The 235,263-nt window shown below is 36.7% G+C and overlaps 2 protein-coding genes and 1 long non-coding RNA gene across 3 annotated transcripts; 1 reads left to right on the top strand and 2 right to left on the bottom strand.

Annotated features, from left to right (window-relative positions):
* Positions 1-13,768: 13,768 nt before the first annotated feature.
* Positions 13,769-23,501, bottom strand: MINAR2 (membrane integral NOTCH2 associated receptor 2). The gene is made up of 3 exons (XM_066182411.1): positions 23,322-23,501; positions 14,754-14,999; positions 13,769-13,948 (listed from the first exon to the last, which is right to left on the bottom strand). Exons 1-3 carry the CDS (start codon positions 23,484-23,486, stop codon positions 13,769-13,771), a joined length of 591 nt encoding a protein of 196 aa, XP_066038508.1. The 5' UTR covers positions 23,487-23,501.
* A 6,497-nt stretch (positions 23,502-29,998) lies between these two features.
* ADAMTS19 (ADAM metallopeptidase with thrombospondin type 1 motif 19) lies at positions 29,999-160,907 on the bottom strand. The gene is made up of 23 exons (XM_066182515.1): positions 160,694-160,907; positions 159,972-160,582; positions 136,559-136,724; positions 129,122-129,294; positions 128,107-128,190; positions 127,124-127,281; positions 119,234-119,277; positions 96,542-96,647; positions 83,431-83,571; positions 82,695-82,845; positions 75,086-75,187; positions 72,224-72,354; positions 70,500-70,669; positions 67,350-67,477; positions 66,531-66,651; positions 64,468-64,548; positions 57,565-57,722; positions 56,711-56,864; positions 53,818-53,953; positions 51,359-51,563; positions 49,321-49,473; positions 33,085-33,262; positions 29,999-31,169 (listed from the first exon to the last, which is right to left on the bottom strand). The coding sequence occupies exons 1-23, from the start codon at positions 160,905-160,907 to the stop codon at positions 31,018-31,020; spliced, it is 3,717 nt and encodes a 1,238-aa protein (XP_066038612.1). The 3' UTR covers positions 29,999-31,017.
* Positions 160,908-162,257: 1,350 nt separating this feature from the next.
* LOC136288927 (uncharacterized) lies at positions 162,258-220,283 on the top strand. Its single transcript, XR_010720649.1, has 3 exons — positions 162,258-162,598; positions 196,863-196,969; positions 219,367-220,283. It is a non-coding gene; the product is annotated as an uncharacterized lncRNA (long non-coding RNA).
* The last annotated feature ends 14,980 nt before the right edge of the window (positions 220,284-235,263 follow it).

The following is a 235,263-nucleotide window of genomic DNA, read 5'->3' as shown; positions in this document are numbered from 1 at the left end:
CTGAACCAACCTGACTTAATTTTACATTTTTTAGTGCCTTAAATGAAAGAAGGAAGAATGCAGAATGTGAAAAATAAGTACTGGAATCAAGGCTGAAAACTTAATAAAGTATCCAGAGACTAAAATTATGTAGGATAACAGTAGGAATCAGAGGTGAGAAGAACTTCTTGAGTAGATACAGAAAAAGCAGTGATGCTGAGCAGGTCAGAGGGCAGATATGTGAGCACTCATTATATCTTTCCTTTAAAATGCCATCATATTTTTCATTAATTTTAACTGAGGAGATTATTTTTGAACTGGTTGATAACACAGTTAGCGCCAAAGACATAACAATTCTGTATAGAATATGGCAGGAACACATCAGTGAGAACCCTTAGGGAATTTAGATATTGCAAAGGTGAAGTCTAGGATGCTTGGAGAACTGGGTTGCTGCTGTAAAACCAGAAGTCACCTCTCATAATAGCAAGTTTGGTGAAGTTCTACAAAAAAAAAAAAATAGGAACTGGTTTAAAGTTTAAATTTTTGTTTTTAAAATCCCATTATTTGCTTAACTATGTGCAGCAGTTTGAAAGCAAAACAAATGAGAGGCTCCAAGTCAGAGATACAATTTAATAGGAAGAAAAGGAAAGAAAGTAAAATAAAATAGATGCAATAATACAAAAGACCACTGACAGAGTCAGCATACAACCTGAGCACAGTGATGGAAGCAGTCCAGATGAGGTGGTCTTCCTGAGGCAGTGATCCTGTAGAAAGGTCAGGTAGCTCGGGTCCTCTGGGAATCCAGTGGGTAAGCGTCCCTCTGGTGTTCAGAGTCTGAGCTTATATCCAGGCTGGAATGCTTGGTTCCTCCCTCTGGGCGGAGCATCTCACAATGGGATGGTGAGTCATGTGATAAGGCCTGATGGGCCCATTAACAGGAGATAGTCCAGGAGGGGGTTATCTGTGAGTCGTGTGGCAAAGGTCTTGATGGGCCCATTAACAGAAGATAAGCCAGAGTGGAGGAGGCAGGGAGCACTGCCTCACCTGGTTTCAACATTTCATGAAGATGGTGATAAAATATACTTCAACCCAGGACACTATGGCTTCCAGAGAGAATAACCTGAAGCAAATCCAGCAATTTCCTGTTATGTAAAAGTCTAACAAGAGCTGAGAGTAGAAAGTTCTCCTGAACTTGGGGCTTTTCTGAGCATAGGAGGCTGTGCTTGGCCCATCTCCATTTTTGACAAAAAAACATGTTCTGAGGCTTCAACATGCTTTACAGAATTAAATCAGCATTTCTTGAAGATGATGCAGGTTCAGTCACTTAAAAATTCTGGATTTTTGAGCACTGCGCTCAAAATTAGAGCAGGAAAATTTGATGCCTTTTCTTTAAAGGCCTTCTACCATAGGCCTGATCAGGAACTTCCATCTGCTCTCTGTTTAAGTGACTTCAGTTTCTCCTTCTAGTTGCACTGCACACCTCCACAGCTGTTCTAAACTCTCCTGAACTTGGATGAATTTTTCCAAATATTTCTGCTGAGGTTTGTATATGGGGCCTCTATTGCCTTGACAGACAGTGGGATTTTCTGCCATGTCAATGCTGTGCACACCACTGTCTAAGCCTGTGCAATTAAATGTCCTTGTTGTGATTTCTTAGCAAGCATTTGCTGGTACACTTGTAGCATTGAATTATTTCTAAAAAGTTATCTTCCTTGAATGCCATTTTTCTATCTGGGTCACAAGTGTGATGATGGCAATAATGCATTTTAACAGCGACTTCACAGAGTAAAGCCACCAAAAAAACTTGGTTTTTTTTTGTTTTTTGTTTTTTTAATTTTATTTCCAGGGTGCAATGTTATTTTGTCTTAGGAGAAAAGCATTCGGTTTTTATTTGTAGCTTGTATTAGCAGTAAGTTTTTCCAGGGTGCATTTCATACCAAAACAGAGTTCAATTAACAATAGCATAGTTAAATTATTTTGCTGATGGGGTTTTTTGGCGCTTTTTAAATAAAAATAATGGAAAGATATTATCAAAGTTCAAGCCTCCAAAATTAATGATAAGCATTTTTCTTCCTGGTTCATTAGTTATTTCTACTTCCAAAAAAGTGTCAAATTAAACTTTGAAGAAAAATGTAAGTTTTTAAACGTAATTTAATAAATTTTAAGGCATTAGACAATACAGCAGTAATCACACTTATCTTCGCTGTTTTGCCAGTATTTTTTTTCATCAACGGAATAGATCTCACTTTTTTTTTTTTTTAATCTAAATCATTGTATGAGCATTCTAGCTGTAGATGGAGAGGTTCCACTAAGTGGAAAGCAAATTTATGTTACATCATTTAAAAAATGTACTTTCATAATAGATCTTTTAGACTGCTTTGATGTGTTAATACTGTCTGAAGAAAAGAAGTGTTTGTAAACTAGACCCCAACCCTGCAATTATATTGCATAATAGTTATGGTCATTAACCTTATAAAACCAGCTTGGTTTTTTTTTCTTTCTTTTCATTTCATTTGAAACTCCAAAACAGGAGAACTTAGAAGACAGAACTAGGTTAAAAGTCAAAGCCATCTACTTGCTAGAAATATCTAGGGTTTGGGCATATTCTGCCAGCATGATTAAAATAGAACAAAATTCTTGTTTATGAGCAACGCTTACTGAGAACTTTCTTCACTTTCTTTTTCTGAAAGAGATAGTAAGTAATTTTGTGTCTTAACACTACCACATTGAAGAAATTGTATGCAAGATGTATCAAAATTATTCACCTCTGTACAGAAAGTAAGGATATATATATTTATTTTTTTTTTTTTTTTAGTATAAACCAGCTACTGCTTTTTTTCAGAAGCAGCGTGGTGATAATTTAGGCAGTGTCTCTGTGCCAGGCAGCTCACAGCTCCTGAAACTCCTCAGAAGTAGGATCTGCTCACCCAGGAACTGGGTTGTGGTTTAGTGACAGCCACCAACTCCCCAGGAATTCTCAGCTTCCCACTTCTTAAAGCAGTCCAGGACTGTTAACAGCGCCTGGTCTTCTGCATCCTGCCTCTGAGAGCATCATAGTTAAGAGTCTACATGTTTTCATCAGTCTTTACTCATTCATTTTGAAGTCTGTTTATTTAAATGTATAATGGCCACTTTTTGAGGTCCCTGGCCCCAGTGCAAAGCATGACTCTGATGCAGGTGCTCATGCAGCTTTCCTGCACATGGTATGAACTGGCTGAGATAGCTCAGTGTGGCAAGCCAGACTCCAGAGAATATTGCATCACCTGTGGGGCACTTAAAATTATGTCAGAGGGAGCTGCAAAAATACACTGATTTATTCTGAAGCTCAGTGAAAAATGGCAAGAAGGAAGCCATGGATGTAGCTGGCTCCATAAACCTGAACTATGTCAGATAATCAAATATGATGTTGGTATATACAGATATAACAAGGATGGATCAGCAGGAGCTAAATTTGTGTCAGAAAAGAAACTTGAATAGAATCTCATAACTATACTGTAAAAGGAGGATTTGTCTAACAGCACTGCTGATGTTACAAAAAACAACTTCCAAGGCATCCTGACATCCTCTCTGAATGCTGTGTATGAAAGGAAAAAATTAAAAAATCCTAAGCCATGGAACCTTTTTTTGAAGAGGATATTATTCAGATTCATTAGAATGAATCCTTAAGACATGCCCCTTACCGTTACCAAGTTTTAAAGGTATAGATGTGCTGGAAGCACATCTTCCAATAGAGAGAAGGCAGGGAAGGCCCCTGGACTTTAGTACTTGTCAATCAAGTGTAGTAAACCACTGTACTACTAGTGACAGAATTTAAGTCTCTTTAGTTTGCAGAACTTTATAATGGATGTCTTTCTCATCATCTCACTGATCAACAGGTTTCTCCAATTGATTCTGCTGAAATCATCAGTAACAGCTTGTTCTTTAACACTTCATAAGCATACATCAGCCGTTTACTTAATTACTAGGTTTGAAACTGATTTTGGACACTAAGCAACTCCTGACAATTCACAGAAATACCTATAATTTTTGTTTTAGTGTGCTGTCACTCTATCTCAAATTTATGGCCCATGTCACCATGCTGAATAATGAAGTTAAAATGGATTAAGAAAACAACAGAAAAAAGAACTTTTATTTTCAGCAAGCATTCAGCCTCCAGTCATAACATGTTATGACATTTGCAGAGGAGAAAGTGGGGAGGATCTTTTTCTTTAAAAGACGGGGTCATCTCTCCAGAGTAAAGTGATCCCACAAGAAGTTTCAGTGGGAGCCAGCAGAGATGACCAGTGCTGCCTGCCTAGTTTACCCCAACTGCAGGGCTGCTCCACTCCCCAGGCAGCCAGTAGAGCCTGCTGAGCTGCTTCAGTGTCCAGCCCTTGTCTGAGCTGCCTGTCTGACAGGAAGGGTGCCCACACCCCTACATGCCCTCGACAGAGCCAGCTCAAAGCTGCATGAGAAATGCAGCTTTACAGACCTCTCATAATTCAGGATTGAAAATACACTGAAGAGCATGCCTGGAGCAAGAGGTCTACAACTGAGGATCCAAGAAATGTTACAGATGTCAAACAAATGGAAAGGTCAGTGATAGCTGCTTGCTGCCAGGATGCAGAGAGAGGAAGGTCAGGCACCTTGGCAGCATCTGACTGAGCCATCATCACAATTGTTGTGTCCAAACTCAGGGGTTCAGGGAATGATCCATCATAAAGGAAGGAGATCTCGCTTGAAATGGAAGCAGACTTTCTGATGGTAGAATTGCCTTCTGAAAACAAGGTCACGGACTCCTCTCTCGTCATTGGGGTATGGACACAGCACTGGGAGAAGTATCAGACCAAGGCACATACTCTTAAATGTAGTCACTAAGGTAAAATTCAATAGACTTCACTACACACATCCTACCATCAAATGTCTTTATTTTTGTCAAAAAACACTCAAAGAAGCTGATTTCTCACTTCAAGGTCAGATATGCATTTAGGCCGTTGGTGAATTCTTCTCTCCCTTGGCAGTTTGCAGTGTATTGCAACATTCATTTCCATACAACATTACTGCTGTAAACCCTTTTACTCACTTGTTTTCTACTGCCTCAGGATGCAACAACTTGCTAGTTTAACACACTGCCTTCCAGGCTGCAAACAGTATCTCTGCTCCATTTGTCTGAAGAACCCATTTTTCTCTAGCTTTGAGCTTTGCATAAACTTATACTTCCAACTTCATTATTTCTAATATTTAATATTGTAATCCATATGTAAAAAGACAGATTTGTTGAATCGACTCATTCAATTCTAAATGCCTTGCCCAGGATTTATTCTTGTCCTAAGTATACTTTCTATGTCACGTTTCAATCTGGGACAAAGCCTGATTTAATGTCATAGCTTTCTCTTTATCCTCAGCTTAATCTTAACAAATTAGGAGGCTTTCCATTCCATTTCTCATTATTCTATTTTTAAACAGTGTCTATAAACTGTGCTATATGGTAACTTAATATTGCAGGCATTTCAGAAGTGTTTATGGGGTGCAAAAACTTGTCAGACCTTTAGAGCAATACAGACCATTTCAGACAAAATAGAGCTTCCAGATTCCTTACTTGAATTTTTTTTCCCGGCAAATGATCCTGAAACTTGATGCAGTTAATATTAAGAAACAGACATTAAAAAATGAAAGTAAAAATAAAAATTTAGGCCCTCAACTATGCAAATTATCCACGTGCCAGTTTACTAACACTTGGTTCAGCTGACATCTCAATGAGCTGAGACAATATTTATGGCATTGCTCATTAAAAAGCCAGAGAACTAATGCAGATATGAAGATTGAATGCCCTGTGCTCATTTTAGCCTAAGAGCTACTTTTATGAGGCACACAGTCTCTCCTTTAGCAATTCACCAGCAGAGCTAATCACACATAGAACATTATTCACTAATGGCTTCTGTATCCAGATTACTTTATATCCCAAGCAGCTTTGAAACATTATCATTCTTACAGTTCAGAAAATAAACGAGCATCTGTGGGTATAGAAAAGAAGAATCAGACTTTGAACAAAAGCAAACACCTCCCACAACAAAACCATCCCCTGTTATTTCCACTATCTTTATCACTTCCCTTTCTGAGAAAGTACCAAGATATTTAGAAGAGAGACCCAGACAGCTGAACAAAAAACTACTTCAGCATGCATGCTTATATGTGTGTTTTCAGTATTCAGTTGTGCCTAGAGAAAAGCCTAGAGCTTTAAAGGCTGGACAGGCACACACACACACAGGTATTAAAAACAGCAGTCTGCCAAATTTGAACCAAATAAGCCCAATACTCAGTAGATTTGTGCTGTGTGTTGAACAATAACTGTGCTGCCATTAAACTTTCTGCCTTCCACCTTAACTACACAACACTTCGTCCAAGAGGACTAACCTTACCACAGACAACAAGAATTCTCAGAGATGAACTCACTTACAGCTACAAGAGCTTCATTTACTACAGCAGCTGCAGCAAATTGATTTCTGAGCTGAGAGTGGCCTACTGGAGAATTTCCCAAAAGGACACCATCAACACAGCGGAAACTCCAGAGAGAAGCAAGCCCACTTCAGGAAGGCTGCTTCATATATTGGGTTGTCTGTGAAGCTAAATACATGGATGGAAAAAATAATGCACACCAACTCAGTATCTGTTTGTTCTCATGAAAATGACACGGCAAGACATGCTGCCATAAATTAACCATTCTTCTCTCTCAGACTAAAAATTGCCTGCCAACTGGTTACAATAATGTATTGAAAATATAATTGTGAGCAGGATTTTTGTTGCTGGGTTGCCTTAATAAAATGTAGTATATCAGAGGAGAGAGTGTCCAGCATTTTTTCCATGACCAGATGACTTACAATACGTCTGGTGAGGAAAAAGAACCCTTAACAATATGTAATTTGTAACTGGATATTCTGACTCTTGGATTCAGTGTCTCTAATGATCAGCATTTAGCCGTATCAGGATCATTGTAACAAGTTTCCAGTTGCAAAGATTCACAAAGTGAGCTTCCACGATTAGAAAATCCTGGCAAGTACCTCTGTCAGGAAGAGGTTTCCCTGTCAGGATGCACTGCCACCACTGACCAGACTGGCTGCTCCTAGGGAGAAGCTCACCAAGAATCAGCTGCAAAAGGAAGAAAAGAAGAGGGACAGAGGGATCTGGTCAAAAACTGCTTACCTAAAGCACATGTTCATTCAAACTCCACCTCCATTCAAACTTGAACTACATCTGTCCTTCAGCAGAAATTTGCCTGGAATGTGGGGTTTTTTTTGCAGAGGAGGGGAGGAGACAATTCTCCCACAAATCCCAAATCTTGCAAGTTTAATCTTTTACAGATTTAGATTAATGGAGTTACATATTTCTTCTTACATGAAGAAACGTATTTTTCTCTACCATTGTTCTGTGGTCCTCCTTTCAGACAGTGGGCTATAAGTGGGCACAGGCCTATCAAATTTTACATACAACTCTGAGCTTGCAGTGCCACCAGGCTGCTGAAAAATTAATTGAACCATGGCACATGTCATGTTACTACCTATGAATCCAGGTACCTGAATAAGGGTGTAGCAGCGTCTTGAGTATATCATGGGAAATAAGAGTTGGAACAGAGAAATCCTTTCCATATAGGCAGGATCTCACAGACACAGGAGCCTTTCCAGCATAAGTAATACTTTTCTCCAGAATGCAAATAATCAGGTTCAGCTTTGCAAATAAACAGGTTATGGCCATGCAGGTAAGGCCCCAGCAGAACTGCCCACAAAGTAAGATAGATAGATAGATAGATAGATAGATAGATAGATAGATAGATAAATAGATAGATAGATAGATAGATAGATAGATAGATAGATAGATAGATAGATTAGATAGATAGATAGATAGATATTAAATAATAATAATAATAATAATAATAATAATAATAATAATAATAATAATAATGATAATAAAGTAGATAATTCTAAAGGCATTATTCACAAAGGAAACTATATATGAGGAAGTGCTGTTGTTAAATCAAATAGTGCAATCCACTTAAAATGCTAGGTGCTAAAATCTTTTAAAATTTACCTTGTGCAACAAAGAGATGATACACTTTTTCTTATGCCTGTCACTATTTACAGCAAGTAACTGCTACTCTAACTTTTCAAACCTGGATGCATCTTCTAACCAGTAAAACCACCTAAGAAAATAGTTGACAGAAGCATTGCATTTGTTTAGCTGGATGGCTGTCCTTTGGCTGATTAGATCCCCCATAAATATGTATTACAGTGAATTACTCAAGGAGCATAACCATGTAGAATAGATCCTTAGAGTGTATTTGGCAGTCTGATCTGCTTCAAAATATCTTTGAACTAATCAGTGGGACTTGGGTAGGGAAGTTTGTGGCAGACCTTCCTGATCTTTCAGTGATAGATATTAGAGATGCACAGCATCCACACAGATTTGGCTATTATGGTTATTCATTCACCATTCACTCACCAAAATATCATAAAGGAATAACTTCTGCCCTACCCAGAGATATTTATAGTATATTACAACTCACAACTCACATTGTTTCTTTCTTTTTCAAATCCTGATGTGACCAGCTGATTTTACTCATGGCAAATTCAGAACTGTCTCTTTCCCTCCCCTTTTTTTGTTATAGACCTTGCCTTCTGTAATAGATGCATTGAAAGGAAAAAAACTTAGGCTGGAAGATGAAAGCATGTACCCTGCTCAGTCAAAAAGCCCTGTGATATTCTTTTCACGGACCAGGTCTGTGCTTTACTGAAGGGGAGTGGTAGATGTAATTTTCCCAAACTGTGCCTGTTGAACTGCCAGAACCAAGCAGGACTTTGTTTTCAGCAACTTTACAGGCCAAAACCAAATAACATGAGAACGTAGTTGCATATTTCTGGACATTTTTGGGATGAGAAGAATGAAACAAAGGAAGGGAAAGGCTGAGAATTTCCTCAACAGAATCTTCCAATATGTTCTAGTGAATTGGGGGTGTAGCTGTAGTGAAAGCTGGTAAAAAAGTTCAATCGATTAAGTAGTTTTAAAAGCTAACACTTGTTTACCGGAGAAAAGGCTATTTCTCTAAAATCACTTGTGAAATATGGAAATTGCCAGTGCAATTATAAGTGGGCACAATCTGCAGAACTCTTGCTTGCTTCCAGGTTGCTGCTGTGCAGTCCATAGGAGCAAATTCCTGCAGTTACTGCATGGTATTGTAAATGCCAGTTTTCCCAGTGAAAGGTATTTTTTCTACCAGAGCTATACCATTGTCTTACATCTTTTTAGAGGTGCTGGTAAGATATTGATGTATCAGCTTAGTGTGGTATGTTATCTTTCACTGACTACATAGGAATCTTTGCTGCTATTTGAGCTGATTACTACTGGAATAAAAATTTTAAAATCATGCCAAAGATTGTTTATGTTCTGATGCAAACTTGACTTCTTTCTTATCTTTAAGCATCTGTTTAAAGTCTTATTGAAGGTAAGTTTTCTACAGGGTGGCAGGAAAGGGACCTGGGGTCCTTGTTGAGGGCAAATTGATCATGAGCCAGCCTAGAGGGCCAGCCAAGAGGGCCAACCCTGTCCTGGGAGGCATCAGGAACAGTCGGGCAAGGGAGGGGGTTGTTCTGCTCTGCTCTGCACTGGGGCAGCCTCACCTCGAGTGCTGGGGGCAGTTTGGTGCCGCAATACAAAAAAGACATTAAGCTATTGGAAAGCATCCAAAGGAGGGCTGTAAGGATGGTCAAGGGTCTGAAGGGGAAGACTTATGAGGGGGGCTGAGGTCACTTGGTCTGTTCAGCCTGGAGGCACCTGAGGGGAGACCTACCTCAGGTCTTCAATATCCGCACAGGGAGAAACAGAGGAGCAGGCACCAACCCCTTCACTCTTGGGACCAGTGACAGGACTTGAAGAAATGGAATGAAGCTGAGTGAGGGAAGGTTTGGGCTGTGCAAGGGGGAAATGGGCTACTGAATAATTGAATCAATATGATTCCAACAGAAGCTGTTTATGATTTACATTACATGGCATATATAGATTCTAGGTCTACTGTCTAAATTGGCATGCATTTCTGGGTTGGCTAAGCTGATTCTTCATGAGGCAGGCACACAACCTTCAGCACATCTTAACTGGTCAAGCATCCATCCTCACGTTGTGCTTCCCCTATGTAGGTTTTACATTTTTTGCAGACAATTTCTCAGGCTCTCTTCTTTTTTTTGATCCTGTTGTTTTCTCAGTAACTTCGATCAATTCCTGAGAGCTCTAACAGCAAAACTGCAGGTGGTTTGATAATATTACTCACAACCAGTTTGGCGGGTGCATCAGAATGGCCTGTTATGCAAATACATTGCTACAAGGCTGGATGCAAGGTAAAGGTTTTCACCCAGGGCGTGATCGGGTGCTGGAATTGGCTCCCCAGGAAGCTGGTCACAGCATCCATGAAGCATCTGGACAGTAGTCTCAGGAACATGGTGAGATTCTTGGGATGTCCTGTGCAGGGCCAGGAGCGGGAGTTGATGATCCTGATGATCCTGATGGCCTCCTTCCAACTCAGCACATTCTGTAATTCTGTGAAAGTATTATGTTATGTTATGTTATGTTATGTTATGTTATGTTATGTTATGTTATGTTATGTTATGTTATGTTATGTTATGTTATGTTATGTTATGTTCTATGTGTGCTCTTAGGGTAGGAAGAGACTAGTGAATGAAGATCACAGAGATTACTTACTGGAAACTTACCTAGTAGAGTTGTTTCATTCATGGAATCATATAATGATTAAAGTTGGAAAACAGCTCTAAGATAATCTATGCCAACTCTTAAACGAGCACCACTGTAATGGCCACTAAACCATGTCCACACAAACCATGTCCATAAGTTTCTCGATCACTTCCATAGGTGGTGACTCCATCACTTTTCTGGGCAACCTGTTTCAGTGCATGACAACCATTTCAGTGAAAATTTTTTTTATAATATCTATTCCAAATCTTTCTTGGTACAACTTGAGGCCATTTCCTTTTGTTCTGTCATTTGATATCTAGGAAAAGAGGCTGACACACATATGTCTACAACTTCTTTTCATAAAGCTATAGAGAGCGACAATATTCCCCTGAGTCTCCTTTTCTCATAGTTTTTTAACTTTTGGAATACACTAAGCACTCTGTTCTCCAACCACGAATACTGATCCTAGTTTATTATATTGTCTGATGACTTATCTTCTTCAGTCTCTGTCACTAATGAATTAAAAGAACCCCAAACTACCCAAACCAACAAAACCAAAAAAACTCATGTGACAAAGGAGACAGCACACAGCAATGTCTATCAACCAAAAGTTTATTTTTTTTTCTATGTGATATGTAAAGTAAACTGCATCAAATGGTTAACGGAGGGGTTTCTAATTTATTGTTTTTAGAGTTAGCACATGGCACAAAGGATCCCGAGGCTCCACCACTCTCCCCTGAAGAGAAGTCTTTGTCTCGCAATCTGTTGAGCTGGTTGGTTCCTCTCAAAGTATTCAAGTGCTGTTTATTTTCCCATTACCAAGAGCACAGTTCGCGTTTACGCAAACCGCGGGGTTTCCCCACGCGAGCGCAGCAGCAAGCCCCTTCCTCCACGGGTGGGCAGACGCACCCGCCGTGCACGGAGCAGCCATCCGTTCCCTGCCGGCACTCCACAGGCTGCGCCCCTTCCCGGGACCTTCCCGCTGGAGCGGCGGTGTCTCTCCGCCCGCCGCGCTCCGCCGCGAGGGGTCACCAAAGGAGCCCGCATCGCCGCCGCGCCCGAAGAGCGAGACAAGTCCAGCGGCCCTTCCCCCGCATCCGAGAGGAACACGACAATTAAAAAAAAAAAATAAAAAAATAAAAAAAATAAAATTACTCCAAACCGGCATCTTCGCACCTGACACGTTTTTCCTCTTTGCTGTTTCTCCGCTAGGTGACAGCAGTGAAATAGGACTAAAACAGCCCGTAGAAAACTTGTGGAGAAAACGGCTTTATCCTTTCAGCTAAGCCTTCGCAGAGTAATGCAGTTGAGAAACTCGCATTATTGGCTGTTTTCCTGGAAATGACAGAGCTCTTTGCTCTTAGGCTTCCAGCCTGCAGGCCTCAGTAATTTACAAAAGTACGTCTCTGCACTATATTCAATGCACTTAAAGCAAATGTACTTGAGCTGGAAAAACGTCAAGTATTGTTGGTTTAATGTGAGTAGTTACTTCATAATGTCAGCTGTTAGTCTTGTAAAATACTCCCAAGCTCTTACTTTCGTAAACTGAATGGGCCTGATCTTTCAGACAAGAGCTCCCATCTGCACTGAAACTGCAGGAAGACTGAGTTCCCTTGTATATTTACAGCAATGGCAAATTTTGTAACAGGGATACTAATTTAATGCATATGCATTTAAATGTTGCCACTGTTTTGCTGTTGTCTACACACCAGATTGAAATAGTAAGGTTTTTTAGCTTGAATTTTTAAGATGAATCTTCAAACTAATTATAGTATAAGCTAGAGTAGGGTCCAAGAAGTCACAGCACACAAAAGAATCAATCATGGACTAGATGAGAAGGAAGGAGTGAAATACACCTATCTGAAGATGAATTCATCTTGACATGAGCTGAAGCACTGTAAACCTGCTGTAAGTAGGGCACGTTCTAGAATTCAGAGGGGATAGTACAAACCTTCTACCTTAGTTCTATTCCTGACTAATCCAAAGCACGTTCTGTGGGACAAGAAGCAGACCTGGTATAACCTCAACTATGTAACTTCTGTGTAACTGTGAGATTCTCTTTCAAAAGGGAAATCATTATCTCAATAGTATTCATAGATCCTTAAATACCAAATACAGAGGTACAAATGTTTTGTGGCACCCAGAGTATCTTTTCAGAAAAGAAATAATTACTAAAATTGTCTCCCTGTTCACTCACTTTTTATTTTGTCATTTCATCTCATGTTTTGATTCTCCTGAATTATTCTGAGGTGTATTAACTTAACTGTCTGTGTGCTCTAAACATTTCATTTTGTTCCTTCGATTGACAAAAATCCTTTTTCACAGCCTGGTTATATAAATTTAAAAATTTTAAGGTGCATTAATTCCAGTTTATACTATAGTACTCCCCAGATTTTGTTAAAAAAACAAACAAAAAAAATTGTCATTCCATCTTTTGGGGTGACAGAAAAAATGCTACATGTTGAAAGAAGATGACCTAGTGATGGAAGAACTTTGTCACGGGTCTCAGGGAATTTTTTTTCAGTGAAACTCAGTGATCTAATTTTTTTTTTCTTCTCTGACAAATATAAGAAAATATTTATTTATTTAGGCTAGCTTTTACTACATGCTGCATCATTGCAGCAATGCATTCAGTCACTAAGTAATGCGTTTATTTTTGGCTTATAATTCTCTGTGATATCTTGAATGATGCTTTATAATGTTTTTCTGTATTCTAAAAATGTCTATCATAAAAAGACTAAGAGGATGATAGGTGTTTATTAGAAGTCAGCTGGTTGTCCATACACACAACATGTAATGTACCACACATAATGACTAAATCACTAGTCCAAAGAAGGCACTAAAAAAGATAGAGTTTTCTTTTTGAATTATACCTGTAAGGAGATATTCTACCATGCTCAGAATATTTGTCTCTTTTCAGGGTCAATTCCTTGGGCTGTACAGGAATGTTTTGAAGAAGTGAAGTCAAATAAATTGTGTTTGTGATTTAAAAAAAAAATGGAATTCAAATAAAACCAGAGAAGAGGATAGTTTAATAAAAATATTTATTGAAAACAGTTTCCATCATCATTTGGCTATGCTAAGTAAGTAAAACACTAAGTGTGATTACAGTAATTAGGATGCAAATGGCTAGTACCATGAGCAGAATGATTCGGCAATATTTTGAATGCTTTTTTTCTCTCTCTTTCTTTTTTAACAAGGTATCATACCCAGGAGTATAAATATCCCCCATCCAGAACTGTAGATCATTAGGATTTTCCTAGAAGAAAAATCAGAAAAAAAAATCATTTTCTCTTTTACACAGAAATTCTTTAGAACATACCCAGAAGTATTTTGGCTATCATCAGATACTGATTAATGAATTTAAGACATCACAACACATATGCAAGACACTTTCACTTGAATGTAGGTTGTGCTACTTTCCAGATGCTGCAAATGTTCCACTGGGGAAAATTAAAACCACACTTTTTGTCCAAAAGTAGGACACCAGCCATTGAAATGTGTTTAAAAACCCAGAACAAACAATGTTGTGTTCTCAAGAAGAGATGTCATTGTAGAAACACAGTTCTGACTCCCTTTTCAAAAAATGGAAAAAAGGAAGAAAAAAACTAAACCCAAAAGTAATCCTAAAAGTGATTTGTGCCAACCCACAGGGTGGCAGGATCCTGTATAGTGTGGATGAAGCTGAGAAAAATATATGTAATTTGATAACAGAATTTTGCTATGAACAGTTATTAAAGTGACTATATGGTATTTAACTGCCACATTTGTAGCTTTGTAGCTCTTCCCTGTGGGAACAGGGAAGCTGAGTTGTACAGTGTTGTGGTTTAAGAGTTTCTGTAATCAGAGGTCATGTACTGTAAAATTTAAATTCATGGAGTCTCGCCAGATATGTAGACTTCTTTCCTGATCAGACTCCTGTTAGTGTCATGTCTGTACCAGAAAATACTTCCATATTTACTTCTGTAATCCCACTTAAAAGTCTAAGCGGGGTGGCAAGTGGTTTATGCATGCACCACAGAGCTCACAGCAATTCACTTGCTCAAACTCAACACACCAATTACCTTTATGTGGCTGGCCAAGTTAGAGTGCAGTGACTGTCTGTCGTAGTCTTGTACAGTCCAGGAAGGGATCTTTTTCTTCTCCTCCCAGTCATCATCCACGTGGATATCACTGTACAAAGGGTTGCTCTTGATTGTGGATTTCAGGGTAATGGGAGTAATGTGTTTCCCCAGGGATTTGTCTATTATTTCTTGATTGACTATGTTAAAGTCTAAGCCTGGCAGCTCAGTGACAGTTTTCTTTTCTCTCTGTAAGACACAAGTTAGATCAGAACCTGGCTTTTATTTGCATTTCCTACAATTCAGGCCCCCTTCCAGAGTTATCACTTGTAATGCAACAGAATCATTTTAAAACTACACATGCAACAATTTTTCTCCTTCTGGCAAACTTCTACAGCGAGAGAGACTGACTGCTCAATCTGGACAGATTTCCTCCTCCTAGGGAAAGCAGGTGGGTACAATCTGAACAGTAAGTTCTTTTGCAAATGTGAACTGACATTATAATGCCTGCTGGAAGAAAGCCTCTGCTTTAGCGAAACAGTGCTATGGAGAACTGCAGTAGAACACTACGGTTCTGGTGAAAACCATGGGTGTGTGATGCAGAAGCAAAGATGTAAGGACAAAGCAGAATGATCACAGGGATATTGGTGTGTAAATGACAGCCTCAATTGGAAATGCATCTCTGATAGCAGGGGTGTGACTCACTGTTCTGTTCACACTCCTAAATGCTAGACCCATGTCGGGATGTTAAAGAGGCTCTTCATTCAGCTGAGGGCTCTGTCAGAATTCACAGGTAATTAAATGTCTGAGCAGTCTCCCAATAACAAAAGCTATTAAATAAGATCTTTTAGAACATGTGGATATCAAGGGAGGAGGAAGAGGAACAGTCCTGGTGGGATCATATTTTTTGAGAAATCACAAGCTGCCTCTTAAAACAGCACTAAGGGCTTCTTTAGGGGTCTGTAAAGTAGTAGTTACAATACTTTTCAATCTGTAATTGCTTGGAGGAATGCAATCAGACTCTTTAGTCCAAGCTATTCAGTATTTGTCACAACCTTCCGTCCCCAAGTCTTTCAATTAACCTGTCCCTGATCTATGGTACCACAGTATGTCAGCTACCTAGAAGACCTGCTTTCTGCAGACCTTTGTCTTACACTAACACCTCTCACATTTCTCAGGATTTTAGATCCAACACAGAGCAAAGTCATCCCTTCTCATAAGTACTTTTGTCCTTAGGAGCTTTATGTTGAGTCAAGGCCTGACCCAATGGTCCTGTGTCAGGTATGCTGGGAGGGGGCAAACTCTTCCCCTCTCCCGCTCTCAGAAATCACCAAGGTCTGGGCAGCACCTGATGCCAGATGCACATAAGGTAAAATGCACATAATAAACATCCAATGAAGAAGCTGGGTCTAGGGAAACTTTCTTCCATGTAAGGATGGCTTTACCTGAATTTTTCACTTTTACTGAGATCTACAGATTTTAAGGTACCACAGGCTAGATAGACTTCATCTGCAAAATGGCTAGGGGCATGTCCTAGTCCTCCCTCCACCTTTCTAGTGGGAGCTCAGGGTATCTGATTTGCTGCACACTGGCTTTGAGAACTACTTGGGCACTTCATCAAGTCAGTGAAGGTCCCTAAGATGATAACAAACTGTTCCCTTCTTCTGCTTGAGTAATTTTCTGCCCTCTTTGTGGGCTGGTGAATCCACTTTCAGTGAAAGTCAGCTGCTGTATGCCATCACCTACTCCATAACTGCAGTGTCTGTGTGCATGTATAGAGTTGTATACACTGCTCTGATGCAGGCAGGTGTAGAAGGAAGCATAAGGACTGATTTCCTTCAGAAATTGAAGGTGGAGAAAACAACAGACTTTGTCTAAGAAACTCTAGGAGGAAGCATCATGCTGCCATTCCTATCACTAAATCCCGCAGAAGTGACTAACCATGTTTCCCATCAATAATTGCCATTAGTAGGCGGGTGGATCCCCAGTGACCTCCCATCCTTCTGTTACTTCATAATTTCCGTATGTTGTTCCTTAGCCTTCATGTATACCCTGATAATATTACTCTCTGCACTGCAATTACAGCTGGCACTGAAGCCCTCTGGACTGTACTGGCCAGATTTCAGCTGAGCTGGTGTTTTTAACTGCCTTTTCTTTCTGACTGCATTTTATTTTACTTACTTTATTTCTTATTTAAGATTTGTCATTGACCTTAATGACTCCTCCCTCAGGCTTGCTAAGCAGTTGAACTTGGAGAACATTTTGTTGAAGAACACGAACTGTCTCACCAGGAGATGATTGGTCTCCCTAGGCTAAAATGTTGTGTAAAGAATGTGACTTGACAGTAATTTTTAAAGCTGTTTTAGATAAAATTCTCCAAAACTTGGAATAGATGGCATGATGCAAAAATTTGTTCATAAAAACAGTGCTTTGTGGCAAAACTTTTTTCCCCTACTGTATGAAGTACGTTTCTTATCATGGGCATGGGGAAAGTGGTGGTGGCTTGGAGCAGATTAGAGAGGAAATAGATTGGGAGGGGCAACTGGGTTTTATCAGGAGAACTGTACTGGAATTTGGGGTAGGAAATAGTTTGCAGAAATTTTGGAGAACAGATGTTGAAGTAGCAAACTGATTGGGAGAATGTATTCGAGTACAGCAGATGCTTAATTGTAAAATTTCTGCAGTAGATATGTTCTACAGACTAGTTAGGGAAAAGAAAGGACAGAAACTGGAATCACATGCAAACTCCTAAAATTCTAGGTCTTAGGAATCATAAAAAAGTAGGAACAATATTGCACTAAACCTACGCATTTCTAGAGGCAGAGAAACTTAAGATTAGATAACAAAAAATATACTTGCTAGTAATAATTCTTGCAAAAGCTACTTCTTTACATTTTCTTTTAAGATTCAAAACACCTCCCAACCTTTGTCACAGACTCTGACTCATGCAGCAAACATTCAAAAAAGAGAAAAGTATTGTAAATTTAGGTATCAATATCCATTACCAAATTCATAAAATACATACTGAATATAGGAAGACAGAGTGAATGAGGGTGGAACAGAACAAACCAAAGGCAATTTATGTTATTTTTCACTGAATGGAAGGAGTGAACAGCAAATAATCAAAGGAGCAGTAGTTATGAAAAGCACAGAAAACTGCAGTTGAACACATTTGTGAAATACTTATTTAACAAGATGAAAAGTGGTCAGCTTTGCAAACACATGTGTTTGATCTACATAAAGCTCATGAGCAAGAACACTGCTATAAGTGGTTAATAACTCATTTTTTCACTGCGAAAAGTATGTCCCACTTTGAAAGATCCAGAGAGTGCCGTGTACAAGTGCTACTATTCTGTGAAAAGTCCAATGATATATAGAGGGTCAATGTTAGTTCCATCACTGAGTCAACATATGCCAACTCCATGTTTTCTTCTTGCTGATTATTTTATAATGCAAATTATGCATAGATCACAAGACATATAGCTAAAATTATAATTTAGTCTTTATTATTAGGAAACATTTTTAGATCATTTTTATCTTGACTTCATCCTTCAGTTCTCACTGCTATTGTTGTAGATAGCACTGAAACAACCCAAGAGCCTAACCATTCTCTTCTCAGCCTGTGATATGAGGTATCACCCATCAAACCCAGAACATCAACAGTTAAGGCTAGATCTTGGTTTAAAGCCCATCTACCTAAAAGAAGAGAACAAAGAGACGGTGAGGCAATGGAGGAAATTTACTTCCTGCTACTCAAGCTATTCTTTCCTTTCCCCCCTGATAGAACCTGTTGGGGTCAAAGAAAGCCTTGAGCTAAAACCATGGGCAAAAATCCCCCTGATCAGGCCTCATGGGAGCTCCCTATGTAGATTAGACTAGAAAGTTCTCTGTTGCCCTTGTTACCATTGGTTATATTTTGCCACAATAATTTGTATATTCCTCATCCTCTCTCCCGGTTGGTTCCCTGCCTTCCCTGCCCTTATCCTACCCTATATAAGTTATTGTAACACCCTAGCCCTCACCTTTTTTGGTGCACCCTATACTGAGCTGGGTTTGCTGTTTGTTGTTTTGCTTCTTATTAAAGGAGTTCTTTTCTGGGCTGACAAATTGTGCTTGTCTTTCATCTGTTTCGCCACCAAAGGGACTTTTGCCCCTGAAATCCCATGGTGACACCCAGCCTTCCTATCCAGGCCCAGGCTGTCACCGAACCAGTTTCTCAGCTCCCATGGCCAGCCCCAGTTTCCACCTGATGTTAGCAGTGATGTTCAGGGAAAGTAAGAAATGCTGTTGATGGGCAGCTACAGTTCAAAGTTTTAACCAAGGCAGTCCTACAGAAACCTACAGCCACTAGATACTACAGGATTTGTTTCACAACAGTTTTCTCAATCCTAATGAAAGTGACTAGCATAGTGGTCACTGTATTTGTTAGTAGTTTGCTTAATACTATAACCCTCTGTGGTGCAAACAGATTGTAACACATTGTGGAGGACCCCTCCCTGCACTCAAAAGGATACTTTTCTGATGTAGAGAACTATTTTGAAGGCAGACAAAAGGTCTGACAGACAAAAAACTGCTAGGGTGTAGCCAAGATTCCCTGTGGTAGGTGTATCAACTGTACAGGTGTTGCTAGACATCTGGAAAATAAAAAAGCTCTTTTGCTATGACGACTATTAGCACTTGAGAGCTTCATTCAACAAACCATACCTCATAGGAGATACTACGGAAAAACAATAGGGAAGGCAAGGATTAACCAAAGGTGCAAAAGGAAATACGAAGGGCAGTAGGGCACACAGCTCACATCAAGGATTCCTGAGAAGCCTGAGCAGGTCCAGACGAGGCCGCAAAGATGATCAGAAGATGTCTTCTCCAATGAAGACAGTTTGAGCAAGCTGGAGTTGTTCAACCTGGGGAAGAGAAGGCTACAGGAGTAGAAGGCCACGTAGCAGCCTCCTAGTACATACATACATCTTTGTCAGATGTCTGAGAAGAAAGTTGAAGGCAGAATTTTTACAAAAATAAGACAAGGAAAATGGCTTTAAACTGAAAGAGGGCAGGTTTAGATTAGCTATAACGATGACATTCATCCCTGTGAGGATGGTGAGACACTTAAACAGGTTTCCCAGAGAAGTTGTGAATGCCCCATCCCTGACAGTGTTCAAAGCCTTCAAAGCCAGGCTGATGGGGGCTTTGAAGACACCTGCTCAAGTGGAAGACATTTCTGCCTATGGCAGGGGAGTTGGAACCAGATGACCTGTAAGGAAGGTCCCTTCCAACTCAAACCCTCCTATGATTCCATGATTCTAGGAATGAAACTTTTCTTAAGGAAGGAAATGAAGGGGATCTGGATTCCTTGTCAGAGACATTAAGGCAGCCTCAGGTACTGCAAAACTGAAAAGCCACCTGACATGGACAGAAAACAGATCAGCAGATGGTTATAAACACTTCAGCCAAAGTAACAGGGCCATTTAGAGAAAAGTGAATATTCATATGGACTATTTTAATTGTGCATCACTGAGACTACTTGTTGTAATGAACTGTTTAGATAAAAAGGTGTTTTATCAGTCATTGGTAATGCAGTTCTGCAGGGCTGTGTGTGCCTTATATAAAAACTTTTGTACCAGACCAAAGCTCCTGCCAACCTTGCAGCTGACTCTTATTGAGGCCAGTTGCAGATGTCTAGGGAAGAATAAGGGAGAAAGTGAAAATACATAATGCATGTATGAGCCAGGGAACAAAGAAGTGACTCTAAACCGGTACCTAACTTACAGATTTTTAAAAATCCTCTTGTCCTGGTATACTGAGAAACAAGCAAAGAAATGACACAGGCATTAACTCATCTGTAAGGCCAAAAAGCCATCATGCCAAGAAGTAGCACGCTGCTAAGACTGAATGTTCTCTGCTGCCTTCCAAAAATAGGGGCAGAAAAGGGAAATATAAACAAGAATGAGAAGTCTGAGAATTGCAGAAAACTACCAGGCTGACACAGGGCAGACATCCATGAGAAACAGATATGGAGGATTAATCATCATGTGTATACTGGACATTAAAACATATTGTGGGGCAAAGAGTCCGTCAGAACTGGAAATTGTCAGGATGAGCAGGATGCAGTCAGCAGTGATCCTTTCGCAGGAGAAAGTCTGGGCTTCTTATGCTGCTTTTCACAAGGAAGGGTCAAAATTCCTGGATTGCTTTATGGTTTGTTTTAGTCAGACAATGAAAGTACATGCTAGGCAGAGAAGGTGTTTGTTTTGCCTAACACCAAAGAGGAAACTAAGGAGAAAGACCAGCAGCTTTCTGTCATTACGTGAAGCTGCTTTTTATGATGGAAACAAATCTTAAAACTTACAGGTGGAGAAAAGATGTAAGCACTTCAGTGCATTTGAATTTAAGTGATCTCATAATAAAGTTTTGGAAGAGACCACAAACAAACCACTGAGCAGTCACTTTGCATAGGGAGCCCTGAGCAGCATTAGTTTTTTAAAAGAATATTAACTTCTAAAGAGGGAATTTAGGCAACTCTCAAGGTTTAATGACTTTAGGAATCTTTCGATCATGCACACATGTTCTGAAATTCTCTCTCCTTCTCCCGCCCCCCTTTTTCCATTTCTGAATTAACTAACCCTTAACCCCATTATCTCTCTCATCTTAAAGTGAAATATGTTATTCCTGCACCATTAGTTCTCCACTGTGCCATCGTGTTTCTTCTAATGTCTGGAACTCATCAGTACTTTTCCCTTTTTTTGATTGTCAGCAAAAGGGGAAAATAAGGTGAGCTACTAAGGGAGGGAGAATGGCAAAATGAATTTTATCTGGATAGTTTGAATTCACTAATTACTACATTTAAAAGTATAGATGGTGTCCTAGGTTTAACACTTTAAAATATACGACTTTGCAAACTCCATTTTTGGAGGCATGGTGAGTAAGTACAGACATTTCCTTTGAAACAGCCATCTCGGGGCTGGGACACGGAGTTCCAGGAAAACCTTCTCGCTGGTGGCAGAAAAGCAGAGCACAAGTCAAAAAAGCACAGGGCTCCCTACACATTTTTAATCTTCCCGCAGCTCTGCAGCTCTGGCTCGGTGACAGCGCGTCCTGACTGACAACAATGGGGAGAAGGATCCCTGCTGCGGAGAAGGCTCCGTGTGTGGCTGCCTCCCTCCCTCTTGCACAAAAGAGGGGCTTAGATGGGGGGAGAGGGTGAGGCCAGCATTGCACCATACCCTATGGTTTGGGATCATTCAGGCTCCGTCCCTTGGTTAGGGCTGTTTGCATGGGACACTACGGGCGGCCGCGTGTTCCCCGCCCCAGCGCTCCTTGGGGAGCCGCCAGCAAAGATTATACAACACGAACAGAGTGGCTGGAGGCACTGGAGCAGGCAGAGGGAAGGGTGTCTGGGGTAGGGAAGAAGCTAGGGAAAGTAAGGGGGGGGGGGGGGCGGCGGAGGGGGGCATGGAAGCGGGTGTCGCGCTGGGAGGACTTCTGCAATTGGATGAGGACTGAAATGGACTCTGGGAGGGAGCAAAGGATTTTTTAGAGAGCTGATGGGGAGAAATTTCTGAAAAGGGAGAAGTGCAACAGGAAATAGCTGTGGGAGACATGCAGCATCATTCTGCTCCCTTCCCCCAGGTTCAAGCTTTTTTGGCTCTTACTCCTCACTCCCCTGGAGAGTCAGACCCCCACCCTAAGGATCTTGAGAATGTAGAGCCTTCTCCATCAACCCCTCACCCTCCAACTACTTATGTATGTCTCCATCCCTTGACAAGAACCAGATCCTGGAGCTTTTGCTCATCCTAGGTGTGGGGAAAGGCGACTGGCTCCCCAGGCAGCAGGGAAGGAGTACTGTGGAGCAGCAAATGGGGCCCAGAGGGGTGTGAGCTGATGCAGCTGTACTGCTGCGGATTCAGACGTGAACTTCTCTTCCACCAGCTCCAGGGCCTCTGTTAGGCAGTGCACATTTACATTTCTACCAAGGAGCTGCTGCTACCTCTATATAATAATCTAGATTAATGCAGTCAGCATGTTTCACACTTTCAACAGTTGTCTTGCAGTATAACAGGAAGGCCAAAGTTGAATGAGAAAAAGAAAAAAAAAGGAAAATAAAAAGGAAGTTATGGTCAGCTATGTAAATATAAGTTTGTAGCAAGAATCTCTAATATCCCTCTAATGTGCCTTTTCATCAAGTTTAAAGGAATTTATATGACTTCACTTTCAGTTTTAAATCTGGGCCTTTTCTTCTTCAGAGAGCATATTCCATGCACACCTTGAGTACAATTACGTGGTATTTGACTTCAGTAGATTTTCTGGAAAATGCAATGAAAATGTTACAAAGAGCAGTAGAAAACCTAATACAGTGAAATAAAGTCAGTGAACCCCCCTGAAGAGAGTAACTTTTCCATGGAGCCTGATCCTCACTGAGGTCAATGGGAAAATATACAGGAATATTAACAATGCCTATTAAGAGATGCAGGAATCTGAAACTATAGCTGATGTATCAACATCACATAATTTTTCTCCTGATCCTTAAAACAAGGTAGAAAAATCAGGAAAATGTCAGCCTCTTTTCCACCTTACCTCTAAATAGATCCTGTTGTGCCACTGCTGCACTCCAGGTAAAGCTGCTTCTGGGAATTTTGCCCAGCTGGCTGGTAGAAGGGCAGAGCTTTTCACTAAAGATTTAACCTCCAGTTGCAGGAATTTATCAGGATGGTTGTTGTTTGGCAAAACAGAGAGGTCCATGTTTCTGTGCTGTAGATTAACAATGAAAACAGCCCCAGCTTCTGCTTCCTGACTGTGCACGCTCTTTCTATTATTAATGATGTGAAGAAGGATACAACAGTTTCCTGAAACTGTATCTGACCCATTTCGTATCAGGCTCACTTATATCATCTACCAATGATAAAAGATTGCTTAGAAGTGGCAGAGCAGACAGGGCAAGTCTTGTAAGTGCCTGGCTTAAGTTTTCAGGTTCAAAGTCTATTTTGATAGATACATATGTGCTCATTAAAACTGAGTACCAGTGAGTATAAGACACTTAAATGCATACCAGCACTTCCTCAAATTATCTGCCAAAACTGTCAAGCCTACAATACTTCAAAGTAACTTTTTTTTTTCCCCCAAGAAAATTAGAAGCAGCTTCCAGTCAAAGCAAGTCCTCCTTTTCTGCAGCAGTACCAAGAGGCTCCATTGTGCTATGTGGGTTGGTACCATTTACCACAACAGCTATGGCTTGCACTTTTTTTAGGGTCAGGGATTTCTTTCACAGTAAATTCTTCTTGACCCTCGGAAATATTAGATTGTTTCAAGTAATTGATAACAGAAGTTTTCAGGGAATTGATTCTGCTCCCATTCAAGTGAGTGGAAAAATACACTGTTACTGACTAGAATGGTATGGTCTCAGTCCCATCCCTTCTATTATTTTATTTTGAGATTTGATATTTTCATCAGCATTTTATAAGCCTTAAGTCCTTTTGACTTTCAGCTGATGAAATTCCTCTTCTCATTATGGCCTCTGTGTACAACTAGCAAAAGTAGCCTCCTCATTCTTATTTTAACCATTTCTTAAAATATATATGTTTTCCTAGGGTACATTTCATTTTATCCACTGCCACAGGCTTTTCAAAGTTCATTACTTTAAATCCAGGAAAACTTTTTTGTATCAAATTTGTGTTAAGAATTAGGGCATCACAAAAAAATTTAGCTCTGTATTTAGACCACAGACTCAAACCAATCCATTTATCACACAGAAAATAGCTGAAATGAAATGAAAAATAGGAAAACATTTTTAAAATCCCAAAGTAAAAATGAATAGTTGGATATAGATATAAGTTAAACCCTTTATTTACTTAGAAAGGTCATCATGTTTCCTTGCATGTAATCATTGGAGATTACAGCGTATCTGCTTAAAATTATTGAGATGGTACCTGTTGGGGGTTAGGTTTGTTCCTTCTTTCTCTAAAGAATTTTTTCCCCATAAGTTACCAAAGAGACCAAGTGTTGGATACTTGAGAGTACTTAACCGAAACAAAGAGGTGGACAAAGTTGGAAGGGGGAGATAATGCAGGTAAAAGAGCTTGAGGCAGCTGCGGGCTCTTCTTTTTTTTCCAGCGTTCGGGGAGAGGGAGAGAACGGCTGTTGCTGGCTGGAAGAGTTTCACTGGGGCCAAAAGGGATCCAGTCCTGAGAAATCTACTATCACCTGTTCAGCCTGAATCCTGAGCCTTCTCTGTCACCCGCGGGAGCTGGGCCAGGCTCTGCCTCGCCTTCGGCTTTTTCGGCGCTGCTCCTCTTGCTACAGTGTGACCCTGCACCCCCTGCGCTGCCGGGACATCCTGCCCCTGCCTGCCGGGACACCCTGCCATCCCAGCTACCAGCCCGGGACTTTCCACTGTTTCAGCTTGGTGCTCTGAGGATCCTGCAGGGGCACCAAAACCAAACTGCCCTGGGTTTTGTGAAACAAAGCCCTCAAGGTTCTTGGTACTGTTTTCGTTTGTTATTAATGCTGTAGTTGTTTGGTGAGTTTTTTCTGTGTTTGTTTGCTTTGTAATACATACTAGTAAAGAACTGCTATTCCTATTTCCCAAATCTTTGCCTAAGAGCCTCTGACTGTAATTTATAATTGAAAAAGAAAAAAAAGGGGGGGGGGGTTTACACTCTCCATCCCAAAGGAAGCTGCAGTTGTTTTTTTTTTTTATTACCTGGCAAATACCTGTCTTCCCAAACCAAGACAGTACCTTTCAAGTAGATGCTCAAATAAGTATCTGTGAGCAGCCTCAAAAGACAGTAGTGACTGTGTTTCTGAGTGCATGCTTTTGGGGAACCTCGTGATAAATTTACAACTATGTCTCCCTAGTCTAATGAAGCTCTGAAACACAAACACACCTTTCCAGTGTACCCTAGGGATTACAATGAACCTGCTGTTTTAGATTTACCATGACACGTGCTTCTCACTTTTCCCCTCTGCAGTAATAACTAAGAGAGTAATAATTTGTGTTCTAAAATGCATGGCTATGTGCAACCATGATGTCTTAAACATAGTCTTTTCAGCATCTCTTGAAGCACAGAACTTTTCTGTGCTACTTTTGTAGCATAAGATATTGTGTGTGCCTGTATGAGCTAACATACCAAGACTACTCCATTAAACATAAGAACATAAAAGACATCTTACTAAGTCAGACCTCTCCCAGTCCCAGGATCTATCACTTTGTTTGAAAAGGGCAAAAGCAAGATGCTCTTAAGGGAGACAGTGTACACCTGGCTACTTTTTGCAGTTCATTCTTTTACTCCCTCAGAAGCCAAACAATTTTTATTTGTGCTGAAGTATCTCTTTCCCAGGCCTTTTATTATCTATTTATAAATTGCCAATAAAGTTTTCTAACTGCTTTTCAATTCTTCTGATAGTACCTCCTCCAGAAGCAAGCTTCAGAACCTTATGACCATCTGCCTAAATTGTTTACTTTTATGTCTTTTAAATTAATTTCCATATTAGCCATATCAAGGATATCCTCTTTGCAATACTGCAGGGTTTTAAGAGCTCCCCATGCAGCTTATCCATCACCTTCAGGATTTTTTAAACTATAGTTACCTCAGTCTCTTTCTTTTCAATCTGAATTATCAACCTTTTTAATCTCATTTTGTAAAATGAGATTAAAATTATGAGATTAGCCTTGCTAATTTATTTTCCATTTTCAATGTGTTAAACTGTAATTCTACTACATTGTTCATAAGAATACAGCAACCATAAATTAATATGATGCTTGTGTTGTGATTACACCAGTTCCAAAACCAGGAAAAATTACGTCTTCCAACAACATCCATCAGTTTTTGGTGCTTTTTTCCCCTGCTATTCTCATAGCAGTTAGTAACTTTTATAGGGCTAGGAACTTAGGTTCTGTAACTGCCAGTTGCAAATTCAGTATCTCATAGGAATGGTTCAGGCTATTTTCATAGCTATAATACTTGACATTTACCTCCATCAAAGTTTTTCATTTAAATGTCTTGTCTAATCACTCAGTTTTGTGTTTCTTGCCAATTGAGGCAGGAGTTAACTGGAAGAGCTTAATGCCACCCATGTAGATGGAGAACTCAGTTTTTACTCTTCCTCATGCCATGGCTGAGAATGTCAAAAAAACTGACCCTGTAGGGAACCATATTGCTGAGTTCTCTCCATCCTGAAAGATGACAATTTTGCTTCCAATCCTTTAATCACCTTTCAAGCCATAAAAATTGTTCCTGTAGTCATGTGTGAATGCAGTTTCTTGAATATTCTGTAATACTGAGCTTCATCAGAGATTTCTGTGTCCAGCAGATCCTCTTTGCTTCCTTCTCAACTGAAGCCACGCTGACTCTCACCCAAGAGCACATGCTTATCCTGGTTCTCAGGGATCTTACTTTTTTCTCTTTGGCTATTATGGCAAGATCCCTAATCTGCAGTTCAAAGGATTGTCTTTTCCAAAGGCAGGAATTATACTGCAGTCTGCCAGTCCTCTGGCCAACAACAGCTTGGGCACCATGACAAGTGGCTCTGACACCAATTTCCCACTTGTGTTCTTCCAGTATTCTCAAGTGACTGGAACCCTAGATACTGTTTGCATCTAACATTTGACTAATACTTTTTCGGTCTTACGTTCCTGTATATTTCCTTCACCTTGATCCAATTTCTCTGACATCTCTGCTATGAGGAACCCTGCAACATTTCATCTGGAAAAGCCAATACACACAATTCATCAAACTTCTCTTTCGTTGCTTTATCATTCCCGAGTGTCCCTTTCACACATGCTTCAGATGGCCCCACTGTCTCCCCATTTGGCTTCCTGGTTTGGATGTATTTCAAGTTTCCTTTCTATTAGTTTTGCACATCTCTTTTACAGATCTCTTTAAATTCTTTCTGAGTGCTTCTAATTTTCTTTTTATAATTGATTATGGTTAGGCTTTTGGGGCCTCCATTGGTCTCATGATGCAGGCAAGCTTTCTACTCTTAGTGTATTTTTTGAATATGTGAATGGCTGCTTTTCTGTCACTGAAGAAGATAATGAAAGCTGAATGGAAAAAACCCGAAACAACCCAAAATGTAACCCACTTCCTCCAGAACAAAGTAGCAATTACCCTTTAAAATAAATGACAATGCAATTAAAATTCAGGTATTTCTTTAAGAGAGTTATGAGAGAGAGTAGCTGTTGTGACTTTTGGTCACTACTCTAGCTGGCCAGCACATATGTGGGAGGAGGAAGTAAACCTGCTGTGCACCAGCCTAGCACAATCCCTGTGTACCATTTAAATCCTACTTAATCCAACAAAATAGGGTCTAAGTGGTATTTAATTAGCAGAGAGGCCTACTCTAGCCCTTAGGAGCTAAGAGTGAATTTCACCTTTATATGCCAGCTCAAATCGACTGATTTGACACTTATTTGTTGAAATGTTACATATTCATCAGGCTGGAAAGAAAACATATTAATGCAGAGGGAGTGCTCTCGAAGAAGAAAGAACAAATCATAAAAAAAAAAAAAAGCTTAACTCTGGACTCTCTGTGCCTGCATAAGGCTATGGCTTTATGGCTTGCCTGAACACAGTGGGAAAGGACTGCCTGCTGCCACCCAGGTCTGTGGAAAACTCTGCAGGGCTGGCACATGCCTGCCCTCCCCACAGCATGCTGTGGCTCAAGCCATAGTCTGGGCACATTTTCAGAACGTTCTTATAATCTTCTGACTGAAGGGGTATTTCAGTCTGTACTGCTCCTCTGAATGATGATAGAATATACTGAAGCAGTAAAAGGAAGTTGCTTTCAAATTCAGAGGTATATTTGCTATTTAGACATGAAAATGCTTCAAAATTATTCACACACATTTAACTAATAGCTTTGTACTAGAGATGCTAAAGAAATCAGAATCAGACTTATCAGCACTATAACAACCTAACTTCACTCATCACATTAAAAAAAAAAGTCATTTTAGACCACAACTTTCCATGCCTGTTTCATGAAAAGTACTTCCTTTTTCTCTTCTTATAGACGTGATGGGAGGACGATTTCAGTAGCAGGCATTGATTTGGTTTTGACAAACACAGGTAGAGTTAAAACACACTTTTTAGATTTTGTGATTAAGATGACATTCTTGTCAATGAAATATTCAAAAACAGCAGAGCATAAAAATTTAGATCTGTGAGGATATCACTGGCTGATAAAAAATTTTCCTCTGGTGCCTAGTCTGAAGGCATCTTTTCTTTTGCTTGATTTTCAATTGTGATTCAAGTGAGTGCAGGACTATAACCAAGATCTGGTGCTAAGTATGAAGAAAATTTAAAATAATAATTGCTTGCCAATAATTATAATTATTTTATTATTATAAGCAATTATATTGCTTATAATAATAAAATAATATGCCTGCCAACTACAATAACTCTATTAGACTTCCACATGTGCCTCTGTGACATTAAGGAGTTATGCCCCAGAGCAACTGAATTTTCTGTGCATTGAAATTTATTTAAAATCATACACTAGCTCCTCATGAAAGGTGCAATGTAGAGCAGTAATGTTTTCAAATGTAGAGCAGTAAGATGCCAAACCAAAGATTCCAATTATACAGCTATTTGAAACACAGATATTGATTTCAATGGGAGATAAGACTTCATCTAAGTATTCTTCCTGGAGAGAATCACAATCCTGACTGAGGGCCACAGTTTATTGTCCGTGGATATCTGTGATTACCTGTCTGTGAAAACTATGTGGATATCTGCATCACATCTATACACTAGACTCTTTGCAGAGGAGGAAAAACAACAATCACTTTTTAAAATAAAGCTGCATTCCTTTTTGCTTTGAGTATAAAATACGCCTTTCTGGCTTATTTCTCCAGCTGTCTTGCCTTCAGGTCTTGCTCTCCTACATATTTTTAGAACATACTTAAGGGCTTACATCACAAAATGGGGGCAGAAGACCTAATGCTGTCCACTTGCCAGGTTCAGCGGTTACAGGACTCACCTGACATAAATACCTGCCTCTCCACAGAATGTTACTTTGTTATTCTCAACTTTCCATATATATCAAGGCTTAGAGACTGACATGTCTGTCTGCAGCTGCAGAGTGGTGCCTAAGTCAAGAAGTAGAAGGCATTCATACTGTAGCTGTACCTGCTGCAAAGCAGGGCTCGATGAATTAATCTCCCAGACACAGATACACAAAAAAAGAAAAATTCAAATAACAAAAGGAGCTTTACTTTTTATTGAAAATGTAAAAATCATGTGAATCATGTACAGTATTTTCTCATAAGGAAAATCATAGCCGTTTCATAATGTTTCACAAAACTGTAAAACATTTAATTTTTATAAAGACTTTTTCATTAGACAAAGATAAAACTAAAGTAGTATTATAACACTTTTTTCTAAACCATCATCAGAAAACTGAGAATATTTAACAGATTAATTCATACAAGTGGCAGGAGAAAGGACTCTTCCATTTGTAAATCTGCAAAAGGACACACAAAGGTATAGAGGGGCATGGGTTTTTTGTTTCAAAACTTTAAAAATTAAGTGACATGTTAAAACACTACAGACATGGATTCATAGGATGGTACAAGTTCTAGGACTGCATTTCTCTACACTACCTCAAACAGTGCAACAGTGATTCAGTGTAAATCTCTACAGTGTTTCATTGATTTAATACTTGTGTTCAAGTATGTGTCCATGAGAATGATCAAAATCTCTACTTAGCTATTTTAATTTTCTTGTTTACAATATAAGTTACAGTAGAATATCCCCTTCAGTATGTTTCTAAATCAAATGAACTAATTTCACAATACATTCTGTAATAACCTGCTTAATAATGTTAGCTTGCTCACTTTGACATCTGTTGCAAAAAACACAAGATCATTCTGACTCCAACTGCCAAAAATATAATAAAATTAAAAAGGACTTTATTTCCATATACAACAAAACTATTCAGCTAAATTAAAATAAATTCAAGATAACATGACTTTTTTTTTTTTGCAACAGATGACCTTATTGAAAATAAACATTTAAAATACTAGTTACTATTTCTTAAAAATTCTGATAAATGTATCCAAAAGTGTTCATATAAAAATTAATTATGAAAATTTCAGATGATAAAACATGTTGGCTGTCTAACCAAAACCATTAATGATGTCTGGCAGGCAAAAATAAATTAATTTGATTAAATTATATGTCATCTGATAATATTTGGTCTAAAAAGCCTGTGTGGGTGTGTGTGCTTATAAATAATAAGATTGCAAAGAGCTGAGAGCCAGCCAGCCTGACAGAGGTCAACTCTTTTGTTGCATTTTTTGCGCATAGAAGTCCCTGCACGTCTCGCAGCATCGCTGATACCACCTCATGTCTTGACAGAGGTTCTTCTCTCTTATCACTCTGCAGTACACAGGCCACTGGTCTCCTAGGCACTTGAATGTTAAAGCAGCTGTGAAACAACAAAGCAAAATCAAATGTACATTACTGTTGCCTTTACTAGCGAAGCATCACATAGCAGAAGAGACAAGGACATAAGAAGAGTATCTGGGGAAGAGAAAGGGTTATAGATCTAGATATTTAACAAAAGAACTCATCCTCCTGTTGTCAATATATTCAACATCAAAAATTTTTAAGGCCAGCTTTATTTACAAATTGGATTAAGTTGCATTGAACTTAACTAGTTTAATGTCATGCAGCTGTCTTTTCATGAGTGAGTGGAGCTCATCTTTCTGCCTTGTTTCACTTATGAAAACCTCTTAGCTTATCATAGAAGGACCGTGGTACTAGAGTTGGAACTTTTCATGTTTATTTATACATATCAAGTATAACTAAATACTTGCATATGTAGTATGTAGTATGGAATTAAAGTAGGAACCCAGTGAAAAACAGTACGCAAGAACAAGATATTGTCCAAAACCCATCACAAACACTGAAAAAGGAAGTCAATCTCAGATTTGAGTCAACCTCCAATACTAAACAAAAGAAGAGAAATTTGTAAAAGAGCTGGTGGCACAATCCCCATCAGCTTTCACTAGCTTCACCCCCCAAATCAAAAGATCTCTACTGCATGATATGAATGGAACCAGAGGCCAAAATTATCAATATATTGAAGCGAAGCATTGCTCTATGTATTACGGAGATGTTAGGCTTTCTACTGGATTGGATTCTTACTTTATGCTGGATGACATGAATTGTAAATTACTAAGATCAGTCCTACCTAATCCATGCCATGAGGACAACATAGCCTGATCTTTTTTTTTTTTTTTTTGCATTTCACATTAAGCCAAATTTTAATTGACACTGCATTTTTTATATGATTCTTTCTGATTTGCTTGACTCTGTGACACAAAACTGCTTATATAACCTCACCAGAGAAAAATCATCAATGATGGGGAGATGGCATCTTGCTTCTGAGAGACCAGCTGAACAATGAAAAGATAAAGTACAAAGGAGAGGAACCTTCAAACAGTGAAATAGCAAGGAGAGGGCCATAAGCAACAGCAAATTGAAACAATGACTACTGCACAGAAATGTTCAAAGGTTAAAAACCTCAAAGAGAAATACCCTTCACTGTCTTAAAAGAAGTATTGCACACATGTCTGAAATGCCAGTCTTGTTTTCCATGCGTGAGCAATCTATTGGACAGGAAGGTTTATCTTAACAAAGGCTCTGGAAAATCAGGTGGAGAGGGGTTTGCTGTCTTACAGCAAGCCTCTGAATAATCCTGTCATGCTCAAGATACAGATGCATCAACATCAACAATGCACTAGGAAACAAGAACTACCAGAATTAGCAGTTCTGTAGTCATCCAATAACACAATTTCTTCAAGAACAGAAGAGACCTGAGTTCTGCCAGGTACAGCAAATCTCCATTCAAAGTAATTTTCCTTCACACAGCCTAATACATCAGGCACATATGTGGATATCTGAACTGAAAACAAGTGGAAAGAGCTGTTTGTATTTAAAGAACAAATAAGGACCTCCTTGATCTCACAAATATCAAGGAAACACAGTTTGCAGAATTTTTAAACAGAAAAGAAGGTATTTTCTTACTTTGGAAAGGTTTGATAAAATTGACTGGCTGAATATATATAAAAACATACATGTTTATAGTGTCTCTAATATAAATACATTTTTATATGGGATGTTTTGTTTCCTTAATGCCATACAGTCTCATGATACAGTCCTTCCTTGGACAACAAAACCCTTCACCATTCTTAGTTACAGTCTCTGATGTACATATTCAACACCTGAAGTAGGAAGATCAGTCTGCACACTCCTGAGTCCTAGACGTTTGTTTCTAAACATCATTTCTGTAGGGAAAGAAAGAACTGAAGAGAGATTTGTGATTTGTGACTGCTTACCTAACCTGGGTGATGTTATTGTGTTAACATTAATTTTCTCATTGCAGGGATGCAGATGACAGGGTCTGTAGGCTGCAGGCTTTTCAGAAGAAAAGCATTCATTGCCATGCTTTCCCGTGATCTTGTGCATGCACTGGATCACTCGAGACTGCATTCCTTTGCCACAGGTGACGGAGCACTGGAACTCACAGAAGACACATTCATTAGAAAGGTATTTTTGCCAGCAACTGTGAATGTGAAATGCCAGCCCACATGAAGTCAGTGGCTGCTTCGTCAGATGTTAGCATTCCAAGATTTCTGAATTCTATTCCATTAGCTAAATGAAAATCAATTTAAAAAGTAAAAATTAATTAGCAGTACTAATTGAAGGACTCACTCCAGCATCCTATTGCAGTCCAAGTCCATTTTGTAGAGCTTGGGATGAAACTCAAATACAGCAGTGTGCCTGAAGGAAGCAAAGCATCAACATCTCCTGTATCAATAAACTAATTTACTCTTATTAGAGGTTAAAGTGATGGAAAAAACATTCACAGATAATAGTAGAGAGAAGAATTTTTAATAAAGCTATTAATTAACCACAGCAAAAGTGCTCTCTCTGCTGAGCAGGGTGTATGCCTCCTGTCCTTGCATCACAACTTCATGTTTTCACATGTGTCGCACAAATAAAACACACAGTGTAAGACATGATGCCTGGCCTTTAAACTTGCCGTCTTGTTGTTGCAGAGAGTAAGGTAAGAAAATAAAACAAGGGAGCATTGTAACAATGGTAACATTCTACTTCTATCACAGTAATATATTAGAGTGAAAACTTGGACAGTGGGGTACAGATGCTTACAAAACTTATTTGAAACAAAACAAAACAAAAGACAAAACAAAAACATGCTTTTGCCTTTTCTGATTTTTTGTGAACAAAATTTCATAGGACATTGATTACTTTTCTGTCCATTTGACACATATGCTATTGCTTTAACTACAAATCTATTTAAAATTACATAGTGGAATTTTCTCCTATCCTCTAATGAGACTCAAGTACCCAGAAATTTCACCCAGAACATTACAGAAATGTTCTATAGAAAACATCTTCAAATACTAATTAATTTCTCGAAATGACTAATGTAAGAGCTCAGGCTGCAGATTTTGCCACATAATCCTGAAAATGTTTTTCTAAATAGTTTTTATTACATTTTAAATGTTCTGAATATATTTCCTTGGAAGACTTCACGAAGCATCTGAAAAAAATCTGAAATGAAAAAGACAAGGAGAAGGTGCTATAGCAAAAAATGTTTCCCAGTCATCCTGTCTCGAGATGGAAATAGAGAAGTATAGTTTTCTGCAAAGGATGAATAAACTTTGACTATAGGAAACACTAAACAAGTTTTTACCCTTTGGTTTGGTTATCTATGTGCATTTGAGTGACATTTTAAACTCCTACTTGGAAGGAAAATTACACGTGCTAAATGGGAAATAGGGTGCTTGCGCCCCAATAAGTGCAGTAAGAGAAGACAGACTCTTATATTTTGGATTCGTAAGACTCCAAGAGAGGTACAAGAGACTAGGATATACACTTGGATGTTTTCACAAGAGACTGAACTTGTAACCACATGAAATCAAACACTGGAATTTTACAAAAACAGCAAGTGGACTTGATTTTGCTCCTGTTCTCACTGAATCAATATAGGATTGTGTCTTGCTGAGTTAATCAGATACAGCCTCCATGAACCAAGGCATGTAAAGATATTAAATTACAAATACATAGTTGTCTATTTGGTATCTACCACAGCTTAACACATGAACAAATTTACAAGAGGGAAATCAGTTAGTACTAAAGCATTTTCAAAAGTATGCTATATTTCATAAAGTATGCTATCAACTTTAAATCTAGTATACTGCTGTAAAATTGCATGAGAAAAGCCTCTGAACAGAACTTATTTTCTTGAATTCTCTGCCTTTTCTCTGTGCAGCTAAAAATAATCTGAGCTCCTGTAACAGCCAACATTATGCACATGGTCAACATGTAAAATCGCATATATACCTATATGAATTTTATCCCCAATAGGACATGGAACACAGATTTGGATTTTGCCAAAATTCTGACCACTCCTTAAATTCCTCTCATCGTAGTTTCAGAGGAATTTATTTTTTGAATATTTTAATGAAACTAAGATTGAGACAACAGAACTGCAGAATCAAAAAAGGTGAAAAAAAAAGATAAAACTAAAACTACAACACAAAGAGAAAATGAATTTGAGCGTAAAGGGAAAATAAAGGCAATATGATGAAGCTAATACCTTGAAGATGTCAAATAAGAAAAGATAATCTTTAAATGTTATCACGGTGATCTTAATTTAGAGTAATACTGCATGTAGTATTACATTTTTTCCCTTCAAAGATTTGCATGTTTAACAACCAAAGTTAGAGTATGTGTGAGTGTGTGGTATTCCTTTTGTCAGCTACAGAGAAGGAGGACATGGGCAGGTGGACCTGGTACACAATATCTCCAAAAATAATTTATCTCCACTTAGGTTATTCTAGAGTGAGTAGGTGCAATCCAGACATCTGGAATACTGGAGGGGAGAATAGGATTTGAAAAACACTAGTATTTTTTGTAAACAAAATGGGCTCCAGTGGTTTATCTGCCAACTGATAGTAGCAAACCACGTAGCCAGGTGCCTTTGTGGAGAGCACTGTGGCAGCAGTCACATCTTCTCTACATCAAATGAGCTGTGGCCTGAACATTTGTTGTGACTGCGACTGGCACAACAGACAGATCTCTCAGCTAATCATTGTTTAGGTGTTGAATTTCTACGCTGAATCTGGCAAAATTTTATCAATAAAATCTTAATTAGTGAATTAAGATCCTTTAAATAACTGTGCCTCCACTGGCCTTGGTGAGATATTTCAGAGTGTTATGAAGCATTACAATGTAGTTTTTCATCTCAAGATACAGAGATCTTGCAAACAATTAATTTTAGTCTTCCTTGACCTACTTATTAATATCACAACTGACATCAAAGGATGATTAAATGAAATGTCTGAGTTCATATAGGAAATACGCAGCAAAGCAGGAAATAAAGAAATTTGTGCTCTACGGTCCTTTATTTTCACAGAAATGTACTAAATTTTAACAGCGCATTTATTCTTTTTTTAAAAAAACGGGAACTTTCTAAGTCATGTAAGATGTTTGGGGAACGTTGAGAAGAAGCAGGGCTACCTCAGTGATTAGTAATCCAAAACTTTTAAACCCATCCTAGTCAGTATGCAAGTAAAGCAAGATTTTTCCAGATGCCTAGGGTTTTAAAATCAGTGAGGGATTTGACAGGCATGCTGTGCTCCCCTAAGTTTATACAGCAGCAGCAGCAGCAGCGGTGGTGTCTGACTTCAAAATTCAGAATTCTACTGACTGGAACCCAGAAAAAAAACCTCTTACCATAAAATCTCATATGAGTTATTAGCAATATTAGCTCAATTTCAAAGTAATATGAAATAGTGTGAAATAGGGAAAGCATCAGGCATTTAGCAGTGCACTTGCCAGCTACACAGACAAGCAGTGAGGTTTCTATGTCCGTGAAGTGGTCTTAAACATGAGTTTGTTTTGCAAACACATCAGCCAACTGTTGCTATAACTGAGAGCAGACACTGAATAAAAGTAATTTGTATTTTTCTTCTTTATCCTGAAAGATTTTGCAGACTTGTTCCGTCTTTGCTAGGAAACACCTCAACTTCTGCAGATCAGCTAGATGCACCTTCAGAGGAACAGATCTGACCCTCATTTTGACACTCATTTTACTGTATATGCATGTGTACATTCAAGCTGAAGCAGGCTCTTCCAAAACTGCCTGCCAAACTTGCCTCTCCTCTGGATTTCTCTCCTTGCAAATATTCAGTCTCAGGTAAATACCTTTTACTGGATGTGCAACTGTCACATTTTAGGTGGGCTCATGGTAAGTAGTTGAAACTGTATAGGTTCTGCATATTTCTGACTTTCAATGTTTAAAAGTCTAACAAAGCTTTCAATTTCAAAGAAATAAAAATATTTTCACTTTTACACACAAATCAGTGAAATTAATCAGAAATAAATTTATCTGTCAAAACTGCTTGGTGTTTTTTGTGTTTATATATATATAAGATTTACAGAAAAAGCCCACTCTCAACCAATATGTAGCATTTGCATTAATTCAGCAGGTTTCAGGTTAAATCCACAGCTTTTATTATTAATGAAAGAACAATACATTTCTATAGTTCTTCACACCCACTCTATCTCCCACATGTCAGTCTTGCACATGCAATACTTTATTTCTGTGGGGGTCAATTGCATTTTATTCCTCACTGTTCAAATGACCTACACTTTAAGGCCATGTAGCTGATTAGCAAAAATTCCTGTAGGACAACTGTATTTGTAGGTTTAGACTAAATTTCTAGTACACAGCCAGAGGGGGTTTTTTATGTGGCTGTTAATCTGTGCATCTTGGACACGGTCCTAAAGGTACTGTAAAACCATTCAAGTGGCAAGACATGTAAAACTTTCCTGTTTAAAAATTACAAAAAAACTCCTGTGTAAAGATAGTTAACCGCTTTTTAATTTTTTTTTCCTTATGAAAAAAAAGCTTACCATCCTGTTTGAATTTTGTCCTACTTTTGAACTTCTTTTAGACACAATTTCAAGGACAGAAAGCTAGGCATAAAATATAACAATCCTTACACTTGGCATGCACACCCACTACCCAAGATTCCTTCTTTCTGTTCCCTGCCAAAGATATATATTCTGGAGAGAATACATATTCCCAAGGCCAGCAGCTGAGGAAGTTGCTGTAATGTGTTAGCTGCTTCCAGCTGGCCTTCATGAGAAGTAGGAATTCCTAAATTAAGGGAAAAATTGTCACTGGCAGACAGTAACGGTCAAAATGCATCTTTCTGCCAAGACAACAGGCAATCACTGAAGAGGCTGATACAATCCACAATGAAAAAGCCAATCTGTGACAGTATTAACAAAATTGACTTGGACAATTTATTTTCGAGAATAAGTGGACTGCTCAATAAAAGGTTTTACAAGTCTAAGTAGCATTCAAAGCAGAGGCTGACGTGCTCCTCAGGAAACTCAGTGATGAGTTTTACTGGAAATTATTAGCAGAGCATTCCTAATCATTTATGTATAGGTTCATCAGTTCCAGCTTTTAAGCAGTTTCAACCTTTTCATGGAGTGAGGGTGAAACAAGAATAGCAAGCAATCACACTTTAGCAGCAGGATTCATACTTGCTAACATGCTTGCAAAATCTTTTTCTGTTTTGTCTTCTTATGAAGCTTGCATTTGAAGGCAGGTAGTAGATAATATGGTGCATGCTTTTCAGCAAAGGCTTTTTACTGAGTTTGGCAATATCCTTAAACATTACCTAAATCAAGCAATTTGCAGCTTATTTAAGTCCTTTTTTGTTTGTTTTTTGGTTTTTTTGTTTGTTTGTTTGTTTATTTGTTTGTTTGTTTTGTTATAAAGGCATTTCTGAGTGGTGTAGCAAAAAGAGGGTCTGATGGATACAAGCATAAGATGGAGTCTGAGTTCTCACATGCATCATTTCCAGGAAGGTCTTTCTGCCTCTCTCATTTCTGACACACCCAACACCTCATTATGCCAAATTTAAAATTCAGAACTTGTGCTAAGTTTAGCTAAAAAAAATATCTGCTGTTGGTCTCTTCTGAGTTTAGCAGGTTTGAGTTATGCCTATTTATTTTATTTTAAATTCTTCTTTTTTTTTCTGCCCCCCACCCCTCCATTTTTTCTTTCTAGCTCTTCTTTCTAGGGTAAAAGAGATAAGATTCAAAGAGAGGTAAGATTTTAATTTAAGACAGATAGAGTCCCAGTTCCCTTGATAAACGTGAGATAGGAAACCCTCATCACCTCATCTCAAAAATTTGAACCTTTTTTTTCTCTTTTTTTATCTTCTTTCTTTTTTTTTTTTTCTAAATCCTTTTTAAGGCCCCATGCAGAACAATTTGGTTGTTTGGCAGAGAAGGCAAAACTGCCTTTGATATCAAGACAAGAAGCAACTGGAAGTTTATGAGCTGATTACAAAAGAAAATCTGTTTTTTCTAGGTCAGTATATATGCATCTCTTCATTGCCAATCTACTCTGAATCAATAGTGGTGTTGATAGGCTTGAATCTGAATGGGCTCTCTGGACTCAGCTTGGAAATGGAAAATTTTTTGTCTCCATGTGAAACCCATGTTCCATTGCCCAATTTCTTTCTTGGATGAATTACTGAAACACAATCATCCACTTCACAGTTTAAAAACCAGGATTATTCCAATGACACTAGTTTGTTCTGCTAGAGACAAGCTGAAGTCCAAATCCATAAAAAACCTGAGAGTCTATAACAGCCTGCCATTTCCCCGATATCATGGAACGTATCAGCGTCTTTCTCTCATCATTAATGACCTATATCAAAGCATGGACAAATCCCATAATACCATAACATATTTAGAAAGCCAATTTCCTCTATGTGCTCCAGATGTACATACACACAATTTTAAATTTTGTATTTATACTTTCTATAGATCTATATTTAATACAAAAACACATTCAAGTTTTAAGGCAATTTAAGTATACCTCCACCTGAAATAGTTATTTATTCTTATTTAGGACTTTAGACACACAGCTAAATAGTATTTGACATCATAACACTGGTGGATTTTACAAATTTTAGCTGGTTTTGTGCACCTCTGTCTGGGCACTGCTGCAGGGATCCCGTCAGTGAAGAAATGGAAATAAATTTTAGCCGTGGATTTTTGGTTGTCCCAGATGCCTGCCTGTGCTGACTCACACATGGATATATTATTGCCAGTGCTTAACAATGAACAAGACATTATTACATTTTAAACTTTCATATCTGAGATGTCATTGGATGGTATTTTGGCAGGAGATGACCATCCATTCGTTATAACTATCACACATCCAAACAAGAATCTGGAACACAGTTAGATTTCATGACATAATTACCTTTATCTTTTTGATTAAATTAGTTGATTATGCTACTCTGGACTGATGAAAATGAATTCTTAAAATTAATATGAAATATAAGCCTTTGAGTGTATAATTATATTAGCATACATGACAATGTTAGCCTGATGCTCAGTAGAAAACTTTGCACAGAAAAGCATAGCTCAGCAGCACAAACATTTAAAGTAATTAAAGGATTATGGTATTTCCAATGAAAAGACAAGTCACAGAACCCACCAAAGACAAAAAGAAGGGAAAATGAAACCTCCAAGAAAATCCTTCCACTTTAAAATTTTCTATTTTATCTATTTACTTTTCAGAAATCAAAGAAACATTTGTCACAAAGCCATTCTGTACAGCACAGAATTATGCACTGACCTTTAAATATCATCACACTATGTAGCACTTTCAAGTTTTTCCAGTAGGTTGAATAAATGCAAGAGTTCTTTTCTGATAATGACTTTACTTCCAGTCACTCTATCTACCAAAATTTAAATAATGAAGATATGAAATAGCAGGTGACCCACCTAAATGGTTATAAAAGATATTAAAACCCCAAAACATAAAAAAATAGGAGTTTACAAGGAAACTGATCTCATAGGACTTTTATTTAGCCGAAATACAAGAATAAAAGAATCAGTAAAGCTGGAAAAGACCTGTAAGATTACTGAGGCAAACCATTAATTCAGCACTGCCAATTACTAAACAAACTCAGCAGTCCATTACTAAACCATGTCCCTAAGTAATGCAACTACATGCATGTCTTTAAATACCTCTAGGGACAGGAACTCCACTATTTGCCTGGGCAGTCTGTTCTAATGTTGATAGTCCTTTTGCTGAGGAACTTCTCCGTAATATTCCATCTGAGCCTCTGCTGGCTCAACTTGAGGCTATTTCCTCTCATTCCCTCACTTGTTACCTGGGACAGGAGACCGACTCCCACCTCACTACAAACTCCTTTGAGGGAGCTGTAGAGCGAGAAGGTCTACCTTGTGCCTCCTTTTCTCCAGGCCAAACAGCCCCAGCTCCCTCAGCCACCCTTCACAAGATTTGTGCTCCAGACCCTTCACATCTGTTGCCCTTCTCTGGACAACACTTCAATATCTTTCTTACACTGAGGGGTTCAAAACTAAACTTGGCCTCACCAGTGCCAAGTACAGGGGGACTTGCTCTGGTCTGGCTGGACACATTATTGCTGCCACAGACCAGGATGCCATTGGCCTACCTGGCCACCTGGGCATACTCCTAGCTCATGTTCAGTCACTATTGATCAGCAACCCCAGGTACTTTCTAACGGGCAGCTTTCCAAACACTCTGCCCCCAGCCTGTAGCACTGCCTGGGGTTGTCATGATCCAAGTACAAGATCCACCACTTGGCCTCATGGAACATCTTACCACTGGCCTCAGCCCACAAATTCAGCATGTCCTGATCTCTCTGCACAGCTTTTCTACCTTCAGCAAGTCAACATTCCCATGCAAACCACTGACAGCACCAACTGGTGCTGTCTGTGAAATTACTGAGGGTGCACTTGATCCCCCCATCCACATCACCAATAAAGACATCAAATAGGACTGGCCCTACACTAAGCCCAAGGGAACACCTCTCAGTGGCCAATTGCCAGATGGATATAACTCCATTCACCACTCCTCTCTGGGTCCAGCCATACAGATAGTTCTTAACTCAGCAAAGACAGCATCTGTCCAAGCCATGGGCTGCCAGCTTTTCCGGGAGCATGCTGTGGGAGACAGTGTCAAAGGCCTTACTAAGGCCCAGGTAAACAACATCCACAGCCTTTTCTTCATTCACTAGGTGGATAAACTTGTCTTTACAAAGAGAGTTAGTTAAGAACTGCTTTTAATAAGCCCACATGCTGACTCACGCAGGTTCAGGACATGCCATATGATGTCACTAAGGATGATCAGTTCCTGACCTTTCCCAGCACTGAGGTCAAGCTGACAGGCCTGTAATTCCCTGGAACCTCCTTCCAGCTTCCTCAGTATCCTCATGTGGCTCCCATCCAGCCTCACAGAGTTGTCTAAGTGATGGAGCAGATCACTGACTATTTTTCCTTTCCATTATGAGGGTTTGGTTCTATTTCCCGTCCTGTCTTTCAGCTAAGGCGGCTGGGCACCTGCAGATCAACTGGTGTTAATATTAAAAACTGAGGTAAAGAATGTAAAAAGCACCTCAGCCTTTTCTTCATCCTTTGTCACTATGTTTCCTTATTCATCCAATAAAGGATAGAGATTCTCCTTAGCCCTCCTTTTTTGTTGGACATATATTTATAGACACATTTTTTGTTGTCTTTTATGGCAATAGGAAGATTAAATTCTAGCTGGGCTTTGACCCTTCTAATTTTCTTCCCGCATAACCTCACAACATCCTCGTAGTGCTCCTCCTGAGTTGCCTGCCCCTTCTTCCAAAGGTCATAATCTCTTTTTTCCAAGTCGCAGCCAAAGCTCTCCATTCAAACAAGACAGATCATCTTTCAGCACAAGGGGACAGACAACTCTTGCACCTTTAAGATTTCTTTCTTGAAGAATGTCTAGCCTTCCTGGACCCCTTTGCCATTCAGGATTGCCTCTCTAGGGACTCAGCAAATCTTCTAAACAGGCTAAAGTCTGCCCAGGAGAAGTGGGCACAGAAGGTGGCAGTTCTGTTGCCCTCTCTCCTTACTGCTTTGGCAATTGAAAATTCTTATGATTTCATGGTTACTGTGCTCAATACAGCCTCTGAAACAATTAATTCAAAACAAATTTTCAAGATTCAGTTATTACTTATATTTTTAAAATTATTTTCATCTTGTCCCTAGTCATAAACTATCAGAAAACAGCAAAAAAGTGACAACCCCACAGATTAAAACAAAATAATGAAAATGAAACCATAAATGTTTTTGAGACAAAATAAAATTTCATAGAAGATCAAGTTTATCACAAGCATGAATACCTGAGGCAGTATTTTCTTTACTGCATGGAATACAGGATAATAGAAACATGAAAGAAAAAAACTTCCAACAAAAATCAGCTAGATCCTACAAGAAAAATGAATTACATAATTTTTAACAGAACCCAAGTCAATCAGCTATAAGAGTTATGCATTGGCAGATGTCAGTCAGAGATACTGATGAAAAATTTGGAAAGAGAGAGATGACCGTAGAGATGGAGACACACCAGGCAAAAGAATGCCTAATGCACCAAGTCTCAGCACCAGACCATTTACCTACCTGCTGAGAATACACATCAGCCTTCCAGAAGATCCACTGTTCAAAGATCCCAGCACCCTCAACAAAAACAGGTAGGCATTTCTGGGACAGCACATAGCAGATACAAGACATTGTTTCTCTTCAGGAATTCCCAAGAATGGCTTCCTTTACTTGTTATCTATGCTATATGCATATACGTGGATAAGTAAATCCCCTGCAGCAGTAACGCATGGCCTAGCTCTGTAGAACTCACAAGCAGAAAAGCTTGGAAATTTGTATCTGCTTGGGAATAGACTGCACTTGAATGGCTTGGAAGACATTAGCAGTGGCAAAGGAGGTGATGGAAAGCTCACAATGCTACTCTCTGTAACGTCTGCATTTGTAGCTGCATGACATAGCTTTTCTCCTTTATCTGGGCTTCTGAGGGATCACTGCACCCAGTCAATCATACTTCTCAATTTCAAAGAGTGCCAACAGCTACAAGCCCCATTGCTTTCAGTCCGTAGGTAGAACCAGAGAATATTTGGTGGGAAGGAGCACGCAGAAAATTTATGCTGCTGCCCAAAGGTTCAAAGTCAATGACTGCATACTAACAGCAACAATATTTAGCCCTGCAATATGGCTGGGCATAAGTAAAAGAAAACAAAACTTACTTATAATGTTAGCAATTACCTATTTTAGCAGCATTTTTATAATTTTACTTCTATTACCAAGGTGTAAAAAACCCTAGTTTGTTCAAGTATACTTCATATCTCCTTTTCTTTTGGAATTTCCTAGGCTTCCTCTAACTCTTCAGGTTTATGAAGGTGACTCAGAAGTCAATCTTTCCACTACATACTTGTGTCTCTATAGAAGACATCTCAACCTGCTCCCCGGAAACCACTTTTTTAAAATCATCAAAGTCTGAAACAATTCTGTTCAGTTGCTGAATGCATCAATGCTACCCTTTTCTTTCTGGGTCAGGCAGTGTCAGAGACACAAGAGTGTCTCCCAGCAGTAGCTGTGTAAGTAAATCTCCTTCTCTCCCACTCCTTCAGGTGGCACTGTGCAGCATGCTGTACATTCTTTGGCAAGACTCTGCTTCTATGGACACATTTAAGCACAGGGCTGCACTTGCCTCTACTACATGCTGCCATCTTCCAGGGATCCTCTTCAAGCTATGAGGGTGGGTTTTCTGCACATGCACTCTTCTTTCTGCACTATACCATCTCTCATACTCTGTGTTAAGGTCATTTGGGGAAAAAACTTGTTCACTTCTTGATGGAAACATAAAAGGTAATGTATAAAGGTGGTAACTTCTGCTTAATTCCCCTTTCCTAGGACACATAGGGAAAAAGAGAGTATGTATTATGAGGTAGATTTAAAATATTTTCTTTCTTTCTTTTCATTATTTATTTGATTAGTTCTCCTGTTACCATGTCACCTGTCAAGTAAGACAGCAGGCATCTTTCAGCAGGAGCTGTTCGCTTGTTTTGTTCTTGCTCATTCGTGCTTTGTTTTTCCCTGAGGCCTAGGAAGGTTCAGTCCTGATGGGAACTATTAAGATGTACCACAACTTCATTATTTTCTAATATAACCACACTTACAGATAACACAACTTGAGAGACAACACAATACTTGTAATTACCTTTTTATTCCAATTTTGTATTTCTCCAAACTTTCTTACCCTAAAGATGCTTGAAGCAGAAAACCAACAAAGATATCTTAGTAGATCTAAGTGTGATACAGAAACTAGAATTTCCCATTTATGTGTGATTTTCTGTGTATGCAAAATAGGTGAATTCTACTTTTAAAATCCCTTCCAGTCTTTTAAGTGGTTTCTTCTAATATGAAGGGTGGTCTTGTTCTGTTTTTCTAGAAAATAACCTGACACTATATTTATTCCAGCTGAAATTCTACAGTATATCAAGCTAAAGAAAAACCTTTCTATGGGTGAATATTAACAGAAGATTTTAATATTGTTAATATTATAGGACTGGTTAGAAACTTATAAAATCTCCCGATGTCATTTCATTATACCGACATCTTCCATATTATTTGCTCATGCTTCATTTCTAAAACAAAGACATACCTCATTTCCTACAAATTAACTACATTTAAGTCAATATTAAAGTTACTGTCTTGATTACAGTATTATTTTAACTTCTATTATTTTGCATCACATAATTTCTTTGTCCATAAATCTACTGATTATGTAGATCACAGCCAGCACTATCCCACTCCAAAAATCTAAAAGAGATTAATAATTTTGGATGGGGATCCAAAAGGAAAAAACAAGGCTAATTCTCAGTAAAATCATAACATTAATATCCTTTTTTTTCTTTTTTTTTTTTTTTTTTTAATTGGAGGAGATCAGTTGAGTTAGATGTGGAAATTCAGAGGATGTTTAAATATTTCAGCATGCAATTTAAAGGCTGAACTTCCCATGCTCTTGCATAGTTAGCAAAAAAAAGTTGGTGGACATTTACCTGCTCTCCATTTGCACGTGTTCTTTGACTGGGGCAGAAGGACAATCAGTGACAATCCTTATCACTGACCTCTGCTCTCTGCACCCCTCAGCATATCACTCTGTGGCTCTGCCTCTCCCTAACAGCTGGAGACCTGACTTCTTTCATCTAAACACACACACACACACACACACAAGCACACACACACACTTTCTAAGGAGCATTGCATGAACTGTCTGAGATAAATAATTTGGAATAGGCCATGAATTCTGGAATTCATTGGTGTAAAAACTAAGCAGTTGCCTCAGATGCCTTCCAGACTCAGTGGAAAAAAATTAAGAGATGAACCTTGCTTCATGTTTTTGCTTCTTCAGGCTGTAGACAAAGTGAACTGCATCCCAACTGTTGGGACCACTACTCCAGATGTCATATTTGAGTCCTCAGCATCTCTGATCTAACACATAGACACTATCTTGAAATTCTGCTGATGCTCCAACTAAAGAGTTTCTACAGAGTGCATCCTTTTTCCAATCTTTTTTACAACTTAATGCCACATTATCTTCTCTGGTCTCCTATACATACATACATACATACATACATACATATATCTCTTCATCTTACAAATAGCTGCTCCTAAATTTCAGTTTGTTGTCTGGATTTTTGATCCTATTTTTCCTTGCTGAATGACCTAATATCACATCAAACTTAAGTTTTTTATTACCATTTTCAATGCCCACTTTCCAAATCATTCTCTGTTTCAAAATTCATCCTTGTTCTCATGTTTCATTTATTCTGACAACAGTCCGAAGAGTCTGATAGTAACAGAAAAAAATATACACAGTTTCCTACATAAAATAAAGTACCTTAGACATGCCCTTTGAGCATCCTATGCTGCTGAGATTTAAGTGTTTTTTGGAGAATGACTTCTACAATGATGTGTTCTTTACTAAGATGTGCAGATGTGTAAATATGCAGTTCACATGCACTTGATTTCACTTCTCCTTGGCCTATTCGTTTATACTTAGCTGATGAATACCTCTGAGCATGATCCTGTCCTTGAATGGCTTTGAAATGGGTAGCCAGTGGGCAGCTTAGCAAGAGACACTGCTAAGAACACCTTGCTCTAGCTGGTGCTAGAATAGCTATGATCTGTAAGCATTCCTCATTTGAAGGTAACTCACACATTGTTAGGTAGGATATTCCATGAAAGGCATTTGCTGGGAAAATACAGTATTATTGGCAATGTTGCTCCAGAAGCTCAGTTTGAGCTTTTATTCTTTCCTTTCTCATCACACCCATATTCCTCACAAAGGTGGGCACAGAGCCCAAGTGATGTTAAGAACAGCAATGTTTAGCATATTGACCCACTGTACTGACTTAAACACCATTACAGAGTTAAATGTTTCACACAGGCCAGGTTGTACAGACTTCGTTTAGACTGAATTTTAGAAGGATTAATGTGTTTATTGATATATTGGAGCTTGGAATTTCAGTCAAAATTTCTTTGATCTTGGTATTGTTAAAACATGGAGATAAAAAACTATTTGCTCTTTATGTGATTATACCAATAAAACAAATTATCTTCATTACAGCACTCCATCATCTTTATTTTTATAAATAGTTTAATATATTTAATATTAATTATGTTATCTTTTCAGTAATGGTTTTATTTAAGCTTAATTTAAAACTATGTCTTAGGAGTTCAAGGGAAACAGCAGAGTGAGTAAAGATATTTTAAGCCTCTTGTTTCAATGTGTGAGAAGAGTCATTTAAATTTTTCAAGTCAAGTCTTGGCATTAGCTAGAGAAACTTGGCTCTGCTGAAAGGAACAGACTTCTGTTAATGTCAAGAACAATCCTAAAGAGTAAAAACAGTGAACACAGAAGGCTGCACTGAACCTCTTGGTTAGAAACAAACAGAGCAAAGATTAACACTTATCTGGGCTTTTCATTTGTTCTCACCATTGCAGACATATTAACACGTATGCCATGACTTCACGTTGCTGTGTACTCCTTCAATGGAACAGAAGAGTAACAGAGAAAAGAAATGTACATCTAAATATATTTTAAATTGAATTTGTGTCTCTGTAGAGAAATCAAGGTATCTATTTCTTAGTAATCTCTGCTGCACAAGTCACAGTCAGACTTGTATGTTAACTGTTCAAAAGATTTTGCCAATTCCATAGTCCCTCATATCCTAATTTTGACGTTCAAAGTACACTTTAGGTGAAAGTGTTACAGCTTTGACTCTAGGAGGAGAGCAGAAAATACAAAATTGTCAGTAGATTTTAAAGAGGAAGATGTAAGTTTTTGTACACTCTTCTGTGACATGGCTGTTTGTGAAAAGTACTGAGAGGATAAAGTTCTTCTCTCCAGAAGGCACTCTGAACACAGTGTAATTGTCTCAGCATACCCACATAGCCTCAGCAACCCCAATTTGAATGACTGCTTCAATTAAGAAAGCAGATGGTCATTTCTCCATGGTTTACTTCCTACTGGTGTTAGTGCTAAATGAGGCAGGTTTTAACTGTAGTTATGTAGTAGACAACTGTAAATACTAAACGTTATTGCCAAGCATATCTTCTTGTACTGCCACTGAAAGTAAGTTGCTTCTGTGGTTTAAAAAATTAATGGTTATACTATGTGCTTTTCAAGTAGCTAGTTACCCACAGAGCACTTGCAGCTAATTCTTGGAAGGCTGGCTAGTCATACACTGCTGGCTTTAGTCCTTGTTTCCAGCTCCTACATCACATAAAAGACAACTAAAAATACATTAAATACTTCTCCATACTGACAAGTTAAAAAATGCTGCAATAATGTTAGGTGCTGAAAGTAAAAGCGTTGTGCGCAAAGTTATGAAGAGAAGCAAAGGAAATAAAAAAAAGATTACAATCTTTCTGCTGAAGTATGGTCTGTGATACAGCACAGTCAGATTCTGAAATTTAACCTTGACAAGTTTAAATTTCAGAATTTCAGCACGTTTTGGATATTCCAGAACTGTATCAGATATTCGAATTCAATCACAGATCTAACCAATATTGTTTATTACTGTTTGGCTTATGCTTATCCACCTCTCAAAACCCATATGCCAAGGAAATAATGTAATGACAGTTATGTCTTGTGTCCATAATAATAAAAAAATAATAACAGGGTAACAGTAATAGATGCTTCCCAGATGCTAAATGGTTTGTGTGGAAATTTAATAGGCTTAAGGTGCTACTGCATAAGGCTGGAGGGTGTACTTTATTGGAAACACAAATAAAATGTGCAAACACAAATTAATGAACTATGTAAGTTGTAAGGTTGGAGCTGGCTGCAGTTTCTGAATTTGACTGCCTGCCTACTGACACAGTAAGTTTATACTGATTTGCATTATATTGAAGATTTATCTCACAATTACTTCATATTCCTGATTTTTATTTATACTGTAGGCTCACTGTGACTACCAGTTTAGGGTTGCCTTTTTTTTGTTTTGTTTATAGCCTTATTGTTCCCTCAGCTGGGACATCTGTATGCTTTTGATAAGAGTAATTCTTTTTAAAAACTCAACTTGTAAAATGTATCATGCTGGGAGGCACTAATATCAGGGATTACTCACCTTAGACCAGTCTCCCATTCTCCAGACATAGCACTTGGAATAGTCCTCACAGTCCTCTGCCTCTTTAGGTCTTGTGGACAAAACACATTTCTTGCGTGGATTGGTGCACCTCACAGTCCGATGCCGTACTCCCTTACCACACTTTACAGAGCACTGTTGAAAAAAACTGTTTTTCAAATTTCTTCAAAATTCACTGATCCCATTTCATCCCCTTTTATAGGACTTCTGCCAGACCAGCTTAAATATTTCACAGCTTCAGTAATCTCCTAACTTTCAACCTTCAATTACATCAACACTAGATTTATTAAAAAAGAAAAACTGAACAAAAATTCCTTATGGGACAGAACAATAAGTGATTAACTTTTAGCTAAAATTAGATAAAAAACTTACTCGCTTAGGGAAAAAAATAGGCTTGTGAATAAGAAAATATGTGAAAAGTTATGATTAAATGAATGCAAAAATATTATACTTAAAATATTAGGCAATCTTTCTTCTTGAAATGAAAGGAAATACAATGAAAGAAAATCAAAATAATGTTCATAGGAATAAGATATGAAGAAACTTCAGAAAAGCTGTGTTAGTGTCCAACAGCCTTTTTTGGGAGGAGGACAAAAAAAGTAGAATGGAAAAGTAAGTATTCCAAAACCATGAACTTGAAAATACGAAGTCACTATATGGAAAGCATGTGAAAGCTCTTTTCAAGTTGCTCAGAAGGTCCTAATCTATGGGTTTTTTCCACCATTCCCACTTACACAGCCAAAAATGATGCCATTTCCTTCTCAAAACATTATCACTGCTTTTGATCAACCCGCTGCTTGCAGTTCAAAACTCTCCTCTGCCAAGATGATTATAACCGCAGGAAGCAGTAGTGGCTAGCTTCCTACATAATGGTGATAGTAGGAATGGCCACAGGAAATACCTCTCTCTTCAAAAAATATTTATTCCTTCCAACATAAACACGCTCTCTCCTTTCTCATCTCTGAAGTAAAACAAACTGACTAAACAATCAGTGTACTTCTTTTTCTCACCTCTGTAAATGGATGCCTTTCTTCTCACAACCAGCCTCGCATCATAAAACTGTGTACCACACCAGAAACTGTTGGTATTTACATCTCCTATCTCTACCTTGGCAACTGCTTTTCATCTTTGAAAACATTGCCTATTTGTTAGCTCTTCCATGCTTGGGGATCAAGAACCTCCGCTGAGTAGAGCAATTCAAAGAAGGGATTGCCCCCATGTTTGAAAGCTGCTATTTGTGTTTTGATCACAGAGCTTCTAGTATGGGAAGCAATCAGAATTGCCTTTACTCTTTCAAAGTTCCAAATGACCCTTTCATCTTGTCCAGGTGGCAGTGAGAACAATATTCCTCCTCCTCCACGGTCAGATAATTTTAGAAGAAAACAAAGACGAAGAAAGCCAAATGGACAAGCACATTTAAAGATGTTAAATTAATAAAGCTTTTTGAACAATAATTACATTTTACAGCAATCCTTCAGGATGCAACGTATGTGAAATTGTGTTGTTTACAGGTTCATTTGCCTATTGCTGTTGCTTTGGAAAAAGATCAGAGAAGAAAGAGGAAGGGAAGAAAATGTCTTTCTTTGCCAGAGGCTCCCCTCAAAGCCTCTCTGAAGCAGGATGGCATCACCCACCTGCTTGCTGATCAACATCCCTTGGTACAAAAGTACATCCCAGATGTTTCCACTCTGAACCCAAAATCTTGCAGCTGATAAGTGGTGCCTTAATTCTATTTGCCCCTATTTGCCCCTAGTTACCCACTACTACAGACAGGACATACTTGATATGTGCTTGAGAACTGGCCAGAAGAGACTGTTGCACAACAATAACTGGGTAAAATGCAATAGTTCTACACAGCTGGTTCTCCTGGTCCCTGACCACTTGGCCAAAACATTGCATGAGGACCATGAAAATCATTAGGCTGAGCTGTGCCACTTGATGCAGAAAAAAAACCTTATTTCCAAAAAGTACAACGGCACAAATAACAATTTTGGAGTATTTGCATAAATAAATGCAGCACCTCAGACCAGACTCCTGCCTCCCACACAGTCATGCAGTCCTGGCCTTCACAACGCTGGGCAGAAGCAGGCTTTGGCCCCAGACAATCCCTCTCCCTAGCTCTGATCAGGGTCCCATTTCTGAGCTGCTGTGTGCAGGCTACTTGTCTGTTCTGGGTTCCTTTTCCACATGTCCTTGAACATGGTGTCCATTCTGTCATCATCCATCTGCAAAGAAACACAGGCAATATAGTAATACGAAATCAGGAAGGGAAAAATACCATCACAACTTATTCTCCTGCTCACCCAAGACACACTAGCATATTTTCAGCCTCCTTTTACAGTCATTTTGCTAATGGAGTATTTATTAATCTAACAAATATTACATTAGATATGGTATTAATGTAAATAGAAATTCTTTCCTCAGTCCGCTACCCCTATGTTTTCAAAGTACTGTCTTCTAATTATAATCCCCATTAGAAAATTTCCAAAATATACATATATTTTAAAGAAGACAGATCCCTGATCAGCCTGCCTCTTATTCTCTTTATATCTATGTCAAGTGTATGGCAAGCATGTAAAATCCACCATTCCTTGAAAATACTCTGCTTCAAGAATCACCCAAGTGTGAAAGACTCATTGCCCTGGAAAAAGCACAAAAGCCCACAATTCTTCATGTTCTTCAGAGTAAGGCCTAACTGGGTGCATGGTTTAAATCACAACAGCAAGGAAGGCTGATGCAGTTTGGCAGAGCACACATACCTGGAGAGCAATCGTTTTAGAACGTAATTTTCCCCAGATGTTCTGTAGATCCAGATTATGGCCATGTGCCCTTAAAAAGTCAAACAATTCTGCCCCTGATGCAGTACACAAGTATTTTCAAGGAGACTTAGTTTGCAAAGAGAGTTTTTAGGAAACAGATTTGATTCAGCCTTCTGTCATGGATTTGTAGCAAGAAAATAAAACATTTAACTAAGAGGTTTTTTTGTTATGTGTCCAGATAACCAATTTACAAATCATACTGTCAAGATAATAAATAGACTTCAAGATATTTCTCCATATGCCAAGAGCAAATAAGTACTTACGCAAATGTATGCTTTAGTAACATTTCTGTTGAAAGTTAATAATGTCTTGTAATGAATGCTTACAGTGTGTCAAAAATGGATTATTAAATCTTTCCACATTTCTCAGTACAGCATCCCTGAGTATCAATTAGCAAAGTTTTAAAATTTTCACTTAATAAGCTGGAAAAAACACAGACCATTGAAAATTTAGGGTAGACAATGCCTCAGAAAAAGATTATTCCATTTCTACCCATTAAGTGGACAGAGATGTTAGTAAAATAAAATAAAGGTCTTCTCAAATATGCATATAATGAAGTATAAATAATCCTTCCAAAGGGTAAATGACTTAGTTTGGGGAAGACCAAATGTCAGTGGTTTTGTCTTCCTTAAATATACTTTGCATTTTATCAACTTCAGTACTTCATCCTTTCCAAGAAAGCTATGTCTTCTACTACACTTTACATACTTTCTTCAACAGTACTTCCATTAATTTATTTTGCATTATTTTGTTTAAAAATGCCATCTACCTGTCCTCCAGATGACTGCAGAAGACTGATCCCAGTGCTTTCTCCTGGGGATGCTAGCCAGATCCTGCTAGTTGCTCCCCCCTCCCTTGAAAGGTGTGGACCTGCTCTAAGTTGCTTTAAACAACTACATGCAATTCTTGAGGATCTCCTCAAGTCACAGTTCTTAGCTGCCAAATGGCACCACTGTGAAATGAGCCACTGTGCTGGCCCGTCAGTCAGTGCAAGGAGACGGCTGCCAGTTCAGCTGCAGGGACACCAGTAGGTAATGGGTGGGCTTTGCTTGGCACAGGCTGCACGTGGAGCTGCCTCCTGCCTCTTGCAGTGTTCAACCATCAGTCTATTTATGACCCACATACAAAGACTTTCCTCTCATGGGCTGAGAGGAAGGAAAGAGAGGAGCAAGGGGCAGGCTCACTATACTTCAAGTTGCACAAATGTAGGAAGAGTGATTAACAGGGGTTCGTTTATTTATTTATTTACTATTTAGGGTACCCAGAGTTTACCAAGAGATAAAGATGTGAAGCCTTATTTAAAAAAAGCCCCAAATATTAAAGCACATCATTAATTAGGACCATGGGATTAAATCCCATATATGTCTTTATATAAACAGCATTTAAATTTCAGTTTTATAGCGCGGATCAGTCTGTGAGAATGCTTCCCAAGGAAAGGAATTAACTGCTTTATTGATTAAGAATTGATTCAGGATGGTGCTTAAGTACTCTCTTTCATTAAGACTCAGGAAAAACAATTACCAGCATTTCTCTCTCCCCTACATTTTGCATTATAACGTTTTGGATGAATGTATTTACTGCCCATTCATTGCCAGAAGCAGTCCACTGTAAGGTTTTTACATCTAGATATTATTGCTTAATTTAACCAAATCATTGTTACCTTGTCTGGCAGGGCTGTTCGTTGCACTTGCGGATCTGTGGTTCGGGTTTTGTTAAGTATTTGCACTTCTTGTTGTCCACAAGACTGATATTCTTGTTCATAATCTTTGTGCAAGAGACTGTTGTCTTTCTTTCACCTAGTAAAAAAAAAAAAAAAAAAAAAAAGAAGCATGTTTGTGAGGAAACCATGAATATACAAGTGGTTAAAGACAAAGATACAGCTATTTCATATCCAGTTTGGCTAAAAGAACCACAAAACCAGTGTAAGAAATTCAAAGCTAGCAGACAACCTGAAAGAAATCCTACAGTTTGTAGGGGATATTGAGAGTTTCTAATCTAGTCTTTGTACACCACCATCAAGAGTTTTTCTGCTTTATTCCTGCAACTAGTTATAGGCCAAATCCTTACTCTTACTGGACTATTTTCTTTTTCAACCACTGAAACCCCAGCACTGAGCAAAGCTCGCAGAAAACTAAAAAGAGAAGTAAGATTGTTAATTGCTATATAAAATGAGGAAAGAAATGACAAATTGTGCCTGGCACTCAGATAAAGGGAATCAGCACATGCATCCTTCAGGAGGGAGCCTGCACTATTTCCCATGAACTAAAGAGGCCAGATGACCTGATCTGCAGAGTCAGAAAACCATTTAGGAAGCTGAGTACTGCTGCAGAGATCCAGTGCATGCTCTGTACAGAATCCTTGTCCTGATGCATGGTCTGGAGCCCGGTGTCCCTTGAACATGGGAGCATTAGAAATTCGAATTTGATGTAATACCAACCACAAGCAGTAACTTGCAATTAGACGGGAGTCTAAATTTTAGAAAACTAGCAATCCTTGAATTCAGGACCTCAGTTAGAAGAAAACAGGCTTATAATCATTTGTTCTTATAATTACTTTTACGCTGTCTGGCAAAGGGGCTGCATGCATGAGCAAGGCAGGCTTCAACATGAACATTCACCAGAAGTCAAAAAATGAGCCTGTGGATGGAGTAGTTAAGTTATAAATGCACATTATGTGCATGACCACCACTGACATTTTACAGAGCGCTTGTGTACGTGAGAGCACATGCAACTAATCTATCATATCACAGCATTTGAAATGTTTGACAATTCCTTCTGCACTTATATATACATCTATGTATTCATATTCTCTCCCACGCAAAGAAAGCTTTTCTGCAACACAGGAGGTCACAGACCAGTTACGTATGTAAAAATATACAAAACCACATGGCTTCATCAATAGTGTTATCTTGACACATGCTTTGAGAATTTAAGCAGAACTATTGATAATTTTTATATTATTTATTATTCAGATTAATCAAAACATTGATGGTAAATTTTAATCACGAATACTTAGGGTAAAAGCTGCAGTATCTTAATTTTATTATTGCCTGATATTTAGGCCAGAAAATAAAAGAAAAGTGAAAATAGTTTTGTTCTAAAGTAAGAAAAATCTTTCAGTAGTATTGCAGAATATTTACCTTCTGGGGAACTTTGTAATAAGTAATAATCAGCTATTTTAGACAATAGTATAAAATGAAGGCCAGTTACAACAGAAAAAATGATAAACATTAGAGTAAAACATGTAAATATTTATTTAAGCATTAATGTAGAATAACTTACCAACATACTGCATTTTAATATTTCTGCAGATAATAGAAATATTTAGAAATATCTGGGGCAATAATGATAGATTGTAGTAGCATCAAAATTATTCTAAAAATACATCAGGAAACTGTAAAAACTGTGAATTCACAAGTAAACAGAGATGCACTACTAAGAATCAGAGGATGCTACTAGCACCATGAACAAAATACCTTCTAGGGAAGAAGCTTTCTTTCCAAACCACAAAAAGCATGTTTATGGAAACTACAGCAATCTTTCATGACACCAGGATTGTTCACACAGTCAGAGGAACTAGAACACTGTGTTCCTTATGCTGATGTTATGAGAAAGAAAAGCATTCCCAGGCTTTCCTATTCAATCACAAGGTGCACGGCAGTTTTCAGAACTGTTGATCAGAGCAACCATGACTGTCAAGTTTGTTAGAATGAAAGACAGGTATCAAAAATCAATACAGTGTTCACAGGCTGACTAATTGGAAAAGGTATGAACAGATCACTGTACACTGCATTTATTAAAAAAAACCCCAACTCTCTGAAGTTTTTTTTTTAAATAACATCTTATAGAAAACAGTTTGAAAGATTTTCGTTACATCAATATTGTTCATATTCCAATAAATTTTTTTCAGATTTGTTCTTCCAAAATCACATTTTTTATGGTTAATAAACATAGGAAAAATATCACATCCGCATACTAATATCTGCTGTTGTAATATTTGTTCCATATGTTTCTGGATCATCCTCAACTCATGTTACTAACTGTACTTATTTGATCTGAGACTGGGACTCAGCCTTTCTGTGGTTTGAAATGTCTCTTACAGATCATTTATCTTCCGTAGTTCCAAATACAGAGTGGAATGCAATTTCTATTCTTGTTCTAGTTCTTGCACTTGTATTTCTTCTTGGAAACTGTGTCCTGAATTTGCTTGTTAGTCTAAATTTTACTGCTTTATTGCCATGTTTTGTTACTATTTTATATTTAGTATGACTCTTTTCCTAGAGCTATCATAGTATTTTTAGTGCAATCGGAAAGCATGAGACTGATGTATGCCTACATTGTATGGAAACATACAAGCCACAATGGTATTAGTATTAAATAGACAACCATCAGAACTGACCATCAGAATTGTAATTATATAGAAACATACAGTGTTTATACATATAGGTGTGTATTGCATACACACATTTGCACTGTGTATATACATGCATATTGTACACACGTATTCATTTTTGATATGTGTGTGCGTGTTTGTAAATTTTTATTTTGTTTTACCTCCTCCACATACAGCATCACAGTCTTCCCAGGTCGAATGCGTCCACATGAAAAGGGGCTCTGGTACTTTAGAGCTCTGATTTTCAGGGAGAGGATCCAGTGGCATTGTGTATTCATAGTGTAAACCATAGCTCTGGTCGTGGAAGAGCAGCACCTGAAAGATACAAAGAAGGAAAACCTTCCTACATACATAGACACTATGGCAGACAAACTCCAAACTGCAAGATCATCTTGAAAAGCACAACAGAATGACTTGATGCTCTACTGCCTTTCAGCCCTCCTAATGGATTTGCTAGAAGAAATTAATTAGACTATCCAAATCAAGCCAATGGGAAAAAATATTTTGCTTTATTAAGAAAATTCCTTTAATTTAAAGGATTTGAATTGTGAAGTAATTCCCAATCATCTCTCTTTCTTTATGGTGTCTATTAACTTTCCCTCTCCTACACTGAAATGCATCAAAAATTTGACTTCTTCATGGAGAACTTGGTGATTGCAATTCTGAAATGCTGATGCTGTGCTATAGTCAGCCAGGATTAAAACCACCTGAAATAATTTGAATCTCTCTCCTTACCTGACACTTCTGTTTTTTTATGACATTTGTAGGAATGCTGAGATCTTCAGTCCTGCCCCAATAACATAAAGACTGCTCTTGAATTGAAATGCATTTTTTAACAAGCAGGCTGACAGACATCTCTCTCCTCACCCACCCCCCTTACCACTTTTGTAGATAGGTATATAAACACAAAAGCTGGTATATCTTACATGGATCTCATTCTCTCGAGGAGTCTGGAAAAAACATTAGTTACTATGCTATATCATAGGCATCAAGTAAAAAAACGGAATCGTCATACCAGTAAATGTAAAGGTGACGTTGTGGGACCTTTGGCTGATATTTTCTCCCAGAGGCCTCTCCGAACATAATGGACTGTGGTCCCAGCAATGTTGAATGTTCCAGAATGCTCTATCTTCCAGTCACTATTGATTGACTGTTTGCCAGCATCCCGAAGAGCTGCAAAATACACAGATAAAGCCCAATATAAAAAGTGCCTGTTGAGTAGTGATTTTCTTCTCTCACTTCCTGTTCGACTAATTTAAAAAGCAGGTGAAATTCACCTAACTCTGATTGCAAAGGTGTTTATGGATCCTACTGTACATGAACTTCAGTTGGTATGTGCTTCAGAAACACCTTCTGGAGGGAATGCCTGGCAAAATCGTGTGTATTTTACATTACTTGAAGTTAATATCAGAGTTTTAATGACTGAGAAGACTGACTGGCTTTTAAAAATTGCTTTAAGGCAAAGGGAACTATTCTCTGTTCCAAGAGTGGCGATTTCTATAATCCATAAAAGCATGGGAAACACAAATTTTCACGGACTCTCAAGAGTTGTGGAAATAGGCTAAAACTTTAAAAAAGAAATCTACTTCAGAATTCTTTCCTCTTCAATACCTACGCTTGCCTTTTCTGCACCTTAGAATGTGATAAGACCTTATACACTTTCCCCACGTAATTGCATGCTTCTAACAAATAGGAAAAGCTTGTTCTTTTTGCCTGAATCATTTCTCAAGCTGACCTAATTTATATTTAAAAATATGATCAAGCCAGGAAAGACATATTCCATACACTGAGAACTAAGGGTTTTGCATTAGTTTTCTACAGTAAATGGAATAGATTCTTCTGTGAATGATTTATAATTTTATTTTGTTTTACTTTATTTTATTTTGTTCCCATCAGTTCTGAGTAATCATGTGAAGTAGACTTGAAGACACCTTCTGTACAAGAAGTTTTACACATTTGACTTCATTGAAATTGCATGTTTGGCATCAGACGGTTGTAAGAGAACCTCCACATGTTCCAAAATTTCCCTTTTTAAAGCTGTAAGTTAATGTGAGTCACTCCTGCAATCATCCTATTCATACTCATACTGTTGTGTTTTGTTTCTATGGGAAACAATGGCAACAGGCCTATGAACTGGCAGGAATCCAATTGAATAAGACACCACTGATGTGTACCACTGCAGCACTGCATAATAGATGTTAAGACTATAAAATCCATTAACACTGTGTAACAGTCTTGTACTAAAAAGAACCAGTGATTATACAAGACTTAAAATCTGGTATTAAAGTTTAAGCATTCAATTGTTAATGGTAATTAAGTTCTCTTTAGTGTTCAAACTGTTGGAGCTAATCCTCTTCTTGGTGGAGAAATTAAAAAAAAATATACTCAAACATGCCAAGGTCCAGCTGGGTCATGCTGCTCAGATGGAGCAGGATCCTCTCCCCAAAGAGCAGCAGAAATCTTTCTGTCTGGTCTTTAAAATGAACGCATGTGCCATAGCACGCAGACATGTGCAGGAAACTGGAATACCAGCTCAGAATATAGAAATATGCCAGGTCTTGGATTTTCTTCTTTCAGATTCCTCATATGAATCACTGGTCTTAGAGAGAGTCAGAAAGCGTGTCCTCAAGCCTTAAATTTGGACTTGGATTCTGGCATTGCAGTTTCTGTTCCTGACTCCGTCACACACCATTTTGTAAGCAAGTTTACCGAGTTTTATTCCATACTGCACACATATTCCTATTCTTAACTTTTGACAGAGGAGGTTGTTCTGTACAAAGTAACCCAAAATAGGAAGAACATTCGTAACACAAGACATCCTCCCTCAGGTAATTCAAGCCATACACCTACAACTGACAAGACAACCAAAGAAAACTTGGACTGGGAAAGCCTTCGCAACTGTAACCACAACCACAATTTCAGTGCTAAACCAAGGGGACTAACTACAACTCTATCTCTGCAGAGCATAAAACAGCCATCATAACAATGACATATAAGTGATGGTGATGAGTGCAACGTATTTTTTAATTACTGTGCCAGGACTATATACACCCTTCCAATGACAGTGAGGTGTGAGAGACCACACAGCCAGAAAGATACAACAAATCATAAGTCAGCTATTGCATCTCCCATTTCTCAGTGGGGAGCAACAGTGCCCTGGTTCTGGCCCTCCACTTGGTAAATCAGTACCTACTAATCCTTTTTCTTTTTTTAATATGGACAAACCACTCTACCACAGTACCTTCCTGAATTCTTTTTTCTGCTTTGTCCAGAATGTACTCATATTTCCAGAAAAGTATCAAAGTAATGGCATTTTGAATGACCTTTACTTTTCCATAGAAAATGTAAAAGATATCTGAAATTAAATTCTACATGAAATTACATCCACTGATATTTTTTGTCAAGGAAGTAATTGCTTCACTTCCAGTCAGGTTATCAGGTGTCCCTTAAGAACATTAAGACTTGAGATACAAGTTACTTTTTGAAAACAGCAGGGCTAAGGCTGACTGATTGCTGCTTGCCAGAGCTCTCTTTATTATCCTATCCTCTACAAAAATGGTGCAATAGTCCCTTTTCTTCAGCCACCGGGGACTTCAATGGGCTGCCGTGATTTTTCAAATATACTAGAGAGTGGCTTGATAACTACATTAGCAAGTTCCCTCAGCACCATGGGATGTATCTCATTAGGTCCCATATATTTGTGTATGTTCAGGTTCCTTGGGTGGTCTTAAACCTGACCTATGATGGGAGGAACTTCATTCCACCATTCCCTGCCCTGATGTTGAGGGACTTGAAAGATGTGGAAAAAGTATTTATCACTGAAGCTGAGGCAAAAATTTGTGAAGCACTTGCAGCCTTCCTCATGCCCACTGTCATTAGTTTTTCCTGTCTTATTTTTCAGTGTGTGTTGTGGATGCATATATTTCCTTTACTATTCCTTTTCTGACTAAAAACCTGTAGAAACCCTTATTAATCTCCCCATTCCTTGCCAAAATCAGCACTACCTGCACCCTAGTTGTCTTGAACATATCCCCACATATAGAAGCAGCATCCCAAAATACTTCCCAGGATCTATGTCCCTGCTTCCACAGCCTGTGCATTCCCTTCTTGCACTTCAGTTTCACCAGGAGGTCCTTACTCAACCATGCTATTTTCCTGCCTTCCTTGCCCGATTTCTTATATTTTGGAATAATCAAGAGTTTTGCAATCTAGGAAAAATTATTATCCTTAACTGTTATTAAAAACTATTATCCTAAATCTTTAAAGAACTGCCAGCTCTGTTTTGCTCCTGTACACCCAATGGCAGTTTCCCAGGCAGTACCATCTATAAATTCCTTAGACAACTGAAAGTTTGCTCTCATAAAGTCCTGGCTTTAGTCTTCACCTGGCCCATATCCCTAAAAATCATGAGTTCCAGCAGGGCATGATCATTGCAGTCTAGGCTGCCACCAAACTCTTTAAATAGTTCATCTGTGTTGGGAAGCAACCAACAAGGTCCAGGAGCACTATTACTCTGGTTTATAATTTTGATTAGGAAATTATCCTCAATACACTCCAAGAGTCTCCTGAACTGTTTACAGCTTGGTGTGCTGTTTTTCCAGCAGATATCAGGTTACTGAAATTCCTGAGCCGGATCAGAGACTGCAGGCACGACAATTCCTGTAGCTGAAGTAAGAGCACTTCATCAACAGACTGCTTGGTTAGGCAGCCTGTAGTAACTGCCAACAAAGAAGTTTCCTTTGTTGGTCTCGCCCATGATTTTTACCCATAGGCTCTCAACCATTTCCTATGGTCCTCTATATATGAAAGGAAAACATGTTTAGTCTCGATGGACTCTGGTCTCTGCTTTGCTCGGGGGGGTGGAGATGGGACCAGGTTCTCAACTGGTTTCCCTGGAAATCTGAAATTACACTCTCTGCAAAGATTGCAGATTTGGTTCTAGGTATTTTCAAACTACTAATATTGTCAGAAATGTGGCATTCAAAATTTTTCAGACACCATATACTTTCCCACACATTCCTGTCTCAAAATGTGGCCCAACATGCTCTTTTTTTTTAACTAGGAAGCATTTCATGAAAGAAATCACATGGAACACTAAACATCTATAGCCTGGATGCCTATAAGAGCATTGGCAATTACAATGTCATATTGTGTTACACTTGCAGATCTGAAGGGTCTATACCCCAGAGGTAGCCTGATCACATATCTGAGAACAATGACAGCTAAGCCATTTCTTTAGCTCAGCTGAAAATGAACAGTTTCTCTCATTTCTGATTGGCACAAAAGAATTTCAGGGTAAGGAATGTAAGTAATTTCTATAGTTATATTCCACTAACCCATCACACTATTTCATTATAAAGCCTGCATCTGTCATGCTGTTATTCAAGTCCCTCATGAATGAACTCTCTAATTTCAATGCCTAGGGCTTCTAAGACAGAAATATTTCAATTTTCCTTTCTGTATTCTATATTAAAAATGTTTTTTTAAAACTTGTAACACTTGCCAAATATAAATGAAAATTTAGCAACAGAAAAGGGTTATCTTCTATGGTAGGAATCTAGATAATGCTTCAAACTTCTTATAGCTGTTCTTAAAATATTTTTTAAGTATTTGATAGTGAACCAAGTCTCAAAAATGGTTAAAAACAGTGTTACCACTGCTAGTTCAGTCTTTAAAAATAAATAAAAAGTTATATCTAAAAATAATAAATTTTAGTTCAAAAATTAGTAAGTTTATACTTTAGGAAATACTCTTTACTTAAATAAACACTCTTCATTCACTGTACCACTACATAAAATCCCCACTCTTGAATACTTCATTGATAAAAGAAGGATCACAAACTCTTGTTCTATTTCCAGTACAATTTCAGCAGGGAGGAATACCTTGTTTGGCTGTATCACTGCTCCTGCATCTCCACAGTGGTGAAGAGACAGGACAGTTGTCAACAGGTCAACTGCACAGTTACAAGTTTTACCTTGTCTTTTCCTCTGCAATGCCAGAGCTCTTGTTCCCATGGTCTGTGTTGATATACTTCACACAAAGAAGATATCTGCTCTGAACACTTGCTTCAACAACACAATTATCTAATGATGTTGCTAGTGTGGGCTGTAGTTCTACTTATCAATTTAGCAAAATCACTGCAGTTTCCAGACCATAATGATTCTGTTTCCTGACTATCAAGTAAAGCCAGAGAAGGGAATTGTATTTTGACTCCTTCTGTATTTGACCAGTGCTGTATAACAAAGATCAAATCTTCTTTCAATTAAAATTGCCTTCTTAGGAACAGCTACTAGTGTATGTTAGAATATGCTGTACTTACACTTTATCTCCAGTTACACAATTATTATTAGTGTAGTGAGCTATATTATCTCCAAACCTTATCCTAAAATATGTTTATGACAATTATTAAAACAGAAATAGTGTTGGCCTGTATTGACTAATTTCAAGTAAAGAACCAAGAATGGTGCCACATAAAACTAAACATGAAGAACTATAAGACAGAAAACCAATCAGAAACATGAAAGAATTCAATCTGTTTTACCTTTCACATTTTTAACCAGAGTATTGTGAAAAATCTTGTTTCTAAGATTAAAGACTTAAGCTCTCACCCCAAAACTTTCATTATGCTATGACTATTCAAAAACCATTCCTTTGCAATTCAGATTCTGATGCTTTCAAAATAACCTGTCAATGAAAAAAGTTTAAATTCCTTGTGCTGTAAAAGAAAAAAAAGTGCAACAACACAGGTTTTGATTCAAGATACAGCAACAGACCTGTTACTGGGTCCCCACAAAAGCTTACAAAAAAAAAAAAAAAAGGTGTAGGGCTCAGCAAAAGATATTGCAGACAAATATTGGCTGATCCTCATTCAGACATAAACCAGTAAAATAGAAAAAAATAGTACTTTTAGTCTCCACACATGTCAATAGAAGAACAAACCTCAGTTATTGTTTTAACACTCTTACACATCCATGTCTGTGGTTCATTGGGGAAAAATTAAATATTCCAGATCTCTAAATCTCCTGGGAAGGTGCAGGCCTCAAGGCAAACCAGCTGTCACCCACTGATAACCTAAACGGCCATAATTAAGATTTATCATCTTCAACATTCTCTCAACTGAAGTACTGAGAATACTCAAACATTTCTTAAAATGTAAATATTATTTATGAACATAACTCAGAACAGTGACCAAACCAGGAAATTTTTCATATCATTGTCCTATTTCTCACACTGTGTCTCTCCCAATTTAAATATGAGCACTGCACAAAACAATACCAATTATGCTATTTCATGTATTTGCTTCAACCCTGTAACAATAACGGTAACAAAGTGTACTCTCCTACACAACTTCTTCAGACCTCATTAAAAGATAAACGCTTGTTTTTTTAGTCAATGAAAGACAATTTCATTTAAATGGAAAAACCAAAAGAAAAAAATCACTGTGATAAAGTTTGCCTATTAGAAGATTCAGACAATTCAAAATAGTGCAAAGAAATACTTTTCTGCTTTTCCAGTCTAATTTTAGAACTTCTGTTTGACTTTGTCAGTGAATATATTGCCTAGTGTTTGTCTTCTTGTGGTGTGAGCACAGATTATTTTATCTTTGAGAATAAAATTATTTTCAGTAGTTTTAATGTGCTTTCCATATAAAAAATGAAAATGTGCAAGTATGCACAGACAATTTTTAAATTATCTAAATACAGTGTTTAAAATATTACATTAAAAAATGAGACAAAAGTCCAAAACAAGACCTATATTAAAAATGGTTCTGTAATAATTCGTTCAGTTTCTTAGACAAGTTTTTCACAGATCTATTTTTCTACTCAGAGCTTTGCTCAATGACAAAAGCATGTTTAGCTGGCACTTTTCAGTGTTGAGCAAAACAGGACATTAACACTAAAACACACATAATATTTACCTAAATAACTGTGAGCTGGTTTTTCTTCCACAACTTTGATTCTCCTTGCTCCTGCAGGTATCACCAAAGCTTCCACATAACCTAAACATGAGACCAGATGTCCCAAGTTAAACAGAAAAATGGAAAAGCATAGGAAAGTACATCTTGTATATTTTCTCATTTCTTCTCCCCTATTTTGCTTTTTAAATGTAGCAAGTTAAAATTTATACAGCAATATTTTGAAGATTCTTGCAAAATTGAAGAAAAGTTATGGAACTGTGCATTATATGTAATACACATACAGTGCTACATAATTAAAAGAGTATGGCACAGTAAAACAGCAAGAACTAGTGAGGCTTGAAGATAGGGGCTGGAGCAGGTGAAATTATTTCTGGCTAAGTAGTTCAGTGTCATCATAACCACCAGATGACTATAAAAGAATTTTAGCTTCATTCAGCATGAAAAGACAAATGGTATGGTACTAAAAGCAAAGCATTCTCCTGCTGCTTGGTTTTTAGTTTATGTATTTTTTGCTCCATCTCCTCCTTCTTGATTTAACATATTCAAACCCTGTTACAATAGGCTTTGGTTCTGAAATCTACTTATTAATTATTTCCTTCAAATTGAGATTGTTTCTTGATAGTGTGGGACTAAGGATGTTGAACAATTTGCTTTAAGTAAAACACAGTGGAAAGGCAATGCAGGTGGAAACCACTGTGCAGGCAGGAATGTCATTAATAAATAAACACATATTTTAGATTACTCAGGTAAAACTTCACAAAGGGAAAAAATATACCCATCTTTTATTATGCATAGCTATGTGATATTCTACAACAAAATGTTTAGAATTTACAGCATTTTTTCAATAAACCTGAACTGTGAAAAATTAAAGCAGCATCTTTCATTTCTATAAGAGTTAATAACATTTTCTCAATATTGCTTACAGCTTCTTGAGAAGGAAAAAAACTTACACAGGTGTTAAGATGGCAATAGCACAATAATGAGGATTGACAAAGCACCCCCAAAAAACTTGGAAGCGTGTGGATATTCACACTAGCAATAGAAGAGAGTTGACATAATGTAATTTTATTAGCAGGAACCTTCTTTGCTGTTTTTTATATCTTGTAGTCCTCCAGACTCATCTGGGATTTGGGATCATTGCGTTGACTTACATTCTGGTTGAGAGGGCTAGACATAAATATTGGAAGACTATGCCTAACTTTCCCCTCTTGCCTAAAGTATTACACTTCAGTCTAAAACCCACTGAAGTCCTTTATTTTTCAAAGACATGCTGTCTGCTTCTAATTACAGTATTTTTGATGTGATTTACTTACCACCTCTAAATTCTGCACATTTTCTACTCAAGAAACTGAAAGTGTAATGGCAAACAAATGCTGATAGTTGGTCAAATGCTGTTTCAAAGAAAAGACTTGTATACATGGTGCAAGATGCACATTACTAGGATTTCAGTTCTCTGTCAACATTATTGTGCTGGAGCCAGTAAATTATTCCCATTCACAGGACAGATCACAGCAGCATTTGGATAGCTCATGCTCATTTTACATTATAAAATCTAGTGGCTTGCTATGATGTGTTATTATTAGTATAAAATAATGAGTAATGAAGAGGTATTAGACTTCTTCATGCATTCGGCTTTATGATTTTTCACTGACTGCCTTAGTTTAGAAACATTACTCTAGATTAAAAAAATTATAATATGTATATTAATTTTGAAGAACACTACATTAATCTAAACACTAAAAGAATTTACAACACTCTGCTAAAAATACAAACCTCACTTCTTGTATCCCTTAAAAATCAGTCTCTCCTATGAAATAGAGTGTATCCTAATGTAAGATATTTCCTTCACTTAGCAATTGAAATAATGTGCAATAATTTTGCAACGAATTTTAAAACATTTATGCATTCTTATCCTCAGTGTCTTATCATCTTTAAAAAGCTAGATCTAAAGTTCTTTTGAGGGTCTGCATAATTTTAAGAAATGTAGCTTTTTAAATTTCCCAATGCCCCAAGTAATCAAAAAGCCACTGTTTTCCTTAGTACTTGAAATAAACAGACATTACCTGCTCCTTTGGTATGGTTAAAATCACCTTTAATAACTTTGCATGACTTTCCATTACCATTGCATATACCACAATGATCTTCACGAGCCAGAGATCCTACTATACCATCACAGCCAAATTTCTGTGGGAGAAAAAAAAAAAAAGCTATTGAAAGACAGACCACATTTTTCATAAAGTTGCTTTTAGTATCAGGTACCCCACCCTTCTGCAAGGTGCCTAGCCAGCACGACTCAGCCCTGCCAAAATGAGGGTTGCACTAGCTCATGGCAGAGATCCATCCCATCCCTGTGACTTTATGCAGATTGCTGCACACACTCTTCCTATGTAGTTGGCTAACTCTACCAGCTGCTCTCCAAGAGAAACACAACTGCATTCGCATCTCCTGGTGGGACCTGTGGCACACCAGACTGTGCAACACACACCCCACAGCCCCTCCCACTAAGAGAATGCAACGTGCCTCTCCTGCTTTCTAATCAAAATAGGGATGGCTCTTTGCTATGCCCACAATGGTAAACTGGCTTTAATGTCAGCCTAAGGATTTATTCTGAATAGGGCATAAACAGGTCTAGAATAAGTAAATATAAATTATATCCATGTTTTGCTAAAAAGCATTCAGTTTAATACAAATTAAGTTTACTCAAGCATCTCCACATTATTGCTGGACACATTTCTATGAATTAATATCAGAGGTAGCTTGAGAACAGCAGCAAATATAATAATATGCCAGTCTGTTACAAAATAAAAACCTTTAGAAGTCTTAACATGTATGTGTGCTTGGTGTGTGCCTGTATACTCACGATCAAAACAATTAATTCATACCTGGCATCTACCATCTGCACAGACATCTAGCCCATGCTGGCCACAGGAAGTGCCATCCATCACCTTTTCTGTTAGAAGAACTGGTTGATCCTTTCCAGCCGGTGAACAGAATAAAGCACATGGCTTTTCTGTAGCAGCAATGGATGAAAAAATGTGCATTATTGGAAAAAGGGAACTTTAGAAATACAGGATTACCATCAACACTACTGTTAAAACTGATACATGCTTATGTGTGGCATGCATCTACACTAGCATAAGAAGTTGTCTCAGACACAGGGAAAACAAAAAATGATCCATTTTTGATCCATTTTTTAGCTGTTTGAAAAACCTGAGTTTTCTTCTTCCTACAGCATGTTGTTGCTATAATCTTGGCCTATATAGTGCTCATGTTATGCTCGTCGTTGCAATTAAGCATACACACATTACAGCTGTTGGAATATTTTGGTTGTAATCTATACTTTCATTCTTCTATGTTTTTGGCACATCATAAATATTGGTTAAAAAAGAAACTTAACATTTTCCAGACTTCCTAACTGTGCAGGTCAAGTAGAAAAAAATTAAGTAACTGACACCCCCTGGGAAGAAAAAGATATGAATTTACAAAGCTCACATTAAAAACGGCAACAACCACAAGAGAAAACAAAAAAACCCCACAGAACCTAGAAACATTACTCTTAACATTTTTATGAAGTTCAAGCAATTTTCTCCTAAATTTCTAAAACATTCTGTAAATCATTTCAAATTATGAAACAGCATAAAAATTTAGTAATTTTCAATGTATCCATGTATTTCTAATGGCCACATTTATACACAATGAAGTTTGTTTCATCACTGTGGAAGTCACAGTGAATAAAAGAAACTAAGTCTCTTCTCAGTAGTCAAAATGACTGAGTACAAAATGACATATCTTTGTTTGCAAATGTATTGACTCAGAACTTTTTCCTAAATCTGTTGCAGATTTTTAAAAGGATAAAAGTCAGTCCAGAACCTGAAACTGATTTCACTTGGACACAACTAAGCCACTCTGACTTCATACTGACTTCTAGATTCCTGGAGTGCATTTTTATTAGTAAATTAAACAGTTCCAGGAAACTTTCAGGGGCACTGGAATTCTACTGTCTATACAGCTGAACTGCAAAACAGTCTATGCCACATTTTTTTGCATGTGCTAACTAGCACCAGCTCAGTCTAGACTGGAAATTGCCATCTGCAAAGGACTGCTTTCAAAAAAGTAGTTTTAGCATGCAAAGGAGTAGAAAAGTACAGACAGAGGAGTTTTGTGCCAGCTGACTTACACAACAAAGAGTGATCTGGGCACATTTAAATTACTAAATTTGACAGAGCCTCAGGGTATCACTAGAGGACCGGTACAAACAGATGTGATCTCTTCTGCCCACATATGAAGCTAGTCAGACACAAGCCAGCTCCAGCTAAAAAGCTGCCTGTGTTTGTGTCCTCTGCATTCCAGTTATACTCCTTAAATAGTAACCTCAAAGTTCCCTGGGGGGAACTGGGGGCTTTAAGCATGTATCAGCATTTTTTAAAGGAATATATGATTCATGACCTTAACATTATTTTAAAGACATTGAACTCAAAGAGCCAGACTAAATAACACCGGACAACTTCAAGAGACTACAGGAGATCTCATACAGCAACTATTTTGGACATGGTGCACAGTTAGTGTCCGTTAAGAGAGCAAACAATTAAGGACTTGAGAATAATGTATACTGGGATACTGGCACTCTCTGGCTGGTCCACTTTTCTTTCTCCTGAGGGACACCTCAAGATGACAGGATCACTCAGAATAAAGGAAGATGACAGCAACCATCTGTACTCATTAACATGGCACAGGAGAGTATCAAGATTTTTTCATCTGAATGAAATCATATTATTCAAAGACAGACCTAAACCTTTAGGATATAAATCATGTGATCCTGTGTTAAAACGAAATTTAGTAAAACAAACCAAAACTAATTTACTTGATAAGCACCTATGTAATAGTTGGAGAGAGTTTCTTCTTACAATGAAATGAGCTAACATACAAGCCTAATGAAAATAGAATCACAAATCTCTTTGGCACCTTGAGAAAAGGCTTAGAAGAAAAGAAAAGTACCTTCTTGAGTTAGGCATATATTATAATATGTGAATAGCAAAACATTCTTCTATGATTTATGTTTTCTAATAAATTGTTTCAAGAGTAAAGACAATTTATAGTAATTAACTCCTTAAAATTTGGAAGCACACACACTACTCCTGTGTCATTCTAGGGTTTTCTTTATTAGCTTGCTATGATTTTGCGCAGTTCTCAAGTCAACTGTTTTCATAATTGATGTGTTTTTGTTGTGCTTTTTCCTTTGTTTGTTTTTAATTTAAAGAAATTAAACCACAAAAATGTATAGAAGATTCAGTGGAGTGGAAATTACTGATCACTTTTCTAGCAAGAAGGAATTCGTTTTCTAGATACTGATGTTTTACACCAATGTTATTATTGCAGATAGTGTAAGTCTGATCTATACTCATACTTGAGCATTTTCCTAATGATATGGTACATAAGCAAGTTTGTTGCATGGAAGCATGCATACAATATGCCAGGACTTTGCATACAATAGGTATTAGGATTTACAGAAGTGTTACTGAAGTTTACAGCACAGATTATCCAAACATTGCTGCCAAATCAAACACTGATATTGAAATACAGTGTTAAGCTAGAAGTTATCTCCTTCCTCCAAAAAAAAAAAAATCACAACATCTGCATTGTCTTTTTGGCTTTGTAGGTAAAAAATATAACTGATATATGCATGTTTAATGATGGAGCGTTACTCTAGAAAGCTGCATTTCTGAGTCACTTCATACTACCATTATGATTAAAAAGGAAAAAGCTGCCTGGATTTTTATTCAGATGTAGTTATTACCTATTAAGAAGGAAAAATTTAGTAGGAATAAATGACAAAATATTCTAGAGCATATGAAAGTACCACTAGATCTTGTCTATGAAATTAAAATAACTTACCAAAAATACTGGGCTTGAGGTTTGTTTGTTTGCTTTAGTTTCTTTAGTTTTAACTGTAACTTTCTTGATTAACAACAATGTTAACAAGCCATAAACCTTATGAGCAGATTATAAGAACAAGGGAGATGGTTTACACTCACCATCATCAATGACAGCTTGCCACTGGTGCACACGTTTCTGATATGAAGATCTGACACTGAAAACTTGGCACTGCCAGTCCCTAAAGGCAGGCACACCAGCAGGACAAGAAGGATTTTCACATATCCTGTACTGCACTGTGGGCCCATGACACTCTCCTTCAAGGCCTGAACTAGAAAAGATGGCATAAATACACCCTTTCCTGTTGGAAATATTTTGTCAAACTCACAGTATAGTTTATTTATGCAAGACACAAATTAAAAATAGCAGGGTTTTTTGTTGACACTTAGCATTCAGAAATCACCCACAAAAAATTGAAGTCACAGAACAAACCATGTCTGCCTTCTCTTTGTACCGGTTACATCACAAATAAGATGAGATGGGTGCTAAGCAGTAATTCCCACTTAGTCCCAAGAAAGCACTAGGATTAGTAGGAGTTCAGTCAGGAGAACCTCAGGCGCAGTTTTGATACAGTTGAGATGATTTTTCTCTATCTGGGCTGAGCCAAAGGGGCTACTGAAAGGAAGCAACGCCTGCAGATATGCTACCTCTCCTTTTTCTATAAGTGTGGTGTTACAGGGCTCAGACAAATGCTTTCTTTCTGGTCACTGCAGTTGTGCTTGCAGGTCCTAATGAACCAATGCTAAAGAAGAGAGAACTGCAGAAACTGGAGTTAATAATTTGGAACCTTGCCTGGAAAAACGATTTAATGAGTGTAAAATTAAGACATCCATAAATTCTAGAAATAGCTTTAAGGTATACAGCTGGAAGTGGTGTTTAGACGGTATGAACTATGAAAGAATTCTGCATATCAAAATTTCTTTTAAACCCCCGTGCTTTTGCATAACAATATCCAATTTTTCCTCAAAATTCTTTATGCAAATTTATCTTTTTAAAACCCTCGGTCTATCTTACCCTAAAATCTGCAATATAGTCTTCCATAATTCTTCATTTTCCCCTTTGTATTATCATTTTTTTAAAACCATTGACTACTCCTACCCACTCTGGTTTAGTTTTCCCTATACTTGCCTTACTTTCTCTACTGTGTTCCCACTCCTAAGCTTATATTTTCCTGTGCCTATACATGCCTATATTTTCTTTTCTTTTTCACTTGGTGTATAAATGACCCACAAAAATCCAATTGGTACTGACTAATTAAAAGGAAAACACCTTTTAGCTGGTCACTGAGATATAGTGGAACAAATTTCATTCAAGTCAAAAGTAAAAATCTCTATCCCCTAAGGCAGAATGTTGTCATCTTCACAAGACAGGGAATCTAAATTCTGTTTCCTGACAGTCTATCTAAATGTCTGAGAAACTGGTAGAGAGATCTCTTTGTAAAACTTTCAGTTCTCTGGCACTCCAGATGAGAAGCAGAAGTCAATCTTCTCTAGTTATAAATTTAAAGATTAGAATTATGCACTGACAATCTGCAAGTCAGAAATTGTGAATTTAAGTTTCTGTTGCTTTTTCAAGTGAAGCTTAAGAAGGAAGTTTTATTCTTCTATTAATATTATCTAGGGCCTTGACAAAAGCAGAAAAGATGAAAAATAGTGTTGCCATGCAATAAAATACCTGAAACACCTATTCTTCTAAATGTTTTTCATTATTCATAAAGTATTGATTGCTTAGGTAAAGGCCAGTATATCTCACAGGTTCCTGTACTCATGTAAATTTTTTTCAGAAATTCTGATCAACAGCAATGGAAACCTGAATTCATTTTTACCCAGGGCATTTGCGTTGTCGACTGCTGATTCCAGTGTTGCAAGTACGGCTACAAGTGCTCCATGCGCTCCACACCCCCTCCATATGCTCCGCGAAAGAGGTCCGATTGATACAATCTCCAGCCTTACACCACTAGGTGAAAATTCAGCTCTTAGGTAAATAAATCAAGGTATATGCAAAACAATTCACTCCTCCATGAGCACAGAGGAAGCACAATGTAAACATTTGGTTCATTACATAGTTTTCATATCAGTCAGGTATATTTTTGCCTAGCGCTCTACAAAGCTTTTTTATCTGTCCTAATAAATGCAACAGCTAGAGACCTTTCTCTGTTTCAGTGGCCAAGGAGAAAATTCAATTCTTATCCACAACCTCAAAAGTAAGTTCATTTCCAATGAAGGACACCTCATAGAAATGGTATCTGTACTATGCTGTCTCTTTTCATTTTAGATCAGGCACTGCCTAAGAAAGCATTTTCAGGTTCAGCCCAAACCTATTGCAGGGATCATTGTCCAGCTGAACTGTGCAGATGATCACAGCACAGTGTCCAGGGCTGTTCTCAGGACTTGCTCGCTTCAGCATGACAGTTCCCACCAGCAGGAACTTCATTGTCCCTCATTAACCAGTGACGATTTCAACAGAAAGACATATTACAAGTAATAGAGAAAATGGGATTTTATTCACCACTTGTATTCAAAGATAAAATGGAAGTTTTAAAAAGCTGGTGTTGAGAAAATCCAGAGAATTTCTGGAATTTATTAAAATAGTAATAATAAATTCAAAGATCTTGTATGCATCTATCATTTCCCAGGAAAACTGCGATTTCTCACTCAAAAACTATGCAATCACTATTTCTATGCTCTTTAACCTATGTCCATAACTTGTACAAATCATCATAAACTCTGCAGAAATTAGTACTTTATCAAATTATACCAACTTAATATATGTCCCTTGTATTAGGAAGGTAGTAGAGGTATTTTCCAGCCTTAACAATTTCATGATTCAATGATTCAGCAATTACAAAGCAGACAATGATTACTTAATGCCAATAACATCAGTAATTTAACTCTTTTCTTTCTATATTTTGAACTGTTGGTGAACCACTGTTATCAATGGATAACAGACTTCACAAACAAGTCTCATATTTAAAGCAAAATAAAAGCTGTCACTAAGCCAATAAAGACTTTTGCTTCTTTCAGAATGCACTTCTTTTAGTATCTGTGCTAAATCCTTATCTGGTAACCTTTACACCTAGGGTTTGAAACTGGTCTTTTCTGATCAACTGATCTTAATTTTTTCTCTTAAATCATCACATTACAATGAAGGCATAATTATTCCACATTTAAAGAGTCTTCATGTAGTGTGGTTCCATCTTTACATTAGATTTACAGCCAGAAACTAGAAATTTTTTAATGCTCTTGGATGTTTCAAACCAGAAATGCTCTTATACATTTAAAGCTATTGCTTCAGATAAAATACAGATTTTTCTATTGAGATAGCCTCTGCTCTCTGGACAGTCTAAGGGATGTTTATAAATCCTTGACTTAAACTCCAACTAAGTAGGAAAAGCTATGCAAATGACATTTTTATCATTTCCCAAGATGATAAGAGGAGCACAAAACAACAATACCTCATCTTCACAATACCAATAAAAAAACCCCAAAGCCAGTGATTTGTGTAAGCTAAACCTCACCTTGAACAGATAATAAAGCAAACAAGAATAATTATTTCTTATCCCCTGCAACTTTTTGGTGATGTCTGCTTAGTTTTTTTACTGCTCTACATAAATAAGTTATCTTTGTAGTCTGGCTCAATGAGCCATTTTCATTATAATCAGTAATTCTGGGTAATCATTGTAAGAGGTTCTGTTTTCTTATTCCATTGCATGGGCAGGACAGTCTTAATGTGAAAAATGTGATATCAAACAAAACATGTGTCCCTTACTTTCCAGATATTGACTTCAGACAGCATCAACTATAAACTTTTTAATCAGAATTAAAATACTGAAGCAACTGTCATTATTTTAGAGATATGAACAGAAATACAATCTTATTTTCCTTTAGCATGTAAAATTATATTATCTGAAAATTTTATATTAATTGATTGATTCGATTTTAGGAGGATGATTGAGAGTTCTGGTGAATATAATATGACTCAATGAGTAAATCACTCCTGTGGGAAACAGCTGTCAGCACAATTTCTTGAAAATCCCAAGACATACGTTTACTCTTCCTCTGTTTTCTGTTTGAGGTTATTTATATTCATTTATGGATATATACAAAGACTACAAATCATTTAAACTGGAAAGCTCTTGAAGGACAATTTATGTAAGTTTGACTTTGGAGATCATTTAATTTGTCTGTAATGGCATGCTATTAACAGGATTTGTCACTGTTTTACATGCAGTGACACTAAAAATCTTGATAAAACTTATCCTGAAAGATTTTAACAACAATCTGTATTAATTCCTACACAGCGACTATTTCTAAATCTTAAATCACAGCTGAGAACTCTATATCTTTGAAAGCTTAAGTTTCTATTTAGAGTTGGAAGAGCAACAATTGCATTCCATTCATAAATAAGATACAAAATTAGAAAGAATTCGAAATAAAACAGCGTAAATATTAAAACATCTGTCTCTTTGGCTAACATTTTTTTAATTCACTGATTTTAGGGAAATTTTTTTTTTTCTCTTATCTGTATTATAAAATATATCATATATAATACATTCAACTGTACAGTTCATTTTTATGGAAATTGAGGTAAGTAGGAACTTCAAAGAAGCACAAAGACCTATCCAGTTTGTTTCCTTAAATGCTAGATGTTCAGCATAATTGATACTGCTTTTCCACCAGAGGCATACCTTTCCAGTGTCACAGTCTGTTCCATCCATTGGTGGATCCAGTTTAGTTTTGCATTCCTTCTCACTTTCCACCTTACACCACAACCCAGTGCAAATGACATGCTGAAAACCAAGCAAAGAGTAAGAACAAAATCTATCTTACACAAAATTACTTTCTCTATGCAGTCCACTAATGTTGTCTACATTTACTAGTTTGATGGTATTGAAATATGTTTAAAGACACATTAAACATGCAAAAAACTCCAAGTGGGCAGAGTCTGTTTAGACTTTACTAATCATGTGTCTCCAGGACTTCCAGATTTCTCTTGTTTGTGCTACCCTAATGACTGCTGCTGTCACGCTCTTCAATGAGTCATAATTCCTCTACAATTCATTTATTACTCTAGAAAAAAAATTCTAAAAGCCATCACACCTGATTCCCACAAAGACGACACAAAGTTACCTGACAAATGAAATACTTTTGCTGGAAAGAAGAGTAGGCAGATGACATGGGTGCAGGTCATTAATGAATTTTAGAGGTGGAAAGTAAAGCGCCCTGAAGTATCAGAACACAAGAGTTTTAACTTTACTCAAAAGAAAGCCCAGACTTGCAGGATGCTGGCTCACATCTCCCGAATTTCCCTGGCAGCTTTCCCTATTCTTCTCTAAAAAGTCCTCCTTCTCCTATGGTTTTCAGTCAGGACTGTATACTCCTTGCTGTCTCTTCCCCCTTAACAATAAACCACATGAAAGTGAAGAGAGGTCACACGGGGCTGAACTGTGGCCTGAGTATTACTGCATATGCACAGTGATCCTCCACAATGTATATTGCCCAAAGAGGGGTAAGCAGGATCAGGAGATGGGGGAGGTGTTGCAAGCAGGATAAAAGATAAAGAACAGCTGGGGTTTTTAAACCAGTGCTGCCAGAAGACTGCTTTTTCTGAGTGAAATGATTTGCTATATTGGTACACCTAGTAAGAGTCTCTGCGCCATTTACACTATGCATGAAAAATGTGTCATAAATCTCACGCTACCTTGAAAAAAGAGTAAAAGCAGACAAAACATAATTCAACAAAAGATTGTGTCTGAACCAAGGAACAGGGCAGTTCCATTGGGAGTCTTACATGTAAAAATATCTGTAATATCAGTTATCAAAAAAAGAAAAGAATATTGTAGAGGTCTGAAGCATTGAACAGAAACAAGAGACAGGATGGCAGCAGTCAGTCTCAGTCCTGATTCATCCTGCAACAGTTTTTTTGCTGAAGCTGAGCTAACAACATAACAACCAGCTTATGTATGTCTCCAAAAACAGCTACACAAGTTCTATCGTGTTACTGGGTAATTTTAGCAAGCATTTTTCAAGTAACAAACTCTAATTTCTGGTTTTGTTAATTGTTTTTTAAGCAATGTAGATGATGACAATAGTAGATAAGACAGAGTATCAGATGTTCATGATGAAGTGCTTCCATACCAAGTAGGAAATGAGAGACATGCTGTTGGAACTACTCCACAAAACTATATGTTAATCTAATGGTCCCAATTAATTTTTTTTCATATCTTCAAATCCTCATTTATGAGTGAATTCAATGGTGGAAAAGATATCCAGATTTATCCAAGTTTTCAAAAAATACAGGTAAATTTTCTCTTGTGTTACCACGTTTTTAAGTATATTATCCTTATTTTTTCTCCCTAAACTTTGATTAAACGCTTAATTTCATTTGTATATGATTGCAGAATGGCTTACAACAAGCAGTTCTTTACAAATCTAGAAACAATTCTTCTAAACATAGAGAGGCATTAAGTCAGATTTACAGGGTTTTGGGTATTTTGCGTACCTAAACATAGAGACATACTTGAACCATGTACACTAAATAAAGAAAATCGAATCAACACCCTTTGCTTGCTAATGTGCATTTTATACATCTGCATGTTTCTACAAATACCTGTACCACCTCCGTATGAACCATGATCTAACTTCCCCAGACAGAAACTACTTTGGGCTTTAAGTGAACTGTATTCTAAAAACACTCACTTCACCAACCGTTAAAATAAGCATTCAGTATTAGCACACGTTAATGTGCCCCAAACCAAGGAAAAGGAGGTGATGGTTTACTTGTAAGTTGTTGGGTTGTTGTTTTTTTTCTGGGCTTTTCATTTCAGTCAATCACAAACAGACTCTGTAGTTACTGTATTTCTGTTGCAGAGGTATGAGATATGTAGATTACTGTCATCATCTAAGTTTTGACACTTAAGGGTTTCTGTATAAGGCCAAAGAAAGACCATAACACACAATACGGGTTTTTCATTAGCAACCTGCAATGAAGTAGACCTGGACTGGTTTGAATGCAAACAGAAATCTGGATGCCAGTGTAAATTTTACAATCACTCCAAAATCAGGGCACAGACTTCTACACCAGGATTTTACTACCCTGGGAAGAAACTTTCTTCAGTCAAAATAAGGATAGCTAAGATAACGTTCACAACAGCTTACCAGTTATCTATGGTAAGGATAGTTCAACAGCCATCACAGCTTTCTAGATAAGCCAAGGGAAGGAATAGACATTAGAGATAAAAAGTTTATAATTGTGACATTAGACTATTCACAATCTGTAAAATATTTTTTGTGTGTACACTGGAAAACAAAATATTGCCAAGCACACACAAAGGACTTTTATTTGAAAGAATGTGTTAGTAATGAGTTTTTAACAGTAAAAGCTTGTAAAACAAAAACATGAAAGCCTCAATGTACTACAGAGGTCGCTCCAGCTTTGGAGTTTTGTGGGGGGGTTGTGTCTGTTTCTGTCTATTTAATCAAAATAGTGAGGCAGGTCTATGTGAATCAGGATACATTTTCAATCATGTAAGTATATGGAAAGCAAGTTCAATTGAGACGAATGACCAGAGACAAAAAGGGAATTTTAGAACAGTATTTGTGCAAAGTCAAGATTGTTTAAAATGTAGTGGATGCGATGAGGACAGATAATCCACTAGAACTATAATATTTTCATTACTTTTGTTCTTTTCATTGTGATCTTTCCCTGAAATGCCTTAAAAATCACCATGAAATATAACTAGTCTCCTACTTCTTTGCAAAGATCACAGCTGTGTTTGACAAGAACTGTTTTAGTGGAACTGACCAGATGGCATTCACATCCTGGACTTTAATCTTAAAAGCCATTATTTAATAGTTCAACAATTGCAATAAATTGCCAAGTTTTACAATTCTGTTGAATCATCAAGAACTACTTCTTAGACAAGATCTCACTAACTGTTATGTGAAACAATGTTAGTATCTAATTGATTCTTGAGTGAGACATCGTGGGCATAAAAGCAAACTTGGCTCCCTTACAAGGTAAGCATGGAGACACAGCATAAATCTTGAGCCTGGAGATCCATTCATGCTTTTCTAGAGTCTAAAAACTTTGTCTAGGACATGAAAAAAAAACTTAGAAAAAAAGATGAAAAGGAAAAAATAAAGTCACCATTTATGAAAGGGGAGTGGGAGGGCCTCACTTAGGAAAATACAGAAGTAGGACCTCAGTAGTTCCTACAGTTCTTTGTTTCATTCATTGAATTAAATAATAAAGAGGAATTCTTGATAGCAAGGGAACGTAAATTGCAACAGAAGTATTTCTCAGAGGTTGCCATGTAATGGAACTGTAAAGTGCAGTCCTAAAGTACTCCTCAGCGATAACAATTGTAGAAAATTACATCTCAGCAAAAATGCACTATTGATTGTACCACTGATATTTGTAGAACTAAGATTATTTTTCATCATTACTCAATTGTTTTCTTAGTTGAATAGCTGTTATACACGAAACACAGTTGCTTAATGTAGAAGACTGTATGGAACTCTGTTCATTAAATAATCTTCCAGTCTCAAAAAAAAGTAAGATTGTGACATAGTTCATAATTTATCTTTTACACAGTTTTACTGAAGTACATGAACTGTTCAGCAAGTAGAACATGTCCAAAAAATCCTGGGCTATAAATTGTTGGATTTACTGACACTTAAATGAACCTTTGAGGAGTGTGTTTCTCTCATTTCCTGGCTTGCGGACAACAACCATCACTATAATAAACTTCCAGGTACTGGCAGAGTAGATATTAAAGGAAGATTAAAGGAAGTAGTCTGGATATCATGGAATATTCAGTGATCACTTATGCATCATTAAATAATTATTGTAACAATTTAATTCAGTAACTAATGAAATACTGCACTCACTTTAGAAAGGTCTTCTAAATTCTGATTTCTCCAATGGCAGCCACAGTAATTTGTACAATCAACATAGAGAAATTTGAGTCTTTTTCATATTAAGTGAAATGCACTTATTTGCAAGGTTAGATTTAAAGTATTTGTTACTTTTATCTAATATCTTTTTATTTCTGAAGAAGATGATAAAATTAGCTATTGAGTAACAGTGTTTCACAATTAGATGATGTTGATGTTGCACAGTCCATGCGCTAGAACTCGTGAAAGATTTCCGGAAAGTTTAAATGGCTTGGTTCTAGCCGAATTTCAATGGTAATTCTTTTCCCCCTTCATTTTCATATATAGGAATCAAACACGTAATAGAAGAACAGCTTTCTTATCCTCTGGGTTGTGCTCTATCCATTGCTCTGAGCTTCCTCTTCATCATAGAAATGCTATTTCTATTATTTATAAATTCTGTATCTAACTGGACTAATAGTAAACTTTCCTAACAGAACAGATAAATTTAAGACCCACAGCAGGGAACAAAAGCAGGAGATCTGAATATAGTGCCTAAGCTTGTTGTAAGTAGCTCTTCACATCTAGAAACTCAGGATCAAGTTTCCTGGATTTTTTTGTTGTTGTTGTTGGGAGGAAGTTAAGAGTGTAAATTCTGCTTCCAGATAAAAGAACACAGAAGAAAACCAACAAGGTGACTTTACTGAGGTCGGGAAGGAAGCTTTGGAAAAATTCTCTTCTGCCTCACTACTGTCACCATCTCGATTGTTATTTCAATTTTGACCTTAGCGCCATTTATTCATTGCTATTAGATCCAAGATTCTTAAAAATTCATTACAATAATTTCCTGGTTCAATATTTCATTATACAATTTCCAGTTCAAGGTTACCAGTTTTGCAGAGGATTTGGGAAACACTGCAGAAGATTCTTCCCGTTGTTCTTTTCCCAGAAACTTTTATTAGGCCCTGTTTTTCTAACTGTTAAGACCATAAGGTCATCAAGTAACAAATTTTGTTTCATGATGAGAAGTAAAATTAAACTGCAGTTTGTCAGGAAAAAAGAATAGCTGAAACAAACATGGATCTTTTGTACTGTCTTGCATCACTACTATATTTTCTCTTCACAGCAAACCCACATTATATTTGGATTTAAATTAAAAATGTATATTAATACTAATATTAAATAAAATTAAATGGTACAAAAATACTATATTTAATATTACAGTAAAATTTTCAGAAACTTCTGTTGATTTTACTGTAATATTACATATAAATAAATAAATATATTAAATATAAATATTTAATGTGGGAATACACAAGACAAAGAGTAAGAAAGATTTAAATAGCATAGCTAGTTTGCTAACCAGGATTCCATGGCAGGGACAAACAGAATTTTGAGATTATGAGAAAATGGGATTAAACCTTCTTATGGGAAGAGGAGAGATTCAATCAACCCCCTACAGTAAAGATGATGCAAAATGCATAAATTCCTTGTATGATCTTTTAACCTAATTAATGTAATAGAAATTATTAACCTTACTGAAATGGTAAATAAGCTCTTAGAAAACCTGAATGAAATCGAATTCTGATCACCAAAATCAGTCTTCCCATCTCTCCATGAATTGCCTATAATTTAATATAAATATAAAGCAATGATCCTCTAGGTAGATAAAAGGAGACATATTTATTTAGCTGAAAATGAGTGATTTAGCTGAAATTGAGTGATTTACATGCAGAATGTCAGAAGAGGGGAACACGACTGAAGATGGACTAGAAATGGACAATTAGCTATGAGCACCTAGAACCTAAGTAATTTCTGTGCAGTTTAACACTACCTCGGTAATATTCACTACATTTAATTTCTTAATATTTCTAAAATAATAATGTAAACCAAAGAAACCTCAGAGTTAGGATCTTGAAAGAAGAATACTCACTGCATCTATGTAATAACCACAAAAGGCATAGGACAACTTGACTATCTGAATTTAAACATTCGAATAAGAAGAAAACAAAAAGGTATTATGAATGGAATTTATCCAGACAAATGAAAAGCATATAAAGGTATTATGCAACATAAAATCTTGGTGTTTGTCTCTTTCTTCAATTACTTTTGAGAATCTTTAAAGTAAACCTACAAGAAATACTAAACATGCTACCATTTTCTTGTTCAAAATAGGCTTCTAGGGAACTAAAACCAGAAATTACATCCTTCAACTTAAAGCAATGTACTGAAAAGCAAGAAACAGGTTGAAATTCATAAAAATAGGACTTGGAAGTAATGAAGACTATTTGTAGACATTTGAGATTTACTGCTCACATCCAGAGTAAAAATATTTTCAATCATCTGAAACAACGAAAACAAAATCCATTAAACTTTGGCTTTTTTTCCTTTTCTCTCCAACTATACCACTCTCAGCATGCCTTAGTCGTACATGTACTGCAATGTTTCCTTTGAGAATCTTTTAGATAAAGATTAGTTTAAGTGAAAGTCTTTGAAGAAAGAGTACTATGTCCAAACTGAAAACAGGAAGACAACTGAAGAACCAAAAGAGAAAGGAATTATGTTTTCCTATTTAGTACTCCTAACCTTTTCAGGCTATCTGCCCACTGATTCTGACGAAACCGTATTTCACAGTTCCTCTAGTCCCTACTCTTTCAATCCACACTCCATGGTCTTTATATATTTGTATACTGTCTTCCTATCTTGTTTTCATTATTGTCTAAAGGGCATCCAATATGTTTAGTCTCACCTGCTGATGTTAAAAAAGGTTGACTTTTCTCTGAAAAAATCATTCCTAAACTGGTCCTTCAACCAGATGTCTACTAGCATTAGCTCACGAAAATTACGAAGACCTGTTCAGTTTTGCTAACCTGTCTTTCTAAGGCTAATATACAGTGACACTGCTTCACACTAGCATGAAGCAAGGACAGCAAACTGATTTAAGGACTGGAACTCCTCTTGTCGTGGGTCTGTACAGCGCTGCCTGGGCTCAGAGGTGCCTCCTGGGAGATGCAGAGAGCCCAGTTAACACCACTATTACTCCTTACAGTGTGCACAGGCACAGCATAATCTTCTGGGGGTCAGAAAAGTACATTCAGTACCTAAACCACAATAAAATGGAACGTAAATAATAAATTACAAATATTCCGCTTGCTGCAACAAGATGCCTTAACACTATGACATCTTCTGTTTCTAATGTACAAGGAAAGAATCAATAAAACATGTTTTAGGATATTCAGAGACCTAAAGCAAACACTACAAGAAAAAACAATGAATACGTGCCTATTAATTTTGTGAAAGCAAGTGTAAAATTCTTACTTCAAAGGAGCTATATTCTCTATCAAACACCTGTACAAAAGTTACTCTCACACAAAAATTAGATAGTTAGATGCATTTTCTGAAGTACAGACACAACCTTACCTGCATTTCTTGGCAAAAGGAAGCAGTCGGTCCAAAAAGAATCTGACACTGCTCATCTGCAGTGTACGTCATTCCTGGGAGCTTAGAGGGAATAATCACAGAATTGAGGCTCTGAGGATTCGTCTGTACCAGACAGTTACTGGCCTTTGACCTGGTAATATGAAGAGATTCATATGCTGAGCAACCCGAGGGTCAGATTGCCATGCCAACTTAAACTTACATACAACACTCGAAATATGCAGATGATTACAATTTTTTTATTCATCAGTATTGGGCTGCTGCTCATATTTAAACTGATATGGCCTGCTTGTTATAAGTTAATGCGCTATGTTATTGTACATTTGCAGAAAGACAATATAATTGATCAGCATTTCAGAAAAGTGCTGGACAAGATTTTAGTGTAAAACCTACTTAATGGATTAAGGTTTTGGTGGCCAAACATTTCAGTACACAGCATATTAATATATAGTAAACACAGTGACATATAAAAAATATCTATATAAGTACATAAAAGTATAATCATATACACAATGACATGAAAGTATAAAAATCCATGTAATGTCTGAAAACAAATTTTTATAATTCTAATATTAGATTGTGATGATTTAAAAAATTTTGATAGATTTTGCAAAACAAATCTCCCACAGGAGTAAAAAAATTTGAAAACTTATTATTTCAGTATATTAATTGCATCTATTTCTAAATGACATGAGAATTCTTTTCTGCAATTATATACCTGAGAAATCTTTCCAGATCTTCCCTGCTGCACTGAGACCACGAAACATCACCAAGATTCTGTCCTTTAATCCATTCCCCAGACATGATATGGACACCATCTGCACAGGACGGGTGGTCATTGTCGTGGTTTATCCCCATGCTGAATTTTGAAGTTATTAAAAACAAAACAAAAAGAATCAAAATAACAGGATGTTTTCAGAATTTCTGTAAGTTAAAACTCTTGCAACACAAATAGCTTGTATACATTACATGTAGGAAATTACAATTTTGATTATTTTTTTCCATGATATCTTTCAAAGAAGTGCATGGAACCATGTTTAGAGGAAAACTCTCTAATTAAAGATGGCAGAGGAGCTGCATTTATTTGATGAGAAATACTTCATTCTAATCAGTTCAATAGATATTTTGGACAACTTTCTGAATTTTCAAAACTGCACAGTTATTGCATGTTTAATGAATATTATTTCTCTTGTAAACGGGCAACATACTCATTTTTTAAGATTAGTGAATATTTTGACAGTGATTCTATCTTCATTCTATATGGAACTGATTGGTTGAAATTTTACAGAATGGTAAAATGATCACTACTTTAATGTGTAATTATTGTCTCTAAAGAAAAAAAACACCTAAACATGTTTTCAATCTCTTGTTAAAAATAATGCTGATGAAGAAATTAAATTGACTTTGATGATAAAGACTTAGCATCCTTATGCATACCAGTGAGTTCTCACATTCAATGTACTCCAATGAAAAATTCTACTGAATAGCTTCTTGAAACTGCTGTTTTAACTGAAGACTCACAGTCACTCTCATTCATAATTAGCAAACAGAGAGGAAGAAGAAACACTTAAATAAAACTGTGATTTTCAGAATTAGCTAACTGGATCATGCTTGACTGATATTACAAGAAATAAATACACGCAACCGTCTTTGGAGATTTACAAAGGGGTATAAGACTACACTCCAGATTACTGGATTTAAAGTAGTGCTGGAATTCTGCAGCATTACTCTGCTCTGCAGAAAAGCAAAATTCCAGGTTTAATAAAACTCTGCAAAGACTGCAGAGACAAAGTTTGCTGTGTCTGTACAAGAACTGGAGTGCATAACGCTTCTTATTTTTCCACCCTACAGTGGCAAATGGCAAAAAAGGCCTGTCTTCCAACACTTTCGTTCTCCACTCCATCCCAAAATCCATTCATGACTAGACCAAATTATACATAAATGTGCAATTAGCTTTACCTTGTGTTTACTAATGAAATTAATGGAAATATTATGTAGGGCTTTACCTTGCCTATAGAAGTTCTCTGTCTGTTACACTGATGTGTACACCCCAGTCTGGACCACTGGAACAGTGGTTTCTGCATAAATTGGATAATTTTGCGATCTGTAAACCATATAACTGTGGCAGGAAAATGTGTCTGACTCTCATCTTAGCCTCTGCCTTTTCCTGACCTGCCTGAATGGCACAAAACAACTACACAGCAGTGCCTCTGCACTTGCCCTATGTTCTTCTTGCATGCCTCGCATGCAGAATTTCAAATGTCTCTATCTCCAGACTTATTTACACCCATAGGTACCGTGGAGGAAGATAGAGAAAATCTAATGATATTTAACCCAGTGTATTACATAAGAAAAAAATATGCTCATAGCTCTTTGAGTTATTTGCTTCCTTAGTGCAAAAGTAGTCATTTAAAAATACTCATTTGTCAGTATCATATACACTGTAGGGTTTACACTAAAACATTTGCAACACAAAATCTTGACAAAATTTATTATGTAATTGATGGCTCTCATTTATGCAGTGTGGAATTAGTGCATTTATATGTTATTTCAAAGATTTTTTTAAAATTAAAATTACAAAATCCCTGTAATATCTGATTATGATTATTCCCCTTCACTCTGAAGAGAAACTCTTGAAGCTAGACCTTGTCACAAAATATTCTGTAAAGTCAGCCAGAGAAATGTGTTCTGAGCTGAACCATGATCTTGACTGTTTCAGAAAACAACCACAATAGCCACCATTGCACATATATATATATCTATCTATCTCAGTGTAATCCCCTTTTTCCAATCTACTACCACAGAAGGAATTTGTAAAGTTCATTAGCATAAGAAATCTGAGGAAAACATTGTATTTTAAAGCAGTAAGTGATTGAAACTATTCTACTTTCAACACCTGTGTATATCAGCCACATTAAGCACTAATAAAAGACTTAATTCTAATAATCTTCCTTTAGCTGTCCATATTTTTGTAACAGTTCTCCTATCCTACTTTGACATTCAACTGTAGTTCAAAATATCTGTACTAATAATCTGTACTAATTCATCCCTCAATTCTCTTCCACCTCCAAACAAAGAACAGCAAACAGCAGAAACAGTCGAAAAGAGTAAATGCAAGTATTGAATCCTTTGTCTACCTGAATGTATAGGCATTCAAAAATGCCTATTCGAAAGGCAAAAACAGGTTGTATGTTAACCTCAATTAACTAAATTGCAAGACAATATCTGAGAAGTAAGCTAAAGAAGCAACAGAATCTGCTCTTAAACATTCTCAGGAATATTTTCTTCAGTGAGTGCTTTTGTAAGATGGTAATGGCTCCATATTTTTATATTATCTAGTATCAATTACAAGACCACATAAAAGTCAGTGTGCAGCAGAACTGACTTCTGATTTCATTCCTGACATCACATTACATGTGTGGTGATAGAAAGAAGCTGACCAGTCATTGCTACCCTCTTATTCAACATGAGAGTAAGTAGTGTAAGCAGGTCTACCTACTTCTCCATTAACAATCAAGGATATAAAATAATTCCATGCTTTCAGTGGTGGTCATGATATTTTCTAGCCCCCTTGCTGCACATGAAAGAGAGAACTATATCCTTTCACTGACACAAAGGTACCACAGAAACTCTGTGTGTGTAAGGGGCTCTTCTGTCTCTTCCTATAGAATGAATGTATTATGACAGCACTCAGCACAGTGCTCCCTCTTCTCTCTCCCACAGCTCTGATCATTCAACCTCATACAAGAGTAAAGCAACACCATGTGCATGTGGGAGGAAGACAAAGGAATTTGGGATTATAGGATAACTTTGTAATAGCCTGAAAAAAACACAATTAACAAAGATGACAGTGCTATACTTTAACAAGAAGTACTTCATGTCTATATATAGAAATAAATTATATCTTTAAGAAAAGAAGTGTTATTTATTCAGTGTTACATAAAAATGCTCTACCCATTCTGGTTAAAGGCTATATGCAGCAGATAAAATACACAAGTAGGAAGTATGTTATAGAATGCCTTCCCTAAATAAAATATTAGTAACGCTTAAATTCACATTATCCAATTAAAACTATATTTTAATAATCTCATTTTTAAAGTATTTTGACAGATTTGGACCAATAAACTCTACTAACAGTGTAAGGCAACTCCACTGAAAAAAAAATCTGAAAAATCCTCTAAAACTTGTTAAAAGCTTTTTTATATTTTTAGTAATACCATGTATAAAGCTGGAGTAATTTAATGCTAAATGGAGTAATTAAATGCTAAATCTTTAATATGCAAGTAGAAATACAAAGAAACATCATTAAATTCTCTGTATTTGGAATTAGTAACTCATGCCACTGAAAGTAGAACAAGAATATTAGTTCAATATCTCAGTTAAAAAGCAATTCTTTTACAATTACAACTACTGCTACAATTATAAGTGCTCAGCCAGAATCAAACAGACAATAGCATCTCTCCTGTCATTTCAGCGAATAGCTAGTAATATTAAACAGATTAATAGGGACAAAAACTTTATATAGGAGCAATTAATTAGGTTAGTTCAGACAGATGTGGAGAAATACTTTAGGCATCTCTGTAAGCAAGAAACAAAGAGAATCAAAAATATTAAAGAGAACAACTACTGCTCAGATTTTCAGTCACTAACAGTGAGACAGATTAGGAAATAAGAAAAGCACAAGAGCAAGTGCTGGGTCAAGGAACCATCACTAGATTGTTCACTATGATAAATAGACTCCCAAATACTAAAGGATCTATTTATATAGAATAAGGGAATGATGAGTGTGAACTGCAGATCAAGTATAATACTACCAGTATGAGCTCAGGGCAGACTGAAAATTACTCGAAAACTTTCCCCTTGTAAAGGAGAAAGCAAACCTCTGACTGCAGTTGACAGTTTAAATCTGTGACATGTGATGGGATCAGGTTCCATTTGATTTGTTAAAAATTCCTATAAGTGACTACTACACAGTATTTGTAAATTCACTGCAACTACTATCCCATAAATTTTTCCATTTTGTGAAATAAATCACTAACATAATAAATTCTATTACCTTAAAAATAAAAATTACTTTAAAATTATTTTTAATAACAAAGTGTTATCTTCCTTATTATTTCCACTGCTTTCTTTTTAGGATCATTTTGTGCAATAGTACACTAGAATGAACGAAACTTTTTAAACTATGGATCCATAAATTACAAAGTTTGAAAGCTTATATGGCATTTTATAGTATAAAGACTTTCACACGGATTTGTCTGATCTGAAATTTTGCAGTATCATGAGGATGTGTTTGATAAGTGAAAATAACACCCCTTATGTGACTATCACAGAGACAGAAGCTACATTACTTTCTTAGTACTTTTATTGCACTTTGTCAACAAAATGTTTTATCACACTGCTATCTTTACAGAGAAGAATATGTAAAAAGACCAGACTAGCAGCAGGATTTTATAAACTGTTATATGTTGGCTTGTTTATTTTTAAATCCCAGTCAGTAAAATATTAAGTGTTTTATGATTTTTTATATGCCCTTTAAAACATATGAGGGCTTCACAGATCATTGAATAAATGGGATAAGACACATTTCAACTTGGAAATTAATTATTTAGCTGAAAGTGAAAGTCAATTGACCAGCTACAGAAAAATTATGATGGAAGAAGGTAAAACATGATTTCTTTTGGAAAGAATTTATCTTCCAAGAAAAATCTAACAAACAAGGAAATCTCAATCTTCTTGTTAAAAATTAGTTTATAAGAAAAAGTTAAAATAAATAACTTTATGCAATTATTATTTCCCTTATTATTTCCCTTTTGTGAATCATTACTCATTCACCACAATGCTGGAAATTCAGATTACATTTTCAGTCTTAAAATAACTGGGTAAAAGTACAACATGCATATTATTATAGGGGTATTAGCATATACTGGACACTGCTGTTCAGGTGACTTTGCAGCTTTTGCTGAACAGCTGCTTTCTTCTCTGTAACTGCAACACTTCTACCACCATATTTCATGGTGCTGGATCTAGACAAACTACTGAGCTACAGTCATTTGACTGAAGTATTTAAATAATTTAAAGCTTTCCTGTGACAGATGTATTTAGCATCGTAAAATGAAAATACACATTGCCCCTTCCTGAAGGTTTTTTACAGAGATTATATAATACAGGAAAAGTATTGGCTTCTGGCAAATATGACACCCATGCCACATTCTTGAGCCATCACAAACTCAGTGAAGAGCTATGAAAAATAGTTTTTTATTAACAAGAAGCATTGACATTGTTATGGTCTTTTGCCAATTTTTTCACAGATATCTTAAATGTATCAGACTATCAATTAAGCCTTTGCATCCTGTAGGATGTTTTTCAGTTACTAACTGTTTAGTTTACAACTGTTATCCTAAGGAAAATCTAACATAAATCCATTCTGGAACACTATAGTCTGGCAGAAACATGACACTTAATACCTTGCCAGAGAAAGAATTGACTAATCTTAATTTCATGTAAAAAATCATCATATCTTTTTAAGTTACTGCATTGCAGACGCAGTGCTTCTTCCCTGTCTCAGTGCTTCATTTCTTCCTGAGCGGTTTCTTCAGCTGTCTTACTACCAGCAAAAGGTTGATGATGCTTTATTTCTGCCTGGCATTGTAGTGATGTGTTGTGATACACAAAGATCTTTCCATGATTAAAACTGGAGCAACAAAACTGATTTTTTTCATGGTTTTTAATACCAGGAATATTTTGGGTACAAGTAAACAGAAATGCAAAGTCTGTAATAGACTTCATTATTTTCTATCATCTTTAATTTTAAATGTATTTTGTTGTACAATTTTCAGGCAACTGAAGTTTGGTATGATACACCCATGTGCCCAGTAAGATCCTAGGCTGATTTAAGTCAGTGTAAGTATACGAGTGTGGAACAAAAATGTCTACTTTGACATGGATGCTGGCAAAAAAAAGAGACTATCAATTTTTAAAGAACTTACCCACTAAAGCATGAAAGATTAATATAAGGTAATCACAAGGACTTGCAAGGTTGAGCATCTAATATAAATATACACTTTGAACTTCATTAAAGTAGTTTAAAAAAAATCAAGACCACCCAGTGCACTGTCCGTTTAACTGCAATAGTTTAGAACAGCTACCTTATGCATACTTTTTCTGACCTATGAGGAAAAAAAAAGACAGTGATGAAATAACACGGGTGATTTTGCATAAATCATGTTTGAAATAGAGAATATGTAATGCTGAAATGCAAGACAAAGCTAAAACCTCCTATTAATTTTAATCAAATAAATAAGTATCAAGGAAAAAGGAAAGCAGGTTACCTTTCTTAAGAGTAATTTTTAAAAAAGTAGTTCCTTATTAAGCAAAACTATGCCTTACAGATAAATTTCCCTGTAAAGTTTCCATTTTTTTAACAATGAGGGTAGAAAATGTCACAGATAGTAAAATGATACAAAAATAATACAAAAATAAGAGAATCACAGGATCATAGAGTAGTTTGGGTTGGAAGGGACATTATAGAGATCATCTAGTTCCAAACCCAGTGCCATGGACAGGGAATCTTCCACTAGAACAGGTTGCACTCAGAATTCCAGCCAGCCTGGTCTTGATCAGCTCAACATGGGGAGTGCACAACCTTTCTGGACAACCTGTTCAGTGCCTCTACCACTCCCACTGCAAAAAAATATGTTCCTGAAATCCAGTCTAAACCTACTTGTTCAGTTTAAAGCCATTCCCCCTTGTCTTGTCCTTCTGTGCCCCTCTAAAAGCTCTCCAGCTCTACTGCAGGCCTCCTTTAAGTACTAAAATGTGCCATAGGCTCCCCCCAGAGCCTTCTCTACTCCAGGCATGTCCATATGTTACGTAGCTGTGCACAAAAAGCAGGGAATTACAACCATTTCTGCGTAAATCTGTAATGACACAAATACATGTATGGGAAAGATGATTGCCTGTATCTGTTGTGCATGCATTTTTAAATCATTACAAAGTTCAATTTTTCCAACAGTAGCTATGCTTTTCAAACGGTTTTGCTCAAAGTTAGGCTCTTGTCTCTACATTTTAGTTGACTTTGATTTGAGCAGAAAACTCAGTGGTGATGAAAACCAGACAGAACAGTCAAAGCTCAATACATCTGATAGTACCTACAGATAGATTAATATTCACATCTATGTATCTTGGATTGAGAAATACAGCTTTAGACTATTAGCCAAAAGGGACATAAAAATCTAAGAAAGAAACAATCAGAGGGAAATGAGAGACTCTGAAGCTGGAGTAAAGCCACGATGACAAGAATTTCCCCTGTGCCTCCTATCCAATACCCTAATAGCCTATGGGGTTGTATAGGAGAGAGAAGGAAGCAGGATTATTTGGTGACAGGTTAACAGCACAGCCTCCACTGACACTGGGGGACCCCTGATAACCTGATTGAGTATGCTGGGAAGCAGAAGCTCTGAGAGAACGGGACTCCAAAGTGATATTATGGTCACTACTGAATAAAGCTTAATTATCAGTGGAATAATTACCCTAACATGTCATCTCAATACATGTCCCTTTTTTGCTTTCTGATTTATTTAAAAAAAATAAAACCTCAACAAACTCATCCTGCTTTCCAGAATGCAAAATACATATCATCAAATAATTACTCAAGTACGAGCAGTACGATGCGCTGCAAGGCTAGAAGATAACTAATGCAAGAAAGAAGAGAAAGCTCCTACGGAAGCACGTAATTTCAGCAGTATGATTCAAATCATGGCTTGTTCATCTGAACATTTTCAGGAATGAAGGCTATTCAGTTAATACAGATACCAACAGTTACAGTCCTAATATTGATACATTTCAAAAGCAAGCTAGTCTTGTCATGAGCTAGTAGGAATTACAAACTCTGTCTTTGTAACCTGTCCCAGAAATGGGGAAGGTATATGGAAGAGAGGAACTCTTTCATTATGCATAAGAAATTATTCATAAGCTGCTGTCACTGCTGACCAAATACACAAAGAGTTTTCTTCCTCTATTTGTTTTCCAAGTGAATTCCCTAGTCCCTCTCCTGGTGAAGGTAACCTTTGAGAAATTCTTGGTAAGAGGTAAGAGACTCAAAATCCTTACTTGGTTTACTCCACAGATACATATTCAGGAAAGAGAAAAACAATGCACTAACCTGTTAAACCTCTCTACCCTTCTTTCTTAAGATAGCCAAGTCATTAAAATGTGAACAGTGGGTGGTCTATCTGCATATCCACTCAGTTACGAAGTAAGGTTTCACACTTTGGTAAGGTAGTCGAACATTGAGGGAACAAAATAAATGCTAAACAAGTACTTTGAACATCCAAGACCACAAGTCACATGTCAAATGCTTTAATTTGTTGATCCTCACTAAAATTAAGCTAACTGTTCACAGTTTAATCAGCAGAGGTGACCATTACTGCTCCTGAGATTTTCATTATATTAGATGATTTTAAAGTTATAAGGAGGTCTTCCACCAAATCTAACTGATATTTTCTCTTTACGTGTGTTAATCTTGTTCCTCCTTAAAAAAGTTCAGTTGTACAATTTTACTTTAAATTCATAAATATCCAGATAGCTCTTTTTTTCAGTTACTTTAAAGATATTCCTTATTCCACATTACTATCACATTTACGAAGATTGTAGACCCTTGTTTTTATAACTCTTATGGATTTTATTGTGTTCTGTAATCATATTTTGGACAACTATAAGAAAAACATGGGGAGTAACTGACTCTGTATTAGCATTTCCTTATCTTCCATTTGAAGCTCTCATCAAGTTCCACAGGATTTCATACAACTTTTAAATATATTCACAAAGAATATATGCTTTTTGCCTATAAACTACAAAATTGGTGATTCAGAAATTCCACAGACTCCCTGTTCAGCACTAAAAAATATGTGGTAGAATATCCTGAATTTTAGTAACAGTTACATCTCATATTTCAAAAAATGCTTGTCAGAAGAACGCAGATGTGTATAAAATTAATTCAGAAAAATTTCACCAGTCTCTTATTAAGTGTCTAAGACAACTTCTAAACTACATATAGAGCACTAAATAATTGTTAATTAATGTATTTTGAGATGCAGAAATTTACAACCAGTCTTTATTTCTCATTCTTCAAAAGGAGTCATAGCCCATAGAGAGCCATCATTCAAGTAAAATCATATGGAGGTTGTTAACCTCAATAACAGAAATTCTCACTCTTCTCTCTGTTCTGCACACAGAGACAGTATCTTTTAATTAACTGTTAGTTTTTTAATTAATTGTTAGTTTTTACTTTGTAATGTGACCTCATTATGTAATTACCTAATCACTTAGCAAATTTATTTTAATAAACAGTATATGTTTAATAAAACCAGATCTATTAATGTGATACAATTTTTAAAGACTGATTACACAGACAGAGCTCAAAAATCAACCATTGACTTACATTAATTTTCAATGTCATTAAAATATCATCTGCATTCAGATACAAAAGGCTAGAACAAAGACATTTCACATTGCAAAGTCAGGTTTAGTCTACCACTGCATTTCATTGAGAATACTTCTCTTTTAACAACAACAAAAAAAAACCAACTAAAAAACCAACACAACTAATAAACATCGATGTATCAGAATGTAATCAATATAAGGGCTCCTTCTCCCAGGCAAGAGTCCATGGCCTCAAGCTGTGCAGGGGAGGTTCAAGTTGGATATCAGGAAAAAATTCTTCAGTGAAAGGAACATATCGAAACTTTATGTGCATCAATACAATGAAAACTGGCAATGTCTTTTGTTTGTATATGCCCTCAGAAAAGGAAAATCAACAGCATCAATATTGCAAAATTTTTGAATCTATTTGTATGATAATTTATGGCACGAATAATATTTGTTGTGCAGAAGGGAAAAAGGTTGGTTTTTTTCTTTATCCTTTGTGAAGCAAAGTCTGAGAAAGCTTTTGGTTCTATGCCGCTGAACTAGACCCTTCACAAGAGTAACTAGAATGGTTAAAGATATTACACACAAAAAAACCAAGGTAGTAGTTAAATGACCTCAAGATTCAAAAAGAGCTAGTGAAAATTTTCTAGAAAAGATGTGTTGAAAGAACTATTTATAACTGGTCTGTATGGTGAGCATTTAATCTCTGCTTCTGAGGCAGTCAAGAAGGAGCAAGACAAATCTCTGTAAGAGATACTCTAGATACTTTTGAATTTGCTCAAGTCCTTTCTGATAGGATCTACATTCAAATGTTTGTCTTCAAACATTTTTATATTATCCCTTCACAAGGTTCAACTACTTGTAGTAACTTCTATGCAACTACCAGGGCCTGGCTGCCAAACAGAGACATTCATGCAGAAAAAACAAATATCTTTTAAATGTCACCTTACACTCCATGGTACAAGACCACTGTGTTTCAGATTGTGTCAGCTAAGGACTGTAACTCCATCTTGAAGCAGGGATATATGCCTCTATGCCTCAGCATCTTTTGCACTGGGAGATGCTTCTTTTCTGTTTGTTGGGGTTTTGGGGGTTTTTTTTTGTTTCTGTGGTAGCTGCTCTGATATCTCTGGCCACCTATTCTTTCATTTTTGTGGTAGTCCTATAAACTATGTGGTTTGCTACAAGCCTTCATTAGTTTGAAGATTTTTTTAAGAAATATCTGGTTCAATCAACATCTTGTCTTTTACATTGATATGCATTTTGATTTATTTTTTACTTCCACTTCTTAAGAATAACAACTACATTACACAGAGAGAATTGTGAAGATGTCTCTAAAGACATCCAAATGCCATTACTTCTGTGAGAATATGATGGTTGGTATTTGTTTTTCCAAGTTTATCTGAATTAGTATGAAATGATTTGAAAGCTCAGAAATTTCATATGTAGCCCTGTAAGTTTTTTCCCCCGGATTTATATATCAGCAATGTAAGTTTTATGTTCCTGTAGGAAGATCATGAAAATTCCTTTCTCTTTCACGGTCCAACAGCAATGTAAAGCCATGAAGATATTCCAAGTTCACAACAAATTTACCACCATTTATACAGCCTGACCTGCAGTCTTGGAAGAACTGCTAGCAGCAGTGAGCTTCTCTGTCTACCTTGTTTCTAGATGCCAAGCGGCATCCAGAACACCTTAGGAAGTCAAAGATAGGTTTGACTGTCTGTTGCAAGACAAAAACTTTACCACTGTGTAACCACATGAACTTTTTAAGATCAGTATCCCACATTCGCAAATCTGCTATTGCACAACCAACACACTACCAATAACTTTGCAAGAATTTTACGTATCACCATTTTTCAGGGAGCGTAAATGTCATATTTCTTACGGATTGAGATGTCTCTTTTTTCAAATACAGTAATTTTGCAGCAAAGTCTTCTATTCTCTAAAAATATTTTTATTGTGCTGGGCATAAAGCAGCATTTATATCTGTTATTATCATACCTATCTCAAGCAATTTTCTAATTTACTCTACCAGGGAACTTATCTGCTATTCAGTGATTGTTTCTTTCCTATTATTCTTGGTTTACTGTCATAGGAATAAGTTTACAGAAAATAATTCTTCCTCTACCCATTCCCTCTTCCAACACCCGCAAAGACTACAGCAAAAAATAGAAATAGAATTATATGTAGCTACAAAACACAAATAAGTATTCCTTTTTAGTTCTTTCCTTAATCACAACTATCATGCAAGCAGGCTGGCTTATATTAACCGGGTAGTTTTTTTCCGCAGTTATGAAAATGCAAAAAAAGAGAAAAAACAGAAATATCAATTTCATGCAGCAACTTAAACTTATGTCAATTTTTAAATAATTGCTCTGTATTTGCTTATTTTGTATCCAGGAAAAAAAATCAATAGAAATATTTTAAATTCCATTTTTTTCTTGCAATTAACTTCATGTTTCACTATTAGGTGTTAGGATCTCCATTCTCAGAAATCCTTGACCAAATTTAAACCAAGTTACTTTTAATTCAAAGTGCTTGTTCCAAGATCCCTAACCACACATTTACCAAAACATCCCTCTCTGCTGTAACTCTGAAACTGACATTATAATACAAATACACAAATACCTGGCACAGACACTGCAGAAAAAAATGACAGAGGAATACGTACCTCCCTTTTATTTCCATTAAAAATAAAACATTTTCTATTCCTTTTCCTTTACGAGTAGTAAAGCCAAGAGTGAAGTTCAACTCTTATTAACAGATTTTATTATTGTAAAAAAAGAATTTTTCACTTTGGGTTAAAATATTTGACTTTGGCTGTGTAAAAACATTCTGGCCAACTGTGAAAGACAGTTATCTTCATTTTGTCATCCTTTTCTTCTTCTAAGATGAAAAATAATATTAATGTTGCAATGACCAATGACTATTCTACACTTTAATGGGATCTATCCTGAGAAAGCCAAATTAAATAAGGGCTCTTCCAACTTATGATCTCATTAAATGTTTGTTGGCAACAATTGTTAGAATTGGATTTGTTACACAATAACATAGTCAGCAAAGAAAAAACATCTTGGGGCACCTGTTTTTCCATAGACAATGGCAGTCTTCCCAGTAATCTATTTATTTTGTAGCTATAAAGATTTTTTTATTACTTCAAGTCATAAACATTTTTGTAAGCTACATACCATATATAGTACATGTTGTTATTATTATTATTATTATTATTAATAATAATAATAATAATAATAGTAATGGAAACACTGTTTTCTGATTTTTTATTTAATTTAAATCCACTCCTTATAGAAAGGAAAAATTGAAGCATACAATCAAAATAGTTCAAATCATATTAGTATTACATGCAAACGAATACCAGGCTTTAATACGCACATACTTACTTGTGACCCATTTCATGGGCAATTGTAAAAGCCAGATTCAGACCATTGTCCTCTGCAATTATGCATTTTCGTTTTTCACTGCACATTCCACTCAGGTATGCTATACCTAGGAAACACAACCACCACATTTAATTATTTTTTGTTATTGCTAACTTTTATTACAGCCTGATTAGACCCAAACAAGACTGAAACCTTGTTGTGGTCAGAGCCATCCAAGTATTTAAAGAGATATCTGACAAAGGTTTACTTACTCAATTTGCAACCAGTGGTAATATTACCTCACAGTAATGATTACATGGTCTGCAACATATAGGAAAGGCATTCTTTAAAAGCATTGCTCGGTACCTTAATGAGATGTGATAGAACACATGTATAAATGTCAGTACTGCTGTAAAGGAATATAGATGTCTACAACAATAGGGCACAAGTTTGAACAGGTATTTCCTCTGACAGACTTAGAAGAACAGAGTGCAAAGCACAAAGCTTGTGCCCCTACATTTATCACTACTGAGTACTCATAAAGTAGTCCATATGTTAGTGGTTTTTAAACATGTTTACAAGAGTCAGATATCCCAGAAGAGATCATAGGAGACTGCAGCCTGTCAAACACATTTATTGTAGAGGCTGTAATGCTTTTACTGCATAATACCTTAGTTTTCAGAAAACCCTATGAAGCCTTAATGGTAGGGTTTCGAGTTCAAGTTCAGCTTCTTAAAAGTTGAGTGTCTGTAAATGTAAAAGCTTAAGGAATGTGAAGCTTAATTTGAGTAATGGTAAATTTTTCAGACCACAAACACATTTAGCAGGGACGACTGCCGTCGCTCGTCATTTGAAAATTTGGAATAAGCAATCAAAACACTGTTTCAAGTGTTTGGCCTTCTTCCCAGGAACTTCCTTTCAATGAAATGGTGCCCTCCGGTTCAGCATGTTTGCTGGATATTTGCATGTAAAGGTCAGGTTTGAAATGTTTGACAGTGTTTGAAATTTAGTCATCATTCCAAGTCAATAAGGTAAGTCATCCTTCTTACAGTCCAAGTATCTGTCAGACTGTGAGCACAACGCTTCATCCACAAGTAGTAGTAACCACATCATTATTCTGCCAACTTTTGAGTGTTGCCCTCAAAAGAACTGGCTGAAAGCTTTTGGACACAACTTTTGACAAAAAATGTTGTCCATGACTAAACAAAACAACGAAAAATTAAATCTGAACAAGGCAGAGTATTTCAACTTTTACTATTTGTTTTCAAAATAGGGAATAGCCATCTGGGATACAAAAGAAAAAGCAAAATTTGGTCAAAGAAAAAAAAGTAGCCCTTCAAATGAGACCTCATGCTAAATGTAGGTATCAGTTACTCTAACTTGAATAAAAATCAGAGAAGAAATGCTCTGAAATGTAATGTTTTATTTCAAAAATGTTATGCTGAAATAAAAACAAGCATATTTCTAAAATCATTTTGTGCCTTGTAGTTCCACAATTATTTGCACCTTCTTTTAAGATTTCTTGACCAAACTGAAAAAGATAGAAAGAGTTTTAAGGCTGGAGGTTGTAGTACAGCTGGTAACAATACCAGAAGAAGGGAACATCAGGGTCCTGACTTCAGCCATCATCAGTGAACTTAGACACTGGTCCAACAAAATAGAAAAATCACTCTTGCCATAGACAAAACCCAGTACTGCATTTTGAAGGGCTGGGAGCGATCCTCTATTACAATGCAAAACATTCATAAATACTTTTCTTGCTGCGCTGGTTTCGGCTGTGATAGAGTTAATTGCTCTCACAGTAGCTGGTAAGGAACTAAATTTTGGGTTTGTGTGAAAGCAGTGAGGGTAACACATGGAGGTGCTACTTGTTGCTGAGCAGTTGTTACACAGATTCAAGGCCTCTCCTCTTTCTCTCACAATCTCACCACCAAGAGAGCTGGGGCTGGGCAAGACACTGGCAAGGGCACAGCCAGCACAGATGACCCTAGCTGAGCAGCATTTTCACACCCTGTAGCACTGTGGTCAGCAAAAAGACTAGGCAGGAGGCTGCCAGGGGGCTAATGCTCAGGGACTAGCATTTATCATTATTACAGGCTTTATCATTATTACTGTTAGTTTATTTCAATTAGGAAACTATTTTTATCTGAACCCATTGCTTTTCTCACTCTTATCCTTGCCATTCTCTCCTCCCATTTCACTGTGTGGGGACAGAGCAAGCAGCTGAGTGGTGTATAATTGCCATCTGGAGCTCAGTTATGACAGTGTCGATGGCTAGTCTCAGTTGGATTAAACTTGCTGGAATCTACAGAAAGAGAATTCCCAAGCCTCCCTCTTCCTGACAATGCTCAGTACTAATAGAAAACTGTGTGATAATCTCTAGCTTTCTCAAGGGAAAAGGAGTCCCCCAACCTTCTTCTGACCTCTAAAACGGCAGGTTTTCTGTGCAACAACACTAGTACTACAGTTGCTGTCCACTATTCTAATTGCCCCCCCATTTACCCCTAAAGAATTACGAACCTCCCAAGTTTCACAACTATTCTGCAAAAGAGGCAGTCAGCATTATTAGAAATTTTCAATAATACTCATATATTGATCATATAATATTCATATAATACTCAAGTAATGCTGATTTATGTCCTCACAGATCACCAAAAATGTTTTCATACTTGGAATTCTTTGAAGAAAATTGATTATGCTTGAACTTTTTAAGTTTGGCAGACAAAACATAAGATTTAAATTTCATTGAGATTAAATTAGATATGAATCTAGAAATGTCTGAAAGCATCAAACGTAATTAATGCTTTATGACCTCCCCTATTAAACAAATTCAACCTCATATGTGCAAGCCACATTGAACAGCAACTACTGGGTGTGAATCAGCCAGCTACTAGCTGTGAACTAGTCTCATGTCTTTGATTATGAATTTCACATGTAGTGACAAAGAAACTAACTTCAGTAAGCGGCTCCTCTTGTCTGTGCATTAGGTAAGAGGCAGAATTTCTACTTTAAATATATTTATGTCCACTACAGCTTCCTGTGGTTTATTAACAGAGCTGGAACTGTTCCAAGGTTAAATCCACATAAAATCCACATTTTTTGAATATGAAAACAAAAACAAACAAAAAAAACCAAACAAACAAAACAAAAAAAAACAAACAAACAAACAAAAAAACAACAACAACAAGAACAAAACCAAACCAAAACCAAAACAACCAAGGAAAATAACCCACTCATAAAAAACAACAACAACAAAAAATCCATGAACAATTGCTCCCTTGTTATGATTAAGATATTCCTAGTGAACCCCATAGCCTCAAAACAGTTTCAAATTAAAACACTTTAAGTGTTAAACACTGAAAAGTATTGGCTAGAAATCAGTGTCTTCATCTCACTGACAATGTAAGGAAGGATATGACTATTTATCTATAAAAAGCTACATTTTCAAACAAAAAAAAGCTTGATTGAATACATGTCAGATATAACATATTCAAATTACCTCCCTCTGTTGATAACTTTATGTCAAGTTAATTCATAAGAAAATACATGCCACATCAATTGAAAGAATAAAGTTGTAGCTTTGTGCCTGAGAAGAACCACATAAGGGACTAATTTTTCTTATCAAACATGAAAATATCCAAATTAAATAAATGCTGCTCCAAAAAGGGGAACTTTTCCCTAAGTCATAGCTGTAGTTTATTACTCCTGCTATAGTGCTCTAGTGCTTCCCATAGACATGGGCATTTCATTCTACAAACTATGACAAATTTTCTTGTTTGTTAATTACCATCTTCATCAAATCACCAACCTACTTAGTCTTTCAAATTAGGTGCACATCTACACCCTTTCTGTTGAAAAGTGCTAGTTCAGCTGACAGGGATGTTACACTTAACACCTCACCAGCTAAAGTGTCTGAACATGTCTGTTAGCTTCACCTACTCATTCATGGCCAGCTGCCTGTAATATAAACCCACTACCTATGCTAAAAAGGCTATTGTCAGCATTGCCCCCAGGAACCAAAACTCCACAGTAAGAAAACCCCAAACAGAAACACAGTAAGAGACATGCAGTCAAACTCACAAACATTAGTCTTCCTTACAGTGACCATAAAACATATTATAGGTATGACTGTAATACTACATTCTAAAAGGCTACAAAATGGTTCTTTTCCTTTTACAGAGAGCACTGTAAAAATACAGTTAGTGTCCTGGAAGTCTAATCACCCAAATTACTTTCTTATCCCACTCAAATTTCTTTTCCTCTGAACTTCCTTGGTTTCACAACACAATAAAGCTTCTTTGTGATGGTATTAGCTATGTGTTTATTCAGAACTTCAAACAGCATGATCTTCATTTGAATTATCAGTGGTGCACAAAACTCACAAGCCACTACAATAGAAACATAATTTAATGCCCAAGTATATCTGGCTTTTGATTTACAAATAAATATTTTACAGTAAAAAGTATTTTAAAAATATTAAAATTAACTGGCAAATCAATGGGCTTGTCAACATAAGAATATTATTTAAGTGCACTTGATTACTAATCTCAGAAATTAATTTTTTAGCAGACCAGACGCTTTTCTTAAAAAGCAGGAGAAAAAGGTTTTCCATCAAGCTGACACTTCAAAGTCTAATTAGCACAAGCTCATCTGAAGAGAGTAACAGATGACTTCTAGGAAAAACAAGTTTTGTCAGTTGTCTGTGAATCAGCAGCTCTTAACCACGGTAGTAATCAAAACAAGACAGTTAACAATCAGAAATCTCAAATACAAAATGCAAAGCCCAGGAATATTTTTTTTTTTCTCTTTTAAAGTAAGAGATAACAGTGAGGTCAAATATACCTATACGTGTGTGTGTGCTGTATCTTCACAAACGCATATCACTGCAAGACATCAGAAAAAATAATGGGACACTACCAAATAATTGTCTTTTGCATTAGTCCCAAATGTAACATAAATTTTATTCCTGTCTTTTGTTATCTTATGATTTATGTCCATCTTAGAAAATCCATGTTTTCAGGAGAAAATCAGTAACTACACTAACTTATATGTACTATTAAGAATGTGATTTTGTGTTTCAGAATGGACTATTAAGCTTACTCTTACACCTTGAAACAAACTGTTGCACTTAAATCCTTAGAGCAGGGAAAAAACTAAAACTGGAGAGTGTGTATGTATGCCATAATTGCAAAAACAAAATCTGAATGTCTGTTTACATAGTTCTTAGTTCTTGCAATGTCTGAAGAGTCCACAGGCCTCTAAGATGCTATTATGGGGATGGGATGGCAAAAGAGCTAGAAGATACTAATTTTCTTCTAAAATGCAGCTCACATGGAAAACATTTCTTGCAAGATGAATACACAGAGGAGACAGTAAGTAAATTTTCCCCACTGCCCATTCCTGGCCTTTGCTGACAAGTGATGTAGGGATGCCCTGAGCTAAAGGCTAGCCGCATCAGTACTGCCAACTTTAACAGTCAGCAAAGTACTTATTCTCTGAATTTGGGTATTCCTTATTACCTGCATCTATCTGGGTCCATAATGTGTCATGGCAAACAACTCCAGAGTGTAGTTACCTACAACAGTACATATTTCTCTTCATATAAGAATTGCAAAGGGGATATTCTAACCCAAACACAAAGCTCTATTCATCTATTCAGTCATTCATGATGTCCTAGACCTCTATCAGCAATTGCAATGATGAACTGAGAAGATCTAGCAAATTTAGCAACTCCTCTAGCTGAGGCCATTTACATGGATTTGCCATCTTATGTCCCACTACATACCTTCCTTACTCTTCTTCTACTACAGTCTTTCAGACAAAAGTGATTATAGTCAAAAGGAATACTGTATCATGGATTAGCAGAAGACCAACAGAATTGTTTTTCTGTGGTTTCCTGTTCTTTCCTAGTTAGTCCTAACATTCAGCTTACTCAGCTGAACATGAGGACCAGTGGTATCCTGGGTACATTGGGAAGAGCATTGCTAGCAGGCTGAGTGAGGTGATCCTGCCCCTCTACTCAGCTCTAGTGTGTCCACATCTGGAGTGCCATGTGCAGGTCTGGGCCCCAAGAAAGACAAGGACCTACTGCAGAGGGTCCAGAGGAGGACACAGAGGTGATTTGTGATCTGGAGCACCTCTCTTATGAGGAGAGACTGAAGGAGCTGAGCCTGTTTAGCCCAGAGAAGACGGAGAGAGGATCTCATTAGCGAATATAAATATCTCAAAGGCAGGTGCCAAGAGGATGGTGCCAGGCTCTTTTCCATGGTGCCCAGTGACAGGACAAGGAACAATGGCCATAACCAAAACACAAGAAATTCCACCTCAACATGAGGAATAACTTACTTTACATTGAGGATGTCAGAGCACTGGAACAGGCTGCCCAGGGAGATCATAGAGTCTCCCTCTCTGGAGACATTCAAACCCACCTAGAAGTGTTTCTTTTTCACCTCCTCTAGGTGAACCTGCTTTTGCAGGCAGATTGGACTGGATGATCTCCAGAAGTCCCTTCCAACCCTAACAGTTCTGGGATTTTCAGAGAACTGGCCTTTACCATTCTCTGATCTCTTTTCTCAGTGGCAGCAAAGCCCATGACTTCACACATATAGGCTAAAGACTAGTATTTTTCTTAATATGCATTACTTTGTCTATACTTCCATCTTGTCTTTCAATTCCTTTTCAGTATCTTGATATCTGTGAACAATTCTTTTTGTCAGTTTTACACTAAGCTATCCAGATTGCTTCAAACCATATGAAAGCATACGCAGGCTACCACTACTCCAAATGGTTTATGAAGCAAGGCATTTCTGAACTCAAGAATACTTTCTTCTAGTCTAAAAACTGACAAATAATTCATGTCTTCTTTTGCAACTTATAAGCCACATATAGAAAATCCTTTAAAATGTAAAGGAAAATATTTAACGACATAACACACTGCAACAGAGTCACTGACTACCATCAGTGTACTTTTAAAATCTTTTAATTGCCTCTTTTGTTTTTAAAGGCAACATCACCAAGTGGAAAACTTGTTTGTAAAAATATCCATGAATAGGAAAAGACATAGATGGAAAAGAAAACTGCACGGTGTTAAATGAAAAGCAGAAAGTCATAAATTTGAGAAAGTCACAACTTCTTTTTCTCCTCATTTAACCTTCTTTCTGTAATCTAGAAAGAAAAAAAAAAGCAACACAAGTTTAATAGTTTGTATATAATTAGTGTTGAAGAGGTCCTAAATGATTCTACTTAGGAGAAAATATGAAAAATTGGACATGAAATTTTATGCAAGAAAAATCTTCTTTACTTCATATTTTCTCATCTATGAACATGAAAGAAAGACCAAGTGTAACCTTTCTAAGAAGTAACTCAATTTTCTAAGAAATTGAAATTGTTTACTTTAACTTCCTCATGGTACAATTTTCATGAGCAACTTTTCTAGACATTTGCTTTACATGGCATAGAAAATTAATAAGAATCTTGATCTAAATTTATAAATTAAGCATTTGGACATAAGTAGAAATGTCTATTTTTAGGATTTACACAATAAAGATTTTCAGTCCTTAAATTACCTTGGAAATTTTAAGAGTGACCTATGAAACCTTCATGGAACTGCTGTATACAATCAAATAAGATGTGACTTTGAAGACATCTCACTTACTTGGCAACAAATCTGAATGAAGCTCACCAAATAAAGGTAAAGTTTGTTACTTAATGAGCCAGCAATAGGTTTCAAGCTTAGCATGAGAATAGCTCTTACCAAATACATGCATAAGTCAATCTTGAGGATATGCTTTAGACTGATGCATTGGACAGACATGACAGATACGCAGCTTACTTTGAATGATCATCATATGCTCCAAACATGAGTTTGGGCATGCTTCCTATCATAAAACCATTTACGTACACCAACAAAAGCCTTTGTTACTCTACAAAACGGTGAGACGGTGACAGTGAACACTGCAGTACACCACAGGAAGTAATTTTAACAATCCAAACTTGCTTTCTGATTTACAACTTGTACCACAATTACATTTCTTTTAAAGGTGGGCAACGTGACAATGTTATTCGGCATTCTTTCAGGCTTTCCCACACAGAACCTAAGGAAAGACTGCCATGAATGGATCATCACAGTGACTGGGAAATACATAAACCAAAGCATAGACTTCTCTTTTACTTCTTTACCTTTGCACATGGTAGGAAAACTGCATCTTACTCGTTTGTCTCTACACTTCTGTGCACATACATATATTCACTTTTCTTTTTCTTCTCTTTTGATCTTTATTTAGTCCATATTTCATTTTTCTTTTCAAAACCTGCTTTTCTTAAAGAAACTTGTTTATTAAAAAAAAATTACCTTTTGATTTCTGGTCAGTAGACCTTGAAAAGAGGTAGGGTGGGCAAGGGGGAGGTATTCATGAAGCTGAGCAAAGAATGTAGGGAATGACTATCCACAGCTGCTGCAAAGAAAACTGAACCCAAGAGGGATTGGAGAGACAGTTTTAGATAAATGCCTGTATCAGTTCAGTGGATTAACTGCTTGTGGAAATGCCTGTCCCTGAGTTAATCAGAAGAATGGGAATGACTTCTTGAGTTTGCTGGCCCAGCAAGGGTTAAATGCATATGTAGTTCAGCCCAAAAGAGAGTATAAAAACTGAATAACTGACAAAATGAACTTTGAACAGAACAATGGGCTTGAGCAGGCTTTAACACACATATTCCATCCCAGCACTGGAGGATGCTCAGCATCATGACAGGGAACATGAGGGCCAATAGTGAGAATGAGATTTGTACTATGATCCCACAGTATATTGCAATGGGTACACAATGGCTTGCACTGATTTCAGTATATTGCCATATCATTCTGCTAAATCAAATTCCCACATAACATCAAATGTCTTCAGCTAAGTACATTTTGTTTTAAACAATAAACCCTCCTCATGTGGAATACATAATAAAACCTGGTCATAGAATTCTGACCCTCATGCCTTTCATTGCTCCCCACTGAAGGTATTCCTTCACAGACAGAAGCAAAAGTAATACTCTTCCATACAGAACTGGCCTTTTCTAAAACATATTTTCTTCCTTGTTGTTTTCAGTGTGAGTCAAGTTCAGTTCAGTTGCTGGAAACTAATCTCATGTCAGAGTACGTGGTAGCTCTTGAAACTATCAGGAAACAAGTGGGACCACTATGAACATCTGGATCATGTAAGTGGCTATCTGTGTTTAATAGTGCCCCACAAAAACTTCACAAAGGAGTTCTTGAAAGTGAAAATTCTCTGAAGTTCTTTTAAGAGACAAATTATTCCCCAGATCATTTAAAAATAAATATCCCACTACAAAAACAGATAACAGAAAAAAAATATTATGAGACCTGCATTTTTCCTTCTAGAAAACTTCTTTTAGAAATAAAACACCTGATACATGAGAAAAAAGAATCTTCCATGCTTAAAGAGCCTGATTAGTGTTGAATGACTTAAATCTGGTATTTGTACACCCAAAAATCTGTAAGAAATAGAAGGCATTGATTTACTAGGACAAATATTTAAAATTAGTTAACTTTAACAAAAAGAGAGAATAAGTTCATTTTCTAGCCCAGTATTATTGTGCAAAATGTCTTCAAGGCTTGTAAACTGCAGTTTCCCCTAGGGTATGACTTCAAAAGGGAAAGCAGGAACAACAGCTTCTAGTCTGAATTAAAAGGGAGATACCTTGGCCAAAGAGGCAAGTAAAATTTAAGTTTGCCAAGAATACCACAGTATAAGAAATCACAGCATGAATACCTGCTACCATTAAGGAAGAGAAACTGACCTCATTTGATGAAGAAAACTCCTTCTAATAATTTGTTACAGCTTTGCACTCAGATGCTTTCTTGATGCTGACAGCTTTTAAATTACCTTTTTAAAAATTTAATTACTATTTAAACATATTTTTTATAAAAAAAATATACAGAAAAGTTTGGTCTATTAAAAAATATATTAAATGTCTGGAAGATGTTAAAACATCCCAGTGTTGTCTTTTAAGTATTTTTTTAAAAGTCTTATCATTGGATATCATGGGCCCTGGCTTAAGGAAATAAGAAGTAGAGTGCACATAAACTGCATACTGATGAAAATGCTGATGTAAGAACAGGTTTTAGACTTCCAAGGGAACTATGCAAGGAATTTTAAAGTTACCCTAGTTTTTCAAGATCAATTCTGAGGCAGCCTTTACTTTTCAAATGGAAATATGACATCACTTCTGTAACCTTAAAAAATTGTGCTGGCCTTAAAACTTCAGTGCATATGTCATTTCAAGATTTAATGTCCTTTCTGTTTACAAATAAACAGAAAAAAACAAATAAGCAGGAAATACTTATTGCACTCCTATTTTAATGCAAATGCTGTATGTTTACAACTCTCTCTTGTCTCTGATTCTGCCTCTGAAAAATTTTGACTCTCCCTATAAAAAATGTGATGACTAAAGGTAGTCCTGGAACACAAGATGGTACAATTAGTTTTCGGAACTGCTTCCACTGTTTGCAGTGTGAGTTCACTTTAATATATTTTAGAATACTACGAGCCTACAACTCTATACACTTGGATATATTAGCATCACAGAGTAAAATATATACTGGAATTAATTAAGAATTATTTCACACCATCCAGCTAGAGAAAATATTCACCCAGGTGCTTATCTCTCTTCTTGCCTTCCTGACATCTGGGTTTCAGTTCTCACATTCATGAAGTGTGCAGCTGCTAAAGCTGCCCCCATGTTCTGTACATCTACACACATAGCAACGCCTTTCAATTCCCCTCCTGTCTCATTCCATCAAATCACTCTTTTCCTGAATATGTTTCCCAGGCTTGTGTAAGTAACATCAATTCCCCTTACCAGTTTGATCGACTCATAATATATCACTGATGCTTTCCCTGGTCTTAAAAGAATTACAATCTTGATACTATATTAAGCTGATTCACCTGTAACATAGTTTCTGGTGCCTTCTTCCTGGAACATGGCAGGTACCATCCTCTACGAAACAAACCAGTGTGAAATTACTCAGGTAATTTTCACCCTCTAATACATTACTTAGACCTATTTTTGTTCCTGCAACAAACCATGAGGAAAACAAGACTGTCTTGCCTTTTTTTTGCCACTTATTTTCTTATACCAGTGTTATGGAAATTACACTTTGTTACAGAAATATAAAATTGTTCCTTGACACGCAGGGCTTCAGCACAGTAAAACATTTCCTCATGTTCTGCAACCTGAGTGATTCCCATAAAAAATTTCTCATTTTTTATGATACACTCAAAAGTGATATGAAAGTGATTATTTTACTGTTGCTGAGATCATCCTTAAAGAAAATATTCAGGATTTTTCCCCCATTTTTTAATGGAGTACTCTCTCTTTTATGTGAGACAAGGGGCAGCTAGTGGGATTGAAAGAGGTATTAGTCAGGTTTTTCTTTGATTTTTAGCATAGTGTACTACTCTGTGGCCAAAGTTTTTGCTGTTTATGCTATTTAAGATTTTTTTGTGAAACTGTACTTTGTTTCACTAAGAGAAAGATGCACTATAAGAAAGTGACTGATCTTGCGGCTGTTTATAGCAGAAAGTATTAGCACATCTTCTAGAAAATGTGAATTGAATAGGCAGTTGTTTCTTACACATAAAACAAGGACTAGATATGGATGCACAGCTTCGCTAGTATCTTTTGATAAATGAGAACAAAGGAAAAGCTATGTTGAGAAGAGTCTTCCACTGTATCTCTTCTCAGCTAAAATAATTTGATTTAAAAGTACTATTGTTATCTGCAGATAATTCATCCTGTATTTTGTCTACATTGATATAACTAAGGCTATGTTGTTTCACGCTGTATTATCACCTGTGATGAAAACATTTATGCTGCTCCAGTAAGAGTCAGTGTTAACTGATCAATGGCACAATCTGATAAGTTTCTTCAAGTCCATGTCTCAATGTTCTTGCAAACCCTTTTCAGTGCATAATTTTTTTGCAGTTTGTTGGGATGTTTCTCAGGAACTTTATGTTCAATGAAAATAAGCTGGATTGAGAGTATCAGGTTTTTCTTCTTTCAGGGTACCCATTATCCAAAATAACCTTTGCAAAGTCTTCAAGATGCAAGGCAATTGAAAACTAAAATGCAGCATTAGCCCCTGCTTGAGCAATCAGAGTAAAGGAAAAGTTACTTGATGTTTTATTCAGTGTAGGGTACTATCATCCTGAGAACAAACAAACTTCAGTATATACTCAAAACAAACGACAAAAAAATCCTCTTGCTGCCACTTAAACATCCCAAAAAGGAGCTATGAAACCCATTCAAACTGAAGGTCTTCCCAAAGACATTTAAATGAAGAGTGAGACTTGGCCCTATCCCTCTGTTCTATTCTGCTGACATTTGTGGATCACTTTGCCTTGTGTTTTGACAAGTCACATGAAGTTGAATAGATCATCTGCAGTTCTCTCCACAAATAAGGAGCTCTTTTTGTCTCCTCCTCGGTTAAAGGACTCATGTAACAGACTTCCAATATTTGCATTTTTTACTATCTCAATTCCATTACACTGTTTTCCCTCTGCCATTATATTTACAGGACACTATTTACAGGTAAACTGCTGCATTAGTCACAAGAAGCTACCTTTCTCTCAAAAACATTGTTCTGAAAATATTTCCACTAAAAAGCACCAGGATTTTCAAGTGCACAACACTATAGAGTTGACTATTCGTGCATAAGTTTGTAAAAGTTTCTTTTGAAGGGATAAAGATACACAAGCATATCTATGAAGAACTGAACACAAGACTAATATTAGCAAAATGGATGGATAGCTAGAAAGCAGGTATTTTACTGCCATATATTTTGAACACCTTTAATTTGTAATGTGTGACAGTACATTTTAATTTTTTTTATTTTTAAAATATAATTGTATGTATGATACATTAAGTGAAGAACAATTATTTATAAAAACTAATCCAGAGTACTGTGGCTTATAGAGTAGCTTATTATTGATACATGATTATTTACAGCTCCAACCCACAAGACTTTATATTTTTCATATTAAAAAAAGGCCACAAAAGAGGAGTAGTGAAGTTGTAAAATCCATGAAACAATGAAAGATACTTTTAAGTGCTCACAGCTGCTTGGACCTGATTCAGTTTTTTAACAATTTCAATGAACAGAGTGACACAAAACATAATTCACTGTTAAATGTACTGAGAGGGTCACTAAAACACTCATGCTTTTTTTTTATCTTTTGCAATCTGATTAGCAAAAATGATAAATTTTCTCCTAACGAAAAGATTTTGCTTAATCTTAAGTAAGCCATGCCCATTTCTGTCCTCTGCTTTGTGTCTCACCACCCTGCCCCATCCTTGGCATGAGTATCTCTTGTGTACCATGGCAGAATTGCTCTGAGGCTTCACTGATTCTTCACTTCTGCATCTGGCAGATGTGAAGTGATCCCCACATGAAGTTAAAAAGTACACACTATTCACAAGACAAACACAAATTACTGTGATAATTAACTTGCAATTTCCTTTCCTTTTCTTTAACACATAGTAAATATACACTATATAATATATAAGATTCTTTTGTCCTTACTTTGGAGTCCCTTTTTCTGATGGACATGGAAATTTTGCCTATGGACAAAATTCTGAACTGAAGTTCCAGGTTGAAACTTAAATATTTTAAATGTAATTCAGTGTAAATTCTTACTTATAGTATGTCTCTCTATATTTCAAATTCCTTTGAAAGAGGATTTTAAATATTGCAGATAAGTTGAAACTAAACCACAGAAAAAAAATAAGATTCAAAATATACCTAGAGATGAACCAGCATAATCTGAAAAAAATGACAAAATTCTACTGCATTTTCACAGAAAGAATATGAAATTACGAGGGCCTGTGGATGGTACACATATTACACCATCCCTAAATCAAGACAAAAACCAAATTCAAAGTTTGATCTTGTAGCTGAATCCACTGAGATTTAAACATGTTAAGAACAAGGATCACATGTTAGCTAAATGAGAAAGAGCACAACTAAATCTGAACTGGAATGTGCAACAGGAATTAGATACAGGTCTAACTTAATAATTTTATTATTTCAATGTGAGAAAAAAAACACATTTAACCTCAGATATTTCAAAACAGATACTATCTGAAAAAGTTTATTTCTTTAGCAACTGAAGAATGATTTCACCTTTATTACTATCTTAAATATAGTGCATTTATTTTTTATTTGAATTATCACACAAATAAACAGCTATTATACTATTAAATAAATAGTATCAAAGACAACCATGCATGCTAACACTATCAACAAATACACAAAATTATCCTGCACATCAAATGAGCAACATGTTTCAGCCTCAAAAATTCTATGAACTAGAACATCCAGAGCTTAATCGAAGTTCAATACAGAATGTCATAGATTTTCTCAGCTCTAACATTTACATAGATTTAATTGTAAAGATCTGAAATTATAAGTAGACATGAAAATTAACCTTCCCATCCTCCTAAACACACTCAAAGGCTCTACTGCTTCGTAAGACAGACTGTTAACACGTTTAGCAAGAAAGCAGTAAGTGACCACTGAAGTATAATCTGAAAAAAACCCAGAAAATACCTGTTTTTCCATTACTTTCAGCTTCCTAAATACATTGGCTAACTACTTCAAAGTAAATTAAAATAAAGAAAACAAAGGAGTTGCCTGCATCAAGTCCTTGATCAATTGTTTAATGAAGAAAAGGCTTGCTTTTCAAATATGGCAAGGGTCACTAATGAAAAGCTCAGTGATTATGAAATTGTCATCAAGAGTCCTTTCAGACAGATTCACTCTCTGTCACCCTACTACTGTTGAGATTTATTAAGCTTTAAACACGTTAAATAAAGCACTGGAAAATGAAACAATCTGATGCATTGTAACCCAGCTATTTTCTGTCTGAGTTACAACATCGCTTGAAAACAAAGGTTTGCACCTCTCAATGCAAAAATTCATCTCTCTGGTCCCACTGGAGTGTTGTCATTTATTCCAACTCAGTAAAACAAGAGACAAGGTAAGAGAGAACTGCGTCTTGAAAGTTTTGCTAGAAACATGAAGCCTAATGATTTTTAAACTGAATTTAATATAAGAAGAATTAAGTTGAGGTTTGTAATAGCAACGTCTGGATTTGATGACTGAGAACATGTAGTGTAGTCAGCATTCTGTGTTCCTGAGAAACTGCACCAAGCATGCATAATTCATTTGATGTTTTATGACATTTGAGGTAAAATAAACTCTATTTACTTATTTTGCTTTGGTTTTCCACATTTATTGAAATTCACAATTAATTAAGATCTATTTTGCTGTACTTATAGACTCACTGACAAAACCAAATTTTATTCTGTAGGATGCAGAAGTCAAAATTTCCAATTATTTTTTAAAAATCTTGTGTATTAAAAATATTTTTATAGTAGACACACTGGACTATCATATGGATATCATTTCCTAGAGAACTTTTGCATTTCTACAGAAGAAAATCAATGTTCAGAAGTCACATGTGAATAATGGAGCTACTGAGGCATTTGCAGCAACTGACTACACACCTGAGCTACAATGCTTTTCTTTTAGAAGAAACAAAAGTCCGGGAATTAAAACTGAGTGAGATCTCTTTAGCTAGCTTTTCTATAAAAGCACTTAAAAGACGGTCCTGCTCTCACTGAATGAGGTGTTCCTCTCGATGTAAGTCTGTGAATTATTATTATCATGATTTTGTTGTTAAAGAGAATGCTGTGTGAATGCAAAATTGTATGCATTGTAAAGATTATGTGAATGATTTAGATTAGGTTAGACATTGGAAATCTCCACAGGAAACCTCCTGCAGAATTAATGGCAAACCCAGTTCTCTGGATGTCAGTCACCTTACTGAAAAAAAAATTATCTTTACATAGGACACATTTTTAGAGTATCTCTTGTTGAGTGGGGCAAATCAATTCACAGAGCAAAACTCAGAGCTTAAAAGGCTTTTGCTGTTTTTGCAAATTTTGTCTAGCATTACGCCTGGAGATAAGTCAGAAAACATTTAAGACCCAGTAAAATTTAACAGACAGTAGTTATGCCTTTGCTGGGAGAAACTTGCTGTAATTGTTTCTCATCATCCAATCTGTTTGTCAACTGCCCTCCTCCCACTCTGAATTCCCCGTGGCACCAAGAACAGTAACATTCACAACAAAATCAAGCAAATTAACTACACTAGTGATGAATATCTGAAAAAATTGCTGGTGTATTGCTATGTAGTGGTAACCTCAGTCAACAGAATTTTAGGATGGTATATACTCAAACAGTACTCAGTTACTTAAAACATAAGACTTTTCACCAATATCCAACTAGACTGTGGACAATGCTGAAATGTTTAAAAAACCTAGATGTTGCAAAAATGTTACAAGACTCTAATTTTTAAAACCTTAAATGATTTCATCCTCTAAGCATGCTTCCTGCACTTCTATCTGCAAGACTGACTGTACCCTGCGATGTATACACAGGTTCTATATTCCATCCTACATGGTAGTAGTCCTGGCCCATGCCCTAGTTGCAGCTTTACCTGTCTTGTGGAAACACCTGTTTCCAAAAATGCACGTCAACTTTAGGACATACCGTAAATGACAGGCTCCAGGATTTTTGGATTCCTGTTTGCCTTGACTGATCAGAAACCTTCCTATACCCCACAAGTGACAACACCTGAATAATCCACAATGTTGATTTGGAACAGCTGCAACCACATTTCTTTGATACCTGTGACTCAACAAAAAAGAAGAAACAAGCAAAAAACCAAGACTAACAGAGACTAACCCTGCCAGCATGGCTTATGTCTCAACGAATCCTGTTCTGCAGCCCACAGGTACTTGAGCTAGGTTTGAATTAGCAGCATCAAGTGCCCACAGGAGTCCAGACACAGCAGCACAAGGCTCGGCATGAGGAGGTTCACTGTAATTCCCAAAAAAATGTTACCAGCTAGTCAGTGTAAGGGCAGCTTTGTAAGACTACATTAGCGTGATAGTCTGAATAAGCAGAGGGAAGCCAGATGAATGGATTCAGATGAGGAAACAGAAGGAAACAGACTTTTCTAGTTTACTTCTGCTGTGTTGCTGCCTGCATTCTGTGCAACTTCTTTGGCTACTTGTTCATTGGTAACTGGCCCTAAGCATTCAGCTTCAGTATTTCCAGCATTAACCACCACTGGACATGGATAGTCTGCCCAATTCCCTACTTCTATCATATCTCTTAATGCATAGGGCTGGTCTAAACCTTTGTCCCTAGGGTAGAAGTTTGGAGGAAAACTCCAAGCTCTTTGTAGTAAAGATTGATAGTTTCCATATTAGGAAAGAAAAGCAAATAAATCTATCTTTGGTATTTTTGTAAGTTGGACGGGAAATATGTTCTTTCACTTCATTTTGGTTTGTGGACTTTATTGAGTAGATGTTTGTCTGATTCCTTATTGGTTATGATTTGTATCCATGCCATTGAGTTCCTTCGCAACAGTACAAAACCTGATGCCGCCTTAATTTTCTGCTATTTTTTCTTCTATCTGCAACACTAGATGTTACCAAATTTAGAGATTTTTAATATACTGTATTTATGCCCAAAAACAATCTGACAAGTTTTTAGATTCTGTTTGGAGATTGTATTATTGGAAAATGCTTTTTAGCAAACAGTTTAGATAGAATCACGTTTGTTTTACTGTTGTTTTAACTGAAAACGTTATCTAAAAATACATGACTAAAATCAGAAGAAATCACTACCCGAGTTTCAGCAGATTAACAGGGCTACAAAATGATGCCAACACACGACAAGCATCATTTTAGAATCTTTCCATGCCTGTAACACTGCACTCTAAGAACTCTCTAGCATAGTGTTTCCACAGAAGACATTAGCTAGTAGCAAACAACAAAACTAATCCAAAAGAAGTATGCCCTCAGATTGTCATAATCTTGATCGCTGAAGTGGAAACATAGACAAGAGGAAGGGAAATTAAAAAGTGCATAGACTGACTTGCTTCAAGAAATAGTCTGTGTTTACTTGTAAGCCTACTTGTTGAGAAAATATCTGTTAATTTCAGTGAGAAAATGTTTATTTCCGTCTCTTAAAGGTTTGTGCAACATCCCAATAACAATTTCCCTATGAATCATTGCCCATCCCAGTTACTTCAGTATGATAATACCAGAGGAGTCACACTAAAGAAGAGTACAGCATATGCAATCCCCAGTTCACATTTTGTACTGATTCTGCACCAATGGACTTAATTCTCGGAAAATTGACAATTGAATTACTTCTTAATTTTTTATAGAAATTCATTGGGAGGTTTACACACATAATTTTACCTGTCATCAGCCCAGAAGGAGAACAACATTCCAAATCACCACAAATTCAAAAGACAGCTTCCTCTGACTAAGTTAACAAAGCTTGTTTGGAGAAGAAACATGCTATGATCCCAAAACCCAGCCATCTTCTGGGGAAAAAGAACCTTCAACAATTGCATACCTAAAACAATCTTCTAATTAGCTACATTAAATTTAATTTATATAAAAACATCTTCATATTTTTCCACCCTCAGAAAAATCCTTTGTTGCAATCATAGGATGTCCCTGATGATCATACTGAAAAACAAGGTCTGAAACCTCTCTTTAAGCTATAGATAGACTGTGAGAATCAAGGGAGCAGCATGATATCACTTCTGTGCATGAATAAGGGACAGAAAGCATACACATGAGCAGAACAGAAGAGGCAAAAAGAATAAAGAATGCTGCAACTAACCAACCAACCAGAAGAAGCTCAAGAACACTAGGAACTGGTTGATTTTCAGCCTGAAACAATTGCTTTGTGGTTCTCCACCCAAAATGAATTTGACAGCGACTGCAACAATTGCCAACGCTGACATCAGAATAGCTTTGCAAAAATCAACTGACCTGATACCACATAAGAGTCTAGCTTAATGTTTTACAGAAACATGAGATTAGATAAGGAAGGCAATTACTCTGGAGTTATCCACAGTGACTCTGGAGAAATGCAGAGTTACTCTGGATTTACCTTATGAAGTAAGAAAGAAGACCCTCAACTCCCTGGCTACAGAAATAAGGAACACTCCAATATTTCCAGTAATAGGGAAATACTTAAAACTGAAAAGCATGAAATAAATACATTTTACTTCCGAAATTTCAAGACACTTCAGGGAAATCAAATAAAATTCCTGAAATAATTCTTCTCTTTTTGTCTACTCTGCAAAACTATAAAATATGAAGTATTAACGAGTTTCGGAATCACAGAATGGTTGGACAGGACCTTTAAGTTCATCTAGATCCAACCCCCTGTCATCAACAGGGACACCTTTCACTAGATCAAATTGTACAGGGGTCCACCCAACCTGGCCTTGAACTCCCACTTCTCTGGGCAACAAGTTCCAGCACTCCACCATCCTCTGAGCAAAAAGTTTCTTTACCTATATCTAACCTACAGCTGTCTTCTTTCAGTTTAAAACCATTTCCCCATGTCCTGCCACTATCTGCCTGCATAAAGAAAAAAAACCTCCTGCCTTCTTTTTGTAAGTCCCCTTTAGGTACTGGAGGGCTGCATTGAGGCCTCCCCAAAGCCTTCTTTTCCCCATGATGCTTGGTCTCCAAGATAGATGGATTTATTTTTTCCTGACTAAGAACAATAATATTTTGTAATATTTTGACAATCAATGAAAATCATGGTTTTTATCACTATAGAAAAAAAATTTCTTGTATTTTTCCACCTGAAAATATTCTGAAGGAATATTTAGAAGCTTATCACCACATAGTTTGTTTAAAATCATTAATGAAATACGTTTCAGCATATTTCTAGGGAGGTCTGTCATATGGTTTTGACTTTGAGTAAACATTTCTTTCTGGTGAACAGAGTTCTTAGTTAATTATACTTTTAAACCATTAAATCTTCATATAAGTTGCTGTTATTTTAAGAGACAATGAAAAAGTAGTTTTTGATAAGTGCATAAGTTCTGTACTTTCTGTAGAGCAAGACTGGAAGTACAGAGAAATGTGCTATTTGCCACCAAAATACATGAAAACTTTGTCTATATAACAGAATACTGGCACTTTCTCTCTCTGGCTTAAGAGGATACTCATGTCCAGTCTGAAAACTGTGAGTCTTGGCATGCAATGACTAAACATAAATCCAGTATTTGTCTGCTTAGTATCCATCACTGCAAAGAACTATTATCCAACATGACAACCGTTTCCAATAATGAGGTCTGTCCTGTACATGCTCCCTTCTCATAACTAGCATTTCTGGATTGCCTGAAGTGCTACAAGGATCACCTCGACAGCCTCACATTCCTGTACAGTTATATTAATATTTCAGAGAGAATTGCTTTATTCTTGTCTTTATGGCAGAGAAGAGTCTGTATTGTGCTTTCTTCTGGACGTTTTGAGAGGGGGGAAGGTGAGACAAGGTATGGACATTGGGAAATCGTATAGAACATTAACATTTCTCATTTACTGTCTTTGGCAAATTCTGTAATTTACAGCATGTGATACACCCTTACTGTCTCTTTTTGCCTATAAAATTGTTGCATGAATATAGGAAGACCAAACTGGCCTTCATTTCCTTTCAACAAACTTTTACTCATGATCTAATCTACAATCTTCCTTTTGGTTTTCCTAGGGGGGAAAAAAAGTCAGAGTAAAGATACCAAAATGAAACCACCTTCTACATGTTCTTTCAACCATTTGGCATGATAAACCTGTTAGCCTAAAAATAATTGACATAATATATCCATGACAGTGAGGTAACTTAAGAATTCCCTTCAAGAGAAATGTGCAAAGTTTTTCAACACTCTTCCTTAGATGAGCTCCAGTATGATGGTGGACAGGACTCTCAGAAAACTATCTCCTAAACAAGTTAGCATGGACCCACACTACTATAAATATTCATGAAAGAAATGATACCATACATTTATGGAAAGACACTATATTTGTCTGGGAAAACAATGACTGAAATTCACAAAATAAATGATGAAACATAGGGAAAACAATGACCTTTACTTTCACGGCACAATTCTACCTATTAGAAAGAACTATGCATACAAACTGTGGTTCAGGTCCTGAAGAAACCTCCAAACAACACAGAGAATGGGAAAGTCCACAACCACCAATCCACAATACACCAGATCATTCAGTCAAGGTATCTACTTCATTTTGCTTATCACAACATTAAAACTGCAAATTCTTTACTTCCTGTGCTCTTAACAATTCATAGACTGCCACATTTCCAAGTTTCATCCCAGCTTGTTCACCACAGAACTGTTAAATACTGATACTTAAGTCAGTTTAATCTTACTCAATTTAAAATTCTATGGACAAATTCAGAGATGAATACCTACTACCTCCAAGCTTTAGCCAATGACAAAACACTGTTCAGGGGATATCCTTGAATATATTCACTTCAATTCTGAAATTCAGGAAGCAGCCTATCCTGATTTAGATAAACTGGAAGTACTCCAGATTTAAATTTCAGTTTAGATCAACATAAAATGATGAAGACTTCTTGTCACATTGCTTCCTCTTGCAGCTGGAAATAAATATTTTTGCACTAGTAAGTCAAAAATAAATGCCTTTAAACAAGAAACACTCATTAAAAAATTCACCTAAGACCAATACACCAATTAGTGAAAGAACACTATAAATTCTTAATCATTTACTGCTGTGAAACACATTACATTCTTATTTATAAGGCTTTATTATTGATACCTATCCCACAGACACACTCATATACGCTTGGGATACAGCAGTATTCCCAAGAAGAAGACTAGCAAGTGGAGAGGTAATACAGTTTACACAATAATTCTCCTCAAACCCTTGCAACTGAAATGAAATAGGAAAAAAATCTACTTCTTCTCTACCTACCAGGGAGCACAAGTATGCAATAGTACATTATTATCATCCTAATCTTACTGAAAAAAATCAGTTCTGAATACTTGTATTCACATATGGAACTGCTAAAGGCTTCTGTTAGTAAACTGAAATTCTAGGTTAAGAAAAGGCCACCACATCCTTCAGTTAAGGTCATGGTGTGTTTTCACCCAGAATTGCAACTGAATAGAACTGCTACTTTTTGCTACCTTTTCCACTAGAACTTTACACTGAAAAACTGTCTTCCAAAAAGTCTGTGAACTAAATAAACATTTATAGAAAAACTCAATGCAGCCTGCACTTACTTTAACCGAAAATGTCAGAAGATGCCTTTCACAATAGCTCACATCCTATATTCTTTTGAAGAAGTTCAAGCTTCTTACACACATAGGTCATAAACACTGTATCATGCATTAGATTCTTAGGGAAACTTCTTTTATATATTATAAACATATTCACTCCAAAGATAAATCCATTGCATAAAAAAGAATCATAAACACATTTTCTTAGCTTTATATTCAAAATTAAAAATAGTAGAACAATTTTCTATCAGTCAGTGAGATTAAAAAAAGTTTTAAAATTTGCTATGAAGAGATGGAAATATTGTACTAAAATATAGTATTTTGCTAGAAGCATGCACCAACCTAATAGTATTATTAGCATTTAAAATGTATTTTGAATTTTAGCTAGTTATTGCTTTCCATCACTGATTTTGCTGTCATCTTTTAGATTCACATTTCTATTTACATAAAACTAACTTCATTACATAGTTTATACACAGTCTCGTGTTTATTTACTTACCAACAGTGTCACATGGTTCATCCTTATGTACACAGAAATCCTTCCTAGAATTGGGGGTAAAAGAAAGAATGTTAAGCAAGTCAAGCTGTTAGATGTTAACAACTGTGTAACCTATTTAGAAACATTTTTTACAGCTCAATGAATAAATACAGAACACCATTATCTCAACAAAGAACAAGGGGAAGCAAAGGCCAGGATTACACAGAGCACTTAAACTCCACTTTATTCTCAGAGCAGATTTAAGAGTAGTCAGGTGACAAAACATACACCAAATATTCAAATTGCATTGCACCAAATTTTTTTTTTGGTTTTATGGTTTGGGTTTGGTTTTTTTTTCCTTTTCCTTTAAGTATCTTGAAAAGTAACAAGTCTAAAGCTAGTCTTCCTATCATTTGAAATGAAGATATTTCCAGTGCTTTACATGAGCTTGAAACGCAGTATTTAGATCAGTAATAGAATCAGAAAGTTTTTTATTCTAGCAAGTCAGTGCCTAAAAGCACTAATAGAAATAGTACAAGAAGCATTTCTTCTGGAGCACCCCTTTATAGTAGTGGAAGACTTACAAACATTAACTGCCCTATCTCCAACACGTATTTTAGACCACTCATAGGACTATAAATAAGACTGTTCTATTGCATAAAGGAGAACAAATATTTCAACTGTGCCTTAAACATCTGCTTGGGATTCATTTTGATTTCACATGTATTTTACTTCTTCTCAGAGACACACAAGTTACTAAAAGAGCAAAGGGAAAACTTCTTTTTGCTGGAGTGTTTGTAAGTGATGTTAATTTGTTATTTAAGTTAGAAAAAGGGCTGCTGAGGCATGCATGAATTGGGGAGGTTGGGAGGGAACCAATGGGGAAAAAAACAACAACAGAACCTCAGGTATAGTAACCCCACAAACAAAGAAGTTCTGTTTTGCTGCTGTGCCAAAGAGTAAAGGTCCCTGTTTTTAGGGAGAGACCATATGAATCAAAGAAATTTAGTTCTTATATTCTGTCTGTGAAGGTACACAGATAGACACATAGATTGATAATGATAAAGATAAACATATAGAGAAACACCCATTTTCCAGGAACAAAATGCAGGAATTGCTTGGTGGTTGAAATGAAAGATACTGACACTTTTTTTACAAAGTGTAACTGCTACAAGAGTTAGTTGTTTGTTTCCCACAGACTATTTCTACATAGGGCTTTAGATCCAAAAGCAATTTCTAGAGGTTGGCAAATTACTGACAGTTGTTAAGGGCCACACAGACAGATGCATGGGGTTATATAGCTTCCAATTAACTTGTCACCACTGCCAGATAATTCCAAATAAAGTTGTGAAGTAAACTGATAAGGACAGTCTGGGAATACAGTCAAAAGGCCCTGGAAATTGAGCAAAAGCTGGTGAACAAGAAACTATAATCAGACACAGTAGAAAGTTATTTTATTTTTTCAAACCTGCAAGAAATTGCATTAATGCACTGGGTTGTAACACAATTCTTTGTTTTGTGCTATGTGACACAAGGGACTTATTGTCTTGTTAAGCAACATGACAGAATGATTAGAAATATGGGAGACGAGGTGAGGCAAGAGAACATGTGTTGAGTCTAAAGATATTGACTGCCTTTCATGCACACCCACCAAACCACCATAAAACTAATTGATGTAATAATAAGTTAAAAAAAAAAAAAAAAGGAAAAAGGAAAAGAAACAGATCACACTTTCAATTGTAAAAGAATATTATGCTACATTTTAAAACTGTCAAAATAAAAGAGGTTTCTGCTCATGTAATAGTTTTCTTCTCATGGACTAACCAAGGTGGTTTTCTTTTGTTCTCACTTCTTGGCTGAATTTGACTATAATTATGTTGTGCATTCAGGGTTTCATTATGGGACTTGGGGAAAATGGTAGTGCTATAACTTGCCAAGAGGGAAATACAGTAAAGCATTCTTGGTTCCCAACTTACATTGAAAAAATGTAATACCTCCTTTAATCTCATAATGTAATGAATGCATTACACACAATTGAGACTAGGCTCCTTAGTAAACATTTACAGGTCTAGCTAAACCTACCAGTGACTCTCACAAAAAAAAACCACACTACTAAGTCCTCAGACAGATAATTTGCCTTAATCTCTCCCATCCTTTCTCTCAGCAAAACAGAGCAAAGATATTAAAAATACCATTACAGCATATAGAAGCTTTAGTGGCACCAGCTGGTAACTGCTTCTGTCAATGAAAGCAAGAAATGGTTAAAGCCCACCCACTCCAAGCATTACCCTGCACATAGTGTTCATTACTCTAAATTGCTACTTTGCATACACACAGAAGGGAAAACAGTTCCTTACTCAAGTGAAGGAAGGGAGGAGTTCTCACATTATTTACGCCTGAATTCTGCACTTGAATGAATTGGCTAACCTCAGAAAATGATTCTAAGCAAGGATAGGTAACCAGTAATGCATTGTCTCAGAAAATTATGTTTAGTTAGTAGATTTTAGTTGATTACATACAGCATTATGAAAGACCTTCACAGCACACAAAGGCTATGTAATTTCTAAATACAAAGTGTCTCAGTACACTGTTGGAACAAATCCTGATATGTAGGTGAGATATACAACAGAAGAAAAAAGGAACATTAAAGGAACATTAAATTAAAATCCAGACTTATTTTTTGTGAATAATTACCAGCAATTCGTCATTTTAGGTAAATTTAATACTTGCTTTTGGCAAGTCAAAATAGTCAAAAGATCTATTTTTTACTCAGGCTGGTATATAATTTCCCTCCATATGCTAGATTGAAGAAAAGAAGAAAAAGGACAGATAACAGATTTTACCAGACTATCAGACCTTCATAATGGCTTCACTCTACTCCAGTTTTGTTAATGTTTGCAATTTTGAAACATGTAGCTTGAACAACAGCAGAAGTTAGACTGCTTGAAACTGCAGTCCAACTTCTGCTGTTGTTGATTCCAGGACTTACAACATTTTTGAGGCTTATTGCTCAAGTAGTAAGTTTCATCAAATCATAAGATTTTCATAAGGAATAGTTGCAACTAATTAATAAATGCACTTTAAATGACAATAACTAAATTTAAAGTTATTTTGGTGTTAATGAACCACAAGAAAAATTACTAGCTTACTGTTTATTTGGGAATTTAAATAAATGGACAATGGTGCTAATGTAAATGGTATTTCAGAAACTGTCTATTATTTTGAGGGTAAATCTCAAAGGCACTGGTATGTAATGGTCACTGTATTTTAGGAAAAGCAGGAAATAATATATTTAATTATTTCAAATGGTTAACACATCACTTAGGCTCTTTAAAGCTGAACTGAGATTAAAAATGGTGTAAATAGTCCTTATAAAACTCCCATTTCATCCAGACTGAAAAACAACAGTTCAGAAGTGTGTTAAGTGAACTAACAGCTGAATTGAATGTATCTATAACATATCAAAACAGATGCAGAGTACTATTAGAATTCACTATGCAGAAGAAAATATGAAAGCATTCCTGGTAAAGTTTAAAAATGAAATGAGTTCTGATAGATAAAATGGGAATCAAGATAGATCAAAGTTCAAAGATAACTCATCTGAGTAAATTTTCTTCTAGTGTAGCCAAAAGTGGTCTCCCAACTTGATTAGACAAAATAACAAAAAATGACCATTTGGAAACAGGCAGTAGGAGGGAACAGCATCCTTGTATAAAGATACAGGAAAATATCAAAATTACACCACTACCTCTGTTCACACAATATTGTGTCCAATTTTGGTGCTTATGCTTGAAAAAATAATTTTGTAAAGGTCTGGAAAGATGTGAGAAAACAATTAAATAGAGTAACCTCTGTAAAGTACTCTGAGACAAGGAAGAGTTGTGATTTGAGCACCGTCTAGAAGTATTTTCACAGGGAGTAGTTTTCCAACAGATTTTAGCAGTGGAAAGAGATGCGTGGTTGAAAGCTGAAGTAAGAAAAAATAGAAATAAGTCCACCTGTCCATTCACAAAGTAAATAACTGCCAATAATCTACTGCTGAACAGTTAATCTTCCTCTCTTTCAAATTTTTGTCCAAGGCTTGCCTACCTTTCTTAAGTACCAGGAAAATTGAAACGTAAAAAAAACTGTCTAAATTTTATTTTAGGGTCTGCACTAGATAGTCAGAGATTTTAAATTCAGTTTAAGTCCATGTATTCCTATGGAACAGATCTATACTACTGAATGGAACATATGTAGCCTAATTATTAAAGCTGAAAAGAGTAAGCTGAAAGTAACAGGTAAATTCATGCAAATTTTTTCCCATATCAATTATTACAAGCATTATCACTTCACAGACTAAGATATCTTTAACTTAAAAATGAAAAAACCAAAACAGCATACAGTGACTGAAAATCAGTGTGATTTTTTAAAATATACAAGGTAAAAATACAGGACTTCAATTTTACAGGAGACTTTGGCTTTAAAAACAAACAAACAAACAAACAAAAAAACAAACTTTTTCATTTAAATATGCTCTTTTCAGGTTTCCCTGCTTTCTTCTGCATCTACAATCCTATTACTAAATAACTGACAGAAAAGCCTTGTGAGATTCTCATGGACTTCCTTGATGTCTACTAGTAGTGTCAAATAGATCAAATTATCAAGCAAGTTGATAAGTCAAGAACAAAACTACAAAACTATCAAGAGAGTTGGCAGTATTGAAGTTACAGTGATGAAGACAAAATTAAGAATAATCTCATCTCTCACCATGCATTTGCAAGAAATCACTTTTCCAAAGCTGAAATTCACTAGGAGTTTAAGGACAGCAGTGGCAGCTTAATAACCCAATCTTCATCTCAATACATTTCAACAATTTTAACTGCCAAACACTCCAGGCTTTTGGGATGACCCTGTAATATCAGTTTCATTCATGCAGGTATCTTTCACAGTCTTCTTCCTCTGAGTTTCCTGAGGATTTATTTTTGGTTCAGAAAGCTGATAAAAAGACAAGTCAGAAAAATAACTGCATTTCTTCTGTGCATATTATTTTTAAGGTAATAGCAACACTTAAAAAAATCTTGTCCAAGCTTTGGGGAGAGTTCTGGATGGTTGGAAACATTGCAAGTGAAACAATATCTATGAAATCTAAGTGCTGTTTATGCTATTAGGTACTTTTATAGAACAAGGCACTTCCTTACAGTGAAAATGCCTAACAGCACTGTTTCAGTTGTCTGTCACCCAGGGCAACGAGATCTCAGATACTGAAGATCAGTATGAATAAATGGCTGATGCACACTATCAACATGAAATATCAGTACCTGATGAATATTAGGAGAATCAGAGGTTTACTTCCTGTCATAAGAACACGTGAAAATATCAGTTCTGAGAAGGAGAATAAAGAACTTGGTCTTTTTCTGTATTGTTCTTTTCACACTTGTTCAACAAACCACTGTGACACAACAGATTGACTGATGCACTGGAAAAGCATCAAAATGCATTATTTTTAAGTGAAGGTAGATCCTGCCTGTCGTGGGTTTTGTAAAGAACATGTTATTCTATTCCATCTGGATGGAGCAGAATTGCTTATCTTTGCCCAAATGGGTCAATGTCGCTTATCAGATGGTGGAGTGCTACTTATCTCTCTTCATTGTTTCACTACTCCCATGGGGATATCTTCTGCTAATGGACCATTAAGTGCTCACCAACGACACGACACATTACATCGTACTATTGTAAGATTCTCCACACAGGGGAGAGGAGCCAAACCATCTTAACCTAGATAAAAAGGAGCCACAGTGCCACTAGGTATCCAGTTTTCCACCAGATCCCTGGAGGAAGACCAGACCCATCTCACCATTACTGGACCCTTTTTCTTCAACGGGACCATCTTTACTCCAGCAGAACCATATCTGCCACTCCAGGAGGGCTTACTCTGGACTGCTTTCAAAACCCTGACCAACAGGGTGTCAGGTCGTATTTCTGACTGTCAGGGTTTTCTAGGATTTCTTGTTTGTTTGTTTGCTTGCTTGCTCTTCTGTACTACAACATCTGTATTTTTATATCCCTAGTAAAGAACTGCTATACCTATTCCCAAAATCTTTGCCTGACAGCCTTTTAATTGCAAATTTATAATAATTTGGAAAAGGGGGGAGGGGCTTACATTTCAAGGGAGACTCCAACCCACCCTGGCAGATACCTGTCTATCTAAACCAAGACACTGCCTCATTCTTGTAACCACACATTTATACACGTCAAAGCTTTCATTACCTAATTTGCAATAGGGGCTATACAAGAACTTCAGCACCACCACACAACAACTGGGAATTCCACAGGCCTTTTCCTGCCTCATTTTCAGTTACCTAATTCAGGTCAAAGCAAGCTGTGCAGATAGCAACTGGTAATGTCATCTCAGGGGCCACAAAAATCAGGGCTTGTCTCTGCACTCAGACCCTGTAACTTTAAAAGCAAGGAGGATGTTGATGCAACATGCCGCATCTTTTCCTCAAAGAAAAGTCCTGATACTGTCTATCTCTAACGTAACTGCTAATTTCTAACTGTGAATACAGTTCACTGTGAACAGTAAAACTTACCTGATAAAACAGGTAGTTTTATCAAGACAGTCCTTAAAACCATTTTTGTCCTAATTATCACATTCTCTTTATATCCAACCTCCCTAGCAATCTTTTGCACCACTTACAGGCAAAACCATGACAGTCCCTGCTTGAAAGAAAGAGGTTAACTGGAGGCCTATTTCCTTCTCAATGAATGAAATGCCTGGCACTTCAGAGTTACAAGGAACTGAAAATCTGGAATCTGTGGCTGCAGGGCACATACTGAAGATGTAGGTGATGTACCTTCAGCACACAGTGAATTGTACCAGTTCTAGGTCAGTAAGAGAGAAGCATAACTCAGCCTAATGCTGATCTAGCTCTGAATGGTTTGAATACACTTTTGTGTTTTGACTGAAAGTACCTACAGGGCTGGGGTGCTGCCTCTTTTAAATTTAAAGACAAATGGATGAAGGATTCCAGGCTTTGCAGTACAGATAAGGCCTTAGCTATACAGCCAAAGAAGAGACAAGAGAGCAACCCATTCATCATTTCAGATGTTTACCATCTGGGAAATACTGCTTTTTGCACCACCTTTTCCAACACTTTACCATCATCTTTGAGATACAGATGCCTTCCTCACTGCAAAATGCCCCCTTCCTCACTCCAAACTAGATTCCTACTGTGGTAGATGTAGTAAATAAATTCGTGTATCAACCATATTGTATGTTATAACCTTAGAATTGTCATCTAAGTTCTGATTCCCAAAAACTGCAAAAGGCGTCTCCGACTACCGAGGCCCACTGTGCAACTGTGAAATAGCAGGGCGAAACCAGAATTTGCAACAGAAAGGACAAGGCTGAGCAGGAGATGGCCCGTTCATCAAGGGTAGACTTCCCACTTCACGGTCGATCAGCGTCTGATACCAGTGTGGGTGTAGGAGGTCCAGAGTTTGAACCGATCACCATTCCAATGCCTGGTTCCAGAAACCCCTTTCAGACCCTGCACACTGCCAGGAAAATCTTTTAAAACCAAACCCCAAAAGAAGGAAATACATGAATATGCATTCTGGACAAAGACTCACAATAGACATTGCCTCAGGGCAGAAAAACTGTATATAATCTGCGTGCCGAAAACCAGCATTCATGGACAAGGTAGGACAGCACCATTGCTGCTGCTCCTCTGTCCACCCAGCATTCGATCAATGTTGTCCAGTTTTATTGTGGCTGTCTCAGATTAATTTTGGAAAGGGCAAAATAAAATCTTTGATATCAGATTGGCTGAAAATCATTTATAACACTACTGTGTTGGGCATCTACTTTGATCCATGTTCACACTGGCCTTCTGCCTACTTTTTAATGCTCATCTTTCACTAGTTTACCTTGTGATCAGTATGGCTGCATCAACTGAAGTCATGTCTTCTCCCCAGCTTGTCGACATTTCTAAGTGTATATCGTTCTTCTTGCCAAATTCCTCATGTTGCCACTTACAAAAGCTTTCCAGCATTTTTTCACCATGATGTCCAATATACATATCTGCCTGGAAATAAAAACAATTAATGCTATTAAAATTAGGATTATACAAATAGAATTTGGAACCTTTTTTGACTGAGCTAGCAAAAATATTCTGCTTTTTATGCCATAATATGTCCATAGCAAAGCAACTCAAACTTCAGGTGCAGAGACCACCCTCCTCACATGTTAAAGATACAAACGAAGACAATGCATTGAGAGCATACATATATCTGTTCACCCAAACTCTAGTCTTAGTTGTTTCCTGATTTCTCATTACCCATGGTGAGGAAAAGTATAATGATGTGAAGATTCAGAATTTGAACATGAAATGAGATTACTCCAAATGCTGAGAGGAACTGAAGAAATAAATACTTACTTATTGACTGGAAAATTATAATATTTTAAATTAGAACTACTGGTAAGAGAATCCCATTTCCTGATGAACTGCTATATCAGCTTTTGTTTGTCTAGGGATTAGACAACAAAGAACATCAGTTCTCCTTCTACAATCCAATGGACTTTAAGAAGATTATTTTTCTACTGAGATATATGAATGCACAAAAAGCAGAGCAGAGGCAGATTTTGCTAAGACCTACCTGATTTTCACATGGAAACTTCAATAGACTTTTAATTGCAAGCCCAGAAAAGCCTCAATACGTGCAGCACATAAATTAGGAGAATGTTACTATTAATGGGGCTGCTCCTCAGTGCAAATCACTAAATAACACACAAAAACTAACCAGGGAAATTTTTTAGCCTTTAAAGTTCAAGAGTATAGCAAGCTTTTGTGGAGCAACAAGCTAAGTAGCATTACCCTCTACAGGCTAAGACAAATGTCATAAATACCTACTGGAGTCTCATGAAGAAGGACAAGTTTAGTCACCCGAAGGTTTACTTGTAATCCTAGACTCTTGTGTTGGAAAAGATTAAAAACCTAAGAGAGAAAAAAAAAACCCAACAAATAAAAATATGAACTTGTACTGCATGTATGCTAAAAGTAACAGAACTCCAAAGAACCTCAAAAGCCCTCATATTCTACTGTGACTGCTTTTATTTTCCATAATCTGAGCAGAACATCAAGATAATGTACTGTGTTAGTCTTCTCAAGTGAAAACAGAGCTTAGGCAATGTTCATTCTGGGAACATAAAAAAAGACCTCTTCCTCTCAATGGCCATGATCACTTCATAAACTCTGACCAGTTTCTTGAAATATTTACACATACATTTAATACTGTTCGCATGAAAATTTCTATTCAGTTAAATCCATGATCTTGCACCAAGTGGTCTAAGCCAACATGTAACTCTCCAGTTCTTCCTATCATTCAGAATAGTTAAAGCTTATATTAATTTTTCAGCTTATGCTCCTTCTTTAGAACAATCCTTCCTTGTATATTAAAGATGCTATTTTTCATTGTTTTATGCAGCAAATGAGTGCACTACAGCTCAGATAGAACAGGAAGGGAATGTAATTGTCCAAGTTCATTACTCTTTCTTTTTTTTCCACCACCACTGATCACACAATCCTTTTCCATAACAATGTCGTATCCTCATAACAAGCACAGGTCATCAGAAACTATCCAATATTCCAACCTTTCCAACAACACCATGGGCTTCTAACCAAAAAGTCATCTTGTTCTCTCACTTCCAGGCTTCCATGAGGTGTATGACCAGACAGTACAGAAAAGCCTGCAGCACCATGGTTTTCAGCTGCAAAACATATTGACTAAGTCTTGACAGCCTGCTGATGGTCCTGTTCTGACTGTTGCTTACAGGTGTTCAGTCAGAACCATTATAAGGAGCAACAAAATTAGTCTGCAGTGCATGCATTTTTGGCAAAACATCAAAATTAGTTTTACATTTCCTACCATGTTTAAGATGGTTAGAATAAATCTTCTGGCAGCATCTGTTCCATGATACGAAACCATAGCTGGATCTGCCACCACAACAGTTTCTATGTTGTACTCCTGAGGTAACTTGTAAGAGTATCGCTTTGCTCTTCCACTTTCTGACACCTTTTGAGTCTTGGATTTTCTTTTATCTGTAAACCAAAACAGTGCTTCAGAAACTCATCCTTCAATTTACCCCTGCAGTACTTCTTAGGATTGGTTAGGTTATGTTATAACTCTCATTATGTGGAAAGTAATAGCTATGGACTTTAATACATTATGCTTATTTGCTCCTGCCAATGCTAAGGCTCATACTGATGGTCTCTACTATGTATAAATGTTACCTCCTACCAAGAAAACAGCAATTTTATCCATCTTTTCAAATAAAGTCAGAAAGATTATTTGCATCCTTTCAACTAACATATTTATAAAAAGAATATGTGTCTGTTACTTTGATTTGTGAGATAAAACTCAACTCATGTTGGGTCTGAAGGAAAAATAGTCTCACTGACATGGCAGATTTTTTGTGTGTCCATCTTCATGAAACACAGAGAAAATGCATTGATGCAATTATATCTTAGCATAGAAGACAGCAAATACAGATTCTCCACAAAATCATATATTCAGTAAATACATGCAAGAATTCCATGATTTGTAAAGAAGAAAGAATATTTCAGATGAATTACAGAGAATAACATACATTTGCTAGAAACAAAAACGTGATTTACTGACATGACTTCAAAATCAGTGTTCCTGTCATTACAAGCAGCTGAAGCAAAGTAACAAAGGCCTGAAAACAATCTAAATCTACAGAAATCTACAAATTGAAAACATGCTATGTTTATGGTAAGGCTGAGGTTATCAAGAGCATTAATTTTCAGTTTCCCCTCCAAAATCCCAACAAAATCTCCATTTGTACTACAATACACATGTCCTGGGTTGAAGTATATTCCATCACCATCTTCATGAAATGTTGAAACCAGGTGAGGCAGTGCTCCCTGCCTCCCCCACTCTGGCTTATCTTCTGTTAATGGGCCCATCAGCACCTTGCCACATGACTCACAGATAACTCCCTTCTGGGCTATCTCCTGTTAATGGGCCCATCAGGCCTTATCACATGACTCACCATCCCATTGTGAAATGCTCCACCCAGAGGCAGGAACCAAGCATTCCAGCCTGGATATAAGCTGAGACTCTGAACACCAGAGCAGTGCTTACCTACTGGACTCCCAGAGGACATGAGCTACTGCTGGATCTTCAGACCCATTATTTCTACAGGATCACCGCTTCAACAGAACCACTCAGCTTGGACTGCTACCACCATAGGGTGTCAGGTTGTATTCTGTCTTTGTCAGTATTCTTGTACTACTGCATTTATTTATATCTTTTTTTTCCCTATAAAATTATAATTATGACTTACGATCTCCCACTGGTTTGATTTCAAACTAGTACAACACATGAAATCCCCCACCCAATTACACAGAAACAGTTCAAGCCAGAAGGTGGTCAGATCTACATACAGCAGTTAGCAATGCCACTTCAAATAATGTAATTTAAAACAAAATGCAAAATTAAACTTCTTGTTGTAATAGCCAAATTTTGCTAGATCCTCTTGAGAGGATGTAAAACTTCTGGGAGTGATCTCATTGAAACCAAGTGAAGTTTTTTCCACCATCCACAATGGAGTAACAGCCTCTCTGTTTACCAAAACAAGCGATGTTTGAGATGACAATTATGTTCTGGAAACAATCAAATGTTCAGAAATTTTGAGGAAATGTCTTGCAATTAACCAGTCTCATCTCAAATAGGAAAGTTCCTGCAGTGTATTTTATAATACATGATCACTCTCCAAAAAATCAGTCACTCTTCAGGACAGTGCTAAAAATGAACTCACAAAGTCAATGTGAGTTCACATTTATATTTTAAATTAAATTTAAAATATAAAATACAAGTGGAAGAGGGGCATGCAATTAAAATATATGTGTAATATAGATTTTATGTACGTATAATGTAGATACATGTTTTCCAATGTAACATGAATAAATTATGCACATTTAAAAAATGCTGTCTATCCTTCTCTGTATCATTTGTAAAAGATTATATATGTGTATGATTTAGTCCATCCCACTACATCTGAGAAGATCTCTCTACAGCTGGTGACAGTGCAAGACTTACTAACACATTCACTAAAAGAAAAAAGTATGTGTTCTCCAGAAATGTTTGGTGTTTGATGACCTGTAAGTGGAAACAGCTTATAAATTCAGGCTATCTAAAATCAAGGTCTCTTATTTCGATCCTTCAGACACTTGCTTAGCGTTATAACTTCTACTGCATCCTAGTCTTACTCATGTTTGCTAACTGGATCTACAGCCTACTTTATAAAACATTATGTGTGTTTTCATTGTTCTTTTGAGGATAATTTCTAGTTTAACCTCAGTGGTAGTATTTGTGCCAAAAAACCCACCTCCTATAAGCTATACAAGTATGGTTTACCATACAAACATCTAATGCTGCAAGGGTAAGCTATAGGTCTAAGTTTAAAAAGTAAACTCATGTGGGTTAAAAAACATCTCTCTTGACCGACCTGGTCAATTTGCCTTCCTCCTAGCCACAGTGCAGTTTCCAGCAACAGTTTATTCACTGTTCACTTTTTTGTAAAAGACAGCAGCAAGTGATTGAAAACTTTAAATTTAATCTTAGCATGTAGAGAATGTTCCCTTGACACATCTCTCTAAAATTTATAGCTAGCAGTGCATTTCTATTCAGAACTGACAGTCCACCATAAAATACATCATTGTGCTAAACACTAAGAACACTGTGGTCCCACAAGCTGTTGTTCCTCTGTCTTTTGGGATAGTAGTGGATGAGAAGACTACACAGCTCTGTAGACAAGCTGTCTGCCCATCATCTGTCTAAGATATCTCTCCCATTTACAAACCAATGGACAATCTGTTCTTGGCCAGCCAACCTTTCAACTTGCTGGAAGAAATCCCCATCACAAGATCTCATTTATCTGAAAATTGTAGCTCTTTTCTAAGAACTTTAAATAAATGTAATTAGTAATTTTGGAACTATTGGTATTCATATAACTGCCACAACTGTGGAAACAGGCTTTAAGCAAAAACTCCTGTTTCTTTACATACTCATAAATAAGTATAAATTACAAAGAACTGGTCATTATTGAAGGCAAAGTATGTAAGAGATTAACAACTCTTGCAAAAAACCCAGCTACATCAATAATGCATGAGCTAACAAGATAAAAGATTAAAGGTGCATAAATTCATCTTAAAAATTTAATTACACTGCCAAAATAAACAAATTCTACATTTATTTGGAGGGTTATGTGCAATAAGACTTCTGTTTGTGCAACCATGGAAAATAAGAAGATTCTATAACCATATGACTGAAAAGAAAGCTAGAAATACTGCATTACTTCAGCAAGAAAGCTAAAAATACTGCAGCAAGTACATTTGACATAAAATAAGCAATTAAGAGAAAACAAGCAGAAATGTTAACAAAACAATAACCCCATCCTAAAAAAATTTAGAGAGATTAAAATCCAGCTACTATAATCATAGGTTACATGAAGTATCTGAGCCAACATTAAGAAGAGGCATGACTACAGGTCTCCTGGACACCTTTAAGTCCTCAGGCACAAAAGCATTTCCTGAGTTTATGCACATGGAGCCCAGACTACAGAGGAATCACCATCACTCCCCAGGGGGTAACCTATTCATATGGAAATTGCAGTATTCTGCCTACTAGGGAATATTCAGGAGCTTAAGAAGCCATGAGCTATACCTCCACTACAATTTTAATAAGGATTTAAATACTTTCCTACAGAGTGACAACTTTTTTCTGACCCAAGGAGTAGAAACGAATATCTCAAGTATCTCATGGATCCATGACCAAGATTGTTTGCATATTTTATTGCATGACTATCATGTGAAACAGACTGTAGAGCAAGAATCAATACAGCTCTCCCAGAAGACTGCCCAGTCTACATCTCATAAAATAAAAATACTGCCTTTGATTCTGAGAAACTTAGCAGGCTTTTTCCTACAATATTACATCATTCTAAGAGGAAAAGCACACATATCTCAGGGCAGTTTATTGTTTATTGCCAGACGAATCTTACAATTCACAAATTCAGAGGGGATTCAAAATTCACATTTACCGTATCCTGGGTAAGAAATTTCTTTTCTCCCAGTGTGCCCCATGCCTTGACCATGAGTTCAGTTCACTGTACAAACAACTTCAGTTTGGAAAAGGTGTTTCAGAGCAGGCAGAAGAAAAAAAAACTTAGCTTCCCAACATGGCCCTTTGCTCTAATCACAACTGCTTCTCTCACATTTTCTCTGTAACACACTTCTGCACTGGTTTCTTTTAAAGGTTTCATGGGCCATGGGCTAAAGAAAGGTGTAGAGTGTAAGGTCTGTGTATGTGCAACTGGCTCACATATACAAATAAATCATACATTTCAACAAAAGGATATACATGCACACTGCCAACAATCAAGAAAGCACCTGCTTCTGTCAGTATGATTCTCTCCCTTGCCTAATTAATAAGAAAACCACCCCATTCACAAAAACAAGTCCTTTGTTCTCTCAAAACAAGTTCGGCTGCGTAGCAACTTTCAATCCAGCTCACAACAGTAACGGACAACAAACAATACCTTCTTTGACTGCCTTTGCTAGTTCCCCATGAAAACCTATTATTCCCAATAGTGATCCTTCAACACCTCCAGCACAGACATTCATTCCTTCTAATAATTACAATTCATCACTGGCAATACACATTTGCTTGATAGGTAGCCAGCCTTTGAGAACAATTTGGATCAAAACCAGCAACAGAAATACCTGTCTCTATTCTGACACACAAGCACCCTAGAAGCAAGAGAGATGGTTGAAAGATAGGACCATACTGCTGAGAAGTTGCTGTGTTACCAAGGTTGTAGTTGCTTTATGTCACAAAGTTACACCTCCACCAATGGCAACTGAGAATATCTCAATGCCCCACATACTCATCTGCTTTATTTTTCTTTAATTGATCCACTTAGTTTACTATTTGACTTAGGATTCTGAAATACTTATGTAAAGGCTTTTCTTTGATGCTTCTATTCACCTTTAAGGCTGTACCATGTGTGTAAGCATGCATCTGTGTAGAATGTGTCTGTAACATGAATATTTTGGCGCTATTAACTAAATTCACGTCACACCAACAAATTGCTCTTAGCATCGACAGAGCTTTTAAGCACGTAACTTACTGCAGTTCCTCTTCGTAAAATAACCTGTAGTAGTGGGGGATTGGTTCTCCTAGAACAACAGCATTGGTTATAAAGTGCAGCTATTTCTTTTGCCTGGTGATAACATTGTGTCAGAAGATGCTACTCAGTTATGCACAACTTGAACTATTTTGAAATTTTAAAGCTGGTAGATATAATGAAACTTCCTTCAAGCAGATATTTGATTCTCTGTTAACAGATGATTCATAACAAATCAGAGCTTTGAGTGTGAGATTATTAAAAAAGAATAAACTGACTTTCCCATTTTAGAGTATAAGAGAAAATGAAAGGATAATTGATAATGAGCATCACAAAAGAATAATGTCCTTAAGGACAAGTTTGCACCTTTATTCATTTTCATACCCATCACAGTTTGCCACGTTCTCAGATACTCAGATACTCCTCCCCATGGTGCGAACACCATGCATACTTCCCATTTTTTCTTTCTCATTCCCATACATACGCAGGCATGCACACTCTAACTCGCTTTTCTCTAATAGGGAGGAATAAACAGCTTTACTTAATGTGAGCAACTTCTCATAACACAGAAAATTTAACTTTCAGATAAGCAAATGTCCATGTAATACAATGCCTAGAAGAGTAATGTAGAGCCAATTGGAGGAAGTTATGTGTCATTTGTTTCATCCCACTGCAAAAAGAGCCTTGCTTTGCTAATTTATCTTTGATTTCAAACTCTGGATGGATGCCTAACTATAAAAACAATACTTCCAAAAAAAACACCGAAAAAACCAAAAAAACCCACCCCACTACAAAACCTGTCACATTCATTCTGTTACTACATAAAGTGGACAGACCAGTAAATTTTCAAGTAGGATCAGAGTGGTACGGAAAAGTTTAGGCTGGGAATGATCTCCAGAGGGCAGCTAATCCAAGCTCCTGCTCAAGTCAGGTCAAGAGTCAGAGCAAATAGCTCTCCTAGAGCCATTTCTATACATGCGTTTTAAATACCTGACAATGTGCACTCAACAGCCTCTCTAAGCAACCTCTTCCAGTGCTAAGTCTTGTGGTAGAGATTTTATTTTCCTTATGGAAATTGAAATTTTCTTGAACACAGGTTCCAACTGTTGTCTGTCACAGCATACCTCCAAGGAATGTCTGGCTTCATCTTTTCTCTGCAGACCCTTAGGCACCAGACAACTGCAGCTGCATCCTTCCTTTATCCTTCTTTACCCGCTTGAAATAACTTAGCTCCTTCTGTCATATGACTTGATCCCTAATGTCATATAATCCAGCCTCCTAACCATTTCAGTGCACTTCTGCCATTTTCTTTGCATTTTGCCAGGATCTAACGTACACATAAAAATCAAGCCTAAAACTGTGCACTCATTCTGGTTTATCTCTTAGGAGACAATTTCTCACAACAACATTAGAAACATCCTCAGCTCATGCTGAAGTCAAAGGATTGAGATGTCTTCCATCCTTTGAAGAATGACAGCTGATGAAGCAAAAAACACAAAACACTGTCTTTCACAAACGCCACTTCTCCCTACTCTGCTGAAAACTATGAAGTCATCACTATGTGCCAGACTTCTGTGGAAACCTACTTCAACAACTTGCTCTACCTGCCGTCGAGGAAGATGTGTTAGGATTGTTTCATACACATCTTCTAAGTCTCATTCATAGAACAAGAACATTTATAAAAATAACTTCAATTCAGACAAATTTGAAAGTTCAAGACTAAAAAAAAACCAGGAAGAACTCTTTAAATTTGTTTTAAAACAGAAAATTAAGTACAAGCATTGCACATAGTGAGTGATGAAGCAGCTCTGATGACAGCTCTGATGAAGCAGCTCTGATGAGAAAGACAAGAAATGGATTTTAATTATTTAGCTGAAATTAAAAAAAAATGCCCTAAAGATTTCTACTTTCAAATAGAAATGCATATTAAGAAGCAGCGTCCAATCCTAATGGACAATTCCCTCTCCCAAAAAGTGAGACTGCAGCCTTAGCATGCCACCTCAGAGTCCACCATAGGGTACTGCTACAAGAATAACCAGTTCAGCATCTGTCAAGGTCCTTCTGTAACCACTACCTACTTTTCTTAAAAATATATTTGCTACATTAAAATATATTTGCTACATTACAACTTTTCAGTGTGATTTTTTTATTACCTGTTACAACACCACAGTACGGATTCTGAGAAGGTGGCTTTTCAGAAATTTTCTCCTCTATGGACCTTTTTCGTCTGTACACCCTGTGTGCATGTCCTGTCACAGTCAAGGTGCGATTGAGTGGCTCAATAAATATGAAGTCCTCATTAATCTGTATAAACCCCATCTGCAAAGGAAAACAAAAGGAACATATAAGGTAAGAATTTATTAAGTTGAGCACAGTCCTGCAGGAGAAAAAACCTCACAACACTCCATTCAAGAAAACACTTCGTTTTAGTAACCTTACAAGCAAAGTGAGTACCTCTGTATTTTACAAGTTTTGTACTTAAATGAACTAGAATAAATTTCATTTATTTCAGCTAAGTCTGGGTGGGTGGGTGGCTACATGCCAGTAGCATACGCACAGTAAAAGATATGGAATGTTTAAAGTTTACTTTGGAATACCCAGGGGGTCATTTATATATGTACAGCATGCATAGAAAAGTCTATATACAGGTTTTACTATTTATTATTGTCACATTTTGAGATAACTATATTTAATTAAATAACAGGAACAATGTAAGGCATATGAATACATACTGAGCAAATGTGAGGATGGAAAAGAAATCTTGTGGTACTCTTTTTCAAACTGAAAGAACCCAAAAACTATTTTAAAAAGGCAGAAATCCCTGCTTGGTTTCCAGCAGTTGCACCAGAAAAATATTTGAATACAGCCATTTAGTTAGTTAACTCTTCCCCTGTCCCAGCATATTTATACACACAAACACATATGAAAAGTTAACACACCAGATACACATCTAATATTACAAGAGCATAGCCAAAGCTAAAAAAAAAAAAATACTATAAAGCATACTTATATAAATACCACACAAATAAAACTCAGCTCAAACTGTTAAGCTGCCAATACACACAAGTTCCTATCAAGAGTAAAGCTGGAGACAGTAAGGTTTTGTGGGGGCTTTTTCCCCGCATCGGCAAGACTGACAGTTAATTTCCTCATTCTCTAAACTTAAAAAATCTATTATAAAAATCTATTATAAAAATCTAATGTTTTGCTACAGAAATACAACAATGTGATATATCTGACTAAGAGAAGCAGAGAACTCTTCTGTATGTTTCCATGTAGCATCAACAGAGAGAAAAAAAAAATTTGTTTCTTCTGGCATCATGTAGATGCCATTATCACATTGGATATCCTGCCTGACCGATGAATAAACCATCCAAAAATATTCTGACCCAAGGAAGGAAACAAAATCAAATTTTTGAGTGGTACAAAACACAATTTCCTTCAAATAATACTTTAAAAAAATCCAACAATCTTTCTTCACAATCACATGAAATAAATGTGAATACACACATTTAATTTTTCAATCAGTTACAATAGCTAAGGAATGCTGAACAGATGTCAAAAGGTCATCATTAGCAATGCACACCAACACAAAAGTATCTGGGGGTTTTGCTGTTCCTTTTTGCACTTTTTAGGTTCAGTTCAGCACGAGCTGAAAATGCTACACACTAGAAGATTAGCTAGTATTGCTAAGTACTTTCTGTACACCTACAAGATAACACTTCTTGAAAATTGTATCTTTAAAAAGGCTATTTTTACATAACAATTAACTACTGTCTTTTATAAACTACCAATTATGTGAAATGAATTTTTATTGAAAAGTATAGTTCTCAAATACTAGTAAAACACATAAATCACCTTTCATTTGATTTTTATGTCCAATGCTGAATTTCACTCAGGCATAGATTATTTTACTTTTTAAAATAATTATTTAGCATATGAAAGATGTTGATAAACTGAATATAGAATAGGAACAGCAGCCCATTAGGTGGTGCTGCAAGTACCCCGTCTACCAACAAAAAGCAAGGCCTTAGTCCGTCCCGAACTGACTCAATCACAGAACATTTGTCCCATTTCTTCGATCTCCATTCTCTCTGTTATAAAATGAAAACAGAGCTTTAAGCTGATGCTCCTCAGATTGCCACCATTCATTAGACATTTCTGAAAATCTGTGCTAGGGCTGACATTTAATGTTTTCTTTTAGCTCTTTGCATAAAATGAAGAGAATAGATTTCACTGATGGAGAAATACGAAATTTATTGCCTGTTTCCTGAGTCAGAAGTTAAAGAACTGAACAGTGATGTAAAGATATATATATATATATATATATGCAAATGCGTAATTCTCTGACAAATCTGGAAAACCAAATAATCTCTGATACCATTTTGACTGCTTTTGGTGGGGAAAAAAACAACAACAACAACAACAAAACCCAAACCAAACCAAACCAAACCAACCAACCAAACAAACAATCAAAAAAAACACACAAAAAACCCCCAACACCAACCACATTATTTCTCCAACTTTCCTCCACAGGTAGAAAGTGGTAGGTGAAACTGTAGCTTTGTCAACCATGCCCTTATATTTTCATAATCATTACAAATGGAGTTTAAAAGATCTTTTAACAAAGTAAACACAGAAAGCAGAGAAGTCAAAACATGCATCACATGCATCAAAGCATTTCAGTTTCAACACATTTTCAGATATTAAATGCCAGGGCCAATTACAGCTTTTAGACAGTTCGAATGGCAAAACTTCCATGTTATGAAAATGCACAGCAAAACAGAGATTAAAAAGACGGAAAAGCAAAACCCTAATATCCATCTGGGATAGAACTGTGAGTTCTGACTGACACATACATCTTCCACCAGTTTCATGTGAAAAAATACTACTGCTCACAGCTGCAATTGAAAAGCCTACCAGGATGCTGGACTTACCTCATGTAAAGGTAACATAGCATGCCATTTTTTCCCCTGCTTTATCAAGTTCCTTACATTAAAAAAATTTAACATCTTAAATGTAGCACACATATCTCAGTAGATTTCAAGCCCAGCCCAACCTCATTTGGCAAAAAGTCCTCAAATTTTGTAGCTATTGATGAACTCAGTACTTGCTCTGTATATTATTTACTTTATGCAGTAAAGAAATGTAGGAGAAGGGAATACAGGTGACCTTGCCTCTGATAAGTAAGAGTTGTGTTAACTAGACAATAGAGCCTCACACCTGATGAGTCACAGCTATATCCAATAAAGATAAGTGTGATAAAAGGGAGTGGATTGGCTGGTGAGAGGGGAATTGTAAAGAAAGAGAAGGACCCTGAGGAGAGAGGATCACTGCTGTGAGGTCAGTCTGGGTCTGCAGTTAGAGCCTGTTGTTGGAACCTGCAGTCATAGTCTAGCAAGGTAAAAGTCTGCACTCAGAGTCTGCAAACCAATACCTGCAGTCATAGTTCAGCTGGAAATAACCAGCAGTCAGAGACTGCAAGGAAAACCTACAGTAGGAGCTTACTGCAGCCAGAGTCAGTGAATAGCTGAAGTCAGGATGGCTGAGCTGTACATAGGAATAAACCAAGACCTTTTTCACGCAATGATAAACAAGAAGTCTGTGCCTTGGCCCATTTCGACCCTCTAACAGGAGGGCTGCTGCAACAAAGAGAAACCTCAAATATATGGCAAACTTCAGCTGATGGGCAGATAAAACTTGTAGAAAATTAACTTTTTTGCCAAATTTGAATAGTGGGAAACCAAGACAAATGAAAACAGCTTACCCCGGCACTCTTGAGTGGCACAGGGTAGGTAGGGAACAGTGGGTGTGGTCAGCATGTTACACCTTCTCCCTGCTGCAGCCAAGTCTCCACTGTCTTGTGAAGCAAATGCACACAGCAAGCAAAGTCAGGCCGTACCAGACTCTATTCCTGCTCCTAACAAACTGCCCAAGGCAAGTATTAATGGGAAAAATGAATACCTATCAGATGCAGAAAATGTACATGTTACTTAGTACATGTGTTGCATCCATCAGCACCAAAATATTAATGTCACATTTGTAGTATAAAAATGAAAGGTTCTCTTCACTGTAGCATGCAAAAAACCAAATCATCTTTATAAGTTCAGTATTTACTTGTTTTAAAACATAATCTGAGCATCAACTCCTGAGTAAACAGGCAAAATCCTTAATTTGTATATCAGTATCCCCCTCCGAAAGTTTTTCTCCATGACTTTAACAACTGATATTTAATTTAGTACCTTGATTCTAACAATTCTATCAGAACCTGAACTGAAATACAACAAAATGTCTCCAGCTCGTAAATAATAAAGTAAGCCCAAATAACTTTTCAAACTGTCTAAACAACAGTGTAAGAACTTTGAAAACTCTTGTTATTCAAATGCACTACCACTTTCCATCTGTAAGCACCTTCGTTGCTGAAGACTGAAGAAATGTTAGTGCCAGCAACTTCCGTCTTCAATTAACTGTGTTTCACAGTCATGCACTTCATATACACACTCCTCCTGGAGGTCTTCTCTGCTTTTCTACTCACTCCATTCTCCTGTGTGGAGTTAGGAGATATCATAGAGGGGTGAGTCAGTATTATCACTGTTGACTGTCTTTCAGCTGCTGATATAGTAATCAATATAAACCTTTCTAGGACCTTCTTTAATCATAAGGGTGTACCTTACTGAAGTAGACACACATGCACAATGCTATACCTTACAGCCCCAAGAGAGGAAAAAGCGTTAAGACTTAAGCAGAGATCTCTGGGTTCAAAGTATGCATTCAGTTACTAGCTCCCAAATTTGAAGTCTGTGGAAACAATTTTTGCATGGCTTTTAAGTCTTTCCATACTCCTATACTCCCAGTCTGGTTTAAAACACACACTGCTTTGAACACTCTATCATTCTCTATAGGATGCTGCTCTCATGTTTAAGACAAAGGCTACTTTTTTCAAAACAACCTGATGTTGCACAAAGATGCAGGAAAATATTTATGTTGTTACTCTGCAACACTCACTATATTACTCACAATTAAACAGGTATTCACAACATTAAGCCACAGGCTGGACTTGATAATCGCGAAAGTAATTTCCAACTTAATTGCTTCTATGATAGACACAAAATGTAACTGCAAACAAAAACCATAAAATTTATCAATTCTAAATGCTCAAATTTTTCAAGTGTCTTTTTCAGTAAAAGCCCAAATGTGCTTCCTAAATTCAAGGTGGTGTTTTAAAGTCAGATATTCGGTCACTGTATCAGCAGTGAAACCCATGAACCAGTCAGGAGTCCCTCCAAGTGCCAGAGCTCTCTGTGCAATGCAACAACCTGGTCATCAGGTTCAAGTGACAACTTCTTCTACATGCCAGATACTCTCTGTTCTTCTTGCTACAACTGATATTTTCAGAAATGTCAGTGCAGCCTCAACTACTGCAAACTAGACTTCTGACTATCAGAAGAATTTAGCAGAACCAAAAAACCATTCATAAAATGCTGAAACTATGTGTTCCATCCCCTTTCTCTTCCCTTCTCCAGGAAGCTCTTGCCCACCTTCTGGTTGACTAATCTGTGGCTTAAAAGATCAAAAACACCTGAATTTAAGAAACACTTGTGATGAAGAGGAGCACACCCCAATGCATGAAAAAAACCATAAGACTGCGTGTTCTATGAAAAAAATAAAAACCCAGCAGAAAAAAAAGTTGCTACCATTCATCTTCAGTTCTACAATACTGATTGTAGCACCCAGTATTAACACAGCCCAATCACATCACTCAGAATAAAGGGCACCGTTCTTGAGGGAAGCACCAGATCAGAGAACAATTAGCTGATTCCTCCAGCAACTTACCTAGCACAATGGAATCTCAGCTTTCTCTCAAAGTCATAAAAAACCATTTAATCATCTTATTCTAGCCAGAAAATCAAACATATTAAAATATATTTATACATCATTCATTAGTTGTAGCTTAGCTTATAAATTTCACTTGACTATTGAAACAAACTCAGCTAAACACAACATGCTAAGTCAAACCAAATTTTCTCTTCACGTCATATGCAGCATACATTATTTCATTATTTTCATTATACAACCTTAACTGTCATGGCTTAGGTCCTGTAGTATTGGAAAAATAATGAATAAGACACAATGGAGAATATACAATGCAAATTACCTCTGTATTTTAATCTCTTAGATCCACACATCAAATCCAGTACCCTATGCACTTGAGATTTTGCAAAACAGATTTTTTTACATTTAATCCTATAATACAAACCCTTTGTCAGACTACACTTCTTTTCACATTTCATTGCTGCTACAGTTAAACAAAATAATTTCAATAGAACTGCTGCTCTATTATTTTACTATCCTTTTTTGAAATATTTCATATTTTTATCTTCTAACATTTGGAAATCTTTCCAATATTACAACTTTATTGATTCATGGCCTTTATTTTAGATTCATCTGACCCAAGGTCCACATTGCTTTCCTTCCAGGCCAGCTCTCCAGGCCAGTTTTTGAAGGTCCCTTGATACTCACTCCGAAGTTTTTATAAAAGGTAATCGTACTGTATTGCAGTTTCTACTGTGTGATAACAAATATACCAGCCTTTGACTATTGCTTCATGAAAGAGGCTTTACTACAACTCTGAGATTAGCTCAGCTGGTTAGACCCAGCTCGTAACCACAAATTAACCTCGTAACCACAAATGAATTCCTCTCTCTGATCATCAGCAAACAGAATCGCAAGCCACATTTCAGCTACCATTTCACTGCAATTTGTGAAATGAGAATAAAATTTCTTTATCTTCATAGTCACTGTTAGGTAATTCACTAGTCTATAAAGCAGATCTATAAATGTATAAAATTAGGAAGTCACAAGTAGAAGCAACTTACCTTTGGTCTGGCTACAGCCTTTGCCCTGTTTAATTCTTCTGTGCCTCCCAGCTCTGAATGTGCCACTAAAGGAGAGTCAAGCCCCAAGGATTGTTACTGACCTTACCTCTGGTTCATATAAAGCATCTCAACTAGGTTTTTCATGACTACATCTCACAGGGACCAACCCTTACAACAGCAGAGTGGTTTACTTCCTTTGGAAATATTTCATCATCTAAAACATTGCCTTCTCTCCACATTAATATGAACAATAGTTATACTTAAAAGCAAGCAAAATTCACTGGAACTCTTTTTCTCACTCTGCCAGTTAAATTTGTGAGAGTTGGACTTTAGAGCAATCATAGGAAGTTACACCATAGGTACATCTTCCACTGAAGGCAGACAGCTTCACATGGCTTAAAGAATGAAGTCTTTAAGAATTGGGAAAGCACAGAACAACAGACAAAAATATAATAGGATGACTACAAATAACACAATCCTTGCACTTTTCTATTTCCAACTTATTATTTATGGTTATGGTTATAGCTGACATTCAGTTTTTATAAAAATACCCTTTTGCATCTCAATTTTCTAGCTCTACCTAGTTTTATCCATTAGTATTTGGAGCTGCTAACATTTCCTAAGGCACAAGGCAAATAACATGATATGGTTGTGAAAATTGTTTCACATAAGTAATGTGCCCACAAGTTCATTACATCATGTAATTACATCATCACAAGTTTTCCTTAAAAAAAGAGGCAAATTTTAAGAAGTTTACTGTTGTTTTTTTCACAGATTTATTGCCTGAATAGCACACTGTAAATGGACTCCACTGTACACTCTTTTTTTGGCAGCAGTTATCCTGAAGTACAGTTTATCTGTAGTTTGTTTCAGTCAAATTAGTTGTGTAAAAACGCTGGAATTACCTCAATGTTTTAAAACACAGAATTCATCTCAAATCCTTTAGAATCTTGCAATGAGAAGGCACAGAATAGTAAGGTTAATAGTAAGGCTTACTTACTAATAGTAAGTTACTAATAGTAATAGTAACTCAAATTTCTCATAACAAAATTAAGATAAATAAACACTGATGTTGAGTGAAACCCTATAGCTGTTACGATGACTTGTTCTGGAACAACTATAGAAACCTTATAAACAATTATTACCCTACACAGAGTGTCCCATGAACTGTATTTGTGTGCGCTGCTCTTTCTTTTGGTAGATACAAGACTAATCTCTTCCAGTTTGAGGTAACTGAAGTATCTTCAATAACACTTCATTAAAAACTACTTCCACAAGGAAATTCTAAGTTCTACTTTCCATGCTTAAAACAGAAAAGTAACAAATAAGAAACACAAAGTCCTAAAGCTAAATCTATGGTTTCTGTTGTATAGCCTCTTTTTCTAAAAAAAACGGATGGCAACCAAACCAACAGCATCTACCTGCAGATAATTTTATCACAGGGTGTCACAGGAAAGTAATACTGCTATGCATGATATGCACATACATGATACATAAAAGTAACCTCCAGAGAATTTAAAATTTTGAGGCTTGAAGAGCCTCAAAGACCAGTCAAACAATGTCATCTATGTGCCAGATAAAAGCACAGAGAACAGCAAAAGTCAACAAGAACCCCAGTATCTTCATTAATGCCATAGAATGTCAGAAATATGGGTCTCATGGAAATATTTGATGTGACCTCATTTAGTGCCATCTAAAAAAAAAAATGTATATATATATATGTATGTATTTATGAAGAGTTATCGAAGGAATATCATGAAATTCATCTAGGATGAATGCCAAGCAAAGCTCCAGCCCCTGGGACAGATCCACACCTGACATTAGTACAGACTTCACATTACATGGATGGATGGATGGCAAGAAGATCCGCTAAAATGGTCCTGGTGGTCCTTGAGGGCAGGAGGATCACAACACAGAATCACAGAATCATAGAATCATACTTGTCTGTGATGTTTTAGTGAGCTATTTATCAATTGTTCTGATCTTTAAATTCTAGTCCAATTCTATTATTAAATTTTATTCTGTCTTTGCTTTAAGTTTTGAATTCTTATCTTGTTCTGTCATTGACTTGCAATCAAAATTTTGCCAAGATACTTACGTATTCTAAACTAGCATTCAGTTTGGGGACTGTGTATGTATATGCTGAATACTGAAAATCTGAGGCATTCAGCTATATTAAAAAATTTTACATAAATCAGAATTTAAAGCCTACTTTTCAACTGCAACATCTACAAAACAAAGAACTGCAGATGCATGGTAACATGCAAAAATATTTGAAAAATATTTGACAAATGCATAAATAGTCTAATTTTTTTTTTTCCTGTTACCATGTTGCACAGCTAAAATTACTGTGTACATAATTTTTTTTTTACTAAGTTGCAGATATCAAGATTCTAGATACACAGCTATAGAATAGCTTTACACCTACCAATATATCAAGTGTTAAGGTTCTACAGCCTTTCAAAGCGGAGGGAAAGGAAAGGGGAGAGAGACTACAGAATATAGACATGGTCTGGAAATTTGAGTTTGCAGTACATGAACTTCCATTTTCCTTCACCTAAACAGTTTCATGTTCCCTCAAGAAAAGTATTCCACAATTATATATTTAAAATTATAAATCCAAAATTATTATTACCTGAAGATTTATACTTAGCAACTACAAACTAAGAAGTGCAGACTTAGCACAGGCACGTTTGTATTTCTGTTCTTTATGCAGCATTCTGGAAGTTTATGAGGTACAGAAAACCTACTACTCCCAGCATAGGCAACTTAATTTACAAAATTTTAAAACCAGATTAGCATTTCTGATCCAAGTGCTACAAGGTATTGTTGAAATGAAACTCAATATATATGACAGTCAATTTAAAACCTGTTTTCAAGACGCAAAACACATAGGATTAATGACACACCAAAAATACCCTTGATTTTTAAACTAACTTTAACTGAAAAACTATTTCACTCATTTGCTACAGGAAACCATGCAAGGATTGACTAATACTATCAAGAAAAGAGACAGCTACTGGCAAGTCAGACTTCATCAGCAGTGCAGATATTTAATGTTCAGAATATCCATAATTGCACATAAGGCACACTCTGTAATCCTTAAGAATATAAATACAATACCTTCATCCTTAGATGCCCAAAACAATGCAGATTTTTATGGCAACCATGACTATGTCAGGAAAGACAACAATATGTAATGTGCCAACACATCATGCTGTAAGTTAATGGCCTCTTTCTAACCATTTCTCCCTTCACTCAGTAGCTTCTACTCTTTATCTCAGAAGGTTGAACTGATCTGTAAAACTAACTAGATCTTGGAATCATTCCTCTCTTTCATGGAGTTTTGGCTCCTTTTACCAGAGAAACTGAAGCTCCAAGGAAATCTTACAGGCTGACTGTTAAGTCCAGTAACATAAGATGAATTACTAAAATCATAGAACGATTTGGGTTGGGAAGGACCTTAAAGATCATCTCACTCCAACCCCCATCATGGGCAACACCTTGCACTAGACCAGGCTGCTCAAAGCCCATCCAGCCTGGCCTTGAACACTGCCAGGTATGGGGCATCTACAGCCTCTCTGGGCAATCTGGTTCATCACCTCACCAACTTCTGAGTAAAGAATTTAGTCCTAATTTTTAATCTAAACTCTTATTCAGTTTTTAAGGCATTTCCCTTATCCGATCACTCTAAGACCTTGCAAGAAGTCCCTCTCCAGCTTTTTTCTAGGCCTACAATCAGATCAGAAGAGACTTTCTCAATTATAGAATGTCAAAAGGGAAGACAAATGAGGCAGTTGTTCTGGCCACGATGATGACTCTCAACCAGTTCTCGGCAATATATGCTTAATAAAGCAAGACAGAGTATTCCATCCTAGCTGTTTTAACACTAAGATTTAGATCTGATTTCATACTGATTTAGACCAATGGTAGTGTTTTGATAGTAAATATGAAGTTATTTTACATAATTAGGATTCTGAATTTATGCTATGCCGCAAAATCCACTATCTATAGCTTTATGTTGCAAAATTAATCTATTTAAAAATTAATGCATAGAGTAGCTAGAGTACTAAAGAGAAGACAACTAGAAGACAATGTCTGTGCAAAAATAAAACATTAACTAACTTATTCCTCTTCACTTGCATCAAAAAATCACTATTACTGTCTCAGAAATAATTAAAATTCTATTAAAAGAACACAGCACATTTCTATTCACAGCTCTAAATTATCACCTACAGACAGAAACTTTTTTAAAATAAAGGAAATTCTTTCCGTTGTCTCCCAGCATCTTGTTTTTCAGGTTTCATGTTTTGTCCTTATGAGGGCTACAGAATTAGTTTTTCATTTTTCTCAGTTCTCATTTTCATGTAGGCATATGTTCCAAGAAGCTGGAAGTAATAAAAGGGCCAGGCCTTCAGTTTGGTTCATTAAAAACACAATAATCAGAGCTGACTGTGGTTCAAGCACTGTTTCCACATGAATTAAAAAAAAAACTAACCGCCATTACAAAAGGAAGAATTAACCAACTACCAAGGCTGCTAAACCTAAGGAAAATACCTAAAAAATATCAAATGCTTGCATACTATGGAAGATCTTCCTTTTGCCCCCTGTAAAATCCTGTATTAAATATACATTTTATGTGGCTGCATGACTTCAACTCCATTGTTGGTGCACGCACAAACTGACAAATGAATAAAAATACTTCCTGTCTGTTGCCTGAAATGTTCTGGAAAGCTTTACTTTATTTTGCTTCAAGAAGTATGCTGGGGCAATATGTCCAACCAACCACAGAGGACTATAATATAGGCCAATAAAATAAAGTACAATCAAAATGAAAAGCAAAATACACTTGAACAAGCCTGACACAGCCCATTACTTGCAGAATTCAAAGAAGAACATACACAAAAATCCATTTTTAAAACAGCCACCTAACCTGTAAATTATGTCTATCATATTGTCCTAAGTAAGTAATACATGATGTTAACAATGGAACACAACCATTGACTTACTGTTAAAAAAAAATAAAACTCACAAACCCAGCCATAACTCCTTTCCAGAATAAATACAAGAGCTTCTATAAAGTGAGCCAGGATTTAAAAAACTTTATTCCACAAAGCTTATGATAAAAATTCTTTACAATGAGCTGGTTTAGTGATATTTCAGATCACTTTTTTCACATCAATGTTTGAGTAGTTATTAATACTGTCCAAGAAAGACTGTTTGCACAGCTAAACATGACTAGTTATAGAAAAAGCAACACCTATGGAAACATATCACCTAAGGAAAAAATCCTTGCAATTAAAGACTCAATGCTCATAAAGATGTTCCTTTAGAACATTTTGGTGTAATATGAGTAACTTCAGCAATTCTTGCGGCAAGACTAATAACCACTCTCTTGGAGTATGAATCAAAGTGCTGTACCTTGAGCTAATGAAACAGCATTAAAGCAATTTCTTTAGAGCAAGCCTGGATTTCATCCCATCAGAATCTGAAATGGTATTTTATGGAGGAAAAATATAATAATACACAAAGGATGAGCACTAAGCATTCTATACCTAGTCCCATGCAGGAGGTTAGACAGGAAATATCAACAACTGTAATCTGCATTAGATAAAACACCTAGACTAGTTCCAAGAAGACCAATGCAAAGGATCCAAGTTTAAATTGATTCACCCATGCAAAACACTCAAATAGTGCGTACCAATGAGTTACCATTGTTCAAACCCATGTGCTTTCATGGTAGCCACAGGAGGACACGGCACAGTTCCAAAACCCGCCCATGATTGTCCATAGAGAAATTTAATCTCTGCTAATCCTTACTGAAATATCCATCCATGACTCCATTATCTTGGGTGTTTTCTGACAGAGAGGCTGAACTGCTCCTATTATTCCTATTATTAAACATTATTTAATTCAAGGCAACACTTCATGAAACTCAGTTTCGTTCAAATCTGCAATTTGCCAAAATTACTAACTGTGGAAAACAGTCATTCAAGAAAGGAAAATAAAATATATTTATAGGTATAGAACTACAATTCAACAAACAAAGTCAGTCCTTCTATAAAATAAAGTTATGCTTAGGGTTTTTATATCTCTGTCTAGAATTACATTAATCCAAACCAGACAGCTTTAAGAGAAATAAACAAGACTCCCACAACATTGTTTTAAAAAGTTGAAAATATATAAAAGTGGTATTCTTCTATGACTCCTAACTGAAATTCTTTTTTTTTCTGAACTATGCAGTTTTTTGCTTTAAACTTCTAAACCTAGACCCCCTATTTTCCCTTTTTGAGGGAAAAAATATCAATTTACTTTGCACAAAGAATCTAAAGCTCTGCTACCCTTAGAAAAGAAGGTACAGTATCTAATTATTTTTCAAGAATTATTATTTAAACTAAAAGAAGAAATATAAATTTGGATGAACGGGTTTTTTTCCTTTTACGTTAGAGAGCTTGATTTTATGTGCGTAAGAACACAAAAGGTGATCAAAATGGAGTTTTGATATTAGCATCTTGAACCAAGACCACCAGTCTGACTGGTCACTTTTAAACATATAAGTTAGTTATATGAAAAAAGCAAAGGATTTATTACCCAACATGAAACACAAAGGAAAGGAATTATTTCCTTCCATTATTTCCAATGCAAATCATTTAATATGGGAAGCAAAAAAAAAAAAAAACCCAAACCAAACCTAAAGGAACATCCAAGAAATGTGCTGTTATTATTATGTTTCCTTAGATAGGTTACTACAGAAGAAACAGGTAATCAGACAGCAAAAGGGAAACATGCTAAGACTATTGGTCAGAAACTGGAAAAGGAAGCTTTTTACATGCCTTTTTCCATCCATTTTGCTCCATAAACCGTCTTCCACTTTAAACTCACTCACTACCCTCATGTGTTTCTAAATAAATATTTGAGGTGAGGTCCACTGATGTCACAAAGAGACAAAAGAGACTGGCAGGCGATGTCTAATTTAGACACCAAATCACCTAAGCAACTTCCTGCCTCCTAACTTCTAACAAGATTGTCAGTTCTCAGAAGGTTTCAAAAGTTGTGTAAATTAGAAGAGTTTCAGACACAGCTTGCAACAGAAACACATACAGACCGCTTCATGTTAAAGAGTATTTTTCAAAAGAAAATTAAGTAAGACCATAATTAAAATTTAAGAGAATACAACTCCCTTGTGATGTCCCTTTTATCTCCTGTCTTACAGTTCCAGAAGAAAACCAAAGTACTTCATACATGCCTTGAAGCAGAGAAGCAGAGTTACATCTGAATTTTCAGGGTTATAATCCAATTACCAGGCTAACCAGACAAAAACAAGCAAAAAACCAAACAAGAACAAAAAACAGAACAAACAAACAAAAAAAAAAAAAAAAAAAAAAAAAGTAAAAGAAAGGAAAAATAAAATAAAAGAGCACTCCAAATTGTAAGCATACCTGAAGCGCAGTTTAACATTTTATATAAAAGATGGCATTACTATAATGGCTGCAGCCATCACCTGGGCACTTCTCCCACCCAGGATCCCCTGAATCCCAGAGGGATATAACAGAACATTTACTTTGTACTGATGCATAAAAAGTTGTCCCCAGATAAAATAACATCATGTGCAGAAATATCTGTATTTTCTTAACTTGCTGCTATGTAAATAAGCTTGCCCTGACTTGACCCAGTTAAACTTGTGACATCTAATGAGAACTTAAGGTAGCACAGCTGAGATCATAAAACAAGCATATGCAATTGCTGGAAGATAATCACACAGAAACTAAATCACTTCACAAGTCAGTTTTGGGCACATTTCTACATTTTTGGATGCAAAACTCATTCAGAAAATAATTCTGACTGAAGTACTGGTAGACCCAAGAAAAACATACAACCGTACAGGCTTCCAAAAAAATTTTACTTCTATTCACTTACTTGCAGATGTATGTATTATTAGCAGCTAATGTTAGGAGATTGATTTCTCATTCTAAATCAACTGTCTTAAAATTAACACTAAAAATATTCTTTATTCTTTCACTGCCAAATAATATCTATTGGTTATTTATGATGGCATATCAGAAGCAATAAAAATAAAAAAGAAGACCAGATTGTCCATGCAATGACATGGTAACAACAAAAGGTTAACCAAGCTGTTAATGCACTGCAGATGCACATCTGATCTGAAAACTAATATAGACGTTTTGGGGTATTGGTTCATAAAATTTTGACCAACTACTGTCTGGATCTGCAATATAACACAGACGCTCATGCACATGTTTGGTGTATTTCATGGTAATTCCACTACACTGTTGATTCTGCTAGGAGAAACCAACTAGCCCTCCTGCTATATCCCTGAAGTCACCTGAGAGATCTGCGTAAACCAAGGAAAGACACACACTCCACAGAAAAGTTTCTGCAAATACCTCATTCTGACACAAATCCAAATTGTTTTGTCTCACTCCTTTCTATTGAGGTAGTTCTCACCACATAGCAAAGAGGTATGTCCACCATTTGAATACTAATTCTACACAATCACTGGCTTTCACAGACTCCTCCTTGAATATTCTCACCTTCCATCAATCCCACAGCTCCCACACCTAATGCTTTCTCTTGTTTTTTCCCGTATTTCCCAGCTCCCCCGTTTGTATCTTATTTAGCACAGAGATTACAGACACTACTCTTTTCTCCCCTGTCACAATCCATCATTAACAACTAAAATAATTTCCACTCCGGCAAGAAAACATTTTAAAAACAAAGACAAAGAACATAATATTACAAGAGTTGCAACATGGAGAACATTTGGTTCTTTAAAAAATCCTGGTTCATTTGCTAGCAAAGAAACAATTGGCAGATACATGAGATATATAAGCCAGGGATACATGTTCTGAAGAAAATGCTGGTTTCACTAACATTAGTAGTTGAAGCTGGAAGACACTCAGTGCTCTGCCTTTTCTTTTTAAAGCAGTTAACATTAAATTAGAAGCCCAAAATGTTACTACTTTACTAATTTAATTAATGGAATTACCCAGATTTTCCAATTTACCATCTCACTTCTCTATCCTGAAAAATAACCTTGATAATCTTACACATTAATTACAATAGGTAGAGATCTCAGGTGATGCACAGCAATCTCAATTTTATTTTAAAATAAAGCCACTCTGGAGACAGCATATTTCTGATTTCTAATTATCACTCAGAAATATATTGCAAAGGAAGTATTTATACTGAAACGAAACACTTTAAGAAGAAAACAGGCTATTATAAGCAGGACAGGAATCACAAGTCAAACCTGTCTCAGGATAGAGCACCTGCATGACAGTAGAACAGCTCTTAGAAGAAAGGAATGATTGCCATATGGTCTGAGGCATGGTGGCCCAAAACCTGGCACACCATGCAACAATGTCTAATATTAAAGGAAACAGGGATCGTTACAGTTCAAAGGTAGTCTTGGCCTAAGTCAAACCCGATTTTCTAAATCTTTAAGCTTCACATTAAAAATACTATTCCTATGTTTAGAAGACTTATCCTTCTTACGAATTAGGAAGGCTTCTCAGAAACACAAAATAAAAATCTAACCAAAATATGTTTCATTCAGAAAGAAAAAGAACAGCAACAGACTGCAGCATCAGAACCCAGGAGCAAAAACAGAAACAAAGGTTTATTCCTTTATCTTTAAGTAGATCTTTGTTGGTTTATGGCAGTTAACGACAGTAATAAAACCTTTAAAGGGATGCCATCTCCAGGAGGAGGGGGAGAGGGAGAGGAAGAGGGAGAGGGAGAGGAAAAGAGAGAGGGAAGGGAAGGGAAGAGAAGGCAAGGGAAGACCACAACCTAGATTTAATAGTTCTGTTCGTAATTAACTCCCTGTTCAACAAGTGTGTTAATAGCGTTAATAGTGTTTTGCTTGCACATATATGCTAGTTATTTCGGCTGGCCACAGTCACTTCCTCCATTTTAGTTTTCTTCTCTACTGTGTGCTGAGCTCTGCTTCATTAGATTTTCAAGGTGGTTTAATACAGAGATTTAAATATAACAAAGGGATTACAAACAGAGCAGCTAAATTTAAGCTGGAGGCAAAAATGTGGCAGATGTGTCTCTGCCGAAGCATGCCACAGTAACCTCATGTAAACAACTTGTTTCGTCCTGTTGGAAACCAGACTTGCTGCAGGGCTGGATGCACTCCTCTTTCCCACCTTCCACTGTCATGTAAATCCAGGAGGAACAACCCAGATGAGTTTCAACAGAGACACTGAAAGATTTCGTTCATCCAGGAGGACTACCACATCTCATTGGTTTTCCAACCTTATGCGGAGGTAGAAAGCACTAGTTTTTTGTCCAATGCTTCATCTTCCCAGGGATGCTTGCTTTCTTTTCTGAGGAAAAAAGACTCAAATAACAGGGCAAAGCTGCTTTCAATTCTAACATTTCCACTCATGCCCTACCTCACCAATTTATACTGATCACAAATTTTATATTGCCCATTTAAACGAGTTTTAAACACAAATAAGGCACACTTTAAAGTCAACAAAGCAAATCTTGTTGAATCTGTGAATTCTCAGTATGTGATATTCATAGAATACCCTCATTCACACATTTATATCTGTCCCACTCAGTAAAGTTTCCTTTCTCTAACAAACTCGTTACGAAACAGTAGGCAGACTGCTTCTATTTGTTCTCCCTTCATTTAAGGATCCCTGGAAGCTTGGTGAATAGAAGAGTGTACTTAGTTTTATCCTGGCAGCCTGTAAGTATAATCCTATTCAATTTTATAATCCTGCTTCTGCAATGTCGAACTTTAGCATGTATCTATCATATGGACCATAAAGATTGCTAACAGTCTCTTTTCTTTACACTTCCATGAAAAATTGTTGGTGATCTGTTTTCTAATGCTTGCCACCAGCATAAAAGAAGCTGTAATTGTCTCAAATTTCTTTTGGAAAGCATCTGGTGTAGAAGTTACTCAATATGGATGTGCAACTGCAAGGGTCACTGAGGTGGGGAGGAAGGGACACTACATTTGGTTGACAAAAGGCTGGGTATTTAACCCATTTCAGCTTGCATGTTGGTACTCTGTGATTCAGGATGTGTAACAGGGCAGTTGCATTCGAGCCTGATCGAAGCAAGAAGTCTATTTAAGTCTCAGAGCATTTGAGCAGGAGCTCACATCCTATAATAGCACAGCTTTCCAGGGTGATGTTCTGACCACCTGCTCCCAGGGGCAGACAAAAGCAGGGATATTCACAAAAGCACGATTTTAGCTTGCATGACCACCGCACAGCAGACGCACTACTCACAACACATGCAAACAGCCTATTCATCTTCAATCCATTAGATCCTATGCCAGGAAAGGAGTTCCAGCAGGTGAAGTATTGCACTGCCATTGAAAGCTGTGCAACCAAAAGGCAGAAGTTCAGTACAGCTCTCCAAAACTGTTTGAGCTGTCCAAAAATTCAAGTATACTTGCCATATCAGGCACTACTCCCATTGCAGGAATCACAAGGAAGTGTAACTAAAAACTTTATTCGCTGGGATTTCTCCCATATAAAAATGTTGAAGCACTGTGGTAAAAATCCCTGTAAAGGAAGAAAGATGTCAAAACAGATTCAGCCTTTTCTTAGGCTGAATCCTAGCCCAAAAGTGATTTTGTGAAGAATTACAGAAAAATATAAACTCCTTAATAGATTTTCTTACTATTGTTCATTCCAGTTTCATTTTGCTTGTTCTGAGATAATCTACAAAGTTAGACCGCCTTCAATGGAGAGGTATGAAATAATGTTTTCTAGAAGCCCTACTGTCCTGAATGCAAGTGACATATGAAATGAGAATATTCTAAGAAATCTAAAATATTTTTAATCCATCATGCTAGTGTCATTCAATTACTAGCAGTTAATAACATTAATCTTCAAAATTAATCTTCACAAACTTTGTGTCAGAAGTAAAAAAAGCCATGGATTCCCTGTAGAACTGCTTCAGGGTTTTTTCAAGTATAACTGAAGCACTATACAACCCAATTAGCCAGGAAAGGAACATATGATTTTCACATCCTTATGTACTTGTTTTACTGTAAAAGTAGGACATTACAATCAGCAATATTCATTGAAATGTTGTTGTCCAATAATACTTGGCACATTTCTGCATGACACAGAACAACTGTCATCCATTCTTTTGCTGATGCTGGCAGCATTGCTTTGGATAGTACTACTTAGGTAAAGTACTTGTCTATAAACTATTGATCAGGTATTTAAATACCTGCTTGTTACTGGCAATAAGGCCTAAAAAAGCACCACACACTTCTTGAGAGAGAGCTCTTCACTGGACTGGAGATATGCTAAGATTTGTTTCAATTCAAGCCACTGTGAAAATGCACATTACTTTTAATTGCAAATAGTATTTTACACAGATTCTTTAGGATTACAAATGTGCTACTGCCTGATTCACTTTATTAAGATACAGTGAAAATCAGAGAAATTTCAAAACTTCTCTCCAGTAAATTAACCCAAATGTCAATGTTGTCCTCTTAGGTAGAGCACCAGAGATGTTAGGACAACTGAGATGAACAGCATAGCAGAAAGAAGCTGTATTATTCTGTCCATTTTCTCTTTCTACATTTGCTCCTGTTTGCACTTCCTGAAAGTCTAAACATACCCCATCGCTTTAGAAATAAAAAGCCATTCAGGTCCTTTCTCAGCCTAAACAGAAATAGCTGTTCTCTATTTACTGCAGACTGCTTCAGTCAAGAAGGAACACTGAGGAAATCCCTGCCTCTCTGTACACAGCCATAGAGTACTACCCAAGGAATTCATTGCTGAGAAAAAATAGTAGTAATACCTCTCTTTTTGAAATTGTAGTAATACCACTCTTTTTGAAATTAAATGAGTAGGGAATAAAGCATTTATTTGCCATGTTTACAGCACTCTGGGGGAAAAGCAGTGAGACTACTTCAACTTTCATTCCAGCAGTAGATAAAGAACCAGCAGCCTGATTTCTTAATTCTAAGTCCACAGTAGGTTTCTCCTACAGCATGCTATAAAAAATTCTATATATTTATATATTTATATAAGTACCAGCCACAAATAAAACTGTTCAATAACCTTTGACACAATTTTTTTCTTATTTCAAATACTATGTCAGAACACAAGCAAACAGAAGAAACAACTATTTAAATAATTAATGGTCCAGCTCTGCAATTAATTGCTTTCAGAAGAACAGTCTCACTGGCATCAGCAGGACTGTTTACATCCTGGTATGTGGCCATGAATAAGAAATAGGGAGTCGGCATACAGATGGGAGAATCCTTGGAAATCTCTCCTTAGTCATCTTCCCAGAGCACCAGTGCAGAATCCCAAAACGTACTCAGAGTAAATCCCACTGAGCTTCAAAGAGATGTAAGCATCCATAAGCGTTTTACCAAGGAGTTGGAGAGGACTGTCACCACTGACCATGTGAGCTCTGAGATTTCACCAAGGTCATCATGACAAAGTTTCTAGATAGTCCATGCGTATCTCCAATACTCAGATTCGTTAGAAAATAACCACTGAGTTATTTTCATTTGTCAAGATTAAGTGGCTGAATGAAGACACTTCTGAATGCAGTCAGTTAGAATTTGGTTTATAATCATCTGTGAGTACAGCTTTCATTTCTCACCTGTATTTTGGCATGACTTCCATGATATGTTATGAGCCTCGTTATTATTACCCTTCCATACTGGTTGTTGATGAGCAGATTAAGAAAAAACACACTACTGAAGCTCCCAAGAACTGTAAAATAATATGGGGAAGCTTTAATGTTGTTTTGTATGTTAGATGCTTTACTCAAATGCTTCGAGTGAAATATTTTAAAAGCATCTAAATTTCAGCTTCAGAGGGATAAGTCCCTAATGTCTGTAGCAATATTCTTCTTTCTGTGTACAGAAGTTGATTACTACACAGACTTTTTTTTTTTCCTTCTTTCCTGAATATCACTGGCATGTCAGGTCTCTGTTCCTTGAGAAACTGAAACTGATACCAGCATCCTACGTCAATGGTACAACAACTTCACCTAAGGCCTCTCTTTAATTTATTGAAGATGCAGTACCTTTTGACAACACTAGTCCTACAGCAATAGCCATACATCTGTACTGCCAGGTATGACATTTCCCTGCATACGATGGCCAAACCACTACACTCCTTCACCCTTTCTCCTGCATGGCATAATCACCGTTGTCTGTCAGACTACACCTAATTTCCTTGGTCAGTAAAAATACTTACTAAAAGGCTATTTCTGAAGAGCAGAACGGTGTAATCTAATCTGCCTATTAGCTCACATTTGACTTTCTAAAGTATATGCAGCTTACTAAACCTAACCCAAGGTCTTTGGAATGGGAGTCTATCTAAGACCTTCGTATTTTCTCTGAAATGTCTTTATATTTAAAATGAAAAAATAAATTCTAATTCCAGTAACTAAAATAAAATATTTGTGGGGACAACTTTCAATGTTATTTTACATATTAAAGAAAGAAAATATATGAAAAAGTGTAAAAAAAGAAAATACCGCTTGACTCTATTTGCAGGGTCAGACCTAGATGAAACAAGGTGGAATATCCAACGCATGTTAGGATGGCTTTTTTCAATACTCTTGGAAACTCAGCAACTTACATATGTAATAGAGCCCAAGAATGACTGAAAAAAAGAATGACAAATAGCTTAGGATTTGTTATGTCAACTTTGATATAATAGCACTGTGCAATTTTTTTTAACTATGCCTGACGCAGTAACACTCCCAGGAAGAACAGCTGCTTAACCATTTCACCACAAACAAGACAGTGCAGTTGAGTATCGTGACAACACCAGTCAACACCAACAAGAGTTGCCAATTTTATTTGAGATACATAGAATAGTTTATGTTTACAGCTGCAGTTTTCTGGATGGGGAACATGATCGGGGCACATGTATGCTTAGATGGCCAAAGGCTTTGGAGTAAGCTAGTACTCCTAGTAAAGTCTAACAGTATCAAAAATTACTCATGGGGCTCTTGAGAAACTGGGATTGATACAAAAAGTCAATTTCAATTTATATAATAAATCAGAGGTGTTACAGACATGCAATGATGCGCACAGCTTTTGAGTAGACATAATAAAAAAGTGATAGCTATTTCCACCAATTTCTTTACTAATATTTTTTAACTTAATTTTACCCAAACACAATGTAAAACCCTCATAATAAGGAGCAGAAGTCAAATTCTTTTTATGAACACCAAACTCTTTTACCCAATTGTTTTCAAACCACCAGCAATTGACTCTCAATATTTTTCTCCACAATTAATTCCACAACCATGCTTCAGAAAATCTGAATAAATATCAATAATTAGATGCCAGCCACTTAGAGTTGTGTGAAACTTGGCGGTTTCACTTTGCAGGAGTGCAGGCAAATATTTTATTTGGTGTCAATCCACCATTTTCAGTTTGTGTTGATCTTTGAATTAAGTTCAAACAGGCAATTAATAAGCAGTCAAAATTTCCACATTCTACCTGGTTTCACTTCATGATCATCTGAATAAAAAGGCATATCTTCATAAACCAACAATGGAACAAGTTAGACATTCAGATTCAGAAAGAAATACAAGAAAGTATCTACATATGCAGTTATGGTGATTTACACCCAAACCCCAGGATCATGGAGGACATTAACCCTCTTTAGCACCATTACTCTTTGTATTCTAAATTCTGTAAAATGATGCAAAAATGTGTATTTATGATGCTATATAAAGGCCCCAAATGAGAATAATAGTAGCAAAAATTGGGTTTTTTTTTAGATCCTGGCAGCATCCTATACTATCATAGTTAAACTTTTTTTCTTTCTACACTTTCCATCCACCTGCGAGTATCTTAGGATTTCAGCTCTTTGGATCATCACTGCTGTTGTCAGTAGGCCAAATTCTGCTCTTTATGTGGAAAAATCATGATTGATGCAACAGAAATAATAGCAGGGGAGCTTGTTTTAAATAAGAGAAGTATGGTACAGTAGTAGTAACAATTGAAAAGGTCTGTATTAAGATTTCTGCTGAGAACACACTCATTGCGTTCTTCTATGGAGGAGTTAAAAGGAAAAAAGTCCCAGATTCAAGTAACTACAGGTACCACATGAAGGAAGCTGTGAGGTAGAGAAAAAAAGGCCAAAGAGATGAAAGCAAAAGAATAATGAAAAGGAGAAAGGAAATGCTGGTAAAATACTGGTAGAAATAGAAAAGACAGAACAGATTGAAAACTGAGATGCAGAAAGAAGATAATACAAATGAGGGAAATAACTTTAGAATACAGGATGAGAATGAAGAAAAAATGGATTACAGATGGACTGCAGGAGAGATGATGAAACCAAGAAAAGAAAGGAGTGGGAGAATGGAGGTATCTAATTACAGGACTCATTGAAGGCAAGATAAAATTACAGATGGAGATGAGAAAAGTTTAAGAAAGGGTGGTTTAAAATGATTAAAATCCACAACCACAAAGGTATGTATCTGAAAATGGGATAAATAATATCACTATTGTACAGGCTAAACACAAAATTAGGATTTGTGAAATGTTATGAGAAGAGTATGATAGGAAAATTGTTGAAAAACAAGGTTAGGTACAGAGGCAGGACACAAGATGCTATGCAAGAAAGAAGACAGGAATGTTTCTCATTCCCATTCCTCAAGAAAGGTGCTAGCCCAGGTGCATGCAAGGTCATCTTACCAGTCCACCACAGGTACTGAAGGATGCGAAGGATCCCGGGTAGCGGAGGACAGCACCACTGTAGTAACAAGCTCTCTCAGGTTGTGACTGTGCAGCACTGGGTGGGCTTTTGCCCTCACCCCCAAGCCGCTCTTCCACAGCAAAGCCAGGAGCCAGGAAGCGGCTGTCCCTCTTGAGCAGCAGGTAGAGTTCCCGAGCAAAAGCTGGGATCCTCAGCAGCACTTCATCTCCATCCTCTGCTGGAGGTGGTGAGGGGGGGGATGGTGGTGTTGGCAACTGAGAGGCAGCACCAGACCCCTGGGGCAGGGGGGACCAGTGGTAAAACTCCTGAGACTCATACTCCTCCTCAGTGTCCTCTTCCTCTGCTGCCTCCCCTACAGCCTGCGCCTGCCCGTCCACTGAGGAGGAGACTGAACGCACCTCTCGGGAACTGCCAGCCACCGGGCTAGATGTGACCAGGGCATTCAGAGTACTGCTTCGGTTCCCACTACTGGGGTCGACATTGCAACCCCCACCACCACCACTGCCACCTGTCGGCTCCTGCTGGCCCGGGCTCCACAGTGCAGGGAAGACGATCTCCCACTCCTCAGTCTCTTCTGAAGCTTGGAGACCTGCAGGAAAGTCAGCAGATGCTTTAAATGAGTGGAGCACCAACTAGCATCCAATGCCTGCTAAACAGCTACCCTTTGCCCACCACAAGATGGTCCTTCTGATTCCTATACCAACAAGCATGCCACACAAAATACAGCAGGGTTCATTTGTCCCTTTCATCTTATGCACAGCAGGGGGGCCAGATGCTAGCTGGATCTGTGCCTGTTGATGCACCTGGAACACACCAAGGTCCTGCAAGATCACTGACAGACGGATCCCAAGCCGGGCAGAAGTTGTGTTTGTACCAGTGGCTGCAGATGTTCTTCCTTTGATCACCGCCTCCATGCAAGGAAAGTTTCATAAACCCTTCATCATTTAGACAAAATTATATGAATTTTAGACAAATTCATATACCTAAAAAAATTTCTGGGGAAAATCTGAAAGCATTTGAAAATTATGACCTCCCTCTCAGCATGCTATGCAAGACCCAATATGCCTCCCAAAGTTCGGCCGCACATACACACACACCGTGGCTGCACGTGCAAGTGGCAGTTGCATATACATGCTGTATTATGATCATTCTTATAATGAAACTGAATTAGAAGCACTAACTACTGATGTCCTCATACCCCATACACTCTACAATACAATACGACCAAAGTCAACCATGCCAGCATTATGTTTACAAAGACCTGAGTACACAACCTCCACTAGCCTGAGACAGGAAACAGTTTTATTTACACATTCATCTCATTCTAGGACCAGCACAGCCGAGAGAGATGACAAGGAAATCAGGTCTCGTACAGAGGAGTGCGGCGCAGCGCACCCTCACAGCCGAGGCGCGCATTATCCGATCGCCCATGGGTTACGGGCGGCGGGCGCGGTTAACAATGGCCAGGTGCCGCCACCAGCAGCCGGCGGGGCGCGAAGGCCGCCCCGGGCTCGGCCGTCCTGCGAAAGGCGCGCACTTACCTGCCCCGAGCCCGCTTGACAGCACGCACAGCTGATAAAACACGCAGCAGACGCGGCTCAGGCGCATCTTCCCTCCCAGCGCCATGGGCTCCGCGCCCGCGGGACGCCGGCTGCCAAGACACGCAGGGCCGTGCCGAGTCGTGCCGGGACGAGCGGGGAGTGCCGCAGGGCGCAGCCACCTGGGTGCCCGCGGATAAACTGCGGGAGAGCGCGAGTAGTGCGTCCCGGCGGAGCGGGCGAGCAGCACCGGCGGCGCGGGATGCGCAGCGCCCGGTGGCCGGGCGTGTCCGCGTGTGTGTCTCTGTCTGTGTGCGTGTCTGTGTGTGTGGGCGCGGGCAGGCAGAAGCGCGGCCCGTGCGCGCACACAGCGCCCGGCGGCGGGCGGGCAGCTGCGCCCCGGCGGCAGCGACCGCGCTGCCCCCACCCGCCGCTCGCCCCCACGGGGCGGGACGCGCCGGGCCCCGTCCCGTCCGGCCCCGCCCAGCCCCGCCCGGGCGGGCACCCGCTGCGGCCCCCCTTCCTTCGCCCCGCCACAAACCCGCCGCCGGGCCGCGGGCAGGCGCCCGGGCGGGTCCAGGGGCAGAGCCCCGGCCGCGGTCCCGGGAGAAGGCGCTTCGCACCCCGCCCGCCCCTCCCGTCCGTCCGTCCGTCCGTCCGTCCGTCCGTCCGTCCGTCCGTCCGTCCGTCCGTCCGTCCGTCCGTCCGTCCGTCCGTCCGTCCGTCCGTCCGTCCGTCCGTCCGTCCGTCCGTCCGTCCGTCCGTCCGTCCGTGAGGGGCGCGCACCGCGTGCGCCCCGGCGGCCGGAAGGGTTCCCCTCGTCCCCGTCGCCAGCGAGGCGCTCAGCGGAGCCTTTGCCTAAATTCAGGGAGCGGCAGACATTGACCGCTTTTGCCTAGTTTTGTGTAATTTGATTCTAAACTCCTTTTGCCCCCACCACGCAACTCTCCATGGAAACCCATCACTTTCCACCCCGGACCTTGGCAGCAGAGGAATGAGTCAATGAGGAACTGGGCAAAAAGCTTTAGCTGCACATCTAGCATCAGCATGAACTGCAAAAGCAACAGGTAAACAGGTCCCTCCAAAAGTCGGATTTTGTCGTAACTTCTGCTGCTTTACCTACTGTTGTTGGTGTCAAAGGTGATTGCTGTGCCTTAGGGGAAAGCAGAGCAATCCAGTGGGGCGAGGAAAGCCATCTGTGCCGTTAAGGGGAAGTTAAGAAGTTGCAAGAATTCTTTCTAGAAGTTGGTTGTGTAAGATGGAAAGAAAAACATACAAACAAACAAAAAATCACGTGTTACAGCTCCAAATAAAAAACACCTTTAGACTCCATGGAAACCAAAGGCGGCTGGCTTTTGGTCTCTGCTCTGCTTAATACCTGCTTGAAATGTATGCTGCCTGGTTAGGTATTCTCAGCTGACTCCAAATAGTATTTTTGATTAATTATTTCATTTTATAGGGGGGAAAAGGTTATTTTCTGGTCATTTTCTCTCTCTCTCTCTTTTTTTTTTTTTTTTTTTTTTTTTTTTTTTTTTTTTTTTTTTTGGCATTTGAGCCAACCAACACTAAGCAAAATCTGAGGGGCTCAGTGAAAGCAAGATAAATTGATCAGGAAGAGAGGAGTTCTTCAGGTCTGCAAACTGGTATTTGCCTGATAATTAGGTGACCTTAAAATGCATTTCAAGGGAAGCTTTGTTTTCCAAATAAATAACATATGTACTAATTTACAGTGCCATTAGTTAATAGGCCAAATCCTGCAGCCTTTTCACAGCTACAACTCTCCTTACAGTTGAGCAGAAAGTGCTGCAAAATGTGATTTATAAGTTCCTGTGAAAATACTAGATATAAATTCTGATTTTATTTTTGTTATAAAAAATCAGAATGTGCAGGCAATATGCAAAAATACACAGAGAGAACTTTTACTTGGCGTACTGTTACATCACAAAATACATAAATGGCTAGCAAGCGGGAATAAGGTAAAAAGATGTGGCATGTGAATGTGCTTACTTTAAAACTTTGAATTGCTGTAATGGTTTCCAATCTGCTGAAGTTCTTGGTCCCTTTGGATAAAATTCTACTTCTCTTATTCACATGTATAATCTCACTAAAAAGACAAAAATGCTGGTTTTAACAGTAAAATAAGAAGAATTTGGCCTTTTCAACACAAACTGCAAAGGATAAAGACATTTTTTAAAATGCCAGTTGAGAAAGACTTTAGTATGTTTGACTTTATCACCAGCCTAAGAAAAAAGAACATGTCTAATAATTCTCCACATATGAATACAGGGCAGGCTAAAATCTACATGGACCTGCAACAAATTTCTTTAGTCCATTTTATGTTTTGTTTTTATGGTTTCAATAGTTAAAGTAAAAAATATAGGGGGAAGTTCTCTATGTTTAAGTTTGGGAAAAGTGCACTATAAAGTAGAGCCCCTACTGGTGTTCATTAGTTCTAACAAAGAGTCTGGTCATGGGTTTATGCTGGTAGATGATATTGTAGCCCACCACATGCTAACTGTCGTCACTGTGAGACTAGCCCAGAGAAGCCTAGGTTTAAGAGGATAAGATTTAAAGGAACAAAACAATTTTTTCATACCACAGTTATTTTGCAGAGAAAATAATATTTTACCTGTGTGTACTCTATAAAAGACCATTTTCTTAATCACAAAGCCATTCAAACTCTGCAAAATAGTTTTTACTGAAGATATGGTACAGGACGTGTTATTAGCTATGCATTTGTAAAATTGGAAGAAATAGTATTTTCAAGCTTGACACAAAGCAAAATGAAAAGGAATGTTGTTTGCTGCAGTAAATTCTTAAAACTGCATTACCTATCTGAAGGGTCAAAGCCTTTTGGCATTTCAAGGGATTTGTGCAGAATCACAAATGTAAAGCATGTGTTAATATAACAATGATTCAGACCATCTCACTGACATGAGAAAAAAATAAAAGAAAATTAAGTAAATAATATGTCCTTGACTGTCCTTCCTGACTGGGATAAATCAGCCTAATTTTGTTGAAATCAGTAGAAATTTGGCAATTTCCTTTTGTTTGGTCCTCCCTGATGTTAAATTTACAGAACTGTGCCGTCACTCCCATAAGGATTGTCAGGGCAAGGGTTTTCCCATGCCCCACAACAGCCTGACTTTTCACTTCTTCAGTATGCCAAGATCATTCATGATCACTGGTAAGAAAACATAGATATCTCAAGTCATCTTTTGAAGACGTCAGTATGATTCTTCAACTTCCACACCCTTCATCCCATGGTTTTATTTAAATCTGTGCTGCAGTTGCTGTCTTACCTTATGTAAAGCAAGGGCCAAATCCCTTCTTCCTCCAGACCCTTATTTCGTTCACCATCTGTTAGGAGTGATTTATTTCTGATAATTAAAGTAAGTATGGACGGATCATTCTAATGAATGCAAAATATCAGCTTCTAGCAGTATAAACACAACCATCAGTCAGAGACTTTCTTGGTTTTTCTCCTTACTTAATAATTTAACTGTAAAAGCTTCTACAAGTTGATACTTATAAAAGTGTTTTAAGATTACCTCAGCTTTGCATTATATACAAGATTTTCCCCAGTATTTGTTACCCAAAAACCACTAACGTTTAATCCTCTTCACAAAGATATAGTTATTAATTATTTTTGCATAGACTTTATATATAACTATTGATTATAGTTACATAATAACTATATACCATTGATTTTTAAAAAATCTTTAAGTATATTTGTTTCAGATTTTTTACAGCTTCAGAAAATATTCTGGATTAATAGAAAAAATAGATTCTGCTTTGAATGGTTCTTACATAAGGCCACATATCATATATCCACTGAGATTAGAAACAGAAACTCACATCTTCCTGTTTCTGGGGTGGTTTGCAAATGTTATCTCAGTCTAAATAAACTTGTTTCAAAGAAGATTGAACAAAATATCTTCTGATGCGGAAGATACATGTGAACCAATGCTGCAAATTTTCTCCACCTAAGCATGACTAAAAGGAAGTATTTTCCCTTTTAGAAAATGTATTCATTCTCTTCAACTGAATAGTGAATTTCCACTGTCTGTTAGCTCACAAACCCTGAACATATAGTCTGTAATTCTATACTGTTATTTACATGCTCAACATGAAGGGCTTATTTAAAAGGTATGTATTTAAGACCACATCAAACAGCTTCTCTTTTGCAGCTCTTACTACAGAGCAAATCTTACAGTTACATCTGAACTCAGTAGTACAATTAGATGACCTGCTGAGTAAGATGAGTAAGTGTCAAACTGTTGTGAGCTTAATACCTCTACTGATTTAAAGTGCATCAACTTTGAAAGGGCAAAGTTAAGCCCATAGCAACTCAATATCGTTATGCCACACCACTACTTCTTAAGATTCAGTTGAATTTAGTAAATTCAATTGAATTTACCAAATCCAGCAAAATTTACTCCCAGGTTGTTGTCTTGTGAGTTACTTCTCAAAGTCATATTGATCAATTTGTGGATAGTGTTAGCTAAAAATATGCTGTCAACACACTATTTACCCTATTTATTTGTAATGTTTGGCCAAGTCACCACTTAATTAGAATAGGCTTTCATAGCTCTTTTTTTACATCCTTTTAATTTAGTGCTTCATTTTTCAGAAAAAAAAAAAATGTTTGGCAATTGCTTACATTTTGACAGAAAGCCCAGCCTGTACAATGGAAGGTGGTAAAGTCCTCTACTCAAGCTGAAATCACTTTAAAGACAGCAAGGCACTCTATGTGAACCTGAGTTCCACACAACTTCCCAATCTAAAGTTTTCTGTCAAAGTGGAGCTTCCTCAGATTTCTTAACGGAATCATCTAACAAGCAAATATGTCACCTGATCAATTATGGGGAACAGGCTACTTCAGAATGATCAATAAATAGTTCTCATTTTTGGAACACCTTAAAAGGGCAGGACTTCAAATTTGAAACCTGCAAGTCATCTCTTGGAGAAAAAAACCTGTTAATCTCCAAGAATCACAGAATCATTTAGATTGAAAAAGACTTCTGAGATCATCAAGTCAAACCTTCGCCTTTGGAGAGTATAGAGAAGCAGAGGCTACTTATGGAGAATAATTCACATTGTTGATTAACATTGTGTGGTTTTTCTTGACAGTTACATTTTAAAATAATACAATAATCCTCTTTTAGAACACATCTTCAACATAAAAATAGCTTAGAACTGTAGTTCATAAACTGCATTATATATTAGTTTATAAACTGTAGTACAATTTATAAATGTATATGAGCACATGGAAACATTACCTATTGACAAAAAATAATAATGGAAAATACCTTTAAAAAGGGCTTAGTGGACAAATTTTCAGAGTGGAGAGAAGTCTTTCTCCAAAATAAAGATAATGAAACTTAACTCTTCTTCCAAACTGCAAAAATAGGTTAGAAGAGCAAATAAATTTTTCATCACTGAAAATGGTGGAAATGCTTCCTGTAGGAAAATTATCTCATTTGTGGCATTAGTATTTAAGAAAAAAATGAAACAAACAAACATCAAACCTCTTCTAATTCATATCAGAAACAAAATCAGGAAATTTGACAAGGTGACTTCATGCTCTCTCTGCCCACACATTCCCCTGCATTTAAAGGTGGTGGGGACAGCAGGCAGAAATACAAACCTTATAACAAAATTTTTGATAGGAACTGCAAACATCTGGGACTGAATACAAAACTGAGCATTTATGATAAAACCAGAATTATTGGCAACTACCTTAGTTATTAGTGAATGTTAGATGTTTGCTATGTTTGAATTAATAAGTTTAAAATATTCCATAAGCCAGTTATCCCAGCCCTACTAGTCAGCCAGTCTGTTTCAGAATTTATTCAGGTTTTATGCAGAAAAATGGACCAATCATGTCAAGTGAGTTAAAAATACTTTCCATTACTTCCATAAACAGTTTAGATGCTAAGTGGTATGACCATCATAATCTTTTTACAACGTTTTCTCTTCTGAAAAGAAATATTAAGCCCCCTACTTTTTCAGTCAAAGAATCAGTGTAACTCAGAAGCCTATAAACTTGAAAAAGAAAGAAGCATGTAGGACTGGGAATGATAATACGAAAGGCAATGCAGGCAAATATGGTATGACATGAAATATGACTCCAAGAGATGTTAAAAAAACTGACTGAGTTCTAGAGTTTCAGACAATTAAACTGCAGTTTGTCAGTTTAGATGCATTATCATTTTTATTATGTAACAATATCTTTATTATGCCACTAACTCACACTGAGAAAAAGAAAACAACACGGAGGAGAATGAATCCAGGATCAGGAGAAGCAAGTGTAGAGGTGATTGAAAACTGATTAAGGAAATGAAGTCAAGTAAAACAAGAGAAGTTACAGAGAAGATCATGGGATTCCGCTTCAAAAGCTGTAAGTAAATCAAAGGAAGCAGTCCATGCAGCAAGGTAATTTCCTTGCTGTTTTGTAAGGTGAGGCATACAAATAGCCTTGCTTTCTGAAACAGATCTCTCTGTGTAGGTTTGAAGAAAGCATTCAGTAACAGGGCTAAACAAAGACAATCACTGATTTCTAGATATCAGCCTTCAGCTTCTTCCCTGTCTGCAAGGCCTGAAGATGTCATGAAACCTTAGAAATTAAGTTAACTAGTCTCCCAGTCATTATTCATTTAGGTGACAATGTGAATATCCTATTTGCACTTTCCCTTGCCAGAGGAGAGAAGGACTTCATTATATCTACAGATAAAAAGCAAACATTGTAGAAATTATTTATTTTCTCCTCTCTAAAGGATTTATTCATAAGAACTGCTGTGTGGTAGCCTGCAGAACAGGCTGCCTTGCTCTTTTAGCCTCTGTAACTGGGAAACCCATTAAGACCACATGAGTTGTCAAAGTATATGGTATGTTACATACTGTATGAGCACTGTCCACAGGCACTCCCTTTGAAGGCAGGCCATGGCAAACAGTGGCAAAAGGAGACCAGCTAAAATATAGAGAAATCAAGGTGACAGCACATAAAACACAAGTTGTGCAAGACCTCTGTTAGGCAAAAAGCCAAGAACACGTGGCTAAAGGATTTCCAAGCTACTCTCTAGAAGTCTTTTGCTTGAACAGAGGTGGAAAAAAAATTGCTGGCATCATATGAGATGTTTTAAGTTTTGCTTAATAATTCTTAATCTCTGCTTCACTCTCCCATTATGCTGAGACAGTTAATAACAAGAGTGAAAAAATTGGTGTATTTAAGCAAGGTGAGGCAGTAGAAATAAACAAATTGACAATGGTAATTGTGTCCTTGGCCAAAACCAGGAAATGTCAGTCAACAGAGAGCTCAATTATGGAAGAGACATCAGTTTCTATTTCCAGAGCTCCCTGAAGATTAAATGTGCTGTATATCATTACTGTCTAAAAAGTTCAGTTATGTGGTGAAGTGCTATGTATTGTCAGAAAACTCTGGGTTTACTTATAAATACTTTTTCTGAACCAGCTGATGTACATCTGGTCCACAATTGGTCCTGAATTTTGTCCCAGTGTAAAAGCCTGTAGACCAAGGATTTTACCTGCATGCCTAAATAGCCATGTAAACCTAATTCATGTCCAATATGAATTCGATATGAATATGCATTCAAAGCAAATACTACTGTATGACACCTGAGACTGATACTATATCACTGAAAAAATCAGAAGGAATCATTATCCTGCCAAAAAAGACTAGCAGTTGTTCTGATAATAAGAAACACATGAAATAGTTTTCCTATGAGTAGAAATATTTCTGATTGAACATCAAAGTAATTGTTTATTACTAATCCATTATATTGTACAAAATCCTGCTTTTAACGTCCTACTATCAAAGCCTTTTTACAGGTTTAATTTACTTACATGACTGAAAACATATTTTTGTTGTTAATTTTTGGTGAAAAAAGCACATAGACACAAACTAGTGATCTGCTGAAGGCTACACAAGTTGAGTTTAAAGTTACGTCCATGATTCTGTGATCGCTCTCTTCCAAGCTGGTCTCCTAGAGAGCCAAACCAGTTATTTTAATATTTATGCAAGGTAAGATAATATCAACCCAAGATATTATTACAAATTCAGTAATTTCATAAACAAGTAAAATCATCTGCACTTTTCCCCTTCCATCTCTCAACCTTAATTTTGATGAGAAGGAAGGGAGAGGAGCAGGGTCTAGGAACATATTATTAGGGATAGCTGATTTAACTAGATCAGTGTCAGTGTTACAGTTTTTCACAGAAAATGGAACTGGCTTAATCTTTTACACAAACCTTTTGTTCAAATTTTTTAAATTTTTGATAAATACGCTCAGAAGATGGGCTTAAAGGGAAAACAGCATATTTTAAATAAAGCCTATCTGGCCTGTACTGCCAAAAGAAAAAAAGAGTATAGACTTTAACACGTAGCAGTTACCTAGAAAAGGTAAATACTTGCAGAATACAGACCAGAGAATGTTGGTGGGTTGTTTTTTGCTTCAGGAAACCTTTGTTTGGTATTTGCACATTGGTGCCAAAGCAGCACCTCCTGTTTCATTCTAAATGTAGCAGGATTTCTTTGTCCTTTACTTATGCCCTCATTCATCAGTCTGCACATATTAGGAGAAAGTCTTCCTTTGATCTTTGGAAATAAAGACATCTCTTCTTGAAAACTATTTCAAACGCAAAAAGGAGCCAAAGAAATAATTTCTGCAAAGCAGTGAAGAAACCTGGATGTGGCTGCAGAGATGGAGGCTTTAAAATACAATCTGCAAGGTGCCAAATTCAAAGAGTGGGGTCCCTTGCCTGGTTAAATAGCTACCTGCTTTGTAACCAGGTGTTCTAGCACAGAAAGTCTCTTACTAACTCAGGCTGGGGACTGTGAAGGCAAAAACTTACACAGGTAGGACTCTTCCCATTTAATCAAAATCCTAAATCCAGCTTTAAACCATTGCTTGCTCAGAGGAAAACTGAGCATTCAGATTTACCTTAGTTCTGACAAGGAAGATAAATATAGCTGTTTATACTGCATTTACCCCATTATAGCTATTGGTTGTATTTCACAATCTATGTAAATTTTAATTGCCTGTTTTCCACTTGATATTTATAAGTAGGTAGATCAGTTTGGATTATTTTGTGACTTGAGGTGATAAAGGTTAGAGTGCCTTAAGGAATATATGTAGTTTCACAAGCTAGGATGACCATATAATTTATATTCTCTTTTAATTCTCTTTTAATTGTCCTTTTTTCTTCTAGAGGACAAGAGATGAAGGAACAGCAAAAGCAAACAAGGATATGATTGGAAGAAATTATGTGGAAACTGGCCAAATAACAAGTTCTACCTATAACTGTCCCTCCTGACTTATGAAATGGCTATGTCAGTAGTGGAGATGTCCCAAATGAACAAGTTGCTCCTCCTCTTCTCCATTTTGGTCAATGAAAAAGCCCAGCAATGAAAAGTGGGAATGACCACTGCTTCATTCAGAAAAGGGATTTTCTTAGAGGACAAAATCTTCCCCTACTTTTAGGCACTGCAGAACATACTGCACTAAATTCCTTAGTACTTAGTTCACAGAGGGTCAACTGCACTTGTTGAATAAGCAAAGTGCAGATGTGCAGTTCGGATGAGGCTAGCAATGCAGAGTCATCTTGCCCATCTTAACACACGATAATTTTTCCCAACTTACTCTTCTTCTTTTTTTAAATACTTTCCACTATACAAAATCAAGTGGCTATTCTGAGAAGAAGTGTGATTCAAAAATACAAGCAAAAGTGATAAATGAAGGAGGAGACAACTAAAAAATATAAAGAAAGGAAAAAAAAAGAAAGGAAAGAAAAAGAAAAAAGTGAGGCATCCTTTTCCCTTTAGTAGTAACGAGTACTGCAAGGTTTCTGTGGTGACTCTAGCATACTGGCTTTCAGCTTGAGGGCTGCTGAAGTTTGCTCCTACTTTAGTAAACTACAGAGCTTTGCAAAAGGCATACTATTTTAAGGCATTTAGGACATTATGTCAAATGTCAAATTTCGGCATGTTCTTTTCTAAAAGAGAGTTTCTCTTTAGATAAATTATTATCACTCTCAACTTTCAAATTATTAATTTAAAATTCCTAACATCAAACAGTAGGTTGCATTGTTTGTATTCCTAATATCCATCAGTTGTTTGTCTAATTTAAGAATAATAATTGCTGTCATTGTTTTTAGACAAATAGATATGCCCATGATAGAAGATGAGCAATAGATAATGAAGTTCTAGGTGTCTTGGGGCTTGACCTTGAAAAAAATTATTTCCTTTTGTTTTACTGATTTTTACTGAGTATTCTGGTATAAATTGTGTGGTTTATTAGCTCAGTGGAGACAGTCATGCATTAAATAGGTTGCTCATTTTCTATTCCTCAAAGCTTCAGGGTGACATTGGCTGAACATCATCTTGATATCTTTCATTGTCCTGTTAATTTTTGATTGATTTTTTCCTATGCCTTCAAGAAAAGATTTTGTTAGATATTTATTTAATTTATTTGATTACGAAAAATAAGTAAAGGAGTAACCAAATGGTGATTGTAAGAAAATATGCTGGATCATATAAAATATATTTTAGTTAATATAAATCATGACGGGCACATGTATAATGAAGATAAGTAAAAACCCCCTTTAAGAAAGCAAATGCCATCAGTTAAGGGCTGTTGCAGTCAAATTGCCCAGTGAAATAAATGCATTTTCAGTTTAGTAAAAAGTGAAAGTTCAATTAACTGTATTTTGTATAAAACTAGCTTTCGTAGAAATACTTAACTCAGTTATCTTTATTTGAGAGACCTTCCCAATTTATCAATTACAAAATTCTTAAAAAGCATTTCCAATTTTACATACAGTGAAAAGGAATGATCTGTCTTTTTTGGTGGTAACATAGTTGTCTCTTTTAAGCACACTTGACATGTTCACAGGAGGGTACAAGTGACTGCATGTTTCAAAGTTCTTCTTAGGTATCTTTTCAAGATAAGAGTGGGGGGGTTTTAATCCTTATGTCTGGAATGAAAATAATGTTCCTGCATTGTATAAATCTCTTTCAAAATCTTTGATCTCCTGAATATCTAGTCTTAACTGCTGAAGAAGCATCTATGTGAAGCAATGTTTTTCAGGAAAACAGGGAGAAAAGCCGTCCTAGAACCACTTCAGAGGACAAGCTAGATAAAATGACTGAGAAAAGCTGAACTCTGCTAGAGGGAGCTCTGCAGCTACATATTTACTCAAGTGAACTTTAAAAGAATTTGCAGTCTACCTACTGTTGTAGACAAAGTTAGTCAAAACTTGGAGCTAGCAGCTTAAACAGTAGTGTTAGCTAGAGCAGACAGAGCCAGTGGCATATGATCCGCAGCAACCAGATTTCAGCATGCCAAACAGCTAACCACAGGATCAGCCAAAGACGACTTAGCAGGATGTGGTATCATATAGTCATATAGGAAGATGACCACTTAGCAACCTCTTAGTTTAAATATACACATATATATATATATATATATATATATGTGTGTGTGTGTGTGTGTGTGTGTGTGTGTATGTGTGTGTGTGTGTGTGTATGTCTGTATATATTAAATAAATAAATTTATTTATTTATTTATTTATATCTATCTCAAACCAGTAGAAAACCAAGGAGATCCTGGATTCTATTACTATGAGTCCAACCTATCCCTTGAGGATGGGATGGGAAACTTAGATGCTAAGAGCATAATTGCCCAGCAATTTCTATGTTTGAAGTCTATCATCAGAAGCACCCAGATTAAGCTTCAGCAACTCTACTTGTTAATAAAAATAAATTTCAGCTTATTGATTCAGTGGAAACCTGGTGTTGAACCCTGTTATGGTGGCTGGCATGTGTAATTCCTGTATCACTACACAGAATTATGATGAGTTAATTTGAACTTGAAATACGATCATATGTTGCATGTTGTCCTGAACATCACATTTAGGTTGCTAATGATCAGCAAAACATTAGGTTTTGCTTTAAAAATTATTTTTTCAATCACATTAGAACCTGCTCTAAACAGTTGTGTCTTAAATTGGTGGTTCTGTTACTGATTCAAAAATGCAGATAATGTTTTATAAAAAGATACAAACTTTCTTTTGTATTTTCAAGCCTAACTGTAAATGGAGAACATGCTTTTGCACAAGAAATGCAGTGAAAAGCCTGATACTGTGCTAGGCAAAACATTCGTTGCTCTTAGGGTAGAACCAGACAAAGCATACAAGCTCTGATAAAGTTACAATTTTTACTCATGTACTTTAACCTGCTCAAGATTTCAACTCCTTTTCTCATTTAGGCCCATAAATTAGAATTAAATTGTCTTGGTAGGTTTCTTCTGTTCATTCTTTGAAAAGTCTACTTCTTATCCACTGTTGAATTTGCTGCCTCCATACAGCTGTACTGCCGCAACCTCTTGACGTCTGCTTTGCATTAGCAGGCCCTGGCTTTGCTAGCAGTCAGGGCTGCACTAAATTCTCCTGGGTGAAGCATACTCACTGCACAACCTGTGTGAGGCAAGAAAATGTTCTGACATTTTACCATGCTAAATGTTCTAGCCCCTAAACTGGGCTGCTCGCAGAGCTAGTTAAGGCGTGTTTCAGAGGATTGTCTGCTACACTGCAGTGCTATGCACAGAGGTGACCCCTAAACAAAAGAAAGTACAAACTAAAAATGTGTCTTAAGACATCTTTTTTTTCTCAGAAACAGAGAGAAAAAAGAAGTTTCCTTGTTAATGCTTTTGCTTTTAGTTTATCTCATTACTGTCTACTGTCTGACTCTCCCTCCCATATACATATTACCGAGCAGAAGATAGAGCTACGTGTTAAAATCAGAGGAAAACCCCTGTCTGTTACAATGTATAAGTGACAGGCTTCAGCTTCCTATGCTGTACTTACAGAGTAAACTTTACTGTAAACCTTCATTGAATACAACATATCAAATGGTTCCAGGAAGAGCTCATTCTGATGAGCATATAAGAGAGCATATGGGCAGTCAAAGGTAAATGAAAGGACAGCATGATCGAATTTTTCCCCCCTTAAAATAAGGGAAAATACAGATATTCTAATTTGGAAATTAAATAAATAGAGTATTTTTGCAAAGAATTTGTTGTTTAAAAATATTACAGAAGAAGATTTCTTACAGCCTTAGCATCTATGCTTTTTTTCTGCTGCTTATTTAGGTCACGTTTTCATTTACTTTCTACTACTGTTGAACTTGATGAATGATTTGTTCAACAGGAGGTTCTTTCACCACAGTTCAGTTTCTTTTCAGTGTTTTCTCATGCTTTTCTTCAAAAGCACATTCGAAGTAAAAATTGCTTTAAAATATTTTGTTTCTTTGGATTTTAAAAAGCGCAAGTATTTAGGATGTACAAGAAAGCATCCAGCAACCCTTATGGAAACTTGTTGACGTAGAGTTTGGTCCTGATCCCAGACAAGAAAACTCTCATGGCTTTAAATCCTTTGTAAGCATAAGAAATAACTATGTAATGTACTTATCTTGTATTATTTCATGGGAAATGTGTTCCAAAATGACTAAGTGATGTAAGTCAGTATTGGTACATTGTATTCCAGGACAATATACCATTTCTTCTTCTAGAATATATACTACACAAAAGCAAAGATACATAGAAATATGGTAGATTTAAATGTGTTCAAAAGATCAGTAGAAACAAGGCAGTGAGGAGGGGAAATGTAGCACACAGAGCACTCTGTGATTTCTCCTATTTTGCTGCTATAGTCAAATTAAGTACCGTAACTAGGACTTCCAAGTATCTCTGAATGATTCTAGATATTAGCTGGAATTAACTGTATATAAACTTCCATAATTTGTATTTGAGAGTATTCTATGCCTCTATGATTTCCCATAGTTCTCAGATTCAGCATTAGGAAACATTATGGTGAATCTCCTCAGCAGATTCTGTAGTCATAAGCTGGAGTGATGGCTGTCCACATGGGCCTTTTATTGACCTGTAACATCTTGAAGTCCTGATTCTTCCAAATGGCCTTCAATTTCAATTGCTTACAGAAATGGTAGGTACGGTATTTTTAGTAAATCTCTCTCTGTTTAATAGGTAACAAATAAAGAGAATGAATTTCTAAACAGATGAGACCATATACTAAAAAGTTTAAAGTAAGAGAATGTAAGAGTTACACAGAGATCACAAATTTCATACCAAAGAATTATTTACTTGTTTCTCTAATGATCTCACTTTATCTAGTTCAACTGCAGGCAAGTACAACGATCTTACCAAATATCCACCTGCAAAAATATCATAGTTACTACCAGCATTACCTTCTCTGGGAATAGTTAGTGACACGCATGTGAAAGGAACTCAAACTGAATTTTCTTAACATCTATTATTCTGGTTTTCCCAGCCTCAGGATTATGCAATCAAGCATAGAAAATAAGTGTGCCAACAGATTGCAGGCATATTTTCATGACCCACAGTCTAGAGGGAAGTGAAATATTGCTGGAGGGGTTAGGTCCTCCAGACCTCTAAGTGTGGTTATAAAACCATCATCACCACCATCCTTTTTCTCTTACACATTTACATTTTCCTCTGTATCCTTCTAACTTTTTGTCTCTTCCCCTCAGGGTGAAAGGAAGTGGGACTGGTCTCAGCCATGGCTTACTTAGGCTACTGAGCAGTTTCATTTCTCCTTTGCACTTCTCCATAGAAACGACTCAGAGCAACCCTCCTGCTCTCCATTGCAGCGTCTGTCACCAAAGGGATTAAAGTAAGCATTTAAGACAGAATTCTGTCACAGAATATTACTGTCCTTCAGTCTCTTTGGTTCATGGGTAGAGCTACAGCCTCCAAAACAAATGGATTGTGGGTGTGTATTCAATAGCAAAAATAAATTTTCTAGTTTCAGCGTGGAAATCTAGTAACAGATACAACTTACAGCTGTATGTGAAAGTAAGAGTGCTGGAGCTGGTGACAGTCAAAAATAATTCACTATTTTTATGGTAGATATATGTCTGAATTAATTGAATGGGAACATGGCATTGAATGATAACAGATTAAGATCACAGTAACTCTCTTAGTCTTCCAAATATGGACAAGTTCAACAGTCTGAGGGAAAGAAAAAATACAAAAGAAAACAATAAATCTTTGTGCTACGGATAGGTTACTTACAATAAGAGACCTAAAAGCCCCACAATATGACATCAAAACTACTAATTAGAGTCATTCATTTCCACGTGGGAGTTTCTAAAAGATATGGAGAGAGAATGCATGTTAAGCATAAAAACAAAGTAGTCAAAGGATATTTTTAAAAACTATGGAAAATCAATGTATCAGAAAAAAAAACAATGGAGTATTTGTTCTTTTGGGGACAATGCAACTTATGGAACTTATGGAAGCTGTCAAGTCTAATGCAATATCTAAAGATTAAACCACAGCGAAAACACGAAGGCAAACCCAAAATCAAAACTTTAAGAGTCTGGAAGCCATAGAACTAAGATAGAAAATTAGATTCTTAGTAATAGCCAGAAATAAAATAGCAGGTAGAATGAAAACTGTTGCTTGCCCTCTAGCAGAAAAGATTACTTCCATTTAGCCATGCAGATGGTAGACTTTTTCATTAGCTTCAGTAGCTGTGGAACTGTGGGATCAGGCACTGAATTTCATTATCCAAAAGCCCAGGCAATTCTAGGGACAAAAGTTAGGAAAGTGGTACTGAATGAAAGAGGGGGGGAAAAAAAGTTTGATTAAACAAACAAAAAACCAAAGAGGTCTGAGACTGAGGCTCTGAAAAAGGTTGGTTTTGTGCCCACACTGCAGGTGCAAACTTTTATGTACTTGGACATCTAGGAAGACTACTGGTGTACTAGAATAAGAGTGTCTTCTGAGCAATTTATTTATCTGTTTGTTTAGTTATTTATTTGCTTTTTTTATATACAGTGAGTCAACTGTAGTCAAACCTGGTCTAGTCCCTTTCCATGACAGGGGGTTGAAAATGGATCATTGTAAGGTCCCTTCCAACCCATACAATTCTGTGGCTCTATGACCATGATTCTGTGACAATATTTTATGAAACAGACTTTACATGTTCTCTCAGTGACCAATTAATTGCATTTCTGTCCAGAAAAACCTTCTGTATCCCTTCACATGCAGACATCATTCTTTTCATACACTGCTATCACCTGCAGGCTAATATTGCATTATATTTCTCCACAGTTCTCTGAAATTAAAAGCTTAGTTTTACAACAGCAGGTTGCAAGAATGAGTTGCACCTAGATCAGGCATTTTTTATATACCAATATATATACCTGAATTCTGACGCTTGCTAGTATCTTTACAAAACTGATTCATGTAGGAGAAAGTTGAATTTGAAGTTATTTTATCTTGGAGATTTATAATCTTATTTTTCCATGCCAAAGTTTTTTGCATCATGCAGTGCTTTTTCTTTCTATTTGGTGACAATGAAAGCTCATGTTTTTCAACTTCAAGTGACAAGAAGGTGTGTTTAGAAAGATTCCATTTTCATTTAATCAACGATACTGAATCTGTAGTAAGCATAATGTGTTTGTCTATAGTCTAAGAAGAGGCATATTAAAAGATTTGGTTTTTTCTCAGTACAAACAGAGGTTTCCATCCCTGAGGTCCCAGGAGCCATCTAGAGGCATGGCTTAATTGCACAGAAAGGTATTTGCCTGAATTGCCTTTTTTTTTCCTTCAATCATTATACCCTTTTGAATTTGTGCCATGAAAGTTAGAGTGAACTCAATGTCCAGTTTTGTTCTGGACATATATTTGAAGTTTGTGTTAGATCATGTTCAACAAAAACAAGGAGACCAGGAACAATTTTAAATCCACTGAGAACATGAGTATTTTCCCCTAGGCACACCCCCAAATACAATACTTCTTGTCGGTCTTAGTGAGTGGTTGTGAAAGGTATCTGGACCAGACAGACACACAGAGGAAAACAGGATCCAACTATTCACTCCAGAGGAAGAAATAGGATCTTTACCTTTGAGTGTATAGGGAAATTTGTCTACCTGGACATTATAGGAAGTGAATATGGGAACAGGAAGAAAAACAAAGAAACAGTCAGTAAAGTGAAAAAAGAGATAAATTGTAGTAATGGCTGAGGCAAGAAGACCTAATACTACAAGTGTGAAATAAATGAAAGTTGAGTAAAACATTTTGGAACAACAGAATTTGCTCCAAAACCAGGTAAGTACAATTGGGAAATATACTTAGTGAGAAACCTGCCCATGCAGCAGTAGGTTTGCATGAAGGTAGTCCTGTATATTCCCTAGGGAAAAGACTGGAAAGTCCTTCAGTATTATACTTGAAATTTTTGTCAAAAGACTGGGTCCTTTGGTTTCATTGCAGCATAACAAGAACAGGATACTGATCATTTGTGACCTGAATACAAGGCATGCCAGAGATCAGAGGGAAGGAAAATACGTCAGTCTTTATTAGTTCCGCCAGGATTATTTTAGTAATGATTACAGTTTAGTGCAATCTTATTGGAGACCCTATTGTGAACAAGATACCTTTCTTAAGGATTCCATATATACTGATAAGCATCGTCACAAAAGACTGCAATAGCCCCAGCTGGGATCTTAAACTGTGGGGAACCTTTCAATAAAAAGGATTTTGGTTTCCATTTCTCATGAATGAACAGTCAATTCTAACTGGAATACTGAAGATATTCTTACCTACCATGGTAGCTGTCTTCAGAGAGTAGTTATCTTTGAGTTACATGGAACCCAATGAAATTAAGGGGATAAAAGTTCAAAACCAAAATAACAAATTTAAAATGGAAACAGAACCTTTGTATTACATAGGGAAGCTAAATAAAAGCTGAATAGTACAGAAGTTCCTTTCTGAGAAACTTTTCCTAAAAATCCATGTAATCCTCTCAGTTGAAAGCTCTGGGTCAGAATCCCCAGTTACAACTCCCTAATAGAATAGAAAGTAAAACAAAGCTGTTAGCTCTTCTGATGAGTTTTGCAAGGCTAATTCTGCTTATTTTTATTCCCCACAAACTTGTTTGCAGACATGCCCTTACCAAAAGAGACACGCTGAGTATTTTTATCATATCTAGTAAATTACAATACAAAGCTGAATAATACAGACACCACTATTCTATTGCCATCACAAACTGTCTTGAAAACAGGAGTCCAACACCCAGGAAGTAGTTCTCAGTCTATAAATAGTTCAAATAAATTAATCCAGGTTAGATGTATCTTTGCATGTAAGACTATGATTAAAATCCCTTTTGTTCAATTAGAATCAATGGCTAGATCTTGCATTCTATTCCCATTTACTGTGAGGTAGCAAACAATCATTGGCATAGGCACAGTATTTTGCCACAAAACTTAAAACATGAAAAAAAATGTTTCTGGTTTTATTTTGTTCTGAGTATGTTTTGTTGAAGGAATGTTTGATAACAAGTTGGTAAACAAAAAATTTGTCAGTGCATAAGGAATTGGGAACAAATGAAGTGATATCTTGCTTTCTCCCTGTAATCTCATTGATCAAAAGCAACTTGTGTGTTTGGGTTATTCATCAGTTTGAAATTCCCCTAGTGCTTCTAGAGTCTCACCAAGGGATACTGTTGATCAAAACTCAAGCCAACAAAACATTTCTCCTTTCTGAAGCTAGCTTTTAGTTTGCAAGCCAAAAGTCAATTCTGAGTTTTAGTGTGTTTATCCAAATATAACAAAAACCCCTCATCATGAAACACTCAAACAGCCCCAAGAGAAGACAATTACTTGGAACTAGTCACTGACTGAGAAGTTACAGATGTCATGGAAAAGAAAACTAATATAATTTTTCTCGAGCAGTCATGGCATTGGACAGTCTTTACCAGCATCTTTGTCACTGACACTCTAGTTATCTCCTGTGATATTTCAGTACATTGCTATGTTAAATCTTGGAAAGGGTTACTATGTAGTATTGCACCTACAACTGCGATAACAGTGGTTTACTTGTCTGTTTACAGGCAGCAAAACAATTTTTTTCTGAGATATTTATAGGCAGTCTGGATCAGGAAGTTGTCCAGACAATAATGAAGAAATCCTTAATCATTATGTATTTGGGTGATTTCTAGTTGGAATTTATATATAATATAGATTCTGTATACTACATTGTTGTTATCTCCAGCCCTGTATGAAAAGCGAGATCCAGAGAAAGGCATGATAAAAAGCATGGTCCATAACAACCTTAATTATTACCTTCCTCGCTACTTACAGAAAGTGTGGATTTTTTAAGCTGTTCAGAGGATTTTTTGTTCATATAGGTGCTACAATCCTGTGCCCCAGGACACTAAATTTATTCACATTGATCTGCTCAAGTAGAAGTATTTTACTCAGCTAAATGAAATTATTTAGGTAATTAATTTTAAATAAAATTTGGATATTTAGTTAAGTAGGAAATGGAAAAATTCTAAAATAATTATGTCCAGTAAACTACAGGAGTGAGGGAAGTCCATCTGTCCTTTCATTCCACTGGGATTCCACCTGTGGTATATGCCATACATGGAGGTAAATTGCACCATAAATCAACAGCAGAATGCTATAAACATCCTCAGAAAGGCTGAGGATATCTCAAGGTTAATAATTTAGGTAAGGTTTGTAATTCCCTAGTGGGATTAGCGCATTCATAATGTACTATTAGTTAACAAGTGGTGTCTGTGCCTAATACTAAAGTGAACGTTAATGGTCGTATCTGTACCTGAAAATGTGTTACATTGCACCACAACTTCCAGCTAATCCAACAGCCTAATATTTAATAATTAATATTCAAGTGTGTGCAGAGAGGAACCCAATTTAATACATGCTGTTGGGTCTAGCAGTTTGGGCTTGGCATCAGAAATACTAGAAAAGCCCAGCAGAAAAAGAAGCTACAGCAGCAGCTCCTGCTGAAACGGTGGCAGAGATTGTAATGCAGCCTCTGTTTAATGAACCCTAATGCAGCCTGATAAGCAGGAGAAGGTGACCCAGCTGGACATTATTGAGTTCGAATTTTAGTTTTGTTTTCGTAAGAGTACAACCAAGGTACATTACTTCTGCCATGTCTATGCAAAAAAATATGTCTGTGCTCGTTTTGGTTGGGGTAGAGTTAATTTTCTTCATGGTGTCTGGTGTGGATCTTGTTTTGGATTTGTGCTGAACACATGATTGATAATATAGAAATGTTTTTGTTATTGCTGAGCAGGGCCTTTCATGGACCCAAGGCCTTTTCTGCTTTTCATAGGGCCATGCTGGCAAGGACATTGAGGATGCATGGGAGGTTGGGAGGAGCCAGGATAGGTCACTCCAGCTGACCACAGGGATATTCCAGACCACATGGCATCATTCTCTGTTTATAAAATGGGGGGGAAGAAGGAGAAAGAGGGGAGATGTTTGGAGTGATGGTGTTTGTCTTTCCAAGTAACTTGAATGTGATGGGGCCGTGCTGTCCTGGGGAAGGCTGAACATCTGCCCATGGAAAGGTGTGATTAATTCCTTGGTTTGCTTTGCTTGAGTGCGTGGCTTTTGCTTTCCCTATTAAACTGTCTTTATCTCAACCCATGGGCTTTCTTCCTTTTACCCTTCCAATTCTCTCCCTGATCCAGCTTTTGGGGGAGTGGGCAGGTGGCTGTGAGGGTCTTGCTTGCTGGATGCGGAGAAACCATGACAATGTCACTGTGCAATAATCACAGGACCTACTGAATGCCTACAGGATGTACAACCTTCTCTTGGATTTTGATTGTCAATCTTACATAAACTAAATGAAGTTACACAAGAAATTAATTCTTCATTGCATGAAGAAGGTGAGAATTTCTTACCACACTATAAATATTGATTAGGCTTATATATAAATAATGCCCTTATGGATTATAAAAGTACTTTAGACTTCAAGAGAAATTATCTGTGAGTTCTGCCTGCAGTGTTGGAGCCTCAGAATTTCACAGGCAAATACTGATGCCTCTGCTGTTTTTATTTACTTTGATTTTTTTGAATGGAAACCATCCCAAAATAGATTTCCATACACAAAATATCATCATCTATATTAATTTACACTTTTACCACTATGTCTTAAAAAGAAATTATTTTTAATTAAAACTGTAAGGGTGAGAGAAATTATGGACAGACTCAGCTAGCTGCGGCTGGGGTAGAGTTAGTTTTCTTCATATAGTGTGTTTTGGTCCTGTTTTGGATTTGTGATGAAAACAGTGTTGATAACACTCAGCTGCTTTAGTTATTGCTGAACAGTGCTTATTCAGTGTAAAGGCCTTTTTTGCTCCTCATACTGCCCTGCCAGAAAGTGGGCTGGGATGCACAAGAGTTTTGAGGTGTACTCCATTGGGAAAACTGACTCCAACTGACCAAAGGGACTGTCCCATACTGCCAACATGGCATAAGACCAGGAAAGATGCAAGCACCTGAAGAAATGCCTAAATATGCAGTTTTTAGGGATATACTAGCACAAGTGCCCTTTTCAGGATTGCTGTACCTCCAGGAACAAATATTAGCACTAGCAAAAAATGTAGTTCAAACGTGGTAGGTGATTTCTTCTTCATGTTTTTTCCTGTAGAGCTGATGCAAGTGTTCCTTTTGTGTCCACTACTGACATCCCCTAAATAACAGCCAATGGCATTACATTAAAAAGAAAGAAAGAAAGAAAGAAAGAAAGAAAGAAAGAAAGAAAGAAAGAAAGAAAGAAAGAAAGAAAGAAAGAAAGAAAGAAAGAAAGAAAGAAAGAAAGAAAGAAAGAAAAAAACCAGCTGATTACATAATGCCAGTTACAAGTCATTTTTGCAATGAGAGTGAGACTTTTTGTAAGAAATCCAATGCTTGTGCTAGGAGAATGGCAGGACATGAAATTCAAACAAACTCATGAATAGTTGTTGAAGTGAAAGAAAGACCCTATTATCTTCTGTAACTGAATTTAATAACAGTTATTCTGAAGCAAGCACTCAAGTGCAAGACAGCCACCAAACAAAAGACATAGAGATGGTAGTGATAGAAATCTGAATGCTGAGTTTTCTGTGGCTTTGTTCTTGGGGCAGTAATAGTCATGCTACCTATGGACATTGTATATCTCAAGAAAACCTAATGTTGTATCCATTGATATATATCCATTTCTAACAATATACAAAAAAAGTCTCAAAAAATTTAAGATCTTACTTGACTTATTATGAATATCTTGGTACTTTTCTCCTACATCAAATAAATACTTTGTATGAACTGTGAACAACAAGAGCATTCTGATTACTGCTTAGCCTACATTTTAACAGTGGAAATTACATTGAAATACATTTTCAATCACATCTGATATATTTCAAAAGCTATTTTAAAATATTGTATATAGATTTAGCAGAACAATTGCATTTATTTATTCAATTTTACAAATTTATTCAGGAATTCATCCCTAGAGGTCTGAAAATTGTATGTAATTTGCCAACATTTTCAAGCTCTCATGCATACATTTTGGATGAAAATTGTTTCATTTAACAACTTGATTCTTTCTATATAATATTCTTCATTATAAACCAAATACTTGAAGACTGCAAGGAAAAAGTAAAATTGATCCCAAATAAAAAATAATTCTAGCAGCCTTTTCTATCTACTCTTTAGCCACAGACTCTTTTTCCACCTTATAATTTTTTTTTTTTTAATTGTGAAGTACCGATAATTGAAAGTGGTTCTTCAGAATTCCCTCTAGAGATTCAGCCTGGAGACAAGACTACCAGCAGGATGCCAGTGCCTTCTGGGAAAACAAAACCAGTAGACATATTGGTATTTTCTTGAACAGTCATCCTTTTAATGCTGATAGCAATTTAAATCAAGTAAGAATCATAGCATTTGGCCCAGTATATCTTGCAAGTCTCCTATATTTATTTTTTTAATAGAAACAGAGGGTGAGACTCGTAGCTGGGGATTCACATGTCCTGCATACACTGCACTACTATACAGGTATAGGATTTTTAGGGAATATTGATGGGTTCTTTACACTGTCCAGGAAAGATAATACTCCCTTGGCCAACCTTGAGGAAAAGGTAAGTATTCCACTAGTATGGAGAAGCTAGCAATAAGGATGATCTAATAGAAGAGTCCATTGTGGTAGCTCAGGCAATTGTTTTCTAAACCAACACCTTTTTTCAACTTGGACACTAGCCGTAATGGATATCTTCTAAGTTTACTGTGAGCATCTAAAGCTGTGTGGGCTAAAGTACAGCTTATAAGGTTTGTCAAAGCCGAGGTCAGCAGACGCTCCCAAAAAAACTAAGTGAAGTTTAGAGTTTGGTTCCCGATAGGTTTACAAGGTTAGAAAGGGAGTTTTGTATTGCTCTTTTTTTTTCCCCCTTAGAAGCTAATGAACTCTTCAAAGACAAAAATCTGTTTATTCCCATTGGCAACCAATAACCCAAATGAAATAGATTTGTGTGTTCCACTGGGATTTGTGCAATTTGCTCTAGCATTTATATTACTGGCTTGTACAAAGGAAAGAAATAGTAGTTTGAGCTCATAATATGTTGGGCAAAATATCAAGATTAGGCCACATGGTAGGGCAAGGTCTGATGAAAAACATACATTTACTGCAGAGAAATTTTTATGCCAAAATGTAAGAAATCCTACTGCAAAACAGTGTCTGCCTTGTATCGTAGTCTTTTACCCCTCTTTCTCTGTAAGATTTTCTTAGGAGGACACTAGGCCTTAGCAAAAAGGATCTAAATAGCAGAATATTTCAAATAGATTAGGAGAATTAATGTAGGCATGGAGAAAAGATGGAAACAGAGAAAATCTAGACCATTTTTTTATTAGCAAAAATGTTAATCTTTTCCTGTTCATAGAGTGATGGCTGCCACAAATACTACATATGTTGATACTACAGATGTTAGAGGAGACCATCAAATGCACTTTTAGATGTTTGTGATATTTGTTATTATGACCTCATTTGAGATTCAGTCTAATATTAATTATTCACTGCAGCTGGTAGTCCACCATTTCTCTAGGGAATGAGGAAAATGCTTCCAATACATCAAATCCATGAAAAACAAGCTACTTGTTAGACAAACTGTTCCTTCACACATTTCAAGGCTGCAACCTTTCTCTCCACTACTCAGCGAGGAATTATAACACAAAAACCAGCTGCTCTCTACAGGGATGAGCATCTGATTCCTTCTGACTAGCCAGAATAATGTTGATATGGCACCCCTTTTTTCACAGTTGTCACCCAGGGAGCATGCTGCCAAGAAGGTTGAATAGAGTGCTCAGTAAAATGTATCAGGTACTTTTGATGCATATGTGATGTCTCAGTGAGTTGAATCTATGGATTCCCCCCCAGGCACCAACGTTGCTTTTGCTAAAGAGGTTTATGGGATCTCTTTGCTTTGGTAGGAGTGCTAGTTCTAGTGTTATCCCTTTAGGTATTCTTGTACAAATTGGCAAGTTCATTTCACCTCTTCTCTTCCTTTTTGCAGGATGTTAGGATGAAACTTGCCTCAGTTTGTGTCCACCAAATTTTCAGGACTGCACTAGAAGCTATCACTGTTGTTTTCTCCTGCTAAATAGATAGAACATTTTTTCTGAATAGAAAAATATTTCAGATACTGTATTATATTGATCATTCTGTTTGTCGTCATTTGCTTTTTTGTACTTCTGCAATTCCTTTTTTTCTCTGGCATCAGTTTTAAATCTTACAGGCTCACTGCATCAAGGTTTCTATTAAATATGACAGTTTGGTTCTTGGCTGATGCCGAAATATAATTTGATTGAGCAAAGTATAAATGACACCTCATGATTTCTCTAATGATGTTTTGCTACTGAGGTAGTTTTCCTTTTGGACTGGGATGAGTGATTTTATATCTCACCCCAGACTTCAGTACCTGAAGTCACTGTTGTTGGTTTGTGCATTATACATTGCTATGTTAGATATATAATGTCTTGAAAAATAGGGTTTGAATTCATCTGTTTTCTAGCAAACTTACATTTGGAAAATCAGGTTTCAGGGTTCTTGGAGACGTTCTGGGGTCTGTAGTTTTATTGTAGGTGTTGACTATTAAATTATTTAGCATATGGTCCCACTTATCCTCAGTCAATATATCAGTTTTTACTTGCTTAGCTTTGGGGATTGAAAACCTTTTTTCAGACTACAAAATATTGTTATTTTGTGGGGCCAAGGGGTTGTCCCTTTTTTATGGCATATGCAGAAAAATATGACAGGGTCTTCTAAATATTTTACCAAATATTTGCTGTTCTAGAACTCTCTCTCTCTGCTCCTCTTTTCCATGGCCTTACAAAGGTCCAAGATAGGCCAAAATTACAGCCTGTAACTGAATTGCAGGTGAAGAATCAGATTTGTCCAAATTTTTGCTGGCCTTGAATTTTAAAACACATCTTTTTCCTTTCCTTTAGAAAGCAGTCCTACCTCATAATGTTAATACCAACCTATTACTTTCTGTTTCACTTACTAAACACAATTAATGTTTTAGTCCAAGACAGTTTTTAAAATAAAGCCACTGTATGAAAATCTTAGTTTGTACTGGTACCCATTTATTTGTTAAGTATAGAATGAGGGACTCCCCATGGAACCTGATTTTGTAGTTCTGCATCCTCCAGCATCTCAGCTCCTGTCACCTTGCACCTACATATGAGATGACTCCACAGCAATGACATTACCTCCGAAGTAAGAAGTCTTTTAACAGTTATAATAATGTCTCTGAGAGTAGGATGTATTTTCTAAGAATGTATAGATATGGAGTGCTGTGTCCACTTCTGGGCTCCTCAGTACAAGGGAGACATGGTGCTCCTGAAGCAGGCCCAGCAGAGGATAACATAGATATTAAAGGACAGAAGCATCTCTCTTATGAGGAAAGGCTGAGTAACCTGGGCCTTTTCAGGCTTCAGAAGAGACAAGTAAGAGGGAACCTCAGCAATATGTATAAATATCTAAAGGGACAGTGTCAGAGGATGGAGCCAGGCTCTTCTTAGTATAAAGAGTAAGACAAGAGCCAATGGGCAGAAACTGATACACAGGAAGTTCCACCTGAATATTGTCCAGTGAGGTGGTGTAGTCTCCCTCACTGGAGATATTCAAAAAACTATATGGACAAAATCCTGTGCTATGTATTCTAGGATGATCCTGCATGAACAGGGAGGTTGGACCAGATGACACACTGTGGTCCTTTCAGACCTGACCTGTTCTGTGATTCTGTGATTCTGTGATTCTGTGATTCTGTGATTCTGTATTATCCATTAATGGCAAGTCCATCTTAAAACATACAGTTCTAGCAAAGCAGCTTTTTTTTTTCTTTTCACAGTTTTGTGGGGATCTCAATTATTTCCAAAGAGAGAGAAAGGGCAGTTAAACTTCTTTGCAATCTCACCTCTTCCCAGTTTCCAGCATTATTTTTAATGATAGCTAAAAGGCAATGAAATTGGGATTTCATGAGATTAATTATAAATTATTATATAGCAGATGTCATAACTTCTGTATGGAAACACAGTAAATCATCTTGTTCTTACCTGGGGCTCTGGCTTTTCATGTATAAAATGTTCAATTTAGAAATAGAGAACTGAACTGCCTGAGTAACTTAAACTCTGTGCTGAAATTGTGACAATATCTGAGTAGGTTTTGGCTACCAAATAATCTTGTTCTTTTGCACTCTCAACTAATATAATGCATGCCACTTTAGCATGTCATCATTCCTAAAATAATATACCATGCTTAGGCCAAGGCTTATTAGCTTGGGCTCTGTGATATTCTAATTGCAGTTAGAATTTGCTCTTGTTGGCTTAGGCTCTCAGAAGAGCATGCTTATGCCTGTTATAGCATACCATTTGGTAATACCTCAGGAAGTAAACATCTTAATTAATAACCCCGCTATAACTACAGTGTGTATTTTTGCAATTGCAACTGTTTTCTCTGGTGCTCCTGTTACTGCCTCTGAGGCTGGCTTCCCTGGGGATCCAAGCTGAAGTAGTACAATCTGTTTAATTCTGCACCGAAGGAGTGTGTATAATATCAATTATTTTATGGTAGATGTAAAGCCTACAAACAAAGCTCAGCAACTGCTTAAAAGTAATCAATACATCTTCATGAAGCTAGTGGTTCTTAAGCCTTCCCGAGTTGTATTGTCATCACATTTTCTTTCAGTTTCAGTAAGTTTCTATCAATTTCAGTAAGTTTCTTTAAACTGTTTTTTTTTTTAGGTCTATTAGAAAATTCTATGCTTCTGTTCATGAATTTTCAATTTTATCTTTTTCTGTCTTCAGTGTTACAAAAAAAAAAATCTTTGTTTTGGTATGTTTGGCTTTGCCTTTTCACATCACACAATTTTATCTAGAAATTGTGGTAGTTTATACCAAAAAGGGAGTGAAAAAAGAGCAATTTTTCATATCAAGTTTTTATGTGGAAGAAGACTGGTCTGTTTCCCCATCAGTAATTCTAAAATTATGAAATGGTAATTATAAATTAAATTCACCTGCATCAAAGAACCTTATACTTTTTAACTCTAACAGATGAGTTTAAATGATACAAAGTGTGGTGACCCAGGTTTCTGCACTGTCATTTGATGGAAATGTATGCAGCAATTATATAACAGCCTACAGAGAAATTTTGACTTTCTAATACCTTTGTTTTCTTTTTTCAAGACACATTGTACCCAGTTTTCTGACATCCAGTTGCAATAACAAAAGAAGTTATGAATAGCCTACTGACCGTATGCCAAATGTTGATTTGAAAATAAGAAGTTGTGGTGACCTAGCCATTATATTGAAAGAAAACACAAAGTTATTTAATCTGTCAACCTAACTTGAGTTGAAGATTGTCGACCAGATAGATTCTCAGGACTCATATTCTGGTTATAAAATATGTTTCCAGGAATCTTTTCCTCCATGCCTCTATCACACTCATCTGTCATTTGTTCAGTCTCTGAAATATTCCAGATTTGACCTTGTCCCTGTTTTATGTTTCTGCTTCTCTCTACTACTCTTCTACTGGCAGCTTTCATATACAATGTGATGGTTTGTACCTCATTGAAAAGTCAGGGTGTTTCATGAGCAGAGTTTTCGGGATTGCAGCATCCTTATTACTTTAAATGAGGTCTTACAGATCTGTTCTTCAAGTTTAAGTGAAAAAAAAAATAATTCTTTCAATTTGCCTGGTGAAAGGAAGGATTCTCCTGAAGAGCAATTACTTTCTACTTCAGTTTGCAAGTCAACATTTAAAAAAAAAGAAAGAAAACAGAGCTCACATGCTATAGACTAGCCTGATTGTGACAGGGATGAGAATTATTTATTTTTTAAAAAATCTGTACTTGAACTTTTGTATTTTTTTATGTAGTATCAAAGGAAGCTCTCCAGTATACTTATATACAATATACAATATATTTCCCTAAAAGTGGGTGCTGGGATAAATTTAAGGCTTCCCTTTTGAGGAGCAGTATGGAGTGGTTTTGACTGTCATATATCTGATTTTTCAGACAGAAAATGCAACATTGCCATAAAGTCTTATAAATGTTAGATGCTCTTATGAACAGAGAAATTGTCTTTACTCAGCTTGGAAGGGAGTTAGTCCAAATGCGTCTCTACTCAAAAAATTTAATGTGGATTTTCTTTGATTTCTTTATCTAATTTTTTTTTTCACCTTCTACAAAGCATTTCTCACAACTTTTATAATGCTTCAGGCAAAAGCCTTTTCATCAATTATGCTTCATATCTTGATTTAAAGATATTTAAAAATAATTTTTAAAATCAAGTATTATTTTTGCTTAAATCTTTGGTTAAACAGAATGGTTTATAAAATTAAAAACTTTTAAATTCTTAATTTGGCTATAGATTTTATCTTTTTATATCATGTATTTAATGTACACTCCCTTTTTAATTTAGGAGATTAAAAAGAACAAATATTATGGACTGTTTTGGAGCAATTCATGTAAACAAAAGCTGCACTGAAATCGCATGTCAGTTTAAGTCATCCAGTATAAAATGAAAAAGACTTTTAAGTCATCCAGTATTAAATGGGTAAAAATACAGAATTATATGGCATCATCTTCTTGTTTTATTCTGCAGTTCTGTATTGACAAATTCTGAAATACAGTTCTGTATAAAGCAATATCATACGTGGATCGACACAAAATCAAACAACTTTCCTTGAAATAAAGAGAGGGATTTAAATGTGAGGTTTAAATTTGCTTTGTCACAGAGCGAAGTCACAGGGGAACCCTGAAATAATGAAGGGAAGTCAGCAAAGCAAACGCAGGTCTGATCAATATGATTACTACTATGTTTCTCCTTTATTTTGTGTAAGATGGAAGTTTTTATACACTCTATATAGTTTACACTTACAGATACATTTTCATTGGTACATGGCACAGGGAAGAATGCAAACACTTCTTGTTTAATAAACTGTTTAAGGTAGCTACTATGTCCACACCAGTTACGATACTTCCTAACTACTATGAAACCCTTTGACCCTTGTTAACACCTTAAGTGGAATTTCCAAATACGACACACTCTTGGCACTGAATTTTTATCTGCGCCACAAGCCCCACAGGCCTCAGTGCCACGGCCTAGAGGCCTCAACAATATGGCTCAGTCTGGATGATTCAAGTACAGCTTATCTCCTACAACAGAGATACCACAAAGACAGAGAATTTCATTTGGCTCAAATGAGACATGAGTAATCTGGTCAAATGATGATGCAGACACAGAGAAGGAAAGAGTAAAGTTAGGTGTAGCTGGACAACAAGTTAATATAGTGTATTAGAATTATTTATCAACATTTTGAAAGTTGATTAGAAGATCAATTTAAGTAGAAAACCAGGGTAAAAGTTGATGTAGTGATATTTACTGGATAGGAAGGACTCTATAGCTATGATACTTCAGTCTTCCTGACACTGAGATAATAAGCACTTAGAAGGACTGTGAGGAGGGAATATCAATAGTTCAGATAAGAAGTCATTAATGACTGATTGAGGACTTCAGCAAAAGGAAGGTTGTCATAAGACAATGCAGACAGTGTTCCAGAGGAGGAAAACTTAGGGATAAAAAAGAGGATTAAAGAAAAGGGGAAAAAACTTTCTTGATAGACTAAAATTATTCACAAGGCTTTCTAAATATAAAAACTAAGAAGAATTAAAAGAGTCAGGTATATTTGGACTCTGTCTTTTAATCAGGACAGTTTGAAAGGTCTTCATGGAATACTCAAGTTTCTCCTGAGACAGAGCTACTTTTCTCTGCTTTTATAGTCCTACCTCATAGCAAATGCTTACTAAGTTTTCCTTAATGAACAGCATGATGTCTGATTATTCATGCATAAAAGTTGCAACACGAGAAAATAGTTGCTTCTACGCTATTATTCTCTTGAAAAGTTTGTGTTCAAAGGACACAACATGCAGCACTCTCAAATTGTGACAGACAAAATTATGTGATTTGCAGAAACCCTAACCATTAACCTGAAAATCAATATTCAAAAAGTTAGAGTTTGACTGCCCTATGAATTTTAGATTTTCTTTAGAAAATGCAAACAACTATCTGTCAGCCTCATACCTAGCTGGGTAACAGAGTACTTAAGAAGAAATAGCCTTAGTTAGATCAAATTCCATTTACAAAATTACCCGGACTTCTTTGAAATTGTACAAAAATGAGAATAGTGATTTAAAAGTGCTGAAAGGCTATACTTTTCCTGATGAATAAGTATATTTTATGCAGGTGTAATTAGTCCACAGAACAAGCAACAAAACAAACAAAAACTCCACCCGAAGTAAATAACAATCAAAACTGTAACTTTCAGTTATGAATAATAAGGTAGAGATGAATAGCTAACAACTGACTAGCTATACAGATGATCCTTTGTTTGAATAGTGCTTTAGAGGGAAGGTTATGCAGTGGCAGGGAGGTGACATTAGAATAAAAAATAGAAATCATGTAACAAGATCTAAATACGGAATGTTAACAAATCAGCAAGACCAAGTGATTTAGAAAAAAGAAGAAAAAAATGCATTATCTGAATAGTTGAAATAAGTAGTTGTAGAACTACTTTAACATTTGTATTCTATGTGGACAGATGTCCAAACCTACAATTTGATGTACGTCAATATTCTTGCTAGTCAGTTTGTATGGACTCTTTGAATAGATAGTATACTAGTTAATGGTCACAGACTGCATACCTTAATTATTCTGTCAGAATGGCATTTGATATGGATGGAAGCTTTTCTTCAATAAACTGCAATTTTCAGTACCTTTGTCAGTGGGCAAACAAGATTTATACAATGCTGGTTCAAATATACCTGTGTACAGTCCAATACAGCAGTAAGCAAGAACAGGTCTGTAAGACTGTAAGTCCTTTTGGCATATAACTTCCTTTCCTGTGCATGTTGGCAGCATATAACCGATGACACCATTAAAAATAAAAGGAAGTGTGAAGGTAGATTATAGCTTCCCCATGTAATTTCATTCTTCTTCTCTTTAATCTACCATGTGGCATTTCATTACAATTATCATGATTATATTCAGAGACTACTATGATTTCTAAAAATGAAGATGCAGAATCTAAAGTTCTGCTGGTGGGACTCCATGCAAGCCACACTGCCTTGACTTTGGATGAGCTGCTGCTGTAGGGAAGCTGGATAGAATTTTCTGAATGTGGCCCTTAATAGAATGCCCTTCAGCACTCAGAGTTGTATACCAATGTTTCAAATCCTAACTAATAAATTTTATTTTATTTTCTCTCTCTCTTTTCATTTAATGAAATATTTATATGGTGGAAAAGAAACAGGTTCCAAAATGTAAGTTGGTGGCAAATTGCAACTACTGCTGCTGTAATTACATCCAGCCATTTTTTTGTGTAATTTTTGAAATACCAATATTAATCCTGCATATCAGTTCTTGTATAAACCACCATGTGGACTCTGACAATATGTGGTTTATTTTGGTATTTCCATTGGCAGTATCATTCAGCTATCATGTTCAATGAGGTAAAATATGTCTTTGATACTAAATTCTAAACACATGCTACTGCATGTATGAAATGTATACTATGTATTTCATATTTGAAAACAAGAGAAAAAGTCCTAGAGTTATCATATTACATGAAACCCTTTGTTTGCTGTCACATGATTGTCCTTCAATCAGATGAATTACCTGACACTGTCCAGGGAGAGATATATCCCAGAAACCTCAGTTCAAGGCATGATATCCTACCATACTACAGTGAAGGACAGAATGACTGCAGTATTTAGTAGCCTTTGTGTACGGATTATGCTAGCAGTAGAAACAAATCAGATTAAAACATCCTTATCATTGTACATAAACCAGGCAGACCTTAAAACAAATACTCATTCATCATCTGGTTCAGCATTCAGCTCCAGAATAACACTTGCTGGGCTGTGAATAAAGGCTACAGCCAGAGGTGTTTTCAGCATCCTCAGCAGTCCCACACCAATCATGGAGCCAGTTCCTCTGACACTTGGCTGTGTGTTGAAGAGAGGACTGCATGCTCCCTGGTTGATAGCAACCAGTACAATTTCACCTGTGAGCAAATTCAGTGAGGCTGTTCAGCACTGGGGTCCTTGCAGAATATATTCCTACATCTGTTTGAAACAACATGGTTTCAATCAAAACACTTGATGACAACTGTCCAGGGAGTTTTTACTTCAACAGGCTGACTGTCTACTTAAAGCAGAAGTTTCCAATACAAAATGTACTACATTTCAATTCATGAATAAAAACTTGGGGAACAGTCAATTAAAAACAAAACAAAACAAAACAAAAAAAAAAAAGTACAGGTGAAGCTCCTTCTCCCCTTTCCTCTCCTTTCTGGCATCCTTTCACTGCCACTGTCATTAGTCTAGAATATGCCCAGCTGCCATGTGATAAACATGAAAACAAGTTTGGGCTCTACCCAGTCCTTCTTGGCTCATGATCACACAAAACCTCCATGAAGGGGAAAAAATTACTTCTAAAGATTAGTGTTACCATTTTACAGACACTCTGAGCAAAACCATGAGTCAGGACCAGAGGCCACTGAAAGGCACTGCAAAGTGAAATTTAGGTGATTGTCTTCTGAGTGATTTTAAGTAAAACACTCATTTCCTCTGACATGGTTGCTGAGCTGACTTTTGCTTACATAAAATCCTTTGAAATGCTCTCTACTACCCTCTTTATTTTTTTCAATCTTAGTCTGGTTTCAGCTTTGTTCATTAAAAACTCATCAGTGGACTATTATGTTTGAATTCTGACTTAAACAGGCCACTTGGGGGTACTGTGATGTAAAGCCAAGAGAACAAGCAACATAAAAAGGCAGATATAATCTCATTCACAGCTTAAATTTGCAGAAGAACACCTGGAATATAAACGTGTTCTAAATATAGGACCAGGGTTTTTGTGATTAATTGCCAGTAGTTGTCCACAAAAGACAGAACTATGCTGTGAAACCAAGCAAAAGTGTTCCTTGGGGCTTCTACTGCTTTCCTTCAGATGTGTGGGGTGGGAAGGAGCACTGTGAAACTCACAAGAAGAAACAGATCTTTCCAGGGTAAAAAAGAGTCACGTATTGATACACTATTTATTTGTTGCCTTGTTAAGGTATGGCAAATTAAGGATTTATGCAAGGTTGCAACCTGGCTTAATTACCAGTGTTTCCCCATAGTTTTCTTATAGAAAGCATATCATGCCTAACCATTAATTCCATTAAGAATCAAGAGCTGTGCTATTTAAGCATATAAATGTGGCAAATGTCTGCTCAACTGCAATTTGTGCAATATCGTCAGGAGAAAAAAAAAAAAAAAAAAAAAAAAAAAAAAAAAAAAAAAAAAAGAGGGTAAAATTTCACTTCAAAACTAGCCGAAAAAAATAACAGACAGTAACCAGCACTGTTAAAACTGTAACAAATTTTGATATGTTGCTTTGATTAATTGAAGAAATACAGAAATAGTAAAATTGCCCAGTAGTTCACAGGTTTGTACTCCTCTTCATTCAAGTGTTGCAATTTTATACCACGGCAAAATTGATCATTGATATTTCAGGGTTATCCAATTTAATTAGACAAAATAAGCTGAAACATTGTATCTAGTCATAAGCTGAATCATAAACCCCAGAATGTCTTTATAATTTCCTACTGACGTTTAATAATTTTTTTTTCCTTTTTTAAAAAATTTGTTTCTCTGATCATTTGCTTAGAGAAGTTAATGAGTACAGATTTCTAAAGCATCCAGATGATTTAAGAAAATAAGATCTATTTCTAGTAGTATCCTGCTTATCTAAGAGAGTGGAATGTAAGCTACTAAGTAGCAACTTCTTGAAAAGGGGCGTTTAACTTTGATACTTTTGAGTATTTTAGACACTGGCTGTAACTATGTAATGTGCTGAGTACAGTTCCTCTCAAAATCAAGCTCACATTCCCTTGGGTTGAGGATTTAACACTTGTTCATGTGTGGAGCTTCAGCAACTGCCTAATATAAATCATGCACTCCTATACCTTGTAGTTTTCTGTAATGTGATGTAAGAACATAAAACTGGAAAGACCCTCTTGGAATATTAAGTCTAGACTCTTTTTACAGCAAATAGTCTTCTTCTGTCTTGTCCTACATAAGCAGGTAAACTTACACTTAAAAATAACTTGTTCCTTTTTATCCCTATAGGAAAATTCCTCCAAAATCCTAGTCCTTGAATTCTTAGAAGTATAATTTCCAGTCTGTATTTACTCATAAAATGTTTGCACTCATTTGTTTTTCCTACTTGTATAAATTCTCCTCATTGGTCTTTCTGGTATGTTCGTGAAGGTCAAAAGCTGAAGTTTTTAAAGTCACATTAGATGTATGAAAAATATTTTAGAAACACCTTCAGAATTACGTTAACCTTCAGAAAGATCTTTGTAGGTCAGCTATTGCAGATACTGAAGCTCTGAAAACTAGTTTAGTTTCAGCTGTACGAATCTTACCTGATTAGAATCAACATTTGTATGCAAGTGCAGGCAAAAAAAAAGATGAGACTTCTCTGCTCAGTCATTGCATAGATCACTCATTAATCCATTTAATCTAATGACTCCAAAAGGGCAAGTTTTTTTCAATGGTTTTCAATGAGTAGTCCTCTGTTTAGTTTAACAGCTATTCATAGATTTTGCGATTTGGAGCAAATTTTTCTTCAATGAATCACTTCTTTTTAAATATGTTGCCTACAAATATATGTGTACTCTGGATTCTACTTTATTTTCTCTACACACAGCCAGAATTTCTCACACAGCTCCTTTACTGTTTTCATTTCATCATGAATTTTTACTTTAACTCTCAGATCATGAATACATTAAAATCTTACTTTTCTCTTTTTGCAGAATGAGAGTTTTATCCTGTATCATCTTAAAAATATATTTTCTGTTTGTTTGTTTCACTCAGTGATTGCTTAGACAAATGGCTTCCAACACTCTCAGGGGAAAAATCCGAGGTCTGCAGAACATCTCAGAATTGATTGTCCTTATTTTCTAAATCCTGGGAATGCACAGGTAAACAAAATTTTTAATTGGGCTTTTTGTGGGGTTTTTTTTTTTGGGGGGGGGGGGGGTTGGGTTGGTGGGTTTTTTTCACATGAAAGCCTTTTTTTTTTTTTTCCCTTCCAAAAAAATTAACCCATCCATTCTGTCGATAATATAGGTTATGGCTATACCATATCCGTTCAATAACCCTCTCTATCTGAATTAGAAGTGTTTCAGTACAATAAACTACAATAACTTGTGCATCTCACGGTCTCACATGGCCTGGGGAAAAAGAAACTGACTGAGTTGTTCTGAACAAATTCATCACTGAACTTTTAAAAGCTATTTGCAAAAAGAAGGCTTATAACTTAATGATTTCATTGATTGTCATTAATATTTACAAACAGTTGATGTTGAAAGAAACCTCTTACAAAAGTACTGTTTATTCAGGTCATGAATCTGACTGAAAACATGATTTTGTTATGCTTCCTTGAAAATCAATTAACACACTTTAAAAGGAAATAAAAACAACCAACAATTCCCTTCTCCATCTGCAAAGTTTAGCATATGGTACAGTGTTGTTTAGTATTTGTTTGACTGAAATACTTTATAAGAAGAGAAAAAGAAATGTGGAACATCAGGCAGCCTATACTGAAGTGATTTTCTGGGAATTTCACAGGAACAGCTGAAGAAAGGGGAGCTTTCAATAGAAACTGGTAAACCTGACTAAAGATATAAAAATTCGATGGACTGGGCAGGGTTGACTTATTGGCAGTTTCACAAATTACTGTACTGAGCAGTTTATGATTATGAAAACACACCAATATTTCAAAGCTTTTTTCCAAGCAGAAATGGCTAAAAAGGTATTAGACATAAGTACAGTGTTTCAAGAGAAGCTTGTTAATGGGAGTCTCTTGTCTCTAAAGTCAGCAAAACTGTCTTTAACAGGAAAGCAAGAAATTATTTTGAAAGCAGACTGAGATTTATTGTTTAGAAATATTGTTCCATTAAAAGAGGGTGGTGATGAAAGGGGAAGAGTAGAAGGACTTAAAAGTAAAGAAAGACTGAATCGCGTGAGACATTTTTGGTAAGAAAAACAGATATTTAAGAGATTAAAGCTAGAGATAGGTAAAATATATGTGAGAAATGGACAAATGCACATGCTTTAGTTTTTTGGGTTTTTTTAACTATCATCATTCTGTGGACATTTTATATGTATTTTCATTCATTGTTTTTCCAAAAAGCAAGTTGTTTTATACATACATTATATGCGTGTGGTCTGAAAAGAGAATGGAAAATATTTTGTTGATTTGACATACACTTTCTAAATGAGCAAATCTAACATGCAGGACCAGAGCTCTGCAATAAAATCTCCATTTCTGTCCAACATAAATTCTGGCTCTTACCTCATACCTCACATTGCCCACTAGTTAACAAACCAGAATGTTTGCAGGGTTGTGCTTAACTAGTATTAGAGATGGTGAAGACCTTTTTTGTCTCAAAAGATCCTTCTTACAACCCAAATGCCAGCTCTCCTAAAGGCTGGAATGTTGATTAGAAGCCTAAGTCTGTGCTCTGTCCTGCAGTTTACAATGTGTTTACCATTCCTGAGCCAAACACAGTGTAACATAGAGTTTGTCCCTCAAACTCATTTTTAGGGCAGAGAAATGCCCTAAAATATAATTAAATTGTACCACATAGGTTTGTTATTTTACAAACTGTGTTTTGCAGTTGTCTACATAGGAAAGAATGCATTTCCACAGAGTTTCTGGCAATCTATTCAAAATATAATGTTGATTTGTTTGCATTCAGTATTTTTCAGAGTCAAAATGATTTTCTAGTAGTAAATATACTCTGTCTATAACTTTGCTGTAAACTTGTACAACCTTGTGCCGCCTTGTCCAAAGGCAGTTCTCTAGGAAGAATTTGTCTAAATTCTCCAGAGTGTTTGCAGTCATACAGAGACTTCTACAATGCTCAAGTCACCACAGTTTAGCAGGCCGTTTAAGGTAAATTTCTTCACTTATACTCTTCAGAATTTTCCAAAGGTTTGCTAAAAATTGATTTCAACATTGAAACTAAGATATGAAAAATGCATTACAACCTTCTCCCTCCCACCCCTAAAAAGATTTAGTGATCTCTGATGTCAGATATTTGCACTGCTTGATCATTAGGTAATGAATCTGGACTAGATGTATTCTGAATTAATTAGCTGGAGCATATAACTAGGTGTTTATGTAGCATTTGCCACAAAATTTTCACCTACAGCCCTGGTTGCTTGTGCTCATTCTCTTCTAGCATGGTGATGGTGGGAAGTTACCCCATACTTGTCAGTGATGCTGAGTCTGTCACTATCAGGATGGTCACCCTCCTGACTTGTCGATTTGTCATGGTTTTCACTGGATGATCTGGAAACAGACTTTGTTTTAAACACCAGTCACTTCTGTCAGTAAAAGCTTAAATAAAGTTACAAATCTTTATACCAAGATGGGTAGCAGAGAACTGTGCCATAGATACCAGAGTTTGAGGAAAATGTCAGGTTAAAAAAACTTTTTTTCCCTGCACGTCAGTGTTTAAATTCTACCTTGGTAGATAAACTAGCCAACAGGCTATTTCAACTAGGAAAAGAAATGCCAGGATTATTTGAAAGCGTTCAGTCACAGACACGTTGTGCTGTTTCTAGTGTCTCACTATGATTCAGACAGCAATTTCTGTCTGTCTTTCATTCAGAAGGCCTTGTCATCCTACTGATTGTAGACAGTGCACCCACAGAAGACTGCAACAGGGTTTTATGAACATGGCTTTCCTTATCCATATAAGAACAAAAAGTTTGATGCATTATGATGTATATTTATGTCCTTTCTTCTGGCCACTCCTGTTTCCTGTGTAAACACAGGAAAATGTACTTCTCCATCACATTTTGGCTCAATCATTGGGTTACAGTAAATGCTTTACCGCCAAGTCTGTACATCGCAATGTCAGTAGGCACAAGCCCCAGGCAGGGAGCTTCTCCTATTGCAAACAACAGCAAGAAGCCAGAATGTCCCTGATGCTAAATCTCTCACCACCATCATAGTTATGCTTGCTAATTGACGATTCTTTCAAGTTTACCTGTTGCACTTCAAACAGAGATGGGTTCATTTAATTTCTTTGCAATGCTATCCCACATAGAATCGGAGAGGTACAAATAAAGACTTCGTATATTCTTGGGCAGAGAATCAGAAACACCATTTGGAGGTTAGAGAAGAAGAAGGGTACACCTTGTTCAACTTTGTTCCCTGAAGAAGGTAGAAATGGATTTGCGTGCCAAATGCTTCCAGAAAATTGCTAACAAAATAAATTCTGACCAAAAAAAAGTTAACTCTCCATCTAAATACTGAAGTTTGAGTGTAAGAAATGTAATAATCTAATTTGCAGAGTAAAGCTGCATGTAATTTAAATTACTGATCTCAATGACAGAAGTTTAGTCTGACTATCAGACTAATGCTATTGCTGTACAGTCAAGCCTGTTGTGTAGTGGGAATTATTTCCTTAATTTATATTAATAATTAAATATTAGTGAAAGTTATTTTTACTTACAAGGTGTAGAAGCCTTGCTAAGGAACATGAAGGACAGGAACATGAGACAGCCAGCACAGCTTCACCGAAGGCAAGTCCTGCCTGACCAGGATGATGGAGTCACTCCATCAGTGGACAAGGGAAGGGCTACAGATTGTGTCCCTCTGCTCTGCTCTGGTGAGACCTCACCTGCTGTGCTGCATCCAGTTCTGAGTTCCTCAGCACAGGAAGGGCATGCGCCTGTTGATGTGAGTTCAGAGGAGGGACACAGCTGATCAGAGGGTTGGAGAACCACTCCTATGAGAAAAGGCTGAGAGAATTTGGTTTGCTCGGCCTGGAAAATTAAGGACTTCAGGTTGTCCCAGCTGTTTTTTAAATTCCATTTTGAAAAGATGAGAAGTGTGAGAAGTAATCTTGAATCTGATTGTAATAAGACTAACAACAACCACTAGTTTTTCCCTTCTTTTAATCTTTTTTGTTTATGATTAAGGTAGCTTAAGTCTCATGTATGACATCTGTTTTCTTTTCTTTGCACTTGAAACAACATGATTGAATCTCCATGGACTTGATGTTTATATAGACTTTTACAATTTCAAAATCTGTGTAACATATATGTTATTTGTTTTAGGCATACTATTTTAGTAAAGATTATACAACAGCTATGCTGAATGGGGAGAAAGATCCTAGGAAAGTGGCAAAGCTATTAGAGATAATTTTAAATGTCAAACATTAGGATTTAACTAGATGACAATTAAGACATTAAACAGAGCACAGTCCTTGCAGAGATCTTGACATTACTTTGTAATGGAAGGAGGATTGCAGACATGAGTTGAGTTCAAAGTCTTCTAATGGATGCAGGGTGGGGGAGACTCCATAGTCAATGTCTATGTGGTTTCTGATTTAACCCTTGAATGGCAAAAATATGCATAAATAAAATAAAATAAAATAATTCTAAAATTCCAAAACACCAATAAATAAAACTTTTTTAAAAACCTAAACAGAAATAAACAAACAAACAACAAAAAAAGAAAAGCAAACAAAAAACTAACAGATACACACATGGAACTGGCCATTTGGCTTCTTTTTTATTACAGTTTATCCAGCTCCATTGCCTGGAATACTTATATTGGTATGTCTTCACAATGTGATGCTCTTCATAAGCTAAATAAAAACATGAAAACACATCCACCTCCAAACGCACAGCTTGAAACAATAATCTTTAGAAGAGGAGACTGTATGCCATTTGGATCAGAACAACCAAGAAAAAACCAAATGTTAGGAACAACAATACACCAACTATCTAGTGCAATTGAGTGTGAAGTTCAATTTTATTTATTGTACGGTCTCTGTATTGAATTTGTAACACCCAGTACTTTAATTACTATGAAACCAGATGCACTAAGCTCAAAATGAGATAATTATTAAGAAATCAGAATGACTTCCACTATGTGTTTCACCCAGAGAAAACACAGCTATAAAATTTCATGTCTCAGGAGTGTTTCATGTTGAGATTTCAGTACTGACTCTTCAAAGATGAAAAAGAGTTATCATTTTTCATCTCCTATTTCTAGATTGACAAGGACTTAAGTAAAACTCCCAGAGGCTCAAGGGCAAGTATTACTATGAAAAACAAATCATCTAATTCTGCTACCAAACTCTGTAGAAGCATGGCAATATAGGGATGCTATTTGAATTATAAATAATGACAATGTCATTCTACTGACAGAAAATAAACTACACAAAAATGGTAAAAAAAGAAAGCATTTTAACTTCTTTGAAAGAAAAGCAATTTCTAATTCATATTCTTCTCTACTCAGACCTATAAAAAGTGGAAAAAAAGCTGGAGTTAAAGCAGTTTTGATTTGCTAAGTCTTGCAAGCATCCTAAATGAGATTAATTGGCAGTTGGAATATGGCTGAGGAAGGAAAGGCATCCAACTTAACTGGATTTTGCACATTATCACATTGGTGTTATCATGGAGGATCACAGAGTGGTTGAGGCTGGAAGGGATAGGTGGAGATCAACTAGTCCAACACCTCTGCTCAAAACAGGGGTAGCTGGACCAAAATTTTCAAGGCTGTGTCCAGACAGGCTTTGGATGGAGATAGTACTAAATCCTGTAATAGGTGCACATATATATAACAGACCCACTCTTGCAGCATACAAGAAGAAGGTACTTAGTCTTACCTGTACCTCAGCTGATTCAACAGCCTGTTAGGCTGACATTATGAATTGTCTTTCACCTGTATCCTTTTATGCACAGTAAACCACATCACAGGGACTGCTATTATTGAATACCTGGTTTCCAGCTGAGCAGACAGCTGCTGTTCTTTGACATCTATAATAGCTTTGTAATCTTCTTTTTTTAAAAGTCATGTTTTTATGAATATAGTATAAAACTCTTCTAATTTTTGACCAAAGAGACACATGCAAGCTCCAGAACAATTTCTGAATCCAACATGAATCCTATGGATGGCAGGAAACACACATACCTTTGAGGGTGTTTTCTATTAATAGCAGTAAGCGTCCAAAATAAATAGTTACTCTAAAGAAATCGTACTACATTGCAAGCGTATGTAGAGCTCATGCAGTCCTGCCTTGCCACAGAGTGCAGTGGGGAAAGTATTATTGCTAAACTCTCTGTAGGCATTAGCTAAAGTTCCATTTGGCAGCTTCAAGATTGAAATAATCAAATTAGACAATTAAGTGTTGGAAGGAGCTCCCAGTGAGAGTGATCTCTTCTAAGACTTTAGCTGAAGTCTTGCAGAGCAACCTCCCCCTGCAGTGCACTCAGATAGTCCATGCCAGAGATAATGAATCCACTGACACTTCAGAGAAAATTTTCCACTTTTGGAAAAGTAAAGACAATAGGAGGTAAGAAATATTTCCTTATATTCTCCACAGTCACTATGTGGATATACCACAGGAAACTCAAGGTCTTTAACTGTTCCCCTTTATCTTAACCACCTCTTTCTTGCTTGGAGTCAGAAGTATGGTAACATATACATGGCTCTGGAGAGCTGGGCTGCAAGGGCAAAATTGAAATGTCACATCCATTAGAATGAAGTACATATCACACACACAAGGAATTGCTCTTCTAAGTCATATGGAGAAGAAAAGAAGATTGTGATCTTTTTTCCCATCTGTTTCTCACTCCTATTTTGTGTAGGCTGGTGCTTTGTTGTCATCTACTTCCCTGAGTACTTTCAGGTTAAAACCTGAACTCATACTTTTAAATTTAGGCTAGAATAGGGAAAGAGAAACAAAGAGCCAGGAAACATGATTTCTTCCATAAAATAAAAAATGGCAGTAGAAGTTCACCATGTTTTCTTTATTCAGGAAAAAGTTTTTAGAAGGAACTCATCATTTTCTTTCTAAATTTTAGACCTGAATACCTTGCAGTGGTAATAAATAATTTTTTCTTGACATTAAATACAAATTAAAATTCAAATTAAATACAAAGTAAGATTCAAATTAAAGAAGAAAGTTTGGAAAAATCTGCTATTTCAAATTAGAGTCTCTTTACCTTACTAAAAAGAAAAGCTGGACTTCAGGTCTTTAGAACTCTTTATTACCCATGGTTTTATCTACATCTCTTTGCAAAAGGGACTCTTATGAGACAAGTCACAGACAAGTGACAGACAATTACTGCATGGATAACAGGTGGTGTCAAAGGTCAAGTCATCACAGTTATGTAGTCCTTCTTAACTGTCCTTTTAATTTAACGAAATTTTAAAAGAGGGAGGGGATAGGGGGACATTAAAGCACTTAATATTAAGACAGTCAGTGTTCTAGTATTGACCTCACTGGAAGAAATTTCTGAGAAGATTTTAAATGATCATCATCATCACCACCATTATCATCTTGTGTCCTTAGTATTTATTAATCAGCATTATGTTTCTGATTTGAGATTTTTTGAATACTTATTAGAGTTTACATTTGCTATCCTCTAAAAACTCTTTAATGATCATTTAAGTGGTGCTATTAATTTCATTGGACATTGTCATAATTGTGAGATGCTAATTTTATTTACCCTAACAATAGATAAAATCATGAATGAAAAAAAAATTCTTATAACTGAGAAAGCAAGAAGTGACTCCATGATATCTTCAGAAGAAAAAGTTCCACTTAACAAAAGCTTTTTAATTGGACCTAGCTGGTTTGCTTTCTGCCAAAGAAAACGAAATGACCCCATGTTGAGTTAGACCAGAACATTTCAGAGATTTCCAAGATAGATTGTTTTAGGATAAATATGCTTCACAGAATGTATAATGATGCCCTACTACTCTTAATTTTTGTGACCACTTGTTAAATTCCTCTCCCTTTACCCAGATGTGTCAGGCAGCCTTAATTATTTCAAGGTAGGTGTCTGGTAGTGAAACACATGCATATAAAACCCCAAGGACTAAAATCGGGGGAAAACAGATTTAAAAAAATAATCATTTTCATGGTGAGAAATCTTCAAATTATATGGATATATTACTGATGTTCAATACACAGGTAACAGGCTTACACAGAAGTGTCCATTTTATCCATCTTCCAAACTGGACAAAAAAAAAAAAAATCTCCTCCACCTCCATTTCTATAGTTTTGCTGAAGAGGTTAGAGTTTGTCACACCTGAAGTTTTAAATATACCTGTCAAATGCCAGACAGAAACCAATGACACTTGGGAAAACTAGAGTTATTCATGTACTGTCATTACTTGGAAAGATTCTTCTCTGATCATGAAGTTTTGATTAAAACCCTTTATATTTTTATACTAAAAACATTTAAACTTGTAGCCCAAAGTTTCATCTTACCTGTTATGAAATATTTAGGAAATAAAGCATAAATGTAAGTCCTATTCCAAGGAACACACTGAGAGTTAAAATTGTGCTATTGCTTGACTACAGAATCAGGCTCTCAGATGTCAGCTGGGTTTACACCTGTAATAAACAAATCCTCAAACAAAAGCGCCTCACACAAAATAGTAAGGATTTGAAGAATAGATAGTGGAAGGAATAAACAATAATATAAAAGCTAAAAAAAATGAGAGACATTTTTGTAAATTTCTGTGAAATTCGCAGATCTTTCACTCTCAAGTTCACAAAATGTTAATATGGTTCAAATATTCATTTCAAAATCAATTTTGTCTTGAAAAATTTATACAAATTACCCAAATGACTTTTGTATGGGGAAACACTTATAACTTCCAATAATTAACACTGGTGCTGTTGGCCTGGTGTTTTGTGCATGGGTTTTAGTTAAAAATGTATTTTCCATGGTGAGAAGCCCTGTAAACAATGATTTGCCATGGAAATATTGACACAATGCAAAACACAAATAGGACCAGTTCTGCCTCTAGACACAAGTGATTCATACTGCAGTGAATCACTACTCCACACAGGCAACTTGATTTCCTGGCTCTATCACTTCTCTCTTTATATCCTAAGACATTGTGCTGGAATGTTGGCCATAATATTAACTTACACAACTACTTTATTAATAAAGACTACCAAATTTTCTACAGAGCTACACAAATTGTTCTTCTGTGTCACAGAATTAGATAGCAATGCCATGCTTCATCTAAAGCCTCCCATTCTTGTACCTTTCAAGGTTAGGTCAGTATGCCATATGGTTAACCTCAAGTTCCCTCAAGGAAAACACTCCTTTATAGTCAATATGTCTAAGAAGCTGCAATTACTTGGCCTTAATTCTTTGGGATTATTTCAGCTGTATTCTCTTTGGCTTATTTGTTGTTTCTTACTGTTTATTGAGAGCTAGTTGTTTCCTTGATGCTGTGCAGGCATCAATAGATTGAATAATGCACTTTTTATTTCTAATGTTCTTTTTTTTCTTTTTTTTTTTTTCTTTTTTCTTTTTTCTTTTTTGTTTTGTGCAATAGAGTATTGTCATTTTGAGGTTTCACATAACATTTCTAACTCAGCTCTGAACTGGGAATTTATATACAATTTTCCAGGATGAGTAGACAAATATTTTGTACTCTCATGAGCTAAAAAACATAGAACCAAAATACAAAGTATTTCAATTCCATAATCCCATGTTGTCCTGTTGTTACAAAGAAAGACAGCTTATAACGAAACTCCACTTTTAGTTTAGAGGCTTTTGAAAATTTTGATTCACATTTTGAGACTGTGATCCTTTCCTAGCCTGTTATCCAAATCCTTCCTGATTTTAAGCCAAGATTCAACAGAATTAAATGAAGGTGAGACCTGGCCAGATAATTTTTGGTGTAAAATGAGCCTTGCAAAAATACTTTGGACTAGCACGATGCTAACCAGGTAGTGCTTTATGTAATCTGAGTATCTATTTGTTGGCTAATGTATTGCTGTCATTGATTCAGGGCTTTCTAGGTGCAACAGCAAGAAGCTAGCATTTCTTCAAGCTCATGACTGGGCATGTTTATGAAAAAGGAAAACCACAAACATGTGATGGAAATTCAGTCATGCCTCACTGAATAATATGAAGCATGGCAGTCATGCAGTTCAGTTCTTCCTGCTCAGCATTGCAACAGTAGGAAAAACATGATGAGGAGAGAAGTTGCCACGTGGTGAATTATCTGTTCCATGAAATTCTGAAATAAATGTATTATACTTTTCCTAGCAGTTAGACTGTTCCTTAAGGAAAGAAAAAGAAAAAAAAAAAGAAAAAAAAAAGTATCAGGCACAGCCAAATGCATCAGGCAGATGTGGCTGGAGAAGCTACCTGAGGTGCCAGCTGGATTTATACTAGCTTTCTTGGAGAGACTGAAGACACGAATGGCTGCCTTGAATTTAATCTGTGTTATTTCCTGCCTGCTGGCGTTACTTACAGGACATTTGCTGTCCACTCTGTTATGCCATTCAAATGTTGGTTTTTAGTTTTTTCCTTCAATTTTCCTTCAATTTTGTTAATTTTTAATACATATTTTTCATTAAATGGTACAAAAACATGAAATTTTTGCTTTCATCATTTGGCTCCAATCACTTTGTTCTTAACCAAAGACAGACAGCAATTCATGGTAAAGAGCAGAGGCAAATGGTTAACACATTTTGAAATATATTTTTGGCAATAAAATAAATTTGTGAAATAGTTTCTGACTTTTTTCTGAAACAAAGCTGCTTTCTAGAACTACTAGAAAATTTCTGTGATGCCATTGCTCTTGTGAAGCTTACTTGCAGCTCACATTGTAATTATGTAATATGAGCCCTGCTTATTACATACATATTACATACATAATTACAAACAAGAGAGTTTATCCAGAATTTTTACTTCGAAAAGCTGAATCAGTAAACTTGATTAAAATTGGTTGATTTGAACCTGATCTTACTGGCCAAATACTGTGCTCCACCATCTAGTAGTGTAGCAATCAGATGTTGCGAAGCCAAAATGTGCTGGAAATACCAAGCGCACAGAATTTAAAGGTTTTTATATGGACTATGTCCATCAGCTTATGAAGATGCAAGGATTAGTGCATTCATATGCAAATATGCATATATATACCTATTTGCACATACGTGCTCACATGCATTCTGGATGTGCATGTCTGTTTCTTTAGCTTTCAGATACTGAGTGCTTCTTAACAGATGTATTATGCACATATTTGGATGGTGGCGAGTCTTGCACCCTGTGTTTTGTTTCATCACTTAAGTAGTTCTGTGACAAATAAAATCCTAGGGTTTTTTTAGTAGGGTTTCTTTGAGGTTTTGGACTTTTTTCTTAGTATTTGTTTTACAGAATGATTAAAAACCCAGTGCGTTGCAGCCCTGTACAGCTATGTCCATATTCCTGCGTGAATCTGCCCACAACCTGTCAGCTCCCTATCAATATTTTCTTGACCTGTCAGCTCAGCAAGTATCACGCACTGTGACTATTTGAGAATGCAGCTGTGCCAACTGACCAGCAGCTCTCTGTGAGCTTACTGCCTGGCTATTTCTTGGCTGCTGGGTGAGGCTAAAAAGAATGACTCAACTCTGATGGATCAAACAAACAGCTCTGGAGCCTGAATGAGGCCCCAGGGTGATGCTTTGTGCAGGCTAGCTGAAAGAGCTGAATATCTTTGAAAACTCCATGTCTGTCAAATTTTGTTGAAACTTTCTAAGGCACTCTCACACAGTGAGAGAAACACAGACACACAGACAGCATGACTGCCTAAGCCTTATTTCCTCAGGAAACCAGGCTAAAAATGTGCCTAGAGATATTTTTAATGTCGCAAACTCTTAAGCAGTCCTCAAGATGAAGAAAAGAAATACCTACACTACATATTATTTGGAGGAAGATTTCCGTGTGCAAAATGAGAGGAGTAAAAATCCATTCAGTGTTGCATAAACCAATGATTTTGGGGTGAAAAGGAGTGCCTTTGCTTTCCACAATTTACACTTAACTGAAATCAGCACCAATCACTGCAACAATAGTATTTTTTTTTCTTTATATATGCTTACAAACCAGTTCATGGCAATAGCATATCTCTTGTTGAAGCAAGGTTAATTTTATTAGACCTGCTCAGAATGTTATCCCTTGTAAATTCTCTGTTGCATGTTCTGTTTTTGTTCTCTTCCAGAAATATTTACAGATGCCTTGCATTTCAGAAAAAATATCTGTACAGCACTCACTGCTTACCTGGTCTGATATTTTGTGGGTTTTGCTCATGACTTTCAGATCACATCCTATGTTCCTAATTGAAGAGAAGGCTAATGTATCTTAAACATGGAAAACAAACTAACAAGCCTGGATGAAAGAATATTCTTTTTTTTTTTAATGACATTGACTATCCAGACATACAGTGTCAAGAACCTGTAATGCAAATACGAACCTGTCCTCAGTACAAAGACAGGGGGTGGAGCTTTTAGTGCTGCCTATTCAGTACCACACCTCACTGCTAGGGAAGAAGCAAGCTTTCCAAAAAAAACAGGCCTGGAAATGGTAAGTTGGCCATTTTTGCCTGGCTCTCTGCAGGAAAATGCACTTGGTCACCCCAGCAGGCCTAGCCCCTCTCTGCCACTGGCAGCTCCTTCTCCTGTTCCTCTGACACACAGCTTTTGTGTTTTGTTCTGAAAGGCAGCGATGGTGAGCCCAAGATGCCACTCTGAGGAAAGGAGAAGAGAGTGGCTGTGGCACAGGGCCAAGCTGTGTGGAGTGGTGCTGTGCAGAGTCGAGCCAATGGAGTGGATTAATCCATGGAGAGCAAGTGAGGCAACAGGGATGATCTAGCTTCCGAGGGGTTTGTTTGATGCAGCTCCTCATTGTTTTTATGCACTGAAGGGGTGTGAAAGGGGATGGATGCAGGCATTAAGCCACAAAAACTCTTGTTTATTCAGTGGTGACTACCCTTTGGTGGATGAAATACCCTCTCTCCTTTGTACACTCTGTGTTATTACAATGGTTGTGATTATTATAATTTTCAGTTAATTGTGATTCCAATTTATAATCTCTCCTAGTGCTCCTCCATTATTGAAAGGGGTAGGGGAAAAAGGGAGCATCTTGAGTGGGTTTAATTTCCCAGCTCTGTTTTAAATAGCACAGCACCTGCTACCAAAGTACAACTGATAATGTCAAAAGATGGTGAGAGAAGAGAGAGGTATATACTGAAGATGCTGAGTAGTATCTTCATAACTTTGAAAATGTGGATAGTCCCATTAATGCTAATGAAATTTTCTACAAATTTGTAGTTACAGACCTGCTAAATAAATAGAATTGAGGCCTATTTTATCAGATTTACCTGGGAAAATATTCCTATCCTAAGCTGGTGACTAGATAACCCCTTCTAGAATTGACATATAAGGTATAGAAATGTATTCAAATCCACTTTACCACTGAAAAATATTTTATTCTCTTTCATTTTATATATCTGCATTTCAGTAGGCACAAACTACTTTTTTTTCCAACAAATCATCATTCAGATTTTGGTCCAAACAGCTCTTCATCAACTCATTGCAAACTAACAGATCCTACCCTTTCAATAAGGGCCATCCTTGAGTGAGTCCTGTACCAGGACCACACAAGCTTTCGAAGATCCCAGAGGCGAAAAGAAGGGTGTGAGTGCTAACACAGAGAGAGTGTGAGTTTTCTCCATTGCTTGCCTGCCTGAACTGCTTTGACATTAGGACATTCCCTGGCACTGTTTTGTCTGAGACCAGGTTGTGCTTTCCCAAACATAACTTGCAAACTCTTTCAACTCCTCCAGATAGAAACTACTCCAGTTGGGGACTCTAGAGTGACTGTCCTGTTTCAGGGGACCTACCGGCAGACAGGAGAAGTTGAGATGTGTGTACTCAACCCAGACTTTGCTACTTGGCTTTGAAGCCAGGATGTGGGCCCTGGTCTGTCTTATTTAGGAATCCAGATTGGGCCTCAGTGTCTATGCTTGGGTACCTAATAGAGCATGATAGTGCCGAAGTCTGCTGTGGACAAGCTGGTGTAGCAAAAAGTAGTATTTCTTCAGAGACAATTTCAAATATTGCAGGATTTATAGGAGCAGATAAGGGTGTGCAGAACAACCCAGAAATTCATCTGGGCCCCAACTGTGTTTCACCCTTATGCACAGACCTCATGGACAGATCACAACAGTGTGCTGCAGGCACTGAATCTGTAAATACAGGGTACAGGGTAAAATCTGGACATCTTCTTTTGGAGCTGGTAGCTATGCCTTTGGCAGTTTCTCAACTTTGCTTGGCAAAAGAGATGGGAATTCACTCAAATTTGCAGGGAAAACTGTATTACCTCATGTGACTAGGAGAGGTGGTAGAAATGGAAATTTTGTCCCATCCCAGGTTGCCTGTAAGGAATTTGATGAAATTTTTTTTCTTTCCTTTAATATGTTACAGAGCTGACATTTGATGAGAAGACTCACTTTCATAAATTATTTCATTTTACTTCAAAATGCATTTACTTAGATATAAGTTCTGTGATCTGATTCGTCATGCGCATCCCTGAGAATGCATAAGCAAAGAGGTGAAAGCATTAAATTATTTAGTTGGCTGATCTGTTAGTATATAGGCTCACACCTTTCTCTGAGACTCTACTGTGTCTTTTTTGGGTACATTTAAGTTTTCTCCTATGTGTTTTTTATCTACTGCTTTATGTTAGATATCCATAGTCCTATTCCCATGTGATTTTAACATACACATTGCCTCTGGATTACTAGGGCACTATATACATAATAGCATAGCATGATCTCAACAATTCTTTTAGATTAATTCTATACACAAAAAACGGGTTTTTATGGGTTTTTTATCTTTTTTTTTTACCACAAATATGCCTATTCTCATACAGCTGAAATCCCACTTATTTGAAAATACACAGGTGCAGAACTATGCAATTCTAAGAAATTCAGAAAATATTGGCCAGCATCATTTCCCTACCATGTCTAACTGAACTTAAATTGCATCTGTAGGTTTTGAAAACTGAGTATAAACAAAGAAAAAAAAAAAACCAAAATGCTATTTTTCAGACAAAAGTTATCAATAAACTTTTTACTGTTGTTTTTGTCTTGTATAAACCACTGCTGAAAATTTTGTTTTCATTTGACAACATATATAGACAACAACAGTGTGTAAATTCATAAGTTTAAAAATGTTTAAACTATATGTTATTATCCACAGAATCACAAAAACAGCTGGGTTGTAAAAGACCTTTGAGATCATCCAGTCTATCCTATGACCCAACACCACTGTGTCAACCAGACCATGGCACTGAGTGCTTCATCCTGTCTTTTCTTAAATACCTCCAGGGACAGTGGCTCCACCATCTGCCTGAGTAGTCCATTCCAATGTCCAGTTACTCTTCTTGGGAAGAACTTCTTCCTAAAGTCCAGTCTAAACTTCCCCTGGCACAGAAGGCTAGTGGGACAGGCTGTGTCCTCTTGTTCTGTCACTGGTTACCTGGAAGAAGAGATCGACCTCACCCAGCTACAGCCTCTTCTCAGGAAGTTGAGGAGAGTGATAAAGGTCACCCTGAGCTCCCTCTTCTCCAGGTTAAGTACCCCCAGCTCCCCCAGCCACTCCTTATAGGACTTGTGTTCCAGACCTTTCACCAGCCTTGTTGTCCTTCTCTGGACATGCTCCAGCATCTCAACATCCTTCCTAAATTGGGGGGCCCAGAACTGGACACCAAACTTGAGGTGCAGCCTCACCAGTGCCGAGTACAGGGGCACAGGGGCCCTGGTCCTGCTGGTCACACTATTCCTGATCCAGGCCAGGATGCCATTGGCCTTCTGGGCCACCAGGGCACATTCCTGGCTCATGTTCAGCTGCTGTCAATCAGTATCCCCAGATCCCTTTCTTGCCTGGCCGCTGTCCAGAGCCAATGACGAAAGCCCAATGTTCTTATATTCTGCTTATTTGTTATTTCACTTTGAAGAATTGAAAGTAAAAAGAAATATGTTAATTTCTTGGGTACTCAGTAATTACACCTTTAGAGAATAAACTTGTAAGTGGCAGTCCTTTGAAGTAACACTGCCTATCTATCCAATCAATAATTCCCACACTGGATACTTCCCAGGTACTTTCCATTCAGACCTCTATTGTACATAAAATGAGTGTAAGTAGAAGCAACCCTGTAGCACAGTTTTCCAATGGTTTTGTAACTTGAGAAAATAAGCAGTGTTTTATAGCTGCTCATGGGTATCTGCCACTTCTTATTTGTTTTCTTTTCTTCTTGCTGTGGCTGGCATCTCTTTCTAATCCTCATCTGTTTATTTAGTGATACAGTGCAGCTGCAGCAGAGAGTGCATTAATAAACTGAACTGGGCCCATGTGCCTCTGACCCAGGTGCCTGGGGTTGTTTCTGTACTGAGCTCCTGCTGCAGGGAATGCACAACAGGGACACTGAAGTTAGTTGAAGGCAGAATATACTTGCTTGAAATCTCCAATCTGCCTCACTATTGCCAGGGTTAACTGCTGCCTTACCTATCTGGAAAGGTGTATTAAGTTTTGCATTTTTAAGCTTTCAAAGTAGTTTTTTCTGGTTTTACCTTCAGGAATTAAAACTTCTATTAAATATAATTTCAAAGCAAATTAAGTACTTATGTTCTAAAATGTAAAATATCTACAAGTTTTAGTCTAATACAGAATCACTAATGAATGTTTTAAAGCACATTTTTAAGCTAAACTGTTTAAAATTATTTATTTCTTCATTTAAATATCAAAATCTAAAAGGCTGTTTTCTGTTTCCTGCTCTGCTGGTTATTGCTTGATTTTTTTCTGGTTTGGTTTTGATGTCATCTCTAGCATGCAAATCAAATACCAAGAGCAAAGTTTTACTGCTCTTTGGTTGTGGTGCTTCTGTAATAAAAGAAGATAATTGTTTTGAACTTGTTTTGGCAGATTAAGAAGTTATTTACAATGTTTTGTCTCTTGCTTTAATTGTGTTGAGAAGACATGGCTATTAGAAATTTTTTTTTTATTTCCATTTGTTTGTTATGACTACCAGTTTTGAATTTGCCTGGTTATTTACAAAATAATTTTTCCTTGACAAAGAACTATTTCTGAAAACAGTAAATTTCACCTAGTTTTTATATATATTAATGATACTGCAATTTACAGTTCCTTTCACAACAAAAGGGGAGTTTTTCTCAAATAAGTTGTGAGGTAATAACATGGTAATAATTCAGACTGGTAACATAAAAATATTATTAATAGTAATTTCCTGAGGGCATTTCCTAAAAGCGGTACTGAGTACTTACTGGTACTCTTTGGTGTATTTCAATGATACTGGAATATACCCAAGTTACAAAGAATCTAGTTAAAAGATCTAGAAACTGTTAGTTATAAATCAGCAGAGCTATATAATTTACTTTACTGAGTCAGAGATGGATGACACAGATGTCCTTTGAAATCCCCTGTTGTTATTGGTGCAGTGTCTTTGATAGTGAGAACTCCTTTTTTAAGATCAACATATTAAATTCAAGGGGGCAGTATACAACTGATGAAGGCTTTCCAGATCTGTTAAAAGGCTGATTTAAAAATTACAGTTTACATGGGTAAATAATTTGAGGTTGATTAGTTGCATCATGAAAGAAACTTAAAGTGAAACTTAAAGTGAAAATAGCTTATTGGGTTTTCGCCTGTCCAGTTCATGTGAGATTATCAACAAGCAAATAGAATAATAACATAGGATTGGTTTTTTCAGCATTATATTTCAGCATCACAAAATTTTAAAATGTGCACATACACTATTATGAACATTGAACTCACTAAGAACATTGTTAGGACACAGAGTCAAGCATGTACAGAACTTGGACTTCCAAGAGCACACAGACATCTGAGAATATAATGGGAGACTTCTTGACTGTAAAGCCAACATATAATATAGAAACACATACACAGTGTGAGATGCCTCATTTCAAAATAGTGTTTCATAAACAGAAGGATAGGTTGCTAAGTCCCTTCTCCTTCATAAAGAAAAGTAATCTCAGAACTTTTGCAGTTTGTCAGAGTCTCAAAAAAACCTGAAACTGAATAGCTACTAAGAAAAAAATCAGAAAAAAGGGAACAGAACTTGAATGTATTTTAGTCTGGTTCATCACTAATCTTTCACTCATGAGTACAAAACCATATGAGTGAGAAGTTTATCAGAATAAAGAGTTAAAACAGGGACATAAAGAAGTTGGAATACTGAGGAATGCTATTAGCACGAGATTGATAAACATGACTGATCTTCTACACTAAAACTCTTATGTAAACTTGATTAATCATTGTCATGAATGTATGTACATTCTTTTAAAATAGTAAATTATTTTGTCCAAAAAATATAACATTTGTGTATTCTTTGAAGAACAATTTTATTCCAAATACATGTTCTTCAATTGGTTTTAGAGCCATCTGTTACAAAACAATTTAACACAAAGTTAAAAAAATATATGCTCAGAATTCCAGATGAAATAGTGTTCAAGAAAGAAACTGTTCCTTCCATTGCTTTATTGAAGGAATTATGAATGATGCATATAAAAATCAAAAAAATGTGGATAATGGAAATGTAAGTTTTTTATTGTTAAGAAGGATTCGTAAATGTTAATCCAAATTATGTATTGCTAAGTGTTTTACATCCTTATAGTCACATACTTGGAAAAAATATGGGCCTGGAACCAAAATTATGCTTGTCCTCATGCAAACTTTGTGTCTCAAGGAGAAAAATAGATCATTTCTTTATATGAAGAAAAAAAATCAGGAAAATTCAAGCTGGTTTTCTCACACTTACAGCTGGAAGACAGAAAAACTTGAATTGTTTGATGATTTTTTCAAATATGAATCAAGTTTAACAAATTAATTTTTTACTCTCTACTCTTGGAAGTTAAAGCACATTGATATTTTAGCTCTATTTTAATTTTACTTTATAGGATAGCATATCTATTATTTTATTGTCTAGATTTGCAGTAACAGGAATAATTAGAAAGAGGTGTGTCTTGGAAAACCAGCTGCTTTTGATATATAAACTTTATCTCAAGAAACCTTTTTATTGGCTATAAGCCTGTCTTGATGGTTTATGTCATTGTATCTAAATGTTTATTAAAAAACTAAGTCATTAGGTCACCAAGTTAATTCACTCTCTAGAAGTTAAACTGGGGGTGAAGATAGAGATTTTAGGAGACTATGAGCAGTGTCTCAGTCAAGTGTTACACTGAAATGTATATGCTTAATTCCTTGAGGACATATTACTCAAAACAGTTTAAATATAAAGGTCATCTTTAAAACTCCTGCCAGGACTTACAACTGAACTCAACAGAATCAAACAACTCAAAATAGAAGAGATGGAAAATGCTGAAAACTGTTATAGTATGTAAGAGTTTGGCCCCAATGGGCTGAATAAACAAAGTTCAAGAAGAGAGAAAAGATGCTCAATGTTTACACAGGGGAAAAGTCTCTTCTTTTTTCCTGTGTTGCCATAATTCTGTGAAAATCCTATTAAGTATACACCAAAATTCATCTCTAAAACAGTTCATACAGACTTAAACATGCTTCACGTGCAGTTTTCAAATAGGTATAAATTTTAACTTCATGCAAACAACTGATCCTATCAGCTTCTAATTCCCTCTGGAGTAAAACAACCCTTTCTTAATAACTGAATGGGAAATTCACTTTTTTCTCCGCTGATATTATAGGTTACATTCAAATGAGCACCTTCAGCCTACATGTTTTCTTCCATATGGACGAAACAAAACTATGATACATGTCACTCCCGTTCTTTCTTAACCTAAATAAAAAGGAAAAATGTCAAACCCCATTCATCCTAAACGTGAGAAGTAAAAAGAATTATTAGAAGTACCATCTGCTTTCTAAACAAAACCTAATGTCTCTCTCATTTAAAAGAAACCTCTAAAAATAACAGTGTTTACTTTGTGTATGTACACAAGCATTCACAGGTTCTTATCAAAGAAATCTGGATAATAAAATTTATTCATTTTCACCTCCTATTTTAGCTAGATAAATCCTTCACTACTTTATTCCATCTCCAGTTTTGAAAGGAACAGACATCACACATAGTCATTCATCCAGACTGGCTCTTGTCTGAAAGAAATAGAAACATTTTAATTTTTTGTGAGTTTCAGTCAGTTACAGTTCAAATCTATAAGGAAAAAAACCTAAAAAATACAGATGAAGTGTCTTAGTCATGTAATTAACTGATCCTACAGCTTCACTTTACCACTCTAATAAGTCATTAAAATAAACTCCAAACTCTAAATTGTGTTTGTCAAGAGGGACAGATTTTTAGGGGTCCACAAGAAAATCAGAACAGAAAATAGAAAAGAAACTCTATCTTTAGACAGAGTATGTATAAAGATTCATAAAAATAAATAATAAAAATAATAATAATAATAAATGCCTCATCAGAAAACATATCTGAAATACATATGTCTATGTAGAATAGTCTGCTATTAGCAAAGTAGACCATGTTCTGAAAGATGTCAAGCTAGTTTTAAGGAATACAGCCTTTCAAATTACAAGAAAGACTTCTTTTGACCTCTGCAAAGCCCATGGAGAGCAAACCTCCAGCTGCCACATTATGAACAAAACAAGATCACAATGATAAACTGACATTAGCAGCTGCATAGTGTGTATGAATAAACAACTCTTTAATAAAACAAATCCCTTTATTGTTATAAATGACAGAACACGTATTTCATGCTGATATGACCTGGTGAAAAAAGGGTATTATTACCATTTGTTTCAGCCATATGTTCCCATTCACAGTATTGCTTACAGAACTAAAAAATATTTATCTTACAGATTAGAATGCTGGTTTCTAGAAGATTCCACAGCTTTACATGATGATCATGAGGAGAATTCATAACACCAAATATCAGAGCCTCTTTACTAAAACTTTACTCAACCCTAGAACCAAAATATTTTTAAAGTACTATATACCTAAAGTTTTCTGATCCCAGTAATACATTTCTCACATTAGAAAAGGAGTCAGAGAGAGAGAGTAAAAGGATGACACACAAAGAAAGAAAAGAAAGAAAAGAAAGAAAAGAAGAAAAGAAAGAAAAGAAGAAAAGAAAGAAAAGAAGAAAAGAAAGAAAAGAATAAAAAGAATAAAAATAAAAGGAGTTGGGTGTATTCTCACATATCTTTTTACTGTTTTCATTTTCCCTAACCTCACAATTAATCAGCGTTTTGGGGAACTGCAGAGCCCTATTCTGAAGCCTACAGGGTCATGTAAGAAGTGGCAGCTGATTTCTATCCTTTTGTAGGAAGTGACAATTCACTTCACAGGGATTTTAAGGTTATTACTAAATTACAGTCAGCTGAAGAACTGAAAGGAAATAGCAAACCTGTTAGCAAATATGCAAGACTTTGGATAGGTGAAGAAGTTCATTGTCCTCTTCCAAAATATTTTTATTTTTATTAGTAGATATAAGGAGAGAAATAAATTTATCAAAAGGAATTCTGTTGGAAAGGAAAAAAGGAAAATAAAACCATCCAACAAACACAACAAACTTTAAACTAACAATGCATAAGACTGAAAATTTCAAGAATCATTCTAGGATGTGACAAGTAAGACAAGTCCTAAGGTAATTTAGCATTCAACATTCAAATTCAACCAATTGCTCTAAACTTTGCAAAACCCTTTCATCGCTTCCTTCCCCCTCCCCAAAGAAAGGATACAGAAACAAAAATAAGCCTTACATTTTCCAGTTTATTGCCACTTCAATAACTTGATCAGCAAACACCAGGTGCATAGTCTGTAAATCCTAGAGATCAAAGAGCTTCTCTGATCAGATAGAGACTCATAAAGAAACTGTGCACAAATTAAAAGAGAGAATAAGAAGAAAGAAAATAAAAACTGCTATGTCTATTAGAAATAATTCCTTTAAAATTTGAAGTCCAGACTCATACCAAGGTATTTCTAAATTATCAAAGATGGCCTTGATGTTCTAGAGTGTACTCTACATTTTTCTGCAGATTTACTACTAACATACCCTTTGTAGTTCTGAAGTTCTGCACCTGCAGCTGCAATAGTGAAGGCATTAGGAGATTGATAGGGAAAACTTCCTCTAAAGCCTGTGATTTTAGTGAAAGTAGCTATGGAGTGAAGTGCTGTATGGAGTACAGCTTTATGGAAAATCTGAGTCTGAAGGAATTCCAATTGTTTTCCCAGTCTATGTCAAATCAGTGCTTATGATGATATTAAAAGGATTTATTAAATGTTATAAACTAAATTAAATAGAATTGTAGTTGTTAAAATTATCAGCTATCTCAGTTCATTATATAAAATGTCATTATGCTTGCATTGCAATATATAACCAAAAGCATGTATTCTATTCCCAATATGTTGAAATCAGTTGAAGAGGTGATTTTTCTTTTAACTCTGGGGTGGGGAGGGGACAGGTACCTTCTGTTAATGGGCCAGCTGTTAAAACCAGGTAGGCAGTGTTCCTTATCTCTTCCAGGACCCATCCTCCCTCCAGAGGGATACCTGCTGTTAATGGGCCATTAAGGCTCACCACATGACTGATACCATTACACCATCCCTTTGTGAGATGCTCCACCAAGTGGGAGGAGCCAAGCATTCCTACCTAGTTAAAAACTGAAATTCACCACAGTAGGATAGCTTGTTTTCCACTGGATTCCAGAGGAAGACTGGACCCATCTCGCCGCCACTGGATCCTTTCTACAGGACCACCTCTACTCCAACAGAACCACATCTGTCACTCCAGGAGGATTTATTTGGACTGCTTCCAACACCCTGACCTACAGGGTGTCGGGTTGTATTTCTGACTCTGTCAGGGTTTCTAGGATTTTTTTGCTTGTTTGTTTGCTTGTTTTATGTACTACCAGATTGGTACTTCTAATATTCCTAGTAAAGAACTGTTATTCCTATTCCCATATCTTTGCCTGAAAGCCCCTGATAGTATAGGGTTTAAAATGATTCCTGAGGTAGCAAAGCTGGGGAATAGAACATCAGCTTCACTGCAGCCAGGATGTTAATTCTCATACCAGGATGTTCATGCTATTGTTTTAACCAAATCAAGTGTCACTTTGCCTAGGTAACAAGTCAAGGAGAGGACGGGGGATGATTCTTAGGATTCTTAGTGGAACACATAGGCTTTGGACATAAAGTAAGATATTCTCCTGGGTCAGGTGAAACTGTACCTAATCATCATATGATAGATGATATGATTGTCAATTGTGTGGTAGCTGAACATGATTCTTTTACCAGAATCATGAGAATTGATTGTTACAAATTCATGCTTGGGTAAAATCAATGGAACAATGGAATTTAATGATTAACATGTATACTTATGTAATAAAAAAAGTATAAAACCATGTCTATTCTGAACCTCTGGTGGAGTTGGATTTGAGCCTGTACCCCGACTCCTAGAGCTCTCTCAATAAAGTACCTGCATATAGTCATCTTCCGTGATTATGTGTTTTCCTACACTAACACCCCTAATTGCAAAATTATAATAATTTGGAAGGAGGGGGTTTACATTCTCCATTCCAAGGGGAGCTCTAGCTTTCCCTGGCAGATACTTTCTTTCCAAAACAAGACACTTGTTTTTCACCTAGCCTTCCACCAGTTTTAAAATGCTGAAGTGGTCCTACTGATGCAAACAATGTCATTTATACCCCTCTCTGACTTGAGTCCTTCATCCTTTCATGGAACAACCATCAAGTAGAATAAATACCCATGTGCAATGTGAATATACTTTTTCAGTGCTGTAGTGTATTTAAAATCTAAGATTATAAAAACATTCATGAAAACAGTCAAAAAAATTTGAACTAAAATAAATAATATTTTTCTATCAGCTAATGCAGGGTTTTGAAAAATTGCTCTTAAGTTACTATTTTCTTTTTATACCCTACAGAGTTTCAAACCTTGGAATGAATTGCAGGAGGTTGGGGAGAAGACATAGATGGGTAGTGGTAAAATGGTGGTTAGAAATTTATAATTTTGAAAATAATAAATAATTTGAAATTTTTGAAATTTTCATTCAGTCACAGGTATTCGGTAGTTAGGATCTTAGGAAACATGAACAAACAAATGCTGCAATGTAAGGATCATGTGAACTGGTAGCTCTGCCAGGTCATCAAGGGTTGTTTTTCAATCTGTTACAGATACAGAACTTTTACTACATGTCTTAAATCCCATCCTGAAGGCTGTGACCACTATGTCAACTGTCAGGAGTACCTCTTTTGCCATGTCAAACCCCCTCCTTAGGGCCCTACTCAGGAATAAGCCATCTGAGAAAGTGCTCAGCAGTACTGAAGAATGAAATAAAAATAAAAAATTATATCAAAAGAAGACCAGTGGAAAACCAATAAAAATCATTAAAAAACCCAACATCTACAAAGCTCAGCTGTGAGACTAGCACTATCTTACATATTTGATTAAATTTTAATTACTTTTTAACAATAATTTTTGGAGTGAATTTCTTCTTCAAAGAAATACTACACCATTTTAGTGATTTAATATTTATGACTGTTTGCACATTTGCTGTGCCAGTATGTAGAAGAACAGATAGGATGAAGAGTGCCTTTTTTTATTACTTAAAGAATCAGCTGCCAAAAAGCAGTGACAAAAAGCTCTCAGCATAGTGCTGCCATACACCATATACTGTATATGTACCATATGTGTCCATCCATTAGAGAGGAAATATCAACACCATGCAAAAGTTATAAAATAAATGCATGTCATTACAAAATAGATCATTATATACATTACATATACTTTCTTGCAATGATTTTACCAAACTTTAAAAGCAAGCAAGTTTTCAGCAACTATGTCATAATTTATTTTTTCTTCAAACATGGATGTTATAGACATAAAGATGGACTAGCAGGAAGGAAAAAAGGGAGGAACACAGAAAGGAATTTGAACAAAATCTTTAAATGCAAAGTATCACCCATTAGGAGGCTGTGATACGCTAAGAGCTCTGTCTTACAAAAACAGTACTAACTCTACATCAATAAAACTGTCTGCATGAGTACTGATGGCTGGATGATTAAAAGAGAAGACAAGAAGAGCTGGAGAGCAGCTCAGCCTTTCTTCAGTTGTTTATGGACCTCATGCAACATCTGGGGGCCATTGATCTGGTCCTTGCCATGTGGGTGTGGGATGTCAGGCTGTCCTCCATGCCAGGAGCACTGCACTCCAAACAGTTGGCCTTTACTGGCTCATGTGCTTCACTAACTCCAGACTTCAATACATGTGGGAAAGAAGATATGATCACAATGCTTTTACAAGGAGGTTAGTAAATGAACGTGTAGTTGTTAAACCACAGCTAGTTTTTCACATGTGGTGTTCTGAGAGTCTTTCACAATATGACAGGCATCACAACGTCACTGCTTTTCTCCAGGTTTTCCTTCACCTAAGAATCCATGCAAGCACTAAATGTGTTTAAACAATATTAATTCAAGATTGTTTTCTTTACTAAATAGAAAATATGGTCACTTCACTTAGTACCAGAGAACTTTCTGATAGCCTTTCACATGATTTGCCCTCTACCAGAATGCCTAGATCACCCCCATGTGAAAGCACTCAGTACACAACATGTGTATACCTTTACAGATATTTAGGTGTACCCTGTCTAACCAGAAAACTGGTTGTACTACACCAATCACAAAACCAGGGCTTTGCCTTTTGGCCTCAGCCATGAGGAATACTGCAAAAAAGGAACCAGGAACAGTTAAACAGAGAGAAAATAGTGTACCGCTTACAGAAGCAGAGGAATATGACCAGTTGGAAAGACTGTGCATACATGTACAACTATATACGTTGGACAGGAGGGTCAAATCTAGACACAGGATGTCAAGAAGCAAAACTCACAAGAGGTTCTCTCCTGTGAAGGGAAGCTGAGGTTTTCTGGACTCAGTGCAGGAAACCAGAGCCTCCCACTACAGACTCCTCAGGCAGTGCATCCTTTTTTAACCAGTGGTAAAGATGTTCATCAGGTATGCCTTGTACTTTTTATCAGTTAAAATAACTGGATTCAGGGCACATGCAGTACTTAGAAGTTTACAGTTGCAGAGAAGATTTCATCTGAAGTGAGTTAAATACCTTTTATGCAAGGAGATTGGATGGCAGCTTTAAGCAAATGGTACCCTCTAGTATAAATGCAGTGATGAACATACTTTCCTTTTTCACAATAAGAAAACAAGAGAAGGGAGACGTGAACATATAGTGTTGTAATTCCTCCAGGAATAAGAGTGATTTAAAAATCTTTGCAGTAAAACTGTTAAAATGAAAGCAGGAGTAATTAAAAATAAATATTAAAAATCCAAATTAGAACAAACAACACATACAAAAAGAGAAGAAAACTACAAGAAACCATAATCTCTTTGAGATGTTTCCAGAATTTATGTGGGCACAAGTTACAAAAGCAGGCTTCATGATTCTACACTGACATAAGAAGTAAATGTTGGAAAGAGAACAGTCTTAATCTAATCATAAGCAGCTACAGAAATGCTGTGTCCCAGCTGTGATCTCCGGAGAACCATACTAACATAGGGGTGTTGCTAAATGTATGTGACCCAAATAGTTGTGACCCATGGAGACCTCTTGAGATAATGAGCAGAAAGAGTTAGCAATTGCTGAATACAAGCAGAAAGTAGCAGAACTCTACATGTATCTATCCCCATACCACCTATAAAACTTGAAGTGCATTGAGCATAACATTCAACTTTGGCTGAACTTGATAAACAACTCAAACAGGGTAAGAAATGCTTTAGTAACCCCTCCTGCTTTCTGTGCTAACCCACTAATAATTCAAGCATATTTAGGCAGCTTCAACTGCTGGACATTCCTGGTATATCCTTAACCATTCTGGTGCTCAGTACTACATCTCAGCTCCACAACAGTGTTTATGCACACAAATCCTGCTGGAGCCAGTACTGCACTTCTCTGAGTGTCTAGCTCTCTAGATGCTCGTGTCAATTTTTGGAAAATAATTTCTTTTTAGAACAGGGTTTTGCACAAAAGAGGAATGAAGTATAACACAGTGGAAAAATCACAAAAAAAGTCACTGGATTTTGTTTTTTGGTTAATGACACAAGAATATTTATATATATATTAAAAGGCTGTTTCGTCTTCGATTTCAGCTCTCCACTCACCCATCTACCATTTTGTCTGTTCCTTCACATCTGTATATTTTACCATGGGGAAGTTCATTACCTTCTTGTTGAAGAAGAAAGAATGTAAGGCAGTAGCTGTGATTGTTACAGTGAATGAGGGGAAAATGGAAGGTAGCAGAGACCTATGCAGAACTGTGTCTTACATCTAAGGAGATTTATGCACTGCTGAAGTGCTTTCCCAGGAGATTGAGCAACAGAGATAAGCCTCTAAATTTTCAATTTGGATAAATTTCCTGTTCATTCTATTCTGACTTGCTAACATATGCCTAAGCCCACTCACAAAAGCACTGTTAGTGTCTGGGATGAAATAAAGGACAGTAAATGAAAAGCACAGGGTAGTAGCTCCTAACCTATTTTTTCAATTATTTCTAACTTCTAATACTTCTGGTTCTTTTTTGCCAGGCAGATAAAATTAAGCAGCTTTAAGATACTTTGCTTGTTTTTGTTCTAGAAAGTGGAAAAGGAGATAAGAGCAGATAGAAAATCATTTCACTTGGTGCCAGGTGGCCTCTGAACTACCTGTAAGACGGCAAAATGCAGCTGAAATTCATTTTAGCCCAAGTTCAGCCCAAACTCTATTTGTCACAACTGATTAAAGTGAGTCACCTTGATTTTTCCCCAAAAGAAAACTGCAAAGGCAGTCTTATATGTCTTCCCATTCAGTAAAGTGGCACTTCTCTTCCCCCTAGACCTGAGCTTTCCATAAGGATGTGAAAAATTGCCAGAAGTCCAAGATGAATTTTTAGTAAACTGAAAAAAAGTGAAATTATTTTTAAAACTAGTTACCATAGTTACATCATTCTTTAAAATATTAATGAAATTTGGTCTCACAAAATAAGAATGGCTTCTTTCATAGTTGCAGCAGTTCCTGGAATACAGATAACAGAAGTTCAGTGCCACAGTGACATAATGTTTTAGGCTGGTAGTAGATTTTGTCTCATGGTATCACTGAGAAGAAGGGAAAAGAGTTTAGAAAAAAAATAAGGAATCCATTTTAACCCCATGACTTGTACCTGTATGCCAGATCTATCATGCCAGATAAAATTCTCTTGCAGCATTAGAAATGTTTGTCTAAGTGTTTTCTTGCCATTATTTCTCATTGTTGCATACTTCTGCACTTGTGCAAGGAGACCTTAGTGACCGTTTAAACACAAAAAACTGTGAACCACAATAAATATGTATGTCCAAGTTTTCCAGTGAGAAGAAAAATGCCAACAAGTGAGGCAAGCTTTAATGATAAGCAAAAAAACCCTTAAAATACAGCAATTCTAAGATACAAAAAACATATTATTTTAAGAAAATTATTCCGTTAAGAAAATCATGTTAGATGTTTGAAAAACATGACAGAAGTTCTTCTGTTCACAACAGAAGCCTCTAAGTCATGACTGTTAGAAGAGATTTCTTTAGCATAAATTCCATTTAATGGTTTAATTTGTTTTGATATAACTAAAAGACTAGAAAGAAGCTAAATCCTCGAGAAGATCAAATTAGTCTTATGGAATTATTTATTAAATATTGTCATTTTGTTTTTTTCTCAGAATTCCTTACAGAGTACCACCATGCTTTCATATTTCTTAATATCTAAAAGAGTTTAAGTTTTTACCCATGAAAAATGGATGAGGTGGTCCATTCACATTTAAAAATTTTACAGTGAAAGGATGCCCTTCCCCAGTATCAGCATTTATTTTTCCCCCATTGATTTTATGTTATTCTAGGTGGGGAATTTTTCTTTTTATTCTCAACCCAGTTTTCCATAGCAGAGCACACACTGCAGGATATAGTATGCTATAGGAAAATTATGTATTACAAATATCTTACACATGGTTTTCTTTCTCAGAAAAATCCTTTCAAGGAGGTTCAGTTGAATAATTAGCAATAATTAATGAATACAAGTGGTGTTCACAGTTGACCAAAGCTGCTTTTTCGCAAGTTTATTTCAATACTTCAAGTTTTACTTTTACAAACAAAACTTAGCCAGCTCTAATTTCTAAAACATTGAAGCTTGACTGCAGATTGGACAACCTGTGAGTCATGGTGATGACAGTAACAGTGAAACAGAAGACTGAACCAGTGGTTCAAGGACTGGGCAAGGTTGTAGGAAATGCACATTCTGTTCTTTTTCTGCCTCAAACTTCCTCTGTGGTCTTTGGCAAGCCATTCTAGCACTTTACAAGTGAGCCCACTTGTAAAATATAATTTAGCCTTTGGAGTGCCCGCAAGCATTGTGATATAGATGTGACGTTCACAAGTAACTAAAATATAAAAAAAGGAGAACCTAGACTAAGAGGAGATATTTTTCAGACCATCTGTAAGGACAAACGCCACATAACTTTTGGATCCCAATGCCATGATTACACCCATGCAAATAAAACTCTAAGCTTTTATAGAGTTCTATTGTCACCCCACTTTGTTATATATCTTCAAAGTAGCTACCTAAAAGCTTGGGACTGCATTTGTGCTTTTCCAGACTGAGAATTAGGATCATCAATGTACTTTTTTTTTTCTTACAATGTAATGGGAATAAACAGCTAAGACATGGGACAAATTACATTAACTGAGAAAATAACTTGGCAGTGTAACAAGACTATTGCAGAAAGCCCACCAAGAAAACTACTAACAGCAAGACCGAACCAAAAATTACAATGTTAGCAATAAAAAGAAGATAGTGGTGGTGAATGACTACACTTCAGATAGGAGGATGAGGTCAAGTGTAGGGCTGTAAGATGAGTGCAGAAATACCAGTGAATTGAACAGAATAACACAGAGAAACCCAGACAGCTATTGTCCATGCTCTGGCTCACTGGTTAAACCCAAACTCTGCAGTGACCATTCTCCCAAAAAGAACCTTTTCTCTAAAATGACAGTCATTTTTTGTCTACGTGAAATCTGGATGAAAAGATGGAAAAAGTCATGATGTAATCATAATTTCATTTTACTGAATAAAAGGGCATACACACACACACAGAGCCCTGTATATTATACAGGCATAATTAATGTGTTTGTATCTTGTTCCAACATACCACCCATTCCCTGAAATGAAACACCTAGGGGAAAGACTGCGATTATCATTGCTCAGTTTTTGTTATATTTTTCTGCATTCATATCTCCAGCTGGAGCCCACAGATCAGACTGAAGAGATACTTAAACTCTTAAATAACGTCTCGTACTTTCTGTTATCTTATAGTTCTTAAATTTCTTGGCAAAATTATCAGGATGCTAGCAAGAGAAGTTCTTGTTTTTGTATTGTACTTGTGTTTATGGTGCAGATAGCAGCCTTTAAATGCAGTTAAATAGGACAGGAAATAGGATTCCCATCTGCCTAAGCATATCAGGTCTTGTACAGCCAATTCTTTCAACACATTGCATGATTTGGACGTTCCAAATTCAAACCTCAGTGTTGCTTATTAAATGCTGGGTCTTACAGGAATTACTGGGTTGAGAATGTCCTTATACTTGATTTAAAATTCAACTTTCGAGTGTCTCAATAACAAAAGTATTATAGCCAGTCGGATGTGATAATGCCAGAACAGATTTTTCTTCCACCAAGTATTAGAAATCAAATGTTATATTATGTTTACCTCCATCTTCAGTTTCCATTCTTTTTATGCACCTGTACAGTTCTTCCTAGATATAAACATGGATTTAGATTATGTTGTAAATACTTCCATATTAAAAATGACGTGATCCCTCAAAAGAGTTGCAAAAATTATAAAGCCACCATAAAGAATTTCTATCACATGCATTTTTGAGAACTGACATTAAAAGAAAATCCAAAACAATACAAAACAAAATAAAACAAAGAACCACATAAAACAAAGATTCACTCTCAAAATTCACTGGTCATTCTAATTTTTTTAGGATTTACCTGAGAGAGGATACGTAGTACCTCAAAATTAATAGTGAAAGAAAACTTTTCTTTCATCTTCAAAAAGGGTAACTGATGGACTCCAAAATTTTTGCTTTATTATTGAAAGATTTATTTGTTTCACAGTGCACATAATAGCTGTGAAGCCAAACAGCTGAAAACCAGACCAAGTGTATATATTACACTCCCTATGCTATCACTTCCACCTCTGTTAACAATGTGCACTCTAACTAAATCCTTCTTGTCAAAGTGATATTTCTTAAGTCTTTGACACAATTTGATTAATGTTCTGCCACCAAAATTAAAACAAATACTGAGGGTTTGGGAGATAGTGGCTAGACAGTAATTTTTTAAAGCATATTGATCCAAGCTATCCACTTTATAGTTGATCTTTGTTATCATTTCATCTAGTGCAAGAAAAGCATCACAGTAATTTGCACTAATAATACAATAACACAATAAATGTTTAAAATACCCCTGCAGTATACCCCAGGAAATGAATTGTATACAATGTTTCCCTTTAATTTTTTAATTGCATCATTGTAGGCAGGATGAGGATGAGCATACATATTTTTTCAACTAGTTATATAGTAAGCAACTACTGCTATTTTGGGTGGAGCCAACAGTACCAAATTCCTATTAAAAACTCAGAGGTTTACATTGAATTTGGATACCTACCTATAGAGTAAAAACTTGTAGAAAGTCAGCCAGTGGAACCTCCAGAGTCTGTAAGGATTTCCCACTTCTGGATGGGGCACAAGCTACTGGTCTGGTTTTTTGGGAACTTTAGATGAGCCAAGAGTGAAGGGCAATGAAAACAGATATCCAAGACGACCCTCTCACCTCTAATTTTGAATGCCATTTTCACTTGCTGTCAACATTAAGACAACATTTCAATGAGAAATTCTTCTTACTGGGTCATGTATTTTGAGACTGTATTTCTCTATTTTCAGCTATATAAATATTTATTATTATATTTATAAGATATATTTATATGTTTTATATTTGCCTCTAATATAAATATAAAATTATGAAATGATGATTTCTTCTTCCTCTCATCCTACTGACTTGTCTTCCTCAATGCGCTTAAAAATGTAGCAATAAAAAGGAAGAGGACTGGAGATGCTTCCAGTTCCTTGATCCTTTTATTTCATCTCAGTTTGCATTGTTTGCAGGTTTTATACGTGTACATCAACACATGCTACTAAATTTTACAGCCTTGTCAGTCAGTGTCAGCCTTTTTTCTCTAAAAAGAGTAATTCCTGACCTACTGACCTAAATCTCCAGCCACAGCATGTTTGCTTGAAAACTGCTAGTCTGGTATGAACACAACTCACTAGAAGACTACAATATTTGTGCTTTCTTCCTCAGTTCATCAGTAACAGAATAAAGCAGCACAGTTCATTAAATAAATGTGAAGAAAAAGATGAACTGATTGTATTATGATCTAAGGCTTACACTATTTTTATGTGGTTCATATCCAGGTTAATCACAAGCTAAATTTTGAATACAGTAAATACAAAAATCACAGCTGTTTTCATGCTGTCTGGCCACAACTATCTGGCAGAGGAAACCAAATAATGGCCATGGAGAGAAATTTGAGCTAGAGAGTGCATGTAATTTCAAATTCTGGATACCAAGATCAAAGTAGAAGTCCACTTTAGACAACTGTCCTTACAGGAGTAGTTTATATTATAATCTGGTACGGGTTTTATTTCAAAAAAAATAGAAAAAAAAGTTTACTATTTTCCTCATTACCTGAGGATGCTGCAAATAATATTTACAGATTCAGTGGCAACATGTTTTATTTCTCTTTTGAATTTAATCTTGCTGTGTTTGCAATTCCTTATCTTTGGACAGGGGATTTTGTCTCTGCTTTAGGATTTCTGCATAAAAATAGGAGCTGAATAGTATTCATATGTTGAGTCATATGAAGAAGTTTAAATTTGTTTGTAAGCTCTCACATTCTCAGTGCAGTTCAGTTACAGCATTTTCCTATTTATTTTCACCTCACTACATGATCAAGGGTGTTGTTAGGAAGATCTGTGTATCGGATTGATATGGTTATATTAAAAAAAATGCTTAATTCAACATTGACGACTTCACCACATGAGGTCAAGAAGTGCTGACATGATATCCCCACAGCGCTTTTGGAAATAATAACGGTGAAGACAAGAGAATGGAAACAGTATGTAAGACAGATAGACTGAATAAAAAGAACAAGAGACTATTTTGTAGAACTTATTTCCAAGGTTCTAACAATTACTGCACATCTAACTAAAATCCAATTGTTTTCATCTGTGATCTTTAGAGCATTTCTGCTTCTCACCAAAAGTTACACAGAATATTTTTGTTTTCTGTTTTATAATATTTAAAATCAAAAACATATGAATGAGGTTTATGCAATAACATATGGAAGTCATTAATGTTGCTTTCGTTCTCAACAAAGTACTCAGTTCTGTACTCCTTAAGTAAGAAAAACTCTTACTGAACTCACTGTGAGTTTTTCTTGCCTAAAAGCAAAAAAAATTGAGTAATAAATGCAATGATCTGTAGGCTACTAAAATTGCTCAGTGACCCCTATGTCAGTCCCTTTTAATAATGTATACTTTTTTTGCAGGATATAAATTCTCACTATACAGTGAGTGATTGTTTTCTATTCAACTGGGGACCAATTTGGTTTCCACAAAATCAAATGCAAAACTCCAACCAACCTCTACAGGAAGAAGGATTAAGACTTTTACATAGTTTCTTTATAAGAAAATCTTCTGTCTCAACAGGCTGCCACATTCTCTGTTAACTACAGATATGTGTGGGCTGCTGTATCAGTGTACGGGGAGGGGAGGGGAGGGGAGGGGAGGGGAGGGGAGGGGAGGGGAGGGGAGGGGAGGGGAGGGGAGGGGAGGGGAGGGGAGGGGAGGGGAGGGGAGGGGAGGGGAGGGGAGGGGAGGGGAGGGGAGGGGAGGGGAGGGGAGGGGAGGGGAGGAGAGGAGAGGGGAGGGGAGGGGAGGAGAGGAGAGGAGAGGAGAGGAGAGGAGAGGAGAGGAGAGGAGAGGAGAGGAGAGGAGAGGAGAGGAGAGGAGAGGAGAGGAGAGGAGAGGAGAGGAGAGGAGAGGAGAGGAGAGGAGAGGAGAGGAGAGGAGAGGAGAGGAGAGGAGAGGAGAGGAGAGGAGAGGAGAGGAGAGGAGAGGAGAGGAGAGGAGAGGAGAGGAGAGGAGAGGAGAGGAGAGGAGAGGAGAGGAGAGGAGAGGAGAGGAGAGGAGAGGAGAGGAGAGGAGAGGAGAGGAGAGGAGAGGAGAGGAGAGGAGAGGAGAGGAGAGGAGAGGAGAGGAGAGGAGAGGAGAGGAGAGGAGAGGAGAGGAGAGGAGAGGAGAGGAGAGGAGAGGAGAGGAGAGGAGAGGAGAGGAGAGGAGAGGAGAGGAACTGCCATCTAGATGTCCTTTATAATGTGTAACAGGAATTCAATCTGGTGTCCTACTGCATATCGCTCACACTGTAAGTGTTGCCAAAAGCAAGCTTATAAAAATTATTCCTCTAGAACTTTATATATAATCTGGCTGGCAGTGAAAGTAAACTGTTGAGGTTGGTGTAAAGTTTAATTCTGTGTGGAAGGTAATGAACCATTACCAAAGTTGAAATATGTTTCGATTAAATGGAATGTGATCTTGTAGGTTGCTTCATAATATGCTGGTTTGATTCTTAGTAAAATAAGTGTGAAATGTCAGAATTTCATGGATGATAAAATTTTCTGTATTCACTGGTACAAATGTACTCCACAATTTAGAGGAATTCCAATGTGCATTTCCTTTGAAATTTTCTTTTACTGTTTTCCTTGTAGTTGTTTCTCTCACGTGTCCATCAGTGCAGTGTTCTTCTATTTGTACTTGTTTTATGAGAATCCAATTTCAGCTAGACGATATTTTGTAGGGTTCTGAGAACCAGAATGGATTGTCTTCTCTTCTTTGCTCCCTCAAGTAACTCTCAACTGTAAAAAGGCAGGGCTGCGAAAGTCTCCAAATACTTTACTATTCTGAAGTCAGATCTTAACATAATTCTATGCTGTTGTGATTACATATTTACTTAGATGTGGATTACACAGAAATCACTGGATGGGAAAAGGCCAACTCAAACAATTTTCCAGCAACCTTTCCAAGTTAAATCAAAAGAAATGTTGAGGCAACAAAGAGTTCTTTACTTTAGCAACCTATGCTTAACTGCCTTAGGGACTACTTACTTAGATTCCTGTTTCCTGGTAGGTTTCTCATAGATGTTGGAAGGATGTTTCTGGAAGGTCAGGAGGATAATCATTAATTTGTATGTGTCTTTTTCACATGAAATGTCTGTGACTCCTATCCTCTTTCTACTTTAATGAAAGATTTGGTTGCATTTGTTTTAGGAACATGACTAATTAGAAACAGTTACCAATTAACTTATTAATTGTCAGCAGCATCTAAGCATCTTATCTGCAACTAAACTGACAGAAAAAAATCTGTCTTTTCTGACACTGACATTGCAAAACTAATTGTGATAACGTTTCCTTTATTTTCATTTTACTAGATGGTGAAAAACAGAAGAGGATATCCTGTCTCAGTGGACAGAACAGGCAAACAGCTGATTCGAATGGTGCCAGAATTTTACCCATGGGGTTCATTTAGAGTGACAAGGATTGCTCCATGTACACACTCCTTGCAACATTTTTTAAGAAAATGCTATTTCCCAAAGTTTACTTTGCTTTACTGAAGATTTTCTAACACATTGGAACATTAAGCTATGGTGAAAGGATATAGAAGGTATACAAATTATGATTTCTACACCACTCTTTTGTTTATCTCGCATTTAAAACTGCTACATGAAAAGTAGGCAAGAATAAACATTGAAAGAAAACTTCTGGAAGTATCAGAGTGGATGTCCTGTTGTAGCTTAGGAAAAGAACCAGACTTGCTTATTTTAACAGGATGAGGTTTATCACATCATTCTTTCTCTTGTTGCAGATGAACCTTATTACCCCACTGTGGAAACAAAATTAGGTCCCATGGTTGTTATCCAGATGTAGTTGGAGAATCCCTCTGTTATGCAACTAGAAGTCAAAACACCCCAGAGGGACGTGGCCCTCTGCTTCAGTCCATAACTATCTTTGTATTTATTTACATGCATATGTAAAAAAATATGTGACACACACACATACCTGTAAATATGCACATATATGCACATGCTCCCTGAAGTCCTAAGAATATAACATTTTTTTAAATAATTTGGCACTCTTTCCCACACTTCCAGGACAAAGAAAATAATTGTATTTTGTTGTCCTAGAAACTTCAGTGCTGAGATCAAGTTTTCCATCGCCCACTCAAGAAGAGGATTTAAACAATTTAGTTAGTACCCAGAAAGTGTACAACTCTCATTGTATCCTGTGACTCTTGTCTCTTTCTTCAACTATTTCGATTAGCTTATGTCCAGTGACACTTTTCAGATTTCTTTTTCCTAGAAAAAGAAAGAATTACAGTCATTACTAGCTTGTACTACAAACAATGGAAAAATCCTACTTCTAACAAGAAGATTTTTCAATGAGCTTTATAGATTAAAAATTATAACAGCTAAAGACAGCATGTCATATATACTAGCAAGGATACAAGGTGAAAATTTGAAGATGCAATCAGAGACAGTCATAATATTTTCTGACATATTCTGTTGGATTACCATGGACAGGTGTCATAGGAATACACATATATATATACACTTTATACACAGAACTACAGATAATTTGTAATGGTTGTTGAGATGTATGACACACTCATGAAAGGATTGATTAATCAATAAACAAATGTTGTTTCCAGCTCTCATAAGGTGAGCTGAGTTTATTTGTCCAGCTCAACTAGAGATGTGTCATTGTGGTAGCTTATCCCAAGACAAGTCAGTTCCATGTGATGCACAGAAGTAAAGAACTGACAGACTCTTTCTATGATTTTCATTAAATACAGAAACATGCTTAAAACCATTCTTTAGCATCCTGAACATAAGCATCTGTGCTGCAGCAAAGAACCTACATAGATTATGGCAGACGGTTTGTGAGACATATGTTTTAAATTGCTTTCAATTCTTACTGTAAATTACTGGAATTATTCTGTATGAATTAAATATAATGTAATACAGATGTTGGATGTGCTAAAATTACTGGTTTAAGGACAGAAGTTTCTGAACACATTCTGCCAATGAACCTAATTCACACTCAAGAGTTTCTACTGCTTGTCAAAAGTAATGGCATCAAATGCAACATAGCTATTCAGCAATAGACAATTTAATGTGTGACTGGTCAACACTGGTCAACAATTTTACACTTATCAGTCCTGTTTGGAAAGTTCAGGCTTAAAATTAGTATGTAGCTTAGGCTTAACATTCTTCTTTGTCAATAACAATGATATAAAATATGTTGTCCACCAGAATTTTTCTGTTTGTTAAATTAATCAGTTCAACATTTTTTTAGCTACCCCTTTCCTTCTAAGTAATACAAGCTACGATAGTTCACTCTGAGCCTTAGATCCATTGGAAATTTCCTCTTCTGCATTGCAGGGCACCCTTCCTTTCTATCAAACCTTATCTGGCAGGCATTATCTGCCAGGTACCTGCAGAATTGAGCAATAATCCTCTGCTTAATCTCTATGAAGGAAGAAAGGCAGTTAAACAAGCTGAACAAAAAGATTTATACTTTTTTATTTAAATAGGAAGTCAATTAGGAAATGTGTGCTCCTTTAATGAACTGAAAACTCCTGACACTATTTCTGGGATTAGCATTCTGAAAGTTTAATTTTTCAGTTTTGCTTAGCATAAGAACAAAACCATGGTACTATGAAAAAAAAAATCATGTTTTACATCAGTTCTAGGTTTGGGCAAGCCAGCAAGAATACACATTTTACTAAGTCTTGCATAGTTACCAAATTTAGTAAAAATTCTCTAAGCTTAAAGAAATCAACTTCTTCTTATCATGTCTAATATTTAAAGAGTCAAAGACAACATTTATTAGATTCCCTCCCTTAAACTTCAGAAAGGCAAATAGCCCAATTATTAACTTAACTTCTACTCAACTTAGCCCTGTGTCACATCAACCTATTGCTAATTTGGAGTTTGTTTGCTTTGTCATAGGAGTATTCATTCACAGTTTTCTGCCCTACTGAGTGATCCTATTAAAGATAATCCCATTTATTTAATCTTCTTTCTGAACAACAATTTTATGCATAGCTCTCTCTGCCATGGTCCTGGAAATCTTGCCCTGCCTAGCAGGGCTTGCAGTGTAGGCCAGAGCTTTCCAGGTGTGCTACTGCTAGGAAAAATTAGATTAGCTGCTCTTTCCTCT

The sequence above is a fragment of the Chamaea fasciata genome, unplaced genomic scaffold (genome assembly GCF_029207755.1).
Source record: "Chamaea fasciata isolate MVZ Bird 193981 ecotype frontalis unplaced genomic scaffold, bChaFas1.0.hap1 SCAF_4, whole genome shotgun sequence".
Classification (NCBI taxonomy): Eukaryota; Metazoa; Chordata; class Aves; order Passeriformes; family Sylviidae; genus Chamaea; species Chamaea fasciata.
This window is presented reverse-complemented; position numbering and strand designations above follow the sequence as displayed.

What these genes read in the sequence shown, in the direction of transcription:
- ADAMTS19 (XM_066182515.1), bottom strand. Translation starts at nt 160,907, where the DNA reads ATGGAGGCGGTGATCAAAGGAAGAACATCTGCAGCCACTGGTACAAAC. An exon ending in CCTTTTGCCAAGAAATGCAG is followed by an intron (nt 75,188 to 82,694) that starts GTAAGGTTGTGT and finishes CTTGGTTTTCAG; the next exon opens with CATGTCATTTGCACTGGGTT. An exon ending in AGGCAGGAGTCTGGTCTGAG is followed by an intron (nt 49,474 to 51,358) that starts GTGCTGCATTTA and finishes TTTTTTCAACAG; the next exon opens with TGCTCTGTAAAGTGTGGTAA.
- MINAR2 (XM_066182411.1), bottom strand. Translation starts at nt 23,486, where the DNA reads ATGGACCTCTCTGTTTTGCCAAACAACAACCATCCTGATAAATTCCTG. An exon ending in ACAACAGGATCTATTTAGAG is followed by an intron (nt 15,000 to 23,321) that starts GTAAGGTGGAAA and finishes TGTGTCTTACAG; the next exon opens with AGAGAAAAGAAAACTGTCAC. An exon ending in ACTTGGCCAGCCACATAAAG is followed by an intron (nt 13,949 to 14,753) that starts GTAATTGGTGTG and finishes TTTTTCTTCTAG; the next exon opens with GAAAATCCTAATGATCTACA.